At 39.3% G+C, this 235010-nt stretch overlaps 1 protein-coding gene across 1 annotated transcript; it reads right to left on the bottom strand.

Moving 5' to 3' along the window:
* Positions 1–33836: 33836 nt before the first annotated feature.
* ANO2 (anoctamin 2) lies at positions 33837–234080 on the bottom strand. The gene is made up of 25 exons (XM_075761415.1): positions 234062–234080; positions 226751–226935; positions 223513–223905; positions 191229–191327; positions 185167–185318; positions 183888–183942; positions 182951–182999; positions 179639–179694; positions 179359–179400; positions 173665–173729; positions 154751–154885; positions 152019–152179; positions 148320–148402; positions 133846–133929; positions 81367–81441; positions 74428–74629; positions 69706–69817; positions 68299–68356; positions 67317–67417; positions 58188–58336; positions 45229–45381; positions 45071–45123; positions 42944–43125; positions 35776–35881; positions 33837–34212 (listed from the first exon to the last, which is right to left on the bottom strand). The coding sequence occupies exons 1-25, from the start codon at positions 234078–234080 to the stop codon at positions 33931–33933; spliced, it is 3051 nt and encodes a 1016-aa protein (XP_075617530.1). The 3' UTR covers positions 33837–33930.
* Between the last annotated feature and the right edge of the window lie 930 nt (positions 234081–235010).

The following is a 235010-nucleotide window of genomic DNA, read 5'->3' as shown; positions in this document are numbered from 1 at the left end:
CACAAGTGTGAGCTCTGAAAATGAAGTTAAAGCTGTCAACACTGAACAAAATGAAAGGGGTCATGCGACAGCATACATAGGACATGTAAATCCTAGGGCAAATAGCTTCAAAGAGTGAAAAAAAGAGAGGGACAGAGAGAGGGAGGGTGGGAGAGAGCAAGGGAGTAAGAGACAACCTCTTTGGACATTTGGCAGTGGGGAAAAAATACCAGTCCTCAAATAAAAATGTGCAGTTTACAATAGAGATGATGAATTGGGTACAAGAAAATCAACCATTTCTGGGCTGGGCAGGGGACAGGATAAACTAGCAAGAAGATTGACGAAGGTTAAGGAATAGTTGAGGCCAAGAAGCTGAAGGCCACCCACGCAGATCAAATGGGAAAGCGCTAATGGGAAAGACATTTTGGAAGTTAAAAATATAACCGATTCCTTAATCTGGGAACACAGAGCTGTAAAATAACAGCTGTACAGCAAGGCAGAACAAAGTTTTCTTCGGTGGTTGAATGAAAGGTGGTTGAATGGAAAGACACCGTCTGCTTTATCAGAAATAGGCCCTGCCAGGCCCTCAGCCAGGACAGCTTCGTGTGGAGAAAGGCAGGGTCACATTCCTCTGAGATGGCAACACAGCTCTGTCCCACAGGCCAGAGCAGCAGTCTTCAAAGTAACAATGAAATATTAGACGTTTTAAAAGGATTTCCCACTATATTGATGTTGTTCCCATAACACAAGCCAAAGAGTAGGAAGGCAGCACATCAAAACACATTTGCATGCACTTGGAAACAGGCATATCTTCTGTACCAGATAATGCTTTCTACTGCCTGCAAAGGCAACATTTGGACTGTGAGTCCATGGAAAATCTTCCTTCGGCACCTGCACCAAAGGCAGGATGCTGAGAAAGCAGCCTCCATTGCCGGTGGTGTTTGAAATACTTAACAAAACCCATGGGCATGTTGAACCCCCTAGGGATGAACACTCTGGTTCTGTCCCAGCATTCAGCCTGACCACTTCCACAGTTACCCTGACCCAGCAGGTTAGGATTGCTACAACTGTAGTGGTTGACCCACTGCAGAGCATAGACATGAAATATACCATGATTCAGACTAATTGCGTAGCACTCATGTACAGTTCAGTTCAGAAGTACAACTGATGCAATCCAGGCAAGATATTGTTAAGGTTGTTGCAAGGAGTTCATTATTCTTCTTGAGAGCGAGCACTGATAACACTCAAAGCACCCCAGAAGAACCATGAGTCACAAGACGCAGGAGACTGCTAGCTCAGGAACTGGAAACACTCTTTGCACTTCCCAACCATCACATTTTGTAACAGCACGTACTGTCTGCCTCTCTGCACTCTTCTTTCTGCCAGCTCAGTGTTCCCCACTATTACAGCTCTTAAATTTTCCTTTCAGGCTGCAGTACACGACAAATGCAAAACAGTGACAACTTCTACAGTTTTTTATCTTACAGTCTTATCAGCTCTATCAGCCCTGCAACGCTTGGAAGAGTCACAAAGCAGAAAAAGACCGTCATCCTGCAGCGTAACGACTGACTGCTTTATGACGTAGTAGCTACTGCTGGCATACTGCCTTTGGATAAGGCGTTGGCATGCCAGAAGAGAAGGTTATTTTGCTGAGCTTACTTACGAATTTCCTGCAGCCTAACTGCATTCATATAAGAAGACCATGTAGATCTCTTGCTGCTTCATCAAACATTAATTTGCAAACAAGCCTGTCAGTCCATTCTGTTAAAACTTCTGCGTTGTGATGGAAATCAGGCTTCCAAATTTAGGTCCTTATCTTTGCAAATACTATTCTTTATTATTTCAAAGTTGTTATTCCAATATCCTTATTATTCCAGTATCCTTATTATCCCAGTGTTGTTCCATATTAGTCTTCAGGAACTAGTTCTAAAGCATTCAGTGGCGTCCAGATTTTTAGCTGACATGATATATATCAAGAGTGGAAACATTCACTGATACTACTTGGTAAATCAATGCAGGATGGAGATCTGAGAACAGCATCCATTGACATCTGTTTGAGATGTAACATATCTTTTAGCTACCCTGCCTCTTATCACCTTCAGCTGCTACCTCTGCCTTTTATTTTCAAATCCAAGAATACTGCAAAATGGAATTTACTTATTCAATAAGCAGAGCACCTGTCTTGCACCTGTTTTAAGTATTTACCAATGACAATGAAGCACTGAGCTGTCTGAGCTAGAGAGAAAAACAAAAATACTACTTAAAATTGCAAGGGGAAGAGCCTACGGAAGACTACTTAATCAATGTAATCTGGCAAAGTCCTGCATACTGGAACAGACCCTGCTCTTCAGTACTGGCTAAAGAATAGAGACAATTTTTCAAGGCTATGGACATTCTTTTAATACTAGCAAATGATGTGTTACAGCATTTTCACCATGATCAAACACAAAAGAAAAGTCAGACTTACCGCTGGATGAACCTTTTTCAATCACATGTGTGAGATGCAGGGATAAGAGGAAAGGGCTGTGGAAAAGCATAACAGGTACTAACGAGTTAGGAGGCAGAACAGGCACCCAGCAGTCAGCAGTTGCAAAATGGCTACGGTAAGACTGGAGCAGTTCGGCTCTGTAAAACTTAAAGGGCCAGATTTATACAAGCACACTGGGGGAAAAGCCTGTGTAAGAGCATAATTCTCCACTGGGAGAAGGCAGGCCCCAGTCCCGGAAATATTTAAGCATGTCCTTAACTCTAAGCATATGAGTACTCCTATTGACTTCAGTCTGTGTATTCCTGTACAAACAATTAAGCATGTGTATAAAAGTCTGCAGGATCATGTTTACTGACATACAAAAAGTCACCCAGGAAGGCGATGCTCTAGCATAGTGCTTGTTACAGCTTTATAACAAAAAGAGTGGGGTACAGTCACAGTTACTTCACCCTCTGGTGAGTTACCCTGATCGCTGAATAGTGTTAGGATACATTCTAGAAGTCCAGAAAGAAAAAAAAAGTAATTAAAATGTGCCTTAAAAAAATCTCAAATTGTTGCAACAAACATTGCTCATAAATTCACTCTAATATTTCTGTTTTATTCAGTGTAATACCCATAATAGGCCCTCATCTAATTGAAACAATTCAAAAGCACTTTGGACTGGTCAAAGCAAGTGAAAGTAACCTCAATTACTGATTTATAACTCCCCTCTTCTCTATAACTGAATCACAGAGATGCAGTCAATAGAGCGTCAACGTCTTTGAAGTGAGAGCAGAAACATCCCAATGATAGGGCACAGGTATCTTTGTAGGCTTACCATTGGGAAAGTGATCTTGTGCATACTGTGCTCTGCTTCAATTTTCTGCTCCTTATCAAAGGGATTACAACATTTTTCTCACCTGCAGCATTCAGTGACTTTCATGTTTGATAAGCATTTCAAGTGTTAGCACTTACTCTTAGAATGACCTAGATCGGAAAGAGACTTTAAGAGCAGAAGACACCAAAGCAATATCAGAGAGTTTCAAAGGAGGGCTCCTTCTAGTCCTTGCTTCCCAAGACCATCACAGCATGGCTGCATTGGACAGCTGGCGCCTATACAGTGTCCACAGCCCTTTGTGCACTCCAAAGACACCCTAAACAACATATCTGAGGTTTCCTTTCAGCTATGCCAGGTGGCATCGTGACTTCGGGAAAGTCAGTATGGCACTTCTGCACTTACGTGATACAAATAGGCAACCAATTTTGACTCAGACTTGCTCTGAAGTGACTGTTCTATATGGCCACTGGGATGCAGCTATTGGGTTGCTGATGGGATTTATTTTCTTATATTGAATAATATAAGTAGTTAAATGTTGACAGAATTGAAACCCTATTTTTTTTGGCATATTTTCCCCTACGATTAGAAGCTAATCTTTGCAGTTTTCCCAATGCCATCATTTTCCTCCTGTCACTGAGTTTATACTCTGCTCAGGTTTCCACAAATATGAAATCAACATTAGAGCCTATTGGAGATATTTTACTTTGTAAAAATTCATTAAAATTGTATCACCAAATAAAACCCTGTATATGCAATAACTCTGACTTGCACAGAACCTATAAAACACTCATCTTTGATTGCCTCCAGACATAAGAGGCTATGACCTCAAACATCTTAGCGTCAGAGGGATTGCTTTGCAAGTTTCATTTGCTACAGTATGTTTCAGGAAATGTGGTGAGTTTTTCCCCACTAATTGAAATATCCTCAAATGTTGTGAGACTGATTCTACTCTTATTTACTCCACTAATTTGTATTATTTCACAGTCATCTCAATCAGGGTGATACAAGACCCAAGTTTCCTATGCTTAGTCCCAGTAGTTCCCACTTCACATTTTGTGTAGCTCTGTGGGTTGTAGCTTTTTTACAGTGTGTCATTCACACGATTGATTACATGTTATTAACATGTTGTGAAAACTTGCCAGATGTAACTTAAAATTGGATTCTTAATGAATATCTGGGCCTGAATCTGCTTTTTCTTACACTTTGTTCACATTGGAGCAGCAACTCTGAAGGCAATGTGCATTGGAGTGAGATTAGAAGGGATCTGTGGGCTGAATCCTACACCCATGAACAACTCTGAAGATATTGGGGTGGGGTGACGGACATCGAACACATGGCAATTGGAATCTGAATTTTGCTTTTAATATTACAGAATGCACACATTACTAATAGGGTAAGACTCCAGGTATTCTGTAATCGATTAATGGGGTTAGGTTTATCGTCTGAAGAATTTTTAATAATAGAAATTCAAAGGCAATCACTTAAGGGGTTTCTTTAATCCCTGCCATTAAAACAAAGGTTCCTTGTAAGGCATTAATACAGGTGGGAAGAATTTACTATACAGGGATAAGAAAATTAGACAGGAAATGTTCCAATGATTATTTTAAATGTTTCTGGGTGAGGTAGCAGATAAACAGGGCTAAGGAACTTCAGAGAGTTTGAAACCTTTTGCTTTCTGAGCCAGACTGCCCTTTCCAGAGACATACTACTAAAAAATTAGGTACCAAAAGATATATTGGCTGGAGAGGGAAAAAGTTTAAAAATATTTTTCTTCATTGCTTTAACATAAAGCCACTCAGAGTGTGTGTGTCCCTAGACATGAAGGCAGAAATAAGATTATTCTATGGTACAACTATGCTTTGATACAACAACTCACTTTATAGCTTGCTATACAGTTTGGTTTAATTGTTTAAAAGCTGGATTTGTGCTCCCTTGAATATATGTAAATGTAAGAATTTGCTTAAGTAAGTATGTGCTTTTTTACTGTATTTGAACTTAAAAATTCATCTTTTGCTGTATCAAATGCTATCATATCCCATATTAGATGCTTATACTACACATATATACAGATGCCTGGTGTGCAGCTTCCTGCAGCCAGGGATGTGTCAGGCAATGCTCTACACAAAATGGAAGTGCTATTTAGCATACAATTGTCTGGTGGTTATTTTAGATTATGTGAAACTGCCTCTTTGGTGTTCTTATTTCCAAAGGTAAGAAAGGTTTTGTTAAAGACTGTTGGCTGAAATGCAAGGTGATAAGGAAGGAGATAAAGTAGTTGGCAGCAGAAACTTCTTATATTTGTAAAAGGAAAAGTGAGGAAGCAAAAGCAGCAGCCCTGATGGAGAAAAAAAGAGAGACTATAGAAGACATTTCCTGTCTAGTGAAGACAATAGGCACTTGCTTGAGAAAGCAGAGCAGAGCAGACAACAGCAGGAGAAATGTTTCCAGTGGTTCTCACAGAATTGGAACACAGAGTTTTCTTTGGCAAATGAATTAGCTGCAAGAGCCAAATGTCTTCAGAAACAGCTTATCCTCTGGTAGCTGTCTTTTGCTTAAACTCTCTAAAAAAGCATCTGTAAAGCACTGTGAAGCATGAAGCCATTCCAAATGCAATCAGTTAGATAAGGCAGTGTCCATTCCGACTTAGCCACTTGTTCTAACAAACTTAGTAATTCAAAGCTCTGTGGAGAAGAAACTTCAGGCTGCCTGCTGCACGGCAGGACGTCATGGATTAGGTTCTTATATACAGGCCAAGTGGTTTAGCAAGAACTCAGCCAAGATGCAAAGACCAAAGGGAAAATCCTGCTCTTAGATCTGCAGGGCTGATCTCAGACCCCTATATCTATGAAATCAGAATGCAGGTCTACTGCTGTACATTTTTTTCTCCTGTCTGTGTTCCTGGGAGAAAGCACCGAGTGGAGAAACAGTGGTTGCTTGCAGGGAGTTTACCCGCTTGTTTTCTGTATCTGATGTTCGATGGGAAGAGGGAAGAGGCTGAGGGACAAGAAACATTAGTCTCTAGCATTACAGAAGAAAGAGCTTTTCTTCAAGGGCATACATCAAAGTTCCCAGATAGTTGCATTTTAAATCCATTCCTTACAGGGCAATGATCTGATAGAAAAGGAAAGTCTCCAGGGACACACTGGCTCATGAGAGGAAATTAATGACTGGCATGCAGCTTATACACTGCTGGTTATGTCCTTGTTTGTCAGCTACCAGCAATACAGGCAATTAGGAAAAATCAAGTCCAGTTGAAGCCTGGATACTGGTTACCAGCTTGTCACTAACCTCCCTGCTGTCAGGTCTTAGTTGACAAAAAGTCACAGTTTTAGAGTGACTCAAACATTTTATTTCTTATATGTTTTATATAAATGATGAAAGGCACCTGAAACAAACAGAAGTGCCAGAATGCCTTTATTATTACCTAAATGAACTTGGGGTCAGGGTTATGTATTCTATTTAATTCAGCACTGAAGTATAATTTTAAGAACATAATTGGGGAAAAAAAGTCATCAGGACCAAGATCCTCAGGCTCCACTTACATGAAGACTTACATGTGTGCTTAGCTTCATGCAGTAAAAAACAGTATATGGCAACACTGCAGGTTTAAAATGATGATTCCTTATTTTCACATGTATTATAATTTCCTCTGAAAGTGTGAAATTAATTCTCCTTTTCAAGCTAATATTTTGCATCTGTTTTGTTTTCCCTCTTTTTTTCTAGCATTGTCCATATCTATGAGAAGAAATTTTTCCAAATAAGAGACACAATGATTTATGCTCTCTTTGAAGATGGAAATCCATGGAAGCTTTTTTTATTTGTCATAAGGAGGCTAGGAATTCACCTGGGATTTATTGATTTATTTGTTTTAATTTAGGTATGCCTAGCATTTCATGGGAAACAGACATTGCTATCTCTGTCAGACAGGGCAGGGAGCTAGCTCAGGGTGTAAGGACTTCTCCACTCACTGCACCTCAGAAGTCCATGTTTCTGCCTTCTCAGCATGTGCAGTTATCAGAACAGAAGACTTGTTCCCACTTTGCATATTCCAACTTTCAGCACTTCAGTTTGATTCCTTTTCCCCTTTCCCAGGGGACTGTTTTATAACAATCATGATAATAATCATATGTAACTATTGTTTTTGGATACCTCTGTTTCCAAGCCGTGACACTGTTTTGGTAGATATTAGAGTGTAATCGGAATGACTCCCCTGTAACATTGTTGCGGTCACATTTATTTATTCAGCACAGAGAGTGAGTGTTTAGCTCCTTCTTGCCGTGCACAGAACTGCCAAAACCATTCCAAAAATAACAGAGGTCATAAGCACCTACATATGCTTCACTCTTAAGGTGAAGACATTCTGTGAAGGCTTTCAGTCATAGTTAATACCCTGTATGTTCTGCCTCTTGGAAGTCAAAACAAATATTTAGACCTGAAAAGAAACAACTCAGTATGCACACTTTGGATCACTGGGCTGGTTCCAGTTGACATGGAAGTCAATGGAAAGACTCTCCTTGGCTTCGGTAAGGCTTGGGTCAAGATACAAGCCAAGAAAGACTACAAAGGATTGCCATAACGGTTCCTCTCTTCTGATGGCCAAGCTTCAGACATGATAAGGGGAGTTCTGCAAGGTTTTTGGCTTTCCTACTCAGTTAAAGAGTCTATATTTGGCAATGGAAAATAGCCCTATATAGAGCATTTTGTAAATGATGTTAGTTATAGGCAATGAATTTTTTCCACCGCCTATATATAGTTATCTGAAGCACTGTTATGTTCAGGTCAAGAGACAAAAAGTTATTTAATCTGATTTAGGTTTAATGCCACAGTGAACTGCTTTAACTCACCATTGAGAAGCAGTTGTATGCCATCAGCAGTTTTAATGTGCATGCCCCTACAGTATTTTTAAGAGCACATCTAATTTACCAAGATCAGATTATCTATCAGTAGTCAGCAAACTTCAAAGTGTAGCCCTCCACACAGTCAGAAGATCACCTTTGGAATACATGTAATTCCCCATCGCAAATGAGCACGATACAGCTTCATGGGGTGTTGATTCACAGTTACGTAAGGGGGTACATCACAGGAAGACCCAGATGGGCTGCAAGCATATAGGGCATCCGTGTGCCCACAGGGCTCATCTTAAAGTATGCCATGCTTCTGGCTGCTCCTCGGATCGTGCTTGTTTATACACAACCACTGAGAACATGGGTGCTTCTTGCAAGATGAAAATTTCTGTATTCCATTGCTGTGACTACTGTGTGGTTACTCAAAGATATTTGAATGATTGATCTTTTCTCTTTAGTCATACCAAATAGGACCTGGTATTTTCATTGTCTAAACAATTGAGTCAATCAATGTTTATTAGCAGTACCTTAGGCCTCAGAATCTGAACTAATATCCAGGGCACAAGGCATTGCACAAACATAAAAGCCTGATATATTAAATGGAAAAGACTCAAGGTGGCAGGAAAGGAGCAAAACTTTTCAACACCATTATATTGGATTATAAACCTCGTTGCTGTAGGATATCACTGAAGAAAAACCCATAGTTGTATTCCTATAAGAAAAGTATTGATGGAGGCTGGCCCTATTGACAGATATTTAGCACAATGGCTTACATGTCTGTTCTGGATCCTTATGTCTCCAGAACCAGGGAAAATGTTTTTCATTTCCCAAAGTATCCACTGAGCCACAACTCAGTATGGGGTACTGGTCTAGACAGGGCTTTTGGGGGGGGGGTTAGAGCAGTCAGACTTACGTTCACTAGGCAGTAGTAAGTGAAGTGTGTTGTTTGAAGACACCAGGAAGCTTAGCAGAAGATCCAGCTACAGAACCACAGACCCCAAGGAGTATATCCAGGAGATGTACAGACTCCAAAATCCCACTGTTTTACTTTTTAAAAAATCTGGTATTATCCAAAGGACTAGGGGTGCATCCAGGGCTTTGGGAATCTTTTATGGATGACTAATTGTTGTCCATTTGGTTACCTTACCGAATTATCCTAGTATTTGATGGTTCCAAGACACAGAGTCGGAATTAACCTTCTCCTCTCTCTTATGTGAAAACACACAGAGAAGTCCTTTTTAGTCAATATATGACTTGTTCTCTTTGACCCAAGAGGAAATATTTCATGTGAAGTATCTGGGGAAAAAAAGGAAGGCAGGGAAGAACTGGAGCCACTGAACCACCATGGGAAGATACGCACCTGCTTTGATTTTCATCCAATATCTCATGAAGTACATACAACTTTCAACCAGGATGTGAAAACAAGAGTTCATTACTCCTCCTTCCATTCCAAAAGCATCTCACAGAAAGGGTCATACCCGTTAGGCTACAGGGTAATGAAGAAAGGAGGCAGTGAAGGGAAAACAGTGTTCCTCTTCTTAATTCTGTATATTCAGGAGAAGAGTTGTTTATGCAAAACAGATTGTTGTGAGCAACAGAGTGTCACAGCATATTTGCTCGATTGTAGCCCAAAGTAGCAGGGTGTTTTGGGTACCATCCTCAGGGATATAGGTGGGAAATATCTCCTGAAGCACAGAGTTTAATGATCTTTTTAAATCTTTACTCTGGGCAAATCCTCCAGGTGCTAACACATCATAGCAGCTTCCTAGCAGCAAAATGCAATTGAATTCCTGTTCTTCTCCTGCACCTATTCTGCTTTTCAAGCCAAGTTTTTTGAGAGTTTCTGATGCTGAGTCTCTTTGGTGAACCGCACCTGAATTTGCTGAATACATCAGGGATTACAGAATTGCATTTTTCACTACACTGGGTATGCTCAAGAACAAAACCCCACTCACAGACTTTTATTAAAAAGTTAATTGTGTTAACAAAAGAATATTTGCTAATGTTAAAGACTCTTGAATTAGCCAGTAAAGTAATAGTTTCATCTACAGTGGCCTATGATGCTGGTAACCTCTCGTCCTCACATGCCAAAGTCCAGTTGCAGCAAACACTTTCAAGGAGAAGTTCAAGATGGTTTTTTTCTTTCTAATTTGTCTCTGGGTGTTTGCTCTGGGCATTGCGTGTGTAGGAGATGTCAGGATTTGCTATTTCCTCTCTTGCCTAACTCTGCAATGGGTTTAAGGTTTACTTAAGGACATCCTGACCAGTTAGAAAAGATTGTTTGAATTAAGTTTTGTCAAGGTGCCCAGAATCTTTCACAGCAGTGGGTGCTGGGAGGCGGGGAGAGAAAGGGACACTGTTATTATTTACACATGCACTCACAGCTCGTTTCTGTTGTGCCTGCCCTCAGTCTTTCATATCTGAAATGGGCACACACTCATGGCATGTCTTTCCTGGAGTTAATTGAGATGCTTGGCATGTGAGGCTTTAAGATAGGCCAATTAGCTTCAACTGAAAATGCTGTTGAACTGTGAAGCATGTACGCACATGGAGGATCACACCATTGATTATGATGATCTGTAATTTATCCTACCTTTCAATGTATACCCAACTTCTCTGCATCCTGCCGGTGCAGGTTGTTCTTGAGAACTATCCATTGCTCCCATACGTGAACTATCCAATGCTCCTGCCTGTACTTGTCTAGCCATTAGGGATCAGAAATGTTTTACATCAACTTCCATCTATGCTGCAGTATCAAACAATCAGATCAGACTCTTGTCTGATATTGCAGATGTATTCATCCACTTTGAAACTCCAGATCAGCACATTTTAAATATAATAAAAGTCATATGAGTGGGAATAGCAGAATCACAATACTGTCGCTTGCGTGAGTTGGTGTACAAAAAGTAAAGGCTTCTTGTTTCTTGTAAGAAAGGCTGAATATGAACCTCTGGCCACCTGGAAGAGACTATAATGAATCCTCTTGAAATCCTGGCTAGGCAGTGCATTGAGGCAAGGGGGAGATGTCTACTTCAGACATTGAGGACAGACTAGTGCTCCAGAAAGGTTGCTGACCTGCTTTGGTGAGTGTTTCCTCACCAGGAGTGCCAGCTCAAGCAGATCACTCCTTGTGCCACCAATCGATTTCTATGGGCTTGCCAAGTGAGGTGAACAGAGGAGCTCAGTTAAGTTTAAAAGAAATTTTTGAACAGACCTGCTCAGTGTTGCAGTCCAGTTAGCCAAGCAACTATACAGCCAGCATCTGAAAGGAGAAGAATTGCTTGAGTCAGCACTGTTGCCAGAAGAAATCTCGGGAGAGTCATGGCCAGGAAGAAAAGTGCCTTGGAGACCACACTTCTAATGAACTTACTCTCTTCTGGGAATGGTCAAAGAGAGTTCTGCCTCAGTGTCTTGTATAGTACTCAGCCCTCTTTACATGCAACCAGTTCTCGAGTCCATTCCTATAACGTCTCATTGTCACTCACCCTTTCATCCCAGGGAAGAAATTTAAATTGCACAGACTCTGCCTTTTCTCTCTGAAGACCTCTGCAGTCATAGAGAGGTTCTGTATCATTCTCTGATCTCCTATATCCCATCCATATCCACAGGATCTTCACACAAGAACTATATGACACTCTGTAATCACTAAGGAAAAAAGCCAGCACAGGGAACAAAATTTCATTCCTTCTTTCTAGAAATTGGGGTGGAAACAGGTCAAATTACCATTTCTATCTCGTGCCTGCAATGGGTGAAAAGCAGCAGTAATGAGACCACCAAGCTGGGAAATGGGGGACTGAATTTTTAATACAGCAGTGACAAGATGGATGGCCTTGACTCCATATCTCAGTTCCCCACCTGTGAAGTGGGAGTAGGATGATGTACAGTTAAGAAGCACTGTGTTATAACTGAGCGTTGCTACGTGACTGCAGGGAACAGAGCCTGGTAGGCTCCATTGATTGGTTCTTTGGAAGCCAATTCCTCCCAAAAGAAGACACCAAGTGAGAGGAGAAACTCCTGCTACCCTTTATCAGGCAATTCAGTGACACTAAGAAATCCTTATGCACTGAGAAGGGCTGCAGCTTTGGACAGGTTTTAAAAAAAGATAAAAGCAGACACAGCCGCATGGAAACACAAATGACATCCGTTCAGAATTAGCTCTGCCCCTTTTATCTTCATAAGAAGCCAAGCTGAACTCCAACCTTTGGATTCTCTCGAGGCATTAGCTTTTCATTATGAATGAATGGCTGATCACATTATGACAGACAAATGATCGGCAGCAGGAGGGTTTACCAACATACCGTGCACTCCCACAGTCACTGAAGGGGAAGTCTAATGAGCAAATAACCTGCTGCAACTTTCTACATATTTCCTGTAATTGAGAACGCTTCTGTAATTCGTCTGGAATGCAGATGCCTGTCAGTCACGGGGTCATAAATAGGATTAGGGGCTGTTTCTGGAAAGGCAGGCAACTAGCTTTAGATGCTCAGTTGAAAATACAGATGTTTTCTGGCTGCATGGCTGTTAGGCGGTGGTATATCCAAGTCTGTCTCAGCAGGTTTGGCTACCAGCTCTTCCCTGAGGCCCCAGTCTCGCAACTGGTGCAGAGCCCTACTAATTTCTGCCTATGCAATCAGCTGCAAGATGCAAGCATTAAAAGCTCTGTTTAGAGATATACAGCATATTCAGCCTCTATTAAAATGATCTCCAACATCTAATGGGCATTGATACCTTTTTTTGTTAAGAAATTTTTTTTCAGACCATTGCAAGAAAAGGATTTAATCTCTCCATAAGGAGAATCCCTAAGTAACTTCCCAAAGTTACCCAGAGAAACCTGATAAAATAATGTAGTCTTCTGAAAACTTTAACTTCCTCCATCCCAAATATAGCTGCTGTGTGTGACAGAAATGTCTGAATAATTAATATTTACCAATATTTAGTTAGATATTTTGTGGCATTGGCCAATACACAAACACACTTATTTCACTACTACAGTTACAAAAAAGCAAATATTTCAAGAAGAGGAAGTTGTTTACCAAAAAAAAGTGGGTTGTTCAGTTTGGGGGTTTGTGTGTTTTTGCTGTTTGGTTGTTTTGGTTTGGTTTAATGCAATGTCTTATTACATTGAATTATTACGTTGAATTGCTTGCACAGACATGTGAAAATTTTAGAACTTTTGTCAAAGTAACGTGACCACTTATGGTAACTGACAGACTGTGCCTCACAACTTTGCTGTTCTTCTGTTTGTCCCTTCACTTCCATATCTCTATTAAAACTATTTGTCTTGTTGGTAGAAGCTATTTCTCCTGTCAGTAAATCTTCTTATTTTAGGAATGTTACAAAAGAGCCTTAAGATCCCAACCAGGATAAGGGCTGGTGAGCCACTTCATAAGCACACAGAAACAATCCTTGCCCCGAAAAGCACTTCAAATCTCAATAGCCAGGATGCAAAAAGTATAGGATTAGAGTTACCGCAGTGAAGCAACTTCCTCAAGGTCATGCAGGAGATCAGTGACCAGACCAGGAATAAAACCTTCACCTCCCACACCTCTCTGCTGTGCTCTGTTTTTCTTTAGTAGAAAGGAGTCAGTGTTGAATCTTATTGGTTTAATCTAAGGAAAATTCCACTGGCTTTCACTATAATGAAGGTAGGGAGAGGGGGTATATCCACTTATATCAGTCTACGAAAGCTTACAAAACCCTTGCATGGAATGCAGCTGAATACAAAACCCTCTCATTTCAGCAGCTTATTCAGGATATGCAAACCAGATGGAAGTCTATGTATTACATGATTAAATGTACTCTAGATCAGAAAGAAGCAATCGCCAAAATTGTCCAAAGCAATGATATGAGAGAGGTCATTGTCTTCCATTCATATATGTTAAGGTCATAAAAGCCTCCACGGAGATAAGGAGATGTGGTCAGTGCCCTGAAAGGCTGACACACTAATTACAGACAGAACAAAGGGGCCAGGGGATAAAGCACAAGCTAGGGTAAAGGAATGACGAGGGGTGATGAGGAGAAGGCCACAAGGTTACTCAGCAGAGACATGCTCAACAAGGCTGCCCGTGTCTCCGGCCTACGTTGGGTTGATCCTAGTGCAGACAAGGTTCTGGCTTTTGGGGATATCATTGTGAGTGACCATACCCAAATGCACTCTTTTGTCACAGGACACAGAAGAAGGTTTCAGAGGAATAGTTCATTCTGCTGAACAGTGTTCCTGTATTCTGAGATCATTGCCTATCTCTAAGTCATAGCCAATCTTTCTCACACACACACAGATACATACTGCATTTACAGTCAAAAAGATATTCTACCTAACTGCCAGCCCAGCTTGTGGATTTTATTTCCAGACACCGTGTCACCCTCAGCACAAATTCATATTTTTCAGGTAAAACACACTTAACAAGAATGTTGAGTTGGCAGCTGAGAGAGGAGGTTGATATTATGATAAAAACCTTGTATTTTCCCTTATTATACTTTGCATTATGAAACATGAAACTATTCAAATTTTGGAATCTGAAACATTTGGATGAGTTTTATCTTGAAACAAAAAAAAGAGACTGGCATATTTGCAAGTTTTTCTCCTCACACTGGCTTTTACCAATTTTTGATATAGCGTCATTCAAACTGCCATGAAGAATGGCTAAATTTTGTCCTCTAGCTAAGTTAAAAAATCTGGCAGGGATGCACCAGTCAGAACAAACCTAGTTCAGTTTAACATGATGTTTCTCTCTCTTCCCATAACATTACATTTGCCTCAGTAACATCCTGCAGCAATGAATTCCATTTGTCATACACACTTGTGCAGGCAAAAGGGAGTCTTAACTTAGTACAGAACATAAAGTACTTCATACAAGGGACTAACCACTAGTCTCCTAGGTGCTTCCAGAACACAACTAACAGCAAAGAGGTCTGAGACATGTCCATGAATTATTTTTATATTGTCAATAGCAGAATGGGATTGACACTTAGATACCTCTAGTTAATCAGAGGCTTTGCGATATGCCACAAGATGGGCAGCAGACCAGGACCAGCCCCAGCTTCAGAAGCCCTCAGTCCTCATTGCCAGATTCTCAAATTTCCCCAAATCTCAACATTTTCTTTCCTTTGCCCAGCTGGATTCCCACAGCCAGAAGGACACTGAAAGTCTATTACTTTGGGTCTGCCAAAGCCCAACATTTGTCCCTTTGGTTAGGAGATCTGTGGAGATGTCATATTTGTCCAGTCATTTTGTGACCACAGTAGCACCTTGTGATAATGGCCAGAAGGTCTGTAAAAAAATTTTAATGACTAAAGACACACATGGAATTAGCCAAAACTACCAAGTTCTCTAAGATCCAGTGCCACAAAAGCCACATTCTTCTGTCTCTGGAGAGCTAAATAACACAAGAAGTTTGACTTTTAGAAAAAAAAGTAAAGAAAATAAAGCTTGACCCTCTATGATTTTCAGTCTTGAGCAGTGTTTGAGCTCATTAAAGAGAACACTCACAGAATCTTTAACCATCATTTTTCTTATGTTTATGGGGTATTTGACTATAAGTTTTCCTCCTCTCATTCTTTCGCTCAGCTTTCTGTATCAAATGTCACAGATTTTTCATCATTCATGCCTGTGCACCATCCAGCTCACATCCATACTTAACTACATTGACTGAAATCCCATAGGTATGTGGATACCCACAAGCTTCTCAAATACCCACTCTCCTCCTGGGGGGCTGTTACCTGAGGTGATGTACCTGGGCAATCATTTAAATTCCTCATTCCATCTCTGCTGCAAAGCTATATCTGCTGTGGGAGAATCAGCCCCGCAGAGAAACAGCACTCACTATCCTCATAAATTTCACATCCCCTGTGGCATCAGGTCTGGAAAATCCCATTTTCCAGGGCTTTTCTCTTTTTTCTTCCTCCCAGCTCCCTCATCTTCCTCCCTTCCTGCTTTTCCTATATCAGAAGTTGCTATTCTGTATCTTCTCACCTGTAAGGCAATAAAATTCAATTTTGGGCAATATTGCAAGAAGCCCTCAGCTGACTCAGACTACAAAATATGTTATTTACAGCACTGTGCAGATATAGAAAATTGGGCAAAAAGGAGAGACCTATGACTTGATTCTGTTGCCTTATGTACTTGTCTCTGTCCTCTTGAGCTCTCCGAGTATAGCCCAGCTCTCTCCCAGCTATCCTTCTGGAAAAGCACAGGTCTCCCACAGGACTTGTGGCAAATCAGACAGCCTCATGAGGATGTTTCCAATAGCCCAGAACATCTCCAGGCAGCAGAACTTGATTGTATGGGGGTAAGTGAATTGATCCTCAAGTGACAGTTCTCACTTGTCATAATAGCTAGGTGTGAACCTGTGCTTCCCATACCCATGTGTTAGTCATAAACCACTGGCCAAAACAGGAGCCTTTGGGAAAGGCTCCTTTTGAAGAGATGCTTTATTTATTTGTGGCAGGTAGACAATGGAAACCTGACTCAACCATCAAGAGCGATGAGCCAAGGTAGAAAAGATTGGTGATAGTCACCAAAGTTGTGTTATGAAAGTACATGAAGGAAAATAAGAGGACAAAGGGAAAATTAATATTTTATATTTTTGATAGGAACAGGACCCAGGGGCAATGCAGCTCTTTCAGCAGTCCTCCATGTGTGTTCATGAACTATATGTACTAAGAGACTGGCAAATAGTAAATACATTAAATCTCTAAAGGACTGAAGGTAACATAGACCTCACTGTGTTTCCTGGCCTCCAGGCAATACGTTTTCAAAATCAAAAGTGCTACCTGATGCCAGCCCTGCCTGCCTGTAAACTCAGCCCATTGCATTTCTTTCACAAGGCTTTCCTGAGCGTGGGCATGCACCTTGGAAGTGGATGACTGCTGTGTTTTCAGCTTTCCTACCTGCGAACACCAGAACACCTACTACCACTTTAGAGGCAACTGGGATATAACCATTAGCACTGATACTCAAGCAGCAGGAGGACCCTCAGGGAGCAGAGTGAGGTATTTGGGAAGGGTATTAGGTGAAGCATGCTCTCTGTCGTAACAGGGACATGGAGAAAATGTGCCATCATTAGACTCATCAATGGGCAGTAATCAGTTTGGGACTGTATCATTATTTTGGATAATAATTCTCCCCTCCAGAGGAAAAGTCTGTAAAAAATCACAGAAGAGCCCAAACACTATATACCATTTTTGCAATTACTAAAGGAAAGGAAGAACACTGAAGAAAAATTATAGCCTGATCCTGTTATGTTATGGCTTCTTTCTAGTCTCTATAGCTAGGGAAAACATATTCTTATTACCTGAAAGAGGCACGCTGCTTGTCCTGCAAAATGTGGCTAATATTAGAGGAGCCCCTTGCCTCAGCCCCTTACCCTCTAGCAAGCCCTCTGATTTGCACCATTGTTCCTTAATAAACACAATATTAGAGCACCGAGCTGACATGGTTTGTTGAATCTATCTATGTGTTTTCATTCAGAGCTGGTTTGGGTACCTCTGTCTGGAACTGTACCATGGGGTTGTACCTACAATTTCCTGTGGGGAAAAAAAAATTATTTTTTTTGTTGTCATTTCCTGTTGCTTCTTGGTTGTAAAATCACAGCAAGGACTTTTTTTTGGTTGTGAGCACAACATACTCCTAGGCTAAGATCACTGCCGCCAGAGAACAAGTATAAAATTGTCCCAAAAATGGGTATGTGAAATACCACTCAAGGATCTCCACTTCCCTGACACTAAGATATAAACACTGAAGATTTAAAAAGCAAGTAGTTTTGGAGGAGGCTGAATGAGCTCATAAGAGGTAAAGTGAGCTGATAGAAAGCATGATATTCTACAATGATGAACTTCATAGAACTGCATAGAGAGGTTAAAGGTTTCAGAAAATCCAAAATCTAAGATCATTCTAACTGTCCATCTGGTAGGGGATTCTTTTGACCATTTAAAAAAAATAAAACTTTATAAGCAGACAGAGGAAGATACTAAGTTCTCCATGCCTTACATCTAAGGTAGCACATTTTGCACAGCACTTACTTACAAAATTTTCCTTTCTAGAACTGCAGTGGATATACATTTAAGCACTCTCAAGTGGATGAAAATTGGATGAAGTACAACAAGTAATGGGCAAAAAATTTATCTGGCACTGTTTCAAGCTGAGAAGCAGCATGTAATTAGCTAACAGAAAGGATTCAGTGTTCAACCTGGGCTTGCTAATTTTCTGATTAATTAAATATAACACACATGAATATTATCTGTACACTTAGTATGCAGTTAGATTTTGATCTTTGCTACAAGGTTTCCCACATCTGTAGATTTTCTTTTTTTTCTCTTTTTCTTTTCTTTTTCTTTTTCTTTTTCTTTTTTCTTTTTCTTTTTCTTTCCTTTTTCTTTTTCTTTTTTTTCTTTTTCTTTTTCTTTTTCTTTTTCTTTTTATTTTTCTTTTTATTTTTCTTTTTCTTTTTCTTTTTATTTTTCTTTTTATTTTTGTTTTTATTTTTCTTTTTCTTTTTCTTTTTCTTTTTCTTTCCTTTTATTTTCTTTTTTCTCCCTGCTGGCTGCCTGCACTGATAGCTGGTAAATTTAGAGGTGAAGAACAGCTCAAAAGATCCAGGCAGTTCTGTACCATCCTTCCTTCAGCCCTTACAATACTTTGTCTCAAAAACCACAGAGGTGGCTTTCCTCTTGTCATGCACTCACCTTACTAAACCAGGAGCCAAAGCCCGTATTCTTTTATACAAATGGACAATCAAAAGCATGGTCTGTCTGGGTGTTTTGCCTGAGTCCTGATGCATCTGTTCCCCATTTTTATACACATCTTTATCACTGTAGCTCTGTTCTGATTTTATCAGTGACTATCACAGATTCTGGCCACCTGGCACCTGTTTTCCTCCTTAATTTCAACTTGGGTCACTTTACACAGCTCATAATCTGCATGTATCTGGGGGAGGCTTGTGGTTGTGGGCGGCTGGGAGGACAAGACTGTAACTCAGGAGGAGAAAATCTTGCAGTTGTTTGAAGGATAGAAGGGCAGGCCTTTGTGCTGCATCAAAGAGGATGGCTTTGAATGGAAACTCAACTTCTCATTTTAAATATTCCTTTGAACTGGAGAATGACACACATAGCCCATTCCTAAGAATAGCATCCTTTTATTTTTTTATTTTTTTTTAGTTCTGAAGAAAACTATTTCTGTCCAAGCATGGTATCTCCTTCACTTTTAGCATTGAAAATTATTTATATCATAAATTCAGATTCAAGAAAGAAAATAGGGAATTGATCTCACTGAAATGGATTCCTAGGTGAATACCTCTACTGACTTATTTCACCCGCTTCACTTCAGCTCTGTGTTGAAGGTAATGTCCTCATTGTCTCTTCTTACTGTGAACCCTTTGGTTCACACTGCAGGATGGTCTCACAGCACACAGACAGGATTACTTTTGGAGGAAACTAACCTGGAAGAGGCATCCAGAACTATACCTGAAGGGCTCCAGCTATCAATTCAGTCTGGAGAAACAGACTGGAAGCGGTCTGAAGGAACCCACCTCTCAAACGTGTGTAGGGTGGGCATTTGGGCTACAGCACTCACTGCTGCTCTCTGCTGCTCTGCTTCCACACTCCCTACTGCTTGCTCATGTAGGCATAGGCAGTGTGATCCCTCATTCTTATAACATTTTAACATACTCCTAGCATCACAGCCTTAATATAATATCTAAGGTTTTTGCATGGCTCAAACAATAGCTTATGGAGTTAGATTAAACTTTGCAATAAGAAGTCGCATGTTCACTGTAGCAAGACATGAGAAGTTTACTCACCACCAAAGAAAACTGCTGAAAATGGCCTAACTAGAAAGGTTTCCGGGGGAAATAATAACTGGATCAATACACTAGTACCAATGAAATCTATATGTGATAACAGCACTCAAAAGCTTAAAACATGTTTGCATTATTACAAAATTGGCCAGCTTTTGTGGTATCTGAATGTACTGAATGACCACATGGTCAAAATCTTGAAACTACAGTTCATAATAAATTGTCATCCCCTTCACGAACATCTATGCGTAAGTGATGCCTATTTTTTCTCATCATTCTGGTATATTTTAAGAAAATATGATGGTTAATTGAAAATAGATATTTTTTCCATATGGCCTGGAACAAAGTTTTGGATAAACAGAAGACTGAACCGTCTGGAAACAACAGATGGCAGTGTTTTAAAGATGAAGAGATGAAAACTTGGATAACCAGTGCTGAACGTCAGTAGTAACATATGATGGAGGCAGTATGCTTACATCTGGGAATTCAGCTCTACCATAATTCTACAGGATGGACATGTGGTCAAAGTAGAGACTTTTTTAAAAAATGAAAAGCAGGAAAGTGAGCTACCTGTCGTGTTCCAGCAGCCAGACACATAGTCTTCTTGCATTTAATCTCAATAGTATCACTTATGGCTGTAAATAATGCTCCCAGATCAATTGGCAGATGCAGAAGAGTTTATACGACTGGTACAAAGGCTTAACCCATTTCTACTATCTATTTACTCAAAATCCTGGGAGAAACATTCAAAAGAGGACAGGAAAGGGAAATGTAAAAGGAACACAAAAAGATTCAAATGCATGTCATAACTATGGTATATAATAAATAAATAACCTACCCCATGCTTTTATATATACCACAATCGGGCATTTGTCCATAACTAGTTACCATGTAATATAATAAATTTACCATGCATTTAGCTATGATTAAAAGGTCTATTTCCTTGACACATTGAGAGGAGTGTAGATTCATTTGAGTAATACCACACATGGCAAAGGCAGAGTTGGTCCCAATTTTTACAGCAAGTTAGGCTAATATTGAAAGGAGATCCCAAGACAGCTCAAAGGCTGGCTGGAATAACACTTTCTTCCCTCAATATAACATTCAGCACCATTTCTGAATCATTTTTTGTGGGATATGTGACATTTTACAGAGAAACTTCTAAAGCAGAAAAGGAAACAATCCACCTTTCACATTTCTCTCTGTTAATTTGTATTTATTTTTGGAGATGAGAGAAATTGAATGGAAAAAAACCCCCTAACCTAACCAAAACCAAAGAAGCCAGAAACAAGTCAGACTAAAGGATCTGAGATATAAACAAGAGAGTCATTTGGTTTAAATCTTCTAACTCACAACAGTAGACTTCTTTCAGTTGCCTCAGGCTAAGGATCTGACCTATACTACACATTCTGTCCAGAATATCAGAGTATTAATGTATATTTAGTATACATGTACAGAAATGGTAGTGTGAGAAACAGAACTATGTTCTCTAAGACTATGTCAAGAGGAGTAGGAAGGAGGGAAAAATTGCCATTTGCTTTCAAAACTTATATGTGTAGAGCCTCAGATGGGACAACACTGTAGTGTTTACAGTAGAGGCAATGTCAAAAATCAGATATTGGACTTCCTCATATGCAGGCTTCTCTAGGCAAGAGCCCATTCAGCAAGCACTCCTGTCCCCAAAGTGCCATGTACAACACCCCTGGCAGCCCACCTGCAAATGTCCACTTCTGCTGGTGCGGATAATACTCTCCAACTCCTTTTCTCAGATGCACTGACATCGGGATTCTGGGGATAACGCAAGGCAGATGTGCAAAGGGGAAGGAAAAAAAAAAATCCTTCTGTGCCTCTTTGTGCTTTCTTCACCTCAGTAATGCGGGATAGCTGTTTCTGCCTCCGCTGAGAAGGGCTGGACACAAAATATCCTTTTCAGCCTTGTCCTTCTGGGCAGAGGCAGAAACAAAGCTATCATGCATTACTGGTATTTCAATTCCTATTTTATTATTTAGCGTTCACTTTCAGTTTCAATAACCAATTCCTTCCTCTGTCTCTATACACAAACTGTTAAAATACAGTCCATCACTCTCATAGCTGGATGCTTGAGTTAAGCCACAGCAGGAGATCAGTTTTCACTCTTATTTTAAGTACAGAATGACTTTTTTGAGAATGTGCAAGTTTGTGCAGTTATAGTTTTATGCAATATTCATTAATTATCATTAATATATTTCAGTGTTCACATTAAGAGAAATTGTCTTGAAATGCAATATGTCTTACACATATTTTTTCACTGCTAGAGCTAAGATTTTGAATATGTTGTAACTTTTTTTTTATTAGCATTCTTGGATTTCTTTTCTATTTAACAGTAATTTTTTAATTTCCTGGACTTTAAATGCATGACTTTTTTTGATCATTACTCTGTTCTCATAACACCTTTTATTTATGTGTTGCTGCTATAGGCTCCCAAACCTCCTCCCAACTTCATGTAGCTTTCCGTCTGGCAATCACATAAACCACGGATACGCAGAAGCACACACTAAAAAAAAACAACCTTCCTGAATGGTAGTGTTAGAAATTCAGTAACAGTACAGATTTACAGGCCACACAGGCATTTTGCACACTTATATCTCACCTTCACTTTGAGTTGGTTTTGTTTTATCTCATCTACAGACCTGGAGCCGTTCTTCAAAGCTAACTGAAGTTACCCCTGGTTTACACAGAAAGGGAGCAGGAACAGATGGGGAGTGTGTCTCAGCAGTGACAGAGAGAACAGGATCTGGGTTTTCTTATCGGATTTTTGAGTGAGAGTCTCGTCTCACCTCTGCTTTGTTTATGCAGCTGATTTATGCCAGCATCTGAAAGAGGAGAACAGGTGGTCACTAAAAAAGGGGTGTCTGGTCTTCATATCCATGATGCTGTACTGAGAAACCATGCGTTGCCTTCAGCATATGCATGTTTTAAGCCATTTACTAGCTGTTGGAATGAAACCATTAGGCTCCAGGCAAACCTTGTTAGCAACATCATAAGGGCAGAGGATCCACTGGGCTGCCTGGATGGTTTGAAGAGCAAGATTGCAACTAACAGATTTCCTCAGGATCAGATTAGAGATGATAATTGCATCTCTCTTTAAAATGAAGAGATAAATCCTCCAGCAAATGCAGTCTTGCCAGGAGACCTGAAACATCTAAAAGTTTTGCCCGGAATCAAAGAGCCTTTTCCTCTTTCAAACAGGTGAGATCAGGTGTGAGCCCATTGCAGTTAAAGGAGTTACACCAGCAACAACGAAATGTAATTGTACGATAAGGCAGGCTCCAAACATCAGGATTTACAAGGTATTACTGCTCAAATGACATTCAGGCTTTGCATCAACTGTATCTCCTTTCATCCACTAGTTGTGTAATTCATTCAAAAGAGCAACCAGATTGGTTTCATCTGTTACATGTTGTATGGGCCAAACCCCAGGAAAATATTTCCCTTGGCTCATCCCAAGAAAAACATTCACACACACTGTTTATTTTGATATTCACAAATACTACTTTTATCTTATGTTTTAGCTAGATATTCCTTTAAACTTGCTCTTTTTATTCCTTGTCCCTTTGGTATCTCTTAATTAGACCTGGTGACTAATTCAGAAGGAATTATTTATTTAACAAGTCCCACCCTTTCCTATCACAAAGTGTCTACAAGCAAAACACTTTATTTTTTTCAAGTTGGTATTAATTAAAAATTATTTACAGATATTCAGAGCAGAATTCTTCTGTAGTTTTCCCCTTGTGCTTCTTTCAGATGCACCATCAGTGCTTTGCTAGGCTGTGCCCCACAAGACAGTGATGCCCGAACGACTGACATGGGTAATAGCTATGCGACAACTTGGAATGGATAATGTTTATGTCCAGACACAGACTTTTCTACAAAAATAAACTAATTAATAGTGTCAGACATCTCTCTGTTCTTCACACAAATCTCTTGCTCACTGATTTGCTTTCCCAGTTCTGGACAGAAAGTATGGTTCTGTACAGCTTGGGAAGGTCTCCGTGCAGTTGTTTGTCCTTGCAGTGGCAGCCAACAGCTGCAAAAAGCGATGTGAGCACAGTCTCCTGTCTCCTTGGCTCTCTTCCTTTGCTGATACGCTGGCCCTCGTCAATCAGATGTCTCCTAATTGTACTGAAGGGAAAGGGGGAGGGAAAGAGAGTGGAGAGGAGAGCTGTGTTTACTTCTTCATATCAGGTGTCTGCACTCCTTGTGTTGCCCCTGCGATATATGAATGCGTATGAACGCGTATCTGCATATGCACCTGGAGCATGGGCTGGTATGTGGGAACATCCCTATACCTTTCCAGTGACTTTCTCGTACACCCTGCTCTGGACGCAGATGGAGGGGAGAACAGACCTCTCAGCTCATTCTGTGCTCATGGCAGGCACGTGCCGGAGGACCACATCAGACCTCAAGGACACACCTGAGTACAGGGTCATTTTGTAGGAGGCAAGGGAGTCATTGCCTTTTTGCAGGGTTTTGAACCTAATACAGGAGAAGAAATTGATAGAAAAGCGAACTTTTTTTATCCAAAGAAAGAGAAAATAGGAAACCATATAAACCTGCTTGAGGTTACCTGTGGCAGGAAGCACCACTGCTGTCTGTAGCACGCTATGCTGGAGCTGGTGCAAGCCTGACTTCACATGCACATACATCAACGCATCCATATGGTCAGAAATCACAGTGGAGTACCTTGAAGATGAGGCAGCCCCAGAAGCACGTCACTGAAAGGAAGTGACAAACGGCTCCCTGCAGCACCCCCGACACCTGTACGGGTTTACTGCTGGCCCGGGGCTGGAGGCCCCAGAGCAGGAGCCACGTTTCCACTACCCACATGCTGAATCACCGGCCGCAGCCTGGCAAGCCTTGGAGGCAGCCTTGCACTCAGGCACCAGCACCTCTCCCCGTTCAGGTCCTCCCATCTGACAAGGATGGGCAGACAAAAAGTTTCCATTGAAAATGTCTTTTAAAAAGGAGAAAGTTTTAAAGGATTTTAGCATCTTTGCAATATTTTTTCTTGGGTTTTTTTGTGGTGGTTTTTTTTTTTCCTAAATTATTTCTTGAGGAAATTAACCACAATTTTTAATGTAGTTTTCAGAATAGCTTGTTCAGCTCAATTTTGGCAAAAAAACCTCAGGAAATCGCAGAGAGGTGAAGCTGGAATGTGAGTTTAAGCTTACCATTGCTGCAAAAAGATTTCCGTGGAAATTGCATATAAAATACCTGCCGGTGGGGATGATCACACAGGGCTTAGAGACGATCACGTAGGGCTCAGTCTCAGTTTTAGGAGTTAGGGAAGAAGCAAGAAGAAGAGGGGCTGGCACCCTCCGAGCCTGGAAGAGGAAGGAGACCCTCCTCCTCACTGTCAGCAGGGGAAGGAGCCGTGCTTGCAGATGTTCCCCTTTCCCTTAAGCTGGGTGTCACAGACTTCCTGGGCCGGTGACGGGACACAGGCCTCGCGGATGTTGCTGGCCAGCCGCCGGAGGCTTCTGTGATAAATAGGTCCGGTTAAGCAAAAAATAAAAAAATCACTGATTTGAGTGAGAGCTCTTCTCATTCATTTTCACCAAAACGCGTGTTGGGGCTTTTTTTTTCTAGAAGATGTTAACTTAGGCAGGAAGGGAAGGGAAAACCAAAACCCCAAAAATAGTCATTTCATCCCAAAAGAAGAGCTCGGCGTTACTTTGGGTCCCGAGGTGCCGCGGTGCCTCCCAGGAGCTGCGGCTGGGCTGGCTTGCGCCTGTGCGGGGCCTCCGGCCGCCTCTCCCGCAGCACGTGATGCTCGCCGATTGTAAACAAGGTAACCCACGGCACACACAGAGTCGGGAGAGAGAGGCAGTGCAAAATAAGAGGCCGAAGATCATGTGGGATACGTGAAGCTTGTCTCATTTAATACTTCTTCACAGCATTTAGCTTTTGTTGAAGGATTAAGGTGTCCTAATCTCCACTAAAGCCAAGAGAATAACAAGCCAGTTATAATTAATCTATTTTCTTGGCTTTGGAGAAAATCCCAAGTGGTTATTTTCTTCATGTACTAAGCCAATTCCAAGGAAAAACTCCTGTCAGTGTCAGTTATGTGAAAAGTATTTCTGACTGAACTTGAATCCATGGAGTAGCTTTCAAAGTGCTTTCTCCTCTGATACTTTGAGGCGAGTTTTCTGAACGGGTGTGCATTTCATGTCCTGCCTCATGAACATGTCCACCTCCTTTGAGTACCCTAGTTATGTGGCATTGTTTTACTTCTGCTTTCTTGCTCCATCTACTGGAACCACTTCTACATGGCATTTGAATGAACAACTCACATGATGAGTATATTTATTTATCCTTGTTAAAAAAAAAAAACCAAAAAAAACTTCTTAATCCAGTCTTTACAATAGATTTATTTTAGTTTTATAACAAAGCACGTATTTTGTAAACTAAACCTCCCCCTTTTTCAGGCTCTTAATCAAAGCCCTGAATGTAAGAATACCCTTCTAGATCTAAGTGTGCTCTTAGGTTCATATTCTTACTGGCCTTCAGTGTTTCCAAACTCTTGCAAAAATATATTGTTGTTTCTCAAAAGATTAGATGTAGCAAAACAACAACAAGAAGTAAAAACCCTCTCCCAGCATCAACGGAAGGATGTTTTGTGGAATTAACTGAGATTTGAATTGTACCAGTCATATGTAACTGTCTTTTTAAAAATAATAATAATTTAAAAAACCCCTTCAGAACAGATGGAAAAGGAGCTAAAACACTAGATGCCAGAGGAAAGTTTACACCACACCTGTAAGATTCAAGATAACTTTATTGTCATGTGTGTTTGTCCCTTATTAAAAAAAAGTGGCTACAGGAAGTTTTTGGAAAATAATCCTGTTAAGAATTGGCTTGTTAGGATAGGGCTAACTTTCTGTTTAAGTGCTGGGTAGAAAATGTTAGACATTCTCTCTGTATTTCTGCAGTTAAAACCTCCACAGGTTTTGTCTTGAATTTCTGCTGTCCTGTTTGCATAAAATTCAGCAGAGTAGTCAGGAATCACTCAAGAAATGGACTTTACCATGTGGGTCAGATTCAGGTAGGGCTGTGATTTCTTCCTGTAATTTCCCTTTAAGCAGAGAACAGTTTGTTTCCCTATCTATGAATTTCAAGTGAAACTGTTAAGACTGGTGAAATATCAGTATTTTAGTGAAGGGTCATGTAGCATTAACATTAGTAGTCAGTGAAAGAATAGCAATTTATACTGAATGAACCAAGACATTTTCTGCAGCCAAATTTAGAAACACTGGCACTAGTGAGTCTTTTCCTCTGATCCTGTTATGGTAGTTGGAGCTCCAGCAAAGGATGAGGCTATGGACTGGAATACGATATTGGTAAGTTCTGAAAAGTGTGTGTCTACCAACAAATAGCATGCAGACATCTTTGGTCGAACAAGAACAGCGTTATTCTCACAGCTTCGTGGGCCTATTCTCCTGCTCCCCTGGTTCCACCTCCCTGGCTAGCTTCTTTCTAGTGTAAAAGGCACAACTTCCATTCTCAGAATAGTATTTCCAAAAAATGCGTGGTTCAGCTACAGGGCTGCAATAGCCTTTCCTTCACATTGCTACCCTGTTTATTCTCTCCCTGATATGAAACACTATAGCATGGGATAACAGGCACCCTGTCCCCAGAAGTTGTGTATCTTAAAAAACCTACATAAATTTAACTAAGTTACGGATCAGTATTCTTAGATTCTTGTCTATCTTATATTATTTATAACAGTATTGTGTACTACCTCCTCTTTTGTCAGAATAGCATCGATAAAATAATTAGTCTTTTAATTCCTTATATATTTAAATTCAAGGATCACAGTTTTCAAAAGTGAATCATAGTTGTATCTGGCTTAAATCCATGCCACATGGAAGCACAAAGTAATAACTGTTCTGAAAATCAAGTTTACTAAAGCCAGCCCTAATAAGATGCCAGTATGAACATAGACAAAATTGCTAGTCAGTTTTGAAAAGTGATCTAATCTCACGAAAATGTAGGGTCAAATCCCAAACTGCTAACTGCCCACATTTTCCATAGTATTGACATAGTGGGACTCATTGAAGACCATAGGAATGGAAGGATTTGCTGTGGATGCACTTTTTTTTCACTGCTGTCACATTTCTCTATCTAACTTTCCTACATTTGGTTGAAAGCTGCATGCAGAGTTGCATAGAAGAAACACTCACTGAACAAGGGGATAATGAAACCAAAAGAAAGACTTCCACTGATTCCAGTGAGGTTTGAATCTGGGGATCTTGTCTCAGGTGGCCACATTAGAGGCAGACATAATATAATTCCATGTTAGTAATAATTTTGCTCATTAAAACTGTATCTGTAGAACTAGGACATCAATGGGAATAGCTTAGAAAATGCTGTATGTGTGAGTAGAAGAGTCGTCGTTAGTGACTTTCTTAAGAATCACGAAAAGTAAAGCTTCAGGATTGTGCTGACAAGCAGACCGAAAATACACATTAAAAGATTTCATTAGATCATTATGTATGAATAAAGTGTATTATCAGGCTGTCTCAGGAGTTGTTAGGGAATGTGATTAATTTTAACAATTCCATTGGCAGTGTGAAAGAGGCAGTAAGGCAGTCTGTTAATTAATGCAATGATTAATAATTTAATAATCAATTAATAATTGAGTACATTTGCAGATGATGGGTAAAGGACGGGAACTGTAGGGAATATTCAGAGTTTTGGTAGTACTGAGGGATTTAGAAAGGGTTGAAACACATTTAGAAAATAACTAAAACAGAACCTTCCTCAGACAGATTGCACATAGGGCATACAGAATTTATACTCGTTTTCATGCTAGAAATATACCTCAACCTCCATTGCCTGTGGGCCTTTAAGATGAACCATGTACCAATGTCCTTTACAAGATAAGAACCTGGATTTCACGTGTACATCCTCCTCCTCTCTCTGTACCTCTAAGTGCAATGAAGGCCCTTTCTACTGGTATATCTGAAAATCTTGTGTTACTGGGCACACGAGATGTCTTAACCAGTACATGGTGTGGAGGAATTCACCTACAAGAATAGGTCACAAACAAAACTGTTTTATATTTTCTTCTCAAAAGCAAAAGAATTAGACCAGACGGGGAATAGGAAGACCATCTGTGCCTCATTAAAGGGTGAGACTGCATAACAGCAACAGATGTTATATTATTGTAGTCAGAAGAGTTTATTGCTAACAGTGGTAAATATTGTGCATGTTGAGTTGGGTATTTCCAAGCCGTAATTTAACAGACATACTTCCACATAGGCTACTCTTTTCTTCCTGGACTACATTTCATTAGTTTTTAGTGTCATGAAAGGTCAAAAAGGCCAAATTGCAGAAGAGGTGTAGATAGCAATATTTTCTACATACTGAGAATGCTGAGGACTGACAAGCCAATTATACCCATCACAAAAAGTCATCTAGTGCTGATGAGTAAAAAACCAGGCAAGTCTGCATGAAGAAGACATGACAGCAAGGGCTAACATTCCTGCTGCTCCACTCAGTTCCTGAAAGCCCTCTTTAAAACTAGAGATAACCACTGTGAGAGGGTTCATCTGGCTGCGTGGATCAGATGGATTCTGTAACTGAATAGCATTTAAGTTCATAGCATGACTCAAGAGAGGGAGCCCCTTCACTCTGGGTCAATTCTTTCTCCTGAATAACTTTTTCAAGCTGTTTGACACTACCCTGCACCAATAGTCCAAAGGAGAAGTTGTGGTACATGGAGCAGCAAACTCTTTCAGCCACCATGAGCTGCTTCTAGCCACAGAGGTGGACACACCTTGTGTTCCCTGATAATTACAAGGTTACATCCAATTATATCTGTGTTAAAGCTTTACACAAGCCACGTTCCTTCATTCTGTTACTTCCTATGCTCCCTGTTCTGATTTGATGTGCGATTATGTACATTCCTATTAATGTGACTCTACATGAAGCCGAGAGTGTGGCTTTGGTGTTTTGTGATTACATGTAGTACTCAGTGTGGTGTTAGCTAATCACATACAAAGGGATGTGGGGTTTTGTTTGTTTGTTTTAACTAGGCTGTTTACTTACTTCAGAGTTGTAGCAATCCAAAGGGCTATGAAATTCTGACCTAAATGTGCAGGAACATCTATGCAATTATTTTTCTCTGCTTACTTTTATCCTTTCTTTTGCAGAGATTTTAGCTCATTTTCATTGCTAAAGAAAGGAATGACAATAACTCACAGGTTTTATTACCGCTTTGTGTTTCTGCCGGCATCCCTGTTCTCTTCTTCCCTCGAGAGAGCTTTCCATGGAGGTCTCTTGAAACAGTCATTCTCTGCTTCTGAGGCACAAGTTATGGTGAGGGGGCACTTTGTGGGTAGACTTACAAGTATCATGCTGATAAAAAGGGATCAGATAAAGTCTTGCTTTGTCCGAAAGAGATAAGTTAGAAACTGGGAATGAATGAATGCCCAATCAGTGATCTACAATTACAGGAGCTGATGGGAAGCAGTGGCAGGAGAATCCAGAGGTTGCCATAGAAATGTAACAATGGGTGCAATCCTCAGGGACTGCACCTGAGTCAAGTACCAAACATGCAGGAATTCCCAGTGAATGAAACTCTCAAGTTTAAGAGAAAAATAGAAACCATATCGCAGATAAAGATAATTGAGCTGTCTGTCCCGTTTGCGATATCATGGTAGATCCCATCTGGACGTCAGCCGTGATTGCTGCTATGCCACTTTCCCAGCCTTGTTTGGGTGAAATATATAAACCTCAGGAGAACTTTCAGAGCATCAGTGTACATCTGTTGGCTTCTCTAGTTCCTTTTGCTAGGAAATCTAGAAACACATTATCATTTTTGGACCACAGCAAGCATTTCAGTTGCTTGTTATGGAAATTCTGTGTAACAACAGCCTAATGCATTCAACTTTGGGATAGCATTTTTCTGACCATTTTTGAGTGACTCACAGTTTTTAAAAAGACAAGACGGTATTTCCTGGGCAGAGGGAAGGTGTAAAAAAATTGTTCTATTTTAAGAAGAGCCTTAACTCCGAATAACCTTCATCCAACAAGCCGCTGGAAGAGAGGGTGCCATGCAACCTGTAAGCCTCTTTCTAAATCCATTTCTGCATGCAGTCCCACATACCTGGAAAAAGAATATTTGATAATTATGGTAATCTAAAGGTCTGGCAAGACTGATATGAGAACATTTCTCCCCATTAGAGGTGTTTTGGAGTGAAGAAAAATGATTGCATTTCAATCAACTAGAGTTGTAAACAACGAACATAGACAGTTCCAGCCCCCCAAATCCACCACCAGAATACCAGAATAAATGAAGGAATAGATGTCATTAATATTGACTGCCTTGATATATTAGACCTTGTAATCCCTGACAGGGCTTGTTGGTCTTTTGAGAGAAAAATGAGACAAGTTGGTTTTGAGGAGATACAGTGCCCTCATTTAAATGTCAGTCTTAGAGGAGGGAAAGCAAGGTTTATGTCTTAGCCCTGTCACAGATTTCCAGCAGGGAGCCAAATTCTTACAAAAGATATTCATTCAAGCACCTAGCAAAATTAAAACAAAACAAGCATAATCAACTGGGAATCTAGCAGTCGCTGTCTTTCACTGATCTGAACATCTTAAGCACTCTGACTTGGGAGGTTAGGTGCTGGACTTCTGCAACCTAAAGCCCAAGCATTGAACCTAAGACAGACATCGGGGCTGCTGCTGCAGTGCAGGGAAGGAGATGGGCATCCTCCAAGGTGGTTCATCTGCCCATCTCAGACAGCAGTGTGGAGATGGGATGAGTAGCTGGCCGCTGGTGCCTTTATCTCTTTGGTGACCGCAGAAGCAACCTGCCTAAATTTTAATAGCTATGTTTTGAGCATACAAATCCCATGCTCTCAGCCTCCCCAAATGCAGTAACATGACTTTTGGGCCTGACAAGGATGTTGTTCACATGACCACAGGTGACTATGAGGTATTTATACTAATAAAAAGCTTAAATTGTATTTAAGAAGATGACTATTTTCCTATAATTATCCTACCTATCTCAATCAATTAGAAACACCAAATATATAGTTTATACCTGGTACATTGTGTCAGGAGCTCTTCAAATAGCTTGCTTTCAATAAAGTATAGATTAAAAAAGGAGAAACCTTGTAATACTACACATTTTCGCACATTTACAAACTGTATTTGTAGTCTTGAGCATATATAGAGATCTGGACAATATCCCTAGAAAATTGTTATTCATTAAAAAAACCCCAGCAGTTTCAGAAGGGGGCAGAATTCTCTCTGAATTAATTTAAAATTCAGCAAATGCGTTTTGACAGGGGAAAAAGAAGAAAACATTTGGAGAGGTCAGACTTGTGGTTCAACAAAGTTAAGCACTTGCAATTTTATTCAAGTTGACATTATCATTTCAAAATTGATCTACAATGTAGAAGGCATAAATAGCCCTAAATGAAACTTTAAAAATGAAACTCCAGAATGAAACTTTTCATTTCAGCCCATCCTGAAACAGTTGTCCTATTTTCATTTTCTTTAGTTTAGGCACTGAATTAAAAAAAAAAAAAAAAAAAAAAACAAACCACAAACCAAACAAATAAAACACAAAACACCACCATTATTTTCACATCTCTCATTAAATTACCAAAAATTCTTATAGAAAAAGATTTTTGCATCTAAGGGAACAATGAAATTCCTAGGCTTCAGAATTATATAAAATATCATTATAATGTTAAAGAGCTGTCATATTGTATATGATGCCTGAAACGGAAGCATTTCTTTTGATTTGTATTTTTGATGGTTTTGAAAGCATTGTTGAGAACACAAAATGAGAAGAAAATCTCTTACACAGACTCCAAATTTTGAGTTGGGTTAGAGACAGAATCTACAGTAAAAGAAACAGATTTTTTAAGAAAGTTTTATTTTCATTCATAACAGAATACATTTATTTATTAAATGCTTGTAGATGAAAGCTTGGTTAGTGAACATGTTTATCTTCCAATAAAATGCAGTTCTGCAAGATATTTTGCTTTACAATAAATGCACAACAGCAGCAACTTTTGTTACTTTATGCGCAATGTACATGAAGATGCCACATGATTTACAGGGCTTGATTCCATTATCACTCGTCAGCTTCTCACTGGTGTTGGTTCAGTGGTGCGATTCCTCTTGATACTGGCTGAATTCCCAGTCTAAGTGAAAGGACAATCAAACATGCAGGGTTTTTGGGGGTTTTTCTTGGTTCAGGACAATGAATAACAATGAGCTTCCCTAGTTCTAGCAGTTTTACTTCATTCTGATGCATATGTTGTGGCCTCTCTGCTCATTAGCACATACATTCAGGCTCCTGCTAAGCAAAACACAATATATCTGTAGATGAAAAGTGGCCAGTGATTTTCATTCCTTCTGTTCCCACAGCTCTGTGCCCTTAACAACAGCCCAGCACGTTCTACAGAGACAGCACCAAGTGGCAGTGTACGTTAGGAAGGCACAAGGACTCATTGAGACTCCACATGTTTATAAACCATCCGCTGGCAGCTACAAACTGTGAGACCACACGTTGTGTGCACTTCACTGTGGTGGGTCAGATCTGCCAAAAGATAGATACTAGGGCAGGAGTGTCTCTTCTATTCCCTGTGCCCCACAGGGCATCTGCAGGAAGAGGGACGGCTGTGGTCCTACTGCTGAGACTGCACAAGCGAGAATCCTGCGTGCCTGCCCAACTCACATGCATCACCACGAGGATCAGCTACAGCCACAATATAGCCCGTATCTCACACTGATAAAGTCTGAAAATGCTGCAGCCCAGATAGCGTATAAAATGTAATGGAGACGCTTGCACATGGAGCTTCAAAGGAAGCAAAAGAAGCCTCTTTTTTGCTCCCTGTCTCTTCCTTGACTGTCTCTCCCTCCCTTGCTCCACGTTCAGAATCACGTCACACAGTAAGCAGGTATTGCAGAGGTAAGCATAGTATGTTACCCTTCCCTAAGGAGTCACACTTCTGTGTGCTGTGAGCTAAAGGAGGCAAAGCTGCCTTTCTGACTTCGGTTAAACTGACAGAAGCTGGCAGCCCGGATCCTTTCGCCTTTGGTCCCACTTTTGTGTTTCTGCTTGTCACGTGCGATAAAGCTTTCAATCAGCTTCAGTTTTTCATGCTCTTCCTTCAGGAAGAAGTCAACAAGCACGCTCTTCTCCTTTTTGATCTGTTCACTGATGTCCTTGGGGATATCGGGAATCATCCAGTCAACTAGAACACTGAGGAACATCACCAAGTTCTGTAAACACAGCAACAGACATGAAGCAAGTATAAAAAATCCACAGTACTCACACTAGAGCAAACCCAAACCTTTGCTATAGCTATGAGGCAGGCATCAAACACATTTTACTGATGGTATGTAGCATTAAGCAGTCGAGTAAGGCCTTAGTTCAAGAAACAGCTTACATTTGTGTACAACTCCCCCTCAGTGGAGTGGTTGAATTAAATGCACACTTCAGGTCTGAAACAGGAAAGGACTTGGATTCATCAAACAATTCATGGCCTACGCAGATAAAATAGCCTTATTCTTTACAGGTGTTCAAAGGTGCTCAGCTCTCAATATCAAATTCATTGAGACTGAGTTCAGAATTCATTACTATAAGGGCAACGTCAGTGAAAGCATCCTCCAACACAGTCATACCATGTGGCCTGAGCAGACAGCAGACAACTTCCGTGGTCATTCCGTCCTCAAATCCTTCTGACTGCTGACAAGTAGGATTTTTTTACGCTACTGCAGCGTGCAAGCCACAACCTTGAATCTGAAGTGTCAAGGTCATTACAGGTAATGCTCTTAACACAGAGCAGGAAGCAGACTGGGTAAAGTTTTGCTTGTTTGTGAAATTTATAAATAAATTGTACTTTGGGGTTTATATTATCATGATAATGCTTTGAAAACTGCCGTGTTGTGTAATGCCTGAAAATGTGTGAGAATGTTTGCTGACAAGGCTACTAGCATGAACCCTCTGTCCCCATCTGAGACAATGGAGCTAATTAACCAGGGAATGTACTCTGGCAGAACAACAGGCAGGCTATTTGAAGTCCAGCACAACCAGCTGGTTTCAAACATTTTGCAGCCAGTGGTGGAAGATTACTGAAGACAGAGCAAAGAAGCAGAAGAGGGCAATATAAACCACGCAAGACTCACAGTCACACTTAGGAATATTTGGCAGGTGAGGAGAAAAGACAGGCAGATTTCAATACAAGGGTTGGGCCCAATTTAACTATGGAGGGATCCCAGACCATGGAGGAGAGCAGAAGGTTTCTGCCATTCAGAAGGCAAGCCATGATAGCAAATCTTTTGCCAATGAAATTTCCACACTGGGGAGAATTTACTCCATTTACTTGTAGAAAGTAGCAGAAGACCTTGGAGGATTTATTACTTCTGTTTATTGCTTGCTTTGGGTAAAGAACAGCAATTCACAAGCCTACATAGCATTTAGTTCCTTTTTACAAATCGTGCCCCTGAGAGTATGAAAGCTGATAAAGTCCACTTAACTGAAACACTCAAGAGGCTGGGGTGTTTTGGGGATCACTGCTAGTGCCAGGGGCTAATGCAGGCTGTGGGGCTTCGCTTCCATGAAGGCAGAGGAAATCTCCGCTGAGGAGGTGTGCCACAGTGCTCCGAAGGGAGAGCCTGCACTGCAGCCCACTGACACCTCGGCAAGCTGGGTGCAAGCACATCAGGCTGGGTATTTGCAAACAGAAAAAGCTCTATTGGACATGGGCTTCGTTGGCACATGCATTTCAAACCATTTATTATGATATTTCTGTGGCTGAAATTGCAGCAACTCAACAGACTTACCTGAAATAGAATAACAAAAGCCAAGCGAGCAGATAAGACCGCCCAGTACTGTTTAGTATACTCATACTGATTTGGGGACCAAGGTGGTTCTCTGTAGTCTTTGAACCTGTTGATGGAGACAGCTGAGTTATCACACAGTTCCAGCAATCTCCTCCTGCACCAATTGCTTTAACGTGATTTCCCAATCACAAAACCTAAAGAATCAAATCCTCCAGATGTGCCTACTTCAACCCTTATTATGAAATAGAAGTCCAGAATTAGTGCTGGACTATCTCCACTGAATTTAGCAAGCTTAGTCTGGTTTCTGGTTTCCACAGTTGTAACCAAAATCATAATGTTGTTCTAATGTTGGAAATTTCCAGATTTTCCAGGATTTACAAATGTCTCCTCTTTTTTTTTTTTTTTTTTTTTTTTTTTTGTTAATGTTAAATTGATCTCAGTGTACAGGGAATAAAGTGTTGAAATTAAAGCATAGAGATAGTCCAAGGCATTTTCAGACTGAAGGAGACAATCCTGCTTTCATCTCACCTAAAACTTGATTAATTTAGGGAATAATTCAGCCCACGTAAAATCTGACTCACACTTTGGTGGTTCCTGTCTTTGCATTAACAACAGGGGGAGCCATGGGAAAGGCACTTCCTAAATTAACTGTCTAGCTTTAGACAGGATAAAACAGAACCTTAGTGGTTTGGTGTAAAGACTGATGCTTTTACTATTATCATCAATCATCTGGAAGTAAACAACGGGCTAATAAAAGTCACAGATGCTCCTAAATTGGAAAGTTTTGCAAATAGCAGGAAACACAGAAAGCAATAAGAAATACAGACAGGAAACACAATGAGAATAATCTGGGGAAATGGAAAATAATTAAAAATAAAACAATTGAAAGATCTTTGAAAGGATAGAGTTTGATAGAAAATGCAATGAAAATAGCCTGGAGCTTACAGTGGCCAGCAAGTGAGCACAAGTTTGATATATGGCAGCAGGACAGTATGACTTGTGGATGTATAAACAAAACGAAGGCATGATGGTGCTGGGGGGTATTAGCCTTTCTCTGAACAGCTCAGGTAAAGCCACACCTGGAATTCTGCATTCAGCCATTCAGCTGTGGGGATTTCAGAGGGGGGGGGAAAAAAAGGAAAAAAAAAAAAAATATAGCAATAAATTGAAGGCAGTTCAGCAAAACAATCCAGGGTCTGAGGAGACTGACTCACCAGAAAAGATTAAAGAAGAGCACATGTATTGCTCCACTTTGGTAAATAACAGCCACAGTTGGACATGATAACCATGCACAAATTGTGCCCTTAGGACTGAAAGGGATAATTTAGTGCTGTTCACAGTGTTTGACTAGGAGTAATGGGATGAAATTAAGAAAGGGAAAATCTGTTTTGAATACCACAGAACCCTTCCTGACAGTAAGATTCATTAGACTGTGGAAAAGCCTCCATCAGGGTATAATAGAGAAAGTTCATATATAAAATCTGTCAGCTTCGGTTTGCAGGTGCGCTTACCAAACTTACCTTCAGATTCTATCCACATGGTTTTTCATGTGAAATTATACATTTACAATCCATACACCCCCTACATCCCGCCCTCCTGCTCCTGCCTCCCTTCCCCCCCCCCAAGAAATTCAGTCTGAAATGCTGGATGTAATTCTGTGTTGCACCTCCTGGAGACAAAGGACACAAGGTACAACCCATGATCCGGAGATGCAGGAGAGAGAGGAGGAGAAAACAAACTTTAAATCAGGGACTGTATTAATTTACAGAAGCACTGCCCGGGCTGTGTTAGACCATGGATTATTTGTTTTGTTCAGTGGTGCGTACACAGCAGCCGAGCTCTTCGTCCTGTCTTACACAGGATTCCTGGTTGGCCCTATGCTGTGCCAGCGCTGTCAGATTCCCCCTCTAGTACCTTTCTGCACAACGTGGGCTCCTGCGTGTTTCTCAAATCTGTGTGCAAGGGCTGCAGCGAGAGCCAGAATCAGTTCCCTTGAATTTAATCTGCTTGAACATCAAAGCCAAGGAAAACCACTGAGTTTGTTCTGGGTTTTGCCTAGCACTATAAATCAATCCCAGTCTTGAAACGAAGCCCAGGTTCACCTGCAAGGGTCACCAACTGCGGTGGGTTTTCCATTTAATGTACTCTGAGCTTCACAAACTATGTAAGTGTTGCAGGACATCAGACCCCACGGAAATTTCTCCTGGCTCAGCTGGAAATCACACTGCTTATGATGCCTGAACCTACATTCAGCAGAACACTAGCAAATGATTTATGGTGAAGGGAGATGTTGTCAGAGCTACAGACAAGGTAGATGGGCCTCCTCCCCACCTCCCTTTCTAATTGTTCTATGGCACGTGGGACTTCAAAGTGCAATAACCCAGGCCTTTTCTAACCACTATATTCTACAGGTAATTTCTTTTTTCAAAAAGTCTATCTTTTCCCTCACCTCTTCAGTTCCTGATTCTTAAAAAATTTGTTTCAGCAGGTATGCTGGAAAGAGTAAATAACTGGCGGTCCAAAGACTATTGCATTTAAAAAATAGCAAACAACTCCAATTCCACTGAAAAAGGACAATAATATGAAGTAGTCAATGTGGTTTAAGAATAGAGCACAGAAAAGTTCTGAGGGGAAAAAAGAAAAATGCACACTGAGAGTAGAGATATGTTGTGGAAGTCAGGATGGAGAAGGCCAGGCAAGGCTTAGACACAACTGAACTGCAGGCAGAGCTAAGAGAAATGCGCGAGTATATTTAAAAAGTGTATTGCATGGGGAAAAAGAAAGTCTGGTAGAAAAAATCAAAATGTCTTTGTAGGTGGAATTGTGAATCAGTTTAAATAAGCTGATCTGTTTAATCTCCTTTTTCAGCTGGTCTTTGACAAGAAATTGAAGAAAACATGACAGAATAGTGCTTCAGCAATGCAGGAGTATAAAAGAATTCTTCAGGAAAAAGCATTAAAATCCACCACTGATCATTGGGAGTAGATGAGATGAATCCCAGGGCATTAAGAAAATTAATTAATTCAAAGACACTTTATAAATTTCTGAATACTGGAGCAGACTCGCGTTAAGGGAAAAGTCCCTTTAATGACTCCCTATCTGCTGCTTTCTTCTTTTCACTGAGATCTGCACGCTTTCATGTCCTCTATTATCATACCAGATTATAAAGATTAAAAGGGCTAAACCAATAAAAATGTCACATAACTTAGTAAGGTTTGCTTTTAATTTGCCTTCAGCTACACAAATGTCATTGTGCTCTGAAAAAAATCATTAAAAATAATGCATCAGAATGGTGTTATAGCAATGTTTATTTGGAAGCAGTGTCAAAGAGTTCACAACATTGTAGAAAATGCTGCTCAAAATATTCAAAGAATGTATCTGGATGTTTGGTGGGAGAGTTGTTTCTGGCTTGTTATGATTATTTTTAAGATACCTTAATCTCTGGCAATGCCCGTAAGCAGCAAAAGGCAGGCTTATTGTAACCACATTTATCTCCAGAGGTCACAGAAATCTAAGAATAAGAGAGGTCAGCTTGTTCCCAACATATTTGCCAGAAACAGAAAAGCAGATTTTAGTTGTAGCTTAAGGGACATTGTTTGTTGCTTGTCTCTTGGGACACAAGCTAGATACCCCATATTTTATCACAGTGATAGTTCTGTCTGAAGCTATGATTTTGATAAGATTCAAATGAGCCGAATGATAACGAGAAACAGTGAAAGTGGATGCTGACATCTTTTCCTAATTATTTCTTGATAATGGAACAGAACCGCTCTCATAGTTGTTTCTCATTCAGACCAGTACATGGTCAGTTTTTTAGTATATGCTTCTTGTTTGCAATCACTTTTTACTTTTTTTTAATTCAGTGTCATAGACTTGATGTTAGCAGGTGGGGACCACTTTTATACCTAGTGTGTATTGTTCCTTTCTCTCTGTATTTTGGCTCTGTTGAATCCACGCTCATCTGAGAAGTGCACTTCACCGTTGTTAATGCACACATTTCCAAATACACTGGCAGACATACATACACCATAAAGAGAGGGCAGGGACTGAGACCAGGTAAACAGTAGCAAATTGAAAGTAGCAAAGTCACAGCAAAGTGGGAGATCCATATGGATCAAGATACATGTTGAAGGAAAACATAGGCTAATTTGGGGATGCAAATTAACAAGTACTAGGAACTGAGAGCAGAAAAGCATTTCACAGGCTTAAGAGTCTATCAGAAAGTACAGAGATGCTCAATACTCTCACATGTAGTATTGTACTAAGAATTAACTCCTAGCAATATACTAAAATATACTGACGCTGTTTTGCAGACAACACCAAGTTGGGTGGAAGTGTTGGTCTGCTGGAGGGTAGGAAGGCTCTACAGAGGCATCTGGACAGGCTGGATCCATGGGCCAAGGCCAACTGTATGAGGTTCAACAAGGCTCAGTGCTGGGTCCTACACTTGGGTCACAACAACCCCAGGCAACGCTACAGGCTTGGGGAAGAGTGGCTGGGAAGCTGCCTGGGGGAAAAGGACCTAGGGGTGTTGGTCAACAGTTGGCTGAATAGGAGCCAGCAGTGTGCCCAGGTGGCCAAGAAGGCCAACAGCATCCTGGCTTGTATCATAGTGTGGCCAGCAGCACAAGGGAAGTGATTGTCGCCCTGTACTGGGCTCTGGTGAGGCTGCACCTCGAGTACTGTGTTCAGTTTTGGGCCCCTCAGTACAAGACAGACATTGAGGTGCTGGAGCATGTCCAGAGAAGGGCAAGGAAGCTGGTGAAGGGTCTAGAGCACAAGTCTTATGAGGAGCGGCTGAGGAAACTGGGGTTGTTTAGCCTGGAGAACAGGAGGCTGAGGGGAGACCTCATCACTCTCTACACCTACCTGAAAGGAGGTTGTAGCCAGGTGGGTGTTGGTTTCTTCTCCGAAGTAACAAGTGATAGGACAAGAGGAAATGGCCTCAAGTTGTGTCAGGGGAAGTTTAGATTGGATATTAGGAAACATTTCTTCACCAAAAGGATTGTCTATCATTGGAACAGGCTGCCCAGGGAAGTGGTGGAGTCACCATGCCTGGAGGTATTTAAAAGATGTGTAGGTGTGGTGCTTAGGGACATGGTTTAGCGGTGGACTTGGCAGTGTTAGATTTATGGTTGGACTCAGTGATCTTAAAGGCATTTTCCAACCTAAATGATTCTATGATTCTATTCTACAATTCTAAGAAATAGGGAATAGCAGAGCTCACACAGAAGAACATTCTGAGAAAAGAAAGAGGACAGGTCCCAGGTTTAAGGTGCTTTATCCTGTCTGCCACAAGCAAAGCAGCAGGTAGAGCACAGCATGCAGCTTTAAGCACTGGAGAGCTATTCCTTTCTGTCTGCCCTGATCACCTCCCAAGAGGCAGCAGAGATTTAACAAAGTTCCTGACACCGGGACGTGGCTGTGCTGAGTTAAACGCTCTCACTTTAATATTTAAAATTAATTGAATTTTGTGGGGTTTAATTTTTTTTTTAAATAAAAATGTTTAATTTATTGAAATATTTTCTCTCCCCAACTTTAACATGAAGACAAAGATTTTGGTAGGACAAAAATGTGCATCCTAACTAGCTTTAGTTACAAGCCTTCTACGTCACACTGAGACCTGCTCTTGCAGATTTATCGAAGAAACTAATAGTCATAACTCAATGGTAACCCTATAAAAATTTGCAGCTGCCTCTATCTACTCTGTAAATACGATTTCTTTAAGAAACTCTGAATGTCAGATATGCAGAACTGTAGGGATAATTGGAACTAATAATGAAGAAATCTATCTGTGTTTTGAATACAGATTTATCAAGGACAATTAATTCAAATGAATGGGAGGAAAGAAGAAATAATTCTGAAGCTCTAACCAGAAAACACTACTTGATATTTACAGTATCTACAATACTAGCACTACTTTCAGGCAGTATCTGAGTATTCAATACACCAGTAATGCAAGTAAAGGCCAATCTGATGCTAAATGGTATCTGAATGTCACCTGTAAGATTTGTCTCATCATTATGCTCTGCTTGGTAACTGATTTTGTGCCCTTGCTTTGACACTGATGCTGAGATAATATGGTGATAGATTTCAAGAATCCCACATTTGACACCTTAGCCAAAATTTGATCTCAGAGTAAAACCACACAATGAAAGCATGAGAGCGAAGACCTCAGTTTGAGAAAGGAGACTGGGAAAGACAGAGGTGGAACTAGTTTTAGAACCAGGACGGGTTCAGATGACAACTACCTGGAGTATTAGGTTCAAAAACTTTGTCACGCATCACAAAAAGACAGCTAACATAGGCAAATATATTATGCATCAAAACAAGGGAGGCCAATTGAAGACCTGTGTGTAATAAAAAACATAAATGAAGTCTCTCCTTCCAAAGAAAATGGAAGAACAAGTTTTGTCATGATTTCTTGCCATTGCGGAGGCTAAGCACAGTGTGATTTCAAGGGAATCCAAAAGGAAGGTGAGGCAGGCTGTTGAATATAGCACTGACTCGAGGACCTCAGTTTTGAACAGCCTTGGGTTGTAATGCCTTGAAACAGCTCTTTTAATTTCTGCTTATTTTTATTAAAAAGCAAGGTTACTTTGAGAGCCCTGGAACTACGTTATTGTTTCTCATGTAAACTAGAACTACTCCATAGGTATCTGCACTATGGGAGCAGTGTACTAGACATTTTGAATATATTTTAAAGGAAGTTGAGCCTTGTTTCCCCAGTCTCAAAAGACGAATCTGAAATATAAGCCATATAGATGGGAAACAGTACAGGTTTTAAAGATGGGCAGGATATATTGAAAACTCAGATCTCATCAAGTAAACACTGAATTTAATAAAGAAAAAGAAAGCCTGGTTCTAATTAGTGGGTGTCCATTTTAAAAACTTTTTTTTTTTAATGAAAGTTATGTCTTTCAATAAGGAAAGGATTTATTTTTTTATTTGAGTAAGTCTGCCTAAAGCATTTATTTTGTCTTTTAATGCACTGGAAGAACCCTTCTAAGAACCTTCTAACATAGTGAGAATACTCTAAAAGCTGTATTCTTAAACCCAGCTTTTTAAAGGCACAAATATTACTAGTTCCCACTTGGAAAAATTTTTTCTGACAAAAGATGTGAAGGAACTACTTTGACTATGCAAACTGTCATTAGAAGTACTTTACCTGCAGAATAAAACATCCCGTGCAAATGGGGAGTTTTCTGGCTGTGTTCCAGCTTTGAGATGACTGACATTGAAGTATGAGAGCGTGTGATTGATGAAGCCATGCATGGTTCCATTTTGACTGTATGCGTATTGATACATAAGGCGTGGAATGAAATCAGATGTGACAGCAATTACAAAAGCCTGAGAGACAAAAAAAAAAAAACCAAAAAAAAGCAAAACAACACAACCAAACAGCAGCATTGTGAATCTATGTCTAACATGGTTTAGATTAAGTTAATTCAGGTGATAATTTTCACCTTCAAGTAAGTTTAGAGTGGTGATGAAGTGAGGGTTAAATGGCCAGACCTGGTACAGAACGTATACTTATATAAATGCACAGTAACCTGCTCTGTCTCTCCAGGGGAAGGTTGCAGTCAGGCAAGTGGAATATTTCTTACATCATATAATAACAAAAACAATTAATGTACTGTACATTCTCCATCCCTGGAGCTATTAGGAGGTTTATCACTAGTTTTTTAAAAAAACCTACAAGACATAATAGCTAGCTGGCATAATTTGGAGTATAATTTGGTGTAGTTACACAGTGTTATCTGAGATAAACCAGTTGAGTGCAAAGTGGTCAACCTCCATTTTCACCTCTGCGTAAGGATTTATACATATGACATTGGTGGATCTCATGCTGGTATAAAACTTGTGTAACTGTGAAGTGCATCAGACACAGAAGTATCCAGATCATATTAATAAGAAATCATTAGATTCATTTAAAACTACATTTTGCTAAATAGTTCTTCTGCATCAGTATTATTCAGATGGCAGAACTGGGCATTCAGTATTTTTTAAAATTGGGTATGCACATATTAATATTTCTGCCAACAAAAAGTAGCTAACTGATATTTTAATGGGATCCCCAGGAAATAAAAATGTTCAGAGTTTGTTTGACACAGAAAATAACCAAGGATCATAAATCTGCAAAATGTATTCAGATAAAACCAAGAGGCTGCAGATTTTTGCTCATACAGCCAAGTGCTGGATTGGTGCTGGAAACCTGAAATCTATGCCTGACAGCGAAATTATGGGTATGTGTAGAGCTGCACAGATTTCCTACCTTAAATCCTGGAAACTGCTGAGCCATAAGTGAACAATGCTCCACCCAAGTCAAACAACACTGCTTCTCTGGAGGCATTATAGTTCTCCCAGTTGTAATGATAGCTTAGATACTGCTACAGAGTGCTGTTGTGCTGGAAGCTATTGTACTAGATAAATTGCACAACACCTCTGCACAAGTTTCCCCTTCAGTAGTGACAATCATCTGCCTTTCTAAGGTGCTTTGATATCTTTTATATTTTACGGTTCAACTCGATGATCTTAAAGGTCTTTTCCAACCTAAATGTTTCTATGATCTGTGAGTCAAAAACCCACTAGATATAGTATTATGATTAAACTCCTAGGGCATGGGTCGTTTAGATCTTAAAGCACATACAGGAAAATTTTACTTAGGCATACATGTAGAACAATAAACATAGTGTATCTGTATTACAGACACACATTATGTTCATGTAATCATTCTTGTTCTGTGAAAGAATATATTTTTCCATTAAGATTTTGTAGCTTGGGGAATGTGTAACCCAACTCAAAAGAAAAAAAAAAAAAAAAAAAATAAAAAAGCTACTCTTACAGAAATTATGTTTAGGGATGTAACCATACCTGTATGTATCAGAACAAATGCTAATACTATCTAGCTAAGGACTTTCTGCTCTGTTATATTTACATCCTTTTTATCATACCAACAGTTATACTAGCAGAGTAACAGAAAAAGGCATGGGTATAAATTTTTATCAATTATCTGGAATGTTGCCTGCTTACATCCCTTGCATTGGTTATTCTTGTATGAATTAGTCTTCCTGTCCTACATAACACTAGGATAGAGAGAATGAGACGAGTGAATAGTCATCTTGTTTGTAATTAAATCATGTTTTACACTTCCACAAGAATGAACTGGATAATTTAGATGTTGTTGTATTTTATAGCAATTGAGAAAATTAGACTTCACTTTGAAATTATGTTGGAGGGACAATATATAAGCTCCCACGATCATGGTTAGAAACTGGTATAGCCAAATACTTACATTAATGATAACCGAAAGCTTTCCAATACCATTCAAAATGTTATACCAAATTCCTGTAAGCAAAAAACAGAACTTATTAATGGATTTACTATAATTTTTCTTCTTCTTTACTGAATTTTTGCTGTTATCTTCACTGTAATTTTTTTTTCATTACTTACCTATATCTTTTGCTCTTACTGTGTCTGGCCTCCTCAGTTCAGTAACAAACTTTTTTGCATCAAGCCGGACTTCTATGATGTTGTTCAGAAGAGCAAAGAGAGGTGCCAGAGGGAAGGAGGCAACAAAGAGTGTGACAAAGCCAAACTGGATAACTGGAAGAGAAATATGCAATGTCTTTTGATATCTTCTGAAGGGAGCTGGTAAATGCAGCTGACAACAAATCACTGAGGGGCTTTGTGGGTTACAAAAGCCATAAAACTCCACAATTTGGTCCCAGTAGTAAATATCACAAAACAAGACTATGAAAGAGAGAAAGGTTTGTCACTATGTTTTATGAATGTTTCTAATAATGTTTCTAGTCTCTAGCATGTCAGCACAAGCCAAAATAAATAATAAATTTAATAAAAGACAAAGGGTTCAGAAAGTATTCTGCATTTATATATAATTAACTGATTAAGACTGTGCTGTTCTTCCCTGTCCTTTTGCCTGTAAGGAAAATGATACAGAAGTAAGCAAGAGGGAAAAATCTACAAGGTGTCGCTGTCTCTTCTCAGCTTCCTTTGGAAAACTCAGTGGCAATTTGTCAAGAACAGGAACAGAATAAGTATCTTCGTAGATGCATGAGCCTGTGGTGTCATATAGCATTTTCATCCCTCTTTATGTCACTGATATCCTCCAAGGTTAGATATAGTCCTCTTTAAGACTTAGCAAAGGAGAATGCTATGTTCACTTTGGTTTTGCTAGGTTTGCAATTTGGGTAAAGTAGTTTGGGAGAAAGAAAGCGCTAGTCCACTGGTCCTAAAGAACAAGTAGTATTGCAATGAAACACAGACCTCCTGAGTTTTCCATGCTTACTACAACCAATATACAACTAATAACCCTGGCTGCTTCCTCAGGGGAAAAAAAATGATCAACCAAAGGAAACCTTGTCACTCTAAAGTGGATGGCACATTTTTTGTCATTTTTTCCCAGTACTAAACTGCTAGCACCACAGAGTTCAGCTCAACACCCATAGTATAATGATATAAATGAAAGACCACGTCATTTTCTGACTGAATCATGCCTCTTTTCTAGGGCATAGGATGACCTGACTCCATGCAAACAAATTATCTTCTAAGCAGCTAAGGAATGAATGTCACCCTGCAAAAGCACAATGCTGGAACAACTGTGTTTTTCTGAAAATTCTCAATGTTCTAGAGATGCTTAGAATAATGTAGGAAAAAACCCAAGTTCCTCCAAGCAAGCTTGTTCAGGTTTTGAGTTGGCAGAGTATCCTTAATTCCTTCTCTCAGTGATACTTTAGGGCACACAGAATCTATCATCTCATCTGGGTAAATCTCATTTGGGTACAATTAGAGTTTGAAGAGGGTTGACTTTTTTTTTTTCCCTCCAAGTTGCTAAGGAATTAACAAATTACATAAAAGGCTGTGTCTTCCCTGGAAAGCAGGAGGCACTAGTAGTGATTGTTACACATGAGACTGGATCATTTCCTTGCAAAAATGCTACATTATTTTAATGTAATACTTCAGGGAAGCAAGCGATGTTTATTACCCCAGAAAACTAATGAGGAATAGAAGAAGAGAAAAGAGACTGAAAAACATGCTGCCCAAATGCAAAGGCAATAATCCCAATAAAATTAAACTAATAAATCTAACTGCGACTTACGCTTCAGAATTAAATAAATAGTAGAATAGAAAAAAGTTTGGTGTGTATGAGGTCCTATTTGTTGTGGCTTCTTTTTTCAGCAAATCCCTGTATAAGTTCTCTCTCCACTATAGGAGAAATCTGTTGCACTTTTTGTGAAAAATCAGGGGTTTATGTAGCACAACTGTTTACTTCAAAATAATTTCGTTAGGCACTGTTGTCACCACCTACAACTAACCGATAAAACAGCTTTATCCAGGATCTTCTCTTGTATGCACCTTTTTTTGTGTGCAGATTGCAAGTCTTCTGACTGACATTCCTGCGTTTCTCTTCTCAGTGACAAGATATTTGCACAGTAAAGTGTTACCTCTGTATTATATATACGGCCTTTTGATTTTCATCCTCATTGTTTTGCTTTGAGATAAAGAGTATACCCTAACGTACAATAAGGCAGAGCTTTTTCAAAGCACACCAACATCCTATCCTTGAAATCATACTTTCCTGAATATTTTATGTTCAGAGTCAGGAAAAGGAATTAACAAGGAAATAAAAACAGATGTTAGAGTAATGTCCCCAAAAACTGTGAAATGCTTAGAAAAATGCATAGTGCCAAAATATGCCTTATTTGGTTTTAAGTGAATTTAGCAGGAATAGAACTAGGAGGATTCTATTTAAAAAAAAAAAAAAAAAACCCACAAAAAAACCCAATAAACAAATAAACAAACAAACCCCAGAGGTATTTGTAATGCTTTAAGTATAAAGCACACATGCATTTGCTTTGATGTTGCTTGCAGCTCCTTTTATTCATTGCCTGGGAAAATGCAGTTTAATTTTTTTTCAAGTTCATGAAAGAATGTTCAAGGTATGCAAAGGACTTCTGGACAATTGTGTAAATATGTCTTCACAGAAAACTCTATGCCAGAAGTGTTTGTGTGGCCATCTTGAAAACTCTTCAATCTTCTAGCCTCCTTTTTATGAAAGTGTGAATGATGCAAAAAGCAGGTAAAAACCCACAGAAACAGAACCAAGCACGCCATCATTCTGATGGTCTTGTGTAGTAAACTAGCAAACAATCATTCGAAATAAGCAGTCTGTGAACGGCCTCGCCAATTTAAAGGTGCTTGTTTAGTTCGGTCAGTATTTGTAGAAACAAATGTGTCAGCAAAGCTGCATGGATTAAAAAGAGAAGAATCCTTGCTGTACAGTTCAGGTCCCAGAAGCAAACTAGTCACAGCATCCTGGAGTTCTGCAGACACCTGCCAAGTCACAGTGGAAACATTTACAGTACTTTGAGGGCACTCACAAAGTCTGTTCCATCAAGGACAGCTGATGCCAACCTGTTTTTGGCTGGAGGATTTGATGGCAACCCTGGAATACCCTTTTTGCGTTCATAATTATGCCACAAGGTCTCCATACAAAGCTCTTCTAGCATTCACGTACAACCCTATGATCCTGCATAGGAGCCCTGCCTGACTTGGGTGATGATTGAGCGCTTTGATGCAAAAGGCTAAAGAGACCTGTGCCAGGAGTTGGACCTCTGGACATGCAGCCTCTTTCATAGCTGTCCTACTTGCCCGGTAGGCCAGCCTGGAGACAGCAGAGGTGAATGTCACCCAGCCTCATGTCACAAGCTAGTGAACAAAGTGTTTGAGGGTTGTCTATAAGGGGAAGCCGAGGACATGGGAAATAACACCTTCCCTGGGGCATCAAAGCAAGAAACTAGTGTACTGTCAGCAACACAGACTTTACTTCTGATGAGAGAAAAAAAGCTATCGGTACTCAGGACAAGTCACCTTTACTGTCTGACTTAGGCAGGAAAGAGGCTTCAGAGTCAGCCCAGGATGTACAGCGTTCTCAACACCTGATGCCACGTCTGCAACATCTCATCCAGGCTTAGGCTGGCTGAGCCCTGAGACAAAAACCATAAAAGACAAGCAGCATCAAGAGAAGTCTCTCAGACCAAAGCACTTTTCAGAAGTTCGCTTTCCACAGAAGCTGTTCCTCTGTGTGCAGGGCCTGAACAGAATCCAGCCTCAACAAAGACAGTACACACTGCCCTGCTAATTCTGACCTCCAAATTATAATTAAGATCACAGATCAAGGCTTTTAAATTACTGATCTGGAGAGTGCTAGCTGGTGTTCTTGTGTGAGGGATACAGAATCGGTCCTCAGCATAAAACCTTCCACAGTGAATATCACTCAGGTTCTACCAGGTTTAGACACTGGGTAGTGCAAGTAACCCTAGTATCTTTTACATCAAAACCTAACCTAAGGAAGGTTATAATAATAATTTTTTATGGTTCTGTTGGTTTTTTTCTTAGTTCTGTATCAATATCTGTCATAGGATCATGTGTTAATGGAAGTAAACAATGGAAAAATTAGTCCTGTGCTAAGCAACTTTCCAAGTCCTGAAAAGAAACTTTCAATATACAGCCAAGCCTGACTGAGAAACTAAGAAAAAGGTGTAATTTACTACTCTTTGGTAATAAATGTATGCAACAAGCCTACACACAACAGGCTGAGTTGGTATTTTCAAATCCATCCTCATTACAGAGATTATAGAAAAATGCAGGTTTCTCTTAATTTTTTTTTTTTTTTTTTTTTTTTTTTTTTTTGCTACCTCACACATTGCCTTTTTGATGGCTTTTTCTGCTTTAGGGGAAATTCTTCCAAACCTCTAAGATTAATCCTTACAGTAGTTGGTAGCTACAGACATTGAATCTATTCATTTTCTTCTTAAAATTCAAAAGAGAGTTTTGCCATTGATTTTTAACAGAAGTTGGATGATGAAACCCTTTATTATTATTTCTCTTTGAGAAAAAATGTTTTCGATTAATTGCCACATGAACCTTGGACTCTTAGAGGAGTTAGACTGGAGAAGGAAAGCCCAAATGAAATAAGAATGTGAAAGTCATTGCTGATGTCAGTTTCTTCTCAAGAAAACAGTCAGTAATGGTATAAATTTTACACATTCACATGCATCATTCATCTGGTTTTGGATCTGATTTCATAAAGTTTGTTTCATTAGCAATATTTACTGCTACTCTAAACATCAATTTCTTGCCAACTCCTATCACTGCAGGCTAATTACACATGTTGCAAACTTGCTACTAGCTGGAAGAGGATGTTGTTATATGTGCTACCTACTTTGGGAATGCATGTGGTCTGGTATATTGGGCTGGGTCAAAAGTCATTGCACAGTTTTAGAAACAGGAAGTACTAATGACAAATTTGACACATAACAATTATGTTTCAGGATTCCTTGAGCAAAATTTTCTGATCACTCAGGAACATTAAGAGTCTCTCTGCTGAAGACTGCTGGCTAAAAAATACAAATATGTATCAGTTAATAATATCAAAACAAACACTCATCAGAAACTTCAGTGGTGCAAATGAAAACTGAGTGCAGACATGCTATTGACTGACAAGGCCTGTTCAAGAAAGAAGTTCAGCACAGTCTGCTGACTGAAATCAGATTCAGAGTTCAGCTCACTGAAGAAATGACCCACAAAAGCTTTCCCCAAAGGAAAACTTGGACTTTATTTGCCATAGTGAAGTGTTGGCCTCTTCTTCCCACACCACTGGTATCTGTAAAATGCCACTGAAGTCAATGGAAGTCTGCCTGACTTACAGATTTTGGATTTTACCTTCTTACATGGTGTTTTTTTTTTTTTTTTTTAGATTTATTTATTACTTTTACCTTAAAACTAAACACCTTAGTCTTGATGCTTGCTCTATGTGACATCAAAGTCATGAACTAAATGTTTGCTCTATGTTACGTCAAAGTCATGTACTTGATTTTGTGGACCTGCTCTTAGTTAGATGTTTCACTTTCAGAACTAGCAACTGTTGAAATACAACTTTGTGCAAGAGTCAGAATCCATGAAAACATCATTCCTACCACTGGCTGTCCTCAATTTGCTTGTAGCGTCCACACTGCAGCTGCTGACTCTCCATCAATTAGTTCAGAACTATTGTAGCACAATTCTTCAAGAAAACTTGTGTTGCAGTTTATTAATAGGAGATTTTATCCAAGAAAAGCAAATAAATTTTTGCCTCATATTTCCCAGCTCTGTCCTAGTTACCTATTTCATTATCTTTTTAAAGCCTTGGTTTGAGATAATCCTTCAGTCTCTTTTTAGGGCCAGGAAACATCCTAGTGTCACAAGTTGTTAGACCAAAGCCTCAATATGGCACCTTTCCTGTCTAAAAAAGGTAAAAATACAAGTAACTGTCCTTCTCTGGGTATGTCTTCCTGGGGCAGAGAGAGCTCTCAGCAAACTCATGTGTTTGTGAATGGGGAGGATGGATGTGAAGTTAACAGGCCAGTGGAAGGTATCATTTGCCCTTCTCACGACATCTAGCAGAAATGGTGAGAAAGCTTCCTATAAATACATTTGCTCTGGTTTGTAGATCACTCCTGAGGTGGTGGGGAAGGCATAGTGGTATAGGTGCTGGCTTAGGGACCACTGGAAGTAGGAGTCCTGAGGAACAGGATCACCAAGCAAATGATTCAACTTAGGGTGATATTAAACATCCTCGTCTGACAGAATCTACATGTATATTTAAAGAGCTGAACAGCTTTAGGAGGCCTTGTAAAATGCATGAACTGAAAGCTACCTCTAAGACAGAGATGGCTGTAGCCTGAGTGAGTGAGAGAAGCTCAGATTGTTCTTCTCTTGCCAACATTTCCCTCTTTCATGTTTGTGGTTCTTTGTGCTTACTGTTAACTGATCAGTCATGATTAGAGGTACCAGCTCAGTGTTCCTGTTAGCCACCACACTGCCTCTTGTTTTAATGGTGCCAGTGGCTTTGCTGACATGGACTAGAATGACTGCCATTTTGCAGAACCAAACTCCAATGAACAAAGGCAGAACCACATTTCCCAACATGAAAATATAAGAGATGAAAAAAAAAAAATCAGTAAATCTTAATATTTCTACTAAATTACCCAGACTTAAACAAGGGGGGGGGGGGGGGGGGGGGGGGGAGTGTAGAGGAGAGCCTCTCCAAGGCTTCAGGCTTCCTAGTATAAGAAATCAAAACAAAAGGAAATCACAGCAGTTTTGAAATGGCCATTCCAAAATGGAAGTGGGATAGTTATCATCAAAAACTCCTTTACTTGTGGCATATCATACTGCTGAACGCATCCTGAGATGGCTCCAAACAGGATACCTCAGACAAGTGGTGCCTCACCGGGGCTAATCTGCTTCATAAGAGAATGCAAAGAGAATATATGATTTGCCGCATGGGGAGTGGGCCAGACTCCAAGTTTCCTTCAGAAAGGGCACATGTCAATCCTTTTTATAGAAATTAGTAGAAGAAACTCTATATGGGTACAAAAGGCAAGGACTGCCTGTAATTAGGGTATAGACTAGCGAACAGCAGACCTGGAGTCAAGAGTCTCAGTTTGGTCAGAGCCTGTCTGTGTAGTCTTAAAGATGTCACCCAACCTTAAAAGTAGGAGCATCCTGGCAGGACAAACCTGAATCTAGTGAATATTCACAGATGGATACATGATCTATCCATGCCTGTCTCTGCATGAAACCCCATCATCATCTGAATGGGGGAACTCAAAGGCTACAGTAAGCCCAGTCTACAGTTTCTTATTCAGCTGCTTCGTTCCCGGTTGAGCAGATAGCCACTGATACCAGTGGGAGCTTGCCTGAGTAAATCAGTGTGAAAATTGAGAACTAAGTTCTGAAACAGCAGCCAGATTTCTCTCTTCTTCTTAATATCATACCTCTTCTCACATCCCAGTCATTCTGCCTTTTTAAGACATTCAGAGAAAAAAATGCTTCCTCTGCACTTGCTGCATTGTTTCCCTTCCCTCCTCCTCTCAAATCAAATTTAGAAAAACAGGTAAATAAGCTGTGTAACTGCCTCTGGCCTCGCCATTCCAGCTTGATGCCCTTCAGAACAATCCCAGATGACAGGTTCAGTGCTGAGCTGCAAAAAGTGCTTCCTGTCGGCGTGGGTGGTCTGAGTCACTCTGCAGTGAATCTGACAGCTGAGTGCAGTGATATGGACCCGGGGCAACAAGCGGGCTGGGGAGGTGCAGCTTGGGTTTCATTTGCTGCACATTTGTCTTGAATCCCACGGGCAGGGCATAGCTCACTGTGGCACACTACAAGGCTCAGTGAGCTACTCTCTTCACTTGAGAAGCTAATTCTCCTGTTGTAAACAAATGTTTAGATTAGTAATTCATCCATTCATTTTCAGGGCATCTATCTAATTATCCCTGAATGACTGCAGGATGAGGCACTCAACGTTGTTTATCATCTATGCACAAGGAACTAATCTAAAATACAGGCTTATTGTCCTGTGATTTTTAACATCAGCAGCTTAGACCCTGATAGTACAAGTTATTCCAAAGGCAGACCTTTGCATCTAAGTGATGTCCTCATCAATGAATCGAGGGTGACATCCTATACAGAGGTCTCAAATCAGTGTGACAGCATCATCTCAGATGCAATGGGAGTTTGCCACAGGTAACAGAGAGCGAAAAGAGTTTCCTCCCACACCTAGACTCTTTGCATTAGGTCCAACTACAATTAGGAGAAAGCACACGTATATAATGTTTGGTGAGTGGGAGATTCTAATTCATAACACATTCAAGGCTCCATCCTGCTTCTGTATCAGTCAGCCACACTTCTTGGTTATCACAGAGCATTCTTAGCAGTCTCTGGCTGATTACAACTGGGAAGAAGTCTTGCTCCTCCTTACCCTGTCAGTGGCTTTCGCTGTAATTGGCATTCAGGCTGCAACCAATCACGTGCTCTAACTCCCAGAATGAGTAAGATCAACTACCACAGATGTGCAAGGATGAGAAATTAAATATTTATAAACAGTTGTATTTATTCTGTTTGTTTATTACCAATAACTAAAGCTCCTTGTCCTTAGAGAGAACTTGCTAACAAGGAAATTTTGGATGTTAAAATGCAGACATTTCTGCATTATGCCTGAGCATAAAAACATATGAAAATGTTTACAAGGGGAAATGTCTATATTTTTTCACCATTGTTTAACTCAAAAATTGCAAAGAAGTTTGCTTAAAGTTTCCAGGAGGAAAAATCATCTTGGACTGAAGTAATGCATTGAAAAAATCAATCCTAAAGGAGAATTTTTCAACAAAGTATCATCATGTGCAGAAGGAGATAAGGTAATAGAGGCTGCAACACACAGCCAGATCCTAAGGTGAGTTGAAACAATTGAGAGGGAGATGATGGCAAGTGAGGGCTTCTTTTTGTCAACTTAATGGCACTACAGAGGGCAAGGTTCAGATCCACAAACATATCCATAAAAGAGATCTCCAAATCTGCCATTATACAAAGTACCTCATATACACTTACATATTTATATATTTACATAAACCCACCACTATATAAAATCCTATATATACATTTATAGATATATTTTATATTATATCTAGAAATCAATGTAGCTATTTCTATATATATAGATAAAACATACATGCTATTCACTTTTTTTGTCATAAAATGTATTCTCTTTCAGATATTTTGAGAATAGTGGCTTGTTAAAACAGGAGTTGTCACATACAATATTTAACAGATGTCTGGTTTTAGATAACATGCCCATTGACAAGCTGTGGTTCTCTCCTGAATACTTTTATGCCCTAAAGCTTGGGTTTGCTTACATTATTTCTCTTCTTCCTCTTCCCCCGCCCATATCATTCCCCCTTTCTCCTCCCCTGCCTCTCCAGGGTCTACTCATGAGGCAGCTACAGGGCTGAAGGGTAGACTGCAATCTTGGTTTGCATCTGGTGTGAAGAGCCGGGCCTCTTACTCACTAGCATCCCCGTGTGCTGCTTCCTCTCAGGTTCCCTTCCCTGAGGACAGCTGAAGTTGGATTGTGTCCCAGGGCTGCAAGACTGAGTTATTTGGCGATTATTTGCACCTCTGTCCTCCTGGGTTCTGTTCAGTCATAGAGATACTCCTTGGAGTGTATAACAAACACACTTTAGAATGAGAAAGAAGTCATGTATATATTTCACTTTGGAATTCTCTATCAGATGCTTGATATTTGTCCTTGGCTAATTCAACTGTAGTGTACTCCTTTATCCCGGTGTTTGACCTGCTCCTACTGGAGCAGTGGATGAGTGTAAGTGGATGCATGGAGATGAACATGATCAAACGGTCTCAGTGAAAGCTGAGAGGAGGCAACAGAGGATTCCTCACAAAGTAGAATTATACCAAAAATGCCTAGTTGTTGGGTTTGTTCTCTGTATCCATTTTATAGGCCAGATACTGTAATCAGAATTTCAAACATCATTTCCTAAGTATCAGCACAACTTTGGGCAATGGAGTTACTCTTGAGCAAAGTGCAATCAAGATGCCAAAAGGACTAGACTTCCAAATCGTAACTACTGAGGACAATGGCACAGTGCCAAACATGTTAAAATAAAAATAAATTATTGATTATATTTTATTTGAACAAACTCAGTGCTTTAAAGTTTCTTTCCTGACTCTTGACTTCCAGATAGCAGAAAATATTCTAATGCTACATCTCAAATGACTTATGGTGGACACATCAACCTCAAACCCTAAATCACAGTCTTTTAATGATATGCAAATGATGGATCAAGTCACTAAGATGTCAGCAATCCACACTTGCAGATAATAAAAAATGCATACAGTTCCACTCTGATAGACATTGCATCTTGACAGAGGTATTTCTGTGAAGCAGCAGATCCAGCTCCTGGATCCCACCTAGTAGAAATCAGGAACTGCTGTCTCCCTGACAGTGTGGTTACAGAATATATAACTGGTGGCATCTTGCCACTTCAAGAAAGAATTGCTCCCAGTTCCATGTGGGTTTCCACCAACAAACTTATCTCCTCTAATGTGGAAAAGCAAACTGTGGAGCAACCTTGAAAAAAGTACTGATTTCTGCCATAGTTTAGCAGCAATCTAAGTAATTGTGAAAAACAGCAAGTGCGTACGTACACATAGATGATATACACATGGTGGGCAGCAGCTTTACAAAATTAGAACACTATTGACTGTCGTGGTTTAGCCCCAGCCAGCAGCTGAGCACCACGCAGCCACTCACTCACTCCCCCCCCCCCTTCCCCCCCCCCCAGTGGGACAGGGAAGAGAATGGGAAGGAAAAGGCAAGACCTGGTGGGTTGGTATAAGGACAGTTTACTAGGGTAGCAAAGGGAGAGGGGAAAACAAAACAAAACAAAACAAAACGGTACTTAACAGAGTATACCAAACTGGTGATACACAATGCAGTTTCTCACCCAAGGACCATACAACTCAGACCGCACGCTCAGACCTGTCCTGAAACTGCACTGTCCCCGAGCCACGCGTCCTGGAGCTGCTGCCACCCCTCCCCGGCTAGCCCCCCTTTTATGCTGAGCATGATGTCACATGGTATGGAATACCCCCTTTGGCTAGTTTGGGTCACCTGTACTATGTCCCCTCCCAACTCCTTGTGCACCCCCAGCCGTCCCACTGGCAAGGCGGTGCGAGAAGCAGAAAAGGCCTTGGCTCTGTGTAAGCACTGCTCAACAACAACAGGTCCACATAACAAAAACATCTCTATATTATCAACGCTGTTTCCAGCACAAATCCAAAACATAGCCCCATAGCTACTGTGAAGAAAATGAACCCTCTCAGCTGAAACCAGGACATTGACTTTAATAGATTTGCTCGTACTTCACATGGGTTTGAAAGACGACCAACTATCTGGCAGTGCATACCACTAATGACGTCAGTCACTCCAGCAGGATGATGCACACAGGGGAAGTATGCACATGCTACTGGTATGAAAGGAGGAAAACTGAGAAATAATTCCTAAGTGTGTCCTAGATTTTCTTAGGAAGGGTGGCCAACTTGATACCTGCATGCCACAGCTCTCCATGGGTAAAATGGGAATAACAGTTCTCCATTCCACTGTCTTTCAGTTGACCAAGAAGCTCTTACAGGCTGAAGGTTCTCTCCTGTTGTATATGTGTGTGGATTTTAATTTAAGCATAGTTGGGAATGCTGTGTACATGATTTAACATCATGTAACATTCAGTCATGAACTAAGTAATCTAAAAAGACATTCCTATGGTTTTCTGTTGTAAAGGATAATTTACTTCTATGAGAAAATACACATTTATATTTTGGAATCTAAATATTTTTACTACATTTGAAACACTAATGAGCAATTTTAATTTTGGGAGGAATTACACCAGATGGTTGTGCTGCCATTGAGAAGGACCTCAACAAGCTGGAGAAACGGTCCAAGAAGAATCTCACAAAGTTCAGCTAAGGAAAACGCAAAGTCTTGCACGTGAGGAGGAATACCCCCAAGCACCGGTAGACGCTAGTCACTGCCTAACTGGTAAGCAACTTTGCAAAAAAGGGCCTAGGCATCCTGGTGGCCAGAATGCTGAACACGAACCAGCAATGTGGCATAGCTACAAAGAAGGTCAATAGCCTTCTGGGGTGCATTAGGAAGAGTATTGCCAGCAGGTCAAGAGAGAGGATCCTTCCCCTCTACTGAGCACTACTGTGACCACACTTGGAGTGCTCTTTCCAGTTCTGTGCTTCCCAGTACAAGAAAGACATAGACATAATGCAGTGAATCAAGTGAAGAGACACTGAGATGATTAAGGGAAGGAGGACTTGATGTACAAGTTGAAGCTGAGAGACCTGAGACTGTTGTACCACAAGAAGAGAAGGCTCAGGGGGATCTTACCAATGTGTTCAAATTCCTCTTGGATGGATTAAAGAAGACAGAGCTAGACTGTTCTCAAGGGTGCCCAGTGAAAGGACAAGAGGCAATGGGCACTAATTGAAATATAGGAAATGCAATTTAAACATAAGAAAAACTTTTTTACTGTAAGGGTGATCAAATACTGGAACAGGTTGCACAGAGAAGTTGTAGAGTCTCCATCCCTGGAAATATTCAAAGCCCAACTGGACAACTGGACAAATCCCTAAGCAATCTGCTGTAGCTGACCCTGCTTTGAGCAGGAGGTTGTACTAGATGATCTCCAGAGGTATTCTGTGATTCTGTGGCTCTATGGTTTCTATGCAATTCACAGCTGGGAACACTGGACTCTCACAGTATAAGTATTAACAGATACTAGGACTCATCATTGTTGCTATGCTGGTAAAGTGGTAGTCTCATAGCCCTGGTGTCTTGTATGTAATTTCTGCAAAGCTACAAGTGTTTTGGGTTTTTTTCCCCCCTTTATCATGCTATGTTATGATGTACAGTCATAAAATACATAGTGATTGGTCCTATGTAAACCTATGGTTATTGCAGAAAGGGAAAGGGAATTCAGAAAACTTACTCATTTCCATATATTCTGGAGTGAGCCCAGTGAAAGGTTCCAAGATGTAGTCAAGATCCCATTGCTGAGGGTCCTTTGACTGGTTGGTGTCCATTTCTTTTGGCTCAGTTCTTTCATCCTTCAGCTTCCTGAAGAGCTTCTTTAGCTTCCTGAGGAACAAAAGTTTAGATTGAACCAATTCTTTTTTTTTTTTTTTTTTTTTCCCCTATACAAGATTTGGCCCAAGTCTTTGTGTGGCAACAGAAAATGTATAACATTTTACTTTAGTACCCCATAAGCTTAGTTTACACCATCCTCTGAAGTTCTGATGCTGCTTATTGCCAGATGACAGGCTTCAGGAGGCAACAGTTCCTGTGTCAAGAGGAAAATTACAACAGCATAATGCTGTTAAAATGGAGTTGAACCCAGTACTTTTAAAAATTGTTTCTCTCTAGATACGTGTCAAATGGGCATCTCCCAGAAGTTCAAGCACCTTGGACCTAAATAATATTAGTAATAAGTAATACTCTCAAAAACAACCCACTGGGCACCTGTCCCTCAAGAAAGAAAGAAAGAAAGAAAGAAAGAAAATACCAGAAGGTTATGTGATGCCTTCATACCACATATCTAGGACAACTGCACTTTTCCCTCACCATGAAACTTGGGAACTTCCAATATAGTATACTTTTAAGGTCAAAATGACCAAACATATTGCCAAACAAAGTGGGTGCAAGAATGTACTGATTCCTGAACCTGGTAGTCTCACGAACATTTTAGCAGAAAAAATGCCTATTTGTCAAAGCAAAAGGAAATAAGCATCTCTGCTAATAAATCTGCAGCATCAAAAAAAAAAAGACATTTAGGACTCTAAAAATTAATATTATTGACTTAAAGCCAGCCCTGTGACCACCAGAAAACACCTGCAGCTCTTCAGGTTCCAGTGCTCTCTTGTCACAAGCACATATACCTGAGTTTAACTAAATAGACAAAAAAAGATGCTGCTTGTGGTACCTTAAAGGGGAAGCACTCTTTAACCAAAATGATGCTACAACTAATAAAAATAATAAAATATGTAACTATGAAATGTTAAGTACAAGCAATGTCTTAATTTTACAAATGGCCTTTCATCCTGGAGAAACACAATTCCCTTGCTTTTACCTAACACGCAAACAGGGTTCAAACTAACGGAGAATCAGATTCATGAGAGAGTTTCAGCAAGGTCAGTAGAATTTGGTCTCAGAGATGTGTATCATCCCTGCCATCCACAAACAGAAATCCTATCTTAGTCACTTCCGATCCAGTAACAAATTATTGCTAGAAAAGTGTCACTTGGGATATATGCAGTAACAGCCTCTTCAGTACTCCACAACGCAGCCCATACTGGAACTTACTGGAACTTCTCTGCAAGTTTATTCCTAAGCCACTGGAAACTACAGAATTTACTACCATCAAAATTGAAACATTTATTGAACGCTTATATGAAAATATGTATTTCCAAAGTAATTTTTTTTTCATGAGAATTTACTGATCATGTGTAAGGCAAAGTATGCAGACCTATATAGACCCTGAAAAATTTACTTCACCAGGCGTTAGATGCTTTATGTACTTGCACAACTGCATAATCTTCTTTCAGAGGTTTCTCATAAGAGTTTTAGAGTTTCTGAATTTTTCTTCAGATATGCCACAGTGTGTATAAAGGTGGAACACTGAGGCAGCACACAACCACTATTATGGTAAGTCTTCTAAATTCCAAATTCCAGTCAGGAAACATTTCTGCTAACTGAAAAGTATACGTCTTGCAAGATCAGCTCTGCTGGTGAGTTTTCACGGCATCTGAAGCAGAAAAGCAAAACCATTTCCTACTGTTTCTTAAGTAAACACAGATCAGCTATATCTCCCAGCTCCCACAGATCAGAAGAGGTTGTATCAGAGGTTCTCATTTTGACCACATTTTACAATAACATTGTCCATTTTGGCCAGACTACAAATTACTTACATGGGTGAGCAATTATTTGTGCAAGTATTTCTTTGGACCTCAGCAGGAATAGTAGTATCAGTCACTGCCCACTGAGATGGGGATACAAATTTCACAACACTGACAAATACATGAATTTCATAAGTAGTATAAGCCCACAGTAAAATAAATCCATCTCTAAAAGAAGAGTAAAATATTCCCAATGACACCCACAGATGACATTTTAAATGTATATGCATTAATAACTTCATGCTGTTTTACACATTGAGAAATTCCTGTGGAAAATTGTAATAGAACGAGATATTTCTTCAAAATCAAGGAAGCAAATGCAGTTGAATTAGCATAAAACATCAAGATTTATACTTATTGTATGTCTTCATTTTGCAGATGAAATTTACCTTTCACAAATATGCACGACATCATTTTATAGTTTCTCACATACGTGCCATATAAGTGAAAATCCAGACTAATTCCAGTGATGTTTTGCCAGTAGTGTAAGCAGGGCTCTCCCACAAACTTTTCCCCCACAGCCTGCGATAAATCCTTTGAACTAGAGGTGTGTGGCCTGGAGACAGGAGTGTATGGGGAAATGGTAGGGGTTTTCATTTGTACCTCCAGTTAAGCAGAACTGATTTCTCAGACCCTAACTTAAGTAGCAGGGCAAGACTAGCTGGCAAACACACTAAAAGCTTTGCTGAGTAGGTTTATTGCTTTGTTCCTCAATATACATTGAACCACGCAGGAACACTGTATCACCACACAGCACAAGGCTCTATAGCAGCCTGGAAACGACCACAGTGGCTGCAGAATTTCTACACCAATCAGTGTTTACGGGACCCATTCGAATTCATCGCCGGTATGGAGGAAATGGGGATTGGCAGACACTCTTAAAACCGACCTAGGTTGCACCAGGCCCTGCCAGTCCCAGGATCACAAAGCTGCAAAAATCAATAGATCAACTCCAGCTTTTGTTCCAGGTGCAGCTAAGACATAGCTCATAAGTCCTCAGTACTTTAGCAATACCCAGATATATTGGGGCTAAACAAATACTTTCGGTACCCAGAACATTCTGTTTACACAGTTTTAATAAAAGGGTGGGGAGATTTAAAATACTTCACAAGAAAGAATTAGATGGATCCTTACAAAGACATTTACCTCCTACATCATGCAAACTCAGCCATTTCAAGACACTAAAATTTCCTTCCCCCCCCTCTGCTTTTATGGGAATCAAGGGAACTTGTCTGTGACAGAGGTGATGTAGTATTCAGAGGGTAGGTGACTGGGGGCAGGATTTAAAACAATCAAAGAATTCCCAGGATGCTCTTCCAGCATATCCCAATTAATTTCCTAATGTGAGAGACTCTCAGAGGACAGTGAACAATAAGTTGAAGACAGTGCTGATTTCTCTTCCAATAAAATGATATGAGCTATAAATGTCCCTCACATTTCCGTGGGCAGATGAGATTGAAGAGCATCTTGCCATCCCTGTGCAGCAGCTGAGATAAAATTTGGGTGTGTTTAGATGTGAAGTCTGTACATGTGTGATCTAATCCTCTGGTTATAGCACCACGGAGTCGAGTTATGGAGTTTAATGCATACACAAAACTCCCCTGAGAACCCAGTAACTAAAACAATCGTTGTTGTTTTTAATGTTTATTTGGGAATACACTAAATCCAGGGCTCAGTTACTCAGAATAATTTTTAATTTTTCATCTGGCTATCTATAACCCAGGCATGAGGAGTGGCACCTTTAACTATTTTGAGTTAAGCTTTGAAGAGTGTTCTTATTTCTATTTAGATGTAATTTTTAAAGGATCAACTAACTGAAAGCAAGTCAAACTAATTCTTTCAAATTTTCCACAAAAAATGTACCTTTGTGTCATATCCAAGCATGTGAACTTTCAGACCAAAGAGAAAATGTCAGAACGTTAAAGGAACAGAGAACAGGGATTTGCACAGTGTTATTCTCCAGCTATACAGCAGTAGGGCAATGAAAATGAGTTTTGCAGAACTGTATAGCTGCACATATGATTGTGTTATTAAAACTGAGTAAGGTTTTTAAATGCACTTGTGTGAAACCTGTTCTTTAATTACTCAGATCAACATTTTTAAACAAAGTTGGCAGATGTTGATAATCAAAAGCTACTTTAGCTTCTGATTTCTGCATGCCAGGCAGCCCCACCAGTGAGAAAGAGGTAGGTTTGCCCATTCAGGATGAGTCTCCGAGACACTTTGTGCTGAAGAGGCACATGCAGCAAAGTTTCATGAACTCACTAGCAGACATATGAATCTGGACAAACAGAAAAACCTGTAGAACTGCAGATAGCCATTATTTCTGGTCCTTTTGCCAGTGAATATAAAAAAGCAAGATATATCCTTGAGGAGACTGAATAGCATGGAAGAAGAACGAACAAAGGATCAGGGAGAAAGAAAATGGATAGGTTTGTGTCAGAAGGCTACATCTAGAGCAGTTAAAAATGATGCTGCAGTTTCTCACACGGGATTGGCACCAAACTGTTGTGTTAGATAAGAGGTGGGAACATAGTTTAATTATGCTGTTTGTAATTTCTAATATAACCAATAAGCTTCCCATTATGCAATGCAATCGGCATCTGAGGACAGCATAAAATCACTACAGGGAAAAGCCCCATCCTTGAAGAACCCACAAGATTTTGACAAAACAGATGAGGAAAAGAAGAGAGAAATCAAGTGATTGTGGCTGGGCTGCAAGCACATTGTGCGCTTACAGAAAGCCTCCTTTTGAAAAAACAGACAAACGATTCAACAGTTGCTGTATTTATACAGTAAAAATGAGTAGCAGGATTTGGGGGATCTAGGAGAAGACATGAAGATGACTTGGGAAAAATGAGAAATTTGTGGAGTGAGATGGAGTGGAACATACTCCAGTGGAGGCTAGAGAGGCAGGGCAGCTGGGAGGCAAGTTGAAGTATGACAGAAGCAGGAAAATTATTTTGTTGGCACAAGTCTTTGTGTTTTTGTTGACTGTGCAGTCCTCATGATGCATCTCCACCAGAGCTTGCCAGAAAGATTGGAACTGAGGATCGGTTTACCAATTTCTCAAGACTCATTTAACAAATGCACTTGGGTACCACAAAGGTAGATCACCTGTGACAGTCACCAAGAACTGGATTTGCAGTATTGCAAGGCAATACTGGCTAGAACAGAGATGCAAATGGAGACACTACATGAAAGACAGAAAACCCCTAGAATCCAGCTGTCAGGGATGAATGATTATTTACATCAGGTGTTTTTTTAAGGCTATCTTTCCAGTTCATGTGTTCTCCTTTGTAGCATGATAGAAAAGGGTACAGAGAGAAAGCTAGACAGAAAAGACTATTAGATTGAGTAGCTGGAGCACTTGTCTAGAGAAAAAGAAGTGCAGTGACTCAGACTCTTGTGTCCTTGCCTGTAATTTTGTTTGCTGCTTTGGGGAAGGAGCACTGAAGGTACAGGCTTTTCTTCAGTCATATTCCTATAGTCTGTGCACATGAGGAGAGACCTTCCTATTGTCACAGGTAACAGGTACAAGAAGGAGGCAGGGGGAGAACAAAAGGACTTTAATCTCTCATCCTGTTCCACAGATTTATGGTTGCTTCTTTGGCACACTCAGTCATGCTTCCTTGGCACACTCAGACCTCCTGGATTCTACAGGAGTTTCAGTAGTGTTTGGGATTTATTGATTTCTCAAACAGAAGAAAACAACAACCAAAAACCAGAAAGGAAAAAAAATAATTAAGAATAATTTATTAAATGTGAAAAACAACATAAAAGATAATAGCTATGAAAAGGTGTCTCTAAATTGATTTTATTAACTCTTAGTATTCCCATCCAGCATAGTTAAGTACATTTTGAAGTAAGCGATGGAAACTGATGTTGAATAAAGAGGCTAAAATCACAGCCCCACTAAAGTCAATGGGAGTTTTGCCATTGACTTCAACCGGGCCAGGATTTCACCCTAAGGGTTTATCACCAAGGTCAAAGACAGAGGGTAATAAAATAACCTCATGAATTTTTTTCAGTAAGTTCACAAAAAACGGAACTGAAGAAAAGGAATCTTAGAGGAACTCTAGGTTAAGAATCTCAAGCCCTGCAGCCTTTTAGGGTCAATTCCTGTGGCAACAGTAAAAGAATCATGGTATGTAACACATCTGAGTGAAATGTGGCATATTTACATCTGTTAAACTTGTGAACTCCAGCCCCACAGAACACACATTTCAACTCAAGAAGGCTTAGTTTTCCGTAATTTAACTGTTGTTGCATTCACCTAGCTGTTTTGATATTCTTGCTTGCAGAAATTGAAAAAGAAATCACAGAAAGGTTTAGACAACCAGCGAGTCACATTTGTGAACTGCAGCAGTCTCTCCAGAAACATTGAAGAAAAAAACAAGGATGTCTCACAATGACTCCAAACCATGCAGGGCTGCCATCTGAAGTTTAACTCCATAACTCTTTAGCTGCCACTGACAGCGGATAAGCCAGAATGAAGACATTGAATGATGGTTCCCAACTGCGGCAACATTTTGGGCGCTAGAGACATAATAGATGGCTGTTGCTTATAAACTCAGTCTATCAGCTACTTAGTAGTATTTTTTTGAGGTTAAGAAAGCAAACGGGAGTAAGGCTTTGTGATCTTCTGCAAAGTAATTAAAATACCTTGGGTTTTATGGTAAATGAAATCAAAAGGTTTTCTGAAAATAATCCTGAAATCCTGAGATTTCGGCGAGGAAGAAAACTCTTTTGATCCGGGTCATCATATAACATAGCAGAGAGATACTTCCATGTTACAGACATATAGAGGACAGTTCCAGATTCTGAAGAACAAATCACTGTCTATGATACTACCCTTCTGCCTCTCCATGTGGGTAAGGTTGATTGCAGCATTTGTACTCTGCCCTCAGCGAAAATACAGGGAGCCAGTGGAAGAATTTGTGTTATTCACTCTGACCGTCATTCCCTCCAAAGAGGCACAAGGCAAGGGGGAAAAAAGTGCAGCTGCTGAAACTGGAGATAGTAAAGATTGATCTATCTTTCTGCCACAGGAGGACTGTTCATCACAGTGCATGGCCTGTGCAAAAGTAGACACTGGAAAATAGACTAAGGGCCCGATGAAGACAGAGATATCCTGGGAAGGAAAATTAAAAAAAATATATTGGTAGAAAAAAGCTGATCTAGCAGAGGAGATGAGCTGACTGTAAGAGATTACCAAGGGAAACAGGTAGCAGGAAGAGAGAATAGGATCTGGTAGGAAGCCAGACAAGGAGGCTGGATGGCAGAGAGTGAGGATCTATACATCTTTATCTATACATCTGTCACATCTCCTAACAACAGCATGTATAGACATAGTAGATTATGTGTGAGACACAGACATGCCAGAACTACTATTTGTGCAACACATGCACATTCAGAGTCCCTTTTGGTCTGGATTTATGTGTGTCCAGCAGACCTATGCACAACCCTCTGAAAATTTGATTGATAGGTACTCAAAGTGTGTCTCTGTGCCTGCGTACGTGGGGCAGAGGAGGTAGAATAGAGTACCACTAAGGATCTAGTTCAAACCAGTAGAGTGGTCCATGCAGAAATAGAAGGCTAACTATGATTTAATTAAGTGTTCAGTAAAGCCCTGTGCTACTCTTGGTGCAAACAGGTCTGGTGAGAAGGGTTGAGCCCTACAGATATACACATGATTTTCTTGAGAATGCAGACAAGCAAAGGAAAACCAGATGTGCTTATTTCAGGATGACAAGATAGCATTGTGACTGAAATGAGGTATTTCTCTAGGAAGGGGAGGATGAAACTATGTCTGTTTTTAAACAGTTATTCACTTTTAAAAATTGAGGCCACCATAGGTTGTTGGCAAAAGGGTGGGACAGCAATTTTCTGTTTGGACTGGATCAGCCTCTGCTTTCATGAGTCAAAAATAATAAATATAGTATTTCTAACATCATAAAATCCCCATTAAAAAAGTCCAGTAGCAGTAAGTTTTTGGAAGACGGGAAAAAAATCACACAAGGTTTACACTGAGAAAGCTTTAAACCTTCAACATGTCAGATATTTTGGGAATGATTTACCACCCTTTTCTCAAAATAAACTGTAAACTCAATGAGATGTAGACAGAAAACAGGCCTCCCTATTGAACTTTGACACAAGAATAATGAAACCATCCATAACCCACATTTGATTTGTTTGGAATTTTTTTTCTCTCTATTTAAATTACTTCCAAGAAAAAGTTCTTGCTAGGAAAAGGGAGGAAAAGGGCTCATTTTAAAAATATTTCATAATCCTTTAAGCATCACTCATCTTGGTTTCTAGTTAGCATCTTCAAGACCTTCCTTAGGGATGTGATCCAAGAGCTACTGACAGCAGAGTTGAAAGATTCTGACTAACTCCAGCAGAGTTCAAGCTTGCGTCTAAGCCAGACTCTTCATCTAATACAACATTTCACAGACCACTACCACCAAGGATGATTCAGTTAACAGAAACAAGAGCAACCTCCCAAGAGGCAGAGGCAGGACATTCTCAGTGGATTCTCAGTGCCTGAAGATCCCCTTGCCACTGGAGACAGACCAAGAGAGATTTCTTGTTGTATTTGTGGCAGAGGACGCTCTGCACTAAGCATCTTGTGGCAGACAGCCACTGAGCAGTGTGTCAGCACCTCTCTCATGCTCTAGCTCCTGCATCATACTGGCATACACCTTAGAAATGTGTGGATTTCATCCGTAAACCCGTAAAATAGTCATAGATCAAGTAATACATTTTAACATCTTTTATGAGCTATTGCTTTTCTCCATGCCATCTCTCCTCCACTTTATACTAATTTGTATTCAACACTGCTACCCTGAAAGCTTCTCTAAAACTTCCCAAGAGATCTATCATACCTTGCCTGTTTTCCCAGGTTTCTAAAATTAATTTAGATCAATTATTTAATATATTCAATCACTTTCTTTAAGCCATTTACTGCAGATATAGCCAATTATTCAACATAAAATACAGCCAGATCATTTCATCATAACCAAAAAACGTGATTTATCATTACATTCAATTAGAACCCACTGAAGGCAGTGGCAAAAGTCCCATTCAACTGAATAAGGATCAAGCCTTTAATTTACTGTGTCATAGGAATAACACTTGGTAATGGAGAAGGCTGGGATACATACGGGATTCCAATTTCAAACAGATTGTTTTGAATCAGTTGTTTTCCAAGCATAATGATGCTCAGCTGAATACAGAGTTCCATCAAACAGCCTCCTGGAGCACACTGTAATTAAACAAAACCATAGAGAGTGAAGTAAGAGAATTAATTTCAAAGTACCCAGTTGAGAGAGCTACTCTGACATCTCATGATGTCAGTATGTGCCTATCGCCCCTGCCACCAATTTGCGCAGGAGCACGGAGATCATCGATCATTGCAATTCTGTGCTTAACAAGGTATTTCATCTCCACTCATAAAAATGCATTATGGAAAATATGCAGAGCTCTGAAATAACTTACTGTGCCCTGGGGCTACTATATTTCCTTTTAAAATATTTACTATATAATCAATGTAATAAACATAATGCAGTATCACCAATACTCTTCCACCCTGATGTCTCCCAAGGGGGAAGAAAGTCTTCAATCTTACAAAGACTTATGTGTAAGCTTTATGGTAAAACCTTGAGTACATCTGTCAATTTTAAAGGGAATACCCGTAGCAGTTGAAAGGAATTTTGGGAAGAAAAAAAAAAAATAGTTTACAGGTTTAGCACAAAATAGCTATAGCTTTTTAGGCTATTAAAATTGCTAGGCTTCTAGTGATCTACAGAATGAGAAGCCAGATTCAAGTTCCTGCTCTGCCACAGGTTTCCCAAGGGCCTCAGTCAAATCATGTAACGTTTGTGCCTTAGTGCCCAGTTGTAAAGCATAGAAATGGTGAAGCTTCGCCTAAGAGAGACTGTGAAGTACTCAAAATTGCAGAAAGAAAGAACATAGAGGTGCCTTGGATGGAAAATTTGGGGTTTGTCTATTTATGTTGAAGATTTAGCATCTGGTTTTAACGTGTTTTCTCTTTTTCCCTTATTGTCTAGACTCCACTGAAATACACTGTACACATATCTCTTTTTTTTTAAGGATTTTTTTTGTTTGAATTTCATATGTACTTACCTCTTCCATTCGATAACCATCAAACACATAAACATAATGACCAGGACGGCCAACAAATCTGAAAGCAATAACAATATGTGAAATAACAGAAAAATAGGAAAAAGGTTAACTTTAACAACATAACTGTTCATTCATATTAGCTAAAATATTTCAGAACTAGCTACTTCAACATGAATTTTAAGACTCGACACCTATTCAACTTTAATTATTTTAAATTATTTCAAAGTAGAAGGCCTCTACAAATGTTTTTCTACCACATCTTGATGAACTAATTTTAATAAAACATTTTTCTGTGCTAAAAAATAATAATAACCTCCCTCTCTTGATTAGAGATCATAAAAAAAACCTGGGAACACATATCTTAACATTCTCTTGCATCTGAGTAGTGTCCTGAATGGAGTTATTTGCACATCTATACACAGTCTTCTGACTACACGGGGAAAATCAGTGAGATTGACTGTATATTAACCATAGAACACAAAAAAAAATGGTTAAAAAGAAAGAAATTGGTGATATTTTTATGAATGTCTTACAATATTTACAATTGCTGGTAAAATGTATCATTAATTCTTAAATCAATGATGTTGAATGGGATTAGTGAAGAGTATAGATTAACAAACTTTACAGCCCCCAAAAGGAACAGAAAAATGGTATAAAACAGAATCCAGAGGATGTTTTAAACATTTTTGCCAAAGTTTGAGCAAACAATCATTTTAAGTTTCCCATTCAAAAGCATGTGTTATACTGTGGATAACTGGGTCCCAAAAGACACTGATCCTGAACCCATAGGAAGTCACACTTATTTAGCAGGACAGCTGAATTAGCTTTTTGGTCAATCAGTTCATTTGCCAAAACATGCAACTTCCAGTTGACTATAACTATTTCTTAATTTAACTTGATATGGGTGAATACTGCAAAACATTGAGAAATAGAGAAAGCAGTTCCATAATTCTAAATGAAACAGGAAAATCTTTCTTTGCTAAAAGATTCTCCAAGAAAAAATTGCTAAAATGTGGAAAATGAAGACCTATAAGCACTACCATTCACTCATAAATGCAACACCCTTTTTTAACTGAAAGGAATTATTTCCTGAGGTGTGGATTATTCTTATTTTAAAAAGAAAACTAAAATGGTTGCATTTCAGAACAATGCTCTACTTAGAAGAGAGACAGGACAATATTCAACATCATGTCCTGCCATTCAAAAGCAAGCTTTAGACACCCTTGTTTATGATATTTTTGCATAGCTGGTGAAGGTGGCCAGTCCCAGACTTACTTAGGTAGCCCTTTGTGCCCATTCTTAAACACAGATCCACTAATATAGACACACACACACATATATATATAGACACACACACATAAATATCTATATACATAAATATCTATATGTAAAGGACATTTATCCTACCTTCCTTTAAAAAAGGCAACATAAAAAATTGGTGCATAAGAATTCACAAACTTCAGTAGGAATGCCTTCAAAATCAGTCTCTCCTCAAAGGTTTTCTCTGTTTTTGGTACCTCTGGGAGGGGGGGGGGAAGTCAACCAGACAAATCAATTAGTACATATGTAAACATCCCTGATGATAACCCCAAATAATACAAAACCAAACTGCAAACTTTGAGCTCAGTCTGTTTTTTCTTTTGTCCTTTTAATTTGTACCAATGCACATTAGCTCTGTCACTGACTCCTGATTTCCAGAGAGTCTTTGCAAACTTCCAGATCAAAACTGAATATTCTTTGATAGAAATATTAATAATGACAAAATAATGAACTTGATTCTCTGATAAGCCTCTGACAGCTTATCTCATGTTGCTTTTGGCTGTACATCCAATATCCTGGTGGCAAAAAACCCAACAAATCCTGACACTTGGCCTGGACCTGACAATACCTCACTTTTCCAGTCTCTTTCATTGCCTTGCTGAGAGACCTGGGCCGACCACATCACCTTCCTCTGCTTCAGGCCACACGTATGAAATCTCAGCACAGACCTCCTCTGTCATTTACTGTGACACCTATTATATTATTAAATATATAATATCACTAAATATATTTATTACCATAATGCATTGTTATTGTTATTGTTGTGGTGGTGGTGGTGGTGGTGGTGGTGGTATTATTATTATTATTATTTCACATGGTTCTCCTACTAGCTATCTGGAATTTGAAGAAAAATAATTGGATCTTGATATTCAATTGCATAAAGCTAAAGCAGTGTAAGCAGCTTTAATGTATGTAAGTGTATCTATATTACCATGAATAAGTATATCAGTTACACAACCAAAACAACAAAGCATTAATATTGTCAATTCATGAACGATGATAGCAAAGTGCAAAGATGTTCATCCAGAAAAAAACACCTTAAAAGCCTTAACTTTGTTTGTACAAGTCTTTTTTTTCTATAATGAGATTGTTAAAGTGCTTAACACTAAACACAAGACCAAGTACCTTTCTGAATAAGGCATTAAGTGAATTTTTATTTGCCGTGCAAAACGAATGCACATTTTTGCTAACGCTTCTCCATTTACTATATATATTCTAAATTTTTGGACCTCTTTAGATAACTTGTAAAAATGTGTCTTAAACATTTTCAGTATTCATTATTCTCTTCCCAGATTTATTTCCAATTTCCATGGAAATTTTCTAGCAGCAGAACACATAGGTATAAGACAGAGGCTTTTCAAATTGCCGGTAGGATCCTCTTTTAAAGATTCTATAAGGGTTAAACTCTTGTATTGCCACACTCATCCTGAGTTGTTAACTAATGTGAGAGCAAACAATTTTATTGTGGTATGTTCTTGACTGAATTTCTGTAACACAATGGAAGTGTGAAATAATAAGGTAGATCCAGATCTCTGGCTTTAAGGACTTCATTAAAAATACTGCTGTACTTGTACAGTCTTGTTTTGAGACACAGTTTGGGCGTTTTGGTTGCTTTGGGGTTTTTTCGTTAAAAAAAAAAAGCATGGTGTTTATTTGAGCACTAAAGGAACAGCAAAACTCTAATGAGTCCCTACTGCCCAGCTTTATTTGTGATACTTTCAAACATATTTTCATAAAGGTCAACAAACAATGTGATGAGCCCTAAACGATCATACACCTATACGTATAGGAAAGCTTAATTAAACCTTCAAAGGATTTGAGCAATTTGTAGATGACCCCATATGCTGGATAGGTCCCCAGGACAAGTAGCTCAGGGCAACAAGAATATCGAATAACAGCGGTGCAGCTTTTAATTCGAGGGAGAAAAATCCTAGCCTTTGCCTTATGGAAAACTCCCACAAAGATGAGCTCAGCCTCTGGATGAAAATTTGCACACCATATATGGTTCCAGAGACTCACTCAGCACTTTGCTCCCCTCCCCACACTCAGATATACTATACCATACCAATAGAGGCATGCATAGAATTTGTCCTTTAGCTAGTGGAGTCTGCTACACAAGAAATGCATCCAGCCAGAATAGATGCATTAACAAGAGAGAAAACTTTCCCCCCAAAAATGATACACACATAAAATATGGTTGGTTGTGCAGCATGTTACACCAAAATTGGGCAGCTGAAACTTTCCAGGTAGAGAATGAACTGAGACAGCTGTGGCATGGGTCTTAGCTCACTGAAGGAGTTGCTGCCTTTATAAGGGACAAACACAAGTAGTTTTGATTTTGTCTCCATTTGACTGGTGCTTCCTTGACCTGAGTGAAGTTACAAGTGAGCAAATGAGCTATAAGTCAACACCCCCTGATTCTCAACCTGAGAATGCCAGGATATAATCTGCACTTCTGCTGGTCTGATCTGTGATAAGGGGGCATCAGTGCCCCGCTTTGCTGGGTCCACAAGACGTGCGTAGAGTCCTCGTGCATCCTCTATGAACTCTCTGCATTGATTACAACAAAACTACTACCTCCCCCCAAGCACTGATTCAGCAGGTATTGAGGCAGAGCCATTATTTTGATCCTATGATGAATGCAATTGCTATCAGTGGTACTATTCTTGTGCTTACAGATATAATTTTTCACTTGAGCAAAGATTCATGTGTACTGGGGGTTGAAAAAGAAACCTATACTGTCAAGAGCTGTTCCTCCAGCCCAATGAGTCTGTTCCTCAGCTTGTCGATTAACTGCAGTGTGAAAAGAGAATTGAGTATGTTTTGCTCTGCTCAGCAAAATGAAGGTTCACAAGGTAAGGAGCATTTATCAGCATGAATGAATTGTAATTTTTTTTTTAACACTTTGATTACATTTGGCATCTCAGCCTAGCACTGGAGAAAGCTGCCTGAATGAACTTTCTAAGTTATGTCGTTTGTAGCACTAGAGATTACTCAGACTAGATTCTTCTTAAACAAAACATCTGATGGTTAATTAGGAATGCTGCCTAAATAAAGATAGCAGACTTAGAATTAAATGCACGGTGACAGGGGGGCAATAATCAGCAAGTAAGAAATCATTGTTTCTTTCAAAATTCAGACTGGTGCACATTTCAAAGGGAGAGATTTTCCTTCTGTGCTTCCCCCAGACAGGCAATGGCAGCAGCTTGCACTTCCCAACTTTTGCCTAGAAACTGCCAGAGAGGAGAAGCCTCACCTTCATCTCTTCCTACTCCTTCCACACAGCAGCATCATGCCTTAACAGTTGTGCCCTTTCTTACCTGGGCAGGTGCAGTGGACAGAATTGATCAGGTCACATGCAGTTAGCAGTTTGTCAGTTATGTGAAAGCTGAAAATCTGGGTACAATTTTGGCCTGGACAGTAAGCCTGAGCTTCCTTATGCCACTAGAACAGAGTCCATTTACGTAACCCCGCTACATTTTGCCCAAAGCCTGATGCAAAACAGAAACAAACAAATTAACCCCATATGGTGGCATTTTGTGAAAATGAATTGCTTTGTCTTCATTTCTTTCAAATATTTTATGAATTTAATCTAAACTATCAGGCTATCCATACTGGTAAAACCACAGGACCATATTTCAAAAATTCAGGATTGGACCTCTATTATGACAGCTACAAAACTTTATGGTGTTCTTCAAAAAATAGGACTAAAAGAGATGTTTTCACTTGTGACTTTGAAAGTGTCATGAGAAAGTGAGGATAAAAACACAAGTCTTAAGAATTCCTAAGGTTTTAATCTGAAGTCTGCTAGTTCCAGCCAGCGTCACATCCCTCTAGGTTTTACAGGGAGGGAATCTGCAATTTCAAATGACTTCAAGGGTTCACTACAAAAAGTTTCTAATTTGGATGCCTAAGTTTAGATGACCAAAATTGACAGGTAGAGCACTTGCTACTGTTAAAGCCATCTGTAGATGCTGATTGATTTTCAGTGTTTTGACAATTGACTTTACATTCCTAGACTTCAAAGCGTCTAGAATTAGCGGTGATGTATAAAAATGTGGGAAACAATACTTAATGACAGCTGTAAGAATCTCATGTTAGGGCCTTATCAATAAACATCTTTGGCCTAATGTATATAACAAAACAAAACTAGCCTAAACCCCTACAGTAGCCAATGGAATGACTCACCTTTAAAAGACTTAAATACATTGCCAGGCTTGTAACAATACAATGACATTAAAAAAATAAAATCCAACCCCTAACTGAAATAGATATTATTATAGAAAATTCCAGCCCAGACATGCCCCTATAATGACAAAAAAATGCTCTGAGTGGTAAGGACCTGGTAAAAATCACATCAGCAAAATAACAGGGTAAACATTTGCCTGTGTAGCTTTGCCAGAGGCAGCAACATCTTTGAAACAACCCAATGACTTTCAGTAAACCAAGCTCCGAGAGGTAAAGATATATATCAAACTACATACCAGGTCAAAAATTCTCAACCGGCTCTAGATAAGTGGATCTTGGGACAGAGCCAGCGCAATGCAGAAATACCAGCTGAGATCCTGTAAATAGCACAGCTGCGTTAACATGGCATTATGGCCAGGCTAATTAGTCCTATTAGTGGCACACTGCATGTTGCGGCTTAGACCCCTGGTTCACAGAGGCATGTCTGAGCATCTTACCCCATAGGCCTGAATATTTTCACCGGCACTCTTCAGTGGGAAATACTCTTATTAGAACCTCCCTGCATACTCTCATGTCAATACATGTAATGTATTAATGAGGAATGTGGTGAGATAGTTTTACCAATTTCTGTCAGCCATTTGGCAACAGCTCCGTAAATTTCATCAAGTATAAGTATCACAACGAGGTTAATGATGACAGCAGTTGCGGTCACAGTCACTCGAACATTTGACCTGGTTGTCTCATTTGTGCTGAATGACAAAGCTGCTGCTGTTGTGATTCGGTATACGATCACACCAAACACTGCTGAAAACGTCAGCATAATCTGCAAAGAAATGGACAGATAGATTAGTTCAAGTTTGATACTAGCATTTAAACAGAAGCTTTAACTGATATGTTGGGTTTGTTCCATGAATTGGCATTGTGTGGTTATTTCTTAGAGCAACAATAATACAGGGATGATCGAATTAAAATGTGAGAATTCAAAACTCTCTAACAGGGACATAATGAAGAAAATGGGTGCAGAACTCCTAACCGGCACAACAGTTCCTGAAGATGTGCACGTTCTCTCTGATTAAAGCTCCACACTTTATTCATGCAGTACTGGAGAAACTCAGGTAGTTTGGGTTCAAATGCAAGTATTAAGCAAGGTCTTTTATCTGGCGATAGATTTAGATGGCTTGGACTGAAGGGCTTACATGTATGTGCAGTCAAGTAAATATGCTTTGCTGGCTGAAATAGCTTTACCTCTGCACAGAAATGATACCTTACTCTCCACAAATTTAGGAAAAAAAAAAAAGTTTGCTTTGTTATTATTCTTTTCAGACTGACCAAAACAGGTTTACTAAGGCTTCACTTTACATTTTTGTCCCAGAAATCAGTTAGTATCCTGGTGCACTTCATGGGCTGGCTTTGACCCATGAGATGAGGAAAGTCAGCCCTGCTACATAAGGTCAAGTTCCCACAAGAATAATTTGAATTTCACAGGGCTGTGGTATTCCAGTTTCAAAAAAAAAAAAAACCACCCCACAAGGAAAAAAAAAAAATCAATAAAGTAATAATAAAAACCCAGCAAATTTTCATAGCCATGGTAGGAAAGGGGGACAGGGTACATTTTTCTCTTTCATTTTTGCCTTTGGCAAGAATTCCATGTACATTCATTATTTTAGGTAAAGCATCTTGAGATCCTCAGATGAAAGAGACTATCTAAATGTCAAAGATTAGACTATTGCAATTATTTCAATGGGCCTAGGGGCCCAGATTCACAATGCAGGTTTAAGGAAATGTAATAGTTCATTTTAATGACCCGGCAATAGTTTATTGAATTCCTGTATACAGAGGAAGGTTGTCTTATGAAAAAGTACTATTGCAAAAGAACCAGAACAAGAATCAGAGCTATATTACAGGTTGACGATGAAAACTAGGCCCATTTAGTTCTAATGGAGAACTAGTAAACATACTGAAAAATAATGATTTGGAGAAACTCCTGGAGATATCAGATGAAATTCACAAATACGTTTTGTGAGAAAATAGTAATGAACTATTAGAACTATTATTAGAACTATTAGAACTATCTAGTAAAACATCTGATTCTGACATTTTAAAGAAATGTTTCACTAATTTTAAATGAAATGTAGGTGAATGATGAGGTTTTGCTTCATGCTAATACTTTTCATTCAAATACTGGTCTAAAGAAAAAAGTCTAAACATAAAACATTTTGAAAGGAAATGTTTCAAATGGCATAAAATATTACTTCCTTTCCTTTTGCAGTTTTCATTGTGTTGAGAAAACAGTTGTAATTTTTCTGCTTATTTTTATCTTTTTCTTTTGCCTACCAAACATGCAGACAAAAGTCATTCATGTTGAACTATCTGCTCAGATCTTGCTGTGACAGAAGTGGTGCAAGAACACAAAGATCAAAACTTTAACCTAACTTGCCCATTGCAGAAGCAATCACCACAGTAGAGACTAATATCCCCAATAAAGAGAGAAAACCAAAAAGCACCAACTGGCAGCAATCTAATTCACCTTCCACCTCTAGAGTCACATTAAGCTCTTTTCTTTTTCTTAGTTTGGGTCATAGATTCCCTCATTTAGCCACCTTCCAAATACTCTTTTTCTGTTTCCTTCCCCTGCAGATTTCTTTGAAATTTTTACTATGATGGTGGACAAGGAAAACCAGGAAAGTAAACTTGTATGTATCATTCTGGAGATGATTAGCTCTCTGGGCATCCATAGACACCTATCTCCATCAAAAGCTTCCACTTAGAAATATCTTAGCATCACAGGAAGAAGAGTCTAAACAGAGAAGGAGGAAATTTCAGGTCATTGAAGTTGAATAGCAAACTCTTAAACCTGACCAAAGGATTTAAGGCACCCATAGCGATAAGGAGGATTACTGGAGGATGAGATACTATCAGAGGCTTGCAGTATTGTGGCCTTTTCGGTTCTTGCAGCGCCATAACAAGATATACAAAATTACCTGAAAAATATGTTTTATTTGTTTAAAGAACAAAGATACTGGTTTTGCAAAAGCACCACAGCTTCAGAAACTCCTCTGTTGCCCAGCTGTTTTTAAACATCTGCTTAGACACAGATGGAAAAACACTCCTTTAGGAGTCTTCATTATCTGTGCATCCAGCAATAAGAGAAAACTGAGGAGTGCTTATAGGAATGCACAGTAACTGAGAGCATAGTTCTCACTCCCCAGACAGTCACTGAGAGGGAGTGGTTCCTGTATCTTCACAGCATTTCTCCCATTCCTTAGAATACCTCTTTTGCCCAAATTCCAGATCAGATGGTCACCTTTCATTCGTGTGCCTACTTTGGGTTTTGTTGTCACTGTCAACTTTTCATCTGGCCAGTTCTAACTCTTACTATGGCAGACAGTTTCTTCACAGAGTATCTAAACTAGTCTGTCAAGGACTGAATTGCTTAGAAACAGATGTGAAAATTGGCTGCAGAAAAGGTCACCTACTGAGCCTGGTATGAATGAATACAAACAGGAAAGCATACTAGATCTGAGAAGGAAGCTATAAAACCCCGTGGACTAGACTGATACCTTCATCCAAGTAGGATAACAATTTAATGTCCAAATAGTTCTTTGGCTCCCCAGTGGGGCTATTCTGGAGTCAAATATTATGCCATGTGAGTAAGAACAGGGCAATAGGGTCCAAAAGAAGGAACAGGCTGAACTTTTATGCCATGACACTAATTGGTTTTCTTCCTTTCTCTGGCTGAGCCAAACACAATGAACCCAAAGAAAGGCTCCATGCCATTCTGCTCTTTTCCAGCAGCTACCAATGTTTTCATCACATACTCAGAATTCTTTGCCACAACATGTACCTTCTAAATGTGGAGTTTCTAAACTGTGACATATGTTATTACTCATCACACACAAGCCAAACTTGTATATGCCCAGCTGAGCCTAGAATTCCTGCTACCGCTGGTCTTACTGGGCAAACATAAGACTTGTGAACTTCTGTTCTAAAGTCCCTACAAAAGACAGTGCTTAAATCAAGGTTGCATCTTCTGCCTCCTCTGCAGTCAAGTGAGGCTTTGTATACAACAAAAGACCTGTGACCAGATTTTAAACCATCCGTAAATGTGTCCTTGGAATTATTTGGTGATGTAAAACACCAATACAGATTCGGCAAGAGAACCAAACCAAATTTTTTCAGCCTATACTTTTAAAGAAACTAACAGCATATCTAGCTTAACAAAGACAGGAGAAAAGCCAGAAAGACAAAAATACAACACAGTTCTTGAAAGAGGATTCACAAAAGTGAAGTACACAAAAGAGGTATGCAAATGAAAAATAAAGAGAAAAGGTTTTGCAATAAGAAAACTGTTAGAAGCTTCAAGAATCATCAGTGAAAGTATGGCATGTGAAGCCGGAGGAAGGAGGGACAGAACACAGCAGCATCATTCTATAGCAACGTAGACATCTTCATGGAAAATACCTGTGGGTTTGTGCCGCCAGACCCTTTGGGCCTGGAAAAGGTACTATTAAGAATTCAACAGTCACTTCTGCAGCACTAGAAATAGCAGCACATGTGTGTGCATACCTGTGTCTGTCTCTTCCAGGTCTGTGTGCTGTATATGTGCACACAGACACATAAAATCAAGATTTCATGACCTCTTAAGTATGTAGTGCTTCTTACAGCTAAAAAAATTAGTCTGTGTGACTAATAATAATAACGGAGGTAAATGCGACCAATTTAGTTTCCTCAGTGCAATTCTATTGCATAGGCTGACAACAAATTTTAGTCTGGTGTTTCCAATTACTGCTTAACTAATCTAGCAGGAAAAAAAGAGAAATATTACGTACAGTAAAGAATAGATTGTAATCTCCACATGGGAAAGGAGAGCTGGCTCTACCTTATCAAGAGCTGACTTGAATTTCATGCATGGTTTGTAAGTTGTCTCCTGTAGGTGCTTACATCTTACTAATGCTCAAAATATTCTAAAAAAATCATTGCAGCCACTTGTCTAAATGCTGAAAGCCAGCATAGTTCCACTAGTCACTAACAGAAGTTGAAGAATTGGAGCTCTACATTTTACCTTTATAAATCTCTCTGAGATGTTACAGTAAGCACAGAGTGTAATACATGGGCTATGACTCAGGAAAGCACTTTAAGCTCATGCTTAGGGGAGATTTAAACATATGGTTAAAGTCAAGAGCACATGTAAGCACCTTGTCTGCAAAAGAATGACTTGTAAAAGCTAAATCGGGGCTATATGCTTAGTCATACTTGGTATACTGTGCTGTAAGCAAAGTCCCAACTGATGCCAGTTAGAGGTTCTGTCTAAAAAGCAGATGCTTGGTATGGCCTCAGGATGATGAACTCACTCAAAATGTTCGAAGTACATAGATATATATATATGCATGACACACCTAATACATACAGAAAATATATATAATATACAATACATATATCTTCATAAATACATACATATATATTAATAAAAATGCAGACAATTTGATTTCAATGTGTATATAAGATGGTTTGGACTGTCAGAAAAAGAAACTAAATCTTCACAGGACATCTGTTGCAGTATATGCAAATTTCAGTATATTAGAAATATACTTAGGTACTTTTAAATAATTTAGTCCCTAAGTAAATTTCCCATGCCAGATGCTCCTGTGGTGTATACCAGCATATTTCATTGCCATTTTATACTGGCTCTAGATGTGAGTATGTGCTTTCATTCAGTAATTTCTGTAACCAGAGGAATAATGGGATCCTTGACAAGGTAATTTAAGGTTGTATTGAGTTTGCATGGCAAGGCTTTGGTAGCAGGGGGACTACAAGGGTGGCTTCTGTGAGAAGCTGCTAGAAGCCTTCCCCATGTCTGACAGAGCCAATGCCAGCCGGCTCCAAGATGGACCCGCTGCTGGCCAAGGCTGAGCCCATCAATGACAGTGGTAGCGTCTCTGGGATAAGAGAGTTAAGAAGGGGGGGGGAAACAAAACCTGCAGCATTTTTGCAGCCACAGTGAGAAGATGTGAGAAACAACCCTGCAGACACCCAGGTCAGTGCAGAAGGAGGGGGAGGCGGTGCTCCAGGCGCCAGGGCAGAGATCCCCCTGCAGCCCGTGGTGAAGACCATGGTGAAGCAGGCTGTCCCCCTGCAGCCCATGGAGGAAGAATGAGGGGGTGTAGAGATTCCACCTGCAGCTCATGGAGGACCCCACGCCGGAGCAGGTGGAGGCACCCAAAGGAGGCTGTGACACCGTGGAAAGTCCGCGCTGGAGCAAGCTCCTGGCAGGACCCGTGGACCTGTGGAGAGAGGAACCCATGCCGGAGCAGGTTTGCTGGCAGGACTTGTGACCCCGTGGGGGACCCACGCTGGAGCAGTCTGCTCCTGAAGGACTGAAGCCCGTGGGAGAGACCCACATTGGAGCAGTTTGTGAAGGACTGTAGCCCATGGGAAGGACTCATGCTGGAGAAGCTCATGAAGGACTGTCTCCTGTGGGAGGGACCTCGGGCTGGAGCAGGGGAAGAGTGTGAGGAGTCCTCCCCCTGAGGAGGAAGGAGCGGCAGAGACAACGTGTGATGAACTGACCACAACCCCCATTCCCTGTCCCCCTGTGCCGCTGGGGGGAGGAGGGAGAGAAATTGGGAGTGAAGTTGAGCCTGGGAAGAAGGGAGGGGTGGGGGGAGGTGTTTTAAGATTTGGGTTTATTTCTCATTATCCTTCTCTGATTGTGCTTGGCAATAAATTTAACTAATTTCCCCAGGTCAAGTCTGTTTTGCCCATGACAGTAACTGGTGAGTGATCCCTACTTGTCCTTATCTTGAGCTTTTTGTTATATTTTCTCTCCCCTACCCAGCTGAGGAGGGGAGTCATTGAGCAGCTTTGGTGGGCACCTGGCCTCCAGCCAGGGTCAACCCACCACAAAGGATTACTAGCCAGGCTTTCCAATTCCTGTTTACAAAGTCTAGCAGTTTGATGATGTGTTTATGGTCTGTTGGAAATTTCACTAGGACAGTGGTCTCCACACTTTACAGTTGGCTGACCTGCACATCTTATTTGTGTACTCAAGTGAGGATTGTATACCATGGTCTTCCTCGACTGCAGTATAGTCCATCCCTGACTGTGTGTTGTACGTATACTTCTCAGCAACAGATTTATTTCACTTGTATGTCATCTATTCAGTAGGCTCAACACTTCTGAATGTCATTCTGACAGAGCATATGCAATACTGTGCACACAAGCAAATACACAAGCAAATTGGCTTCACCAATACAGATAATAGAAGATGGAGCAGAAATCCTGTTGGAGAGACAGCATCTAGTAACGAGCTGCTGTCATTACAGCAAGTTATCCAGCCAACAGCCCTCTCATAAGCAGCCTTTCAAAAAAGAGAATAAAGCTGGAGGTAGGCATTGACCTCTATGACTCTTCCTAGTAGGACACATATCTCTCACAAACTATAGGTTATAACTTCTTCAGAGTTTTAGCATCTTTGAGAACACTAATTCAGGATTCCACTCAAGATGCTTATTGTGAAGTTTCTCACACCTAGTAAATGTGCAGAAATGCAGATTATATTACCATAAATAAAATCAATCCAAAGTTTGCTGCATATCCAGGCATACGGTCACTCCATGTCAGCTTCTCCTTTTCATCCTGCAACAAAACACAAAGATAAAATAACAAATATTACAGAACTGTACAATAGCAAATATTAGATGTAGTAAGATCCTTTATTGAAAAACATTCTCAATTCCCATATTCCTGTTGTAATTTTGAAGATGATTATAAGATTTAGAACACTGATATTTTAAAGCAGACTTTGAGAGAAAAGGGGGTAAGAGGGTAAATAAGACATATAGAAAATGTCTGCAAAAATCAGAAAACATCATGTGTAACTATGATTATAATATTTGTCAAAATTTATTCAGCTCTCACTAAAATTCATATCAGGAAAAAGCCCTGAGATTCACCTTAATTTACATTTAGGCAGAGCAAGATTCAACCATTTATTTTGAATTGTTTCTCGTAAAACTTCAGAAGAGTAGTGCTTCAGACAGAAATCATGAAAAGAATGCTTACTACCATTGAGCCGAGATTTTTTCTCCAATGATTACCTTAGCCAAATGTGGTCCCTAAGATAGTTCTGGCAAAGACACCCCAATTCTTCTCCTGGTGCTTGGTCTATAAAAGAGAGAAACTACAAAGGCAAGCCCCCTCTGTGATCTCTGCTGCCAACCTTGTTTTCTTCATGGGCAAATAGCATCTCTCTCTTCATTGCCTAATTTAAAGCAACTGTGATCGATGAAATCTAGTATGCTTTTACTCTCCCCACACAAACCTAACTACATGTCTAGCAACATGTACATCTAAAGAAGATATTTGAAAGTGGATTTATATAAGAAATATGATTCCCTCCTCTCAAAATAGGTTTCTTAAAAAAATAGTAAGGTCATTACTTTGTTTAAGTTAAGCTAGAACTATATAATCAAATTAACTAAGGACACAGACCCAGCTGCTGTTTGCATTTCTGTGAACCACTGTTGCTATCCCATGGACTAGTACTTCACTTACATTGGAGTTAACTCAGAGTTATTCTGAATTTAAATGAATTTAAATCAGATTAGACTTCAGGTCAAAGGTTTCAAATGGACCATTTCTAAGGCACAATTGTCCTAGATAAAAATAAAAATCTGGGAGTATCATGCCTTTGTAAAAGGCTTTCCCAAAGTAGCACTAGGAATACAGTATATACTCCAAGGGCAGGAATGCAGCCGTGAATTTTCTCATGGAGTTTCCTGGGATGTGGAATTAGAGCGAAGAGACGATCCTGTCTACACATCCTTTGCCATTGTGGTGGTGCCTCAAACACTGTGGGAAGCAGTATTACTCAGGATCCCTTCTTCTCAGCTCAGCTGTTCAAACAGACAAGTTGAGCATGTCTCCTTTGGGAGAACGCTGGCAGGACTGGGCCATAGCAAACCCAAGCAGAAGCACAAATAATTTGGCCCAATGTATGCAGTACATAAATACTCCATACAGTACATAAATGGAGTCCATCATTTAGCTGGAAGGCTACTTTAAAAAGCATTTCTGTGAAAGCACAGATGCATTTCATTTCATTTTGGCTTTTACCACTCAGCAGTTATACAGGACATAGGGAAGGTCTAAGTGATTATACTCCAAGAAGGCCTGAAGGACACCATGTCTAACAATTTCACTAGGGGAAAAACACTAAAGAGACAAAACAGCAGAACGAGTTAATGCTAGCCAAAGCAGTTAAAGAAAAGAAGAAAATCTTTCATAACCATACTCAGGTGGAAAGAGAAAATTGTGGTTTATACAAAAGGGCCAAGAAAAGGCAAAAATTACCAAGAAAATTACTTCAACAATCTCTCTAGCAGTAAGAATTTTGGAAAATAAGTAATCATAATATCACGATCAAACTTTCATGTATCATGAATCACACTCAGCAAATCCTGAGTGCCGAAGTGGCTAAGGTTTTTATGTTTTGGGGTTTTTTCAATATTTCTGGTGATGTAAGACTTTTACTGTATTTTGAAACATCATCCAGGATTCTGCCATGATCTACTGGCTTTCCAAGTCAAGAAAAAAAATCACATGCTGGAAGACTCCTGGATAACACCTCAGCTGCTTACAAAGCTGAGAAATCAGGGAATACCTTAAGAAACAGTTGTCCATTATGAAAAAGCTATTTGCCTTGTTTGCCCTATCTCCTTTTTTTTTTCCCTTTTTCTTTTTTCTTCTTTTTTTTTCTTTTTTTTTCTTTTTTTTTTTTTTCCCTGTAAAATAGAACTGTATAGTTACAGAAAAGAAGAAAACCTAGGAAAATTGAGCAGTGATTGACATGTACTTTTAGAGATGAATATCAGAAGCTAAGGTGTGCCTAAGCCTACAGTTTTAAGCATTAAGAGACATTAGGATTAATCCATTTAAGGGTCCCAACTTCAGGAGAGTTTAAGGACTGCAGTTATTAGAGTGTTTGCCCTCTTTAATCTCAGCATGTGTGTTAAGAATACAGAGGCATTTAGCATCACCAGTCATTTTGGAGGCCCTAGGTTTAGCACCTGAATACTTGTTTTACATAATTATTGCTTTTCAAAACCACTTTGTGCCTGATGAGTTCAATAAAATAAGTTCCTGGAATAAAGATTTAGAAGTATATATTGTAATTCTTAAAATTTCAATTTATTACTGGGAATAACTAAATGAAATATGGACTGAAATATGGATTTACCTTGCTGAACAGGACAAAAATAGCTCTTTCTCTTGTGGTGGGTTGACCTTGGCTGGCTGTCAGATGCCCACCCAACTTCTCTCTCACTCTCCCACTACAACATGGTGGGGGGGAAGAATTAAGATGAAAAAGCTTGTCCATTGAGGTAAAGACAGGAAGATAATTTACCAATTGCTATCACAGGCAAACCAGGCTTGAGTTGTGGAAAATGTCCAAGTGGAGAATGGTGACGAGTGGCATTCCTCAGGGGTCGGTACTGGGACTGGCACTGTTTAACATCTTTGTCAGCGACATGGACAGTGGGATCGAGTGCACCCGCAGCAAGTTTGCCAATGACACCAAGCTGTGCGGTGTGGTCGACATACTGGAGGGAAGGGATGCCATCCAGAGGGACCTTGACAGGCTGGAGAGGTGGGGCCCGTGCAAACCGCATGAAGTTCAACAAGGCCAAGTGCAAGGTCCTGCACGTGGGTCGGTGCAATCCCAAGCACAGCTATAGGCTGGGCGAGGAATGGATTGAAAGCAGCCCTGAGGAGAAAGACTTGGTGGTATTGATTGATGAGAAGCTCAACATGAGCCGGCAGTGTGCACTGGCAGCCCAGAAAGCCAACCGTGTCCTGGGCTGCATCAAAAGAGGTGTGACCAGCAGGTCAAGGGAGGTGATCCTGCCCCACTACTCCGCTCTGGTGAGACCCCACCTGGAGTACTGTGTCCAGCTCTGGGGGCCTCAGTACAAGAGAGACATGGAGCTGTTGGAGCGAGTCCAGAGGAGGGCCATGAAGCTGATCAGAGGGCTGGAGCACCTCTCCTATGAGGACAGGCTGAGAGAGTTGGGGTTGTTCAGCCTGGAGAAGAGAAGGCTCTGGGGAGATCTAATTGCGGCTTACCAGAACCTGAAGGGGCCTACAGGAAAGCTGGAGAGGGACTGTTTATCAGGGAGTGTACTGACAGGACAAGGGGTAATGGGTTTAAGCTGAAGGAGGGTCGATTTAGATTAGATGTTAGAAAGAAATTCTTTACTGTTAGAGTGGTGAGGCACTGGAACAGGTTTCCCAGAGAGGTTGTGGAGGCCCCATCCCTGGAAGTGTTTAAGGCCAGGTTGGATGAGGCTTTGGGCAATGTGGTCTAGTGGAGGGTGTCCCTGCCTGCAGCAGGGGGGTTGGAACTAGATGATCTTTGAGGTCCTTTCCAACACTAACCATTCTATGATTCTATGAAAATAAATTTAATTTATCACTATTTAAAATAGATTTGGATGGTGAAAAATAAAAACAAAACTAAAAACTCTTCACCTCCCTCCCAACTTCTTCCCAGGGCCAAGTTCAGCCCTTCGTTCCTGATTCCTCTACTTCCCTCCCCAAGCGGTGCAGGCGGATGGGGAATGGTGGGCTATGGGGTCAGTCCATAATAGCTCCTCTCTGCCGTTACTTCCCCCTCACACTGTTCCCCTGCTCCAGCATGGGTCCTTCCACGGGCTGCAGTCCTTCAGGATAAACCTGCTCCAGTGTGGGCTCTCCAGAGGCTGCAGTTCATTCAGGAAATAGCCGCCCGCTGCGGCATGGGGTCCTCCACAGGCTGCAGTGTGGGTATCTGCTCCATGGTGGCCCCCTTCACGGGCTGCAGGCTAATACCTGCTCCACCATTGTCTCTCCACGAGCTCCAGGGGAATCTCTGGTCGGGCACCTTGAACACCATCTCTCCTCCTGCTCTCACCTTGGTGCTCACAGGGCTGTTTCTCACTTTTCCCCCTCTCACAAGGGGGTATTTGGGAAGAAGAGAGAGGAGAGGATGTGCATGAGAAAGGACAAGTGGATAAAGGAAGGAAGAGAAGATCAGCATGCCATCTAGTCAGCTTTCTCTTTCATGCATGTGGTTCCTTTAACCTCAGGTGACTTTGCCATGAGTTTGCCATTCTCTCTAGAGCTTAGCCAAAGGGAGATCTGAACAACGTGCCTGAGTTGCTATGCCATTATGAGAAGAAAGAAAAAGCTGGATGAAAATATTACTGAGTTACTTAGCATACATGGCACAAAGCAAATTCTGAAATTTAAATCAATATAGTCGGCAGCTGAAAGCTACTTTCTCTTACGGCTCTTGCTAAGAAAACCAAATCTGTAAATTCGCTTGGTATTTTCCATCGCACCTGATTCTACTCTCTGGCAATAGTGCCATCTAGCCGCTAAAAGACTGTACTGTGAGGTATCAAGAACACCTTGTCTAAGATCAAAATATTACACTTGCACATTGCAGCAAGTGTGGTTTATTCTACATCAGTTGAATTCGTTCATAGATTTCTCATAGGACACGGCACATACCCCCTTCTAATCCACATTGTGCGTTACAGAACATTGCCTAGATTTTAGACACGGGCAGGAAAGATTTCCTGAAGGTTGATGAAAACTCAGTCAAGCAGGCAGGGAATCTATCTGGAGCAGTCCAAGACGTGTATGCATGTACTGACGTAACAAGAGGAAACTGATCATCTGAAGAACAATCTCAATGACAGATATGTTACACTGTGGAATATTCCCCAAGAGAAACTGTATTGCAGGGAAATATTTATATGCAGACAGGAAACTGCAGGATAGAGATTATATTTTTGTGGTGAACAAGACAAACTAAATTATATGTTTTAAAATCTTTCTTTCAGTTTCTTTAAAAACAGTGATGTATTTGTGATTGTGTTGGAGGAAACAGTAGCTGCTGGTCTGGGTGTAGTGACACTTTCCTGTTTTAATGTTTAATGTTGAATGTGTTCCATGTAGTAATACACTTCTTTCCTATTAGAAAATTAAAAATACAATTAAAAAAATCAGAAAAGAAAAAAAATAAATTAAGTACCATCTAGGTTTTGCTGGATGATTTATTTCCTTATGAGTTACCTAACATGGCAAAGATCCAACATGTGCAGCTCTGCATCCTCAGGTGGGCCTCTGAGCTGTGGAAACCTGGAAATATACTGCACTTGGACAGCACCAAATGACTTTGTGAAAACAGTTCTATATTTCTCTGTGAATTAAACCACAGCCAGTTTGCTCAGATCACAAGTATTTCAGTTATTTATTTATATTTTCCCACAAGAAAACACCTCCTCAAAGCAGGTGTTTCTAACCATCAGCCATGCCAGCTCAACCTGCACTTGGGGAGTAAAGCAACATACTTTCTCTCTTCTGCAACCTGCTTTGTAACTCCAGTTCTGAAATTCAGGCTCTTCAGTGTGGTTGCACCTGGGCAACCCCAATGACTTCAGTGGACTTGCACAGAGCTGCAATTATTGACTGGAACTTAGTAAAAGATGCTCAGGGAAGAACAGAATCCAGGGCTCCTCTCTCTTGGTTTTCTAAGGTCTTGTATAGCTAGCAATAGCTAAAAGCTGCAAAATTTTATTTCCGATGATATAATCCAGAAGTTTATCTTCAAGTATGCTCAGGAAGTATGAAACAAGTAAATGTAATTTTTTATAACTGCACTTTTCTTAGTAGAAACAAAAGCTCTAATTTGTGTATAAACTGTGCTGTCCAAATGAGCATCTAGAAATAAGAATTGTGGTACCAAATACAGCTCTTCTGTAAAAGTAACACCCAAAATATTGCACGTGTATTGCAGACTCAAAACAATTAGTTTCTTCTGAAATAAAGGGTCCCTATAATTTTACTTGGGGCATGAAATAAGATAAAGGCAAGGATAAAAGGATACTTCAGAGCTATTTGGAGGTTAAAAGTTAAGAGCCAGAAAAAGCCTGCAGCACAGGTAGTTTTGGAAGACTGTCGAGTCCAGGGTGGTGACACAAAAGGAGGCACAATCAAGGCACATCAGCATTTCTGGGATCTTGCAGTGGTCCACAGTGGTAATTACAGCTAAGAAACTCTTAGGACAAGTTCAGGGGACTGTTCTAGCCTGTATTAGGGACCACTGTCCCTCAAACTTCTGAGAGGAGAGGCAAAATCACTGCCACCTTGGGCATCTGCCGATGCCTGTGTCTATCCCAGTCTGAATCTGTCCCTAGGCGTTGTACCTTCACACTCCCACAGAAGATGAAAGAGCTTTTGGGTTAAGAGTCATTAAAAGAGAGAACAACATTTTCTATTCTTCTCACTTAGAAAGCAGTAAGGGCATTTTAACAGTAAAGACGGCTCTCTTTTGTGAGCAATGTTCTGTTTCAGGCTTGCACATGGAAAATTAACTGCCAAGACTCATTTGGAGCCAGCTGAGGGACTGCAAAACTTTTAATTAAAAACTTTTTGCTGTCTTTGAAACATGTAGAATAGCTTAGACACTTTGATAGCTTTCAGTGGAGCTTAATGGACAGACTTTAAATCATTCACGACAGCAATGCAGAATAGAGAGATATGAGAAGAATCCTGGAAATTAATGGAATTTAAGGCTAAGCAAGGTTATTGCTAACCATCCAGTCTTGGTCTCCTTTGTAACCACAGAACTCCCTTGAGGTGATTTTTCCTATAAAGCTAATAAATGTGTTTTAACTAACATTCTTTTTAGAGAAACTTCTAATCACAGCTTGAGCATTTCTGTGATGAACAGTCATTCACGAGCCTTATTAGGTCATTCCAATTGCTAATTATCCTAGCTATTGAAAATGTATGGCTTATTTCCAGGCTGAATTTGCCTATCTGCATCTTCCAGTCTTGGCATTGAGCTGCAACTTTGTCAGTTAAGAGTATCTACTGGCAGATTTTTAGTTTTGGCTGTAGGCTCTTACAGACTGTGATCAGGCCACCTCTTGGCTTTTCTGCTAGCTTACACCACTCACTCAGAAGGGGAACAACCAGTCAAGCCCACAGCTGTGTTTCTTCCCATGCAACGTGATTGGAGACAAATCTCCCACGGGCTACAGCCCTGACATGGGCCACTCACTTGGCCAACAAGGCTTATCAAAGCATGTGTGAGTAGACAAGTCCCTGTGCCTCAAGACACACGCATGCACATGCCTTCCACAGGACCAGATATATGATGTGATGGTTACTGTGTTAGTAGAAGGTCATACTTCCAGTCATGGAGAACAAGGAAGCCTGGCAGAAAAGACAACATCAGCCTCTCCTCTGTCAACAGAGGCATCGGCAGAATGGAGGAAAGGATCTGCTAATCCAAGTACCTTCTAGTCCTTATCAGTCGTAACACAATATTCTGAACTTTCTCATAAATATATATATGTGTATATTGTATACATATACCACTTGATATATATACACACACACTTCAATGTGTATATCACATAATATGTATATCACTTAGATATGTATATCATATTCATTCAGTGAATACCTTGACAAAAACTAGCTCCGATTATTAAATTAGAACTGAGATATGAGTTACAGTTCATAGATGAAATCTATTATCAAAGTTTTCCAAGGCATGGTGAATGTGGCCATTTGTCCAACGATGCCAGTACTGCTGGAATAAGGGTAAGCTGCAACATGCCAGCTAGATTTCTTACTTATTTTCCCTCTGCAGCAACAGCACGTATCTAGACAATATCAGGAGATAACTATTAGCTGTAGGGTATGTAGACAGGTAGGGTCAGAAGATTTCAAAATCACACACAGATATGACAATGTTACTGAAAATTCTACCTTCAGTTCAAAGATAAAAAAATAATGCTCCTTGCAGTAGTTTCAGGGAAATATTTCAAGTTGCTTCACTCACTTAGAAATAATGACAAAAGGCTGGAGGTGTGCTATCACTGTAATTTAAATTTGTAAAGCTAGACTTAGTTAATTTAATACACTGTAGTTTATTCAGAAATAAAAATGGTTCCTGTCTCTTCTCTATTTAAGACTTATTTTGCCTTTGATACACATCTTAATGCATCTAGTGCATTGTAGCATACTGCAATCATTATTGTGTAAATGACATTAAGGTGCTTAGTCTTTATATCACTGTTTAAAATCAACTTCTTGATATTTACATATGGTTCAAGTGAAAACTGACAGCACTTCTTTTTTTACAATGACAGTTTAACATATGGCTTTACAAGTATGAATTATTTATGTAAACTTGAAGCTATTGAGAACATTACCAGAAAAACACTATAATTTACACAAACAATAGGGTTACATCTGTAGTCATAAATATTCATTGTTTATCAATGCTCTTTGTGGATGATTAATAAATCATAATGAGTCTGATCCTGAGAAGGCAAAGGGCCAGATGTAGAAATACACTTAGACATCTGGTGGGATTTCCAAAGCAACTGACTGACAGTGGTACACAGGTCTGTCATAGTAGGGAAGATGGTAGTGGAATGCCACAAATTAAGTTCATGGCATGAAGGGATATCCTGTCACCTGCTCAATTCTTTTTTTTTTTTTTTTAGTAAACTTTCTTAAAGAAGGTAATGAAATCCCACACATGGCTTTAAAATATGCTTGTATAAATACAGTCATGCATAAGGAAGACAGATTCAGAGCCAGACATGTGCCTACTTTAATTTGTGTGATTAGATCAACTTAATACACTTTGATATTGACTAGAAAAGGACCTATCAGGCACATTAAACAAAGGGAGAACAAGGTGAGTTTCAAAGACTGGCTTTAGAAAAAAAAATCAATTATCAGCAATACTTACTACCTTACATCGTCCTGCAGTTAACTGGATTTGCAACCGCTTTGTACCTGGAAATCCAGAGCACCATTACTCTAATAGTCAATCTGGTTTCACACTTTCTCATGTAAACTGTGAATATCTGATGGAGAAGTTAATGGAATAATAAATGAGGGATATTTAGAAACAATGTATCCAGTGTAATTTTTCAGGAAAGAAACAACGTTTTACTATGACCCATAATTCAGTACCATTTTAATATTGGCAGTGATTTTAAAAGTTTCTCTCTGTAAATTATTCAAAGTATAGGACTATCTTTTCTGTGTAAGTCCTTTTAAAAGATGTCGGTTACACAATCAAATGCCCAATTACTCGCAGTATCTCTCCCTAGAATATAAAAAGATCCAAAACTATGTTATCTTTTGTAACTTCAAATCTATTTGCCTCAGACAGAGAATAGTTTACCTGGAATTTATCTGTAAAATCACTCATTTAGTCACAATTACACACTTTAATATAAGCAACTTGGGCCCAATGGAACTAAGCCAGTTGGCATTTTTGCAATTTTCAAAGCTCGAATTACAATTCTTTATGTGGGAGTCTCTTAGCAACATTTAATAGTCTTGTTACTTCTCTAAACTACATGTATTAGTTCCCTTAATGTGAAGGGAACACAATTAAAAAAATTAACTGAGCATATGACTTCAGTTCCAGATGAGATGCATTTAGTGCTAGACTCTGAGGAAAGATGTCCTTTCTATGTTTCCTTGAAGCTTGTCTAGCCCAAATCTGGGCCAGTGTCCTAGCTTGAAGAATCTAGGCTGAAACTCTTGCTGTGAAATCAATCACAAAAGTCCCAGCGACTTCAGTGAAGTAGAATCTCACTCCAAGGCTTTGGTATTGCACACTTAAAATCAGATTCTCCATTGTCTTACATCATGTGAAGTCACTTATCCCTACATAAAGTGGGAGAAAAAGGCATGCAACACATTATTGGTTTCCTTTGTTTGCAATTTCAAATTTAGCTTACACTAACTGTGAATGATCACACCAACAGCAGAGGAGAATGAAGTAAATTGTGTAAATTTTAGTAACAATTTTAAGTTGGTAATGAAATGTTTGAGAAGCAGGGAAAGAATCAAAATGGGATGTGGCTATACTAGATTCTTTCCCTGACTCCAGAGCATTTATTACCAGCTGTAAAATGTTAATTAAGTTTGTGTTCTAACATTTGAATATGCTATAAAAATTGACACTCAATTGCAGAACACAATCTACACAGCCAAACTATTGCCAATAATATATGAATGGCGTGCAGAGAAGAGTTCTGGGTAAGCCATCAACAAATGGAAGACTGCAAAGATGGGGAGGGGTACACAACCAAAGCAGCCTTCCACTCTCTCCATGCCTGCTTCAAAAAGGACACATTTCAGAGGTACAGGAGTGCTGCCCGTAAGATTTCTCCCACTGAGCCATTCTACCTGACTGCTTAAAGCCAAACAGTGAAATTTATTGGTGTACCATTTCTGCATTATCTCTTTAACCAATACTAGATATGCATCACTATACCATGAGCACACAAAATGAACAAGGAATGGGAGGTGGGAAATAGAGACACCAGATGTGTTACATTCTGGGACAGAAGCAGAACAAGGGAAGAAGGTACTCACAAAGCCTTGCTTCAGTATAGCGGGAGTAATTGTTACCGACTTCCTCTGCAGTGCAGAAAGAGGCACTTCCAGAGGGAAGGGTCAGAGAGACCAACCTGGCTCTTGGCCTGAGCCTGTGTCTAGGAAGAATATTTCTTTTGGCTGATTATGGAGAAAGTCTATATTGAGTAGATATCCATAATGAACACCTCCATATCTTCACACACTCTGCCTCCCCCCACAACTCGATACAAGAGTGGAAGAGTATCGAATAGTAAGAAAGAGATGTCAATGAAACACTGGAAGGCAATGACAAAAATCAGAGATTAATGGACTTGGAAAAGTAATGAGAGACATACATTATGGTACTATCAGCATTATCTTTAGACTTTTAAGAGTTGTGATTTCAGGGAATAACAACCATCAGTGTTTGTACCAATTTTCATTTTTCCAAAATGTAAATTCAATGATAAATTTATTTTTGTAAATTATATACATTTTTGACATTAAAAAAAATGTCAGTCACTTCTCATGAAGTACAGTACTTCCCAGTGCTCCCAAAGCTGGAGTTTCAAACCACCAAATCACAATGCCTGGTCACTTGTTTTTTTCACTTCATAAAAATTTGTTTAGATCTCCCAGATCTAAACATAAGATGGAGAGCAAAAGTTCCTAGCACTCTAATTCCAAATCCTTTCTGATTTCCAGATAGGGAAATAATAACTACCCATACACTAGACTGAATTAGGTAGTATTTATTCAAGTTGTATATATGTGCTAAAACTGTATGGAAAACACACAAAGATCTCCAGGGAGCTCCTTCCCACCAGTATCCCAGATCATTCACCTTTTTTTTTCTTTAAGAAATATTTGTGTTGGTAGTTGGCAGTAAAATGTAGATCTATTGAAAGTTGCTTTGAAATGCCCCAGTTGGCTTTAATATAAAACAAGTTGGCAAAATAGGAAAGAGTTAAAATCAGTGTTTCACATTTCATTCTCTTGAAAATACTGTCTGATTCCTTCCTATCATTAACAAAAATGGAGTAGGTATATCAGCAAAATAAATTTCTGTAGTCCCATACCAGAAAAATGAAGCAGTGGCAATCTATACATGAAACTGTGATGTAGTATCTAGTCAGAGATCAGTATACTCTTTGTCCTATATTTAACGTAGCAATGAGTCTGAAAGTCATGTCAATTGAATTTGCAGATGATACTAAATTAGGAGAGGTTGTGAATAGTGAAGAGGACAAAGACTTAAATACTGGGCTGTTGAGAAGTCAGAAATGCAAGCATGAAATAGAATGAGATTCAAGGAGGACAAGTTATGGCTGATACAACTAGGAAAATAATTAGAAACAGCAATAATTCTCAGCAAAGAAAAAAAGGGTAATATTAAATAGATTCTTGGAGAGCAATGAGTTACTGTGTGAAAATGAATCTGAAAAGAATAGAAATGGTGGTAATTTATGCTTGGGTCATCCTCACAGGTAGTGAAGAGATGAATGTTTTAAAGCATGTACAATCTGCATGGGAATAAATTCAACATGCTTGAATTACACAGAGTGAACTAAGTGAGCGGCATGCAAAAAATCAGCCCTCTAATGCATTGAGTTAAAAAAACCTCTGGCATTCACATATAGCAAGGGATGAGGCTGTGTTTGTGGTGGTTGTTCACACACGGGAGAGAGCAAGAATAGAATGGGTACCTAAATACCATTGGGTGAGCACAGACTTGAGCTGACCCTACCTGAGCTATTTCTAGAACCGGAGAAAGGACCCCCAAGATGACTGGATATGAGGCCACCGAGAGGACCTCTGGAAAGAGTCATGAGTTAAATAGGATTTAATGGGATGATTCATTTAATCATCATCCCATTAAATGATTTGGGATGCTCCATTTCCCCTCAGAGACTTGCTTAAAGTCCCCATACCAAGCCGAAGATTTTCTGAACTTCTAGTGTCACAGAAAGTGGACAAGATCCTGTTACGAAGATTATTGATAAACCAGGTCGTTTAGCTAAGTTGTGGGAACAGGGACAGAAATATTTAGGAGAAATACACACCTTCCAGTCAGAGGCAAGGCTACAAGGGAGGCCTTTCATGCAGCATTTTGTTACCATGTACCTTCTGTGGTTTTAGACTACTGAAATGTCTTTTGCATCCTGGGGCATTACCACCCACCGTACTGGCCTGTGCAGAAGACTCAGAGCTCCTACTGCAGAGATAGAACGTAACGCTGCCACGTAAACAATGCTTACCTACATCTCTTCCTATTCTGACACTGTCTCGACTATATCCCAGAGACCACAAAGCATTTACAGTAATATGGAATCTTGCATTTAAACTCTATGTTATAACTAAATTTCAACAAAAGTTAAGAAAAAGAGTTTCTTCTGGAAAATAGCTTTCAGTGTGAAGTCATCGATGTAGTATTTCCTCAAAGTTCCCATAAATATGCAGACTGATCCTCTCATTTGCTGCAACTACTTTGCACTGGACTGCTGGAAGACTTTCAAGGTAGACTCTGTCCAAGGGAAAATTGCAGGGATTTGTTGGGAATCCTTTGTTGACACAAATCTGATATAAAGGCTTCTATTACATGTCCCATTCCTCTAACACATGATATGTGGCTGAAATGAAGGTGACAGATACGGCCTAGGCCACCTACATTGCTGGTTTGTCTTTGGATGAAGTTTCAGCTAAATGGCCTGTGATTTGGGCAACCAGACCTGTGACAGGCATCCACTGAAATGCCGGAGTTTCATATTATCATTACACACACACACACAAACAATTATGTTCCCCAATGAGACAAAACAGTATCAAAATAAACAGTCTCCCGAAATTGTCTCATTGTGTAGTGTAGTCAGTCTCTGAACTTCCCATTAAATTGTGAGTTAATGGGACGAAAGGTAGTAGAGGGGCAGAGAGAGAACTTGCGTAGAGACCTCACAGTCGTGTTTCATTCTATGTACCTGGCCTCTTTCAAAAGGCAAAGGGCATGTTTATTTTTCACCCTTGATAGAACATGCCTTGTTCACTGATACACCTGCAGAGGCAAGGGAAGGAGGAAAAAAGATCTTTGGAATCTAGAAATACTAAGGAGTTCTCCATTATTTGCAGTTTTGAAATCAAGGTTGTATGCTTTTCTATAATTTTCTATTTGTTTTAGTTCGATCAATTGTTACGGATTTATTGCAGGATTCATTTAGTGACATTCTGTAACTTGGGTAATAGAGGAAACCAGATTATATCAAAATTAAAGCAAAAAAGTATTTTAAACTAAATTTATGTAAAGGAAATAGATGAACAGTCTTCATGTCTATTGCTGGTACAGGTAAAAAGTAAGTAGGGGCTTAAATTACTACCAGGAAGACTTAGAGTGGACATGAAGAAAACCCTTGGAACAGTAAATCCTTCAGTCCTTCAAACAGGCAAAGGTAAGGCCTGGGACAAGTTCCCTAAGGAGGCTGTGGCATCTTCGTTACTGAAGATTTTTAAGAACAGGTTAAAGAAACATCTGTCAAACAAGGCTCTGGGCACAGCTGGTCCTGCTTTGGAGCACAGTGGGGGACATAGATGTCTTCATGGGTTCCCTTCTAAGCTTAATTCCTGCATTTCTTTTTCTGTGATGACATTTGTGGTCTGAAACTCATTTAAACTACTGAGAACTTTTTCTATTTCTTTTTCTTGTTCTTCAGAAAAATATCAAATGCTGATAAATCTTATGTATTTTCCTCAAAATACCAGTAAAATAAATTAAATATTGAAGTTGTTACCAGCAGTTAGGGATAGGATGATGTCACAAAACTTTGTTATCTGGCACTGGCTGAGGGAATAAAGGAAATGTCTGTTGTATCAGACATCAGCTCCTGCTTTAGCAGTTGTGTTTGCGGAGTAAGCTTCCTCTCCTTCTTCTTCTGAGGGAGCTGAATTCTCCCTTCATCGCATAGTTTTTTCACTAATCCATGACTCCTCAGGAACTGTAGGACAGAGATGCTGAAGGAGATGATGTTCGCCTAGAGGGTTTATGAGCACAAAGCCTTCCCATCAAGCCCCCCGAACTACATACACATACATATGCAAGTCAGTGAGTTTAATTAGTGGACTATGGTTTCAGGTTGGAAATGGAATCTTTCAGACTTTTGGAGCTTATTCTCTGGTCCTTTTATGCAAGATAATACAGTACCCTTGCCCCAAGTACATCTGATAACTAAAGCTGAACCTACTACTACAATTAATTCAAGTTCCCTGAAGTCCTGAGGAGATATATATTACAGGTGCTCCTGCTTTCCTTTTTTTTTTTGTGAAATTGCGCTACTACCAGTTTACATAGTTCATGGGATTGGCACTGTGCAAAATTCACCAACTGCAAAGAGATGGAGGTATTATAATTGCATCACCTATTGCTTAAAATGCATCAATGCCATTTTTCTCATGTTTCTAGAAATGCCTAACTGAACCTATAGGACTACACAGAACTCAGACTATATGTTCCTGTGAATAATAAGATGGAATCAATCCTTCAGAAATAAAGCAATTTCATTTAAGTATAAATAAGAATGAACAAATTAGCAACAGATTAAGCATCTGGAACCTTTTAAATAATTTGACTAAATGTGCAGGATTATTAAGAAAAGATGTGTTTTCTTCTATTGGGATTTATGTCTAATATTTATTTCACCACAGATGAGCTTCATCAGGCAGCAGGAGAAACAGCCAAAAGAAAACAGTTTGCTTGTTTGCTCAATAAATGAACTATTTGTTCTGTATTTTGAAAAAGGTGAAAACTAACACTGTGCTAATCCTGCCAGGCATGGCCTGTGTGTGGTTGGTCAACTAAACCCTGAAATCTGGTTTACAAAGGTTTGGAAGCAATACAACACTGACAGGTTCAAAGGAGAGCTCAGTGAACTCAAACTTTCAAGTCCAAATTTCCAACATTGTACTTTGGGGCCTTCAGAGGCCGCAGCAAGGAATTTCAGCTCCACTTTCCTACTACTGTCCCAAAACATGGAACCTGACATATCTAAGGTAGATGCTCGTCAGAGAAATTACATGAACACCACCCACATCTACCTCTTTTTCTTTTGCTGAATTATCCTATTATCAGTACCTCCAGGGATGCCAGGTGGCTATTCTTCATGCAAAACAAGTCATTCAGAGACGCTGTTCAGTATGGATTGCCAACCTTTGAATCCAGAATGTCCTCCGGGGATGAGTGGGTGGGATGTTTCCCCAACAATTACAAAAGAAGCTCTGTCATCATTTCTAGCCCTGTGGATTTCTGCTACTCGAGAAATAACTCAGGCATCATAAGGCCCCTTTGTCACAGAACTTCTGAAGTGCATATTTTTCCATTCTTACCTTATTCTTTAGCAAGATAGATATTTCCTCTGCCCTGCCTCCCACCAGAAGACTTCTCTGGAGTAAGGAGCAGGCATCTCTGCAGTGGTGCCTCCCAGAAAACCTTCTGATGACTTTATCTACATAATTCCTTTCTTAGCATTCTTTTGGTCCAATTTCTCCATATATGCTATGTGGCCTCACCTGAAAGAACCTGCAGCACACACCTCACTCTTCCTTATCAAATCCTACTTCATTTGGATACATCAGCCTCTGTGTCTTGTTGCAAAGGTCTCTGTCTTTGCTCCCTCTTTTGCCCAGTGTTTCTATTCTATTTGCAGAATCACAGAATCACTGGTTCCACTATAACACACAGGCATTCTTCTCCTATTTTTTTTCTCACTGCTCCTCTTCACATGTCCATGTTGTTCACCTGCTTTCTTCAAGCATTGATCTTAGACTGGAATCTCTCATTGATTGGGACAGTATTTTGGCATAGAGTTCTGTAAAATACTCTGTTTGTTTCCAAAATGTCTGTTAAAATGAATCTTAATTGTGGTCCTTTTCTTCTCCTGTAATCTGGGTGAGATCATAAGGATAATAATAATGAAGAACATGGACCAGAAAGTCAACCTCAATCTAAAAAAGAAGTCAAAAGATCTGTTCTGAACAGGTGGCAATGAAAAGTTAGGCTTCATAGACAATTAAACAAGCTAAAAAGGGCAAGAAGTGATTTTTATTTTTTTTTCCCACCAATGAAAACTTTATAGCATTTCAGGAAAAGAAAAAAAGGAGAGAGATATGACCCAAATTAGGATGAAAAGCTAAAGTGTTTGTTTTCAAAAGTGGTTTTAATTACTGTGAACCAAATGTTTTACGTCAACAACTTAAATTATTTTGTTTTGATTTATTCTATTTTTAAAAACCCTTTAACATAAAATGCATTTTGAAAGAAAAAGTCATTTAACAACAGCAGTTGGAAACTCCTCACTCTATAAAAGTTGAACTGAGATTTCATTAAAATCAAAACATGTTTTACAAAAAAATAGCTTCAGTAAGCAATATTTTCCAGTGAAGAGGGGTTTCAACTCTACAATTTTTTTAAAGGCTCTGCTCTCAATTTTCTTCCATCACAGTAACAACAGGTGTCTATAGAAGGAAAACGTCACAGGGGGGTTTCTGGAGTTTCGTGCTCTGTGAATACCCTGCTGTTAATGCTTATCATGCATGTCATGTGTTGTCATGTCAAATGATTCCTAATGGTAAGAATCTACATAGTATATACTTGATGGGATTGAAGACACAAAAAACTACTTCAGCTCACTTGACCCTGCAAAAGAGGCTTAACAGACCTGCAGTCTGTGCTTTCTTGCATGCAGACATACTGCATTCAACATACTCCACTCGTTTCAACAGCTGCTGATGAAAGAACCACTTCAAAAAGCAATGAGGAACTGTGAGGACCACTGCATCGGAGGTGGTTGAACCTACCTGAACCCCAGGCCAAAGCTCACTGGTGCAGCACTATGTCCTTTCATACCTAGTAGCTTTGTGAAAGACTGTCTTGCCCTTGACTAGGTCTCCCCAGTGTAGAGGTAGTATGGCCCTGAGCTGTATTAATTTTGATGTTTATATCTGGATAGAAAAGTGATGAGACGCTATAGAATGCTGTTCAGATGTGTCAATTGCTTTCTGATGCCCGTTTGCCTTGAAGAGACTCTTTGGTAAGCAAAGAATGGGTAAGAGGAAGAGAAGGAAATCTTGCAAGGACTTTCTTCCAAACCTGTGCGTGTACAGTGGCAACATACTAAGAAAAAATTCAGCATTTGCAAATACAGACATATTTTCTCATAAAATCTTTTATGAGAATAGCAAAGTTGTCTCTGCACAACCACAATATATTTGTATAGAGAAGCTTGAGAGAAAAACAGCAAAAAGTCTACCTCATGCAATATTAATAAAAGACCAAGTATTATGTTTTTGTCATGACTATATTAAGAAGAAACATCTTGCCAAATGCTTGTAATTACAGACAGAGGGGACATACAGTGATAAAGCTGAGCTTTAAGTGCTGTGGATTCAAAATTCTGTGTCATATTAAAAATACTACTGCAAAGGTCCCACTATGGCTGAAATTCATTATCATGCTCTTGAATAGAGGAGTCCAGTCATTACATTTAAATTCCAAGCTGTAACACTGTTTGAGAGAACTGGAACTCCTGTGTTTAGCTGCAGTTGTTTTCAATTGGTAGCTGTTTCATATAGCACGCACTGTTTAATAATTCAGCACTCTCATTCTGTTAATGCAAGTTCTACTTGAACTCAGAGAGTCCTGAATATTCAGTAGCTCACCCAAGACAAAGTTATGTTCAATGACAATCACTGATACAACTCAAAAGGAGTACATTGGGACAAATCCTTTACCTTCAGGGACACATCATGCTATTCCATAAGCAGATATGCAGAAAACTCTGTTGTGTCGCAATTGTGTTCCTCCGCATGTATTACAACCCAGGAAAGCAAAAAGACACAGCAATTCATCTAACTGGTGCTTTCATTCTCTTGCATGCTTGGTATCAGATCCTGTTCTGCTACAGTCTGTGGGATTTGGACTCCTACTGGATTCCCCACATGCAGGGGGATCCATGCTTTGCCTAGTCTCTGTTCGCCATTTGGCCATAATATAGACAGATAGCCACAGAATAATACTACTAGTCTGACAGCATCTCCTTAATTTTTTTGTTTTTATGTTTTCATAGTTAGCAGAATCTGTAGCCTAAAGTAACAATTAACCCTCTGAAGAACCTCTGCTGTAGATCTCATACACATCACAATAATTGATACATTTCATGACCTTTTGGAAAGAGCACTGTGAACTATGATATCATTACTCATCTGAAGCAAATTTTTAGTCCATGCTTAATAGTTTGATAACACTTGTATTAATAAAGAAATGTACCCTATGCCTAATGCTTGACATTAGAAAGGTGTAGAGTCAGCAAAATGTTAATTGTAATACTAAGTCTCTTTTCACAGTATCAGCTAGTTGCTCATCAATCTGCCTAATCATTACACTTCTCAATTGTACTAGATTTTTTTCTGCTTCCACACACAAAGTGCTTGAGCACAGGAGCAGTCTCCACAGCAGCATCACATACTGGGGAAGATGCTGGGAACTGATAGAGAGGGATAAGAGGTATAGTCGTATAAAGAAATGACCATGATATAGAAACTTAAGTATAACGAAGCAAATGCCAGACAGCCACCTTTGAGATGGTTATTCACAGCTTTTATCAGCTACAGGCAAGTGTTCTCTGAGACAGTTAAACATGGGTTTAGAAGAACCTGATATGAGGGCAGCAAGAAGGACCAGCAACTAGTATAGAAATGCTATATTAGAAAATCCAAATTTTCAAAACTTTCAAGTCAATTTTCCTAAATACTACAAAATTTTGGTTTTATCACTTTTTTGTTTTACTTTTCTTCTGGGTTCTGAGTCTTCACTATTTTTCCCATTTTTCTTCCTCATCAGGAAATTTAAAAGTAACAATTTAACAAAATAACATAATGCTTGTTAATTACTCACATGACTTCAGGAAATAGGGCTTTTAAAAAGTGTTAGATAGCATGTAATAAAACTCCAAGAGTTCATAAACTTGGACATCTATTGGAGGATTTTGAGCTAATCCTTCATGGATAGAAGATTAGAATATGCTTTGGGTTCAGCGTTACTGCTGACTCAGCAGCTCATTTCACTGTACTGTCTTTAACAGCATGTAGGTCATATGAATGCTACAGGTGACTTAGCGCTGGAATGCCCAATATACTGCTTTCTTCTTTCAAGCCTTGAACCTGGCCTATGACTTTTGTAGATGCTGAAGTCCTGGGAATGGAGCCAGGTCACGGGAGTACATCCTTTCCAACCCAAAGTCTGGAACAGAAAACTATTTTTGTGACTGCGTTTTGTTGCTGTACTGGCGTTACTGGCCTCTATATTTCAATCTGATTTTTGTGTTGTCCTGGTTTTGGCTAGGATAGAGTTAATTTTCATAAGAAGCTGGGATGGGACACCAGGACAGGTGACCCAAACTAGCCAAAGGGATATTCTATAACATAGTAAGTCATGCTCAGTATAAAAGTCAGCTAGTCAGGGAGGGGCGGTGCAGCTCTGGGATGGGCTGTGTGTCTGGTTGACACCATGCTTTAAATACACATCAATTTGTTCTGATTATGTTCACCCTTTCTACTTTAATAAAGGAAAATAGCACAACAGAAAGTCAAATTATTCTTTAATATTCCTTTCCTGATGAAAAAAAAATCTGGGCTATGCATGCTTTGTTTTGTCTTCCATTATGCCAAAGGCTGCTGTCAAAATCCTTCTTATCATTGCTACTGCAAGAGCCAACTACTCCAAGTAAAGCATCTACAATTGGTTGACATTTTCTTTGTGAATATATAACAAAAGAGAATAGAAAATGTCTTTTGGTATTTTGTATGTCATTTTCATGCCAAAAATGTACAATTTAATAATATGCATTTAGTTTTTAAATGCATCAGGGCTTGGGAGGAAATTTGAATTATTCCAACTTATCATAAGCATAAGTTTGGTTTGGCTAAGTGCTGAAACTGAAGCTGAGTGCTGTTGAATATGGAGTTAGTCTGTTCTTCTCCTTGAGTATTTGAAAGCAGTACTCAAAGAGAAAACTTATAATTGTAAGTAGAATAAAAGATGGTCCTTGGGTTTTCTTCAAAGCTCTTTTATTCTGCTTTGAAAAAAAAAATAAAAAGAAATAAAAATAACATCTTTAGAGCACATGTATGTATATTCTTAAGCTGACAGAATGGTCATTTTCTATATACCTCTAAAGGCAAGACCTGTTTCTGACCCTTGAAATTCCATTCCATTGGTTATATATTAAGAGGAAAAAATAGTGATTGTCCCCCAAGAACACTGCTGTGTGGAAAGAGGCAGGGCAAGACCCTCTGAGATAACAGGGAGGGAACATCAAAATAGCAGTTACCTAAAATAGAAACTTCTCAGCATAACAGTTACTGCAAGGAGCTGCTCAATGGTATTGGAAATCTCAATCGCACAGTTCAGACATGATACCTGCTATGAAAACTTTTGAAAATACATCATTTTGTATAAAGCAGAGCAGCCAATGATAATTTTCCTCCCAAATGAGGAGGCATAGCACAGAGAATGCTCTCCAACAGAGCAACAGCAGGATCACATCAAAGCATAACTTATTCAGGAGGTCCAGGTGCCCTGTGGAGATCTAAGTATCCGATCTAATGCTGCAGCCACATAAAGCCATCAGCAATATAAAGGGATCAGCAATATGAGACTTTTTTATACATATAAGATCAGCAAGAACAAAGTTCTACATAAAACAGTGGATTCTTCTCTTACAATGATGTGAAGGATATGATTTCATGATACATATAGTTACTGTCTGTGAAAATACAAAAAAACCTGTCACTCTCATCAATCATATTTTACTGTATTGTGTGACATTAATTGATTCAGAGTGTATCATATTGCAGAAATGTAGACATATGCTAATATCTGTCAAAGTATATACATACTCCTTGACTTCCATTAATGTGACCAAATAAATAAAAATCCACATTTATTTAAAAACAGGTCCTGGTACAAAAAAGACACAAGGAGCTACCACATAAACAGATAGACTGGGGACTGGGGACTACTAGCTAAGTGTGCTATTTCTGGTACAAGTAACCAACCATATTTACTTATTTTATAAGAACACCAGAAAAGCATTCCTAACACACAAAATGAAGCACAGTAAATTTAATGCATTAAGAAACAATTATTAAAGTGACATACTTTTCTAATAGAATTTTCCAGGAATATGTATGACATTCTTGTCCCTGTTTAGTAAACAATTACTAGCATTGCTGGTTTTGGCAAATGCCTGCTAATGGGACCTAAATATAAAAGGTATCATTAAAACATACCAAGTGAATTGGGAACATCTTTTGTGGAGCTTTGGACTGGTAACTGCATAACTTCCTAACTTGACTGTATTTTTATCAGTGAAAGAGCTAATATGGATAATATCAGTTTAACTAAAAAATAAAAAATGTTTAATTCCAGCTATTAAAATATTCTAATATTTTAGATGGGGCAGGCGCTGATCTTCTCCCTCTGGTGACCAGTGATAGAACCTGAGGGAATGGAATGAAGCTGCGACAGGAGAGGTTTAGGTTGGATATCAGGAAAAGGTTCTTCACTGAGAGGGTGGTCGGGCACTGGAACAGGCTCCCGAGGGAAGTGGTCACAGCACCGAGCTTGAGTGAGTTCAAGAAGCATCTGGATAATGCTCTCAGTCATATGCTCTGATTTGGCTGGTCCTGTGTGGAGCCAGGAGTTGGACTCGATGATCCCTATGGGTCCCTTCCAACTCAGGAGATTCTATGATTCTATGATTCTAATAACAAGAGATCAAAATTTAAAGTCTTCACTCCCACATGTATAAACAATTCTGGAAATTCAGAATCATGGGGGGGGGGTGGGGGGGTGGGTTTATTTGGTTTTGACTTTTTTACAGAGAAAACTCTTCCCCGAGAACACAAACACTGAAGAATGTAAGGCATAAACTGGAAAGCTCATATGTGAAAGAAATCTTCATTATTCACTGACAATTTTGTTTTGTTTGCTTAGCTTTCTTTTCTTATACTGCAACATATGCAGTGGGTCAGATTTTGATTTCAGTTCCACATATGTAAATTAGAAGGACTTTCAATTAAGCCTTGCAAATTGCTCCAGATTTATACTAGTTTAACAGAGACAAAGGTCTTGTTCAGAAATGGTGGCTTATATCAGTCAGGAACAGGCTGGGACAATTACAATTAATGGGACAATTACAGTATGCATGCACATATATTATACATGATGATAGGAATCTGTAATTTCAGGAAAGGCAGTATATTCCTCACATAATTCTAACCTTCATTACTACTGGAGTTTACATTCAGTGGAGAGCTCTGTGGTGAAATGATCATGGTTTTGACAAGCAGAGTGAGGCTAATGGCATTGCACAAAATGCTTAAGCAGAAATATAAGTATGTGCCTGAATACATGTAAAGTACAAACTCCATTTGCCAGAAGCAGGGATCTGGAGACGGCATCTAGATTCACACTGGCACGTGTAGGCCTGCTACGACAGCAGGGACAGTCTTAATCCCAAGGAAACAAGTGAGTATTTAAAAAAAGAGGATCTTCTGCCAACCCTTCTTCTTAGGCAAGAACCATCTTAAAAATGCATGTCCTCCTCCTCCTACAAACATGGTGACACATATGTACGAGCATGTATTTCTAAAGGTATTCCAATGCTGTTTAGACAGGATAGCAAGCCTCTTTTTAAATTAGGCTTTTCATGCTGAGTAAAAAAGGATTTCAATAATGGGGGAATGTTTTTATACTCAGGTTCTCCAGTGATGACGTTCATACTGCAGCATAGTAAGTGATTTTGCTTGCATCTTCTACTAGTGAAAGTCAGGGTGTCTAACACTGTAGGCAGTCATGATCAGCCAGTTATCTGATATGTATTTCCAACAGCAGGAAAAGGTCAAACAGCAGGCCACCAGCAGGTTTCCAGAAAAGTGGGAGTTCTGTTCCTGCTGCTTGCAGAAGGCAATGTGAATAAACACTATTCCTACTCATAAGACAATCAAGGTTGTACAAAGAACTGCCATTTTTATCTTCCCCTTACCTATTAATGAAAATACAGCTGTAAGCTTATTAGTAGCCATTTCTATGATAAATTACACTTTGCATGAAAGAGCTTTGTGGTATTAGAATTATTTCTATAGTCACAGTTTGACACTAGACAATTTGTTGTGACTTTCATTGCAATAGTCAGATCATACTTTTCCTAGATGGGTGCTCTGCCTCTCACATTTAAATTTCACTCTGTGTTCCTTCTAAAATAAATAATTGTCCAGCTACCAGGCATGATGTTGCACAAAATAGTCTCGAATACTTGTCACCTGAGACTCAGCTCACATTGAAACCATCCAGGGACCTTAAGGAGATTAAAAGAAAGTGTTCCCTCAATGTTAAATGAAAACTTTCTTCCTAAAGAAACTTATAGAAAGTAAAAGGCAGATTACATCGAGTGAAATTCCTCCTATTTTCATCATCATTTCTATGCTGTTAAATTCACAATAACACAAGTAAAATATAGCTCTATTAAAGCACACTGTTATTTCTGAAAATGACATTTTGAAGACATTCTGACTACAGATTTGTCATTATTGGCTCATTTATACCTTGTCTTTCAATCTTCCTATCATCACCCTTAGCTATAAGCCAAATTCACCTTGTTCTTTCTTCTGCTACAATTATCACATACATCTCCACTTCTCATTCTAAGTTTTATGATTCCCATGGCTGTAGCCCCCCTAAGTCCCTCTACTTTAAATCACAAACAAATCCAAAAAGTTATTTTCAGACATCTCTCCAAACAGACAGAAACATATGAACAGATACAAATTTACCAAGCAAGGATTAAGCGGCTTCCCCAATAATATTGCCCAGTGAAATTCCTGTGCTCACTGCTCATGGAGAAAATGGGAACATCTATGTAGCTCCACGGATTCAAAAAACACCGTAACATCTCCTACAGATCACTCTCTTATCAGTAGAATCTTAGCCAGCTGGTCTTCCTTTCAGCCCCCAGTACCTCTAATTTTCCACAAGCTGACCCTTCTTTTCCGGCCCACAACACAAGTAACAGTCATTCATTAAATTTTAGAAAGGTCTTAACACCTTCCGATAAGCAGAGTGATCACTTGTCATGTTATACAAGGTTCCTCTACCGTCCCATACAAGAGAAAGGATTTTACATCTTATTACCAGCCAGTACTGGCTGCAGAATAACTCAGAGAAAGTAATTACCTCTTTCTATCTCTGTTCAAGTCCTTGTTTTGGATTTGTGTGTCAAGGTTTTGGCAGTGGAGTGGCTACCAGGGTGGCTTCTATGGGAAGCTGCTAGAAGCTTTCCCCATGTCCGATAGAGCCAATGCCAGCCGGCTCCAAGATGGACCCGCCGCTGACTGAGGCCAAGCCCATCAGCAACAGCAGTAGCACCTCTGGGGTAACAGAGTTAAGAAGAAAAAAAAAAAAAAAAAAAGGAGCAGCAGCTTTTGCAGCCAGAAAGAGGAGTGAGAAGATGTGAGAAACATCCCTGCAGACACCCAGGTCAGTGCAGAAGGAGGGGGAGGCGGTGCTCCAGGCGCCAGGGCAGAGATCCCCCTGCAGCCCGTGGTGAAGACCATGGTGAAGCAGGCTGTCCCCCTGCAGCCCATGGAGGGAGGATGATGGGGAGCAGATATCCACCTGCAGCTCATGGAGGACCCCATGCCAGAGCAGGTGGAGGCACCCAAAGGAGGCTGTGACACCGTGGAAAGTCCGCGCTGGAGCAAGCTCCTGGCAGGACCCGTGGACCTGTGGAGAGAGGAACCCATGCCGGAGCAGGTTTGCTGGCAGGACTTGTGACCCCGTGGGGGACCCACGCTGGAGCAGTCTGCTCCTGAAGGACTGAAGCCCGTGGGAGAGACCCACATTGGAGCAGTTTGTGAAGGACTGTAGCCCATGGGAAGGACTCACGCTGGAGAAGCTCATGAAGGACTGTCTCCTGTGGGAGGGACCTCGGGCTGGAGCAGGGGAAGAGTGTGAGGAGTCCTCCCCCTGAGGAGGAAGGAGCGGCAGAGACAACGTGTGATGAACTGACCACAACCCCCATTCCCTGTCCCCCTGTGCCGCTGGGGGGAGGAGGGAGAGAAATTGGGAGTGAAGTTGAGCCTGGGAAGAAGGGAGGGGTGGGGGGAGGTGTTTTAAGATTTGGTTTTGTTTTCCTATTATTCTACTCTGTAACTGGCGAGTGATGTCTCCTGTCCTTATCTCGACCCAGGAGCCTTTTGTTATATTTTCTCTCCCCTGCCCAGCTGAGGAGGGCAGTGACAGAGCGGCTTTGGTGGGCACCGGGCCTCTAGACAGGGTCAACCCACCACAGTCCTCCACAGCAAAAGCCAAACATGTTTTACACTTTTATTTTATTTAAATACATGAGAAGAGAAAACCCAACAATTCAACAGAGTACCATTCAACTAAAAGAGTGATACCGATTTGGTGGGTTTGGCACTGTAACTACTTAAAACTGTGATCACCTCCACTGTTCTTATTTGTGCCACACCACTCAAAAGTACTGCCAGGATCTGTATTGCAGAATGCTATTTTCCTCGGGATAATCTTTGTTCAATTTACATGTGTAAAGCTATATCTCCTAATACTCAGAGGTTGTACTCTAGTCAGTGGGGCAATAACACTCCCTTTTCAATATGAAGTAATTCCATGACATAAAACAGATGAGTTGAACACTAACATGTTACCCAATTTCTTCCATGGTCTTGGCAGGAATATCTGAAAGAAAACGCAACCTATACTGACTTAGTATTAGTACCACGTTAATAAATATGGTAGCTTTTGTTGATAAGCTGGTAGATGTCATCTTCTCAGCTAACTAGCATATTAGATCTTAGGTAAGAAGCAAGGGCATTTTTGTGAATTCAGCCGTAAAACCCTCTCCTAGTCAAAACATTTAGTTAAATTGGGTTGATAAGGCAAGTAATTTGAGACTTTTTTGGCAAATGTTTACATAAGGAACAAATCACCTAGTTTTCTTGCAATCTTCACCATGAGTCTACCTGAAGTCTGAAGTATTTAACCAAATATACAAAGAAAACGTTCCAATTTTAACTCATAGGATCATTATGAGACAAAATAAACTTTTGCAGCATATAATTATGCAAACCAGTTTACTATGAGCCCATAAAAATATAGCATTTATTTTGCATTGACATGCAAAGAAGATGCAAAGAGTAAATATACATCAGTAATATTTTTATATTTTGTAAAGCCATATATTCAGCTTTACTGGATACTAAATATGCATTTAATTATTCAGCCTTAGAATACAGTATAAACTCAGATTATTTTAAATTTCTGGGGCCCTGGCATAGTTTTTAAGCATGGATTGTGCAGCCATTCAGTGAGAGAATGGCAATGCTACAAACATTATCTTGCATTAACACTGCCTAACCCTTCCGACAGCAGAATCATCTAAAGGAGATTTCAGTACAGAAATGGAAAACAAGACTCATTATGACATTGGGCATTACTTGGCTTCTTTTTAGTGTTCACTTGTATGATCTAAATGGAATATCATCCTTACAAACTTGTTCATTAATGTTCACATACACAAAATGAAATTGTGCAGTTTAACTCCAAGATCATTCACTGCCAACACATTTTTCACATAAAATCTTTTAAAATATAGACATAAAATACTAATAAGAAGTATTATTCCTTCCCTTCTACTTCTGAAAAATTCCACATTCTCAGAAATGGCCCTATAAAGGAAGGACATTGAGTAAAAAGCTTACCTAACTAACTTTTAAAGGAAAATCTGAAATCAATACATTTGAAATCAAATGCATATTGATTTTGCCATTTTCCTCTTCAAAAATAAACTGGCTCAGTAAATTACATGAAGCTCTCAAGTCCTGACACTATCCTTAAGACTCACAGATCTAATTCATTCTATATCTGGGTAATTTTACTGCTGTGACTAGTCCCCAGTTAGCACGATTAGTTCTGGTGATAAAATCATGCACATGCAAAAGCCTTTTGAAAATTTTCAAGTTTTACCAATCTTTGTTCATAAGCTTTTTTTGATGAAAATCTGTAACAGTTACAGCAGCTGTACAATCACCACTTCGAACAACCTAACTCAAAGTCAGGTGAAATAAAACAAGACTTTCGTTACAGAGTAATTCCTACTGACCAATTAAGGTAAAGTCAGTAACTTCTAATATATGGATAATGATGGTTTTAATACCCTGAAAACTCTTTATAAATATCTGATTTTAATAATGTGATAAATACAGATGCTAGATGTGTCTGCTTTCTAGGATAAAGCTTTCCTTAATGCTCTCGCATGCCAGGACCTTGTCTTGCAAGATTTCCATTTGTAGCTCTCCCTTTGACTTCAGTAAGGGCTCTGGAGAAAGGAATAGCATAATCAAGCCCTTAATCAAATTTATTAAAATCCTGATGATATACAACCCAATTAAGGAAAACCTCTCCATTCCGTAAGAGCTTTTTACATTCCCTATAAAACATTTTCTTCCTCACCACATAAAACTTACTGTATGCACTGCCATCTGTCAGTATGAAGTACTAGCATTAGAAATGAAAATGGGGTAATTAAATCTACAAGCTATTGCTGATTTAATAATGAAAAGATAATGCTAATTGGCTGAGGATCTTTTGAGCAACTTTCAGTCATGCTATTAGCCACATTGTGAAAACCACAGCAATATTGTGATATGCGAGTTTCTAAAAGTAGGATCTTCCTTATCTCGTTTGCTGGTACAGTACTTCCCTCAAGTGGTAAATGTATTTCTACCTGAAGTTTTCTGTATGATATCAAACAGTAAAAATGCATACCAAGTTTCCTAACCATCTCACATTCTGTATTTATAGTCAACTTTTTTTTTGTCCTGCTGGTCTGTGTTGCAACTGCTTTGTTTCAGATGCAAGACCTTTTAATTATGTCAATCACAGTCCTATACAGTGAAGATTATCAGCACATCTCTCTTTCAGATATATATGACATATTTCAGAGCACAACATCCCTGCTTCTGTTAACCTGAACCCCACAAGAGGCAGCTCACCAGTTCTGACATGATCCCTAGTCCCATGCCTCAACCAACCTCCTTAACACCTTAATTCAAGGCTGGATCATCTAGTGAAAATTCTGCAAGTCTGTGACAGAGCTCCGATTCCAAAAAGAAAAGAGAAAAAAAAAAAAAAAAAAAGTTGCTTAACAGTAGAGCTCTGCATAGTTAGAAATTTGAGATTTTTCTGTATTGATATAGTGTACTCTCTTCTCCACAAGCACGTCTCTCACCTATGATCTTTTATTTTTCTATTTTTTCAGCCAGACCACTTCTGCATTTTTAAATACCAATCAGATATGACTCAATATGTATTTTCTTTCATGGAGATTATCCTGGGTGAAAGCATACTTAAAATGTTTTCACAACCCCATTTACACATCTCTTTAACTTGTTTTCTCCTGTGGGACTGGGGTTTCCACTGCTTTGTATCCAACTGGACATGTGTAAGGAGAAAAATACTATGAAAATGGTGGCAATGTGCAGTTGCTCTGCCTATGCATACTTGCAAAAATAGAGGTAAAATGCAACAGAAAAGTGTGCTAAGCCCTAGTCATCCATATAAAGTCTCCTTCAATAGTTCTAAGAGTTTTCTAGAGAAAGACATCTTCTTTTCTCATAACGAATGTAAAATTGTTCCAGTAACCTCCATTATGAACTTCACCAGTAATTTTCTACCTGGAACTGCACCAGTAGCTTCCATTCAATAAAACCATTGAATATACTTTATTCCATTGAATAAAACCATTCAATATACTCACACATGTTACAATTTCTCTATTTCTCTAGCGCTGTTCAGTATTGTAATCTTCCATGCAGCATCAGATTAAATTCAGGTAGGTAATTCCTCTCAAACTTTCTTTGTTTCTAAATGTTCTGTTTTCAATGTCAGATACCAGATAAGTCAGGCATAATCTACTTATGGTAAATTAATGAATTATTTTATTAATTTTCTCTTTTAACCTCTGCATATTAAATTATCAACAGCTTTAAATTTGTTCTGCATCTGGGAATAACACGCAAATAGTGCTCACATGATGATGACAGCCTGGGTAACTCCTGACACTCTCAAGGTATATGTGTTTGTGTCTGTCTGTCTGTCCGTGTGTGTGTGTGAAGAGAGAGGGAAGAGAGAGGTGTTTAACAACTGTACAATATAATTTAGTTTTTGGCAGTTATTACAACTACTTGTTATGGGATTTGTGACTAGGGATCATGTCCTAAAGCTCTTTGAGTTTAGCTTCCTCCTCAGTTGTAGAATTTCATCCATTAGCAGCCATCCTGTGTTTGCTCCCAATTCAATTTTTCCACAACCAAGGCAAACCATTGCAGAATCTGTATATATGCCAGAGTATCTTTATAGTCCAATTGAGCAGATAAGGACTGCGTAAGCAAAAAATAAGGTGGGTGAAAACGGATTGAATTGGTGGCTCAAAAGGTAGGGATCGGTAGTACAAAGTCCAACTGCCAGCAGTGTCCTTCAAAGGCTGATACTCAGGCAAACACAGTTTAATACACGTATTAGCAGCCTGGATGTTGGGACTCTTCACAAGTTTGCAAATTATAACAAATTAGATAAAGTGATTCACACCCTCAGGAGCGGGGCTGCTGTTCAAGAAGACCTCAGCAGACTGGAGTAATGAATCAGTAGAAACTCACTAACTTCAAACTCAAACGAAAAAGCAAAATCCTGCACTTTGATGGAATGCAATAGTACAGCCTATGGTCCAAGTGGTAGAAAGCAGTTTTGCCGAAAAGGATCTGGTGGTCCTTCTGGACACCGGTTTGAACACAACTCAGCAGTGCACCTTTGCTGCAAAGAAAGCCAACCAGATAGTGGGCTGTGTTAGCAAAAGAATAGCCAGCAGGTGGAGGAAAGAAGTTCTCTTGCCCCATTTAGCTGTTTTGAGACTGCATCTAAAGACCTATGTCTGGTTTTGGATGACTCAGTACAAGAAAGACATTTATACACTGGGACAAGTTGAGCATAAAGCCATTGAGATGGTTATGGGGATATAGCTTTTACATATAAGGAAAGGATGAAAGAAATGGACTTGTGCAGTCTCAAGAAGCAGAGGCTAAAGATGCTATTGCTGTAGACAACTGCTTAGAAGGAGGGTATAGGGAAGACAGAGCCAGAATCTTCTTGGAGGTGCAGAGTGATAAATTGAGAAGCAACAGACACAAGTTGCAACAAGAGAAATTCCAATCAGATATCAGAGATCAGAGAAAAGCTCTTCACAATGAGGTCAGTCAAACATTACAGCAGATTCCTCATAAAGGCTGGAAATCTCCATCCTTGGAGATTTTCAAAACTTGACTGAACAAGGTTTTAAGCAAAGTGTTCTAAAGTTGGCCTTGCTTTGAGCAGGGGAGTGGACTGGAAGATTTCCAGAGTTCCTGTCTAACCTATATTATCCTATGACTCTGTGATCAATTTTCATACCATAACTAGATTATCTTTAATACCAGCCGTACTGAACAGTGCCCACACTTCTTCATTCCTTTTTCTTCTGTGTATATGTGTACTTACAATTGTTTTGGGGATGGTTTGTTTGTTTGTTTGTTTTTCTCTCTTTTTTAAATTTCCTTTGAAAAATTTAACTCAAGCTTGAATTTTGGCAATTCTTGTTTACTGCTGCTTTTTCTGTCTCCCAACGTACAGTTTTCTGTGCTGAACAATCTGTTTTCCTCCACTACCTGTCAGTATTCTGATCGCTTTCAGAATCCTCCTTAAAGGAAAATACTCATTAACTTACCTCAGTTATCTTATTCATTAAATCATATGGAACCCTTTTATACAAGTGCTTTCTGTATGTTTTTATAAATTTAACTTCAAGAAAACTGAAGCCTTGCCCACATTTTTGTCCCTGATCACTTCAGAGCAGTTAATGTTGAAGTTTCCTACATTTCTCAGTTTTGCTACTAAAATTAAAAACCTCATCTATGGCCTGAGGAATTAATTTAATTTAAGCTTAGAAACCTCAGAATTATTTGATCCAATTTTCTCAACTTGTTGCTTTAAAACTAACATGGGCAAATATTTTCAGTTGTGGATATGCACCTCAGTGTATGAGATGCTTGTTTGTAAGATAGTGATTTAGAAAGGCAAAGGGACACAAAAGAAGACCCAGAAGTAGGGAAGTAATACCTACCTAGCCAGATAAACAATAGATGGCAGTTACTGGCAAAAATCCAGTAAGTAAGATAAGTTACTAAAAAAACCCCAAAAACCCAAAACAAAACAAAAAAACCCCCCACAACAAACAAACAAAAAAAGCCCCACAAAAAACCCCACCAACTTGTAACTTCAATAATTTTAGATCACAATTAGCTTTACTAACTACTGGTTTATTACAGACAGTAAGTGGTTGCTACAATTCTTTTCCGACTTCTTCTTTCCCCAGAATCTGTCTTAGATAATACTGTCATGTTGTGACAAAGAAAACATTGTGCAATGGATGTCTGAAATGGCACTATTACTTTTTTTTCTGCATTCAGACAACATCCTCTCCCTTTTCCAAAGCATCAGACTTTGTTATTTCCTGATCCTGTCTGTCCATAACAACTTGTGAAGGCATACACAATCCTTAGGCTGTGTTTACCTTTTGCAAAGATGTGATGCCTGGCATCGGGCTGTGGATCATACCAATCTTTTCATAGGGTTACCACTTCCTTGTAGAGAGAAATGTCTTACTGTCCTGTTGTTTCAAAAATCTGAGCTTATATATTTTCAGGAACAAAAAAGAATTTCAGAAATGTTCATTGACAAATCTTGCCAAACTACAGTTTTCTACCCTTATCCAGCTAAACAATATTCTGAAGTGCATCATTTATTTTTAAACAATCACTTCATAATTAAGAAAAAAACCAGCACCATACCTTCCTGTCTTTTCACTGGTTTATCCGATAATATTTCTAATGACTATCAGTTGGACTCCATAGAAAAACTACGAGAAAAGAATAGCCTACTCCAATGTTAGGATGATTGGGCCATTTTGAACATGCTTATGGAATATCATATTTGGGGAGATTTTCTATGCAGATGACAGTGCAAGGTAAGGCAAAACAGTGAGGAGTTAAATAAAGGTCTTATCAAGCCATTGTGAAGCTGAGTGGCCTTATTGTAATAACTGGGTTTTGCTGTAAGTTCTAGTTCGTCCAAAAGCAAAATCTAGCAACTCATAACCTCAAAACAAACAAACAAAAAAACCAACAAACAAATGAACAAAAAATCCCCCCCAAAAAAACCCCAAAAACCCAACACCTAGGTTTATGGGTTTTCTTTCTTCAGTGAAGTATTGCTTTCCTACTACTGCGGTGCTGCGCTGCTTTGTTCATTACTAGTTTGCTATCAGAAGGCATTTCAGCACCATGCTCCAGGCCCAAACAAAACAGTATGCAGTACCTGGGAGGGGGAATGAATAATCCTTACACTACTCACTTAAAAAACAAAGGATGATATAAATCCCACTCTCAGGAACCATTAATAAGGCAAATCCACACAGAAGATTCCATTTTTAATTGTGACATATTCTCCCTGCAAACATCCTCAAAATGTTCAAGACTCAAGAGCATAACTACTGAAGGTGGGTTTTGGTATTTTTTGAAATCTGGATTCTCTTTTGCTGTGTTATCTACAGCAGCAGAGTCTCAGCAGATCTGAGAAAAGATGCATAATAACAGACAGAAGCAGAGCAGGGAGTAAGAAGCTTAACAACACATAGCCTAGATTTTTTGATACTGCTGTTGCAATAGATAGCATGTGCATCTAGATACCATAATGTTTCCTGAATTCTTTATCCCCACTTGGGACACAATCCCTAGTGCAAGTTTGAGAAGGTAAGTGAATGTGTCAAACCCTAGCTGCTCCCCACTAGTAGCTTACTGTTCCTTGCTGCATCTGCTTCCTGCTTGACAATCCATTTTCCCACTCTGTGCCATCAGAGTGGTATATAGGACTCAGCTGGCTTAGTCATAGCTGCATTCTCTTCTTTAACTCTATTTTCTACTCATTTTGAAAATAATAGGACATTTATCCTGGGGTAGCATTTATAAAAGCAGTTGTTCACTTTGAGTACTTGCAATTTCTATCCATCAAACACTCAAAGCAAGAGGTGAAAACAAACAAAAAATAATTATAACATGGCTAGTAATGTCAGGAAGCATCTCACATTAGAACCCATAGATTTCCACAGGCTCAGGTGGAGAGTTAAAACTTGCTGCTTGGTCCCTATATTATCTACAATCAAAGAATAGCTCTTGAGACAGTGTTCCCTGGGTTGTCTCTCAAAGAAAATAATTTTCTCTTCTTTTTATGAGATATCTAAGGCAGAGAGACAATAGGCTTCCCTACTCCATTTATTTCTATAGAGAGAAGCACTTGATCCCATAGTTTATCCTCCCTGTATGGTCTCAGTGGAAATAACAGAACCCTGAAATAGGGCTGGAAGGGATACACTGAGGCTGTCCATGTGAGTTTTGAACATTACAGTTACCTATGGGCACAGGAGAGCTGACACTTCATCGCTGGAAATATCCCAACCACCTCTCCCCAATAGCTCCGGATCCTGTCAGTCATGTGGGTATGTCTTCACCTCATAGGATCATAATCACTGGCCGGACAAAAGAAAGGCCAAATCACCATAAAAATTGTCCTCCTCCAGTTGTTGCCTCTCAGGTCCAAATTTTTGAGAACTCATTCTTTCAGTCCTTGCAAAAGAAAACTTTAGAGATGTTTTTTGAAAAGGCACAGCTGGCTAGATTTTCAAAAGTGCTCAACTCCCAGCAGCTTTTACTATTCTCAGTGGGAGCTGTCGGCTGTTAAGCCCTGTTGAAAACATAGCCATATATAAAATTAAACCAAATTGAATTCAATTTATCCTCTGGCCTGCATTCTTGACAGCTGCGATAAGAGTGTTATACCTCAAGCTTGTGGATCAATGATGAGCATCCCTCCCTGAGAACAGCCCAGATGTAGACCCTCCGAGACTGTAGGAAGAACGTGCCATCCTCCACAACAGCTCCTCTTTTAGCAGCGACCTCTGCAGAATACCTGCACTCCACCAGCATCAGCACAGTGCATCTGGTAGTGACTCAAGGTTTCTCTTCCTTATAAAACTGCAGCCAACATACTCGTCTGGCTTGGCAGTGAAATGCTTTGGCATGCTGTATGGGCTCCAATTATTTTTCAGCTGAAATCGAGCATAATCCTTAGTGAGTTGCATTGCATACTGCTAAATTATTGCACTGTTATTATGGGCCACTCCTAAGGGCTGTTTCACATTTAGCCTGAGTGCGTGCAGAATAGCACCGTGTCTGTGCAAAGCTCCAGGAGCAAAATGGGAAACCTGGAGAAACTTGGGACTCTCCACATTTTCAGGGTAGTCTTGCCAGGGTTCATTGTTTAAGTTTCATCTGGCTGGCTGGGTTTTATTTTGCTTGCCTGAAATTTCTACCTCCTATACTTCCAGCAAAAGCTATCCAGGGATTTAAAGCAGCCTCCTAACCTCAATATGGTCATTTTCCCTACCAAACACTTCTCAATATAGCTGGCTGACTCACTTCCCATTTGAAATGATCTTGCCATTAGGTATCATATGAAAGCTCTCCTTGCCAACAGCCAACAGTTTCTCACAATCCTGATGGCTCTGTTGAACAGCTAGGAACCATGAATTGAAGAGCTATGCTAATGCCTCATACTCTTTTGAGCATACCTTTAAGTGAGTATCAAGTAGAATAGGTGTGTACCACTAACAATTTGAGCAACCTAAGGCCTTTCTGCCTTGGATGACTTCTAGGATGTCATAACTTCTTCTTCCATAAAACAAAATATTTAGACAAATAAAAGTGACTCATCACATCAGTCCAGCTAACACTGCGGGCAATGCAGCTGCACATGCAATTGAAATGCATTTAAACACCACATTCCATTACCTTTGTTTTCTTGCAATGATTGCCGCAAAACTCAGTCATAACCCACTCGAGAGGGGCAGCAGAGTGTTCAGAATTACTCCATAGCAGGGGTTTAACTTGTGCTTCTACATGCATCAGAAAACTTTAAAACACTTCACTAATAATTACACAATCTAGCCCTAAATTAAAGACACTACTACACTGAAATTGTAACCTTCTGTGATACATAGATTTTGAAAACAATATTTCAATGAAGTGTTTATTTGGGCATTAGCAAGAAATAAGAATGTGAATTAGACATCTGTTTAAAATAGTAACAGGAGCAGATATAATCAGTACTGTTAAAATTCACCAGAGAATTAAAAGTTCAGTTCTAACAATTCAAGCCTACAGAAACTATTCTAAGACTTCTATTTGTACTGAATGGCCACACTAAGATCTAGCAGTGTAGAAGGAACCACTATGTCACTTTGTATTTGTTAATGTCTTAGAGACAAAAGCTTTGCTCAAATGTTAAAAATACTATTGAAATATTTGGAACTGCAAATAGCTGCACTGGAATTGCAATGATAGCTTTATTTTTCATCAATGCACAAGCTAGAACTGCATTTTAGAAAAGTCTCATTTCTGCTTTCTAGTTTCCAGCCATTATAAACTTTAGGAAACAAAAAAGTTGTCTCTCACACTTTCAGAAGACACATGGCAAACACATGCCAGTATCAGCCTATGTTGCAGCAATGGTGAAGAAAGAGTGAAGGTGAACTTATGCTTTATAAGAATTAGGGAGTAGGAGAAGACATGCATTTTTAAGACAGAGCTTGTTCCACATAAGCAGTTTCTATGCTTCTGTGCAATGGATTACATCAAAAAGTACATTAAAGTTGAAAATTTGGGCCTTCAGAAATTGGGAATTCCAACTAAAAAAAACTATTCAGAAATTAATGACAGAAAATTCTGTCCAGAAGAGTTACTGTTTTATACAGCAGTAAGCTACTGAAAATAGATAAAACTTTACTAGACCCAATGTTAGAAATCCCACCTAAGATGAAAATTGTGTGATAGTACAATGGAAAGAAATTAAATGTCTAGAGGAAATGCACATACATTTAATATGAACAAGTTGAATATTTTTTTGTTGATTACAGCTTATATTTTCTTGTTTGTCAATGTATAGGTTATGCAATTGCTAGATATAATTTAGTGCTTTTATTCTGAAGGCAATAAGTGCTACTCTTATCTTCAGTAGTTAGTTAATTTTGGCTCCACACAAAAGCAAAGGAATTATCAGAAATTGTAAACTCTGCTTAGTCAAACTAATACCAAAATCTGTATTTCATAGACAGAACCTCCTAGATCCAGGGAGGGGAGTGTTTCATCTTTGCAACCAGTGATGTGTATCTTCTCTATCAACTGCACTGCTTCAATGTCAGCATATCCCTGCAGGTCAGTTTGTTATTTAGTTTGTATTTAAGCCTTGCATTTCAATAACCAGCATGTAAGCAGTCTTCATAATAGGTCTGTAATTATAGTCTTTCCACCAGATCGAAGAGAAACTGTAGTAAGTTTTAACACTCTCTTTCAGCGCTTTCTAAACCAAGACCAAGCATCTAGTTCTTTCTAAACCAGGTTCAGTAAATATTTATGTACATGTATAATATTTCAGGCATACATAACTGCTTGTTAGGCAGAGATTTGTGATGTAGAATGGGAGGGGGGTGAAGGAACACATCATGCACTCACCAATGAAAAAGTAAATCCAAGATAGAAAGGAAATATTTATTCCTAGTGACTATATTATAACTCCATGTTACAAAAAAAACCCCAAAACAAATAGTGTGTGGGGAAAGGTGGAGGAGGGAACAGGCAAGGAAAAAATTGCAATCTTTGGAACATCAGAGTCACATAACAAAACAGCTTTTAGACAAAGCTTGGTTTTGGCACTATTAGTCAAAACAAAAAAAATATATGTTGTCTGCTGCTGTGACAATGCATCCTGGCATGGTGACAAAATCAGCTAACAACAATTTTTTGGAGCACAGTCTTCTCCTCTGCCTCACCAACTATGAGGGTTTTTTTCTTTTCTTCATTACAAAAAAACTGGCAAAAGGGTATGGATGGGAGAATACTATAGCAAGTTTTATTAGCTCTTCACTACTTATACAACTATGGGTGTTAAAGAGTTCAGCCTACATTGCTTTTGGCCTTATATTTCCTAAATGGATAGCAATTACGTTCTGTAAGTTGTTTATAATTACTCTTTTCCTCAAAAGCCTGTGATTATTTTTATTTTTTCATGATATCCTCTTCTGTCCTCAGATTTTAGCCCTGCTTCTAATTCCACACCTTAATTGCTCAGGCTGGTAATGCTGCAGCTCCCGTGCAAACCCATTTAGACCACCTTTTACCACATAGTACAAACCTAGGAAAATACACTTTCATATTAAAAAAATTCAAATGTAACTTTTAAATTATGCTTAAATGTGTACTTTATTAGTTATTCAATCTTAGACACTCTGGAATTTAGCCAAAATGCCAATTGTCTACTTTCTTCCTTCTACAACCTGTTAAAAAAATCAACTCAAATTTGTGTTTGACTTCATTTTTCTGATTCAGTTTTTGTCTCTCTGAATCTCCTCTAGATTTCCCACTTCATAAGGAGAAACTAACCAACAAAAGTGGTCTTAAAAGTATGTGATACTCCCTGGCTTGGCACTTAGGTGAAAAGGGGCTTAATTTTCATCAACAGCAATTTTATACTGGAATAAATGAAAGTAGATGAAAACTTGGCTTTTTAATATGGGAGCCTTCCACATGCTGAAGAACAAACTGGCAGAACCCAGCCATGCTGTGCTTGTTTCCATAACTGAACAAGCCTGGGGTAGGAATAATTAAGGAACAAATATTTTTGTTATATCATATCCATTGGGGAAAAAAAAAATTGTCAAGAACAGGACTTATTTACATTCTAAAGCTTTAGATCCTCAGACATTTTTAAAATTATCAGATCACCTGCAAAGTTTCCCACATTCTCTACATTAACTTTCTTCAAGCAAACTATTCTGTCTTGGTTTCAGCTGAGATGATAGAGTTAATTCTTTTTCTAGTAGCTGGTATAGTGCTGTGTTTTGGATTTACTATGAGAATACTGTTGATAACACACTGGTGTTCTTGGTTGTTGCTAGGTAGTTGTAGTGTCTACACTAAGTCAAGGACTTTTCGGCTTCCCACCCCCTGCCAGGTGCACGAGAAGCTGGGAGAGCACAGCCAGGACAGCAGACCCAGACTGGCCAAAGGGATATTCCCTACTACAGAACGTCATGCTCTAGACAGAACTGGGGAAGCAAGCCAGAAGGCAGGATCGGTGCTTGGAAACATACTGGGCATTGGGGTTTTTTTTCACATCTGGTGAGCAATTGTATTTGTCCATAAATATTATTATCATCATCATCATCATCTTCCTTTGTTGCCCTATCATACTGTCTTTATTCCAACCCACAAGTTTTGGGTTTTTTTCATCCTCCTCCCCATCCCCTTGGGATATTCCCAACCCTATAGCACCTTTAAGTCCTTTTGAAGATACAGAGGAGAGGAACTATGTGTTGCATTTCATACAGACAAATTCAGCATGACACCTTTTCCACTACATAGCCTGATACTTTATCTCATTTCACCTGGATGAATCAACAGGTATGCACTTAAACATGCAGAAAGATAAAGCACAGAAGGAAAAAGAAGCCATGCCATACACTTAGAAAGACTCAGCTGCAGGTTTGTGTGGAAAAGTAGATGGAGGGGGAAAAAAGAAATATTAGGATATGAAGGGACAACAACAATAAAGGCAAAAAAGCCTTAGGGTGCACCACCTGAAATGCAAACAGTGAAAAAGCGACCACAGAAATAAATTAAAGACTAAATGGACATGGCCTGAGTTCTAATCCTATCTCTTTCATAGGTAGTCTGTAAACTTTTAAAAACAGGGAGATCATCTCTAGCCCTGCAGTGATAATGATATGCACCGAATCCCTTGCCATTTGCCAGGAACAAGAGTAAGAAGGCTTACAGACTGTGCAGCACTCCCCTGTTTCAGGTACCCACAGACAGACCCTCTTCTCTCCCCTTGAACTGAGTAAGCAGATGCCCTCCTTACTCACAGCACACTGTCCTCTGTGTTTGGTTCAAAAAAAAAGGGATGATGAAAAATCATCACATGAAGGAACAAAAGAGAAGAATGAGGCATGAAGCACCAAACAGCAATGCCTGGAAGGTGCTGTAGTTGCATTGCCAAATTAATCTTTTTAAAATAAGATTTTCTATTTTTTATTTTTAATGAAAATTCTAATAACCATTTTTCCAGTCAGTTCCAGTGCAATATATTGATTTATAACCTATTAAATATGTGATATTCCCCTTGTGGCATAACACTATGTGAGTTTACTGAAGTACACTATATTTCCCTTCCTTAGGGAATCAATTATATCATTAAAAAAAGACAGCAGTTTAGACGGCATGGTTTATTAATCTGCCTTTAGTAAATCCATGTTACATTTTGTCCCATTTCTCAAGTACTTCTAGTAAAGTTCAAGTTACATTTTCTTTCAAAATGTGCCTATTGTGGTCAAATTAATTTGTCTGCACTTGCTTGGATCATTTCTTTCCTGCTTTTCACAGAATTGCACCACAGCCAGAGTTGGAAGGGACCTCTGGAGATCATCTTAGTCCAATACCCTGCTTAAAGCAGGGTCAATTAGAGCAGGTTTTTCATGCCTGTGTTAGGATTTAATTATCTCCAGGGATGGAGACTCCACAAATCTGGGCACCTTGTTCCAGTGTTTGACCACCCACAATAAAAGAGGTTTTTCTTAGGTTTAAATGGAACTTCCTGTATTTCAGTTGGTGTCCATTACCTCTTGGTCTTTCACTGGAGACCCTTGAGACAAGGCTGGTTCCATCTTCATGAATCCCTCCCATTCAGGTATTTGAACACATTGACAAGATCCTCCCCAAGCCTTCTCTTCCTGAGGTTCAACAATCTCAGCTCTCAGCTTCTCAAAGGCTCATACAAAGGTATGCCAGACGCTCCAATACTTTAATCAACTTAGCGACTCTTCAATGGACTCACTCCAGTATGCGCATGTTTCTCTGGTACAGGGAGGTGCAGAACTGGGAACAGCGCTCCAGCTGCAGTACCACCAATACTGAGTAGATAGGAAGGATGCTTTCTCTCAACCTGCTGGCAACACACTTCATAATGCATCCCGGGAGGCTGTGGGACCTTGCTGCAAGGGTGCTTAGCTCGCTCGTGTCCAACTTCTTCACCAGAGCACCCAAGTCCTTTTCAGCAAAGCTGTTTTCCAGCCAGTTCTCCCCAAGTCTGTGCTGGTGCAAATTTAAATATAGATTATACAGATGATATCTTCCCATTCTCTTTTTCCACCTAGTTTTCCTGCCTTTGTCTCTTGTGTTAAAATCATCATCATACTGGAGGAAAAGTATTGGTTTTGGCAATTAGAATCTCATTTTTACTACATAGATATGTCAGTTATTTTGTGGGGGTTTTTTATCAGTATGTTTAAAGACCTTTCAATTGTTTTAACTTTCTTTTTAAAAGCCTAATTCAGAATTAATTTTTGCAACTTTTTATTTCAACTTTACAGCTACAAAAATACTTTCTTAATCATTATGAGCTGTCTCTAATGTCTGATATCTTTTTAAGTGATTAAGCCTAATTATGTCCAGAGTCCTTTCCTAATATGGATGCAAACTCACAATAATTATTAAAACTTTGAAATGTTAATCCTCTCCCATGTTCAACTCCAAAAGCTCTTCAATACAGCATACTTCACTAACTGACACCCTTAATTTCTCAAAGATTACCTTATTGCAGTAAAAAACTTTATTTACAGACTATTTTTCACTTATTGCATATGACGTATTTGCTGTCAGTATTCTTTCCAGAATAGCAGACCATTTCAAGAAATATGTCCAAAACAGTTGGTTATCTAGAGTTTTGCTATTTTGCTTCATAATGCCTGGTGCTATGACTCACAATCTTGCAAGGATACTTCCATAAACATAGTGCACTTTGCTTTATATATACCAGTTAGTTGACAATGGATCCAGAGAAAGAAAAATAAAATCAATAATGTCTTTATGTTCAATGTTTATAGAAAGAAGACTTCTTTGAAACTGTTTTAAGTGTTTGCTTTATCCGCAAATTAAGAACATCCATTCCTCATGTCTGGATTTGATCATCTTTCACCTGGTCTAGCACAGGGTGTCACTGCCCATGGCAGGGGGGTTGGAATTAGATGATCTCTGAGGTGCCTTCCAACCCAAACCATTCTATGATTCTATGATTTAAATAATGCCAAAAAGATCACATCAATTTTAATTTTCTTGCTATGCAGTGTCAGTTTTGTCAAGAGAGACAAAGTCTCTTTCCATATAAAAAATTAAGGTTTGCATGGTGTTTGAAAGACATCCTTCAGACAAGCATAAATAAACACATTAAGCTATTTTAAATAATAATTTAGAGTAAATAAAATCACAGTTTTTCTATGTTAGCAATCATGTGGAAGGATTGATAAGGAATGTGGAAGGAAGGATAAGGTAGTATATTTTACCATCCTAAATCCACTATCCCAAAAGGCCTGGTAAAACCTCCTTGTTGATATAACCCGGTATGAGTTGCATACACAAGGACAAAAAACAAAATAATACTAATGCTGAGTATTTGTCTCACAACAAATTCAAGTAGAAAAAGGCTCTTTATGTACACAGCGTGTTTGGGAACATCTTAAACCTGAAATTTCAACAGTATGCTGCATTATGAATCAGAGAAACCAAATTAATTTTTTTCTCAGTGTTTTGTTAGTCTGCATATTTCAACTTTAAAGTGTAAGCTTGCACCAAGTGGTCTCTGAACTTAGAACTGATAGTCAGTGATTGTCCCATAAGTAAAGGTGGGATCTCTTCTTTTTCACTGGCACAGATACTGTACCTTGCTATACTGTCCACCCTTACTAAGGAAAAATAGACAGAAAACATAGGTAGTGATGTCAAACTACAGGGTGCAAAATGAGGATGGACAAATAAAGACAAATATTTGGAGGTGGAGTGGAAGAATCAGGGGAAGGAGGAGAAAAAGACTAGAAGAGGCCATGACAGGAGCTGCAGAAAACAGGAATTGGTATGAAGGAAGGAAGGAAAGGCTGAAACCAAGCAGTGAGGGAGTTACAGTAAAGGAGGAAACAGATGCAAGAACTGAATTCACTGGGTGGACCCAGAATTTGGGGGCAGGGGGGGACGGAAAAGGAAAAAAGGTCACCTGACTAAAGGATGGCTTTTGTAATGCATTGACAGAAAGACAGAACTGAAGCTATATTTTTGATGCAGATTTTGGTAAAACAAAGCAATCTGACCGAGATATTAAATATTTTCAAATACTGCAGTCGGTTATTTTTTAAAGATCTATTTGCAGTGTAAGAGATAAGCATCAACACTTTCAAAATGGTATTTAAGTTGCTTCAAGCAATGAGGTCCGACCTATTTTCCAGTCAATTAATCTCAGAAAGAAAATCAAACGCAGAACAGGAAAATCTGGTCCAAAAGAAGCAAAACAGTGCAACACTTGGTCCACTAAGTTGTCTGTGTTTTCTCTAAGCCACTGTAATGTGTTATGCAATGAAATGATGGCAACTGGTATCTTTGGGTTAGGAAAGATCCCAGACTGATGTTCAAAGGACCATCACATTTTAAACCTCTCAGGATGATCTTCACTGTTGTTCGGGAGGGAGAGGGGCTGGAGGGAAGGGGATTACACAGACTGCCATGCCAGTAAGGTAGCCATTTTCAACATGAGACTAATTTTAATTTGTAAGATTTTAGCTAAATTTGGCAATTGGACCAAACATAGCAGTAAACTTTAAAATTGTTCTTGTGATCTGGCATCAGACAGTTGTAAAAGCTTTGTAACATCCTCCTTTGATTTTCTGGTTTGATTTCATGGAACTTTAAGAATAGAAGAGAATCGTGTAGAGGTTTGAATTTTGAACAGTTGTCCTTACCTACAAAGGAGTAGCTAAAGGCACATACATACCTCTTCATCATCTTTCAGTGGACTTCTTAACTGGAGAGGAGATGCACTGTTTAAAAAGGTAATACTCCATCTTTATTTATAACATTAGCTATGCACCAGTCTCTGAGTCTGGAGTTGGAGTATGCCACTGAAGTTGTTAAATTAGTCCATGCATCTAAACAAGCTTTACATTTTCAGTACTTGAACAATAGAGATTGAAAGAAGCAGTGAAACTGGCATTGTGTATTAATAATTAAAGGTCTGGTCTCACTAAGTTCAGTTATACAATACCCAGGTGACATTAACAGGAGAAGAAGTTGACATGAATAACCTGTTAAGAATTCAAGTTTATCTATTGCATGAAATACCATGATGTGAAGGAACTTTCAAACACAATGCCATCTTATCCTTCAATTAAGTGAACCATAAAAATCAGCAGATCAGCAGGCATGCGTTTTTCAATTAAGCATGGTAATAGCTGCAAAAGTTGAGCAGTTCAAACTGACTTCTTTAAGCTTGGAGTATGTGGAATTTCAATCTTCATGGGATGGATGCCCAAAGGAATTTAATGTAAATGCAGTTTATTTCTTTAAAATTGCAGACAGGATTGCAGTATGCATCAAATAAAAAATTCTTGGCAACTAGCTTAACTGATTGTTGTTTCCGCAGCCAATTTGTGTAAATTTTGTCCCAAATCTGGGCTTCTGTTTGACCTTGGAGATTAATAGCATAAAATTTACCCTATAAATATGCTCAACAGAAGGTAAAAAATATACTCCAAGATACAGGAGTTTGTCACCAGCACACAGGAAAAGGAAACTTCTTTAGTTCAAGTATCTGCATTAAATTAAAACCCAGCAGACTTCTGGAGACTTATTTTTCAACCTGAGACTCTGCTGTAACCCTCTAACCTGTTATTATAGTCTTTGACTGGGTACAATGTGATAGTAAGTCATCTGCAGTAACTGCAGACCTAAGGACTAATACTTTATTACCTACTCAAGCAGAACTCCCATTAATTTCAAGTACTGATGAATAAAACCTGTAGGAATGAGTCTTTCCATTCAGTTTAATAGGAAAGAGACCTGCATCGTCTTTAATGTTGTCAATAAGAAGCTCAGGCCTCAATTCAAAAAAGCACTTACTTGTATGTGCATTCAGGATGCTGAGGCATGTGCTTAACTTTAATCATATGCTTAAGTCCCAGTTACATGATTAAACAATACAAGCACTAGTACTGCCCTAGAAAGAACACTTCCTTGAGCCAAAATCTTAATAAGTAACACAAATAAGACAAACAAACAGCAGCCTGCCTTCTCTTGTTTCAAACCTTTCTCTAGGTTCAAAGTTCTCTTCTGAAAAAAAATCACTAATTTTTATTTTGGCAGAAAAAGTCTCACAAGCATAAGATACCTTTTTCTGAAAATCCTGGCTCTGATCTGCACTGCTTGGCCTCCAACAGTTGAATAAAAAAGCATACAGAATTCCTAAACACCATTTTGATGTCTATTCCTTTAGAAAAGTAGTGATTTCATTTACCTATAACTCTGGAAAACAGGAATGGAAGCTAGAGGAACTGGGTGATGTTATTGCAAGTTTGATCTCCATCATCTCTGGAAGGACACTGAGATCAGGGAAGGGCCCTGGCAACTGGAGAGAGAATAATTTTGTAACCATCTTCAAAGAAAGGAGAAAAAGATCATCAAGGAGTCAGCCTCACTTTGGTCCCTTGGAAAGTGGTTTTGGAACTCATTGCTGAGCACATAAAGGAGAAGCAGGTGACTGTGAGCAGTCATTACGGATTTAACAAAGGTGAATCATGCCACATGAACCTGATTGCTTTCTGTGAGAAAATGACTAGACTTGTGGACAAGAGGAGACGTGTCAATGTCATTTGCCTTGACTTCAGCAAAATACAAGTTAGATGGTCCGGCTCAGAGGGCATTAGCTAATAAGTCATACTTTACTTGAAGACCTGTAACAGCTGGAGTACTGCTGGGGTCTATACCAGGACTGCCCTGTTTAACATCTTTAAAGAAGGACCTGGAGGAAGTGATGGAATGCTTGCTCATCAAGTTTGCAGATGACATCAGACTGGGGAGAGATCAGTCAATATGCTTAAGTACATGGCTGCCATCCAGAGCAACCTAGACAGGTTGAAGGAATGGGCCTATATGGACCTCATGAAATTCAACAAGAACAAATGTAAAGACTTGCCTTTGAAACAGAACATTCCTTGTAGTAGTACAGACTCTACTGAAAAGGCCCTTTTGTGTCTGTGTAGAGAGCAAGCTGAACATGGGCCGGGAGTGTGCCCTGGCAGCAAAGGCCAACAGCACTCTGGGCTGTATTAACCAGTGCTTAATCAAGGGAAGTGATTACTTCCGCTTCTCAGTACTCATTAGCCTGCATCTAAAATATTGTGTCCAGTTTTGGGCCCTCCACTAGAAAAAATAAATTGCTCAACTTATGTGAGTCAAGCACAAAGCCTTGGAGCACTTGTCCCATGAAGAGAGGCTGAGGAACAAGGCCTCAGTAAAGCTTGTCACAGTAAAGCTTGTTTAAGGAGGCCAAGAAGACAGAGCCAGGCTCTTCACAGTGGTGCATGCTGAGAGGATGAGAGAAAATGGGCATAAGTTGAAAAAAGAGAGGTTCATGCTGGATATAATGAGAAGCTTTTACACCACAAGGATAGTCAGGTAGTGTCCAGAAAGGTTGCACCATTTCCATACTTAGAGGTTTTCAAGACCTGACTGGATAATACCCTGAGCAACTTGGTTTGATATCATAGCTGATACTCTTTTGGGTAAGTGTTTGGACTAGATAAAATCCTGAATGCCTTTCCCACCTGAATTATTCTACGATAGTATATTTCTAAGTGTTTTCTTTCTTGATATCAAGTGTATTGGAAGAGCTACCTCCTTCTGAAGGCTGACTGGAATATACTTCTAAATACTGGAGCACAGAACTGTGGTTATACATCGGGATAATTTATTTGATACAAATGAGAAAATCCCGCCTCAGATTTTCAGAGACACAGGGAGCAAGTGGGACATTTTTAGCTGCATTCTTTACACTACTCCACACAAAGATAATCAAATTCCAAGACAACAAAAGGGAAGAGGTTTGAATAAACATCATATACCCTGTAGTCAAAGAACCCACACATCTAAATGAGAACACATTGAAAGACCATGTCAACAGTCTTTTGAAGACTCAAATTCTGCTTATGAATACTCTGATATAAAACTGGTGCAACCCAGAACTCAAGTAAACATTAAAATAATCAGAATTATAACATTTACCCTTCAAATGTGACTTGATCCAATTAGCCAACCAAATCCTGGTACAATAGAGAGAATGACTTCTCTCTCTAAGATTATCATCGTAAGTGTCCTTATTCACCTTCAGTCATTCTCCATTTTTTTATTTTCAGAAGTTAATGACACAATGAATCCCACATGCTTGGAAAGTGAAGTTATTTGTCACAGTAAAGCAATGAAGAAGCTGGAAAGACATTGGTCAATTTAAGAAATATTGGATCAAAATTGGTGTTTTTATCACATTGATAATAATGTCCAATAAATGCTAAAAAATATTTTCTCAATATTACTGATTAAGGAACTCTGGGTTTATTCACAGTTCTTTTACAGTTCTGATTGTGCAAATTAGCATTTATGACAAATTATCTTTTTTTCTTCTATAGAGTTGCAGCTAATATATAAAAAAGATATTTTTTTTTTCTTTCGTTAATCTTAGCAATTATTTGCTTAATAAAGAGGTGGGCTTCAACATCTGAAGTGTTTCACAGGCCTTGTGGAAGATCTGCTTGTGCAAAATTGGGTAAGGAACCAACTAGCAGAAAAAAATACTATTTCATGTTTCACAATGCTGACAATTTCTAAAATATATATATATATATAAAAAGTACAATTCTACTTTATATTTAGGTGCATCATCCTTACACCACAGACCTTCCTCTTCAAACCAGCTTGCTTTAATTCAGTTATTAACTGAAACAATGTTTTGGAAAGAAATATTTCTTTCATTTCAATTACCAGCTGAATTAACAATTTAAATAACTTATTCTGCCATTTTCATATTCAAAATTAATTAAAGACAAGATAGAATGCCAGATTCTTTTATTCCCAGGGTTTGCTCCAAGTAAGGACATGAGCCAAGAAACAAGCCCTTTTTTCTATAAAGTTTTCCTTGAGAAGTATGTAGAATGAGTTATTTAGTTTCCTGCCAAATAAAAAAGATAAGACTATATATGATGTTGCATCGTGTTTGCCAGATCAGCTGGACATTTAATGAAAAGGAGTCAGGGCCTGATCCGTCTCTCCCAGAAATGACTGGATGCCTTGCTTTCCACCAGCTCCAGTGAGAGTTGGATCTAGCGCCATCTGCGTGTTTTCAGGCACAAGACCAATTTTCATTTCCTGACCTGCATGTATTTCCAGTGAGAACATTACTATTGCACAGACAGAGGAACAGCTTATCAGAGGATTACAAATATCCAACACCTTTTGTAGTTAACATTCTGCAGATATAGTAACTTTACCCTATTCATTAAATATTTCTAGTCACATCTTCAGTGTTCCAGTGTATTAAACAAGAACAACAAAAAATAATATTAATTGCTTTATTACAACAACTGCATCTGCCATATTTACATTAATATATCATCAGACACATGCGTTCATGCATGCACACATGAGCATTCAGCTCTGCTGCTAGGACAATGAAGCCTTTTAATGTACATGAATCAAGAAGCTCTATATTGCAAGCCTTTACTTATGTAACCGCAAAGGATCAAATAGTGCTATTGATTATAAGCCAGATCATTGCAGGTTTCCAGAATCAGTCCCTTAGAATTTGTCATTTTTCTAAACGAATGTCATAATTTATAAGGATTATCTGTTTATGCATTTGCTACCTAACCTGAGGCACTTCATGTAAATGTTTCAACTCCTTTAGATTTAAATGACTTCTCTTCTGAAACAGTAGAACCTTAGGGTATTATTGTAAGAGTAACTTCACACCAATCTTTTGTGAAGTGCTCTGAGCCCTCACAGTTTCTTTCCCACTTTCAAAATAACCAATAAAATATTTATCAAAACAGCCTGAACCACATAGGGTGGTGTAGGCTAATTTTATTTTTTTTTTTTGCTTTTTACAGTAGCGTAAATACCCTAAGTAGTATTTGTATGAAAGCTATATTCTATAGCACAAACCCCATTGGGCAATAATTAGATCTGTAATACTTTCTATTGCCAGTCTCATCAAGTTGATTTGGAATTTGTTTCCTGGGTAGAGTGACTCATATGTTTACTGCATCTGACAGGTGCTGGGCATCTTCCACACTCATTAAAGTTAATGACTTCAACAGTGGACAGGGAAAACTGTATGTTGAAGTAGGTTTCCTCTTAACAGGTATTCCCAAGTTATCATTTAAGAGAGTATGCAAGTGGTGTCAATTTTCTTCTGCAATCACAAAACCAGTCCATAACCAAACCTCTATCCCTTCATTGCAAAAATAACCCAATTAGCTTCACAGGCACTCCTTGTTGGAGTAAGGCAAGAAAAAAATATTGCACTGTACACAGAGCTTTTTACATAAAAGCTCAGTTTCTTGCCATAAAACTAGTCACATCCTCACCGGAACAGAGGAATTAACATACTGGAAACAAGCCAGTAATTTTATAGAAATATATGCCTTTAAGTAAGCTCTAAATCAGTATTCTCACAATAGCTGCAGCTTTGGCATCATTTCTATCTGAAAAAGCCACAGCTGCTGAACTGGAGACTTCTGACTTCATATTAGATAAGTAATGAGGAGTTTTAAGCAGTCATGCCAGATCTTGGCCTTTGATATCAACACAGCACGCTACAGTTGTTGACCAGCTACACCCAAAAGAGATGCCTTTAAATTACACTAGTTAGCTAAAAATATTCAGGCGAGAACTTCAGAGAGACTTATTCCATGACATTAGACTGTCAACCAAGATATGATGAGACAGAGACCTCACACACATCTGTGTACTCAACAAAACCAAGAAATTAGGAGGACTGAATCTTTAACTACAGAGAGACCTCTACTTTGATGCAAGTCCAGACACTAGATCTGCACTATTCATATGACAAAGTCCTGTACCCTGGCTTCCACCCAACAAGACAGAAGTACCGAGCCAGAGACCTCACAGAAACCTGTGCCTTAATATTAACCTGCCATGCAAAAGCTCCTGAGCTAATGGTCTTGCAATGAGTATAACATACAGCCATCTGAAGGAGGAAAAAGAAAAGATTAAAACCTCAAAAAATTAGACAGAAGAACTATTGCAGTCTTAAATACTCATCACTTTTAATGTCTAACTTTTCAGGATCTTCCAAAGCAAAATGTGATGGTACATTTCCACAGTCACATTAAACATAACAGTTCAGTCAAAGAACTGCCCTTTTTCCTCTTCAGCAGGTCTCACACAAACTTTTCTTGCCCTTATAATATCATCACACATTGAGGTACAAACCACTGAGCAACACATCTTCCAAATCTGAACTAACATGCTGTTTGCAGGAAAGGATTTGAGGGAAATCAATAGTTATTGCAACAGAATTAGTAAGCAACATGCTGACTAATGGAAAACTGCTCAGAAGTTTGCAATATATTTCAGTAATTTGGGGAGAGATGGTAGGCAGTAAGTTGCAGAATAAATGCACTTATTAGAAATTTACCTTAACCAACCCAAATGAAATGTTCCGCCATATGAATAACTTTTTGCTCCCTCTGAGTGACATTTGCCATCAAACAGTTAAAGTGCTTTATTTTTTAATGAAGTTTGGAAAAGAGATTGAGATGATTCTGGGAAACTTTTCCAAAAAATACTTAAAAGACCCAAGAACTAAAATCTCTTTTTTCAAAATTACTTCGGAATTAAATATTACTAAAATTTTTTTCCCACTTTTGCAGTTTGTGGTTCAAAATGCCTACATCAATTTCCAAAATAGGATTTTGTCTCCTGTAAAGACATTGGAGAAAGTCTGCATGCAGATGCCCCAAAAACTTTAAGCAAATATTTCTTTCTGTGTGCTATTTTTCCATATACATTGGCACAAAAAGTAACTGGATAAAAAAAAAAAAGGAAAGCCTTTCCCTTCTTGATATCTGAAAGGAGTTCTTCACATTTTTATAGTGCTGAATCTTCACATTGTTCCTCATTTTTATTGCTTTCTTCTACCTTGAATTCATTTCTAATTTATAATGCTGTGATTTATCTGTGTCTCATTTTAGCAAGCGGATCATCTAACACTACCTCATGACTACAAAAGTCTAATATTTTACAGCATCAGTCACTGACTTGTTTCCAGATTTCACTTACTTTAAGTCCGAAAAAGCTGAATGGCAGCAGCTGCTTTATCTGTCTTTTACAATCTTTGATCTCTCACTTGGAAGGCCTAGAGAACTACTTAATTTGTAAGGGAAGACCTCCCCATAGTGCTATGTCAGAGTCCCTACTCATATCAGGCAAGATCCAAAGACCATTAAAGTAACTAAGAATCTTTCAGTTGTCTTCCATGGAGTTTAGTTGGGCCCAACAGGTGAAAGGCAGTCTCACTGAGATGAAATGTTCACTTAACAATCTTGACAGTGATCAGCAGAAGAAAGGGATAGTTAAGTTAAGCTTCAAGGCTAAATTCGTTGGACCAAACCTGAAAACTGGAGTATTCTCCACTTCAGATACTGGTTCTCAGTATTTAAACAAAGCAAGCTGTTTCCTTCTACCTGGAAACTGGACATGGTTTCAGAATGGTTTGGCTTTGCTGCCACACGTGGCATACCAGAATAAACAATGTTTAACCAAGCTTAACGGACAATGTCCACAGGGACTTACAAGTGCTTAGGAAATAGACCTCAGCATTTTACAAGAGGGCAATGGGAAAAAAGTGCTTGTTCTTAGGTTTGAAATAGTCAGAGAAAGCGTAAACACACTTCAATGTAAAAATGATATACCAATTATTATTTTTCAATTTATACTGGAAATGCTACCAAAACTGCACAACTGCGTAACTGGAACATGACTACAGATGCCAATGTTACCTATGCAAATGAAATAACTATAATAAAAGCTGTTTACTTTATTGTCCACAAAGTACTGAAATCCTAGGTCATTGCTATAAGAATTCCTATGATGATTATGTTACTAATGATTCATCACTCCACCAATTAGATGCTGAACCACCTGTCAAACATATTCCTAAGCAAAAGCTTTACTTTGCAGAGCTAGCAAAGTGATGACCTTAAAGCCTTTCAATGGCACTGCAGGGCTGCATAACACCAGACCCCTAGCAAACAACTTAAAATGCTAATTAAGAGCACCAAAAAGTGTCTTGTGCAAACTATCCATCAGAGACAGACAAAAAGATAATCACAATAAAGCAAAATACAAATCAAATGTAAGTGAAAAGAGTAAGTTGCATCTTACTTTATTTGAATTTTCTGCTGTCATGTTTTTATTTTTCAGCTTTTTCTGCAGCAGTTTGGTTTCATACTCTGGTCTGGGATGCTCCTGAAAAAGGAAAAAAATAAACAAAACAAATATGTGATTATGATTAAGAGCAAAAAGAAAAAAAAAAATGGTGCTGGTCACTTATTCATGATCCAAGGCATTAAGATGATTTAACACCACAGCACCTTTTGGACTAGGGGGATCGCTGCCTAGAGGTATGGGATATATTGTGGGATGCAGGGGAAGAGCAATTAGGGATTGCACAGGACTTATTATGGGATGCTTAGGGGAAGAACCAAAGGTGAGGAAGGGAGGGATCTAGGTCACTTGGGGAGGAACAAGTGTGGAAAAATAGAGGGATAAGGGGATAAAAAGGGCCAGTCACATGTAAATAGTTTACAGGGTCTGTACGGGGGTCTGACCATCAGCAACTAGAGCAAGTACAAGTGTGAGACTGAGCATGTACACGCTAGTGGAGATCAAACTGGAGCAGCTGGCAAGTAGGTGAAGTTCCTGAAGTCTCTAAGGGTGAGCCATTGGTGGAGTTGGCTATGAAAGGGACCAGGGGAGTCCCAGCCAGCTGCCAGAGAGACCACAGGGTTTGGGGTTCTCTAGGGGTGAGACCCACTTTTGTGTGTGTGTGTGTGTTTCTTTAAGGTCAAGACCAGAGTGGGTTGGCTGCAAGGGGACCAGGGAAGTCCCAGCCAGCTCTGAGGCAGAGGGGTGTACATGTGGGTGAGCAACAGGAGAGGGGCTGTAGCCTCGTGGGCTTGTACCTCTAGTGCCAGCAACTGGGGAGACTGGGCTCCAGGGACAGCAACTGGGCAGACTGAGTGAGCCCAGCTGCTGTGGAGATCTGCATTGTACATATGTGCATATATTTATTCTCACCAGCAGACCTCCATTCTGCTCAACCAGGGAGAGAAGCAGGATGAGGTTGCTGTGCTGTCTGTGGTTTTGTGTCTGCTGTATGTGTCTGTCTGTGTCATCTGTGTAGCTGGCCATGTATTTATGCACATGCATGGTATATACATGTGCTCTGTGTACGTATGCCTACTGGGAATACATGCTTACTCACACTGCAGGTTGGACCTGGGGGCACAGAGCTGCAGCTGCCTTGCCTCTCTTGGGTGGTCGAATCCGGCCCAATTTCCTCTATAAATAACCTTTCAAGGTTTGCTTCCAAATCATATTTTTCTTTTCCAAATCTTCAAGTTCTCTTTGGTACCAAGTGTCACAGGTTGCTAACCCTGACAAGAAGACTAGATATAGTATTGTCCTGGTTTCAGCTGAGATAGATTTAATTTTCTTCACAGTAGCTAGTATAGGGCTATGTTTTGGATTTGTGCTGGAAACAGTGTTGATAATAGAGATGTTTTTGTTATATAGAGATGTTGTTGTTGTTGTTGAGCAGTGCTTACACAGAGCCAAGGCCTTTTCTGCTTCTCACACCATCCCACCAGCGAGTAGGCTGGGGGTGCACAAGGAGTTGGGAGGGGACACAGCCAGGACAGCTGACCCCAACTGACCAAAGGGATATTCCATACCATATGATGTCATGTTCAGCATACAAGGGGCTTGGGGAAGAGGAAGGATGGGGAGGCAGCAGCGTTTGGAGTGATGGCATTTGTCTTCCCAAGTAACCGTTACATGTGATGGAACCCTGCTGTCCTGGAGATGGTTGAACACCTGTCTGCCCATGGGAAATGGTGAATGAATGCCTTGTCTTGCTTTGCTTGTGTGTGTGGCTTTTGCTTCACCTATTAAACTGTCTTTACTGCAGCCCACAAATTTTCCCGCTTTCACTGTACTGATTCTCTCCCCCCATCCTGCCAGGGGGGAGTGAGCGAGCAGCTGTGTGGAGCTTAGCTGCCGGCTGGGGTAAAACACAGCAAGAGTATAAGCAACATCAGCAGTGCTTTACAAATAACCACATCTGAACAGTCCTTATCTATTCTGTTTGTTTGCTGCCACAGAAACTAGCTAAAAAAATTCTTCTAATTGTGTCGAAACATTAAAAACAAAGTTTTGGCTTCTACAGGAAGGCAGGCCAAAGATGTGTTGAATGACTTTAGAGATGTCATGGGAGAACCACTCAATGCTCAGAGCTTTTTCAGAAATGCCAGTGCACCACAACTAAAAAATTTTACACTCCTCTGTCCCCTTCTGAGTATAAGAGTACAGCAATCTTACGCATTTCAGTGGTACATCTTCACTATCATTAGAACATATGCTTATCAGCCCAGTCACAAAATCGACTTACTAACACTTTTTAAGGTATCTGATAGCCATGAAGAGAATAAAAACTTTAAAAAAAAAAAAAAAAATTCTCATGGACAATATAACAGGGGTTGCATGGAACATATGCTGTTTATTTTCTGTTATCATCTGTAACATTTTCACTACATCGTTCACCATCTTGAGCACTCTCTGTTCCACATCAGTATGTAGACAAAGTGAGCTTTCCAGTATATTGTTTATACTGATCATGAGGTTGTCCTGACAAATTGAACAGGTATGTGAGCACACTACCATTTAAATAACAGCCTTAAATGAATATTTCCTTATCTGTTTTAGAACTCTATGAACAAGTCATATGCATGTCTGTCCTAAAGGCAGTCCCACAAATGGTTTCTAAATGCATTCTACTGCTCCCAGGGAGTCTGGTACTAACATGGGAGGCTTGAGGGAACTTTTTTTCTCTAAAGCTCAAGTACAGCTATGCCTCTGAGACTCTAGTACTACGATGCTATACCAAACAAATATAATGAAACTGCTAGCATGACAGCTTGTTTTACACTTGTAAAACTGTGCTATTCAAATTAATAAAACATGTTCTAAGGCTGCAAGCATGACACTCTTTGTTTCACAGAGTTCTTTTACATTACTTATGCCTCACATAAAAATCAATGCCACAATGAATGAAGTTCAGAAATCACTATAGCACTTCTTATCACAAGGGTCACTGTTGTTGTTACTTATAAAGTGCTATGAGTGTATATGGAACTCCAAGAAATAATGACACAGGTAATGTCTGACATTACTGAAGTTGCTTAGCAGCAAAAATGGTGGTAAGCAGGAAAGGAAAGACAAAGATACAACAATAAGTATTTAAAGATGCTATGATGCACGTATCTTGATGTTTCATAAGTTTTCACTAGCTTGTTGATTTGCATTGATTTGTATCACGCTTCTTTAGATAAGGTTCAGAGGTCAGATGGAAGAAACATCTTTAGACTTAAATGAAGAAAGGATGAAGGCATCAGGCATGGACGGCTATATGAGAGGAGACAGCTTGATGAAAGTAGGGAAATGAGATAAATGAAGCTGTAAGAAACTGAGGAGATGTGATCATACTACAGGACCACCTGCAAAGCTGAATTGGCTTTCTTCCTTTTTTCTTCTTTTCTACTAAGCAAAGCATTCTGGGACACCAGGGCAGCTGTCAGAGGTCAGAGCAACTTTTGAAAATTGGCTTGAAAGGAAACAGGATGAGAAAATAAAATGCCAAGCAAAACATTCTACTGTAACTGACTTTTTTGCTATTGACAGTTTTGCTTTGAGTGCATATTCTGTTCAAATCTGGTCACATTTAGTTTTTGTACTAGGACACTTCAATGTCCTTTTACTGCATTTCTACACCTACATCTGGATTGGCAAATTAGTTGATCTCTCTTCACTGAATCTGCCAAGTCATCTTACCCTTCACTGAACAGACCACAGCGCCTCCTGGAATGCATGTATCTATATATTCTTTTTATAAGTATATTGCATGAAACATTTCTTTACAATGCAGATTTAGAGATACTTGATCCTGATCATATATATACATGGATGTGAAGGACAATTCCACTCTACTGTAAAAAGAGTGTGATTCAGAATCAATTCTTTGTCTGAAAATGGGAAGAGTTCTACACTTAGGACAATAAGCTAGAAATAGTTGTGATGACTTGAAGAAGGCCAAATGTCCATGTAGGGATAAATATGAATCCCACGATGCTGGAAGTTTGCCAGTACAGCTGCCAGACACTTATTGAAAACCATGTGAGCCAAGGTACTTTGAGGCCAAATGAGTGCTCAGAGTAGAAAACGATAATTCCCATCCTGAAAACAAAGAGCTAAATCATGAAATTTTTATTCAGACAAAACTCACATTGACGTCAGTGGGAATTTTCCCTGAGAATGGTCTCCAGGATTTGCCTCAAACATACAACATGTGTATCCACTATACATTGCATATTAAGGCTGTTTAGGTAATGATCCAGTTTGATAAGAATATATAACATGAACTGATCTCTCCTTAATTTCTCTTTGATTTAGGAAGAATTTTACAAAGCATGCGTGACAAACACATGTAGGTTGCTAAGAAAAAATAGAACCTTAGAAACTATCCCAGATTAAAAGACCAAAGGAGTTATCAGTAAAAAATAAGCCAGCCTACTGCTTCTTTTTTACACTTTAAGGAAAGTCAAAGAAATGCTGTTCATTGAACAGCCTTATCTAAATACGCTGAACAGCAAAGCAGTGCACACTGGTAGGAGGGAAAGTTTCCACAAATGAGAACCAGAATGACCCAGCTGCTGTCCCAAATCAAGATGGAAACTTGGAATGAACAGAACAGAGAGCCCAGCTGTTCTCTGCTGCAAGAGGGTTAATTATTGCAAATCAAGAACTAAACCCTCTACTTATGATGATGATGACACAGTGGGTAGCAGGAGGAGAACTCTGAGGAAGAGATTGTCATTCACACCAACGATCTGTTTAGACTGTCCTAGTAATGGGATGTTCATCCAAGGAAAAGTACTTTTATATCTCAGCACGTATGAAGGGATTACTGGTAGATTTTTGCAATCTTTTTAGACCAGATCACTTGCACAATAAATTTGATTTATGTAAAATTTAAACAAAAGCTTGAATAAGTCATCTAACATTACAAGTTTAGGGATGTTAAAAGACAAAAGTCACCGTACAAGTACATAGGAACTCAGCTATCAAAGGTATTGTAAAGCAGCATAAAACTGAAGTACTCAAAACAAAAGAACCCATAAGATATCTTATGGAAATATATTTGCCAGATAGATAGATCGATTGATTGATCGATTGATCTAATGTCTTTGTTTGCTCCCATAGAGCAAGATCAGTAGTAGTGCTTTGGAATATTACCTTCAAAACTAAATTTTAAAATACGGCCTCAGATTTTTAAGTGCCTTTAAGACCAAAAAACTACATGCTGCCATTCCAATGTCAAAATATCCCATTTTGTGGGTAACTGTAGCAGAATAAAGCAACATTTATTTTTGTTTGTTATTCAATTCAAATTCAATCCATTTAAATACTCCTGCATCACTAAGTGGAATTCAGTGAAGCCAGATGTCTCTTGAACTATGGTATTGAAAATTTTACTTAAAATTATTTATTCTACTGCATGATAAGTCATTCCTGAAACAAATGAGCTGTCAAACATAAAGAAGAAACCCAGCTGTGAAGTTGGATGCTAGCCCATTAAAGTGGGGCATCGCCCAGCTTGTAAGTGGAATGACTTCCAGCTTACCTTATTGCTCTAACTTTGATAAAATATTACCTGGACTCTAGAAAATGTAGTGTCTGTGCATATCACTGTCACATTTATTGTTTTCAGTTGTCCTACGGTAGTATCGAGTAGTCAGAGTTATGGACTAGGACCCTATCACTTTAGCCACTATATAAGCATAGAACCCCTTCTCCAAAGAAATGTTCTTAAAGAATGGATTGTATCCCCTTTGGGGACTGTTCTCTTTTTTTTGGTCTGATAATATGTAACAGTGGGAACACTTGACTGTGGAGGCACTCTTTGGGGGAGAGTGTTTATGGACATTTTTCTCTGTCAATATATAAGATTGAGTGTACTTTGGATGGATTACAGATATGTAGCGCTCACAAAAAGAAATACAATAAACACTGCAAAACCCTTTAAATTTGATCTAAAATAGCTGTTTCACAAATCATAACATTATGGTCTCAAGATAAAATATCCTACAAATTAGCAAGGTTAGAAACCAACAATTTTCTCCAACTAAGACAAGGTGTTTTTCTTCTAAGCAATATTGAAATCATGAGACACTGGGCCTTGAATTTGACACTGGTCCAAGGTTACATATTGCATGTTATACGCCACGGTAATCCCAAGAAACTTAAAGAGAAGGCTGAAAGAGAAGGTCACTGATGCATGAAAGAGGCAAATAGCTTGTCAAAGATCATCAATTTTAGATCCATTTTAGACAGCAAGTAGCTGTCAAAGTTGAATGCTAAATCAAACTTACAGCACAGTACTTACATCAATCCCATAGATAGAACTGCTGCAAATGGTATTAATTTCCCTATCTTGCCCTTACCAGAGATAGATAAGTGAATATAAGGTAAGAATGTTTCTAGCATGCCAGATCTCGAAGTGTCTCCCATTTTAATAAGGATGCCTCATAAATAGCCCAGTTTTTCTGCCACACAGGAAACTCTCTTCCAGGTAATATTAGATCAGATTTTTGTTTATGAAATAGTATTTTCTCACCACTGGCTATTTATGATATTTCTGTATTTTGATTTCCCTGGAGTTTTCTTTCTTTCAGCCTCTGTGCACCTGGAATCCATGACTTACAGGCAACCTGGCTTATTAGGTAAAAGTAATGGGACTCTAAATAGCATTTTAAGGTACACTTCCTAAAACATCTTAAAGTACCTATATCAGAGCCAAGCTAACAAAAGCCTTATAATATCCAGAATTATCTGGTTCCAGAAGGTGTATATTCTCACTAACCACTGTCTTTCCAAAACTTTGTGAACTTTTCAAGTTGAACTATGATCCAGATTGGAGCACTGGCTTATCTCTAATGTGGAGAAATACAGATGCTTTAGCTAATCTGAACTAAAAATCTATCTTTGACCATAAATATTTGTTCAGTCTTTATTAATTTGTTTCAGCCATACCAGTGCCTCTTTTAATTGTTTCCCATAAATATCCCAATGACTGGATTTACAGTCAGGAATGTTCATGAAAACAACTTATTTGAAGCAAACATGAATGTTGAATTTGTAGTCAAATGCTTTTATACTTGAGGCTTGAGTTTAATGGCTTGAGTTTCACAGCAGCATAAGCCAATCTAAGCCTGGGTTCCCATACTCTCAGACTCAATTTCACCTTGCACTAGCCACACATTTCCATTTCTGTCCTTACATGGACACCAGCTGCATGGTATGACCAGGATAAAAACTCCTACCCCTCACACCACCGGCTACCCTTCAGCTGTATCAGCTGTCTGAACTGTTCAACACTCACTTGTGTGATTGCCAGCACGCATGTCAGAGGAAGAACAAGATTGCATGGTTGGGATAGTAGCACCACAGTTGTGTGGAGTTAGATTGGCTTAGGCTGCTATGCAGCTGCAATCTATAAATGAAGTTGCATGATACAGATGAACTGATTTAATGGGTCACCATAGCTAAAAGAGTCTTCCCAACCCACACATTCTTCACTTCCCCTGCACAATGCCCTGATTATACTATGTGAAAACTTATCTAATTAATTGGTCCCCTCCACCACAAACACTGCCCACTTCATTTCTGCAATTACTTCTCCTCAGGCTTAGTCAGTAGGTTCAGGTGACGGATGAGACACTAGAGTACTGTAGCATAAAAGTAAGGAGGGGATCTCTACCTAGTGGTATCAGTGAACTATTGAGGCATTTTATGCAGCTTCACCCTGTGAGTCTAGATCTTCCAACCAAAGATTTCAGAGAATAACATGGCCAATATATTAAGATGAAAAAAACCCCAAACCCAACAAAAAAATAAACAACAAAATCCAAAAACCCTAGACTCTTAATTTTATAAACTGAGGTAAATAAATGCATACATAACCACCTCAGAAAAACCGATGAATTTTAGAAAAGAGAGAATCACATCCCCCATTAAAGTGAGAGAAAGGGGTTTCATTTTCATCTCAAAACTGTGCCACATAGCTCAGGTGCCTGAATTTAGATTTTGGATGCATTAGTTCTGTCTAAGGAGGTTGGTCACCCACCTTCTGTGGAAGAGCCAAGGGAATCTAGATGTCTAAACTTCAGACTCCTTTGAAAATCTCAGGTCAAGATGTCTACCTTAATGTACTCAAATTTGAAAATGCTGTGATAGGCATACATTCAGAGATAGTGAGAATTTCTTTATTGTGTAATGAACTATTAATGGACAAGCTACAGATCAGAAGCTTTTCACACAAACCTACACACAAAAAAGGCGAAAACTTTCTACACTGCCTAGAAGAAATTTAATCTTGCAATAGAAGTAGCAAAGTAGGATGGAAGCAGGAAGATGAGATCTAAAAAGTCAGTAGTGTTTTACTGATTTGAAGTCAAGATCCAGAATAAAAAAAAAGTGCTTATGTTTTCAAAGGGTTAGAATTCTTTCTATAGCTCTGACCCAGAGAAGTGTGGATGAATCTAGAAAAAACCACACACTTACGTGCTCTTGGAAAGTAATAAATAAAGCAAGGCCATTTGAAACTCGTATCAATAAAACATTGTCTCACACCACATAATTACATATTTGATATAGGTGTAATGTGGGAGAGTTTTTATAGCATAAGTTTGCAATAATGTTTCACTACTCATAAGTGTCTATATGCATGTGAAAATGAAGGAAATATTAAAAAGAGCAAAACTAAAGAATAGGAAACAATGCTGACTGTGGAAATATGATGAGTTCTGAAACTCTGCATTCATTTTAAACTGTCAATTTTGGCTTTAATTAAACAATAGCACAAAGTATTATTCTTAAATTTTAAAAGCCTTTCCAAAGTTCAAAAGTACTTTTAGAAATAACTTCCATTGGGTTTAGATTGAGAGAAGAGCTACTTCTCCTTCCATCTCATTTTAGTATTGATTAATCTTCCTATGTCAATGACACTTCAATGACACACAATGACCTAGCAATAAAAGACTTTACAGAAGAACAAATGACATTTAGACCCCTTTATTCTAGTTCATTAACATAAGAGTTTCTTAACACATTTCCACGTTATTTACATATGCAGTTGGGGCTAAAAAAATGGCAGCCTCCATTCACACACACAAGTAAATGTAAAATGCATTTTAAATTTAAAAGAAAAAGCTTATTTTCTTAAAAAAGAAAGTTCTTTCCCCACACAAGAGAATACATGGTGATGTGGTGCTGAGGTTCCTGGAGCAACTGCCTGAACTAGGACCAGACTCTGATCTCCTTGTTAACACCAATAGCAGCTTAATCTTGGAGGCTGTCAGTGTGTTTAATTTACCTATTACTGAATCAGCTCAAGACATCTTCAGTGCACAGGAACACTGGTCTTGTTAGGTGCCACAGAGGAGGGCAGAGGGGAGGAAAAATGGAGTGAGGAAAAAAAATGGTTTCTAAGAGACCTTTGTATGAGAGAGCTAGGAGAGGGAGTACTATGACTTTGGGGGACCTGGTAAGGGCAGATAGGGTTTGCGAGACTCTTAGTGGAAAAGGACAATTCAGTCCTGGAGTGGACACAGGAGGTCATTATAACAGAAAAGAAATAAAAGAAAGGAAATGAAAGTCTGTTGATATGTCTGGCAGAAAAGAAATAAAAGGAATATTTACTAGACCCCTAGCATATTGTGGCACATCTCTGAATCAACAGACTTGCAATGAAAAAAATGCAAATGTATCTTTATCAACTTCTTGGCAAGCAAAGGAATTATCACCTGCATTGGTTCATATAGTTTAAAAATTAAAACATGTTTAAAATGTGCCTTCATGTGCAATTTGTTAATGGAGCAACAGCCGGTACTAAGCAGTTTCCCTTAAGGCCTGAGGTATAACATCCGTTTTTCAACATTCCTTCCCCAAGTATCCTAATAAAACTCTTATCCTCCTAAACATAGCACTTAAATCTAATGTTGAAAGGACTTGTTCAGAAGATTGGGGCTATCCTAGGATCATTAAATAATTAGTGTTAACAGGAATTTAATGAAGGTAACAGAAGATTCACTGGAAGGAGTGATGAAACCCAAGAAAAGGTAGTAAAAAAAAACATACAAAGAGATAAAAAGTATTTGGAAACATGGGCCCAACAAGAAAATAAGAACAGGCATGGGAAAAATGTGAGATAATGCATCTGGGGAAAATAACGCAAAACGAGGATCGCACTGGCACAAGAAACCTGAGAAGTAGTCAGGATGAAAGCAGAGATTTGAGACAACACAAAATATTGCAGCTAGACATTCCCCTTTTACCATTACTGATATTTTTTTCCCAAGAGGACTACGCTGTGAATACAGTTATTTTATTACAGTCTGCTTTTCACTCCTCCAATTTTTCAGCAAACAAAAATGTCTTATACTGCCTGTTTCAGTAGACAATATTAGAACTACAGAAAAGGAGTCTGCTCCTATGATTTTCAAGGTGGAAGACAAGCTGAAAACATCATATTAAACAGATCACAAAAAAATTTTGAAAATGTAGTAGAGAAGATCAAGTTAAACAATGATCAATTTAGGAGAGAATGTGATATATCTGTAGTCATATTTAATGTTACCAAGTCTGTTTGCTATTTAATTCTGTTTTATTCAATCTATCTTCCTTATTACTTTATCTTAACTCAGGGTATCTTAAAGTCTTCCCTTAAAGGTTCTATAACTTTTTTTTTAAAGTCATTAAATAGCAAAAGGAGGAATGAGACTTTGGGAATTAGAGTTTGCTAGAAAAAGTTTGCAAATACTTTAGAAAGCACAGGATTTTATCTTGAAATTGTAGCTTACCAGACATGTTCCCAATGAAGACAGACAACTAAGTTCCTCTTTGTTGTACTGAAACAGTATAACAGCATGAATATTCGAACAATAACAAGACCTCCACTCGTTGGCTTTTCAGTTAGTGTGGACTTTCTGTCCATTTATTCTTCCGAGTTCTGCACCAAATTCTAAGCTTTTGTCTTCTATAATTGCATTTCTATTTCAGTTTACACAGGACTGTTGGTAAAGTATCTTCCACCCAGAAAACCTAAAGCAGGAACATCCTGGGTCCTAGAAATACAATTTCTGAAGATTCATGGGAGGTCAATATTTTCTACTCCCCACATCATTAATTAGAGTCCCTCAGTATTTCTTCACCATCTCCTTCACAAGTAGAAGAGGGTAAGGATTCTCCCACCTCTACCCTTGCTTTATTGATGGCTATATCCCTTATTACATGAACTGAAAAACAAGCAAATGCACAACCTGGTTGATTAGGTTACACAAACATGTATCTGTGGCAGGACACAATGAGTGCTTCTTCATGGTATTTCCAAGTCTTTGTCAGTTTTCATGTCTGTGTGTCTTCTTTCCCCCTTCTATTTAGTTATCAGTTGGCCAATTGCTTTTCAACACAATTATCTATTTTATAGTCTAGTACCCAATGCTACCTATTATTTTTGCGGATTTCAGATGTACAAACGCAAATCCTCTAAGTCTGTACAGCTGCCAGCTGCAAAGATGCATGCAAGCCTTAGGGAGTCTGCTTTCTCAGACTGCTGTTGCCAAAATATTTACAAATAAATGGACTAAATTAATCTCATGTGATGTTTTTGAAGCAAAAGATTTGGCCCAGTGTGTTTAAAGAAAGTAATTTTGCTGAAAATTTTGTAGTCAAGAGTCCACAAAAATTACACTGAAGGCATTTATCTTGGTATAATTCTCAAAATAATATACTTCTCACCTCTTCAACTTTTATGGTTGTTTTACTCCCTGTTTTGGTTCTGTAACTTTCCTTTCTAAAGAAATTGATAAGACTAAATAACTTAACCTCATCTAGTCTTAAAACTGTTAAACCTTCTATCCCTTTCCTTCTTGCTCTGTTAAGTGATCCTGTGCATTCCACTGCTAGCTCCTTCTGGCCTAACCTGATCAGACACAATTTTCCATTTTACAACGTCATTTTCAACATTTGTAAAGACTTCACCACCACTGAAACATGATGCCAGTATCTGTCTTACAGACAAATTTATCTTCATTTTTATTAATCTAATGGATAAAAGGTGAAAAAAACCTCATCTAACTTTTGCATTTTTGCTGAAGTACCAAGAGCTGACAGAAAATGATGTGGTGCATGGCTTTTGCGTAAGATGTCAGGGCAAGAGACAGGTCCATGATGAGCATTATTCTTCAAGGAACAGCTGGATGAACTAGAAAATGTTCAGAAGGGAACAAGAATGAACAGACATCTAGAAAATTATTTAAGAACAGAGACTGAAAGAGCAGGAGCTAGTTCATCTTAAAAAAAAAAGGTGACAGAGAGATAGGATATTATGTTGAATTTTCCTGAAAAGAGGACAGAGATAAACTCTTTATCTCTGAAAGAAAGAATAAGGAAAAAAAATGAACATTTAGCAAAGATATTTAAGTTAGACACTAGGAAAAGCTTATTAGCAGTATGGATAGATAAGTATTAGAATAGATTGCCTAGGAAGGAAATGAAATCTCCACTGCTGGATTTATTTAAGAACAAATTAGACAAACATCTTTTCATAATGATTTAAGTAGAGTTGATCCTATCATGCACAAGGGATGGCCCCTCAAGGTCTATTTCAGTCTTATTTTTATGATTCTACAATCCTAATTCTTCAACTTGTGCTGAGATGTGTCTGGCACTCCTGCATTTGTCATAAAAAAGGGATTCTTTCTGATCCCACAGTTCCTGTCCACAAACTTTTACCGCTTCAGAGCTCTTCATCACAGCACCTCACAAATCTATAGATTCCTTCACAGCATTTTGCAAATATTGAGCTAAACCTTAGCATTTTGTACTGCAAGTGATGAGCTTGAAATTCAGTAAAATCTAGTGGTTTCATCAAGTATGCTGCAGAGCCAGGAGTTTGCTCTCCAGTCACTCAGTTTGTACTGTAATTAGTATAAAATTGCTGTTCTCCCAGGTAGCAATATGACATTCCACATAGGACAAGCAGTAATTTCTGATGTGCTGATGCACTTGGTTTGCATCACAACTTATAAACTGTGAGTACTGGGTTATACTGTGAGCATCATCCACTTTATAACTGGATAGAGAGTAGTGAAAAAGCTGAGAAACCTGAGGCAAAATAGGGAGGTTGTAGTCAAGTCATCAGTACAGGAATACTTGGGAGGTCCCTTATGTTAAAGACATTGCTAAAGGCTGCATTTTGGGATAGTGACGGAAGAGGACTACTGGAGTCTGCTGTGTGTTCTCAGGGTTATTTTTTCGTTTTATCCAATGATTCTTATCTGAGAAATAGACAAAAGTGGAGTAACATCATCACCACGCTACATCATAAAGTTCACGGTGTCAGCTTACATTTCTTCTAGTTTATTTGCACTCCACAGCCTGTTTGAACTAAGTTCAAGTAACAGGACTGGAGGCTTGTATGTGGTCTGTTATTTAAGGAACTGTGCCAGAACATGAAAACATGGATTTGAATCCTCCTACCAAACCAAGGTAGGCCTACAACTCACCTTCCAGGAACCTGACCACATTTTATTAAGTCAATGAAGAGAGCAAGGCACACTGAATTGTTCCATACAGGTACTCGGCTCACCATTAAAGACAAAAGAGAATCTAATTGCTGCAATTCTGAATTATTGAATATGACCCTGTTCTAGAGCCACATCAGCATCTATTGCTAGGGGATATGTAATGGAAGCTCCAAAGTTTACCTGTTCTTAGTATGATATTTAGGGCTAGTAACTACACTTTCTTCAGTCAGAGTTAGAAATTAATTCTCTGGTGAAAGTCAGTAATTTAAATAGACCATAGGCCATGTGAAACAATGCCTTAGAACAGAACAAAAAAACAAATTTAGAGACATTGTAAATACTAATAAACACATATGTCTCACTTTTTGGTGAACTCAGGTACAGCTAGAAGCCCCATGAGCTGATTGCAAAGCACTTCAAAGTTGTTCTCAAGAAAACAACTCCATTTGGTGCTTGCAACAGCTCTGTGGGTGAGTACCTAGAGCTCAGGATGTCAAACCTAAGGCATCACAGATGCAGCACAGACCTAGATGCAAATATTATTTATGTTATCCTGACATGTTACAATCATTGTCACTGAGATTTTTTTTGTTATACATAATGATGTAGCATCTACATGACAAGGTATTCTGTACCTTTCTGTTATTGCACTCTGTACAAGGGCATATGGGCATTCTTAGCAAAGAATGATCTGCCGCTATCTTATAATCCTTTTCAACATTAATTATTAAAATCAGAGTGCTGACCAGTAAGATATAGGTGATGATTTCTTTAATGATACATTGGTACTCAAAACTTTATCACTTATAGTAATTTAAAAACCAGCTATGAACTGCATTGCACTGGAGAACACTCATGAGAAATCTAAATATCAATGCATATCTTCAGATATAAAATAATTTACACAGTAAATTAGCACAGGGAGAGGAAACTTACCTCTTCTTCCTCCAGTCCAGTTAGATCCCAGAAGTAACTCAATCTCATCTGCAAACGCTTCCATTGTTCAAGAAACATAGTAGCTTTAAAAAAAAAAAATAAAAAATTATAAATCCAATGCACTATGGTGAATGTGTTACTTATAAGCCCCAAACGATATTTGAATCCCATTGTACTAGGCCTTTCATAAATAAGCAGTAAGAAACAGCCCCAGGCCCAATTTTAAAGAAAGAACACAAGCAAAGCATGGAAACAATAATTACTGTCTTTTTCAAATAAAATACAGAAAGATACAACATGGATTGCCCAAAGGCATTGGTAAGTTCTTGTCAGAGACTGGAACTGAAACCATATCTGCTGATATCCACCCCAAGAACATCATCTCTCTTAATTACCAAGAGTCATTCTATAATTCATGAATACAAAGAATATAATGAAACCAAATCTAGGTCTAAATATTAATCTGTAACACTCTAATTGGACGGATTTTGCTGTTTCAGTGTTTCTAATCAGTCACAAACATGTGAAGGTAGGTGTAGCCTGCTACGGAAATAAGTCATTGATAACTATATCTAAACTAAGACACTCAGGAATACGTAGAAAATAATGTTCTTTTGAAATATAGTACAGTGGTATATTTGAATATTTTTGCCCTGCAGAGACACAGTGATTTTGGCCTAGAGGACTGGCCAGTAGTTCAGTCTCCTACTTTTCCTTTTTCCTTAATATGAAGGAACAGATGTTGCACTGGTGTCTCATATTTACAGTCTCCTGACCATCCTTTTATAATTGCTGTTTCCTCTAGATAGCCCTTTGCCTAGCTGTTCATGATTTACGGACTTAGAGATTTATTAGAAATAGCACTTCTTACTCTTGACTTGTAGACACCTATTTTCAGATGACTGTACATCAATACTAAACGGGTATATACCAACTAAAAAACCACACTATACCAATAAAAGCTATACCTATAAACAACTGTAGGGCACTGCTTTCCATTTTCTTATGCTTCATTTCACCTTTGGTGAAAAGGGGATTGTAAAAGCATTGTTACATCACAGCAGTATTTTCATCACTTTGAACATCTTGCCGTTAGCTCCACAAGACACACAACAGTGGAGAATTAGATCCAGCTTCCTTTGACTGCATCTACACTTGCTGTGAGCTGTAAGATAACACTGGGAGAAGTTAGACTACTGTTAAAATAACCTGACTCTTATAAGACAGATCTATTCCAAAAGTTAGCTGTAAATATTTTTTGCACAGGTATCCTCTCATAATGTAAGCAATGAATATCATTTAAAGACCAGACTGAAAGTAAATCCAGACATTAAGTTGCTACCTCTGTTCCTTCCTTACAGAGGAGAGGACATATAAAAACTATATTTAGCATGTTTTGAAAACTCAAGGGGTTTTAGATATCCTAAATACAAAAACATTTGGTTATTTTATAGGGTGCTATTACTCATTGCATTTTTTCCTGTTATTCAGAAAGTCAGTTCCACATTTAGCTCTGTAAGAACTTATTTGGCTAGATGAAGAAGCTGTTCTGAAATCAGCAAGTTTGCACTGATTTACACTAGTAGAAAAACAGCCTCATTATATTCTACTGTCCTTCTAATAAACACATCTTGACAGCTGAAATTCAGCATCCCAGAACACCATTAACATTAAGCACAATTAGTTAGGCATTAATCTGTATTTTGTGAATATGGTCATTTGCAAACAGTGTTGCTGGAATCACAAAGATACCTTATGAGGCATCAAGATCAGCTAGTAAAAGCACTATTCCCTTCAAGATACTAACCATAGAAAGTCATCTGCCTTTTACGGAATGGGAGAAGGCCAGCAGGATGAAAGACTTCCTATGCTCAACACCATTATGAAATGAAGCCAGCTTTAATTACCAGACTTTGCTCTCTTAAGTATACAATTGTAAGTAATAAGACATGCCAGTTTCCACATCATTATACTATATCCTACAGAAAAACATTCAGGCAACCTTTACTCAAGATACTATAAGGGCAGATGATTAGGTGTGTAAATGAGATCTGTCATTCAACAGAATGAGCTCTAGATAAAACCAGTACAGTCTCCTAGTAGTAAGGCAGCAAAATCTGGTGTAATCTAATACTTAATAGGCAAGCTGGGCAGAGTTAGTAAAGGATACTTTATTTCACTTTGCTGTTCTTTGTATATGACGGCTGTATTTTCTTGCACTGACAAGCTCAGTTATCATGGTCCCAAGAACAGACTTTTCCAATCTGTGGGAAACAGCTTTTGGAGAGGGGCTACAGCTCAGAAAGAATTTTGTTATTCTTACATGCCTTTTTAAAAAGCATTGCATACGGAACTTGTTGTTCATTTCTGTTCCTTTACAGATTCTAATTTATCTTAGTGCAAGGATATATCAACATTTTGCTTTGTACATTGCATTGCTGATGCTAAAATAATATTTATTTTGGATGAGGCTGCACGGAAATGATCATTTGCATCGACACAAGTTTACAAGTTACAAGATTCTCTGTCAGAAAAATACTATTTACCTATGAAAACGTAAATTAATTGTCATTCATAGACATGCTGTGCAAACAGCTACACTGAAACTCGGACAAAGCAGTGTATTGCATGCTTCTTGGGAGCAGGTAAACTGTGACACCTTATCTGCCAGTCTACTCTCTAATTGGCAGCCATGTGAAGCAGGAAAATAAGTCATTGTCAGACTCTATAGATTCATCATCTTTTGCCATTTCTCTCAGTTATAGTGAGTACATATTCTCTAACTTCTGCTGAAGGGTTTCCAGGAACCGGTAAACAAAAACTTCTTACTTCCATGACCTGTTCTGTCTGCAAGTTCCTCAAAAACCCTATGCTATCCACACCCAACACCAAGCTACCAATCAGTCATTTCTAAAATAAGCTGTAAAATTTGAATAGGGTTGCAAAGTATAACACACAGATTGCTGAGGTCAATAATATACACAAACACAGTACACACACTTTTTGGGGTAGAGGTGATGCCAGAAACAATAGGAATAATACTACAATGAATTCATAAGTGTTTATGCACTGTTTTGATATCCTCCATGAGACATGGTATATTTGTCATTAAAGAAAACCAAGTTTGTTTAAATGGAATATGCTAGAACATATCATAATTAAAACAATAATAGTACCATTGTTCTTGGAATCCCATAAAATTTTGAAAAACTTATGTGACTAAGTTGTCCCACATGGAAGTGCATTCTGTGCTTAAATTAAACCCTTTCAGCTGCCTGCATCATACCAATCCCCAAATACATTCCTGCCACAAATGCGGAAGGTGTTCAAGGGACTTGCCATGTCAACAGAAAATGAGGAAAAACGTGTCAAAGCTTAGAAGTGCCATTAACGAAGGCAGTAGAGGAGAAAAGACATGTTTTTCTTCCCTGAAGTACCCAACTCCTCTCCATTTATTCCAAAGCTTGCTGCTGACAGCAGAAAGCCTTGTAATATTGCTTTCTCTTGTCTCAGCACAGACAGCCCCTCACTGGCCCTCTGAAGCTTGCCAGCTTCATAAAGCCATATGCATCAGAGTCAATCTAACAGCACTCTGTTGTATGTGAGGCTACTACATTGTACTACTGTGCACCGCAGCTTTCATTTCTGTCAGTAATCCAAAGATCAAACGACGCTGTTAACATGCGAAGCAATACTCACCCCAGAGAGCCATGAAGATGGAGAAGAAGACTGTGGCGGGGTTGTCAAATAAGTGGCTAGCTCGAGCGGTAGCACATGCAGAGCTGAGGTTCCAGTAATCACAGAACTTGTCACACAGGGGGCACATGGTGAAGGCATTGTGTTGATCGCACATTTCTTTACTAGGAATGACAAGTGCACAAGTTCTTAGGGTATTACTACTCAGAATAGGGGGGTGTACAGTAGTGATATTAAGCAGCACCTCATCGCTATTAGAAGGTATTTGCAACATACGTGGCTTGAAGTTGCAGAGAACAGAAGATATGTGTCTCTTCAACGTGCGTTGCCATGCGCTGGAATATTAAAATACTTAGAGGCACCTTACCAACAGAAAAACAATGCAACACAGCAACCAATCTAATCACTACACTGTATTAGTGAATTAGTGAATATGGCATCACTGAAGACTAGATTAATCACTCTAAAAGAAAATAATTAAAACACAGTCAAAGTGGAATTTGCCATCTCTACACTCAGTTGCATGATTTGGTACAAATCAGATTTAAATTCATGAAGAAGAATCTTGAAATGGCCATAAAGGAAATTCTGTGCCCTTAAAAAACCACACATTTTTAACATGGTGGCACAAAAATCCATGTCAAATACCATGCTACTTTGTGTATCAGGACTGGCCTTGTAAGTCTGCATAATAGCCAGAACCAGCACCTAGGCATGTTGGTTGGTCTGTATCACAGACAGAATAAATCTGCAACACCATTTGCAAGGTGCACTAGGTTTTGCTATAAACTTACATACTTGCACTGAATTTAAAAGACTTACTAGCCAAGAGTCTTGTTCTTAGCAAGGATGTTATATTTCACGTTTACTTTGTGATTCACCTCTACCCTGCATGTTACTTGTGAGGTACTTATAAAAGCAATGGTTGTTTTCCCAGTGTAGAGCTTTAACACCAATTCTCATCTGTACCAGCATCTGCTAATTTCTTCAAGTGTCAGCAGTTATTTTAGGCACCCATACTAATATGTTTTAAGGTTGTTCAGATATAGTGTGTACAGTGGTTTCAGGAAACCAGATACCTTTACATTTCAGGGTTCTCCAGTTTGAATGCTGAATACAGATATGGTATTCTTGGTCTCCATAACTCCTTATTTTTCTAGTACAGAGTGCTAACCTAATTTTTAAAAATAAAAAAGTAGGAAAAAAGTCCCTTCCCTCCAGTAGTAACTCTTATAAAAACTAGAAAACTTCCACCTCTGCCTCATATATTCAGATGTATTTCTTTCCCTCAGTTTACAGCATTTCTTCATCTCTCCTCTGGCATATGTGAGATAAGAGACTTTCTTACAGATTTTAAAATCTTTACTTTAAAGCTGTTATTTTAATTCTTAGTCTTATTTGCTATGTACTTACTCAGTTTCTAAAAATCTTTAAAAAATCATTACCACTACCTCTTTAACAAGCCAAACCCTACTTGAAACTGCTGAGCATGCTTTCAGCTTTTTTCGTAAGGTTTCTATGTGAAAGACCTTCATACCTGCCCAGTCCTACTCAGGTGAACTGAGTAGTGCAAAGTTCAAGCGTCCTTTCCAGGATTGTGAGCTAAGGAAAGACTCGCAACATTGCTTCATTGATAGCTGGCATATTGTGATTATGATTGTTGCTATATTGACCATCATTAAATAGCATTTTTTCTATGACTTCAAATGAAAAAAGAATTATTCAATCTGTAGTATCAATATGTTTAATATTATATCATTTGAAAGGCATACAGCTGTTTCCAGCTATCATATCGTTAAAATAATGCTCTCTTCTATTTCAAAAGGCAGTAGAGGGTGCTGCAGATACATCTTAGCCATAAATCTCATTTAAGTTTAAATGCTCCGACAAGCTTTCCCACAGACCAGCACAGCCCATCAAGATTCATTCAGATCAAGCTAAGAAAACAAACCCTGACTCAGATGTGTTGTTATTCATCATTTACCTATTAGTAATAATGTCCTACTGCAGTGATCCACTTTAAAAGTTGCCAATTCCTTTCAGAGAATGCAGGAACTGCCACAATGAGTGTGACCAGTAGTACTAGTAATCCAGTATCCTGTCTCATCCAGCAGTCAGATACAGATATCTAACACTGAGGAAGTGTCCTTTTTTTTTTTTTTTTTAACCCACTGAGAAGCAGACATTAATATCACTGTGTCAATTTGGCAATTTTTGTTCAGTGTAACACCCTCACACAGCACAAAACATTTTTTTGTAACTGTCAAGAAGGATAATACTGTGGATACCAAATATGCTAAATCTGCCAACTATTGTTCTTGTTACTTGTGCAAATAGCCTGATTTTACTAAGAAGAACTTAGTAACTTATCCAAGAGTACTGGACAGTGTGCTTGCGTTAACTTGAGTTCTACAAGATGCCTTTCTGGGTGAGCGTGGAAATATTTGCATTTATAAAAAAATATAGATGTCATAAAAAAGTACTTACAACAATGCAATAGACTCTCTGAACATTTCTGTTTCAGGAGCTGCAATCCTGAACAGCCAAATAAATGTATGTCATTCAAATGTCTTATCTACTCCATGCATGTGTATTTCTAATGCTTACAGGGTTGTTAATGATACATCACTGCTCTTCAGATATGTTAAAAGCAATTATTCTCACTAAGGATTATGAACAAAAAGCAAAGTCTTATAATTTTCAAGTAACAAATTGTTGGTCACAGAGAAGCTTACCTAGGAATGTCACTCTCAATGGTTATACATCCATAAAGAAATACAATAATCCCGACTACTGAAGATGGAATGAGGAATTCTGTATATAAACCCAGCCATGCAAAATAAAGTCCTATCTTTTCTCCAAAATACTTTCTGAAAGAGAGAGAAAAAAAGGGCATGTGTCAAGGGTATAATCTTCAAATGTGTTTTACAGCTTCTTAACAATCCCTGTAAAATTAAAATATTAATTGTCAAATTAAAATACTAATTGTGAAAGACATTGATGAAAACCTTGAGTATCTTGAAATCAGAACCACCAAATGAAGGAGATGATTTGGACAGTTTGGGGTTCTCCATTCCAAGAAGTTAAAGACAGTTCTGTATCCTTATAATACATACTTAGTATCTGCTTAGGGAGGACTGCAGCTTTTGCATCTCTTAAATGAAGTCAGTAAAATATCCCTCACTTCCATCAAGAGTAGCAGAATTTCAATCAAATATTTAGCAGAAAACTTTGGAAATGGTTTAGCACTTCAAAAGAGTATTTAGATAAGCCATCATTCTTTGCCTCTGTAGTTCTCCTGGATTCAACTGGTGAAAGTCATGGAAATTACATCTATAGGAACATAGTGACAACATCCTCTGATATCTTAAAAGACTAGTAATCTTGAATTTCTATTAAACCAGGAAGGTTTACTTGCACACTTAGCACTGGCTTTTCAGAAAGAATAAATATTTTTGACAAATTAACAGTCTCTGGACAGCTGGCTTGAAAAAACGGTTTCTGCTCTCAGGAACAGTTCATTGTAGATGTTGATAAATATGTGCTAGTACTCAGCCCAACATCTTCATGAATCACACTGCAAGAAGTAAACTAAACGTAGATGAAACTCACTGATCATTCCAAAGTGCTGTTACAAGTGATTACAAATATTGCAAAACACCAAGAGCTTCAGAGAACTCAAGAACTCACCATCATTAAAATGAGACTAAATTTAGATAAAGCACAACACAGGAACATTTCACAAGCCAGAGAATAAGATGGAGGAGTGCTGGACAGAAAGCAGCTATACAGAGAGCACACAGGGCATGACATTGCATTTGAATCAGTGAGACATACATTCATGCTGTGGTGGCAGAAAGAACAAAAAGAATGGCAAGGTAACATGTTTAATAAAAGAAAGACAAGACTTACTCCTCATAGACGCCAAGCACCATCCCATTTTGAGATTGATTCTGAACTCACACACACTAGTAAACTTTTACCCAAGTTTAGCACCCCAGGTTTAAATTATTCCTAATGAAAATGGTTGAATGAGATTTTTGGAGGCCCAGGATTTCTTTTAACAGATATAATTCTGTTCTGACAGAATTTAATGACAAACTTCCCTGTTTGTAGAGTTGAGCTCAAGTTCTTTCAGCAGCATAAGCAAAACTGAAATTTTCTACTCCAGAAACTAGGTCTCAGGGCCAGGCTGCTCCTGCCATAAGGAGAGACAGGGGCAGGAGGGCAACCAAGGCAGAGAGCCATGGGACAACAAGACAAGCCTCCACAGCCAAGTTTCCAGCTCACATGAAAGGAGTAAGGGTAGTGTTTTGTTTTTCAGGGTTTTTTTTATCACTGCAGATCCTGATGTTGTTCTTACACCATCATAGCTGCAGCGAACTTCACATTCCTTGGCTCTCACATAGGAAAGCGGGCAGTGCAGTCATGCACACACTTACATGAGTGCCTATATTTGAGGTATAACCAACCTCGCTTATCCTTTGAAAAGGGCACGTACAACCATAAAAGGGAAAACAGAAGAAAAACACTTTAAGGTGCTACACAGACAACATTATCTTCAGTATAAGGGGATGCCATAACTTGGAGAACCAGCACAAAAGTGAGGGAAATTTCAGGATTCTTCCAGGAAAGAAGTACAGCCCTTACACCTGACATTTGCAAGGTTGTCATAAGCAACAGACTGTGTGAAGTATCAAACAACACAAGTGCAATTATGACAGAGTGACTCCAATGGAAATAACTTAATTCGCTGGGTAATTCTCTTTCATTTCAGAAAGACAACTTGCACAAGTCAGATGTCATCTTAATAACTCTATATTCACACAACAGCATAGTTTTTAAGGACCTTGGGACAATGGATTATTACATTTGCAGATAATATAAAGAAATATAATATAGAATAGTTTATAAAATGATATATTTAAATATTCATGTTGTAAATATAATCTGAATACTGTGGGACTACCCTGCAATCTGGCACATGCCAGGTAATTTTGGAGGAAATTTCTTCTTTATTTTCACATTTGTCATTTTTTGAAAATTTTTTTTAATATGAAGTGAGGGAGGAAATACTTGATTAAAATATAGAAATAATCAGATGGCCTATAGCTTTTCTTCAAGCCTGCTGTGTGAGTCAACATACAGCAGCCTTGGAGCAACACAGGACACAGGGAGACTCAATTTGCTCTCAAGTTTCCTTCCGATTGGGAAGTGACACACGTTGCGTTTGACAATAAGGCAAACATCACTGACCACATCCTAACAACATGAAACAAGGAGGATAGGAAGATTATTCTGATTTTCTGTCTTCTCACTCCTTCCTTATTTGTAGAGTTGGGCAACATGCATAGCTAGTACAGTGCTTCAATGAGGCCAAAGCAGACATGAAAAATAGTTCACAATATCTGAGCTGTTCTAAACTGTCTATTGTTTTGACAAATGGCCACAGATTAGCACAGACAGCATTCAAATCCCAGAAGCATTAAAGACCAGCTGACCAGGGTCAATGAAGTTGAAGCTTATGGCTCATGAGGCTTCCTCTGGAATTTTTAAGCCTTCCAGTGATAAATGTGATCTGTAACCTATAAAGCAAAGGGTTGCTATTTGCATCCATGCCAAGAGAAAGTGAGAAGAGCTGAAAAATGTCCTGGCAGTATGGAAAAAAGCAGTTGCCAAGAGGAAAACTGCACAATGTTCTGTGGCTTAACTGTTTTGAAAAAGAAAAATAATTAGGAGTGCTGTGCCCAAGCTCAGTCCATCAATGTGCCAGAAAGTGAAATAATCTAAGGAGAAGCAATGACAGTGGTTGGAAGCATGATGACAAATTCAAATCGGAGTTTATCAAGCTAGAAAAACAGAGGACGTGGACATGCTCCTTCCTTTTTTGACATGTCCCAAGACCTGTTCTCCCACTGCTCTGAATAGGAGTCAAGCCTCTGCGAAAACCTGTGACCACCTGTGACAACATCCACTGCACCTACAGCTGGATTCAGTGATTTTTGGCTCAGACCTTAAGAATACGATGAGGTGGGTTTCTTTCTAGCACCCTTCTAAAAATCTCTTAAGAAAGGCACACTGACATAGTTTTACAAGGTTTGAAAGCATTCCATCCCTACTCAAGTCAATAATTTCATGCTAGAAAATTGCAATGCTGTTTCACTTTGAAAGCAGGATGATAAATTTTCTCAAATGTGGACATACTAGTCCCTCTATATTTCACACTAAATGGAAAAAAATTAGAATGATTGTAGTGAATGAAGAGGAAAAAAATGTGTTCTTCAACGGTAGAGTAAGATATATGTCGAGAAAAGGAATTTTTACAAGTTTTTATATATTTACACCAAGAACTTGTCATCTTCTCTCATTTACATTGGGACAAAATCAGTCTTACTTTATTATACTCAAGGAATTAATCATGATTTATGCTGGTATGGAAAAAGATAATTGAGACAAGTGTTTTGCCCTACCTTAGTAGCTAACTCACATCCGGTTCACATATATCCAGACAAAGCTAAGGACTAATCCTTTCCAAAGGATGCTCATGGATGGCCCACTGCAGAGTTCCACATAAAAAAAAGTATGCCTTCTGCATTGCATAGCTTTATTTTCATATTAGCTGTATTCTAATGTAGAGAAATGACTCGTTATATACAGATATGCAATGAGGACAGCAGTTCCCATTCAAAACAAGGGGCAAATGGCTTTGATAATAAATGTGTAGTGCTCCTATCAGAAGCGACAGCCAAGCATTTTGTTCTGTATGTTGTTAGAATCTAAGGCGAAATTTTGCACCTTCACTTTGGAAGACTTTTCAAATACTGATTAAATGGCCACTACCAAGCACTAAGTTCTCTTCACTAAGAATCATGTCTCTAAGGAAAGATTTGGCCAAACCATCCATAACTTCTTCAGAAGCTGAACAAAAGCCACAGTTTCTCATAACTTCCCAAGATCAAGCAAATGATCACAAACAGCATTAAAAACAACAGCAACATCAAAAACCACCTGTAGAAAGTATAATCCCTCTCATGGCAGAGTTAGAATAAGAAGTACTGGGAAGGCTGTAGTGAAAATGTTTACTCAATTCCCTCCACTTCACCCATATAACACTTGAACCAGACATCTGCAATGCACTTCTGTCTGTCTGGTTGCCAAACCAACATCAAAAAGAATAACTGACAATTAAACTCTATGCTTGCACGTTGGTCACAGTGCTGCCATGCCAAGTTGTACAATTTATAAATAGACTGAAATTTGGGGAAGCGGCGGAGGAAAGAGAAAAGGAAAAAAAAAAAAGCCAAAACCCTCTTCGTTTTTGACTCTGCAAAAACAAGTGTGGGATACCTGGAATGTGAATAAAGCATGTGGTGCATTACACACACTGGAAAGAACTCTGGAGTTGTTCAGGAACAAAGTTTAAAAAGTGAGGAAAAGATGCTGTGGACACTGAGTCACCTAACTGGGAAATCTGTTCAAAACTCTTCAGTTTTTTTCATTTCCATACCCCATTCTAGGCCGGCTGTTATTTCATGTGCCCAGCCAGCAGCTGAGCACCATGCTCAGCTCCCATCCTGCTCATACATTCCTGCCCCCCCACCTCCTGGGGAGAAGAATCAGGAGAGAAAGGTAAAACTTGTGGGTTGGGATAAGGACAGTTTACTGGAACAGCAAAGGGAGAGGAAAATAACAACAGTACTTGGAATATACAAAATGGGTGATACACAATGCAATTTCTCACCCAACCGGACAGTCAGCCTGTGCCAGTGCCACTGCTCCTCCACGACCAGCCCCCTTTATAAGCTGAGCATGATGTCATCGTATGGCATACCCTTTTGGCTAGTTTGGGTCACCTGTCCTGGCTGTGTCCCCTCACAGCTTCTGGTGAAAATGAACTCTATCCTAGCTGAAAACCAGGATATCATGTTTGCCACTATTCATTCCACCGCCTCTATGGTGGTGGAATAGTTTCTATGCAATAGTTTCTATGCAAAACTAAACTCATTTACAGCTACTTATTGGGTAGGCTTTCCACTGTGCAAATGGTCAAACAAGTCATATGTACTACTTATACCTTCAAAATAAACCTATTTGCGCATATTGTGGACAAAATTCTGGTGTTTCTACTGCCAGGAGAAAGGATAAGCAGTTGTCTCAAAATATAGTTTCATGTGGGAACACCTCTGCTACCAGAGCTAGTTTAAAAACTGCTGAAATATACAGAAAACCCCAGTCACTATAACAAAATCAGGAACAGGACATAAAATCTCTTTACACACTGTCATTTCACTCCAGGTAGAGTTCCCTATCTCCAAACTTTTCTGGATTGTCATTTTTTCTCCACTTGAAAATTTTCTCAGGGCAGGATTCAAGCATTTATTACAACCATCTGGGACACCTGGGTGGAATTACAGCTTAGCAGCAGCACTGAGGCTGCTGTGCATCCAGAGATCCTAGAGATTTCTACCATGTTTGTGCCTGACAGCATATACGCACATATTCTGTCCAGACAGTCCCAGGAAGATCAGTGCTAAATCCAGATATACAGAGAATGCACCAAATGGAGCAATATGGAAGCCAAGAAAGGCTCCTGGCAGAAGACAACCCCTCTTGGAACATCTTGCCAAGAAACTGAAAAACTTTTTTTATTAAAATTTTAAGAGGAGGAAGAAAACAACTACAGAACCTCAGCTAAATTACAATGCAGCTGAGTCTGAGGCAGCAAAGAAAACGTTCATTAGAAAGGCCAACTGGTTCTGCATGCAGGAAACAAAGAAAGGAGCCTCTGTCCAAGGTAAGAGCACATGGTTTTCCCTAAACTGGAGATAAAGATCAAGACTGTCCAGTAGAGAGTGATTATAAGAGTGTTTCTGAAAATAGTTGATAAGCCATTGTGCAAATCCTAAATCAAACCCTAAATGCTGAAAGATAGCTCTAACGTTCGTGTTTGTGTCCACATCTGCAAATGTCCCTTATTCACTTTGGAACACTTGGTACCAGATTGGTAAGACCTGGAAACAAGTTCAGACCCACAGCCTGTCTTTTGATTTCTATAAAAGACTTCATACCCTGTGTATTTTCTCTGGTAAGTAATTCATTGAGTCATCTGCTGTGCTTCTGACTGAGAGCATTCACCAAAAACCAACAAAGAAACTACAAATATAACCCTTTTTGCCTGAAAGTAGAATGAAGCAAGATGCCACAAGAGCCATTTAATCAAGCTCTTTTAGGTAAAGTTCTTATTTGAAAGCATTAGTTAACAAATATTTGCTGTCTCCTCCAATGCTACCTGAAGACTGGAGCCAAACCTGACTAAATTACAGATTATACAAGCCATAGATATATTTTCTTCCAAGGTACTGTGAAATATTACTTGTGATCTGTTATAGGACAAAAAAAAACCCCACTGTCAAAATATTGCAACTCCTTAGAGAACAGAAATTTTGAAGTTTACTTAGATTTAGAACTATGTTCTCCCACAGTTTCTTGGCTCTTAACAAATAAGTACTATTCAATGCAGTAACAGGGTACTGTTTAGGGAGAAGGTGATGTGTGTGGAGGAAGGGAATAGTCAAGCTCTCAAATTCTAATGCATTCAAAAAGCTGCGAAACATATCTAGAATAAAAAACCACAGAATTTTTGTATTAACCACAATTTAAAATAGCAAAAGATCAAACCTTTTACCCCATAAAAAAATAAAACTAGGACAAGCCACTCACTGAGCTTCACAGATTCACAAACCTTTTTGCTTCCATTCCAAGAAATTGTCAGAATACAACTGAAAGAGCATAGTTTGTGGTGATGGATTATAAACTGAAAAAAGCCTTTGTTTACTAACTGTAATACAAAGAATAATAGAAGCATAATAAGTAGACATGTAATGTGACTAAGACAGAAATTAAGGCTGACTACCTACCAATTGTATAAGCAAGCAACATGATGCTGGTTAATCAGAAGCACTGTGACTGCGTTCTCTGTTATGGAAGAATACAAAGCTTCAGTGCCTCTATAGAGCATTTTTGGATTTTTGCATGGCCTTTGTAAAGTGTCCAGATCCCCATGGTTAAAGAAACCTTTTATTGGAGAGCTAGACACAGAGAATGTGATTTGCAGGAACATAAAAATAATAATGTACTCATACTTAGCACTTTAGGTGCAGTAATAGCAGGCCTTACCCTTGCACAGTGTTTGAAAATATTAAGTGCCTAATTTCATTATTCTGTTGATGTCTGGATTTGCCTGTCATGTTCTTTGCCTACAAAAGTTCTACATGTCTCAGACTGCAGCAGCCACAGCACATCTTACTAAAGAGAGACTTTGTCAGCAAGAGTAGAAATGCAGTGTTTGTCCAATCACTTCTAAGAATTCATGCATAAGACAACCTGCGTACACTCAGTGTCTCTCTTTAGCTTTCTTTACATTGTTCTTTAGCATAATTTAGTATTCAAAAATGTCAGAAACCCCCTATATCTGGCAAAGTAAAAATCTACAGCAGGTAGCCTGGCTACTGAGGCTGAGTCAATACCAATGTAAGTCAATAGAGGTTACCTATGAGGAAAGGAGTACAGTTTCACTTCATAAACACTTCAGGACACCAAGTGACACTCTATATAAGAAACAAATAATTAATTAAATTATACGTATAACATTTTCTCTCATAATAAACTCTACAAGCTCCTACAAATAAGGAGTAACCTATTTAATATGAAACAGTGAATCAGCCTTTCTTTTAGACTGGCAAGGAGGCTACCTAGACTTTTTCTTCCTGTTTTTTTTTTTTTTTTTAAAACCTATTATGACTTGCTTTTCTGGCTTTTCTTTAATTGCAAATGAGATGTTTGCCGAAGATTTTACCTTCAGCAACTGTGAGGTCACTGATATTTTATCATTTTCCTAATCTTCAGTTTTCACAAGATAATTTGCATGATTTTCATCATCTAGATTAACAGAGTTTGAAGCTCAAATACTGATTTCTTTTCATAAATAACTTTGATTTATAATAACTAATATTTCATGAAAGCTTTTTTGCTTTTCAAATAATTATAGCTAGGCCTTACTACAGTGTTTGAATTCATTTCATGTATTTGCTTTAGTGAGTAAGTACTTGTAAGTACTTGCACCGTATTACTACTGTCGGATAGACACCATCAAGTGGCTAATAAACAGATGTATAATTTTCAATAAAAGACAAGCATAATAAATTCTTTTTTAGTCACAGTATTACTGCACACCTTGAGGTAGCAAGGCTTGCCTCTTGGCATTGTGAGACTATTAAGACTGTCCTGGTTCTGGCTACAGAACTTTCTTGTTTAAATAAAATTCAAACTGCTAGTCCTCAAGACTTCTGAGACTGTGACAAATGGAAAGACAAACAAAAAACATTCAAATGCATCCTGTAAGTTAAATGTATGGAAGAGTTTCTGGTTCATTATCTTGTGGGTTTTCAGGAATCCCAGGTCCCAGAGATTAGGGGGAAAGGTTGGAGCAAGGAAGATGTAGCCTTGGTGGAAGAGGATCAGGTCAAGCAATACTTAAGCAAAGTGGACATACATAAGTCCATGGGCCCTGATGGGATGCACCCACAAGTGCTGAGGGAGCTGGCAGATGTCATTGCAAGGCCACTCTTGATAATCTTTGATTGATTTGGGCTCCTGTAGGGATTTTTGTACAGTGTTTTCCTTCAGTGATGTATCTTGTTTTGTATAAAATGTAATTCTACGTGTACAACATATTAAATATTAAAAAAAATTTAAAGAAATTTAAAATTGACACTGTCCTGCATGACATCCTTGTCTCTAAATTGGAGAGACATGGATTTGACGGATGGAATTGGCTGGATGGTCACACTCAAAGAGTTGTGGTCAGCAGCTCAATGTCCAAGTGGAAACCAGTGATGCGTGGCATTCCTCATGGATCAGTATTGGGACTGGTGCTTTTTAACATCTTGTCGGCAACATGGACAGCGGGATCGAGTGCACCCTCAGCAAGTTTGCTGACGACACCAAGCTGTACAGTGCGATTGACACGCTGGTGGGCAGGGATGCCATCCAGAGGGACCTTGACAGGCTTGAGGGGTGGGCCCGCATGAACTGCATGAAGCTCAACAAGGCCAAGTGCAAGGTCCTGCACGTGGGTCGGTGCAATCCCAAGCACAGCTATAGGCTGGGCGAGGAATGGATTGAAAGCAGCCCTGAGGAGAAGGACTTGGGGGTATTGATGGATGAGAACCTCAACATGAGCCGACAGTGTGTACTTGCAGCCCAGAAAGCCAACCTTGTCCTGGGCTGCATCAAAAGAAGCAAGAACAGCAGGGCAAGGGAGGGGATTCTGCCCCTCTACTCCACTCTCATGAGACCCCACCTGGAGTACTGAGTCCAGCTCTGGGGTCCCTAACATAAGAAGGACATGGAGCTGTTGGAGAGAGTCCAGAGGAAGGTCACAAAGATGATCAGAGGGCTGGAGCACCTCTCCTATGAAGACAGGCTGAGAGAGATGGGGTTGTTCAGCCTGGAGAAGAGAAGGCTCCAGGGAGACCTTATAGCAGCCTTCCAGTACCTAAAGGGGCCTACAGGAAAGCTGCAGAGGGACTGTTTACAAGGGCAAGTAGTGATAGCACAAGGGGTAATAGCTTTAAACTGAAGAAGGGTAGATTTAGGTTGGATACTAGGAAGAAATTCTTCACTGTGAGGGTGGTGAGGCACTGGAACAGGTTACCCAGAGAAGCTGTGGATGCCCCCCTCCCTGGAAGTGTTGAAGGCCAGGTTGCATGGGGCTTTGGGCAGCCTGGTCTAGTGGAGGGTGTCCCTGCCCGCAGCAGGGGGGTTGGAACTAGATGATCTTTAAGGTCCTTTCCAATCCAAACCATATGATGACGGCAACTGGGAGAAGTGCCCAAAGACTGGAGGAAAACAAATGTCACCCCCATCTTCAAGAAGGGCAAGAATGAGGACCTAGGGAACCACAGGCTGATCTGCCTCAACTCAGTCCCAGGGAAGGTGATGGAGCAGCTAATCGTGGAAACCATTTTCAGGCACATTAAAGATGAGAAAATCATCAGGGGTAGTCAGCATGGCTTTATCAAGGGATATCATGCTTGACCAACTTCATAAACTTCTGTGATGAAGTTACTGGCCTGGTGGATGAGGGGAGAGCAGTGAATATCATCTACCTGGACTCACTAAGGCCTTTGACACTGTCTCCCATAAGATCTTCATAGAGCAGCTGTTGATGTACGGGCTGGATGGTGCATTGAAAACTGGCTGAATGGCCAGGCCCAGAGGATGGTGGTCAGTGGCACAAAGCCTAGTTGGAGGTCAGTGACTAGCAGTGTATCCTAAGGGCCAATACTGGCTCGAGTCCTGTTTTACATCTTAATTAATGATCTGGATGATGGAGCAGAGCTTACCCTCAGCAAGTTTGGAAATGAAACAAAACTGGGAGGAGTGGCTGCTAAGCCAAAGGGTCATGCTGCCATCCAGAGGGACCTCAGCAGGCTGGAGAAATGGTCTGGCAGGAATGTCATTAAATTCAACAAGGAGAAGGGCAAAGTTCTGCACCTGGGTAAGAACAATCCCATGCATCAGTATTTGCTGGAGGTCACTCAGCTGGAAAGCAGCTTGGCAGAAAAGAACCTGGGGGTCCTGGTGCATACCAGGTTGAACATGAGCCACCAATGCACCCTTGCTGCAAGGAGGGGTAATGGTATCCTCAGCCACTTTAGACAAAGTATTGTCAGCAGGTCAAGGGAGGTGATTGTTCCCCTCTGCTCAGCACTGGTGAGGCCACAGTGGGAGTAGTGTCCAGTCCCCACCAACCTCAACCATTCAGTGATCTTTGAGCACTTCAGTTGCAACTAGTCCCCCAAGACAGTAATACACAACAGTGCTCAAATATTGCATTAAAATGTTCATTTTTCTGCTTCCTGTACCAGGTGTGGAAGTTCAGAGATTTCTCATGTTGGAAACCTTCCTTATGCAGGTGTTTCCTGGCCATAATTGTTAGACGGTGCCTAGTTCTTAGTCTCTTCCCCTGTCATCTTGGTTTTGTCCACTGTTGGAGACAGGTTACTGGATCAGATAAAGATACAGTTTGTTCTAATGTAACTTTTGTACAGAGACAGATAAGATCCTTATATAAAGCATCTTAATATTGGAGTACACCTCTAAACCAGATGACAGTGGTTGGTTTTAACCCCAGCCAGCGCTCAAGGAGTGAGAAAAGGACCTCCTCTCACACCAGCATGCCATAGCCAGAACTGTCTACTGAGATTAAGATGTGAAGAGCAGTTTTACAAGAAAGATAACCAGAACTGTAACCACCCAAATGCAGCAACTGTTTTCCACTCCCTGCAGTTCTCAGCCACACACACATCTAGATGCCTACAAATATTTGTATGCACGTATATAAAAATGTGCAGGACTTTCTCTTTTGTTTCAGTGTGGCCTCCCATCTCTGGCTTTTGTTTCTCCAGTTTAAAACAACAAACTTTCATTTCTTATCAAAATACACTGGTATCACCTCCAAAGATACCTGTTGGATTGGGACCTACCACTCAAGTCCATTAAGAAATAGAAGTTTCTGGCTGTGAAGTTTAGGCATCATACAGGCACTATGTAACTTAGCCTAAGATGGTTCTGCACACAAATAAAACCGAACTCTAGCTGCTTACAAAACTAGACAATCCAAGGGTAAGGCACCAGGAAGCTGTACAGAAACAACCTCAGTCTTCAGAGTGTTGGCTTTGTATGAATCCTGATGTAGATGTTCACATCCTTTGCTGGATCTAGCTTTTGAAAATCCCACCGAAGGAGTCAGGAATCTGGATGGTAATGAGGATCTTAGTTCTCAGACAGAGACCTGAAGCTCGGGAATTATGTTTATCAGAAAGCAGGGATCTGGTTTTCCTCAGCACTGCAATATAAGCCTACTGGTTTAAAATTCCATCTCTCATACGAGCACCAATAAATAAGACCAAGCTCTTGCCAAAACAGAGAGAGAACCACTTCCTATAGGACTGGCAAAGTCTATGAAATACAGAGCTGTAAGTAAATCATCTCACTCCAGTCACAGGCCTGTACCCAGTAGAATAACTCAATACAAATTCTTCAGTGATTTATGCACCATGAGCAGAAAGCCTCTGCTTTGCAATAAACACAGGCTGGAGCACTCGTGTACACTCTGTGATGAGAAGTTCCAGGGGTAGAGGGGAAACTCCCTACAACTGCAAATGAAAAGTGCTGTCCTAGCATCAAGCATCTAATATGCAGTCCATTTAATAGACATATGACATGATACAAAAGTCCATTCATAAATAAACTGGGGTTGTGAGGAGTAATGAGGTCACACAGTCACTGGAGAGGAGAAAAAAAATATAACGATGGAGAAAGCGTTCCTCTCTCAACAGCTAGGACTCTGCTCCAGGGTCCCACATGCTTCTGGCTCCGTCCAGGAAGCTCTCGGCTGTAAAAAGTGGCACAAAGGACAACATCAAGGCTGAGTGGATGCTGGCAGAGCATCTCCCACTGTACCTAGTGCTTTAATGATGATGAACTGTAAGCTGAACACACCCCATGTTGGGACTGAATCTTTGTTGTAGAGTTCCTTGGAACTATAAAAAGATGCACTCAAAGTGCAAAAGGGTTATAGTGAGAAGATATACTCAGATTATTGCCTCAGGCACATTCTCAGCAGAGGTTTGGAAAGGAGCTAGATGGACTACTGCCAAAGTTACTGGTAGAGCTCATGGGCATTCTTCTACTTAGTGCTATGTTTGTTCGATTACTGCACTTTCCCAGGCTTAAAGCTGTTTTCTCTTTTTCCTAATAAAGAATTGTTTGCATATAGCCTCAGCATCTTTGTGAATGTTGAAGATATGCCTGCTACAGACAGGGAAGAATTGTATAGTGTTGCCATATTTCTGTATGGGAACTGAGTCATTTAGTTATTTACCAAGAAGAACTGGTTTTTAATATCATTATCCACCTGGCATAAGGGGACCCTCTCCAGGATCCCACAAATCAGTGCTGTCTCAGAAGAATGCTACAGTAATTCACCAGACAAAGGGGGAAAGCACAACACTCTAAACACACTGATCACTAATAACCCAAAAGAAAGCAAGCAGGTGGAGTTTCCTTTTCTCTCTGCAGCCTTATGGAAGCTGGTGACAGTCATGTGAGAGGGAAGGTGTGAAGGGAGCTGACTGCTGTCAGGCTGCTGGCTGTACATGGGAGGCAGGCCTCACTGTTCCCATGCTTTCAGAAAATGTGTGGACTGTAAGACTTACCTGCTGGGTCAGCCAGCCCACTACAGAGTGGGCACTGTATATATATATGTGTATCCCAAAACATTTGTTTGGATTGAGCAGGCTTAGCTCTGAGGCAAGCATTAGAGAAGGTTGGTCAATCCTGGTGAGATAACCACATATTACAAGATTGCTTTCTGCCAAAGTAGTTACATTCCATAGAAAATAAAGATTGGGCATTTGGTTAGGTTAATTCATAATAATAACAGAAGAGTGACAGGGAAGCAGAGGAATTCAAACATACAGAAGAATCTGCACTTTGAGGATCAATAACCCCAAAGTTAGCGTGAACAATGATTGAACAACATTTGAGTGTACCTCTGGATTAGGGAGGGCACCACAGACCTTTATTTTCAAGTTCTTAGAGTTCTAGACGGGATGTGGAGACAAATGTTCTCTCTCCAGAGATGAAGATGTGGCTATAAAGAACGATGGTGAAAGAAGCAGTGATTTGCTAATGTATTGAAGCAGGGTAGATGGCCACAATTAGGGAAATGCTGTACCAGAAATTGATCTTAACCACAATTTTGCCAAGAAAGAAACACTTATCTCTAAAGACAATAAAAATACCATTTCAGTAGAACTCCCTTTTTCTTATTTTATTGCTCCTTTAAAACTACCCTATCCTAAGTAGGGTAAGCAGATACACCCATTTTATGTGGTGAAGATTGACGAAAAAAGAAAAAAAGGGAAAAAGGCAAACCAGTAATAACACTTTTGGGGCCTGATTGCTTACATTGAACACTGCACTACACAGACCCCAAGACACTGAAAGTGAAGTCAACAGTATGCAGACCAGGACAATCAAACTTCTAATATCATAGGTCTGTCATCGCTTTAAAAACTGCCAGGAAGAGAAAGCTACAGGCTGCTCTGCTTTAAGAAGACAGCATTCAAATGCAGGAACAGGGGGGAACTGGTGACTGGTCAAGAGGAGTTTCAACATGGGCACGCTGCAATCAAGGGCCAGAATTCATTACACATGAAGTTGAGACAATTTTCCATACACAAGAAAAACATAGTTAAAAATAGGAAGGAAGAAATATATTAGGCAGACAGTTTGAGTAACAGAAACTCCCAAGTTTTGATTTACGTGCTATACACTATAAATAATATTTTGGTTAACACTCTTTTCCACCTACTCCTGCAAAAAGAGTTATTGTATACATTGTCTTTACAATGACCATGTCTTCCCGGTTTTAGACTTTACAGCAAGATAAGCATATACAGGCACTTGGAGCTTTGAAAGTACTCATGCTATAGATAATGTAGCCTGTTAGTTTTTAAGAAGTTAGGTCAAGTCCCAGCAATAGAATATATAAATGAAAACATAAAAAATGAGACGGATTAAGAGGAGTGGATGAGCTGGGACCTTTTACAAGCACTAATACTAAAATAAGCTCCACCACAATTAAAAAACAGCTCATTTTGCTTGACTTGGGTTGGAACTAGATGATCTTTAAGGTTCCTTCCAACCCAAACCATTCTATGATTCTAAGACTTCCTGAGAGTAAAATAATTTTGTATTATTAACAAGATAAGAAAAGGGGACCTCTCCTCTGTGACGATGGTCCCCTATCCAGAATTTGAGTTCATGCACAGGTTTCCATCTGCAGGTGCTTCAAGATGTCCATGAAGATAACTTGCCAGTTTTCCAGGAGTTAAGTAAGCTTTTGTCTCAGAAGGATAACCACCTCTTTGTGGTATCAGTAACCTTAGCATACTCACTTCATCTGTCACTTATAGCTCCTAAGTGATAAAGGTTGCATTCAACCAGAAATATAATTCATTATAAATTCTATTGCACTTCTTATTCTTGCTGTATCTTTTCTTGACCTGCTATAACCCATTAGATGTGTACTGCTAAAAAACAAGAGACAATGGCTGTAAGTTGTACCAAGGAAAATTTGGTCTGGACAGCAGGAAAAAAAATCTGCCTTGAGTGTGGTGCAGCACTGGAAAGGGAGGGTGCCTAGAGAGGCTGTGTGATCTCCATCCTTTGAAATTTCAAAACTCGTGAGCAACTTGATCTGGCTTTCAAGTCAGCCCTGCTTTGAGCAGAGAGTACTAGGGACCTCCACATTCTATTCATTCTAGAATCACATAGTTAAAACTTTGATCAGCATAGTATAACATTTATTTAAAAAGTCATAAAACCTGTTTTCTTTATGTAGGTTCATAAAACTCCTAGGGAGTGTCCTCCCTGTCTCTGGATCAACTGTAGTATTATCTCTTAAGAAACTTTGCATTAACTGCAAAAATGCTAAACACTGGGTTTGAACTCATCTTCATTTGAAGAAAGAGCATCATCAAAATAGAAGAAAATTAATGAACAACAGATAGGTTTTTATAGCACCTTTTAAATTACAAGGATTGACATGAACTACTGTTGATAGGTACATTCCTACAAGAATTCTCTAGTAGAAATCAATAATTAAATTAGGATGAGAAAAAAGGTATATTATAACAGGCAAACCTCTAGAGCCTTGCATGTCCTAGAATTGCAACTTTCATTCTCTACTTGTTAATATATCACTCATGCCTTCAAAGTGTAAGGGTGACTGAAAGAAGAGGTAAATAATTTCCAGTACTTCTAGCCTAACATATTTGTTAGCAAATAATTAATGATTTACCTCTCAAAAAATGTTTATCGTCCTCTTCATCTGACTTAAATATAGACATATACAAAAGGCAAAAATTGAATTCATATGGCTATATTTAGACATTCATATGCTTTTGAAAATAAAGCACTGCATTAGCCAGGCTTTGTTTTAGCAATATTGCTTAATATCTGGATGTGCACTGAGAGACTGGGTGTTATAAACATTTTACAAATCAACACTCAATTCACACTGTACTATCTGCATGATCTGCACTACATATTCCCTTAAAGTTTTTAAGTGAAATTGTTTTGCTGTAGAATAGAAATATGTAACACCCACTGTGTTCTCATTTGGTGAAATCCTCCTCACTCAAAACTGCATTTCCTAATTAACAAAAAAAATTGCTTTTCCCAAAAGTCCAAAGAGGTGCATAAAGCCAGAGCAGAATAGTTTTACAGATTAAGACCCAGGGATGACTGGAACTGTCAGTGAATATGGCAATGGTCCTTTATTTGGTTTTACATTTTTAAGAACTTGAAAATATTCTAAGACTGACTATACAGTTAGCTGTCCTTCAGGATATCAGACTTTAGAAGGGACCTCAGAGAATCCCTGGTCTGTGCCAAGAGTGAGCATAACAAATACATGGTTCCTAGCTTTGGTGTACAATCACTTGGAACTGGCAATGACTGTATTGCCAGAAGCAAGGAACTGAGGCACTGAGAATGATTTATAATAATTCCGCAATGCCATATCTAGTGTTCCAGCACAGGTACTTCAGTTAAAGATTTACTTTCAATTTGCATTCTTACTGTATAAAGGTGAAACAGGAATAGTTAAAAAGACTTGCACTGTTGCAAGTTCTATTAAAAATTGAACTAAAAATTCTAATTAATTTGGGGATGTGAATAATATTTAAGCAACATTCTTCAACAGAGTTAATGTATTTGAAAACATTTGTGAGAACAGGCTTTGAATACAAGGCAAAATAAATACTGCTGCTTCTGTCCATCAAAGCCTGAATATAAACTTGTTAAGTTACACAGTGATCCCATAAGCAGAAAAAAAGTTGAGTATAATCTAATCAGTCTAAGAAAGAAGGATCACAGTAAATTATCAAAATCCATGAAACGTGGCTGATGGTTGCCAAGGGAATAAGCAACCATATTGAGACTGAGCTCAAATCCCTCCCACGGTACGGAGGTGCAAAAGCCTAGTTTAGTTGCTGAAAGAAAAGGGTGGTAATTCTTCAGGTATATGTACTCTAAAGCTCTAATATTACCCAGAAAATAAAAACCACATTTATTTTAGTGGTAACAGTCAAACTTGCAGTCAAGAAAAGTATGGAAGATAAAAGAAAACAAGAAAAATCATCTCTGAGAACAGAGAATCAATTGCACATGTCTGGTCCTTTTTTTTTCTTTCTCACAGAAGTTTAAACCACAGAATTTCTATGAAATCATATCAGGATAGAGAAACATTATAATGGAGACAGCAAAATACAAATGAAGATGGAGTGTAAGCAGATGTACCTCTATTTTCAATTCAGCTGATCTGTCAGGTCTGGTAAAACTTGAGAATTCCCCTAGCCAGTCACAGTTTAACTTAACATTTGTAGTAACAACATACCAGGTGTTGTAATCTTGTTCTGATTTACCTATTTCATACAGTAGCCTCGCCTGGAATAACTGGTATTCAAAAAGTGCATAAATCCTGCACAAAAACATCAAGGCAAAGAAGAGGAACTTTCAAAGCCTTGCAGAACCTCAGTAAGATTTGATGGTCTCAATACCATTCGCCAATTTGAAACATCTTGCTCCCAATAAAGAGTAATTCTGCTCACGTTACAAGTTAGTGGTCTTTGAAAAACTATATGCTGTATTTCAATTTTAGCTCACAATACAATAAATACATTTTACAAAGATTATTAATTATCAATATTACTAATACCAGCTTTTGCATGTAATGATGTAGGGGTAGATTGTATAATAAAATCTAGTTGGAGTTTGATTATTTGACGATAAATGCTAACAAATGTTGTCTTTATTATGTATACAAATTAACCAGCTACAGATTTTTTTTCCTATTGTTTGTTTGTTAGTATTACAGTTCATTTCTTCCTAGACAGATATCTTATGTAAGAATATTTCAAGTCAGCAGTTTCACAGACATTTCCTTTTCTTTATTCAGTGTCTATAGTATACAACAAAAATTGTTTTTGTTTGGTTTGGCTTTCTTGTAGACATATTGTGGAAATTCCTTAAAAAGCATAGCTGTTTTGTTTTGTCTTATTTTAAATGCAACTTCTTCTATGTTTGTATGTCAAAATTCAAAATATACAAAAAAACACTGGGAACACATATGGATGTGTTCAGATGAATAAAAGTTGTAAAACCAGGAGTAAAAAAATCAAATCAATTTCCAAACTGTCATACACTTCCACCTTGATTTATGATGTGAACACCAGCTTCTGATTATTCACCAGACTTTGTGACCGTACTCTCCAATAAAAAGTCATCAGTGTAAATGGAAATTCCTTTTTTGAAAGAATTAATGCTTTTGTTTTAAAGGATCTGAAGTATGACATTCTTCCAGGAATAAGCACTATATAAAACCAAAGGTACATTATTATTTAGTGTATTATTTTTGTTACAGTAAACTATCATCAGAGCTACAGAAAAGCAGTAATTTTTCTGCATCAGCTAAGAACCAAGTCCCTTAGTGTTTCATGCAAGTCCATATTACCTTATGAGGTCAACAGGCTGAAACTTGTAAAATACTCCGTATCTTGCCCATTCTCGATACAGCAACTAAATAAAAAAAAAAGCAGAATATTAATTTGAAGCAAGTGTTCCCATCTGTTTTTACAAACGTCTTCTAAGAGTTGAGAATATATGTACCAAAAATAGCAGTTTCGCATACTTCAACACAAACTTGCAAGTACTTTTTTCAGAGAGTTATGGAAGACTCCAACCAAGCCAGCAATGCAAGGATGGTGTACACACATCTTTCTCCACATACCTACCCCCTCCTAACATTTATTAGATAGTGATGCCAAATAGAAAGGCTCAAAAGGAAAAATAAAAGATGCTGTAGTCTTGTGGAAATTTTTTGAAAGATGCTAGAAATAATCCTACTTACAGAGTGAAATTCGTCTCTGATGTAATTTATTTAATGTCTGGAATCACACCATAGATAAGTACTGACCAGTGTTTCCAGGTCCAAGGTGAAGTCAACTGAGGTAAGAGTTCAAAACTGGTAAACTGGTATGTAAAAACATACCAAGAGGTAACAAATATGGCAAAACCAGCCTGCTCTCCTGCTCAGCTCCTGAGGCTACTGTACCCAGTGAAGCCCATATAAAAGCCCCTTCACAAGTTCACATTTACTGTTGGAAATGCAAATTCACCCATAGCTTACAGACAGCACAAAGGAAGGTGCAGATCCTACAGAAACTTCTTATGATTGGAGGAATCCAGTGGGAACAGAGTCAGCAATAAAAGGAAACATTTCAGGACCTGTGGTATATTAACCGCAATACCCTCAACTGCAATAGCCACGTGACTCAGGATGGTCTTCCTCGTTCCCTCTTTCATTGCTGTGATCTATGTGACACAACTTTGTTGAACTTTCAATAAGAAAAAAGAAACCTTTGACACTCTTTTACAAGAGGCTGTGAAGGAAACTGGTAATTATGGTGTGAAAGACATCACACTGTTCTGAAACAAAAGCCAGCTGCTGGACAGAAATTACCATGCAATTAACAACTTCATAGAAGACTTAGATAGAGGGACATTTTATAACTCTGTATGCATTTATTAATAATCCAGAAAGGACATTTAAAAATGAATCTTTCCAGAAGGCCAAAGGAAGCTCAGAGGAAGTATCAGCAGGGTCTAACAAAGTTAGAAAAGAAAAATAAAAGTTAAGAAAATAAAAATCAGGGCTGTCTTGTGCAAAAGAGTAAAATTTTCTGTGGAACCACCTGTTTATATTCCTTTCACAGTTTTATGCTGTGACGAGACTGTAGACAGTCTAAGACAACATGCTTATTGAAAACTCTTTCTTGAAGTAAAGAGTGCATCAAAAAATAATAAATAACAAGAATATGATGATAAATGAAACTAAATTAACCACATCACTATTTATAGATTACAAATCTGTATCATCAAAAAAGACAGGTGTCAAGCCTTTTATCCCTATTTTCAAAAAAGAAGTGGAGAGGAGGCAAAAAAAAAAGTAGCATATGAGAGGTGCGGTCAGTTCCTTTAAAATAAGGCACTACATCCTTCCTAGTAAAATTGGAGTAGTGATGAAACTGTGTTTTGAGAACAAGCTTCTGTGTGGAATGTCTGCTGGACTCAAGAGACGACCTCATACTTCAGTTTCTCCTTTGCTGTAGCACTAACTGACAGTCCCTCGCCTGTCTCATGGAAATTGTAGTTAGTCTGAAGCAATGTAATTGCTGAGTTAATACCTTGGAGACTTCTGTTCTTCTGTAAACTTTAGCTGGGATTGGGCAATAAGTTTTAAAGCTGCTAGGGAAGAAGACACAAACCAAGAAATACATGCATATGAATACACAACTGGGTACATACAGAGGATATTCTGCAGAGGAGTTAAATTAAATATTTTCTTACTTTTTTTTTTCTTTAACAGAAAAAAAGGAACTCCAAAGATAGTCAAAGTCAGTAATTTTAAAACAGTAAGATACAGATTTTTTCCAAAATGTGAAATATGTGGAACTCATCAGCTGAGTTGCAGACTAGATTGCAAACTGTTTAGTTCTATCTGCAAAATAGATGCTCATTAAGCATGGTGCTTTTTTTCCAGCAAATAATAGATTATTGCACAATGGAGTTATGTAAGTATACAAGAGCTGGAGAGGATGTTAGTAGCAAAGTACATATACTTTTTGCACTTATCAGTAGTTGCATCTGTCAGGTGGTCCATTTTGACAACTAACCGCACACTACACCATGTTATGAAGTTAACAGCACAATTAAAATAAGTGCAGAGAAATTTCAGATCCTGTAACTGCAGAGTTATCTTGACATATTTTAAGGTTTTCCAATCATGTTTTTTCTACTGTTTATAATGCCTCTCCTCCTGCAGATGGTATGTGAAAGAACTGAATAAATATCGAGTAAGCAATTAATACCTGGATCCTGCAAACATGCGCCCGACAAAGGATTATTGTTCTGAATATGGAAACTGGCTTGCAACAATTTAAGTGAACAGAGCTATGTCAATGCATACTGATTAAAGATACAGCATAAAGTATTTTCTGTTCATAGATCAGGGAGTAAACCCTACACTGCTGAAGTGATTGGGAATTCAGCAATGAGATTCAAGGAGTGTGGAGTCTTGGCTTTTAGACTATTGCTCTTACAGAGCAGTCTTGCAAAATGCTTTGCACTTGTGAAAATAAATGATGACACTAGGTTTGATTTTCTTTGGCTCCAACAGGAGTTGAAGAGGATTGCCCTGGCTGCCATATTGATATTTTCATGTGAATGCTTGTGGTTACCTATTCAAAATCACCCCTTGCTCCACAGCATTACCTACAATTCTATTTATTTCCATAAATAATCATACTAATAAATGCATTCACTGAAATACACAAAACAAGAAAGTTAAAGCCATTAAATTATTAGAACTACTTAAAAGTTGGTTTGAACATAGCTACAGAATGGAATTTGAAGAGGAAAAAGAAAGGTCTTTCTAAAATTGCAGTCAGTTCAGGAACAGGTTGCTATGGCATTATGTCAGAGTACAGAATCACACTGGTTATTCTGATTCCAAAGCACCGAAGGTGAGTTTATGGCATGAATATTTTCCATTCACATGTGTGGCCCACACTAAACCTCAGTCTCAATACTGCAATTTTAAAAGATTAAGCTTAATCTGGAAGCTGGAATGTGCTTCCTTTCATGATATTTATTAAATTGAAAGGAATTCTACGAAGAGTTTTGTAATATAATTTATTGTGTTTTATCAGCTTCACTTAAAAGTAGTACTTTTTGAAAGTTTATAATAATACTTTCCAATCTGCTTCTAATATTCTAGGGATGTTGCTGCAGTATACGACAACAGTGTATTTCCCAGATGATAGGTAACAAAGCTCTTCTGTATTTCTGTAAAGCCAAATATATTGCTAGCAATGAAAAGATACAAGTTGCCAGTGGGCTAGAAGCTTAAAAAAGACCAAATTAGTGTTTATACTCATGGCAAATTATTATCATGCTGCTGTGCAATAGCTTTCTTAATGAGATTTTTTTCTAGAGCAGAAATCACACTAAAACAGGGAAATTCCTTTACTTCAATCAACAGTCTTAAGAAAAGAGCACGTTTCATAGACTTCAGATTTCTGATGAGACTTTGGGCAACCTGGTCTAGTGGAGGGTGTCCCTGCCCATGGCAGGGGGGTTGGAACTAGATGATCTTTGAGATCCCTTCCAACCTAAACCATTCTATGATTCTAATTCTCTTAGGATGTGACAAAAGTATTGTTTCACAGTGAATTTTCTCTAAGGAAATCCTGAAGAGGGTTAATAAGGATTAACCTTTTATATTATGACCTGGTACCTAAACCTTAATTACTTGTGCTGCCTTATTGGCATAAATACCCCAAACAGGCTAAGTTCATCATTCTTTGAGCTTAGACAATGGAAATGGAAGATGCAGATAAGTTAAAATGGACAAAATAAAAAGGGGCAGAGAAAAATAAAACTGAAAAATGCCCCCCTTTCCTTTAAACCTGATCAGGGCTTTTCAGGAAATTAAACACTGAGACTATTAGATTCAGATAGAAAACAGATGATGTTATGCATAGAAATACTACAGCAGATTCAATGGCTAGGCAGCAGAGACATATGTGAATAATCAATGAAGTATTTCTGGAAAGAACCTTTTATGTTTTTAATACTTAACACTTCATAACTGAGCCTAATAGGCAGAATAAAAAGAAGGCAGCACAAAACCCAACTAGTAGGGTGAATATTTTCCCAGACACTAGTCCTTTTAGGCCCTCTTCCCCTCTTTTCCACAGTACCCAATCTTCCTCCATTGATTAATGTTCCTTTACCTTTCTTTTCTAAAAATTTTGCTAACCTTCTAAGTCAGTAAACTATGTAGCTGACTTTCAAAGTCCATTACTGTATCACTATTATCACTCAGAGAAAATTCTGCAAGTGCAGAGTAGACAATTTCTTGATGAACAAAATGTTCATAATAACAGACAGGAATATACAAGCTGCTTTATAGTTTGTTTTCCAACTTTGTCTCTTTTGCTTACCAAGGTTCATATACTAAATTAAATTGTATACAGCACATGAAGACATCTAGTGGCTGAATGTTAACACCATTTACCAAAAACTACGAAGATTATGTTTTCAAATTTTTACTAACTAATTGCAGAAATCAAATTTATTTGTATGACCTATGAACTCAGTCCTCATTTCAAATGCTCCAATACTAATCATTTGTGACAATTATACTCTTGAGAACTCTTGTGTTTTGCCAAATTAATGCATTTTCTTACCTATTCTTCAAGCAAAGATGGCATATACCAACATGTAATACCACAGAGTTAAAAACATTTATGAAATTATTTGCAAGTCACCAGGAATAGATGCAATTTAATTTCTCATATAGTATATATTTTAGGCATCCAAACATTCTCTTTTTCTTCATTCTTCCCTCCCCCCCCCCCCTTTCTCTCCCCTCATTTTCCCTCTTCATTTCCTGTCCTATTGTTTGCATATATAAGGGGAAAAAAAAGAGCAAACATTACAGAACAATATGGAATGGATCTTAATGCATTATAGTAATTAAATGGGTTTGCTCATTTCTAATAGTAAGCATATGTATTAAAACAGTCTGAATTCACATAGTCTTTGATTATGCAGTCATTTCTCTTGTGCAGACACTTGGATGATATATTTTCAAAAGTCATTTGATAGCTAGAAACTTTTTATTTACAAAATAATTGGAAGCAGATTTTTAGAAATTGCATGTAATTTAATTGAATGCACAATCAAATAAACAACACAACTATGTTTTATTCTAGTAACAATGGTTCTATATTACCATCTGGTTACAGAAAGAAAATAATCATATATGTTATTTAACAACTTTTGCTTCCTGACAGGTTGAAAAATCTTGTCTATGCATGCAGAGGGAAAATTGAAGCATTTCAAGATGTAAATATCAAATTAAATTCCCTGAAATACTTCCTAAGAAGACTTTATAAAAAGTCTTGTGAAAATTTTTTTATATGCAGAAATAGAGGAAAATAAGTAATGGAAAAAATACATGCATTTGTAAAAACATTTACTTAATTGAACACTGGCTAATGCTTTATGATAGCATTTAGGAAACTAATTCACATTTATCACATTAAAACTAATATGAAATTAATTTTTCAATTTATTTTACCTTTCTTTCATTCATGTCATCATTTTGGCCTTCATATTCACCCTAGGGAAAGAAAATAATTTAATAACTGATGTAAAACCAGATAAAATTCAGTAAGAGATTCTCAGTTGTTCCTACATTGTTCACTTTACCTTTAGCTCACAACTTGAAGTGTACTTATGTAAGAGTTTTCATACAAGAACCACACACTTAGAATATATTTTCAGTGTCACAGGCAATAAACGTATGCACTATTGAGTGATACCATCACAGAATTAGATTTTTAATGGTATATACATACATCATGAAGTGGGTATGCTGCATCATAAACATTATTTGCTATTAATGTGCCAATACCTAAAAGAAAAAAAATTAAGACAGTCAAGGCTAGGCACAGGTAAACAAAAGATTATTACAGATTTCATTTAATGACATTACAAAGATCTGTATTACTGGAAAATATTCAAAATCATGTCAAGATGAGTATATATACCAACCTAGAAGTACCTGACTATGGAAAAAATGTTTTTATAGAAAGGCTCATTTCCATATAGTGCTTTTTTTTTTTTGACCACTTTCTCATCCTGATAGCAAGGAGGTATGTGACTGAGGAGAACAGCATCTGGGAAGTCCTTCTTGAAGCTTGACAATGATCAGAACCATGGACCCCCACTGACTCACCCGAACACTGAAAAACCCACACTTTCACAGAAGTTTGCAATTGAAGAACCCCTTCCTCTCTATTGACTAATATTAGATCAGGTCACTGAACCAAGTGCTGGGGTTTCTACCCTTCCTCATATCAATACATAAAGCCATTCTTCCGCATTTAAAACAATGCTTTTGTGTTTGCAGGAGTTAAATCACTTTGTGTTCACCAAATCCATGGTTATGCAGGAAAGCTGGGTGCACCAGGACAAACTACTGAGTCATAAAGTTTGCAAACAGTAAGTCTGGTGGAAGGTACAGGAAGATAACAGGGATATGGCACTGTCACAGTGACCACATGCTACAAGGGCTTTAGCAACTGAATCCCCAGCTAATGACTACAGCATCTATAGACATACACAAGACCACTACTAGCTCTCAAGACCTACGACTCATAGCCATTCTGTCTTCAGTCTCTGCAGGTGAAAACAATTGTTCCACAAGATGACAATTAAAGTTAAGATTAGAAGTTTATTCCAGACCTATTTGCATTCGATGTCCAGTAAAAAGTAACCAGCTATCTTGTCTTTAGAGATGAAAAAATTTCCATAGTCAAATTACAGAATTATTATTCTGAAATGTTGGGGAAAACCCCTCTGGTCAGAGATGCTAGATAGGCATTACCAATAAATTTCTTCCTTGGTACAAAGAAAAATACGCTTACCACTACATGCATTAGTAGAATCAGGAAATCTTCATGTTTGGATCATGCAAAGTCCTCTACTGAAAGCATTATGTTTGGAAAGTTTACAATGGTCCAGAGTTATGCTAGAAGAAAATATGCCTGTCTTGTATAATGTCATAGAAGTGGAATCAGATTCAGCCTTACACAGATGTAAAAACCAAGAAGCAAATGTGTTTGAAGTGTTATTTTCCTCCTATTACATTATAAAGCATATGTTTATGAAAACCAAAGATTGCTATAAGTACTTCCAACATCACTGTTCTACCTCTTGTGCAAAATAAGCAATGGAATCTTTAAAAAAAAAAAAAAAAAAAAAAAAAAAACCAGAATAAAACAAGGATGCTTAAAGAAATCTTTTAAACTACTAATGATGAGTCGTCTTAAGTCTTAAGACCAGTGAGAAGGGAAACCTTAGCGACATATGAAGCATACGACTTTGGGGGGAGGAACTCAGAAGAACCAAACAATTAGTGAATTTAGGTCAAATGTGATGCATAATCATGTTTTGGCTATGGGACAGAAAGATGGGAAGGACAGGAGGGTTAAAATATTTGTTTCATGTCAAATGAGATCTTGAGCTGGCCTGAGCTTGAAGTGGATCAGTGTATTTTCATCTTAGAGTAAAAAAAAAAGCCTGAAAAATCACTACTAGTGCTTTGATCTCTAATTCTGGCCTTTATTACACTCTGAATCAGAACAAGCTATTAAAATAGAGAAGACTTTAAGTAAGAGGGAGAAAAACCAGCATTGGTAAAGTGCTCTTTCCCTTCCTACTGTGTCCTTGTAGGATGGCTTGCTTCTTTCAAGCTTTCTCTCAGTCCACCAACTTACAAAGTTTTAAGAGTTTCAACAGGTTCTACACAGTCTCTCTGGATCCCTTGGGAAAGTGTCAGCTCTGCGGTCTGGCTTTTACATCAACAGGCTTGGTGTCCCTGATGGACTTCAGGCTTCTTGTTTTGTATACGCGTTACACTGCCTTATCTCTAAAATCCTGCGCCCTAGAGACATCTACTTGCACAAGTTCCACAGCTCCCAGGGAAGGCATGGTGTCCCCAGTCACCAGAAGGGTTCCCTGGATGCCAGCTAGAGCAATCCAGCAAAATTAGGTAGCATTCCTCTCTACTGCCCCACCAGAGCCTTTGAGCAGATCAAAATTGGACAAGACAGAGCAAACAAGGAACAAACCAGACACCAACTGAACGTTTTAGAAATGAAAAATGCCTGACATTTTCTCAACCATCTTTCCTTTTTTTTTTTAAAGGAAACAGTGTAATAATCATAAATTTAAATGTTTTTTCTGGGCAAAGTCAAGTATTTTTGGTTGAAAAAGAGAAAGTATTTTGGGGTTGGGGTTTTTTTTTCATATAATTTGAAAGAAAAATATTATCTCTATTTCAGGGAAACCTAAATTAATCTATTTTCCACTTGAGCTGCTGTACCAAAGAAATCTGTTACTACAGCTTCACCACACAGAGTTACACCAAGACTGAGCAGGAATCTGTTGCTACAGCACATTTATTCTTTGCAAGTAAATTTCCCTGGGACATTGTGATCTGCACATAAATGCTCAAGCTTACAGAAGGACTTTCAGAAAACATGCCAGACAAGTACCATTACTTCTTTGAGATACGTGTCATGAAATCACAATGGATGAAAGAGTATAGAAAAGAAAATAAGTACACTTGTACATGTTCTGCACCTCAGGAAAACAAAAGCTCCAAATATTTCAGGGTTACCTCAAAAGCATCACACAGTATCTTCAAAACAGTCATAGTTAAACCGTACATTTCACTAGGCATGGAAATAATTTTTAACTGCAGTGATAAAAATAACCTGGAAAGATGTATTATTCTATCAAAATGGCAAGAAAAATCTGGTCCTGGAAGAAATAATACAACATATTGTAGTTGACATCTGAATTTTCAAAAGCAGATCATATAATAATCAAATCCAATTTTATAACAACTCATGAAATGCAAGTTATGTGCCAGATCCTGCACCTGTAGAAATGAAAAGCAAGCTCCCATTACCAAGTCCTATCCAAATCATGGACCAGAAATTCTGATTTTTTTCCTCAGAAAAAACATTTGTTTCAATCTCTATTTTTTGTGGAAATGTGCCAGCATACTTTAGTGTTCTGCTAAAAAAATAAATATTCTGTGAGATACCTAAACAATTCCTTTTAAAACAACATATATAATTATCTTCCCTCCTTCTTACCCATGCTGTTTCTGGCCTTTGTAGATGTGCGCTTCAGAATTTCACGTACCTGTGGAAAAGAACAGTGATATAACACAGAAATTGTCTTTTAGCATTATTTTCATCATGGAGCTAGCAGTAAAACAAAACTTTAGAATAAGAGGCTTCTGTAGAGTTAATTTGCACATACATTTAAATCATATGTTTCACTCATATATAAATGTATGACTTGAGGCCACTAGTTAACACTGAACAATGCTATTGCAAGTCTTACTAGTGGATTATCTGTCCTAACATTTGTAGGCTAAGTCCTGATGTATCACACCCTTATAAAACTATATGAAGTATAAGGACTTCAGGTAGAATGAGAATTTTACACTCAAGAAAATCACAACAAAATCTGACTTTATAAAAAAACATTTAGCTTTCACATTTGGAAGTATAACATCAAGATGCGCATAAAGTAATCAGTACGTATGCTATATCTATGAAACCCAAGTGTGTATGGATGAACATAGCATGTTAGGGAGGAGTTGGCATCACATATGTGAAGAGAAATCTTGCCTCACCGAGCCGCTGGAGACCTAGCAGGATCTCAGGAACGTTATACAAGTTTTCTCACCAAAGACTTCTGGAGCTAGGAAGTTACTATAGGATTGTAGAGGAGGTCCTTTTATGGAATAAAATCTAGTTAAAGACTAGGAAGCAGGGCTTAATAACAACTTTGAACAATAGAGAGGAATCAGTAGCAGTGTTTCCCTACATCGCATCTCCTACTCCTGGACCACTGCGCAGTTCCAGAAGGGTGTTTCTTACATACTTATGAGTGCTTAGTGTTTTGCAGGAACAGAGAAATGCATAAACTGATGAAATTAGCAAAGCAGTCACCAACACTCACTATTAAAGCAAATCTCATTCAGCACAACAAGTAAATGATATGTTATTTTTGTTTACTTACTATTCGGCTGCGGGTAGCATTGTCAAAAAAGGTGTCTTTGTCTTTAATGTTATACCTAAAACATTGAGAGAAAAAATAATCGGTTATGTTTTCAGTAGTAATGAGTAAGATAACATATAAGATTCTGATTTAGAATTCATTTAGAAACCACAGCACGTCAGAAAAACAGATGTTTAAAGGAAATATAATTGAAATATAGTACAGCATAATATGTGCTATTTAAGACCTGGTCATTCAGAGTTCTACCTGGATTGCAATGATGGTGGGCATAAAAATGCAAAAATATTAGCTAACATAAAATGCCTTTCAGGTAAGAAGAGCTTGTCTATTCTTTACACAAGATGACCTTTTAATCTTTCCCGTATAACATACTCTGAACACTATAACATTCTGAGATTATGTTATTAGGTTTCAACTAGCCTAATGCAGATGTTCATTACTCTTTTCCAGGTGACTAACCAGTCAATATTTCACTTGCTTTCAAATACACATTCCACTGGAATTATACATTCCCTTAAACCTTAAAATCATCACCTTACCAGTTTATTCCTCTCAATCAATTTGATTTGTATTCAGTATTAATTAAAATTGTCAGAGAGGACAATAAATGATGTGGTGGGCCATTATATTTATTACTGAATTTTATTTATCAGACATAAATACAAGGAGACACCCATGAGGAAAAAAAAGAGTGTTTCATGTCAAACTGGGCGCAGAAGTGAAAGGGCAGGTGTCGAGAATTCGTTATCTGCATATTATTAGCCAAGTTTTAATTACTATAATAAATCTATCAAGAGGAAAAATATTATCAGATTTCTACTAGCTCTTTCTTTTTTCAAAACAGGCAGTAATATCCTTAACCAAATAAACAGGAATTTGGTGCTAGGATTTTTACAGGTCAAGATAAAAACATAGATGTTTTATTTGTTACACTGCTTCCCATGCCTTATCCAGCAGAAGGAAGTAGAATACTGGCAGAAAGTCACTGCAACTTAGATTTCTGTTAATCCACTGAAACCGAACTCAGTGCCAATGCATGTTCATTTACTTTAGATCTATTTACCTGGCCTTTGATAAATTTAGTTTTATGCAGACATATGCTTCAATCAGTTGGAAATATTATCCAGGAATAATCTGACAACTGGGATATTTCCTCAGGATTTCCAGAAATAGTCAATGAATTTCTGAATTTTGATTGAAATACTGGTAGAAAAAATGACAACACTAGGATGATAAGTTATAGCTTTCTTCATTCCTCACCACAATTTAATGTACTCACAAATATATTTTCTCTCTGGAAAATGGGTAAGACAGGCTTTTCATGTTGGTATTTTCTTGTTGTGGCACCTGGGGTTGCAGAGGTTCAGTCAATTTGCCCCATATTTCATTTAACGTTTTGAGTATCCCCCCTTCTTCTGTGATTTCATACATCTGAGTAAATAAAATATTGTACATTAGCATGTCACTTCCAAAAATCCACTAAAATAAAAAAAAAAAAAAAAAGATAGAATTTGCTATACACATGTGTTTAAATCTGTAATTAAAATAAGCACCTTCTCTGAAGATATATTCCCATATAACAGCAAGCACCTGAATCCATAAGGGTTTCAGTTCCAAAAAGAAGTTTTTGTCCTTCACAGGATGTTGTCAGAAGTAAACTCAGTGCAGAATTGTTAATACCAGAAACATCCTTACTAACTAAACTAGGTGCTGCACAGAGATAACTGAAAGGCAGAGTAATTATTTTGACTTTGTAACTGGGAATAGAGGGAAAAGACAAAGCAGGAAGGGCCTTTACCTGCTACCAATTATACTGCCCCAGCAGAATATATTATTCCTGGGTAATAATTGCTAGTATGGTCTGACAGCACATGAACACATGCCATTAAAAGTGAGGGTGCCAGGCTGATGGCTGTGTGGCAGTTTTAAGTCCAAGGACCTAGCTTTTGCTGATTTAGATTGATGTGAAGTGCTAGGGAGCTTCCCAGACATATGAAGGTATTTTTTCCTCAAACACAGACAACCTTACCAAACATGAATTTATGTCCTCCCCATAGGACATTCTTCTGAGCCGTTTCACCAGCTTTGTTTCCCTCCTATGGATACATTCAAGGACCTTAACATCCACCTTAAACGGTGGGGCCCAGAACTGCCCACAGTACTCAAGGTGAGGAGGCGCCAAGGCTGGATATAACAGAATAATCCCCTCTTTTGACCATCTGGTTACGCTGTGTTTGATGCACCCCAGGACAGTGTTTGCCCTCTTGGCTGCCAGGGCACACTGCTGGCTCACAGCGACCCTGCTGTCAACCAGCACCCCCAGATCCATTTCTGCAGGAATGCTCTCCAGCCACTCCTCTCCCAATTTATACCTGTGAGCACTGTTACTCTGTCCCAGGTGCAGAATCCAGTATTTGGACTTCTTGAATTTCATGCTATTGATTATTGCCCGATGCTCCAATCTATCTAGATCCCTTTGCAAGTCCTCCTGTCCCATGAGAGAGTCAACAGCACCTCCCAGTCCTATCATCAGCAAACTTGCTAATGGTGAATTAAACTTCTGCATCTAGACCATTGATAAATACATTGAACAGAACTGGCCCTAGAACTGATCCCTGAGGGACACCGCTGGTGACTGGTCACCAGCCAGATGTAGCCCTATTCACTATAACACTTTGAGCCCTGCCGAACACCCTTAGTGACTGGTCACCAGCCAAACACAGCCCCATTCACTGCAACCCTTTGAGCCCTGCCGTTCAACCAGTTCTTCACCCAGCACACTGTGTACCTGCTCATCTCACAGTTGGACAACTTATCCAGAAGGATACTGTGAGGGACACTATTAAAAGCTTTGTTAAAATCCAGAAAAAAATTATATTTTCTTTAGACTTCCTCTTGCTATTAATATATTTTAAAAAGCCTTTTTATTGTCTGACACAACACTCCAATTTCAACTCTAGCTGAGCTTTGGCCTTTCGTGTTTTCTCCCTGAATATGCAGACCACAGCTCTGTAATCTTCTTGCAAAGCCTGACCTTGCTTCCAGAGATGGTACAATTTCTTTTCTTCTTGAGCACCATGAGGAGTTCCCTATTCAACCAACTGGTCTTCTGCCCCACTTACTTGACCTACAACATTCTGGTATTGCCTGCTCCTGTGCTTTTAAAGGGTGATTCTTAAAAACTGACCAGCACTCATGGACCCCTAAGCCCTCAAAAGCAGATCCCGAGGGTACACTGCTAACTAGCTCCCTGGATAGCTTCAAGTTTGCTCTCTTGAAATCTAGAGTAACAACTCTGCTGACCTTTTTTCTATCTACACTGAAAATTTTTAACTCAGCCATTTTGTCATCACTGTGGCCAAGACAGCTACCTGCCATCACATCTCCTGTAAGTCCTCTATTTACAAATAGCAAGTCTAGGAGGGCATCTTTCCTAGCTGGCTCACTGAATACTTGTGACAAGGTGTTATCTTCAACACACTTCAGGAATTGCTCAGACTTGTTTGTCACAGCAGTATGGTATTCCCAGGTAATGTCTGGGAAGTTGAAATCTCCCATAAGGACAAGGGCTACTGATCCAGAAATTTCTCCTAATTGCCTATAGAATAATTCATCAGTGCTATCATCCTGGCTGGGCAATGAATAGTAGACAACCACAATGACATCTGCTTTCTTTTCTATCCCCCTAATCCTCATCCAGAGGCTCTCAACCTTATCATCCCTAACTGTAAGGGCTGTAGAGTCAAACTTCTCCCTTACAAACAGTACAACTTCTCCACTTTGCCTGCACTGCCTATCCCTCCTGAAAAGCCTATAGCCCTCCATCCCAGCACTCCAGTCGTGGGATTCATTCCAGAGACATCATAGCTCTGGGAATGGACCAGTGCTTCCAGTTGGCCCTGTTCATTCCTCATACTGTTTGTTTCTCATACTCATACTCATTTGACAGTGGCCCATTCTCACTCATCAAAAATAACTGTATTGTCCTATCCAGAAATGTTCATATAGTTAAAATTGCTCAAAAAGTACCTTTGCCCAGCATGTCATTTGTCCTGAAAAATGATTTAAAACTGAACCTTTGAAAAAAAAATTGTTTGCAACCAATTCATCATGTTTAGAGGGGGATGAATACTTTCCACTGAAAAAGCTTTGTTTATGGTTTCATTGGATGTTTGTATAAATAAAAATAGCATCACAGAAAATACCTAATGTGCCTTAAAAACAACTTTTTGTCTCTATGAACAAAACCAGAATTTTCTTTTTAGTGGTTACTGGCTGATTTTTTCAGTTTGTGTTGCCAGATCCCCAAAATACAAGATTTCAGTTTTTCAAAGTGGATTTTTTTTTTCCACAGGAAATTCGTCTTCCAACTGTCCTTAATTGTAAAAAAACCTTAAGACATGAACATAGTTTTCCTGTCATACTTGCTTTCTGGTAGTGCACCATTTCTGCTGTTGAGATAATAGAAAAATAATGTAGTCAACAAGAGTTGTGAGCAATCTTGTCCTTAAGAATATCATATCACTTTTAAGTTTGTGGTGGGTTGACCCTGGCTGAGGGCCAGGTGCCCACCAGAGCCACTCTATCACTCCCCTCTTTCATTAGACAGGGGAGAAAAGGTACAATGAAAAAAAAAAACTTACGGGTCGAGATAAGGACAGGGAGAGATCATTCTCTAATTATCATCACGAGCAAAACAGACCGAACTTAGAGAGGGAATTCATCTTATTTATTACTAAGCAAAACAGAGTAGAGGAATGAGAAATAAAACCAAATCTTAAAAACACCTCCCCCCACCCCTCCCATCTTCCCGGGCTCAACTTCACTCCCGGCTTCAACCTCCGCCCCCCCCAGCGGCACAGGGGGACGGGGAATGGGGGTTACGGTCAGTTCATCACGCGGTGTTTCTGTCGCTTCTTCATCCTCAGGGGGAGGACTCATTGTTCCCCCGCTCCAGCGTGGGGTCCCTCTCACGGGAGACAGTCCTTCACGGCCTTCTCCAATGTGAGTCTCCTCCACGGGGTGCAGACCTTCAGGAGCAAACTGCTCCAGCGTGGGTCCCCCATGGGGTCACAAGTCCTGTCAGCAAACCTGCTCTGGCGTGGGCTCCTCTCTCCACGGATCCACAGGTCCTGCCAGGATCTTGCTCCAGCACGGGCTTCCCATGGGCCACAGCCTCCTTCAGGTGTCTCCACCTGCTCCGGCGTGGGGTCCTCCACGGGCTGCAGGTGGAATCTCTACACCCCCTCATCCTCCCTCCATGGGCTGCAGGGGGACAGCCTGCTTCACCATGGTCTTCACCACGGGCTGCAGGGGGATCTCTGCTCCAGCGCCTGGAGCACCTCCTCCCCCTGCTTCTGCGCTGACCTGGGTGTCTGCAGATGTTCTTACATCTTCTCACTCCTCTCTCTGGCTGCAAAAGCGCTCTCTAACTGTTTTTCTCTTTCTTAAATATGTTATCCCAGAGGCGCTGATTGGCTTGGCCTTGGCCAGCGGCGGGTCCGTCTAGGAGCCGGCTGGCATTGGCTCTATCAGACACAGGGGAAGCTTCTAGCAGCTTCTCACAGAAGCCACCCCTGTAGCCCCCCCGCTACCAAAACCTTGCCACGCAAAACCAACACAAAGTTATACAAAACAACTTGTTACCCTAGGGTGAATTTTCAGGAAAATCGAGGTCTGGTTTCTTTGTTGGTAGCCATATTTCATTTAGTCTTCTATAAGACACCAAAAATATTACAGGTACAAACCTGAATACTGTTTCCATAACTGCCTAATCAATGACTGCCTATCCATTTGCTCTTTGAATATTTGTCATACTATTCATTAAATGTTGGTTATATGGCAATCTCATTCAACATAAAGTGTGCACACACCTGATTGGTTCATTGAAATCTGTTGCTTTAAGAAAAGGATACTATAAATAATATATAATATATAGCGGTTAAATGAAGTAATTTGCCACCATTTCTAGATGTTTTGACCCAAGATGATTCTGTGTCTTTAGGGCTTTACGATTTACTGTGCACTTTTTCTCCCATTCAGAGGAAAGAGGGGGTTGCGGAACTGTTCGTGACTGACTAGAGCGGCCACCAGAGACATCAGCTCCTGCAGACCTTAACTCAGAACAATACAATGGCAACAGTCCACAATCAAAATAGTGTAAAACTTGATTCAGTGTAACTGCAAAAAAGCTAGGAGGGGAAGAAGGAGGGAGAAATGAGCAGGCACTAAAAATGCACAAAAGGAATGAAGCTGGGAAGGGATCAAAGAAAGGAGTTGAATATGGTCCATTTCTAGAAAGAGCCTACACATCCATCAATATGCCAGAAAGGACGGAGGTACTGTAGTTATCCAAACCTACTCATTTTCAAAGGTTGATTACAAGTAACCAGACTTTTTTTTTTTTTCTTTTTTTCTGGAATGCAAACACAATACAGTAAGTGTCTACAAGATTGGCTTGGCCAGGGCCCTGACAGTGACAGATTGTAACACCATGAGATGTGAACAACACTGAAGCTTTTACTGTGTGGAAACAATCAATATGGAACACTCCCAACACACAACCCCCCAAAAAAACCCCAACCAGCCAACCAAAAAAAACCAACAACAACCCTGTGGAAGAAAATAAAATCAGTCTGTCATTTAATTCTAATGACAATGCAATGAAATAAGTGTTCAGGAGTGCAATTGATGAGTATGACTAACTGAAAGCACAAGGCAGTTCCACTAACTTCAGTGGACTTGTTAGCCAGCATGCTAAATCATTGCAGGACCAGAAATTTTGGGATCAACTCCTCAGAATTTACAATGTTTGCTAGCAACTCTGAAAGCTCAAGATATTCTTAGCTACTATGACTGTAAGGAAGATAGTGAGCCAAAGTTTGAATGACAATGGGCAAGTCTGAATGCACTGCGTCATTGATAACACCAAAACTGACTCGCTCAGCATTCCCAAGAGTTTAGCAAAATCTTAAGGTAATGACCAGCTACCATACAATATCCTATACTGCTCCTTACCTTTCAGGAAAGTTCCCTGACAAAAATCCAAATAGCTACTGCCTTCTCAGCTTTCAAAGTCCTCCTCAAAACTCATCTCTATCATCACTCTTCTGAATGCAGTCTGTCAGACAGCTGCCTCTGTGGCCTTTGAAATTCTCTTTGAAAATCCCATCTTAAATCTGACTCTGAATACTAAATCATCTCAAAATACGTAGTCATGTGAAAGAATAAGCTCTGATTTTGAAATAAAGTAATGCTGTGGGCTTCTGTATATTTAACTACCATTGTGATACATCCTGCTCCAGTCATACAACTAGTTGATAGAAGATGGAACGTACTTACCTTTTTAGTGGGCATTTTTATTTTAAGGAGTTCCGCTTCTCGACTAAGTACTTGCCAAGGTGCATGTATACGGACAAAACTCAATCCTTGGCTCTTATTCTGAAACACAAAATAGTGAAAATAATGTATTTCAATATTATTGAAGAGAATACAGCAATAAGGTTTCAAGGTGTCAAATCCAACTAAATCATGCAACAGTAGGCAATCACAGTGAAAAAGCAACTTCTGTTATAACTGGGATTAAAAGTGACGTTTTCTTTAAAAGCTGAATCTTCTAATGCTCTAAAATCCACTAATCTACTGCCCACAGTGTAGGTGTGTACGCACCATGAAAACAGAAGCCTATGGTTCCAGATTTTGGAATCATGTGAACCAAAAACCCCCAAGCTACAGCTTCCATACTCAGATATTATGTAAGTCATCTGACTTTATTAGTGGGCTTTTGTGCCCATCTGAAACAACCAAGAAAAAACTTTTCTTCTGCTCTGGGTGGCCTTTGCTTTAGGTTCCCATTTTCAGTTTTGCCCAACTATTTCCTGGACACTTCATCAGATTAGTCGTTCCTTACAGGGGATCAGGCCCAGCATTTACTGCCCTAAATATCTGCAGTAGGAATAGCAACCCTAAACAAAACATTCAGATTTAACTTCTGAAGACAGCCACAAGACTAATGTTTATGTAAATAAGTGGTTATGCTGTGCAGAGGCAGAAGTCTACACAAGAGGGCCTCTGCACAGCCAGTTTGCTGCGATCTGGACTGTTGAGAGGATGCTGTCCTGGTAGCATGTCTGAGCTACACAAAGGCACTCTAAGATCAGAAAGCAGCACCCCTGGCAAAAGCATGAAAATGAAATGTAGGCATGTTGATACAGAATTGTCCTCAATGCATTCAAATAAATTGTATCAGTAAACTACACGGATGAATGCTTACTGTGGAAATGAAGGGAATAAATGTTGGGAGCGAGATTAGAAAGAGGATATGAGGATATATTTTAGGAAGGACATGGAAGTGGACAGGAGGAGACTTTAAAGGCTTAATTAATGTTAAGATTAATGATCTTTGTGTAGCTCTGTGCATGCTGGGGCTTTGGTGCTAGGGCATAGTGTCACTTTGCATTTTCCCATCCATATGTGTGTAATGATCAGGACAATCCCCTCCTTTCAGGGGAGCATGAACTGGCATTCGCACTCCTTCATATATTCTGAAATTTAGAAGTGAGACAAAAAAACTGAAGCAGGGTGGCCAGCTTGATGAGAAACATAGCTGGGTTACATGTTGGGCTTAAATGCAAAATGCGGGTGCCCCTACCTGCTATATGTACAAACAGTTGCATATGTTAACAGACATAGCTTAATGTCACTATAATCAAGAAGCAGCATAACTCTACAAAGTTGGGAACATAGGCAACATCCATGGAAACTTAGCATCTTGTATTGGCAATTGACTCCAAGAAAGTTTTCTCTCTCAAAAGCTTTGAGTTAAGAAAAGTTTTAAATGGAAATAGGGGTCACAATCTAAACATATGTTTAAATCTAAAAGACTGTTGCAGCCCATTTACCTTAGAAAAGCCTCTCCTCTCAGCCACAGTGATTTTGTTTTGCATACAATTTATATCAATTTTCAAATAAATCTGTATGATATCACATTGGCATCAGCATTTTAGAACCAGTATTTAATCTTTTCGAAGTCTGTAAATGCTTACAACTTCATGACTTCATGTAATAACCAAACATGCATTTGCTGTATGTTTCATAAAGCTTTCTGTTCTAAAAAAAAAAAAAAAAAAAAAGAGATGTAAATCCTACCATTCTTATTGCAATCATTTTGCTCTTATTTCCCTTATAGCTGCAACATGAACTACAAAGATCACTACACCACTTTCAGCTAACATTTCTTCAGTGGGCCGGTGTTATTTTAAAGAGCAAAATGAGTTGCAGAATATCTCTTTCATCAGTCCACTGGGGAAGTCAGCTTTAAGAGAAGGAAGTAAAAATTTACTGGGCATGAGCAGATGTTCTAGTAATCATTTGCTGAAAATATATTAATAACAGATGAGAGTTTAAATGTCAGTGGGTGAAGATCAGGAGGCTTCTTCTCAGCGTTTGGCTAAAATCAAGTGTGTGTCCTCTGTCTGGGGGACTATATTCCACATTGGCAAGAGAAGGGACAGTCTGGTCTAATTGGTTGTTTCCAGCTCAGGCTCGTATGACTACACAGATTGCAAATAAAATCAGTCAGATAATTTGAGAGAAAAGACCAGATGAAGAATATGACCTTTGTATATTTGAACAAAAATATGTTGGAAAGTTGTGCTGTTCATGAAGTGATATCAGATGCTGAAGAATCAGAGACTTAAAATCTGTAAAAGCCTAAAAATCACCCCTCGATAGGAAATTGAGATCATTTTAATAAAGACTAATGCAAAGTAAATAAAGTAGGGAAAACAGAACCAGGTGATTCCTGTTGCATGGTAAACAAAAAGTGCAGAACAATATGCTGAATATTTATCTTGGGATTATTAGAACCACTTTTCCCACATCTTCCTATATTTTATTAAAATTAATCAAAGACATTTAAAATAATTTTAAAGTCATCATTGTCATTTCATATCTCAAGGGATAAACCATCTACCTAGTTTTCTATTGAGCCTCCAAAATAAAAACCTATACCAGCTACTCCTCTGGTAAGGCTCCTTTCTCCACTTTTCAAGTCTTCACCCGCAGTAGTTCCAGTTGTCTGTTTGCATGCCCTTTTTGTCATTATTGTTACGATGACTGGCGAAGATCTGTTCAACTTACTTATTCCCAGAGTTTTTATTGTATTGCAAACATTACCAAAAGTTAGAACTTGGTTTTCTCATTGCCAGAGTGGATTTATTACTGTCTACTGAAGACATCCACTAAATGGTGCAATTTGGTTAATCACCTGAAATGATCAAGGTACATGTGTTCATGAATACAATTTAATATTTGCTCTAGTGAAATGCTGTCAGTCTTCTATTTTGAATACTCACAATCACTATTGCTTATTCATTGTACTCTAGATGTATCACTAAAGCAAACATGTTGTGCTGGCTAACGTTATTTTTGTCTGACCATTCACTTATATTTAATACAGCCATCCTTAATCAAGTCCTTTTTCACTTACAGCTGATGTCCCACAGGACTTTATTCTTGGCCCTGCATTGTTGTATGTCTGTATCATTGCACTCCCAGATTATATTACTCAAATGACTAAGTATCGCTATGCAGATGACAAACAGATTTGTTGCTCTCATGATCCTTTTTTCATCAAATCTATATTCCATATTACAGAGTTCTTCCAATAAGTTTCAGGAGTGGAAGTTTTTCAATAAGTTGGTTATGAATTATTCAAGATGATACATTTATATCTCGGCTTCTTTTCTATTTTGTAAAGTTGAATTGAGTCTTCCCATTTCAATAGGAAAACTCAGCATTAAAGTCAAATGGAAGAAAATCTGGAAGGTCTGGTTTGCTTTTCAATCAGCACATGAAGAAAAATATATCAGAGACTTCTTTCAGTCTATCATGTATTCCTAGTAGTTTAAAGCAGGACTTTAACAGCAGTCTATATTGCATTTTTTTCTGTCTTATAGTGGAACTGTATAGGCTGAATAAAATTCAAGTTTCTCCAAGGAGACTTTTTCTATCTTTCGTACCTTAACAGTAAAATGCATTAGCACCTGCATCAACTTTAAGTCTAAGATTCATTGCAGACCTGTCATCATCAAGGCCATACCAGAAAAAAATGTATGATAACTATGAAAGCTCTCATATAGATGTATATAAAGAATGTACTACTATTGATTATAATTTGAGTAGTGAAAACTCAAAAAGTGATTATTCTTTTTAACTAAAAGCTGAATATTCTGAAACACGGCTTGACAAGCATAATGGCTAGACTAAGTAGGAAAGCTGTCTCTGCCCAAAAATTTAGATTTGTCATTGAACTTAAGTTTCTACAAAAGTCAGATAACAAGTAAGGATTTTGTCATTCTACAGTCAGTGATATATCCGTATTTCTCACCGTGAAGCATTCTCTACTGCAACAGGAGTTTGTGGAGAAGTCCTGTTGCTCCAAGTGCACAGCATGTAAAAGGTGGAGCTCAAAGATGTCTCATAGTGCCATTATTTTGTCAGGCCAATTTGACTTCCACTTTGCCTCATTCAGACAACTCATCTGTCATGTGTCAGCCATGTCACCTCAAGATGAAGTGTTCTCAACAGTTTATTTAGACACCTCTAATATGAGCTAAAGCATATGATGCTAAAGTCATTATATTTGTCAGTCACAGTGAGGACAACAAAAAGAACAAAAACAATAATTATACTCTGGGAGAGCCTCAGACTTTTTTGTGGTTAGCATATTGCTTCTAGCAACTCTGAAAATACAAAATCATTGCTGAATGCTACATTTTAGTAAGCCTTTGTCGTTATTTCCCCATCATGAAATCACTCATCACTCATCCTATATTAAAGTAATATAGTTATATATAACATATATATTAAAGGAAATAAGTTATTTTAAAATACTTGTCCAAAGAAATAGATTTCTGCTGTATATCTTAATAGGAAGAAAAGAGAAACACCAAAGGGTAGAAAGAAGCTGAACAGAAGTGATTAACTACTGCCTAAGGGAGTCCAAGGGAATTGCTAATCTTTCTTATGATTTTAAAAAAATATACATAGGAAATGGAAAGGCATAAATTATAAAACCTGAAGCATGTAAGCTTTCTTCTTAAAAAGACAAACTACGTGGGCCTGAAACATTTTATCCTTCTGTGATTATTAAATAGACAGAAAAATACCAGACACATACAGACAGCAAGTTTCTAATGGCTTCAGTTAATATAATCAGACATCTTTTGCTGACATTGGTAATACCAGCCACACTAGGAAAGCAACAGTGAAACAGTTTGTAGAGAAGGAAAAAAAAAAAAAAAAAGACAGGTCCTACTAGCTCCGTAAAAGTAATCATCTTCCCATTTATTCCATCACCAAATGGATCAGTCACGTCTGCAAATGCAATTGTTCAAAATTAATGTCTGTTCTCCTGATACCAGCCCTGGAAATTGAGGCAAATAACAATGTGACGTGATAGTGCAAATAAAATGCAATTTCTTGTTACTATCACAGAACTCCAGTCACATACATTTTACGAAAGCTGAGCCAAATACTGAGCTGTTGGCCCCCTGCACAGGTAGCACGTGATGGAATGACACCGCATTGCCAGATTCAGACAGCGACTGTGAAAGCGTCTGTGTTTTGTGCCAAATGTGTTGAATCTCTATCTGTACAAGGATTGGTGTTTTGCTGGTCTTAATGTTTTGTATCCAAGGTACAAAATCAGTTAGTTTATCGCAAAGCATGCATCTCAATGTGTATGTATGTCAGTTATATTGTAAAAAGGAATGGCAGAGTACTAGGCCTGGTGAGACGTCAAGACCCAGAATGTCTTGACAGGAAGATGTCATCCAGAGCAATTCCCTGCTCATGTTATCTATATAATTGTAGGCAAGTAATTTAATTCTTTCTGTCACTGATTAAATGAAGATAATGGAACTTCTTTCTATCAAAAGGTGTTTGTGAAGATTAATATGTTACAAATTGAGAGGTGCTCAAATCATACAGTAAACCAATAAGAGTGCATGGCTACAGACAGCAGCCATACTACACATTTATAATTTTCACATTTTACTTCAAAAACTGTAGTCCTTTTACCGTTTGCCAAATTTCCCCTTTTCTATTTTCATTAGTTCTCTGGGGTACAGATTTACCTTACTCTATGGCTGTTTAGTGCCTAGCATAAGATCCTCATTAATGACTGCAGATTCTCTTGCAACAGTATTACAAATAATTAGCAGCAATCCATGACAGCTCCAAGAAGTCATCCCACTCCTGTCAGACAACCAGTCACACATAGCACAAGGGTAAAGATGCAAAGTACAGGCTTGTTCACTGATGGCAAAGGTGAATTCCTTTTAGTTCACAGAGTTATGTTTAATTTTAGCTGCTCAACAATATACAAAACAGACGTGCTCAAGTCCAAATTTCAGACCTTAAGCAAAGACGCATTAATTTATGCATTTTGACAGTTTGGCTTTCTCTTTCTTCATTTCTACCAACAATGACAGTGTTAATGTCCTGTTTATTTTACTCTCTTACTCCCACCTCTGAACATAAACAGTTAAAGAGTATACTAGTGTGTATAAGCAAAGAACCTTGGAATGAAAGATCTGGCCAAAACGCTTAAAAAGAAACTATATAACCTTAATTCCTTAGGTAAAGCACTGTGGAATGAAACAGTTGACTCTGCACATCCTTTGCAATGTTTCTTCATGGCATTGCTATTTTTCCAACCAAAATCTTCCCACTCATCTATAGACAGAAAGTGTCTCTGAATGGAAGATGATACAGGAAGCCTAAAAACACAGGCATGCTTCCCCTGAAGAAGATGGAAATATTTAATGGCACACAATAGAATGAAAATGAGCTGTTAGAAACTCAAGCACAAATGTAGAATAGATTGTTAAGTCTGCCAAATACAAAAAAGGCACAGACTTCTGCATTACTGCAGTACTCAATGCAGAATCTATATAGAGGTGAGTAACAAATATGGCAGGATTGTCATTCGTTTTTAATTCTTTCTGAATGCACATTTTGGATTTAAAAATTAGTGCATTTTCATGGTTATTTTCCAAATGTTTATCTATGACCATTAACTACTACAGGATGAAAAATGTGACTTTCAAATGTAAAGCAAAATCTTCTATATTTTTTTAGAATAACTTTGTCAGCAAATTTCTCCTATGTCAATGACACAAATTTCTTGCTACAAAAGCATATCACAATTTCAGTACATCTTCTGAGACTGAAGAATACCAGAAATAATAATAAAATGCAAAATTTAAAAAAAAACACCCAAATCAGACTTCCTCAAAAAGGAAAGGAGGAGTGTGTCTACTCTACCACGTCCTGTATTTTGGCAGTTGCAATGGAAAAACACATAATCAGCTGGCCTGGCTACATTCAGTGCCAAATTAGCTACCAAATAAGCCAATATTCTGTAAAATACATCATATCAAACTTGATTATCAATAATAAAATCAACAAACTTCTTGAGGCCAAAGAGTTAACATTAAAAAGGGCAAAATGTAATTCCTCGTGAGAGAATGAGACACACTAATCTGCACGGAGATTTATACCCTAAACAATTTTCCAGATGACGCAGCAAGATCATTGAAGTCAATCTTTAGACCAGATAACAGGCATGTTACCAGTAGGGGGATTAATGAAATAGAGACTGAACCCCCACTCTAGCAGACTCAATCTCAAGAAAAAAAAAAAAAAAAAAAAAAAAAAAAAAGAGAAAAAAAAGAGCGGTTAGGATACCAAACTGAAAACCAGAGGAATGGTCCCTTAAAATATTGCTCACTCAATACTTGATCTAGGATATTAACAAACAAGCATATAAAGGGGTGATTCAATGTTGTGTTGAAAGATTTTAAATTTCAATTCATTCTTAGGAAAACTATTTTGGAGGGTTTACTTTAATTTAAAAGTGTTATCAGTCTTATACAAACATATTTCATTTACTAAGTATGTTTTCCTAATCATAAGCTACAAGCTTTTCCAGGATGGTATCTCCTTTTGAGGTATCTCACCAAAGATCAGTAGCAGTAAAAGGAAGGTTGACTCTATGTGCAGAGGCTTGATTGGGAGGGGATTAAGATGAAGATAATTGAAGTGTTCTGGTTGGCTTGTTTGCTGGCAGGGAATTCAGAACCTCCCTTGACAGTTCCAGTCCCCAGTAAACAGGGAAAGATGGGGAAGAAGCACTGGCAGTTGCACAGTAACATCATGTGACACATTTTGGATAAGGCAGCAAGTCCTGGGGTGGATAAACAGTTAAATACAGGAAACTGGGAAGGAGGAGATCCTGCACTGATGAAAAAAAAGTCACCAAAGGGGTTTTGCAGAGTCAGCACTGTACAGCATCATTCTAAGTGGCCTGGAAAAAGAGATAAGCAGTGAGAAGACAAGCTGTGCTGATGAAGTTTATCAGAGTAGCAAGGATAAGGGCAGATTTTGAAAAATTGTAGAAAAGCTATATAAAAGCCTGACCAATGGCAAATGGCTTTCAATGTAAATAAATATAAAGCAATACCTGTGGGTTAAAACCAGCTTCACATATAACATGCTGGGCTCTGAACTGACCTATAGCAGTCAGTGATGACATCTTGGGGTTGAAACAGAAAGTTCCTTGAAAATATCAGCTCAGGATTTTGCAAGAGCCAAGGAGTAAAGCAAATATTATGTTCCATTAGGAAAGAAATAGAGATTAAGAAAAAAATACTATTTAAACATAGCAATCCATGCTGTATCCACATCTTGACCTCAATGTGCGGTCCCTGACTCCTCACCTAGACCACAAATGGCTTCAGAGGACAGCAACAACCACCAGAACAGCCTTGCTATGACAGCAATATAGGAATCACTGAGAAGACTGAGACCCTTCATTCTGGAAAAGAGTAATCTTCAGGAACACATTGTAGAAGTCTATAAAATCATGCATGATAAGCAGAGGTGGTGTGGATGGACTGCCTACTGTCTCTGTCAGGGCAAGAACTAAAGGGCCTCAGACGAAGCCAGATGAAGCTATTGGGAGCAAGACTCAAAATAAACAAAAGGGCACAGATATTGATGCAGTGGCTGCATTAATAAAATAAGTATTGCCAAAAGACTTTCTGGGTGCAAAAATCATATGGTGTTTCAAGAAGAAACTATACCACACTTTGGAAGAGAAATCCACGGAAGGTTACTAGATAGACAAACTACATCAAGTGGGAGAATTTATCTGATCTGAAATTAGCTGTCATCAGGAGAACATTAGAGTAAAAGTGTCATAAAAGTTCATACCATTCCTAATTTTTCCTAAACTTTTTACCATTCAACTGTTAGATACACAGTATTGGACTTGTGAAAAGCATTTGACACATCACACACAACATCCTTGTCTCTAAATTGGAGAGACATGGATTTGATGGATAGACCACTTGGTGGATAAGGAATTGGCTGGATGGTCGCACTCAAAGACTTGCGGTCAATGGCTCGATGTCCAAGTGGAGACCAGTGACAAGTGGCATTCCTCATGGATCAGTATTGGGACTGGCACTGTTATAACATTTTTGCTGGTGACATGGGCAATGGAATTGAGTGCACCCTCAGCAAGTTTGCCAACGACACCAAGCTGTGTGGTGTGGTCGACACGCTGGAGGGAAGGGATGCCATCCACCATCCAGAGGGACCTTGACAGGCTTGAGGGGTGGGCCCACATGAACTGCATGAAGCTCAACGAGGCCAAGTGCAAGGTCCTGCACGTGGGTCGGCACAATCCCAAGCACAACTACAGGCTGGGCGGAGAACGGATTGAGAGCAGCCCTGAGGAGAAGGACTTGGGGGTATTGATTGATGAGAACCTCAACATGAGCCGACAGTGTGCACTTGCAGCCCAGAAAGCCAACCTTGTCCTGGGCTGCATCAAAAGAAGCAAGAACAGCAGGGCAAGGGAGGTGATCCTGCCCCTCTACTCCACTCTCATGAGACCCCACCTGGAGTACTGACTCCAGCTCTGGGGTCCCCAGTACAAGAAGGACATGGAGCTGTTGGATTGAGTCCAGAGGAGGGTGACAAAGCTGATCAGAGGGCTGGAGCACCTCTCCTATGAAGACAGGCTGAGATAGTTGGGGTTGTTCAGCCTGGAGAAGGGAAGGCTCCGGGAGGACCTTATAGCAGCCTTCCAGTACCTAAAGGGGCCTACAGGAAAGCTGGGGAGGGACTGTTTACAAGGGTGTGTGGTGATGGCACAAGGGGTAATGGTCTTAAGCTGAAGGATGGTAGACTTAGATTAGATGTTAGGAAGGAATTCTTCACTGTGAGGGTGGTGAGACACTGGAACAGGTTGCCCAGAGAGGTTGTGGATGCCCCCCTCCCTGGACGTGGTCAAGGCCAGGCTGGATGGGGCTTTGGGCAACCTGGTCTAGTGGAGGGTGTCCCTGCCCATTGGCAGGGGGGTTGGAACTAGACGGTCTTTAAGGTCCCTTCCAACTCAAACCATTCTATGTTTCTGTGATTCTATAGTGCATTGAGAGACTGTCTCAAGTGATAGGATCATTTTGGGGTAATTACACCAAATCTAATAGGAGGGACTTTAGGTCTTTCTTTCCCCCCAGTATCTGACCTCCTACTTTCTACTATCATCTCTTCTTCAGTTAACAGCATAGCCAAAAATACACAGTAAGCAATCTAACTGCCTCACCCTTGGACAGATTATAGGCTACTATGACTCACAATTGCCAGGGGGGTCACGTCCATGCCAGTTAAAAAAGGGCCTGGTTAACAGCTCTTTGTTTGGTGGTGGAGCAGAACCTGACTGATGAAGGTGTCTTGGTAGGTGCACCGTGCCTGCGTTTCCTACCATATCGCACTCTGCAACACCTAAAGTCTGAAGAGTAATGGGGACTCAGTAGCTGTCTTTAGTTCATAATCTCACCACTGAGCAGTTTCTTTATCTCAGGTTACACTACAATCTGGTGATTAGTTTATAATAAATAATACAGAGTATGATACATTTGATTTCCTTCTGATGCTTTAATGAGACTATCAGGCTAGGCTGTCAGATAATGTAACTTGGCACAACTATACCAAGTTAACAGAGCTATTTAGATGGGCATCATTAAAGGATATGACCTGAAAATTGAACACACTCAAGTCTGGACTCATGCAGGTTTATCAGCAAGGGGAAAAGATCAAAGTTAATCTGGAATCTGCAAGCACTGACTGAAGGAAGAACAAATCCAGACAAAACTTAACACAAGGAAAATAATTACATTTATTTTATTGTTGAGACTTAAGGGCCAGAAATACTTTCATCTTCACCAATCAACCAAAGAAAAGCTAATGGTGCTATTTTATTATATGTCCCAATACTCAGGTTACTTGAGGCAAAAAAACCCTTCTCTTCTTGCATAGTACAAGGGAAATTGTTCTCTTCTCAGTAGCTATCGACAGAAATAAGCAGGAGCAAGATTGTAGTACAGCATACTCCATGTCTACTTCAGAAAGTCATTTCTCTTTTGAACCAAAAGATCCCAGACTGAGTGAGTGAAGATATATCAATGGTCAAAAACTGATTTGAAGGCTAGAAAGACTAGTAAGCTATTGTCTATTAGGTGGGATTAGAAAACATGGGATTTAACTTTAGATGGGGACAGTGGATGCTGGAAAAGACCAGTATTTCTCCCTTTCCTACATTTTGACACTAAAAAAAAAAATCACAACACTGAGTATAAAAAATAACCTTTCCTATATTGACAGTATTACAATATAAACTTCAAAGCATGTGTTCTTTAAGGGAGTTCATCCCATCTCCAGACTATAGCACTTGACTACAGTTAGTTGCAATAATAATATATTTTTGATGATTGTTAGGTTGTATTTACAATCCTGGTGCTATTCATTTCAGGCTGTGCAGCCAGGTGTGGGGAAGAGCAAAGACAGATTGCAAAAGAGTACAATGGCATTTCTTGTACTTCTTCAGCAAACTATACAACTAAATTCAGGTAGGAACATCTCTTTTTCTTCTACTAAACACACATAATGCAAGGAACCAGACTGCATTTCCAACTGCCCATCACCAGCAAGGGTACAAAAGAGCCACACTGACTGTGGGACTAGTTCCTTGTATCCAAGGACTTCCTAGAGAAGCAGTTCCCAGCCAGTGAGGCACAAGCATGCTTCAGATGAAGTGTGGAGGCCAAGCTGATAAGCTGTGCTGGATGTTTGCAGGCTCTGCAGATGATTAGAAGGCAGCAACAGCAGCAGCAGCCCTGCAATCTGAGCAAATCATCAAGCAAAGAAAAATAATTGCTTGAAACATTGCAGCTGAGCCTAACATGAGAAACCCTTGGCAAATGAGGTGGGAATCAGTGTCCAAGAAATACCTCGTTCATAGATGGAAAGTGCAGTATTATACTATTTCTGGAGCTCTAAGAGACCCAGCTCGTTTAGCTAACGTGGTACCTAGGCTGGAAATAATATCTTCCCACAGGGGCATGACAATCACTACTGAAATCAGCCAGTAAATGGATAATATTAGATTTTCAGAAATGTTCATTAGCCAGCACTTTCCAGTGATCTCTGTAGAACGTGCTGAATTACCAACAGTTTTGTAAATCACCCTCAGTACACTCTGTCACCACATCAGGTATCTCTCCCATCTATACTGCTAGTCTCAGCTCCTCAAAAGTTATTGTCCAAATGACAATCACTCAGTAGATATCAGTAGAACACCTATTACAACACATACTGCATCCATCCATCTTAGCAGTACTCCTTTGTACATGCCATAACTATGTTGGCCAGATTTAGCTCTCATCTCCATCACCATAAATCTGGCATCACTCTGCAGAAAAAAAGAAAAAGGCAGCCAGTCAGGATTTACAAGTGCCAATTTGTTCCTTTGTAACACAAAAATAAAAGAGGGATTAGCAATCAGCTGTATTGCTTATTTGACCAGCCATCTATCAGGTAAAAAGAATAAAAAAATCAGTTGCCACATCATTGTAACTGACATGTAAACTTCAATTTCTATTACAATTCTAAGAATAAACTGTCAGCAAGTGTTGTTATTATAACAATGTTTGGTAAAGCTTGACACATGATAAAGTTGTAGGTTCTCCAATACATTTCACAACAGCATTCAAAAAAGCCTATATTTTAGTAAGATTTTATTTTTAGGTTGACACTGAAATATGAAGATTTATGTAGAAAGCTGAACAAATCACTTCTAGAGATGTAAGGGTCAGGTGGGCCATTACCTTTCAACTATGAAAAGATACTTAGAAAAGAATGTAGAATATGAATATTAACCTGATACAATGCCAAAGTTTTTTGTGCCTTGAGGGAAATGAATTAGCAAATCAAAAATGTAAGATTTGTTATTCTAAACCTGGTGGTATCACACAAATTGAAATTTACAGGAAATCACTACCAGATTTTTGTAATAAATATGGTGCTATACACTGATAGCAGTCAGAACCTTCATCCACATCTTAAAATCCATTTTATGCCTCATTAGAAGTACTCCTCATTTTGTCATTTTCACAAAACTTTTTGCTTCTTTTACGTCAGCATCACATCAAACATCTCTGTACCTTTGCTTCAGCATGTTTCTGCCATATTTTTCCTATACTTCTATCATACTGAATTGAATTAGCAAGTACTGTTATTTTCTAATAAACATTAAAAGTTCAGAAAAAGGAGGCTATGTAACAAAGCCACATACGCACTATGCTAGGCTGTGACTTAATAGTGGGAAGATACGTTCAGCAACAGAATACCCAAATCTTGCTTAGCAAAAGCCAGCTACTCTCAGGAGACTTCTGTGAGGTCTGCCTGTTGCTCAGAGGCTAAGGATGCTCAAGCAAAATCTTTCCTGTAGGTTAGGCACTGTAATACTTAGAATGTCCTGTAATGCATTTACTCTACAATGTATTTCCTTCTATACATCATGATAGCTACTCATGAGCACTAAGTCAAAGCTTTCTGAAATCAATGGGGGGAAAAAAAATCTCTTAAAACTATGGTTATTAAGGCTTGCAGAATCTAGCCATCATTTTTAATGAGAGTCACACACTTAAGCTTGCATCTTAAGTGGGTACTTTAAGAGCTTTCACAAACTGAACATACAGGAAGTCATTCCTGTAGCAAAACCTCATACGATGGTAAGTTTTGAGTGCCTCAGTAGGGACTGTGCTCCTAAGGACTTCAGTAACTGCTTGCTTGAGAAAGAACCTCAGGACATGGTTTCACAACAGAAACTGCTACAGCATTCACTGTCCTCACAAGTCTGGCATCACCAAGTAACAGTTAACATACTTGAACAGTTCAGAGGTGATCACACGTCAAGTGATATTATTAACTCTAAGGTTATGAGAAAGGATATATCAGGATTGAAATCAAAAGAAAAAAGGGGGGGGTATTTTGCCTTTTTTTTTTTTTTTTTAACTTGTTTTGGCAGTCTTCAGTAAACAGCTATCTAAAGCAGAACTCTGGTCCATTTGCAGGGGGCATCGCTGAATCTATCTGTTTAATACTGATCACAAGATGCTTTTTGTTCTTAGCATGCAGTAGGGAAACAATTCTGAAATGAGAGACTCAGAGTTATTCTGCAAAACTGGGAGCAAGAAAAACAAACAAGTGAAAAAAAATAGCAGATTTAGGCAGTAATTGGCAAACAATAAGAAATGAGCAGACTAAGGCATGGCATTAAATTAACTGCATATTTTGGCTTACTAAAGAAACAATACAGAAAATTGTGTCTTTGCCTTCCATTAATACATCTCCTTATTGGCATTTATATTACACAAATATTGCATTTGTGGTCAAGGATAATTTAAATGCATTGTAATATCTTTAACCATAAAGTTCTTTGGTCAGATCAAGATCTCATTTACACAGGTTTGAAAGGATAGCGCATATTACTGATTCTTTGCACTCCCACTGCAATTTATCTTGGCTACTCTATTCTATTTCCTTACACTCAAATGATAATCTTGGTACTACAAGGTCCATCTTTTTCTCCTGTGTTTATTCAGAACACACTGGATTCTCATCTGTTGTACGCCCCAACAGTAGTATAAATAGCAGTAACCACATAGATCCAGATCTGGTTATATAACTTTTGCACATGATGTTAAAACATTAAAAATATAACTTTAAGTTTGTTGTTCACTATTAAAAATACTGAGTGGGGCTTTTGCCAAAATATTCACACATCAATCACAGATATCTGAACAGATGTTTTGGCTGAAACAGGCTTCAACTGGAACATTCACACATACACAAAATGACCTCTTAATACTGGTAGGATATTATGATTTTAGAGCTTTCTTAAATTTCGTTTCAACAAAGACCGTTAACTAAATATTTGCAACATGTGTTAGCTCTTTTCAAATATTTATAGAGATGGTTTACAAAAAAAAAAATACAGCTAATTGCAATGCTTCCTTTTGACTGAAAGCACAAACACACATACACAAGTTTACATGACTCCAAAAGTCTAAAAGTGCCTTAATTCCCCTTAAGTCCACACGTTAGTATAGATATATATATATACACATGCACAGCATACATACACACAGTTTTATATATATATATACACACACACCCCCAAATTAGAAACCCCTGCTTGAACTTTGAGCCTCCAGGGAGGCTGCCTTGGCATTCAAACCTTCAACCCCTGTCCCCAGCAAAGGAAAAAGCAGCATTTGGGCTTCCCACAGAGCAGTGTGCGAATACAGAGCGCAGCACTGAGAGTGAGTCCTGGGCAGGAGCTCTGTTACTCCCTAAGGCAGCCTCTGCTGGTCCCCTCTCTGTGATCCATCTGAGCACCTCATCTAGCAGGCACACAACTCACGCAGGCACTTGGTAGGCTGCCATTTCACATTAATTCAGGCTCGTGTAAGTTACAGAGGTTGTGGTCCCGAATTCCTCCTTGCCCCTAGCCATGTGGCTACACACCCAGCCCTCCGCCCCCTTCAGCCAGTAGTCACGTTTATACAACTGGATAGCAAGTTTCTTTAGCCGGATCAGTTCCCTGGAAACGGAATCCTAGTTTTAAAGAGCAATTAATTTTGAACTGCATCCACACTTAAGTTATCAACTCCTGGCAGCACTGCAAGACAGAGGAATGCGCAAGACACGTTGCTCAGGGCAGGAAAGAAGAGAGCAGATTCACAGAATCCCCAACTCGGATCAGGCTGCCCTGTGCCTTCAGGATGCTTGCAAAAATAAAAACAGCAAGAAGAAAACCTTTTGTCTTTTAATTTTTTAAATGTCTGGTTTTGAATAACATTTAGGCAAATCTCTTCTTGAAACAGCATTTCGAAACAGAACAGAAATGCAGTCTATAAAAAAGAATAAAGTAAACAGCGTGCTTTTCCAAAACTTTGGGGTTTTCTCCCTCAAATTAATCATTAAATTGGTATGAATTCTGAAATACTTTTGATCAATCATAAATGTATTTTCCATGAAAATCTCACTCCAGTACACTTTGCATGCCTGTAGTTAACAGGCATACATCAATGTCTAATCCAGATATATTTGCCAAACCGAGCTTTTTAGAGAAAAGTAATATTAAATTTAAAGGTAGTTCACCTTTTGCCATCAACTGAACAAAAAAGAATGGTAAGCAACATTTAATAACTATAAAATTATAAATAATTTATTTTGTATTTATGATTAATAACTGAAGATTTATAGTTTATAAAAAACAGTCTATAATAAATGCAGCTGTTTGTGTTCCAGGAAAGTGGCAGAATAAAGACACAAATTCATTGAGATGAAGAAAAGCTGAAGAACTACAGAGGGTGTGTGGAGGTAAAAAAAGAATCGTGTGAAGAATAGAAGCCATGGGGAACACGTTTTCGGTTGTGAGAATTAACTGTAAAGATTAATACAGACATACTGCTAAGAGGCAACTCCCCATTTTTCATTCTTATTCCCCTTCACATGAATTCTTTCATACATTTGCAAACCCATTTGCCAGTGAAAAGAGTTAGCATTCACCTAATTCTCACCTCCACTTTTCTGTTGTTTTCTGTTCAACAATAAAGAACATGAAAGCTGGAAACCACAACTATAAGGAACCCAGACAGTATGCCAGGGAACACAGGGACAAGAGGTCCCGTTCCCACCGATACCTTCAGACCCACGATAGCTTTTGGCTAGTTATGTTTTATTCCTGTCTCTATGCTGAAGTATTTAATGACATGGGAGTACTAAGTTCTACTCCTAAAAGGCTGATGTTTCACAGCAGTTGTGGGATTGACACAGAAGGAGAAAGACACAAGTATGAATCTTGCCAGATTTTCAGCCTAGCAGTCAGTCTTCACAAGAACTACTACTTTAGGGAACCAAAAGGAGGGAAGCTGCAGGAGCAGTTCACATCCAGGAGGTAACAGCAGCTTCTCAAGCTCCTGCTTGCTCTTACATGTCTTCCACTTTCCTATCTGTTTTCAAGGGTCCAGGTAGCAGGAAGATGCCCACTGCCTCACTTCCTGGATTTGGCTTGCAGCTTTTGATATATAGTTCCTTGGCTACACTTATTATTGTGATTTTAATTACACTGGAGTGCTCTGTAATTATATGCCAATTATTTTCTTTGGTAATTACCACTGACACATACAAGTGAAGGAATACATTTTAGAGCTACCTATTAGTCCTTTGTGGTACTTAAAATTCTACAACATTAACAAAATTGGTTTTACATTATAATTACATTTTCATCTTTTATGAAATAATGGAAATTGAGAATTAATTACATGGAGCACAATAAATATACTGATATCAGGAGGGTTACCAATCAGTATATTATAAACTACACCTACTTTTTAACACTAAGATGAGCTGTCTTTAATAACATAATCCAGCAGGTCTCCTGATATGTGGGTTTTGTCCTGCCAGGGAGTGAGTCTGATAATGCTAGCAGACCATTATGAAGATCTGGAAATAAACAACAATTTACAGCTGGATTTTGAGGCATTTAAAAACTTTCTTCGTGCTGACTTTTCTGTGAAGACACTCACCAGTTGGTGGCCAGATGTGACACAACACCCCTCAACCAACAAATACTTTCCAGGAGAGTCACTTGTGAACTGTGGCTCACAGGTGAAAAACAAACTTGGATCCCTTGTGGTGCAAGATATGACTTATGTCGTTACCATGGTGCTCTCAAATGCCAACTGCAACAGGTAGTTGAAAAGTAAAGCAAGTCCTCTAATGAGCAAACTTTGGTGCCTAACTGAAGCAGAGCTTTGCCAGCTTTGGGTGAGCAGTTTCTTAAGGACAGCATTACTTTAAAACAGGAGAGAATAAGGGAGAAACAAAACTTTGCGCAGAAGTCCTTGAGAAATAAGCAGTCAAGTATGAACTCTCCATGTACATAGCAGTCCTCGGATTTTCACAGAGGAGCAGGTGTCTTGGACATGTCTGGAGATATCTCGAGAAAAGGAGGCTGAGGGGAGACCTTGTCACTCGCTACAACAACCTGAAAGGAGGATGTAGCCAGGTGGGTGTCAGTCTGTTCTCCCAAGTAACAAGTGATAGGACAAGAGGAAATGACCTCAAGTTGCTCCAGAGGAGGTTTAGATTGGCTTTTAGAAAAAAATTCTTCACCGAAAGGGTTATCAATCATTGGAACAGGCTGCCGAGGGAAGTGGTTGAGTCACCATCCCTGGAGGTATTTAGAAGACCTGTAGATGTGGTGCTTAGGGACATGGTTTAGTGGTTGGACTTGGCAGTGCTAGGTTAATGGTTGGACTGGATGATTTTAAAGGTCTTTTCCAACCAAAATGACTCTATGATTCTATGACATTATGACTTCATGTAGGCCTGAATGACTGATTGTAACTGATGGACAGCAGGGAAGGGTGAAGGACTGACTTCACGTAGGCCAAAGAAAGATACACAGTCATGCTGAGGAGTGGCTGGATTGCTACAGGTATAGGATATGAAGATGAAAGAGCATCATGGACAGAAATGGAGAATCCTGGAAAGGGCAGTGGTCTGTGTTGGATAGGTGAGCAGTCCTGCAGAAGACTGGTGTGAATGTACAGTAGTGAATACACAGAGGCCAGAGATAGGTGAGCAGGGCAAGCACTGGTGAGCTTAAGCAGTTACCGTGCATTGACCTGTGAAAGCTGAGCAGTGCCACTGGAGGTAGAGGGTAAACATTATCCAGTGAACTCGCAGAGACCTGTGACAGGCAAGTAGGCTTGCCAGAGGTACAGGGCACCGCAGAGTATTGACCCACCTGTCCTGTAAAAGCTTGAAAGTACACCTACATAACAAAGAATATCATATGAAATTTCTTAGGTCCCACTACCCAAAGTGTGAACAATGAAAGGATGCAGTAGCCTTCCAATTACCTTCCATAGCTACACAATCTTTAGGATGCTACTTTGTCTCAATTAGCTAACAGGGTTCAGTGGCAGCTAAACGTGTGTAAATGTTAAGAGGAAAGCAAAGAAAGATTATTCAAAGCTTGCAAAATGAAATATGGGATCCGAGAGTTGAAAAAAGAACAGGAACACCAGAGGTTTTCAAGACAGGCATCACGGGTTTACAGCTTACAAATGACTGAGGATAATGAGAGATGAGTAAGGTGAGAAAGGGATAGAAACAATTACACATAAATCCAGAAAAAACTAAGGATGACCTACAGAACCTGCTTTGTTTCAAAGTGTTACAAAAGATAAGTAATCCTTCACATCCTGCGGCCAGTTTCAATGAGAGCAGAGTTAGGACTCAGAGTGATTTGGAGAAAACTCCTAAGTATAGGACGCAGGGATATCCTTCCCCATTTTGAAGAGATTAAGGAAAAATAACAGTAGTTTGGACTACTAGTTGGCATTTTGGAGATGGCAGCTTGGAGTTCTGCTAAAGTATTTGCAAGACCTTAATCATATTCTCTATCTCTGAGATGCTAAATTTTCTTTCTATTACCAAATTACTCCAGGTAAACCATGACTGAGTTTGGTGAACATGTAGACAACGCCTATAGACAAATTCCCCATCTCCCAGCTGGTAAAGCGATGCCATGACTAAGGGAAGTGCACTGTGCTCCTCTGGAAGAGAAAGACAGTGGTATTCTTCCAGTGTAGTCAATGTAGGTACTGACCAACGGAAAGCAATGGCCACCTCTACATTTTCAGGAGAATGCTTCTAAGTGGTGTCTTCGTGTTCCCTCTGGAAAGGTTGCTGTTTCCAAAGATAAGAAGAAATATCAGTCTACATAGCTTCATTTTTCCACCACAAACTAGCAGTAGCTCATTCTCTCTCAAATACATTTTATTCATTTGCTTTACTACTTGAAAACTTATGAAATTTCAAGGTCACCTACTTAACTCCACCTGAAGAATTTCCTTAAAAGTATAACATATTATAAAAAAGCGAGAAGAAGCCCCAGAAAAACAACAAATAAAAATCCATACACCTGTTCAAAATAAATAATTTTGTCCAACTTTTTTGTTTCAGGTGATGAAATCATTTTTACATTAATGCTAACTGGAATTACTGCACAGAAATCAATATCTAGCTCTTACATTATTTTTTATTTGCCCTAGCACCATGAACACATACCTGTGCACATAAGGGAGACTTACTAGTGTGCACAGAGTTACCAGCCCTGTGCATCAAGAAGAGAATTCACCCCAATGGGTAAGTTTTCTGAGCTGCGCATGGGGATTGCGTCACCTAACTCCCATTAACGTTAATGGGAATTGTGCAGCCTGATGCCACTCTGCTATTTTTTTTTTTTTACTTGTTGTTCTATTCAGGCCAAAGTAATCGCTGATCTGGACAACAGAAACAAATATGTGATACAGTTTTGAACTATTTGCCTTGTCCTATGATATAAAAGACCTTACAATGACTGGCAAAGATACTTCTAGCTGTAAACAATCTGATTACAACCTTCTATATAGCTTATGTATCACAGTTTCCTTTTTTCAGGATATAGGTATTAGAGGAACCATGGTTTATACAGAGAACCAGTCTCAGTTTGACTAAACTGTAGCTGAAGGTCTTTTCTCCTCCAGATGTCCCAGCCCATTAAATGCTTATCAAGCCAAGCCCCTTTGAGGGACAATCTGCTACAGTTCATAGCTGTGGTGGGTTGACCCTGGCTGAGGGCCAGGTGCCCACCAGAGCCGCTCTATCGCTCCCATCCTTCACTAGACAGGGGAGAAAAGGTACAACAAAAAGCTTATGGGTCGAGAGAAGGACAGGGAGAGATCACTCACTAATTATCATCACGAGCAAAATAGACCGAACTATTACTAAGCAAAACAGAGTAGAGGAATGAGAAATAAAATCAAATCTTAAAACACCTCCCCCCACCCCTCCCATCTTCCCAGGCTCAACTTCACTCCCGGCTTCAACCTCCATCCCCCCTCAGCAGCACAGGGGGACAGGGAATGGGGGTTATGGTCAGTTCATCACACGTTGTTTCTGCCGCTTCCTCATCCTCAGGGGGAGGACTCCTCTCATCATTCCCCTGCTCCAACATGGAGTCCCTCTCACGGGAGACGGTCCTTCACAAACCTCTCTAACATCAGTCTCTCCCACGGGCTACAGTCCTTCACAAACTGCTCCAACGTGGGACTCTCCCATGGGGTGCAGACCTTCAGGAGCAAACTGCTCCAGCGTGGGTCCCCCACAGGGTCACAAGTCCTGTCAGCAAACCTGCTCCGGCGTGGGTTCCTCTCTCCACGGGTCCACAGGTCCTGCCAGGATCTTGCTCCAGCGCGGGCTTCCCATGGACCACAGCCTCCTTTGGATGCCTCCACCTGCTCTGGCATGGGGTCCTCCATGAGCTGCAGGTGGAATCCCTACACCCCCTCATCCTCCCTCCATGGGCTGCAGGGGGACAGCCTGCTTCACCATGGTCTTCACCATGAGCTGCAGGGGGATCTCTGCTCCGGTGCCTGGAGCACCTCCTCCCCCTCCTTCTGCGCTGACCTGGGTGTCTGCAGAGTTTCTTACATCTTCTCACTCCTCTCTCTGGCTGCAAAAGCGCTCTCTAACTGTTTTTTTTCCTTCTTAGCTATGTTATCACAGAGGCGCTGATTGGCTTGGCCTTGGCCAGCGGCGGGTCCGTCTTGGAGCCGGCTGGCATTGGCTCTATCAGACACAGGGGAAGCTTCTAGCAGCTTCTCACAGAAGCCACCTTTGTAGCCACCCCTGCTACCAAAACCTTGCCAAGCAAACCCAACGCAATAGCCCAGACTGCACTGGAGAGAGAGAAGTGACCTTGGTTCTTGCAGAACTGCAAGAGCCCTGCCTTCATCTACATAGACCTGCGAGGTCATTGTGGAAGGGAGAAAGGAACTTCTCTGAGTAGTTGCCTGAATGCATCATAACATTGTAATGATGCAGATACCATCATGGTGGCTATGAATTATGACAGTATATTGATTTTTATCTATTTCTTCTTAAAAATGGCAAACATAAATGCAACTCTTAACAGATTGAAAAGGCAGCTTCTTGAAACTATTTTTAGAAACACAAAGCACTACAGTGTTTCCAAGCACTATACATGCAACAGTTCCCACTGCTAAAAGCAACTAGATGCTGAACATTTTTGAAATTAGAAACAATATTCAGAAGATGCTGTTCAGGTACCATCAAACATATTCACTTGTTCCATAGTGTTACCTCTGTTGATACAAATAGGTGGAATTCTGAGGTAGCATGGTGTTTGCACAGTAACTTTGTGCTATACTTGAAAAGAACAGGAAAACTGGAAGAGAGTTTGACTGGAGAAGAGTTGTATTTTTGCTGTTTCCAGTGGCCAAAACAGATCCTTTGACAGCTGCAAAATAACAGAGCAACACCAAGCTACAGAATCTATAGATGATACCAGTCACCATCAGCACAGTCCAAATATAAGGAAAAACTGGACTCCTTGTAAGGTCCCATACAGACCCAGCATATAGAGCAGTGAACCACACTCTTCACTTCTCACTCCACTTATACATATATCTTTAGATTCTCGTCATCTTGCAGTAAAAGTGGGACAGTTAACTAATCTTTCCCTCTATTACAGCTTCCCCACACTAAATCTGTGTTCATCCACACAAACTACTACTGAGTTGTTGGAGCTCAGCCCTTACCTAGAACTTAGATCTACAAAAGATTTAAGAAATGGTTTGTGTTGAAGAGAATGTTCTGATTTCTAAGAGAAAATTACTTTTTTTTTCTTTTTTTCTTTAAAAGACCTTTCCACTACTCATGCTTAACAGCTTGCATATGAATCCAGTTTTCATGCAAAAATGCCTCCCTCTCATGTACAATATAACATTTCAAAATGTACACACCATAAAATGTCTAGTTGTGCATCTGGAAGGGAATAATTCCTTCCCTATAGTGGCTCTCTTCCTGGGGAAATATGCTTGCCTGTCTAGTCGTAATGTCACAAGCAACAGACCTTTCAATAACTTAAATTTGGGCAGAATGACACACACAGCCATTAGAGTCATCAGCAAAGCAAAAATACCTTAAAAGAGTCCAAAACTTATGAAAAGAATCCCACAAGCCTGAGTCATTATTTACGTTACCTTTCCTTGGATCTACTAGAGGATAGCAAATTCCACCCCCTCTGCACATACACGAACAGTTGGGGTTTTTTCCCATGAGTGCTATCCTTTAAAGATTAATTTCCATAGTTGGATACCCTCCAGCCTTTTCTCTGCTGGAATCTGTTCCCACATCTGAGATGGCAGAAGCTGCTGAATGCCACTTTATGGCATTCCCTTGGCACAGGTGCCACTGCACCATTGGTTGGATGGTTGGTTGGTTGAAAGGATTTTTCTTTCCTTTTCACGTTCTTGCAGGGTTTTTTTAATGATTCCTACCTCTTTCTCTCTGACATTCCAGTTCTAATTTCTAACTTCTGCTCTATCCTTGCGCCCAGCTAAGCCATTCGAGAGTATTCATTGTCACGTCCACAAAAATGGACTGGATTTTGTTCTGATTTGTGATCTGAGAAAATAAATAACACTGGACTAATGCTTACTATGACAATCCAGAAGTTCTGGACAGTGAAGGCTATTCCATAGCCTTTGTAGCATCAGAGGCCAAAACAGAAGTAGCAGAGGTGAAAGATCCCTTTCTAAGAAACCATTCACTGCTCTTGAAACCATTCTTTTGCCCTGCAGTGAGAAGGCATGGCACCTCTGGTTTGCTCTCCTTGGCTCTGGAAGAGTACTGCTTACTGCTTTTCTGCTCACTGGAAGATATGCCCCACTCTCATCTTCCACAGAGAAAGAAGTGACTCAAGAACAAATCCTTTTCCTTTTTTTTTTTTTTTTCCCATCAACATAAGCAAAATCAATTTGTCTCTCATTGTTGTCCTTGTTTCTCATTTTTTGTCTCTGAGACACAGAGTTTTCAGACCAAGAATGCCTTTTAATCTGCTTTCATACAGGCCAAAAAGCACAAGACAAGAGCAGACAGGCACCATCTTAGCTCAGATCTGTTATAACAACAACATAAAACAGTACATTAATAAATGTATATAGTATAAAAACAACATATTAAAAACAGGAAGCACTTATCTACAGTGCTGCATCCGCTCCCAGGTAGAATTCTCAGTGTCTCTCACTTATGCAAAGGAGTTGCAGGCAGACTTCCCTGTTTTCCTTTGCATGAGGTGTGAAATCATGGCTAAGAAGCAATGCCTCCACAAAATAACAAAATCATACAGCAACTATTCAATCAGCAGGAATACAGAAGTGATCACTACTTTGGTATCAGAGATACCTATAGAGTTGTTTGCTGCTGTAGACAAAGTAGCCAGTTGCCTGGGGACAGCAAAGCAAAGTCCCATTTCCCTACAAAATAATCTCTGAAATTCAGGATTTCTTCTTCTGCCAAAGAATAGTTTGAGATGCATCAGGCAGAAGGTGCTGCAGTTGGCGCAGTCTACACCCAGCATCTGTAGGAGCTGATTCCTCACCCCAATCAACAGCAGCATGATTTCTGTCCTTTAAAAGATCAGAAAAGCAACAAATCCTAGGACCAGAATCCTCAAACTATCTCATATTTTACTACTTTATTTTCATGAAACTGCAATTCAAGCTGTGCTGGCCTAAACAGCTTACAGAAATTATCACTACTTCAGCCTCCAAGTCTCCTCTGCAGGCACTGTTGCTACTGCAGCATCATCAGTTCAGTCTGGCATCCCTCAGGGCTTCCTCTATTGCTCTTCAAATTGTCTCCATGGATTTAATTTGCAGATTAACATTTCTGCTGCAAACAAGACCACTGATAATTAAAAAATGTTTTCATGGATTCATCTGTGAACAAGCCAAGCAGCTGATTTTGTTACTTTTCATTTCCTGTCCTACAAGTGTCCAGTTCTCTCCCTGCTATGCCTTAGCAGAGATGTGTAAGCCATTTCTGTAGGCTTACCTAGCAGTTTGTAGATATGAAAGTAGTTCCCCCAGCAGGTGACAGAACTCAACACAGGACACAGTGAAATGGAGACACGAATTCAGGAGGCTATTTGCCATTTCTACCAGGCAAGTCTGATAGAAACAGCATTATGTAAAAATACATGTAAAAATAGGATGCTTTTTGCCCAGCTCCCGTAATGCACACCCAAATCTAACACCATCTAAAATTCAAGATATTGATGCCTCCATTTCCCAACCTGCAGACGATTGATGAGATTTATCATTGTTGGCCCAAGAGCTCTATAAATGCTATTGATAACATACTGGCCCATTTTTGTACATCTCTTCAATTTTCTCTACGTCCCTTGGAAGCCATTTTGACTACGGTACTTAATAGCTGAATATTAAGTGTCTGGATGTTAATTAAAATACACAGAGTGAGTCTGTCTATCCATTCATCTATTCAAGTCACAACACAATCATTAAAAAACAGGATTCACAGTATGATCTTTTCAGCTTTGACAGCACAGCCATTCCACCTAGCCACCTGTTATCATAGATCATTATTTTAATACTGATTGAATCACACCTGACTCCCATAGGGCTACTCCAAAATCCTCTCTAAAATGAAGACATAATTTCCTCTTAAATAGTTAATCAACTTGTCAATTTTTTCATCACATCCACTTCACTATCACTGAAAACCTTTCCTTGCCTGTTCAACTTTAATTTTATAAGAGCTGTGTATTACATTTCAGCCCCATATAAGTAATGTACAGGAGCAGAACATGTTTTAGCTAATTAATGCTTCTGTAACTAGAGTCATTGAAAAATAACCATCAAATATTTATACAATTGGTACACTAAGAGGTCCCCAAACAAGTACTGCCTTGTTCCAAGTGCTGTACTAAGAGAGAATGAAATACAAAGTCCAAAGACCTGGAGCACAAAAGACCCCAATCGGCTTCTAATACTACATTGCTCTGTATGCATTCTCATTGGCTTCACAAGGCTTTCATTAACATGGATAAAGGTCTAGGAGTCATATTAAATTTCCCTATTCTTTTAAAATTAATGTTAACTACTATTAAACTTTCCTCTGCACTTGAAATGAATAAACATTTTGAGACAATTATAACATTCACACTGAGTACCTGCAAGGTGTTTCACATGTACTAAGGGCATTAGATGCTTTTCTTGGAATTATCCACAAATCACATTGATAGATTTTTGGAAAAAGACATTGTCTTTTCAGCATCTTAATTACTACTAAATTAAGCAATATTCATAACCTTTTAACTAAAAGTTGAAATATTTTATACCAAAAAAATGTTTTGTCAAGGAAAAAAAAGGTCTAGCCAAATAAATTAAATTCTTGGCCGTTGGAATTCCACTTTTTCACAATGAAAACTATTAACATTAATACAAGCTACTTATGACACAAATGTGATGTTAGGAAACATAGCAGACACAACAAAACAATTCATATAGCAAGAACATTGATGGCACTGCTCAACAGAAATGTCCTCAGCTACAGGTGGAGATAGGAGACAGAGAAAGAAAAAACCCCTCTGCATTGAATAATTCACCATGATATTATTTTGGCCACTCTTGTCCTTTACAGCTGACGGAAGATAAAAGATAAAGCCTTCTCCCACTGGCAAATGGGGAGCACCTTAGTGTGATAAAACAGTGCAATTTAATCCCATAGATAAAATCTAGCTGCAGCACTATAAGCTTTTCTTTGGCTCAGGTTGTGGAGGGGTGGTTGGTTAGTTTGGGGGTGGAGGTTGTTTGGGGGTTTTGGGGGAGATTTGTTTGATTGGTTGGTTGGTTTTGTTGCTGTTGGGGTTTTTTTTGGTTTTGGGGTTTTTTCCACAAAAAATCAAAAACATGCCTTGGAATATCAAGCAGAAAAATACAGTTGCAACCACCATCATCAGTAGTGTTGTTATCAACAGTACTGCATAAGCTGATACATTGAGGACCTTAAGGACTTCCTTGCCTCAAAGTATAATGTAGCCAACAGAGTTTAATCAGACATCCTTAAAGCTATGTAAGCTCTAAAATTCAAGTTAGTTGAGCTTCTTGGAGGGTAATTTACACTTGGTTTTAAAATTGTCATCATCTTCCTCTTAAAAGATATTTTCATCTCCTAAATGCTATTTAGCAAAGTACATTTCATTTCCAATGTGCTCGAAAATGATCCTACTTTGTCAGAATGCCAAGGTGCATCTCCAGTGTCTTATTCTATTTCTATTATGCTTTGCCATACATAATACTAATTGAATACAGTACATGTTGCATTTACAGCCATTAAAGCAGCAGTACAACTTAAATTTAAGTGAACTACTGGTGCTCCGCATTAGGTGAAACACAACAATCAATTTCCCTAGGAACAAAAAAGAAAAAGAAAAAAAAATCAACCCCAAGAACTGCCTGCAATGTCAATGGTATTTATTGCCCTTTATGGGAATCAAGGTGGAATATGTGAGGGTACTCTTAAGGTGGCCCTATCTCAGGCAATTCTTTGTGTATCCGATGCAAAATTTGACTTGTACCACTAGTGTTAAATACCGTTTATTTGGAGATTACTGTCATGGCTTTGGCAGCTAGCTCACAAGGGTAAATGTGACCTTCTGGCATTCTTTCACAGTTTACAAAGACATGCCAAAGAATCTGGGTTCTGTCATGGACATCTTGGAAAAGGAGTTTTACTGTATTTTTAACTGTGTTACTTTGAAGCAGAGGAAGCAAATCCTGCAAATGCTTAAAACTATGCAGATTAGGATGTGTTTACAAGATCTGTATTAGTGGGGTCTATATTAGTCATTATGCAATACTGTAAAATACAAGGTAATTAATTCTACATACATATGCAAAAGTCAACACCAGGCTTATTTTATCTAACTTTGTAGACAGGCCAGTCACAGATGCAAACAATATTTTTACTCATAGTGAACTATGCAAAACAGTAGTTCTGTGTTGCTATGCTGCTGTCATCAGATGTGAATAGGGAGTTTCGTCTTCTGTCCTATTCTTTCCACCAAATATCACTTCCACATAACCCTAAATTATACTAATTCAATGGTTGTCATGGATACGGGCTACACTGGACCACCCAAATGTTTTGATTTGGAGAGAAGATAATCAGCCAAAGAGTTCCTTAAACTTGATCTGCCAGTTGTGGTCTCTGACACACAGAATATCAAGATGGAAATCTGATGGTGGCAGTATTTGTTATAATACATGAATACATGGTATGGATCAGGTATGACTTTACCAGGGAGCACGGTAAGATGGATTGATTACGACCAGTCATCATTGTGGGTACCCAATGTCACATTAGAGAGGAAAAAGTTGTAACATTCAACTTCGTGACCATTGCACTCATTGTGCACTTTGTCTTGGACATGCAAAATAATAACTCCGTTTAAAAAACAGGAAAACAAAACAAAACAAACCCCAAGAAGGTTATATTAAGAAAGGAGAAGTTTCTCTGGAGCACAGCAATAACAAATGATAGAAAGTTATAAGGAAGTTGAAAACTAGAAAAAAAATCCTTAATTCACAAATAATAACTGGGTGGATATGGTGACAGACCATAACCTTGCCTATTTTTCACATATTCAAAAAAGAGTAATACTCCCCTCTCCACATACAAATAATATATTTTCATTCATTTTCTTGTGTCTATTCTTCTGCACAATGAATTGACAATAGAAATGAGAAATATGTTTGTCCCTAGTTATTCAGCATGTAACAACCCTATTAAGACCGTATGTTAACAAACATATTAACATCATGGAAATTCTCACTTTTTGAAAAAGATAGTTGTAGAAATAAGATTGTCATAATGCTATCCTGTGTTCCTAGAGATGAACTTCCTGATGTCTAAATGGTTTCAGCCTACAAAAGCAGCTTCTAGAGGAACTCCAATAACCTGTGAGGTTAGTAGACTGAGTAGCCTGATGCAAAAGATGCCATGCTTAGTTCATTTAGGCTAATCAAGCTTACAGTCTTTACAAAGTAGGGTTAACCAAGATCACAGATTAAGCAACTTTCCAGCCACAAGACGACAGATGCCCTTAGAAGTCATTATGTGCTGAATAAGCTGTATTACTCAAATAATATATCCTTCATGACTTCATGAATATCAGTAGAGAGGATAATGGCTTGATCCCTTTTTGTTGGGTTTTTGGGGGTTTTTTTGTTCAAGCAATGAGGTTAACAAGAAGCAGACCTACATAGGCCCTATCAATCAAAGATAATTTTTTTAGCTGTATAGCTACTATTGGCCACCTAGAAAGAACAGTGCAGAGATGTTCATTGAAGACCTTAGACGTAGCAGATACCCTTTTACCTTCCTCCTTTCTATTGCTACTGTTTCAAGTAAAAACTGATGCTGTTTCAGGAAAAAGATTGTGTTCAGGATACCCTATTGTTTTTAAATGAGAATTTTTCTTTGCAAGACCATATGCAGATGACTTAAAGTAGAGAAACCAAGGCCCACTCTAACCCCAGGGTCCAAAAGTGGAATCCCTCATACAGGAGCTGCAGCACAGAGAACTGTTTTGGGTTACCTTTGGAGCGCAGCCCTCTGAGCAGGAGATCAGACTCATTTTAGGACCTGGTCCAGAACATATGGCAAGAGTGAGGTATGTGTTATATCTCAATATGTCTGAATATGTCTCAACTTCCAAAAGTACTATATGAAAAAGATCCACTTGTTATACTAGCACTGAAACAAAAAACCCCAAACATGCATGTTCAGCATAGAACACTATAAATGTAGTAGTTGAAAGTCCACTGTGTTATACACCAAAAATACAGCATGCTGTAATTAAGATTGTTCTGAGTTTAATGAACCTATAGACATATTTTTTCCCAGAACTAAAATCAGAAGTTGTTCTCATATCAGCTCAACATACATTTTTAATCAACATATAAGGCCAGCTGTACCCTTCACATGTGCCTGATCAGCATGTTCTATGAAATTCACAGCAAGGTAACAGACAACAGCTTCAGCATGTTTTAACAGGAGTTAACTAACAGGGAGAAAACCCAACCAAAACCCAAAAACAACAGTGAAGTGAGAAAAACTAAAGGAAGTAAAAGCCACATGTCTTGGGCAGGGAAGAGAAAGGATAATGCATAGTCCCTTCCAGTTTCTCTTCCCTCAGATTCTGGAGGGAAAAGCACTTTCCCCTTTTGGTTACAAAGTTTGTGTGTTGAGGGGGCAGGAGTGACTATGTACGTGCACACATACAGATAGAAAAGTGATGGGATTGCATTTTTTGTAATTTTCAAAATAAATTATTTTTTCCCGTAAAAGAACTGGTCATCAAATAATTTCCTCAGAACTTTCCAGTTCATTTACAAAAAACATTTTCCTCCTCAGAAGGAAAGCTATGACAAACAGTTTTTTCTTGAGCTCTCTCTGACATCATTTATTACCTTGTATATTATTTAAGAGCAAACGTCACCACTTGGAAGGGGTCCAGAACCAGAATTTGAATCCAGCTGGATTTCGGGTAAGTAATGAGTCAAATAACCAAATTCAAATCTCCTGCTAGACTTTTCAGATTCTGATGAAATTCAGAACTGAAAGAAGCCTCCAAAAACAGCTGTTCTCATGGGTTTTATGTAATTTGGTTATAAAAATCATAGCAGCAAGATAGTCATATGTCAGCAATATTGAACCTTAACCCCAGTGCTTAGTATAAAAGGATCAGGATCTGAGATCACTTTTTTCTGTTCAGTGCAAGGATGGCTCAGCCAGGCTGTGCAGTGAAATACAACCCATAACCACCTGCAACACAGAAAACTGAGCAAGGAAAATGTTAAGAATCAAAAGGCTTTTATATTTCTTTCTATTCCTGCCAGTGATTTAACACGCATATGCTATGCCAAGTCAGCTAGACTCAAATTTTCAGATGCAATCAGCAATTTGGTCCACATTTTAGAAGTGTTGACTGGTTGCACTGAAAGCAATATGAGCTGTAACTTCTCAGCACCTCTGAAAAGAAGCCCTAAGTTTCTTAAATTTTGTGTCAAAAACAATAGAGCACCTAAAACTAGAACCCAGTGGGGACTTCCCTTCAACGAATATAAATATCCATGGCTTTCAAAGAGGTCCAGAGGGATAGCACAATGCTATGCGATTTGGAAGACCTGTTCTCAACTGACTGACTGGCTGCAGTCAAGTAACCTAACCACAGCTCCCAGCTGATAAGACCATAGTTGCTATCCAACATCATGCACATGTGGTGAAAATGAATACATTAAAGGCTGGGAGGTTCTTCCAGTTGCAGTGTAGGAGCTGTTCATTTTGTGAATGGAATGAAGAAGTGATACAAAACTTACATATTGCTGGGAAGAGTGCTAAGAGTCACATCAGTTCTTCTGATGAACTATGAAATGTCTTAATAGTGCTTTATATTCCAGCAAACTACTTAGGAGACCCTTTCTTCATTTTAACAATATTAAAATGTAAACCCTTTTTTTTGGTAAGAAAAGTGTATTCACTGCATGCCATAAGAACATTTAGATAGAAATATGTTTTATACTGAAGTAGGATTGAAATTGCTACTCAATTGTGCATTAAACAACAATATCAACCATGCATTTCCCAGGCAGTAAGAATCAAGCAACACAGAAACACCCCCACCATCACCTTCTTCGCTTCACACCATATTTTAGGCATGTATAAAATAGCTTATACAATGTATTTCTGCAGATCCCTAATTGGGAATTGCCGTGGCGGCAGCATTTGACTCAGGGATGTTCAGTACTGAACTACTGTTCAGCAGTAACAAGCTGTCCTTAGGATTAGCTCCTCAAGCTGGCCACGAGACATGCCTACGGGACATCCTACACTTCATGCAACTGCAGAAGTGACAGTGGGGGAGTCAGCAAGGCTGTATTAGAAGGAAAGCCTCGTGTATTTTTATTTTTAAGAGACGGCACAGGTGTGGTTTACCTCTCAGTTAACATTAATGCAAGACAGGAATGAAGGCAGGCCAGGCTAGGCCCTAATGCATGGCCACAGCCAGGCCCCTGGCCTCCCTGCCAGCAGGGAGAGCGGGCAGCCATACTCTGAGCACCCAGTCACTGCCGGGCTGCTCCCTCAGCATGGCCCGGCCATGGTTACGTCCTGCACATAGCCACCTCCGACACAGAAGAGGCCGTTACCCATCAGGGCACCCGGTGCCACATGTGAGTAGCAAGTCTCCCCTTCTTACCTCAGGGTCTTTCTCTATCTCCAGCCCTGCTTCCACCAGGTTGCGTTCATACTCCTCTCGCTGCAGCTGCTTCTCCTCCTCCAGGGCATCCAGCGGGCCGAGCTCGATCACCTCCAGCCTCGGCCGCTGCTGCGGGGCAGGCTGGCCACCGTCCTGCCGCTGTGGCTCAGCACAGCCCTTCCCGGTCCCTCCGTTCGAAACCAGGGCCAAGGAGGCAGATCCACGTGTCGGCTCCCGTGAGCCCACACCAGGCGGGTGCCGAGCGAGGCGTTTTCGGTAGTGGTAGGCTAACACATAGTCGACTTTTCTCTTGCTGTCCCTGAAATGCATGCCGCTCGGGGATGCCTTGTCCACGGCCCCTCCTTGTGTCCCGTCCAGGTAATTGTTTATAATCTGGAAGAGAAACACATAAGTCTCACAGACAAGAAATCCAAAAAGCCCAAGAAGGTGTCAGGCCCAGGGTCTATCTCCGCACAAGCACATAAAGCTGCGCAGTCAAAATTGGAGGTCAGCTGGGGGTAGGTATGACCCACAAACACGCATTCTGCAGACCAGATTAAGTCACGCTGACCTCCTCCGATCGTAAACAAATGAGAGTGGCTAAAGATAGTGGCCTTATCCCAACACATAGGATACCTACCTGACGGGCAGGTACGGAGGCAGACACCAACGCTGTCTCTCTGTCCTGCACGTACACAAACCATACAGGAGAAAACACCTGCCTTTTGAAATGGGATGGAGAACTGAGAATAAGGATCACATTACAGATGGGGATATGAGGAAGGATGTGCTGTGGAGCAAAGCTGGGCAGAGGAGGGAAGCAGAAAACTGTGTGTGGGAAGAAAAGGAAGAAACTGCTCTGAGCCAGAAGGGGACAAGTATCCTCAGTGTAGTACAAGGGCAAGAAGGGTAGGACTGGACAGAAGCGCTTTGGAAAATACCAGGCATTAGAGAGGATATGCCCTATGGATGGCTAACAATGCTAGCTGACCTGTATTTTAATGTATTATGAAAAGACTACATGACCGGTGATACTGCAAAAGGAAATCAATGACTGAAGTCATTCAGACCGCCTGTGTTGCACTCAGTCACCTCTCGAACCATCCCTGCCTCCTTGTCTCCACTCTCCCAACCCTTCTGGGCTGAAGCTGCTCCAGTACTAACCCTGCCATCGTGCCCTAGCCTGGACGGCAATTCTGCGGCACTCCTGTTGAACTCTGATACCAAACATAAGGCATTCACTTTCATTTCTCGTTCACTAAGATAGCCCATATGTTTTCCAAATCTGTTACCAGTCACCATTTCCAGCTCAATGCTGTAGTTTAAAACCCTTTACGGAGCTCTCTATGGTGTCATTCATTAGAGTGACACCAGCCCTCCAGTGACAAATAGGTCAATATGATCCAAAGCAATCAGCCCATAACCTAATTTCAGACATTTACGGTTCCCATAGGTGGCTACAAGCAAAATCTCAACACGTACCAGTTATGGATTTCTTTCTCTCCCTACCTCCCCTTCCCTTACATGCACTGGTAGTCCTGAATGCAAAGTTAACCAAGCATGCTGTATGGCAATTTTCTCATTTGTTAACACAATACAAATTTTTGAAGGTATTATATAAATGTGCATATTATTATATACCCCAACATGTCCCAAGTTCTTGTTTTTCAGTGCTTTGCTTCACTTAGTTTCCCACAAAGTATCTTTCAGTCACCATATCACTAAATAAATCTTGGTTTTATATGTATACTACATCCTTCATTCTTTCACGAAATTATCACCAAATAATCTGTTCTGCACATAACGCTTATCACAGACTTTATGTGTAAAGTGTATATATAGTCCCTTTAGGCATATCTAAACTTACACTCAGCACTACATTCTGGCAGAATATAAAACTGCTTGGGAGACAGCATTTTATTGCAATTCCCCATTTCCTAGTTAGATACATTTTCATGTAGTACTCACAGGCAGTCCATGCAAACCTCCTGGATCCATCTCTGCCACAGTGGAGAAAAACCTGTTACAGATTTCTAGCGTCCCTTCCAGAGGATTTCACGCTATACAGCGCAGAAGTAATGATGTCACCACCACCAGGTCACTAGCACAACACAAAGGTGACTCTGGAGAAGATGAGCTCTAAGCATCCTCTCCTCCCTTACTGGCAAGTGTGGGCAGAAATGAGAAGCACAAACAAAACGCAGGAGAAGGAACAAGGAGGTCAGAGAACATGAAAAGTCACTAAGAGGTTTTCCTGTTTATTACTGTGCGTAGCCAGCTGCCACATCCCAGCCACCTGAGAGAGCACCATAGCAACATTTGATGTTGCTGGAGTTACACAGAATAACAGGATGAGGAGATACAACAATGCCTCTCCCTCCCTCTGTGTTGACTCTTTTCCTTGTTCTTGACAGCAAAGTGCCATCCCCATATTATGGGTGTCTGTTGCACAGAAAACGAATCAAAATTCCCACAGATTTTAGTAAGGACATCTTCTGGCCCTAGATTTGCACTGCTTTCCTCACCGTGTGACATTCTGGCACAAGAAGACCTTATTAGGAAGGAACACAAATAAGTTGCAATTTTCAAAATGTCACTGAAGATCCTTCTCTCCTCCCCTCTCACAGCCATTGTAAAAGTCAGAATCAGTGATTTAAATTACCATCTTCAGTCCTGCATTCATTGCTTCTTCACATTTCCAAGAGAAGTAGCCAGCACACCAAGCAATAAGAAAATGGGAAGGTAGGATCAGCATTTCATGATGATTTTATTCTAGTCCTCTAATACCCAATCTATCACTACAAACATATCCCAAGAGGTATCTCCTCTAACAACAGCTCTGCTACTTCCACCTTCAGTCCAGCCCACACTAACACCTAGGCACGTGCTGGTTTGCATAGGGATAGCCAATTTAGTCATCAACCTGCAGACCTTTTCCTACACTAGGGGTAATAGCAACACCTCTATTCCTGCTCTGAAGGATTTTGGCTTAAGTAAATAATCAAGAAAAGCTTGGCAAGACTCATATAGTAGCAATTAGTTCTTGCTGTATGCTAAGAGAGCTTACTGAACTATCTAAGGTTGTAGTATCAGTTTAGTTGCATAGTCACTTTTCCCAGCACAGTGTGGATTTGCCTGTCACAAAGGAGGAGTGCACCATGCTCTGCTCACCCTGCTTCACCTCTTCCTCATCTCAAAAGCATTAGAGGTAAGTCAGTGAACATAAAATCCTACTTACAGAACTGCTGAAGGACTCCATGCAGGTTGGTGGTTGAAAAGCTCCATTGATCTTGCTGCTATGAGAGGAAGTCCGGTTTTGAGGAACTGTGAGGTATTTGCTGTTGTATGCTGAAAAAGAGTCCCTTGATGATTTTGCTGTCTTCTGTCTGTTCAGAGTTGGGTGTGAGGAGGCTAGAGGAAAGTCTGAGAATAAGAGATAAGCATTGTTACATAAAGCAGGTTTTGTGCAAGTAGTTTCCTAAAGGAATGGGAAATACTGCAGTTAATAGGCACTATTCAACTTCAGATGCTGTGCTTCAGTAAATGGAGAGGGGTGCATACAACTGCAGAGGAAAAACCAGGTTACCTGTGTGAACTAGTGAGGAAGGGGGAGGCAATGATACAGCACTGTGCTTAGCTCAGCGCTACCCTGGTTAGTCAACAGCACTTGCACTCCTGCACTTCAGTCACGAGGTTAGGAGCTGGAAAGTCTGTGTTACGCAGCTAGCTAAGCACCCCCGAGGACATAAGCAAGCTGAGCGTCTGGTTCTCTGGGTGCAGCATTCATGCCAGTGGAAACCAAATCATTGCAAATGAACTGAGTCATGTTTGCTCATGGCATACAACTAGGCCTGAAATGGATTGTGTTTCAGTTCTAGTGTGATGTGAACAAATCTAGTGGCATCAGGTACAGATACAAACTTCAGGCTAACGGTCATTCTCCACTAAGAACTCTTAACTTTTGGACGTGCAATGGTGTGAAATTCTCATAAAGTACATCTAGGTTTATATCTACGTGTTTTGGATTAAGGGACTAATGTCTTGAACCCTTTAGTTTTAGATGTGTTCCCTATCTCTTGTATTGGCAAATTACATGGTTGCAATGCGGCATAATGGTGGGCCTGGAGGGGATAGGGAATTACATGCCACTCCCTATTCACTACCACTAGTAACCTATATGTCTGCCATAGAGCAGGGTACAGCAACAACAGAATATGAAAAGAATGTTTGGTCACGGGTAGGAAATGCAGAAAGTCAATCCCATACAGGCAGTTACATAGTGAAAAAATGATGATTAAAAGGTAATGGGTACAGAAACTGTTTTGACATACAAATGTGTCATACTCTTTCCCCCTCTAGTGGTGCTGTAACTGAAATGGGGTTGGTTGATCTTTACCCGTACTTTCTTTGAGATGCTTATTGGGGTGAAAAACTATGGCTTGGTCCTTCAAGCATTAGTGTTTTCTACCAGAGAGAAGTCATAGGTGTAGCAGACCCATCTGCCCACATAGTTTAGTCCTGCTACTATGAGGGACATAAAGAGACAAATCACCATGCCTCCCCTGTCAGGACTTTTGTCTTCCCCAGGAAGAAGAAATAACTGGAACATTCATCAGCTCCCATATATCCAAGGACACACCACATCCATAGTATCTCTTCTTGCCTTCTTACTTGGCAATCCTAGCAGTGATGCAGTTCTTTCCCCCCTACTTCACCTTCTGTCTAAGGAAACAAGAAGCTTCATCAGCATAGTACGGTTAATTTCCAGTCTGGGAGGAACGGCCCTATGAGATTTGTTGCACTGTGTTAAGAGAAAGCAATGTCACACCTCTCTGCCACAAGAAAGCACTGGGAAATTTGAGCAGTTTCTTCCATACCTTTCTCATGATGATGGAGGTGGGGGGAAGAGGGAAGGCAGGAACAGCTGTGTCTCTTGCTCAGTGTTCAAGTGAGCAAACAGTGTTTCTCCTGCATTGCTGAAACAGCCAACTGGTGGCAGAAATACCTTGCATTGCATCTCAAAAGACAGAGCATTGAAGGAGGTGGCTGTATGCAGGAAACCTGTAGAGCTGTGCAGTGATAATCATCTTCAAATAATTCAAGGAAAATCTAAAAGGATCCATTTGTATAGATGGTGATTGCAAAACTTTGTCTCTCTCTTTTCTTTTTCTTTTTCTTTTTCTTTTTCTTTTTCTTTTTCTTTTTCTTTTTCTTTTTCTTTTTCTTTTTCTTTTTCTTTTTCTTTTTCTTTTTCTTTTTCTTTTTCTATTTCTAAAATCTGGAAGTCATATTTCCCCCTTATTTAATGGAATCCTTTCTTCTTTCAAGAGTCTAAGGCAGACATTGTGTCCTACTGCTAATCTTCTATGCCCTCTACACAGGCTGAATCTACTTACCCACAGTCATGTGCTAAGAAGAGAGGAGCCAGTAAAATGCTAAAGAAGGAAATGCTTGGGGAGGGGGGGAATCTGACCCCTAAATGTTATGATTATTCCTATGTTTGCTGTCAATAATAGATTAGGGTCCTGCAGCGCTTGACCAGTACAGTAGATTGACTCACCAGTCTTCCTTTTCTGATCTCTCAAGGGGACTTGCACTTGGTTTACTTTAATGAAGCACATAATGATGCCACAAGGGAAACTCCACGGAAAATAATTAATAAGTAAAGGTTCCATTCCCAAAGGCTACACACAATGTTTCTCCAGTATTTTCAGACTAAGGCTGGGATATCTCACAAGACCTTTGCACAGTCAATTAAAGACCTTTTTTTCTTCCCAGTCCTTTTAACTAGGCTTAGGAAAAAAATCTGCAGTTCATTTATAATAAAATGATTTCATTTCCATTATGCTTCCCAACCTTCAGAAACTGTATCATGAACCTGAGGTTAACACTGGTGAGCTGGTAAGGCAGTCAGGGATGTCCAGTCAGAATAAGTTTTTTGATGGAAATGCAATTTCCATATCTGAATTTGGAAGACTCCTGTTCTCCAAAAGCTTTTCATCTTCCCAAATCAAACTGAGTGAACCAAAATGTTTTGTTCTGAATGAGTTCCACATTTGACAGTGCTTGCCTGTGGTACTGCAGTGCCTCAGGGGCTTCTGCTTCAGATGCTGCCTGACCTCATCCTACCCGTAAGCCTTTATGACATCTGGCCTTACATGTTCTCATTCTGTAAATATTCTAGAGGAATTAGTATCAATAGAAACAAGCTGTGTGTGTATGTGCATATATATATATACACACACATTTTTATACATGCACACATGCATAGCTTTGGTACATATATATATGTATTTCCCCCAAGAGAACAGCAGTAGAGTGAATCTCGAATTCAACCTGGAAAGCAAATGCTCAAGAACTACACTCATTCTAGAAAAATAGCCTGGCAGCAATCCCTCCAGTGAAACTTCATTAAGCTGTAAGTGGCTTCCAAGGACACGGTACCTCCAGGACAGAGATCAGTGACCAGCTCTAATTCCAGTGCCAATTCACAGCCACTAATCTTCTACTTGCTCACTCAGTCTCTGCACTCCTTTGCTTCGGCTTTTTGTAAACTTAAGGATTGGCCATTTGTGCACCAATTGACCTCACCATTTGAGTTTCCAGTTCCTTGTCTAAAGTGCAATGATGAAGAATCTGCACATACTGCCAAAAGTGGAAGGACTGAGAGGGTGTATTAAAGGACTGCACTACTTGTGAAATATGCAGTAAGGGAGCCTGCCTAATTGGGAGCTCCGTGTTAAATCCTAAGTAACAGCCAATTATCCAATCTGAGTGGTCCAGATGATCAGATTATCATAGGCACAACTACTTGCAGAATACATTGTAAATGGTTTGGCCACCCAGGGCACAGACACTAGCCTGCTTTCATTTATCTTCCTCTCTTTCCAATCAAGTATCAGAAATGGGCTGCACTTCTGAAAGGCACCGCAGTCGGAAGTATACCTGCACTCGCACAGACTCCTCTGCAAGGCTGTTCAAAACTTCTCCAATTTAGGAATGTTGTTTGGCAAACTTGTTATTCCTTCCACTCTCAGAGTAGGTATGAAAAAGAACTACTGTTTCTATGTTTGACTTAAACATATCTTCTTTAAAGGAAATATATATAAATAGCAAGATGTACCATGGTTATACATGTATTCTTAGGCCCCCACTAAGCTAATGACTTCTCAGTTCTGAACATGCACATCTAGAGTTGCTGATTTCCATACAGCCAGTCATGCCTGTATGAGTATGCAAGGATTTTCATCAGACTGCAGGTTTTTTTTAAGCTGCCACGCCTTGTCTCTTCAAAATACTGCTTATTATTTAATATTTCAATTAAAGACTTTCAGACGCAAGGGAATGTATGTTAATTAAATAAGCCTTGGTCAAGCTTACAGGAAACAGGCCACCAGAGGAAATGTCTAGGAATAATTTTTTACATAGGAAAGCCATTTTTTTTATTCAATATTACTTGAAGGAAAAGGTCCAGTAGGTTTCATTAAAGATAATTTAGATTAGTGTGGTGTTCTCAAACTCCTTATTTGAATAAAAGAAGCGTAGCATTTGACCGTTAAATTTCAGATATCTGATATTTCTTTCTTCAGGATGGTTTAAGAACTATTTAGATGTTTAGTCCCCTACTACTTAACTGCTTCTACTAAAATCAGTTCCATAACTAAAATCAGTTCCATAACTAAACTCAGCATTAGACAGTTCTCTCTATAAAGAGTTTTTCTTCTCTTCCTTCCCAGCCTCCAGAATATGATAAAGGGGAAATACTGTTACATGCTGTCAAATGTAAAGGGACACATCTGAGATACGGATTCCTACCCAAGAGATTGTCTTTGCTGAGTGTCCCGGAGGCTCAGGATGTGGCGTTTCAAACTGATTGTTGGAACAGGATCCAGCCAGGCAGATGCACCCGGGCAGTCAAAGGCATTAGCCAGGAGTTCTCCCTTCCCATCTGCAGTTTGTAACATACTGTATGAGCACTCAAACCGCAGGCTGCAATTTTGGATCTCATGTCTCTTGGTGGAAACATGTGGGGGGGACAGGTAGGAATTGGAAAACCTGAAAAATTTTATTTTCTGCTTCTGGATCCACTTCTTCCTCCCTTTGGTTGCATCCCCAATTTCATTTCCTAGGAGGTGTGCTTGCCCAGGGCATATGGCTGGGACAGCACGATGAAGACGGAAAGCAGTCAGGGGATTGTGTGGGGCTGTGCTGCCTACCTTAAGCTTCCAGGACTGTTCCATCTCTGATTTTATCTTAACCCTTGTTACTCCCTCCAAGCCACACCTATACTTCCATTTTCCAGAAGCTTCCTCTAAGTTCTTCCTCCTCTACATCGTAGGCTAATACCTTCTAATCTGAAATTTGATTTAATTTGTACCATGCTGCATTAGAGAGCATTAGAGACAATCCAAAAAACCTTGTCTGTCTTTAATTCCTATGATTCTTAATAGGCACTAATGGTAGTCTTGAAGACACAGTGGAGAAAATCACGCTCCGCTGGAGCTGTATGGAGTTTGGTGGTGCTGTGCACAAGAAGTAATGCTGGCACAAGGTGAACTTCTTCCCATATCACTGTGCACTTTGAGACTATAGTGATTCAGGAAGCTGTTAATATGCGGTAAACAGAGCAACTTGTCCATAACCCTCTGGCCCTTTTTGTGAATGCATATTCACTGATTCCTTAAAGTAAGGGTTACTGGCACAAAAGGTAATAACAATCCTCGTACAGTCATTTTAGGGAAAAGGTGGCCTATGGCCATCCACTCCACGAGGGAAGGTGAGCCTGGAGCGGAGTGTGACAGAGCAGAGCAGCGAGAGACCCCGCTGACAGGGAGCCCAGATGCAGAGCAGCATGTCCGGATCAGGATCAGGCTTGGAGACAGTGATCAGGTTCAGACACAGCTCAGTGATCCCCCAGCAAGGTAACAGGGATGAGGCAGGTGCGAGGTCAAGTCAGGAACCAGAGCTGCTGGGCCTGGGTCAGGGCCAGACCAGCAAAGGTCTGAGACTGCATGCAGATGTAGCCGCTGCTCAGCGGTGATGTAGCACAAACAGGGGTGATGGTAAAGCCTCAGCTTAAAAGTAGTTCCCAAGGGAAAGGAGGGCAGGCCCTCACTTTCAGCTTTCTTCATAACAGCTCTGGTCAGTGAAGGAGCTGGCCTTGGACTCAGCCAGCTAAATTCTTTCACACGGCCAACTAAACGCCTGGGACGGGGATGCACTCTGGGCCCTGACAGTCTGCCCCTGAACTGCTGCCAGAAACAACAGCGTTACAGCATCTCAAACAGACAGGGGTAGGCAATGGGGGGCATGGCTCCTTGCAAGCTTGACTGGCCCAAATAGCTATGGTCACAGACACAAATGTAAAAACCAGTGGTTGTGCTCCTTTGGTAGCCAGGAGCCCTCACCTCTGGCATTGGGAGCAGGAAAAATACACCTGAGTTAACGGAGATGCTCATCACTCATCTCTGGCACACACCATGAGCCAGAGAGTCTCTTAAAGAGTGGAAGACTATGAGCCTGAATGGTCAAGAATAAAGGAAACAGAGTAGAGCTGTGGAGATAGATGCTGGAGCCACACAGTATAAAATGAAAACCTGAGCTGCCTTGTGAATGTTTGCGTAACCTGTGGCTTAATGGAGCTGTGTCTACATAATACAAATTCACAGACTCCCCTCTTGTTGTCTTGTTTGTTTTTTAATTCTACTCTACATGAAAAGAAACAGTACAGAAACTACCTAATTTTTCTGACATAAAGTACATATCACGACTAACTTCAGCAGTGAAGAATCAGGGATAGAAAAAGGGCACTGGAATAACTCAGTAAAGATCAGCAGTACGCATTAAATCTGATGGCTCTTTGCACACTGTGGTCTGCTACACAAATAGTTTTAGGAAGGGGACTGGATGGGAGAGCGCAAAAATAGCAGGATTCGGTGAGCTGCAATGATAGTTCAGAGTTCACAGCAGAGCTATGGCCCCAAAACAATGAGATAATGTGGAAACAACTACAAAGCTTTTGACTGTAGCAGTAAAGCAGTAGTGACACAATATCAGCTCTGAACATTATTCTCAACTTGTACACTGGGAACTCAAACAAAAGGTTTTGTGCACTGAGCAGATTTGTTCCTTGCATATGGGAACTGAAAGCTCACTGCTGCACACCGTCTTCTGAAAAAGGATATTGCTCTCTCCCCCGGTTGCATTGCAATAAGGCAAATGCAGATTGGAAACAGCAGAAGTCCAGCACAAGGCATTTGCCTAGTGATTGTCTTTTCCACATGGATCACAGCACTGACCCATAGCTGCACTCCTGAGGCTTCAGAAGAAATGAACTCTGTGTGTTTTACCTCTGAGCTGTCTGTATGTAACCTGGGCCACAGAGTTTTTTTTCTTTTTTTTCCCTTTTTTTCTTTTTTTTTTTTTTTAAAATGTCCTGAAAGAAGGCAGAGAAGTCCTTTCAAAGTATTCCTTTCTTTCTTCCCCACCCCCTTTCTACCTATTCAACTTCATAGGCAGCAATTAACAATGAAGCAGAGAATAAACTTACCGGGTGTGTGTGTTTCCATGTTGCCTGGAGGTTTGTCTGGAAGTTGCGTCAGTGCTAATAGGATGTGGCTACGCTGATCGTGTGCACAATCTGCTTCTGCACTGGCTTAAGTAGTGAACAGCACCAGCAGCTATTTCCATCCTGGCTTGATCCTGCTTTAAGCAAACCACACACTGAAGCTAATTAGTGAGACCTTCTGTTTTGGTGATTACCATCACGGAGGAAAGAGAGGGAAAAAGGCAAAACTCCCATGACCTGCGAGGCCATGGCAATTCTCTGCTGGAACTTCAGCATCTTGCCTTCATGCTCCATAATGCCTCAACAAGCAGCATAACAACAGGTATATTTTGTCTTAACTCTTGAGAAGGCAGTGGAGAGGGAGTGGAGGAGAGGAAGAAAAAAAGCTAATGCAAAACCAGGGCTCTACAACAGAGCTTGCTCTGTCCAAAAAAATTGTTATTCAAGGATTAAACTATCTTGAAGGTGGTTTCTGTGGGGAAGAATGTCTTTATATCTGCAAAGCTTTAGTGTTTCCAGGTAGGAGGTAAGTGCAGAAACCTTGTTATAAGGCTCTGTCTCAACTGCTCAAGTTACCTTACTGCCTGGATGCTGCACTGTCATTCCTGCATGAAATATTCAGTGGCTTATCTTGTAATCAACTGTCTAATCAGAATAGGTGATGGATCCTGCTTAGCCTTCAACCTTACAATTTAAGCAATGTATTGGGAAGAAAAGTTGTTGGTGACTAATACCATCTGAGGAAGGACTTTTATTTGCTGATGATAATTGGAAGGAAGTGTAATTATTTGGAGTGCAAATCTTTTTCTTCTTTTATGATACTATGACAGTCTCTTGTGTGAGAGGGGGAAATGGATTTATTCAATGACTGAATAAAGTACAATATTTCTACTAGCTTGTGAATTAAGATCACGCACTGTGTCATGACCGG

This window comes from Balearica regulorum, chromosome 1 (assembly GCF_011004875.1).
Source record: "Balearica regulorum gibbericeps isolate bBalReg1 chromosome 1, bBalReg1.pri, whole genome shotgun sequence".
Classification (NCBI taxonomy): domain Eukaryota; kingdom Metazoa; phylum Chordata; class Aves; order Gruiformes; family Gruidae; genus Balearica; species Balearica regulorum.
The sequence above is the reverse complement of the archived record's forward strand: the minus strand, read 5'-3'. Positions and strand labels throughout refer to the sequence as shown.

Excerpts from the sequence above, each read along its gene's own strand:
- ANO2 (XM_075761415.1), bottom strand. Across the intron at positions 191,328-223,512 it reads AGATAGAGAAAGACCCTGAG|AATAAGAGCCAAGGATTGAG; the intron begins GTAAGAAGGGGA and ends TTTGTGTTTCAG. Across the intron at positions 43,126-45,070 it reads AGCTTTCGGTTATCATTAAT|GCTTTTGTAATTGCTGTCAC; the intron begins GTAAGTATTTGG and ends TTTGTCTCTCAG.